The 274959-nt window shown below is 45.9% G+C and overlaps 27 protein-coding genes and 4 long non-coding RNA genes across 70 annotated transcripts in view; 19 read left to right on the forward strand and 12 right to left on the reverse strand.

Moving 5' to 3' along the window:
• Positions 1–18362: 18362 nt before the first annotated feature.
• LOC130527645 (cytochrome P450 4V2-like) lies at positions 18363–21648 on the reverse strand. The gene is made up of 11 exons (XM_057036335.1): positions 21231–21648; positions 21038–21150; positions 20871–20956; positions 20306–20496; positions 20133–20202; positions 19920–20046; positions 19678–19851; positions 19505–19607; positions 19182–19316; positions 18778–18957; positions 18363–18697 (listed from the first exon to the last, which is right to left on the reverse strand). Exons 1-11 carry the CDS (start codon positions 21421–21423, stop codon positions 18519–18521), a joined length of 1551 nt encoding a protein of 516 aa, XP_056892315.1. The 5' UTR covers positions 21424–21648; the 3' UTR covers positions 18363–18518.
• A 50-nt stretch (positions 21649–21698) lies between these two features.
• Positions 21699–26512, reverse strand: tlr3 (toll-like receptor 3). 2 transcript variants are annotated; one of them, XM_057036334.1, is made up of 6 exons: positions 26282–26512; positions 25664–25749; positions 25047–25536; positions 24546–24740; positions 22615–24470; positions 21699–22541 (listed from the first exon to the last, which is right to left on the reverse strand). In XM_057036334.1, the coding sequence occupies exons 3-6, from the start codon at positions 25503–25505 to the stop codon at positions 22310–22312; spliced, it is 2742 nt and encodes a 913-aa protein (XP_056892314.1). In that variant the 5' UTR covers positions 25506–25536; positions 25664–25749; positions 26282–26512; the 3' UTR covers positions 21699–22309. The 2 variants fall into 2 exon arrangements, with proteins under 2 accessions (XP_056892314.1, XP_056892312.1); XM_057036332.1 differs by having other exon boundaries at positions 22615–24740.
• A 2661-nt stretch (positions 26513–29173) lies between these two features.
• Positions 29174–64643, forward strand: sorbs2a (sorbin and SH3 domain containing 2a). Of its 20 annotated transcripts, XM_057035115.1 has the most exons (27): positions 34486–35006; positions 36420–36641; positions 39015–39181; positions 44353–44408; positions 45145–45234; positions 46575–46601; positions 46689–46813; positions 48106–48498; positions 49457–49583; positions 49735–49910; positions 50908–50974; positions 51448–51498; positions 51582–51789; positions 51937–52051; positions 53066–53137; positions 54317–54373; positions 54926–54975; positions 55724–55899; positions 56201–57988; positions 58765–58928; positions 59034–59080; positions 59259–59373; positions 59459–59587; positions 59683–59877; positions 62380–62417; positions 62491–62597; positions 62871–64643. In XM_057035115.1, the coding sequence occupies exons 4-27, from the start codon at positions 44399–44401 to the stop codon at positions 62930–62932; spliced, it is 4389 nt and encodes a 1462-aa protein (XP_056891095.1). In that variant the 5' UTR covers positions 34486–35006; positions 36420–36641; positions 39015–39181; positions 44353–44398; the 3' UTR covers positions 62933–64643. The 20 variants fall into 20 exon arrangements, with proteins under 20 accessions (XP_056891096.1, XP_056891098.1, XP_056891108.1 ...); XM_057035116.1 differs by lacking the exons at positions 34486–35006; positions 36420–36641 and adding an exon at positions 29174–29451; XM_057035118.1 differs by lacking the exon at positions 36420–36641 and having other exon boundaries at positions 34485–35006; positions 51585–51789.
• Positions 59884–61869, forward strand: LOC130527048 (uncharacterized). Its single transcript, XM_057035136.1, has 2 exons — positions 59884–60863; positions 61086–61869. The coding sequence occupies exons 1-2, from the start codon at positions 60021–60023 to the stop codon at positions 61494–61496; spliced, it is 1254 nt and encodes a 417-aa protein (XP_056891116.1). The 5' UTR covers positions 59884–60020; the 3' UTR covers positions 61497–61869.
• Positions 64644–65478: 835 nt separating the features above from the next.
• LOC130527050 (PDZ and LIM domain protein 3-like) lies at positions 65479–69807 on the forward strand. Its single transcript, XM_057035138.1, has 7 exons — positions 65479–65688; positions 67970–68121; positions 68427–68511; positions 68581–68768; positions 68919–69046; positions 69157–69268; positions 69364–69807. The coding sequence occupies exons 1-7, from the start codon at positions 65596–65598 to the stop codon at positions 69551–69553; spliced, it is 948 nt and encodes a 315-aa protein (XP_056891118.1). The 5' UTR covers positions 65479–65595; the 3' UTR covers positions 69554–69807.
• A 2430-nt stretch (positions 69808–72237) lies between these two features.
• Positions 72238–74281, reverse strand: npy2r (neuropeptide Y receptor Y2). The gene is made up of 2 exons (XM_057035137.1): positions 74035–74281; positions 72238–73594 (listed from the first exon to the last, which is right to left on the reverse strand). The coding sequence occupies exon 2, from the start codon at positions 73573–73575 to the stop codon at positions 72484–72486; it is 1092 nt and encodes a 363-aa protein (XP_056891117.1). The 5' UTR covers positions 73576–73594; positions 74035–74281; the 3' UTR covers positions 72238–72483.
• Positions 74282–76766: 2485 nt separating this feature from the next.
• On the reverse strand, positions 76767–78854 carry si:dkey-30k22.5 (lecithin retinol acyltransferase family protein). The gene is made up of 2 exons (XM_057036625.1): positions 78324–78854; positions 76767–77844 (listed from the first exon to the last, which is right to left on the reverse strand). Exons 1-2 carry the CDS (start codon positions 78819–78821, stop codon positions 77689–77691), a joined length of 654 nt encoding a protein of 217 aa, XP_056892605.1. The 5' UTR covers positions 78822–78854; the 3' UTR covers positions 76767–77688.
• A 512-nt stretch (positions 78855–79366) lies between these two features.
• Positions 79367–80663, reverse strand: lrata (lecithin retinol acyltransferase a). The gene is made up of 2 exons (XM_057035224.1): positions 79937–80663; positions 79367–79745 (listed from the first exon to the last, which is right to left on the reverse strand). The coding sequence occupies exons 1-2, from the start codon at positions 80600–80602 to the stop codon at positions 79593–79595; spliced, it is 819 nt and encodes a 272-aa protein (XP_056891204.1). The 5' UTR covers positions 80603–80663; the 3' UTR covers positions 79367–79592.
• Positions 80664–84326: 3663 nt separating this feature from the next.
• Positions 84327–87531, forward strand: fgg (fibrinogen gamma chain). Of its 2 annotated transcripts, none has more exons than XM_057035220.1 (9): positions 84327–84559; positions 84644–84694; positions 84786–84972; positions 85098–85182; positions 85432–85562; positions 85947–86080; positions 86209–86393; positions 86512–86789; positions 86893–87531. In XM_057035220.1, exons 1-9 carry the CDS (start codon positions 84497–84499, stop codon positions 87072–87074), a joined length of 1296 nt encoding a protein of 431 aa, XP_056891200.1. In that variant the 5' UTR covers positions 84327–84496; the 3' UTR covers positions 87075–87531. The 2 variants fall into 2 exon arrangements, with proteins under 2 accessions (XP_056891200.1, XP_056891199.1); XM_057035219.1 differs by having other exon boundaries at positions 84362–84574.
• A 199-nt stretch (positions 87532–87730) lies between these two features.
• On the forward strand, positions 87731–91964 carry plrg1 (pleiotropic regulator 1). The gene is made up of 15 exons (XM_057035217.1): positions 87731–87915; positions 88483–88589; positions 88845–88978; positions 89105–89158; positions 89244–89337; positions 89431–89509; positions 89586–89681; positions 89766–89858; positions 90009–90158; positions 90260–90361; positions 90449–90551; positions 90632–90740; positions 90955–91094; positions 91164–91357; positions 91442–91964. Exons 1-15 carry the CDS (start codon positions 87907–87909, stop codon positions 91499–91501), a joined length of 1524 nt encoding a protein of 507 aa, XP_056891197.1. The 5' UTR covers positions 87731–87906; the 3' UTR covers positions 91502–91964.
• Positions 91492–93004, reverse strand: LOC130527091 (uncharacterized). Of its 2 annotated transcripts, none has more exons than XM_057035221.1 (5): positions 92868–93004; positions 92586–92786; positions 92315–92517; positions 92002–92151; positions 91492–91826 (listed from the first exon to the last, which is right to left on the reverse strand). In XM_057035221.1, exons 1-5 carry the CDS (start codon positions 93002–93004, stop codon positions 91618–91620), a joined length of 900 nt encoding a protein of 299 aa, XP_056891201.1. In that variant the 3' UTR covers positions 91492–91617. The 2 variants fall into 2 exon arrangements, with proteins under 2 accessions (XP_056891201.1, XP_056891202.1); XM_057035222.1 differs by having other exon boundaries at positions 92586–92809; positions 92868–92995.
• dchs2 (dachsous cadherin-related 2) lies at positions 92895–112303 on the forward strand. Its single transcript, XM_057035216.1, is given in 23 exon segments — positions 92895–93139; positions 93639–95736; positions 96900–97091; positions 97170–97401; positions 97711–97947; positions 98824–99843; positions 99915–100102; positions 100170–100269; positions 100347–100507; positions 100579–101422; positions 101514–101753; positions 103710–103844; positions 104426–104635; positions 104705–105139; positions 105142–105564; positions 105727–105840; positions 106748–106959; positions 107034–107185; positions 107256–107386; positions 107472–107758; positions 107835–107976; positions 109050–111654; positions 111780–112303. Coding segments are annotated over 22 exon segments (9858 nt in total). The 5' UTR covers positions 92895–93139; positions 93639–94002; the 3' UTR covers positions 111844–112303.
• Positions 112304–112787: 484 nt separating this feature from the next.
• Positions 112788–120545, forward strand: LOC130527096 (uncharacterized). Its single transcript, XR_008950935.1, has 3 exons — positions 112788–118970; positions 119753–119885; positions 120358–120545. It is a non-coding gene; the product is annotated as an uncharacterized LOC130527096 (long non-coding RNA).
• A 1188-nt stretch (positions 120546–121733) lies between these two features.
• Positions 121734–123743, forward strand: sfrp2 (secreted frizzled-related protein 2). The gene is made up of 3 exons (XM_057035223.1): positions 121734–122235; positions 122419–122499; positions 122674–123743. The coding sequence occupies exons 1-3, from the start codon at positions 121734–121736 to the stop codon at positions 122976–122978; spliced, it is 888 nt and encodes a 295-aa protein (XP_056891203.1). The 3' UTR covers positions 122979–123743.
• On the reverse strand, positions 122496–124941 carry LOC130527095 (uncharacterized). The gene is made up of 2 exons (XR_008950934.1): positions 124117–124941; positions 122496–122974 (listed from the first exon to the last, which is right to left on the reverse strand). It is a non-coding gene; the product is annotated as an uncharacterized LOC130527095 (long non-coding RNA).
• A 199-nt stretch (positions 124942–125140) lies between these two features.
• Positions 125141–128189, forward strand: tnip2 (TNFAIP3 interacting protein 2). The gene is made up of 6 exons (XM_057035218.1): positions 125141–125602; positions 126055–126357; positions 126439–126519; positions 126675–126920; positions 127005–127121; positions 127208–128189. Exons 1-6 carry the CDS (start codon positions 125285–125287, stop codon positions 127499–127501), a joined length of 1359 nt encoding a protein of 452 aa, XP_056891198.1. The 5' UTR covers positions 125141–125284; the 3' UTR covers positions 127502–128189.
• Positions 128190–131444: 3255 nt separating this feature from the next.
• Positions 131445–141989, reverse strand: fam193a (family with sequence similarity 193 member A). 2 transcript variants are annotated; one of them, XM_057035013.1, is made up of 23 exons: positions 141580–141989; positions 139921–139995; positions 139022–139264; positions 138657–138832; positions 138379–138546; positions 137900–138146; positions 137695–137819; positions 137441–137588; positions 137280–137354; positions 137104–137178; positions 136903–137015; positions 136555–136797; positions 136304–136460; positions 136040–136186; positions 135538–135816; positions 135170–135392; positions 134774–135088; positions 134397–134679; positions 134135–134318; positions 133763–134002; positions 132784–133660; positions 132568–132649; positions 131445–132413 (listed from the first exon to the last, which is right to left on the reverse strand). In XM_057035013.1, the coding sequence occupies exons 1-23, from the start codon at positions 141799–141801 to the stop codon at positions 132320–132322; spliced, it is 4791 nt and encodes a 1596-aa protein (XP_056890993.1). In that variant the 5' UTR covers positions 141802–141989; the 3' UTR covers positions 131445–132319. The 2 variants fall into 2 exon arrangements, with proteins under 2 accessions (XP_056890993.1, XP_056890994.1); XM_057035014.1 differs by lacking the exons at positions 139022–139264; positions 139921–139995; positions 141580–141989 and having other exon boundaries at positions 138379–138584; positions 138657–138789.
• Positions 141990–142238: 249 nt separating this feature from the next.
• On the forward strand, positions 142239–150501 carry arfip1 (ADP-ribosylation factor interacting protein 1 (arfaptin 1)). 3 transcript variants are annotated; one of them, XM_057035032.1, is made up of 10 exons: positions 142239–142546; positions 143517–143881; positions 145655–145756; positions 145955–146045; positions 146542–146643; positions 147525–147637; positions 147711–147932; positions 148005–148162; positions 148399–148573; positions 148659–150501. In XM_057035032.1, exons 2-10 carry the CDS (start codon positions 143519–143521, stop codon positions 148812–148814), a joined length of 1482 nt encoding a protein of 493 aa, XP_056891012.1. In that variant the 5' UTR covers positions 142239–142546; positions 143517–143518; the 3' UTR covers positions 148815–150501. The 3 variants fall into 3 exon arrangements, with proteins under 3 accessions (XP_056891012.1, XP_056891013.1, XP_056891014.1); XM_057035033.1 differs by lacking the exon at positions 146542–146643; XM_057035034.1 differs by lacking the exon at positions 143517–143881 and having other exon boundaries at positions 142249–142546.
• Positions 150502–151063: 562 nt separating this feature from the next.
• Positions 151064–166419, forward strand: fhdc1 (FH2 domain containing 1). The gene is made up of 12 exons (XM_057035023.1): positions 151064–151295; positions 157379–158185; positions 158720–158781; positions 159759–159861; positions 159942–160027; positions 160194–160294; positions 160876–160946; positions 161231–161338; positions 161509–161579; positions 161877–161994; positions 162069–162233; positions 162311–166419. The coding sequence occupies exons 2-12, from the start codon at positions 157688–157690 to the stop codon at positions 164366–164368; spliced, it is 3441 nt and encodes a 1146-aa protein (XP_056891003.1). The 5' UTR covers positions 151064–151295; positions 157379–157687; the 3' UTR covers positions 164369–166419.
• A 2513-nt stretch (positions 166420–168932) lies between these two features.
• trim2a (tripartite motif containing 2a) lies at positions 168933–182221 on the forward strand. 4 transcript variants are annotated; one of them, XM_057035025.1, is made up of 13 exons: positions 171853–171932; positions 171963–172036; positions 176306–176478; positions 176590–176827; positions 177137–177288; positions 177363–177543; positions 178555–179278; positions 179461–179561; positions 179639–179806; positions 180057–180225; positions 180462–180532; positions 180696–180836; positions 181035–182221. In XM_057035025.1, the coding sequence occupies exons 3-13, from the start codon at positions 176345–176347 to the stop codon at positions 181185–181187; spliced, it is 2232 nt and encodes a 743-aa protein (XP_056891005.1). In that variant the 5' UTR covers positions 171853–171932; positions 171963–172036; positions 176306–176344; the 3' UTR covers positions 181188–182221. The 4 variants fall into 4 exon arrangements, with proteins under 4 accessions (XP_056891007.1, XP_056891005.1, XP_056891008.1 ...); XM_057035027.1 differs by lacking the exons at positions 171853–171932; positions 171963–172036 and adding an exon at positions 168933–169062; XM_057035028.1 differs by lacking the exons at positions 171853–171932; positions 171963–172036 and adding an exon at positions 173802–173820.
• On the reverse strand, positions 168954–172765 carry LOC130527014 (uncharacterized). 2 transcript variants are annotated; one of them, XR_008950916.1, is made up of 5 exons: positions 172628–172758; positions 172067–172109; positions 171272–171430; positions 170136–170302; positions 168954–169093 (listed from the first exon to the last, which is right to left on the reverse strand). It is a non-coding gene; the product is annotated as an uncharacterized LOC130527014 (long non-coding RNA). The 2 variants fall into 2 exon arrangements; XR_008950915.1 differs by lacking the exon at positions 172067–172109 and having other exon boundaries at positions 172628–172765.
• A 255-nt stretch (positions 182222–182476) lies between the features above and the next one.
• mnd1 (meiotic nuclear divisions 1 homolog (S. cerevisiae)) lies at positions 182477–190698 on the forward strand. The gene is made up of 8 exons (XM_057035037.1): positions 182477–182818; positions 183053–183118; positions 183247–183304; positions 184904–185052; positions 185750–185824; positions 185908–186022; positions 188780–188824; positions 189919–190698. The coding sequence occupies exons 1-8, from the start codon at positions 182816–182818 to the stop codon at positions 190023–190025; spliced, it is 618 nt and encodes a 205-aa protein (XP_056891017.1). The 5' UTR covers positions 182477–182815; the 3' UTR covers positions 190026–190698.
• An 810-nt stretch (positions 190699–191508) lies between these two features.
• Positions 191509–210656, forward strand: tmem131l (transmembrane 131 like). Of its 8 annotated transcripts, XR_008950913.1 has the most exons (35): positions 191511–191870; positions 192579–192652; positions 195666–195709; positions 197600–197671; positions 199302–199425; positions 199548–199664; positions 200351–200459; positions 201088–201161; positions 202450–202603; positions 203220–203278; positions 203361–203466; positions 203540–203642; positions 203730–203874; positions 204009–204179; positions 204263–204332; positions 204408–204531; positions 204610–204679; positions 204769–204878; positions 204958–205027; positions 205112–205245; positions 205353–205495; positions 205575–205761; positions 205843–206028; positions 206133–206285; positions 206366–206948; positions 207027–207142; positions 207239–207408; positions 207484–207714; positions 207791–207869; positions 207937–208049; positions 208120–208213; positions 208313–208380; positions 208461–208594; positions 208777–209127; positions 210290–210656. XR_008950913.1 is itself a non-coding variant. In XM_057035018.1 (34 exons), exons 1-34 carry the CDS (start codon positions 191747–191749, stop codon positions 209074–209076), a joined length of 4608 nt encoding a protein of 1535 aa, XP_056890998.1. In that variant the 5' UTR covers positions 191509–191746; the 3' UTR covers positions 209077–209314. The 8 variants fall into 8 exon arrangements, 7 of the variants coding, with proteins under 7 accessions (XP_056890998.1, XP_056891001.1, XP_056890996.1 ...); XM_057035018.1 differs by lacking the exon at positions 210290–210656 and having other exon boundaries at positions 191509–191870; positions 204266–204332; positions 208777–209314; XM_057035016.1 differs by lacking the exon at positions 210290–210656 and having other exon boundaries at positions 207030–207142; positions 208777–209314.
• On the reverse strand, positions 203102–208647 carry LOC130527013 (uncharacterized). The gene is made up of 2 exons (XR_008950914.1): positions 208437–208647; positions 203102–206046 (listed from the first exon to the last, which is right to left on the reverse strand). It is a non-coding gene; the product is annotated as an uncharacterized LOC130527013 (long non-coding RNA).
• Positions 210657–211426: 770 nt separating the features above from the next.
• LOC130527008 (protein PERCC1) lies at positions 211427–213467 on the forward strand. Its single transcript, XM_057035035.1, has one exon. It carries the CDS (start codon positions 212468–212470, stop codon positions 213230–213232), a length of 765 nt encoding a protein of 254 aa, XP_056891015.1. The 5' UTR covers positions 211427–212467; the 3' UTR covers positions 213233–213467.
• Positions 213468–214231: 764 nt separating this feature from the next.
• On the forward strand, positions 214232–218244 carry pdia2 (protein disulfide isomerase family A, member 2). The gene is made up of 11 exons (XM_057035029.1): positions 214232–214552; positions 214941–215147; positions 215613–215746; positions 215829–215966; positions 216072–216188; positions 216262–216387; positions 216468–216662; positions 216737–216857; positions 217245–217420; positions 217695–217940; positions 218121–218244. Exons 1-11 carry the CDS (start codon positions 214291–214293, stop codon positions 218169–218171), a joined length of 1773 nt encoding a protein of 590 aa, XP_056891009.1. The 5' UTR covers positions 214232–214290; the 3' UTR covers positions 218172–218244.
• A 95-nt stretch (positions 218245–218339) lies between these two features.
• Positions 218340–221739, forward strand: LOC130527012 (lipopolysaccharide-induced tumor necrosis factor-alpha factor homolog). Of its 2 annotated transcripts, none has more exons than XM_057035039.1 (5): positions 218340–218766; positions 220214–220370; positions 220580–220684; positions 220895–220968; positions 221047–221739. In XM_057035039.1, exons 2-5 carry the CDS (start codon positions 220232–220234, stop codon positions 221209–221211), a joined length of 483 nt encoding a protein of 160 aa, XP_056891019.1. In that variant the 5' UTR covers positions 218340–218766; positions 220214–220231; the 3' UTR covers positions 221212–221739. The 2 variants fall into 2 exon arrangements, with proteins under 2 accessions (XP_056891019.1, XP_056891018.1); XM_057035038.1 differs by having other exon boundaries at positions 218440–218766; positions 220758–220968.
• A 123-nt stretch (positions 221740–221862) lies between these two features.
• Positions 221863–225858, forward strand: zgc:136472 (uncharacterized protein LOC678514 homolog). The gene is made up of 11 exons (XM_057035031.1): positions 221863–222092; positions 222163–222363; positions 223332–223456; positions 223541–223678; positions 223880–223987; positions 224195–224320; positions 224384–224581; positions 224668–224788; positions 224907–225088; positions 225282–225371; positions 225583–225858. The coding sequence occupies exons 1-11, from the start codon at positions 221933–221935 to the stop codon at positions 225664–225666; spliced, it is 1533 nt and encodes a 510-aa protein (XP_056891011.1). The 5' UTR covers positions 221863–221932; the 3' UTR covers positions 225667–225858.
• Positions 225859–226373: 515 nt separating this feature from the next.
• On the forward strand, positions 226374–229772 carry LOC130527009 (synaptogyrin-3-like). The gene is made up of 4 exons (XM_057035036.1): positions 226374–226591; positions 227367–227601; positions 227904–228049; positions 228893–229772. Exons 1-4 carry the CDS (start codon positions 226487–226489, stop codon positions 229118–229120), a joined length of 714 nt encoding a protein of 237 aa, XP_056891016.1. The 5' UTR covers positions 226374–226486; the 3' UTR covers positions 229121–229772.
• Positions 229773–229963: 191 nt separating this feature from the next.
• LOC130526998 (voltage-dependent T-type calcium channel subunit alpha-1I-like) lies at positions 229964–266071 on the reverse strand. Of its 3 annotated transcripts, none has more exons than XM_057035011.1 (36): positions 265211–266071; positions 263951–263995; positions 263105–263369; positions 257792–257883; positions 257412–257545; positions 256920–257017; positions 255893–256052; positions 254546–254858; positions 254367–254459; positions 253710–254268; positions 250998–251362; positions 249036–249187; positions 248007–248192; positions 247227–247344; positions 246816–246971; positions 245954–246041; positions 244800–244990; positions 243455–243760; positions 243164–243264; positions 242536–242659; positions 242103–242171; positions 240745–240929; positions 240535–240661; positions 239909–240034; positions 239733–239822; positions 239175–239367; positions 237866–238017; positions 237663–237712; positions 237439–237572; positions 237284–237354; positions 235461–235539; positions 235079–235200; positions 234352–234633; positions 234122–234272; positions 232804–233363; positions 229964–232104 (listed from the first exon to the last, which is right to left on the reverse strand). In XM_057035011.1, exons 1-36 carry the CDS (start codon positions 265238–265240, stop codon positions 231412–231414), a joined length of 6660 nt encoding a protein of 2219 aa, XP_056890991.1. In that variant the 5' UTR covers positions 265241–266071; the 3' UTR covers positions 229964–231411. The 3 variants fall into 3 exon arrangements, with proteins under 3 accessions (XP_056890991.1, XP_056890989.1, XP_056890990.1); XM_057035009.1 differs by having other exon boundaries at positions 237663–237772; positions 265211–266069; XM_057035010.1 differs by lacking the exon at positions 263951–263995 and having other exon boundaries at positions 237663–237772; positions 265211–266068.
• A 4206-nt stretch (positions 266072–270277) lies between these two features.
• LOC130526999 (E3 ubiquitin-protein ligase RBBP6-like) overlaps positions 270278–274959 on the reverse strand; it is a 12904-nt gene continuing 8222 nt past the window's right edge. The window contains exons 16-20 of the mRNA XM_057035012.1: positions 274023–274959; positions 272735–273873; positions 272440–272510; positions 272258–272345; positions 270278–272051 (exon numbers count right to left, since the gene is read on the reverse strand). The exon at positions 274023–274959 is cut by the window's right edge and continues 630 nt beyond it. Coding sequence (XP_056890992.1) covers positions 271088–272051; positions 272258–272345; positions 272440–272510; positions 272735–273873; positions 274023–274959 — 3199 coding nt within the window. The 3' untranslated portion in view covers positions 270278–271087. The remainder of the gene's footprint in view (positions 272052–272257; positions 272346–272439; positions 272511–272734; positions 273874–274022) is intronic.

Here is a 274959-nt window from a genome sequence, read left to right on the forward strand (position 1 = left end):
TCCGCTGCTCGTCACATGTCGACAGCGTGTCAGAACGCGTCGCCTCGCTCGGTGTCAGGCGCTATCTACAAATTTCATCCATTCCTCTCATTAGCTTGACAGATGCAGCTGAGTTCGTGCTGAACTGAGGCCAGGCGTGCCGCCATTGGCTTTCCCCGAACAGCCGGCGACCCGGGCCGTGTTTGAACAGCCCGGCTGCCAAAACTCAAGCCTCCAAAGAGCCGGGGAATATTCCGGCGGCATCCTGGGGCCCCGCCGACAGCGACAGATTGCTCCTGACTGCTTCCTCTAAACAATTACTGGCGTATCTCAATAAATGCAGCTTAACAGTGTTGAGAGGGAGAGCGGTTAGAGAGCAAAAGGCTCCAATAACACCTTTAAATTTGACAGCCACCATCCTAAACGCTTAGAAATCCAGCGCTGGGGGAGGGGGGGAAGTCCTGCATCTGCAACCTAGCGGCCTGATATGGCTAACCGTGTACAGTTGTCCTTTTAATAATGCGTTATCTACCACTAAAGCCGCTTGAGGAGAAATACATGCACGCATTTAAGAGCATTGCACAAAAGTACTTCTGCCAGTTTTCATAAGCCGTAGAGCTCATGAAAGCGTTTCTCTTCCTGCCACAAATATCAGGACTCACACCTGTTTAATCTTAACTTCCACATCCTCCATCCTTCCTTTGATAGATGAGGGAGCAAAAAAAAAGGCTTCAAACATAACAAAGGGGCTGTGAATGCGCGCTTTTCCGTCCAACTTGCGACAAGGAGATGTTTACGCTAGCAGTCGCCAATTATCTCAGCGTGTGATAGCGGAGTCTCACACCTACGCGGCAGAGCCACGGAGACGGCGGACGTGGTGGGAGAACAACACCGAGATGTCTCCTGGAAATGTTAATGTGTTGGCGAGGGGAGGCGGGAGGACTTAAACAGGCGGTTGAACCCAGGTGGCGGCTAGAAGAGCGAAAACACGGCTAGAAGAGCGAAAACACGGCTAGAAGAGCGAAAACACAGCTAGACATGATGGTGGCCGGTTTTTCAGCTTCCAGCTACTCTAGTTCTGAGAAGGAACGCCGGTTTCCTGCACCTCCGCTTCGATTTCTCCCAGAGGCTTCGATTCTGACGGCTTCATTAATGAGCCGGGGTCCATTTAAAGGCTGATCTCCAATCTAATCTCTAAGCTGCTGTCCCGCCTCCTCTGTAGCGTGCAGCTTCACGCCCGTCTTGTTCTGCCGAGGCTCTTCGCCGCCCCTGAAGCCGCTCGGGCCCCTTTGTTGTCCTGCACCTAACAGGATGGCAGTTGTAATGACTGCCGTCCTTCCCAAAGTCATGGAAGTCATGAGTCAGCAAACCAGTGTCACTCAGGAGGCGAGCGCACGTGCACATGCTAGCTGCTTTTTAAAGGCATGACGGCCAGGCAAGGGCACGCCGCAGGGGCGAGAAAGTGTAAGGTAAGCATGTCAATAATTATCAGGCATGCAGGGCTGCTGACGGGGAATGACGGGGTCCTTGTTTGTGCACGTGGGATGAGGCTCGCGGTCAACATTCAAGGGGAATAAATGCCATCACAAATGCGACATTTGTTTTGGTCTTTGCACGCCAGGCGGAACGGCGGCGCCACGATCCGGCGCGTACGTGAACAAGTTGTGCTCATTTCAAAGCGGCGCGTGAGTCCTCGGAGCGGGAAGGGCTGGCTCGCCGCGCGCCAACAGATCCTCAGCGCGGGATCTCTCGGGGCGCCGGGGCGCTGGCACAGGACGGGTGATGGATCGACTTCAGAGAGCGACCCCCCCCCCCCCCCCCACGCTCGCGTGTGAGCGCGCTGCGTGCGTGCGAAGAAGACTCCAGAGCTGCCACAGCCTGATTGGCTGGAGCCTGGGAGGCTTTTATCCGCGCACATCAAAACGGTTTACAGATGTGATGTCAAGGACACTCGGGGGGGCAACGAAGGAGAGGACGACCTGGGACCTGAGGGACAGCACAGTTCAGTCTGTTCATCTACGTTAGTCTCCCCTCCATCGCCTTGGTCTTAACATCACAACAGCCGTCTCACTTCCTGTTTTACAGGAAGTGCTTGACACACCCCAACGTGTTTCCCGCCCTTATGACGGTCCGGATCATCTCTGATTGCCCCCACGTGTTTAACTAGGCTTGTCTGATCCTTGACCAGTCTTGTCAAGAGCAGCCGACCAGGAAAACCAGCTTCCACGTTCTCCTCCTCCTCCTCCATCACAGTATTGTGACGGGGGCTGTAGAACTGTAGAAACACGCTGTGCCGGAGCGTCGTCTGCGGAACGTCTAGGGAACGCTGCAACGCTTGATGGAAAAACTGAGCTTTAGTGTTTGAGAGGAAGAGGAGGAGGGAAACACGTTCCTTTAACTGGCTCTAAATGCAGCCGTTACTGGTTGACTGATGTCCAGTTCTTTGGGTTTTGGCAGGCAGACATTGCTCCAAAGTTTCATGGTGTGAAACCTGACCCACTTTAAAGTTTTTGCTGCACGTTAAAGGCCTGGATATCACTTTATTATTACAGTCTGAGCAGAATAAAACCTCTGAAAGAGTTCCGAGCTCTCTTGGACTTTAGTTTGAAGGTCTACGAGTGGGAATCGAGGGTTGAACAGCGTGTTGGCGTCTACAAAAGGCAGCCAGGGTTGGATTTCTCTGTCAGAGGGATGGAAACCGGCGCGCTGGTTCAGGTCACAAGCGGTTTATGTCTGTTTATTTTTCAAAATGTAGGATCTCTGCACACTTCCTGTTGTCCTTCCTGTCTGTTCTGGTCCTTCTCCCTGATCACCCTCACATCTTCCACCTGTGTCCCGTCTCTCACCTGTGCCTCGTTATCGCTGCCCCACACTCCTGTATTTAAGCCGCGCTCTCCGCCTGGATCATGACATGAGTCCTAATTTCCCTTTCCTCTCCTTCACCACCTAAATTTAACATCTCAGGTCTCCGTTCTGGCCCAGCAGCACCAGCCGGAGACCCTGAGGACTCTCCTGTCACACTCTTGTTAGCGCATTAGAGTCAGCAGGACGTTTCTCTAGCTGGGACAAGAAACGAGGAAGAGAGTCTTCGCCCCAGCCGTTTAATGAAAGCATTCTTAAAATGAACGTCACGCACCCCCGGCAAGACCCGGCTGAAGCTGTTCTGGTTCAACAACAAAAGGAGGAAAATTAAACGCACATTAGTTCAGAACATAAAGGAACAGCCCCGAACCAATCATTAAAATTAGCGTGGGCCGTTATCACCCGCTGCAGCTACACATGGAATTTCCTTATATGCGGGAAGGAAAAAACCATCGGAAAGATCCCTAAAGGCTGCTAGCGCACTGCTGTCATCAATCATCTAATTTTGGACAGTTGGGTTGGTCTCGTAATCCTTCACTCTAATATTTTCTCCTTCTCCTACACACAGATGTCCGAATTCAGCCAATTGAGCCACCAAAGAAATATTTTAAGTATAATATATGTACTCTAACCCCCGTGGGATCCATCTGTTGATGCTAACTTGTCCCAGAGAACAGTCGCCTGAATTTATGTTGGCTTGGATAGTAAATTTCGAGGGCTGGAAAAGATAAAAATGTCACAAGGAAAATTCCCATAATCCACCTGCACGATGCTCTGAGCTGCAATGTATGGCCAACTAAACACACACAAACGTGGAACTCCTGGCGTCTAAGCCCACGTTTGATGCCGGCAGAAATGGGTTGACATTCATTCCAAACGCCTGATAACGAGGTCGGAAACAGATGTCGGAACGAGTGCGACGCAACCGAGAAGGAATTTGGGAAGATGGAGCAAATGAGTGTGATACCAGGGGTGTTTGTAGCTGCGGGGGGAGGTCCAGTCGTGTTACCGTGCGGTGCTACACATCATCTGTTCATCAGGGGAAAATAACAGGATGTTAGCGCTGTAATTTTACATTTGAAGCTATGCTAATGCTCCAAGTATATGTTTTGCTGTATGCAAGCTCAACTTATGGAATAAGGTGTCAAAATGGCACGAAAACCTGTGTGTCAGAGATGTGGAGCTCGCCGCATCGTCCCCGAGAGGCCCGGCCGCGCCACGTTCCCGTCCGCTGCCAGAAACAATTATTGCACCAACACGCGGGCCAATATCTACCCAGCCCTCAGACGCCTCCAGCTGGCAGCGCCGACAGAAACTTCACGGGTTTCACGTGAAACTAAAGCGGGAGGAGCGTTACGCGGTGATGGCGGACGGAGAGTAAAGTGGGGATTAAAGCGCCACCAACAGTCAAGGGCTCCAAACAACATAATGCATCTCAAATTGAACCATATGCTCCCTGTTAAATTAGCCCAGTATCCACAGGAGGGACGCCCACGTTGGAAGAGTCACCAGAGCGCAACTTTAGGGCGGCGCCAAGATTCAGTGGCAGCGCATTAAAGTGCACGTCCCTCACAAACCAACAGCCTGCCACTGTTTATGGTTTTAGCACGTTTGCTCAATGAACCCACGACCCCGAGAGACATGTTAGCGAAATGACAGCTAATAGCAACGGCAGCCACAATGCTGAGCAATGGATGCAACGAGCGTGGGACATAAATATGTGGGCCGACCCACATCCAGTCATGTGACAGTGTGGTGGATTCATACGACAGCTAATGGTTGTGGGTGGCACGGCGTTGGAGCCGTAAGCACAATGGCTCACAGCGATTTTGGGCCTCTGTGGAGTTTCCAGGTTGTCCCCTCCCAAAAAAAAAGGATTAGATTGATTAGAGACACTTGTATGGTGTTCTGTGATGGATTCCAGCACCCCTGCAATTAGCAAGTAGCGGTTAGCACAAAGGGTTGCCCTGGTATTTGTCATAGAATGTCAGCTCATTCAAGTATTTAATTAAAATGATGTAAGTTATATCAATCAATCAATCAATCTTTTTTTATATAGCGACGGTTACAATCAAAATTGCTTCTAGGCGCTTTACAGAATCCCAAACAAGACTTGAATAAGTTACTTTTGTGGTGCTAATTTTGCATGTTAAATTGGCCATAAAATGAGCATCCAAGTTTTCTGTCTAAGTGGCACATTTGGAAACGTACATGTTTGCTTTTCCTTTGCTTTTGTTTAGGAAGTGTCGCGCATTAGCATCCAGTGGCTAATATCCAGCTGCAGTCGCGGCTGAGAAGCAGCTAACCGAAGCTGAAACCGAAGCGCCACGAACGTGCTGACGGCTGCAGCTTTCCAGGAGCTCATCGAGCTGCCGCACCTCCTCTTTTATTTATCTATTTTTTCTCCAGTTGTGCCCTAAAGGTTGAGGTTACAGCAGTCTTTTTTTTCTTTTTCTGCTGATCCTGTAAACGGGATAATTACCCGGCTAGTTCACTTTCTTTAGCCTCGCCCCCGTTTCGGCGGGAGCGCTAATGATCTGTACGAACGGAACCATTAATAATCCCAACAGAGGTTGTTTGTGACTGGAGCCTGGTCTGTCTATTTACTTCTGCCGTGCTTGGCTGTCAAATATAGTCCCACATCAGTCACGTGACAACTAGTTCTGCGTTTCTGGAAATTTTACCCACAATTCTCCTGTGCACTTCCAACAAGGACACACAAAGACGACCCAAAGGAGGCCAAAAGACACAAGGACGCATGAAATAATGGAATTTATTTTCAGGGAATTACCCAAGTGGAGGATGATGGGATTTTCAGCGGTATATTTGGGTGGGGGAGGGCTTTCGCCGCGTCCTCTGGGAAAACAGTGACGTCACAGCTAATCAAGGTTAGAGGAAGCTGTCGATGTAGCCGGAGACGCTTCCGTCCGTGCTGACGCACTTTACGGTATTTGATGACCGGGCTGGTTCGTTTTGAAAGCTGTTGTAATTGGTGATCTTGTTGCACGCACAAAAGGACATTATCAATGGTTTTTAGCCTCCATAGGGCCTGAATCACGCTGTGGTGAAGCACAATTGGGTCAGGAAGAGTCAGAACCTAATTTGGCGTTCTTCTAAACTGGCCCTTAACGCGATAAATTCGGTTCCGCTAGCTTGGCTTGACGAAACAGACCGGACTCTCTCTTTGAATTTTTCCGTCTCCGAGCGTAGATCTGATTTCAGAGATCAGAGCATGCTGACAGGTGGTTATTGTATTAATTATGTGCTTTTGATCGTGTGCGTGCCACGTCCTACTGCATCAGGTCATCTCCTGAAGTTGAGCCCCGGGGTTTAAATGCTAATGCTGCTCAATGAATTCCAGCTGCCTAAACCAGAGGTCACGTGTCCCGGCTCTGCCCTCAACCCTTCCTGAACTGACTCCACCCACCAGTGCGCCGCAGCATCAACATTTATGATGTTAGACACAAGCGGTTCTAGTTGCTTAAATGTATATTTTTACGCTACCTTTTTGCCAGTTAAATTGAATCACTTCTGTAGCGCTCGCGCACTTTGCCTTAAAGGTCAAATATCCTCACAGAAGCCCTTTTTTGGGCTCTCCTGCAGGCACAAGATGTTATGTCACACTGAGTGCTGAAGAGCAGCCATGTCAGAGGGTGGTTGGCATTTCCCAAATGGATTCTGCCCTTTTAGAGTCAATCGCCCGAATAGCACATTACATCATCGTTTCTGTAAAGTTGAATTCTTAAAGTAGCTAGTGCTGAGTTGTGATCTCATTTCTTTGGGTGTCATCTAACAGCAATCATCTCGAAATGGTGACGTGCAGCAGCGGGTCGCTAATGAGAAGCTGCTGTAATGACAGCCTGCCACAAGATGGCACTGTTCTTACCGTGACCCTCTAGTTGGAGCGTTAACCTAGCACCTTTTTAAGCTCTTTTATGCTTCTTCCTTCTTCCTGAACACAGTTTTTACTTCCACCTCACTCAAATGTTTCCATCCACACTTTTCCGGTGTGTATTTGCTGAAAAGAACAATTTCGTCTGGTATGACTCTACCATATGTTCCTTTCCCTTTAGCGTTAGTGTCACCTTCAGGATGCACCAGCTGAAGTAGCAACACCCAAGGGAGGTTTCATCACATATCCCTGAGAGATGCATCAACTGAAGTCCAAAAGCACCTTCAACATCATCACAAACTTGCATTCTGAGAAACAGTCCAGAGCTGCTGGACAAAGAGATGCGTGTTTCTGCTAAATACGGCTTGAAATGGTAGCGCTGAACAAAAAATATATATAAATCGAGCAGCAGAAAGGCATATTTTTCACAGTAACTCTCAGTTTATTATTAAAACGCCTCAGCGGGGGAACCTGCACGTCACCGCACCACCTTAAATTATCTGTGCAACCTCTCTAAACGATCAGATTCACCTCTGAACCTGCTGACAAACTGCTGGCGTATTCGCACAGAGGCCATAAACAGTGCAGCCTCACATCAAGCAGACAATATAGCACACTATAAATTCCACTTTCATTTAATTTAATCCAGATTCCATTCAAGTTATAATTAAGAGCAGACTGCGGCATCCCAGTGAGGCTCCCTGGGGAGTTGTTTGTAGTAATAATCACGCAGCAACAGGATCGAACGGTAAAAACAGCAGCAGCACGCGAACTAACCGCCGGAAAGCGACGCGTCCCCCCACCCGGATCTCCTGGGCCAAACCGGAACGGTCTCGTGGGCGACGTGAGCTTCCAGGAACACGACACGTGCAGATGCTATCAGAGAGACTCCCGAAGTGGAGATCTGCTCATTAGAAAACTGGCGGCACAAGTCTCATTAGTTTTGACCATTTCATAATTAGACAAGGGATTTATTATTAATCTGGCCATTAAGCTCGGCAGGGCTCAGTCTTGTCCCGCGCTGCTCCCCTCCAGCTCACACTGGAAGGGTGCGTGTGTGGGGGGGGGTTCTGTACGACTAGGAGACCTCAGCTGCTCAACCTCAGCGAAGGCAGAATAAAAGGAGGGCCGGAGGCATGTAGGGAATGCTGACGTCTGCTTTCCAGAGACGCGTGGACGACACCTCTGCTGTCCAGTTAAACTGCACCATTAGCATACGGGCGTCTGTCTCGTCTCGTCCCATCAGCGAGCCTGGTTACACAACACAGAGCACGCAGAGGTGTGTTGGGGCGGATCCCTGGGAGCGTCACATCCCTCCCGTGAGTGGCGGGTGAGGGCGGAGATCAGTGATGATGCTCACGTCTGATGGGATCACGTGATCAGAGGTGACGATTGCAAATGTGAGCGCGTCAAACCCACAGCAGGGAGGAGACCCCAGCAGGGAGGAGACCCCAGCAGGGAGGAGACCCCAGCAGGGAGGAGACCCCAGAGGGAAGGAGGAGGTATTTCCTGCCGCTCCACAGAGATCCCGGAGCGGCGGTTAATCCAGTTTCCTGTCGAGCAACAAACCTACACGGAGGCTTCAGACGCGTTTGGATGAATAACTCTTAATCAATCAGCTAAATGTTACCAGGAAGTTGTTGGCTTTTTATACAGCATGAGGGTTCGATTTGGAGGAATTTGGAGATCAGGGGAGCGATATTCCAGCACCATTGGAGCGGCTCTGCGTCTATATTGAAGCAATATCTCTTATGCCAGGGGGAACGAGGATTAGCATGTTCAGGATATGATGGTGTTCACACCTCAATGTTGTCTTTCACCACAAATCCAGTGTTTATAAAGTCTTCTAACCTCTGGAAACTGTAAGAAGTTATTTTATTCACAGAATTTCGTCACTCAGTGGAAGTTTGAATACGTAAATTAGACAAATCAGTGATTCAGTGCCCTCATCCCTCGATGGAGTAAACATAATCAAGGTTAGCATTCTGTGGTTAGCGACCTCGCTACGTCCCTGCGGGTGCCACGTGGAACTGTCGGAGGAAGATTAGCGGTTCAAAGGCAGAGGCGTGGGAACCGCTCCCTCTCCCGGCCGGGTCTCACGAGGGAGACGACACCGGGGAGCTTAGCGTGATCCAAACAATTGATGGGTTTACATCGGGAGCTCCCCCGAGCCACAACGCTGCCGCGTTCACCTAAAGCTCGCTGCCGGTGCTGACAGGGAGGCCGAAGCCGTGCAACCCAGGCTGCAGGAGATGTTTATTTAAAGGTCAGTGTGGAGAGCAGCTCTGGCTTCATGCTGCCAGCGGGAATTTTAGCTACAGTCGGCAGTTCTGAGGCTGTGAGGAGCCGAGGAGCTGGCTCACAGGAGCAGGCACGGAGGAGATGTTTATCAAACGTGAGGATTGGGATGATAGTTGGATTTTCCCTTCTACTTTGAATGACCAGGAATCCAGCAGTCTTGCTGTCTCCAGGGAGTTCTCTTGTGTCCAGGTCTGCGTTTTCCTGAGCTCCTGGAAGCAGGAAAAGTCCTCGTCCACCTGCTTGTTTTGCATCTCCTGCAGTGTCATTCGTTTCTGATGGAACCGCCGCCGTGGCCCCTCCTCTAATCCGCTGTGATTCGGGCCGCAGTCCCGCTAAAATTCAGGAGGAGGGAAAAAGAGGATTTTTATCCCAGCATGCTCTTTGCTGAGTCTACGCTCATCATCAATATCCACTCAGGTCTGGCCGGTTTCCCACTCTGGCTACAAAAACAGCTTCAGAATGACCCCTGTTAGTTTGGTTTTAATTTCCCGGACCACGAAACAAGGCAACCGAAGGTCCGAATGTGGCGGTGGCAAGAGGGCGGAGCCAGAAGAGACCGGAGCGGCGGCACAAGGGGGAAATAGTTATGACAAGAAAGACAGATGATGTAAAAAAGCTCCCTGAACAGGGAACAATGTGTGTGTTGAGAGGGAGGGTCTGCACGCTCACAAAAGGTATGACATGATTCCGCTGTCAACCTCGTTAGTGTTAATGACGTGCTGGGGCTGAGGTGTCTTGGCTGTGATTATCTCTATTGCTATGACAACAAAGGTCGCGGCACAGCCTTGACCTCTGATGGCCTCTGAGCAAATGGGGAATCATTTATTTCAGTCAGTCATCTGTTGGTCAGTCGTTTCTGTTTGTTCCACCGGCGCTGTCTCTGGCAGCTGTGTTGTTGCTATGGCTACCAGTTTAATAAGCTCCGTGCAGCCGTAACGGCAGTTTAACCCCAACCTCTAAAAACACCACAATGTCCTCGGCGCCGTTCTTGACAGACGCTGTCAGAAATGAAGTGCGTGTGTGTGTGTGTGTGGGGGGGGTTTTTAATAACGAGCCCTGAACAAGTGCGTGGAATGATTTAGGGTCTGGCTCAGGATCCAGGTTCTGCTCCAGATCCTGGAGCTTTTCCTGCCGTCACTGCGCACGAGAGGCCGGCACAAAGAGTCGGCTGGCACAGGGGGAGGAATAAACGCCGGAGCTGTGGGGGCACAACATCTGAAGAGCCTCTGGGTTCCTGGGGAAAGCTCCCTGGCCTTTAAACAGTTAAATAAGGCTGAGAGGGACCACTCTGGAACGTGGATCCACTCTGGAATCTGTGTCATAATAGGGACCCCAGCACCCTTTGAGTAGCTCATATCCCCAGAACTGAACACTAATTATGGGGATGATGTCATTTGGTGGTCATGTGACGGCGCTGTGTACACATAAGCTCGGCTGTAAACAGTGTGACTCCTCCGGGTGCTGGGATTCCTCAGCTGTGGTTTGGACTGTTGCCATGGGTTCTCTGGAATATTGGTGCACTCGGGTTAGGGTTCGGTTAGGGTTAGGTTAGTGTTAGGGTTAGGGTTAGGGTTAGGTTAGGTTAGGGTAGAATAGGGTTAGGTTAGGTTAGGTTAGGTAGGTTAGGTTAGGTTAGGTTAGGTTAGGGTTAGGATAGAGTTAGGATCGGGTTAGGGTTAGGTTAGGTTAGTGTTAGGGTTAGGGTTAGGGTTAGGTTAGGGTTAGGATACGGTTAGGTTAGGTTAGGTTAGGTTAGGTTAGGTTAGGTTAGGGTTAGGATAGAGTTAGGATCGGGTTAGGGTTAGGTTAGGGTTAGGGTTAGGGTTAGGGTTAGGTTAGGGTAGAATAGGGTTAGGTTAGGGTTAGGATCCCCTGCTGTGGAGATAGATTCCCCCGGGATCTGTTAATAAACGCTTCCTCTTTTCTGCAGGCATGGTCTATTTATGTGATCTATGTGATATATAATGGCATTGGCATATATAAATATATTTTCAGGCTTCTGCGGTGGTTAAAGTGGTTCAGTGCATTATGCAGACGGATGCACATGCTATTTCACTATTTCTGCATATAGATAACTTCTTTTTTTGCTCATGTTTAAGGATGTGCGAACAGTGCTGTTACCAATTTCCATACTGATTGCAGCAATCTCTGTGTTATTCATTAGGTAGAGGACAATGTGACACATTTCTGATTCCATTTCTCTCTGTTGTCATTCGGTCCCGCGGGCGAAACAGCCGATGAGGTTTGGACCCAATGAAATAGCGCTTTCAGAGACGACTTATATTTTATTTGAATCGTGTCTTAATTATTCAATTTCATGACAAGAAAAACACTCAATTCTTGCTCATCAAGTGCCTTTAGGGTTGTCATTTCTGTTCATTGCCTGATATCCACGTGCTGCGTTCGCGGTCATCGGAGCACTCTGCAACTCCTGAGGTGAGGAGTTCTCATCACGTCTGTTTCAGCTTTCTTCCTTGGATCCAAACCGGCTTTTCCAGTCTTGGGTGCGCGGAGCTCCTGTTTGAATCTTAAGCGATTAAAACGTGTCGGGGCCTCCTTAAAACCGCTGCACTTCCACTTCACATAGAGCTAAACTGTGCATATGCGATCGGCTGAGATTCGGCAGATCAAAAGAAACCAATTTTCCTAAATAAGAATACTCAGCCACAACAAAAGCTAGCTGGGAATCAAATGGACACCTTTTTTTATTCCACTTCCAGGCAGTTCTCCTCATCCCTGAACGTAGTCCTTTCATGTCATGGAAACCATTAGCACGTGTTCAACAAAGGAGCTGCCGACGCTTCCTGCCGATTAGTGAAATTACATCCACCCCAGTAAAAGGAGGACATTATCCTTGTCTTCCTCAGGTTGCTTTAAAAGCCTGTGTTTAATCTGCGCACCACAAGGAAGCATGCCGGTCGTTCCCGGGTCGCCTCTTAGGAAAACAAATTCAACATGAATGTTTTTTTTTGTTGTTCTGGTTCATTCTACACACACCGTCCACCCTGGACCTGCATGAGAGGTTGTGTGTTGCACGTGTATCACCCTCGTATGGATTTTGTGGGCTCCTGGTCTCATTGGGATGGGGGATGGTTTCCAGTCTGCCCGTTGGCTTCGACTCAACCAGTTTGAAGCTCCTGCAGGGTCCATCAGATATGAGGTGCAGCCATTCAGCCCATGGTTGATACGGGCAGAACCGCACCTCCAAAACAGCCCATAAAGCACAAATAAAACTATTTTAACCTCACGTACAAGCAGGTCTCCATACATTTACGTGGCCTCGGGCTATCACGGACAAATATTTTCACTTGCAGCTTAATGCAGAAAATGCTAATGAGGCTAACGTTCATGCGGTGGGATAGCAAATGTCAGGTTGTTCACAATTTAATATTTTCAATTTAAAAAATCAGGCGGGCGGTTAATAGCATTTCATTAATCCCATAAATTTAATCTCAAATTTCAGACATAGCCACCGTCGACCACTGAAGTCCAACCACGTTCGTTTGCCAGAGGTGAAGGTTTAATTTAAAAATGAAAAAAAAAGGGTGGGGGGACATAAAATAATTTAAAATGTGTCTTTAATTTGGGAGGAAAAAAGGGAGATCAGGCTGGCCGGAGCAAGTCAGTGGACAGGAAATGATAGACGGGAATGCGAGTGCAGATTGAGCTTCGGGATATCTTCATGGCTTTTTTCACGCTTCCGTTCTGTCGTCACCCTCTCGGCAGGCTCAAACCCACTGCAGCCATCCATCCCTCCACAGCTTGTTCCCAGAAGACCAGGAAGGCCCGATCCCAGTGCCACCCCTCGCTACAGATCCCCATGTGGTCCAGAAGTCCCCCAGAGATTAAAGAGTGCCGTGGGGCCGCCACACACTGGGGCGGCTCAGCCGGTGCCTGACCGTACATTCGGTATGCAGCGCTGCAACTGTCGAAGTCTGACGGGGAGAGAGCGAGCGAGAGAGTGTTTATGGGCCACTGGAGATTTGATTACCTCCAGAGGTCCATTACCATTCATTAAATAATGTCCTGTTAACGCCTCCATCTGCATTCACCTCTGCGGAACGGCAGCGTCGCGCTCCAGTCAACCCGTTCCAGCCGGAATCAATTGACGATTTCGGCAGATAAAATCGAGGAGCCGTCGCGTCGCCAGCAGCTGGGAGCTTTTTGGGTGGTTTTCTTTTTACAACTGGTCAATTTGACCTTTTGGGCTATTGTGCGTCCGTGACGCGTTTTTGTTCGGAGCAAACATCCGAGCACATTTGTTCTGTTTGTTGTTTTATTTCCATCGGCACTGTTAATCTGGTGAGGGTGCAAAAACGTAAAAAAAAGAACAGCTCGAACTGCACAGTTTGATTCCAGGGGCGTTTTTCCACCAGGTAGGTGAATATCTGTCCAAACATGGCCGCCAGGGTAAACACAGGGGGTGGGAGGGGGGGGGTCAGATTTCACAAGCCGCCCTGCATCTTCCACGAAACGAAAGCTTTTAACAACCTGTTTATTATTTCAGCCAGTGGCGAGAAAAACTCAGAGAGGGAGCTCGAAATGATGTGGACGGAGAGGGAAAGAGCTTCGGGACAGAAGTCTGGCGTTCCGGCTGGGCGATGAGGGTAAAACCGAAACGGCTCGACAGAAAAGCGAATTGTCTGCTTTGAAGAACCCTAAAGCCGACGTTTCGGCGTCTATCTTTGGCGTTCGAACGGTCTTCCTGACGTGGAATACGGACCCGCAGACACAAAGGGTTTAATTCTGCTTTGACCTTGCGGAGGCTTTAACCTTGGGCACTTTGATGCGTGTGATTATTCCACTTTGCTTCTCCTATCACGCTCTCCCCTCGAAATGGTAATGGCACACTCCTCTTTACTTGTGGGCACTTTGGGATGCAGCTCTGCCCCTTCGGCAGGCACTTCACCCACCCTCTTTTTCCTCTCTTTGTGCCCATCGGAGACCCTGCGGGACCCCCGGAGTAGCCCGTCATCACGGGGCTGATAAGACTTCCGGAAGCATGTAAAGTCCTTCCATTTCTCCGGCTCTCCTCTTCGCTTTCATGACAGCAGGGGGAACTCACACAAAGGTCACTTCCTGCACCAGATGCCCCGAAGGCTCCGTCCTCGTCTGTGTTCGACTTGAGTTACCAAACAGGCTTTTGGAACGTCACGGCGGTGGTCTCAGAAGTCCAACAAGCTCCACCCCCTCTGTGTCTCCAGGAGCCCCGCAGTCGGTAACGTCATTTAATCCAGCCATTAGTGATGAGAACTATAGAGAGGCTGGCACACAGGTCATGACGGGGGCAGGCAATGGCTTAATGAGAATGAACCATGTGATTAATAGACAGCGCCCCCCATTACTAGCACCAGGAGGGGGGTTCTTTTAACATGTAAAGTATGTGAATAATCCCCCTGTTGTGCACGTCAAGGATTGAGCTCCTGATCTGTCGCTGTCTGGGCCAATGCCAAAATATTCTTTAATTATCATAAATACAACACATTCTTTCACAGCGCTTCAAGCAGTACTTTTTCTTTAAATTATTGTTGAACAAAAGTCTCTCAGGTCTTTTTAAAAATATATTTTTAATAAATTGCCTTGTTTGTTAAAATTTTGGTGCCATTTGTCAGAGCCCTGGTTGGCTATTTATTCAAATAATCTGCTATTGTTTATGGTCTTTTCACTCACATCAAAGAAGGTAAATGTGAATCTTACTCTTGTTTATTCTCTCGTCACACTTTTATAAACTGCAGAAAAGAATCACAGAAGTGAAAATCTGGCAGCAGAAGACAGAAGACTTTAGCCATCTAAATCGCTGCCTGCATAATTTAGTAAAGATGAAACTTGGCGGCCGCATGTACATTTCTGAAGGGCCACGTGTGGCCCTCGGGCCACAGGTTTGACAACCCTGGTGCTGGCTGCATTTCCAGAAGGAGACGGACGTTTTTCAGGCATTAAATGGGACCCACGTGCAGAAATAAGCTTCCAAAATAAAGAACAGTGCGATGAGACCCAGAAAGGAGAAGAACACAATAGGAACAAGAGGCAGGACAGAGTATTCAGACTCCTCATCATCACCTTTAACAAACTGTTCCGTCCCTGATCAGAGACCTTTGTTTACCTGCAGCTGCTCACCATTGAAACGTGACAACAAAGCACGTCCACAGAAGGGAGGCACGTTTCTCCGCCAAGCCTGTTTGTTTGTTTATTTATTTATTTTTACTTTTAAGGCCTAACTGCACAGTAAAATTGGAGCCATGACCCACATTTCAAACAATTTAGCTGTGAGATTAAATATCGGTGCACTTCAAAGGATGAGGGGACTGCGCGCCCTTGGCGCCTTCAGCGATGCACCCCAGTCCACCTCTAACCGCCTCACATGTTTCTACGGCAACAGCCACGATGGCAGGGCGATGGGATTATTTTAAAGCAGAGAAATCCCTCCCTGGCTGTGGCGGGAAAGTCACGGCTGATGCTTTTCACAGACAGATGATGCGCTTTGCGTAATCACTGTGTCTCACTAATTCTCATTTTCAATTTGCGGTTCCTTCTGACTTCTCACACGCCCAAAACCTAATTTGCTTCCTCTCGTCTTATCTCAGCCACTTCCTGTTCACCTATTTGTTTCAGTCACTCTCCGCTCGCTCCTGATTACAGTCCAGCTTCCGACGGGAGGAATTATTCGATGTGGAAAATTGTGGAAAGCCTCAGTCCCTGATGTGTTTTTCCTCACACTCGTGTGTGCCGGATGCGTGCACGTGAGCAGGAGAGTAAAAGTGGAGGGAGCAGCCATTCATGAGGCCCCAGCATGGTGCTCACTCAGATCCAGGTCTGCTGTCACATCCTGTATGCCTCAGCACGGGTCTCTGCAGGCCTCCGTGGACGTCCACGAGACATCCTGGGGATGTAGTCATAAATACTACACCACCCCAACCACACCTCCATGTTGTGTCCTGAGGCCACTGCAGCTCCAGGCTGATTATTGATGTTGATGCATCATTAAAAGGGCTTTGACTTTTGTTTGAGGTCAAGCAGCAAAAGACACTCTCTACGGTAGTTTGGGTAAATTAGACATTTCTCATTTTTCCATTTAAAGGATCATTTAAACCTATTAAAAACGAAGTGTGTTCTTTTTTCTTTGTCTTTCTTTCTTTCAGAGCGCATCCTTTCGGAATACAAACAACACAACACAATCCCGCTTATTTTCACTGCCACTGTAGAACGTGACGGTAGATTAAAGTTAGAATAGCTGTTGGCAGCTTTTCTAATCCACTTTGTTTCTCTCTTTTTGTTGTTTTGTTGCTGTTGTTTTTTGTCTCGATATCACGTCACATTTTGAACCTATAAGCCAAATTTTTGCTTTTAAATTCTATAAAAATTATGTATTTGTCGTTTTTGAAACCCACTTAAATGTCAGCGGTAAAAGGTTCGCATGCGTGTGGCTCATGTTGACATGAGATCACTGAAGCAGATGGAAACAAACGCGCACAAACACGCGCACGGTTTTCAGACTTGAATTCTTCCTGCAGCCTGTGTTAAAGGGCGTCCACTGCTGCCCCCGTCTGGACATAGATCGGAACTGCATCTCATTTGTGCGCTTCTCAAAGGCTGACCTCTAAGGCGTGGCTCAGAGGTCACCTTAAAGGTCATACATGAGGCAGATATGCGAGAAATAAAGAGTTCCCTCCTTTAATGACTGTCATTTCATAATGACTGTGAGATGTGTCAGGACCTCACTCTGTCCTTCCAGTCCTCTGTTCATTTTGTCCGCAGCTTTAATATTTCATAATCCATTGGACAGATTTTCAATTTTGAAAGTGAGATGAGGGGGGAAAACTACCATCATTTCCCACCTCAAAGTGATTTCATTTTATTTCATCACAGAGCCCAGAGGCTTTGCGAGGCTGTGGCGGAACTGAGTTTAAGGCCAAAGCAGCAGTTTTATGTAAACACATCAGAGCTGTTGATGGAAATCTCTCACGCAAGTTCAAGCTAAAAATAGCAGATGGTTAAAAGCTGTTTTAACGCTCATCACACATGCCGTATTTATTGTACATAGATCTTTGGTCCGGGTGTATAATTGGTAATTTGGCGAAGGTAAAGCTGTCCTTTACCACATGCATGAGTGTATGTAACAGAATGGCTTTGTATGTCAGATAGGCTTTTTGCTTCAGAGAAATGTAAAACTGGACACTTTGTGACTCTAAGGAGCCTGAAATATTCCATTAGAGGACCCTGACACAGAAAACTAATCCAAATAATCCCCACAGTGTGCAACACCTTCCATTTATCATTATTTAAAGGTAAAATATTGCATCACTTTGAGTCTTGATGCATTTTTATTGTATGTAAATGTGATTCCATTGCTGCCGCCCACCCTGGCCACTGAGTCCTTTATTAGAAACCCACAGACAAATGAACTGTGCCCGGCTCATCTGGAAGCTGGGCACATGGGCTCTATCGGCCATCGATTGTCCTCAATAATTTAATTTATAGCAATGAAAAAGAGCAAGCAATCCATCTTTGGCCGTGTCATTCCAGTGTTAGGCAGCGACCCTCACAGGCATGCCAGCTAAATCATCCTCTGACATTATGGATGGGGTCATTTGTAACTGTGTCATGCTGCGATTGCTACTTTAGCCACAGTGGATCCGTCTGGGCTCAATAAAGTCCAGACATTCAGCACATAATATTCATAAAACTGAATATGATGTGTTAGAAACTGCCGTGTTTGTGTGTGTAGCGGTTCGGCCTTTATGTGAGTATCTGTTATCTATGAAATATACATTGTGCTATAAGTAAACAGGATGTTCCCACATAAAACACACAGGCTTAATCAGCACGATGGACTGTCTAAATAAACGTTTCCCACAGACAATAAAATCAGGAAAGTTCAAGCAGATTGTGGAGACTTAAATCAGTCATTTTTAACAGCACATGTCCTCACTTGTTTGGAGAGTTCCAGAAGGAGCTGGAATTTGTGATTTCCAGGTAATTTGTGCATTATGCACACATTTCCATAACATGTCCTGGAAATTTAGTTTTGGGGTCTCAAAGATAACAAACATTTGTGATTCTTCTATCTTTGTGAGGACTTTCAGTGACATAAAGCATTCCCCCGAGCTAGCGTCACAGCTCAGTCGCTAACCTTAACCCTAACCTAAGCCCAATTCTAACTTTAACACCAAGTCACACACACACACACACACACACACACTCTTTTACTTGTTTTCAGAGAGAGCCCTGCATGTAGCCGTTGTCGTTCTCATGACACAAACGTGTACAGTTTGGGATATAAAGACTTGGCAAAGTGCATCATGGGTCTTTTTCCCATAAACTGACAATATTCAGGTTCCTCCATTTATTTTCACAGGGATTTTCATGTCCTAATCACGATAACTGCAGCGATGAGAATATCTTCAAATCCAAACATGAAGGTCACTTCAGTGTTTTGCCAACCTGACCGTTTTTTGGGTCGCCACAGTAACGTCCTGACAGCCATTTAGCTTGGCGAAATTAGCGGTTTCCTCTTTTCTAACTTGATCCAGATGCCTTTCTCTGGCCGCAGAATCAGCTCTCCCACAGGACGCAGCTCTTCGCGCTTCTGACAGGCCTCCACGTTAAACTTCCGCAGGATGGACGCCAGCACCACCTTTTCCTCGATCAGAGCGAAACGCTGACCTGAGGGGGCACGAGGAGAGACGCGTTAGTCTTCCAGAACTCGCCCGGAGGACTCTCGGCAGAATCCGTCCAGCTCTCACCGATACAGTTCCGCAGTCCAGCGGAGAAGGGCAGGTACGCGTATGGAGGCCGTCCCACCGAGTTCTCAGGCAGGAAACGCTCGGGCCGGAACTCTTCGGGCTCGGGGAAGTAGCGCGGGTCGCGGTGGAGAGCGTAGGTGATGATGACGGCGTTGGCGCCTTTGGGCACTTTGAAACCATCTGCAGGAGCAAAGGAGGTGAGTTCTGGTGTCTGCTGATCGTATTTAACTCATAAGAAACTTCAGATCTCATAAGAAACTTCAGATCTCATAAGAAACAAGGTATTTGCAGGAAAACCTCAGGCGCCAAAGAGAAATCCACGACTCAATCCACTACTTTTATTTTCCCTGAAAACCACCGACGTCTCAGCGAGCCAGGCCCTTCCCCCTCCTCGGGGCACTCACTGATGTGGCAGTCCTCGCCAAGGCTGCGGGCGAAGAACGGCACGGAGGGGAAGAGCCGCAGGGCCTCCTTGATCACACTCTCCAGGTACTTGAGCTTCTTCAGGTCCTCGGTGGTAATCGGCCGGTTGGACTCACCTTTGACACAATAAACGCACAAACATTCACTCTTGTTCCGTAAATCGGAGACTTGCTCCACATTTCCAAGACTTGGTTGATGAGATGCACGTTCAAAGGTCAAGATGCCGTAAGCTCTGTTATAGAGTGGAGATAATAATGGAGGACGAGTGTTGATAAATGAGTTTGCGGTGAAGGAGGCTGGTTACCGAACACCTCCTGGAGCTCCTGATGGACTTTGCTTTGCGCCTCTGGGTGGGAACCCATAAGATGCAGGACCCAGTTCATGGACGCCGCCGTGGTGTCGTGTCCCTGCATGGTGACGGAAGACGACATTTAACTCTGAGCCCAGTCGTTCATCTTGTCCCCCGTGACCACCAACCCGAAACATGAAGGTGTCCACTTCTTCCTGGATGTCCCGATGGCTCATTTTGTTGCCGTCCTCATCCGTGGTCTTCAGCAGCATGTCCAGGAACGCTTGTCTCTTCTTTCTGCCGTGGTCGGAGTCGCTGTCGGACTCCACGGAGGAGACGTTTTCCGCTCTTTCGGTTATGACCTGAACGGAGGACGGGACAGAGTCGAGCCCGGGAGGCGCCGCTCTAAAACGGCGGTTGCGCTACTCACTTTGTAGGTGAAGGAATGCAGGACTTTGAGGGTGCTGTCGTGTTCCCGCCCGTCTCCGATGGAGTAGTACGCAAAGTTGGGCCAGAACCAGGGCGTCCGCTGCCTGCGGCTGATGATGTCGCTCATCCTGAGGACGAAAAGGGAACAAAGCCAGTGACCGAGGCGGTTCCTGCTTGACTGTCGTCCACATGCAAGCAGCAGAAAAGTCCTCACTTGGAGACGCATTTAACATACTCTGACTCTGAATTACTCTGGGCGTATATTTTCTTTCCCATCGCAGTTTCTGTAGGGAAAAAAAGGGTTCAAAGTAAAGTTGCAGCACATTTACTCAGGTTAACAGAAGTGCTTATAAGACGCTTCGTGTGGCAGGATGATGGGTGTCCGACCACAGATGATGTCCAGGGCGCACAGGGTGACGTAGCTGAAGCAGTTGAAGGGACCCTTCCCGGCCTGTTGATCCAGCTTCTCCACCAGGATTTCTGCTTGCTCGTTCATCACCTCCAGGAAGTCGGCCAGGATGGAGAAGTGAAAGGTGGGCGTCAACATCTTCCGCCTGCGACGCCACTTGGGACCAGTGCTGCGAGCGTGAAGAGCACAGGAGATGGTGAAGGAGGGGCTGCTGGATTATGACCCTGATGGTATCTTTAAAAAAAAAAACTGGTCACTTTCAAGGCTCTTTGACTGGGTCCAAGTCAGGACCGGGTCAGACACTGAAGCCACTCCCACATTATCCCACATTATTAGGTTTACAATATAGTTGGAGATGAACCTTTAGTGTTCCCATCAACCACGCTGCAGATAAACAACCCCCCCAGCACTATTCCATCCCCCCGGGCTTCACCATACAGACAGAGAAGGGAGGAAGTGAAATCATCTTAATGTTGTCCCAGCTTATGTGCATCATACTTATCTTTAATTTGCCTTTCAACAGTAAAGTGAGGAGAGCCCCACCTGGTGAGGAGGCCTGTCCCGAGCCAAGGGTGGAGGAAACTGTAGGAGTAGCTCTTCTCCATATGAACAGCGTTGGTCAGGACGGGCTAACGGGACGCAACAGTATAAATCTGAAGGCATAAACACTCCTGCACACGTGGGGCTGGAGGAGCTGTCAGTGCAATTACCTCGACGGTTTCAGGGTGAAACAAAACCACAAAGGGGACCGGGCCCACCCAGATCTTAAAGAGCGGACGATGGTAGTTTTCACGGGTGTACTCCATGATCTGGTTAAAAAAATCTACCAAAAGAAGGATTTTATAGAATTGGATCAAATCTAAAAGGCAGCTGGAAGGAAATCTAAAAGGAACGGTCGCTCACCACCGGCGTTGGGCTTGAACTGCAGGGCGTTTCCAATCAGAGGATACGTCCCCTCCAGCTCGGGAATGGGCTTCATCTGGAACCATTTGTGCAGGTAGTCGCTAAGCATCCTGTAGGTGAAGCAGGTGAGCGCGGCGACGAAGACGCTGGCTCCGAGCAGAGGCAGCGTGAAGCCACCCAGGAGATCTGCCATTGTTCAGGCCCCTCCGTGTGGTCTGGACCAGCAGGACTGTGTGTGTCTTCTCTCCAGCCCTTTTCAGAATCACACATATATCACACTCCTATATATCACCTCCTTATGGATCGACACCATGCACAGGATCAGTGAAAGGAGGGCTTCTTTAAAGAGGTTAATTATTTACGTGCTGTGCCGATGGAGGCCTTTGTCCTGCTTTTGTGAACCTCATATCATCTGGTCCAATCCAACATGTTAATTATTAACAGCTTTATAGGACAGATGAGACTTAGTTTCACTGTTATCCAGATTGTTTTATTCAAAGTTTCCCATGACACGAGTTTTATCAGCAGGCTATGTTTGTGCCAGAGAACCAGCAGGGTTTTGGTGGTTGTTCTCACTTCTGAGGCACCGATTGCATCTAGAATTACGTAGGTGTCGTCTTCCTGGCTGATCAGGGGTCCAGTATTGACCTGCTTCCCAACAGGAAAACATGTTTGCTATGGGAATGTTTCTGGTTAATCAGCCTGGCACTTGGTTAGTGCATGATTTGAGATTGTTTTTCCATATTTTAAATGCAATGAATACAGTTTCTCGCACGAGCATCGTGCTCTAGATCACCTGATGCAGAATGTAAACAGTCACATGGAGTTCAAACACTAATGAAAGTGATGACTTCAGTTTCGGAAAGTTGTTACAGCAACTTTATACGCACGAGAAAAGGTTTCAAGTCTGTTTAAACACACAAATCTAAGCCAAAATGATGCATCCTATCCTCTAAGAGCTACTAAAGCGTTAACAGAGGAAAGGTCCCGTTGTCCCAGCTGGGACAGGGTCAGTCCTGCAGCTGGAACAGGGTCAGTCCTGCAGCTGGGACAGGGTCAGTCCTGCAGCTGGGACAGGGTCAGTCCTGCAAGCGGTTGGTCATGCCGAGCGCTATGAGGAGCTTTTGGTGGAACGCTGGGACCCTCTCTTTATGGACGGGCCAGTACAGGACACAGCAGGAGCGCAGCATGCCCCTGCGGAGGAAGAGCGTCCGAGACAGCTTGTAGTCGTGGACGTCCTGCAGGAAGACCAGGACCACGGAGTCCCTGCTGGCTTCGATCACCTGGTGCAGAGCCTGATGGGCCGTGAACCTGAGGAGGCGAGAGAAGATAATTCGACTTCGCTGAAAACACAGAGACCTTTTGAAGTCAGCGTTGGATTTACCGTCGACACCAGGGATCCCTGAGGAGAGTTTCGGTGACAACGAACAGGATTTTCCGGGAGTTCCTTATGTTGTTGACGATGGATTCCAACTGCGACATTCCGAGGTTTGAATCTCGAACCTCCAAGCAAAACTTGCACCTCCCGTTCTCCAACGGCAGCAGCCGCCTCTCCACCCAGCCGCCGTCGTCCTCGGCGTGTATGACGTAGGCGTCGTACTCAAACTGACGCCCCTCCTCCACCGTGGCGTCGCTGAATCCCAAAGTGCGGTTGACCACGATATTGCAGTAGAACCGAATCCTCCATCCGTGGAATCGCATAAAGAGCGCGACCGTCAGCAGCAAGATCACGGTGGTGCTGCTCACCACATACAGGGCCCGGAAGGGGGTCATGTCTTTGCAGGAAAGGGGGTCGAACGTCATGATGGAGCGGTTGAAGTAGGTCAGCGGGGTGTTGCACGTGTACTGCTCCGCCAGGTCCGGCACGCTGGTGGTGTTGGTGTTGTTCAGCCAGGTGGCGTACCACAGGATGCTCTCGCACGTGCAGTCGTAGGGATTCTTGCCCATGACGAGCAGGCTGAGGTTCCTCAAGGGCGTTTCAAACACTTCGGGCCTCACTGACGTGATCACGTTCTTCTGTAAAAACAAAGCGCGCAGGGAGATCAGGTCATCGAAGACAGACGGCCGCAGGCTGTTGAGGAGGTTGTTGCCCAGGCTCAGCTCCTGCAGCTCTCTTAGTCCTCTCAGAGCCCCAGCTGGGATCTCATCCAGCCCGTTGCTGTCCATCAGTAGGGTCTTCAGTTTCAGCGTGTCCTGCAGAAACATTACCGGCCCACCCACATTGCTGTTCTTCCATAAACGGGCAAAGTTGTTGTGCTGCAGCTTCAGCACCCTGAGGTTAACCAGACCTTTGAGCAAGGTCCTCCTGATGTTGGCGATGTTGTTGTTGCTGAGGTCCAGGAAGGTGAGATTGACCAGGGGGCTGAACGGAGAGGGATCCACGTTCAGGGCCGTGCTGGTCAGGCTCTTCCCCAGAGTCAGGACCTTCAGTCGGGGCACAGCAGCAAAAGAGGCGGAGCTTAGATTGACTTTCTGGAAGTTCAGAGACATGTGAATCTCCTCCAGCTGACCCAAGCCTTCGAACTCTCTGCCAGTCAAGGTTTGTTTGATGAAGTTGGAATCCAAGAGTAGAACAGTGAGGTTCTTTAAGGTGGAGAAGCCTCCAGGACTGATCTGCACTACCGCCGCTCCTGTCAGATTCAGCTTTCTGAGTGGAGAAGCAGCCAGAGACACGAAGGTCTCGTTAGTAATGGTCTTGAGTGAGAGACAGCTACTCCAGCTCAGGTCCAGCTCCTTCAGACTGGTCAAGCCCGTGAACGTCTGCATTGTAATTTCCCGAATTGCAGTTTTCTGTAATACCAAACTCTCCAGGGTCGTTAAAGGCTGGAAGGAGAAGTCGTCAATAATGGGGGTGGCGGAGGTGTGACCTTTCACCAGGGCCTTTGTCAGCTGGAGGATTTTCAGACTCTGGAGACCCTGAAACGTGTCTTGGGTCAGATGCTTGATGTTGTTCTCCATTAAAATTAGGGTCTCGAGTCGTGGCAGCCACTGAAATGAGCCCTTTTCGATTTTCCCCAGGCCGTTACGGGACAGATCCAGGCAGCTCAGGTTGGTTTGCTGGAGTCCTGCAAAGGTGGTGTTTGGGAGAGAGGCCAGCTTCATGTTCCGCAGAGACAGGCTGCTGATGGCCGTCCCGGACAGCTGCGAGCAGATTTCAGCGATCACCTGAGCGCCCATGTTGCTCCCGTCCAAGATTAAAGTACTCAGGCCCGAAATGGGCTTCAGGCAACCGGGCTCCAGCTGCAAGAGAACATAAAGATCATCACGCCGTGGCATCAGAAGTGAAACAAATCGGGGGACAGAGTTAAAATGTACCGTTTTCAGGGGCACCGATGACAGGTTGAGCACTCGGAGAGAGGACGAGTGATTCAGGAAGGAAAAGTCATCTCTCTTCAGGACGGTGATGTCATTTTGCGCCAGGCTGAGGTTGACCAGAGCGGGCAGCTGAGGCCGTGAGCCCAGCCTGGCCGACTGCAGGTGGTTTAAGGAAACGTCCAGATACGTCAGCTTCTACATAGACAAAAGGAGGACAGAGGACAAAGATTCAAACCACAAAGACTGGTGAGAGATCTGCCACCGTGACCTTTTCTTCTACTTGCTTGTGAAACACTCCCCGGTTATCCCTACCAAAGTTGACAGCACGCGTAAACCCGCGATGAGCTCCTGCCTTATCTGCTCCTATCTTCTGTTTTGACTTGTTTTGCAGCTAATCTCCTGATAGCTTTTATTGAGACGGTTGAGATAAACCTCAGAGTTATTTCCCCAAACACCACATTCACTGTGATGGGTTTCTGCTTTGTGAGTGACATTTGCTACCTGCAGGCCGGAGAAAGGTTCCCCCTGCAGCTTTAGCCGATTGCTGCGCAGAATCAGCGCCGTCAGCCCGCTGCAGCGGCTCAGATCCTCCTCCCTCAGCGCCAACACTTGGTTGTGTGCAACGTCCAGTGTCTGCAGCCGTGGCAGCGTCTCACACAGTCGGCCGTCCAGCTTGGCGATGGTGTTGTAGCTGACGCTGAGGTGAAGGAGGTCCGGGTACGGCCTCAGAGACTCGGGGGGGATCCCCCGTAACCTGTTGTGAGACACGTCCAGGCTGGTGAGGTTCCTGGGAAGGTCTGGAGGGATGGAGGACAGGCTGAGGTGGCTGCAGTCTGCGCTGCTGCCTTGCACGACACACGAGGTCTTCTTCTGGCCATACACAGCGTGGCGCCGTCCGGTCATGCAGCACCACATGATGAGCAGAGAAAAGAGGAACAGGGAAGGCCCACCGAGCATCATGAACGACCAGGTCTGTTGCGTGTGGTTTTCACTTGGAGCCAAAAAATAAAAAATAAGGAAATGAAAAGCTTTCTTGTCCAGTTTTACTTCCCTGTTGCTTCACAGGCTGCAAATATTGGCTTTGTAGAGCAGTAGCAGAATAGGGATGTTTAAATTACATTCACGTTCATATTCCTGGTGCATCGGTTTGGGCCTGTTGGAAAGCACGGAAGGTTTGTCGTTCCAGTCCGGGATGTCTGAGAATCTAGAGAGGTGTGGTTGAAACCGGTTAGACTGTGTTTGTTTACTCTGGTGCCTCAGAAGATTAATCACATATTTTATGAAATGACAGAAGAATAAAAGTGTAATCAACATCTACAGCATGTTTATTTTTAATTATTAAGAAATAGAACCTTCCCGGCTGTGCAAAATGAGTCATATGTTCATTATCTGCCTTCCTTGTTGGTGTTCGAACTCATGTGTAATTCAATTCAGGCGCAGGAGTCTTTCTCCGAGAGAAGAACATTGTTATGGGTAGTTGTTGGCGCTCTTTCTTTTTCTGAGCAAGAAGATTTATATAAACGGATATGCCACCTTCGATTATATTTGAGAACTGCAATGAACGACTCGCAAAAAAAATCCGCGAAGCAGCGAAGCCGCGAAAGATGAACCGCGATATAGCGAGGGATCACTGTAGTCAAAAAGTTCAATTTTCAAAATATTCACATCACAAACTCTGACATTACTTCCTAGTTCCTATAATTTCCACCATATAGAAATGTGATAGAGTTGCTCACCTCCAGTAAACGAAGTCAGAAATTATAAAAAATAAATGAAACTTTTTTAAAGCTGAGAGTGATGCCTTTACGACGGTTTACGTGATCTTTAAAGCATCTGTCACAAATATAGATGCGTCCAAAGCACTTTTCTAGGTCTTCTTCATCCGTACAAGTCGCCATTGATGGATGAATCTGCTAAGTTTACAGACGCAACGTGTCCTCCTTTACAAATATGGAGAAGTGAAACTAAAATGGAGCCGCAAAGGGAATAGTTGCGGTACATGAAATAGCCAGAAGAGGGCAGTAAAACACTACTACCAGTTTCGGATTAAACTCTGTCCAGATGTGTGTTATTGGTTAATTGTGTAATAAATTCCTCATTAGAAATAAGAGATTTATTAAAATGTTTTATGTTCAATAAAAAGAATAAATACATTGTACGAGTGTCATTTCTAAGAGTTACTGTATATAATATAAGGTTTTAGTCATGGCCTGAAACACCTCTGTTCATTCAAAGCCTCAACATCCAGTGAGCATTTATTCATTGTAATCATTATACAATATATATAATATTATAAATATTCTTCATCTGATCTGTTTATGGGTATCTTTAAATGATTAAATTTTTATGATTGTTTTTGGGGACTTTAGTGTGAGTTAATGTCAGATGAAGTGATGATCCACTATCAAATCCAGTCAATCATTACCGGTATTTATATAGCATCTTTTACAATCAAAATTGTTTCAAGGCGCTTTCCAGAATCCCAGGGCCTAACCCCAGACAAGCAACAGTGGCAAGGAAAAACTCCCCTTTAACAGGAAGAAACCTTGAGCAGGACCAGGCTCATGTAGGGGGACCCTCCTGCTGATGGCCAGCTGGGTAGAGAGAGAGAGGAGATGAGAGAGAAAGAGGGAGAGGGAGAGGAGAGGAGAGGAGAGGAGAGGAGAGGAGAGGAGAGGAGAGGAGAGGAGAGGAGAGGAGAGGAGAGGAGAGGAGAGGAGAGGAGAGGAGAGGAGAGAGGAGAGGAGAGGAGAGGAGAGGAGAGGAGAGGAAACCATGACCCAGTGGGGTGACAGAGGCCTGTCAGTTGATCATGTTTCCGGACCCCGGCAGCCTTGGCCTATAACAGCATAGCTAAGATGTGACCTAACGATTAGACGACCCTCTAAGTATGATAATCTGTCTGTCTATAATAGTAACTGGAACTACAGAATTAGTAACATAAAGCTTTTTCAAAGAGGTAGGTTTTAAGCCTAATCTTAAAAGGAGCGATGGAGTCAGCCTCCCGTACCTGGACAGGGAGCTGGTTCCATAGCAGGGGGGCCTGGTAGCTAAATGCTCGGCCCCCCATTCTACTCCTAGAGACTCTGGGAACCACAAGTAGACCAGCATTCTGAGAGCGGAGCGGTCTATTGGGCTGGTAAGGTATCACTAGCTCCTCCAGGTAGGATGGAGCTAGGCCTCTGAGGACCTTGTAGGTCAAAAGAAGGGTTTTTAAAATTATTCTAAATTTAACGGGCAGCCAATGAAGGGATGCCATTACAGGAGTTATGTGTTCTCTTTTGTCAATACCTGTCAGAACTCTGGCTGCAGCATTTTGGATCAGCTGGAGGCTTCTTAAAGATGAGTTTGGACACCACGATAATAAAGAATTACAATAGTCCAGCGTGGAAGTAACAAATGCATGGACTAACTTTTCAGCATCATGCCGCATCAGTAGTTTCCTGATCTTTGTGATGTTCCTCAGGTGAAAAAAGGCACTTCTAGAGACTAATTTAATGTTTGAGTTGAAGGACAGGTTTTGGTCAAAAGTTACTTCTAGATTCCTCACACAGAGGTGATGTTAATGAGATACCATCTAGAGTGATCATGTGATCTAATCTATCCCTGAGAGGTTCAGGACCAAACACCATGACCTCAGTTTTTTCTGGGTTAAGGAGGAGGAAATTTGAAGACATCCAAGACTTTATGTCTTTAAGACAGGTCTGAAGCTTCACTAACTTCTCTATCTCCTCTGGTTTCATGGATAAATAGAGCTGAGTGTCATCAGCATAACAATGAACATAACAACAACATAAGAAGATCATTAGTAACTTAAAGAAGTGCTGTTTCTGTGCTGTGATGAGCTCTAAAGCCTGACTGAAACATCTCAAACAGGCTGTGTCTCTGCAGGTGCTCCAGTAACTGAGTCAACTCCACCTTCTCAAGTATTTCAGAGATAAACGGAAGGTTGGATATCGGCCTGTAATTTGCTAAGACATCAGGATCCAGTGATGTTTTTTTAAGCAACTTAATCACTGCCACCTTGTAGGGGTACCTAACCTGTCACTAAAGAACCATTGATCTGGTCCAGGATAGAACTGCCTATCAATGGTAAAACATCCTTCAACAGGTGTGTTGGGATGGGATCTAAAAGACACGTGGTGGTCTTGGATTTCTGAATTAGCGATGATTCCTCAGAAAAATATATAGGGGCTATGAAGGTCCATCATCCCTTCTCCTGTCTCCATCAGCCCTCCTTAGCTGACTGAGTTAACCTCTCCATCCTCTGGAGCCACACAGATGCAGACAAACACACCTTTAGAACCTTGTTTTCACCTCTTGATCCTTCCATCAGATTAGTGGACCAGCTCTTTACTGGGATCTCCAGGCCACCTGATTGGTTTAGAGGGCCACTAAGCCGAGGAGGGTTACAGGGCTGTTTGCTGTTTGGTAACAGAACCTGAATCAAGCACAGGAAACAGAACCTGCAAGAGCCCGGCAGTAAACTGTGAGAATGCAAAAGATATGAAGAACCTCTGCAAACCAAAAGGGCCATAGGGAGAGATGATGAGCCAGAGAGTGCTGCAGCTCAGATGGGGAGGGGTGTAAACAGAGACATGGTAGCCCCCACTAACGAAGCCAGCTTCAGATTCTAAGGGGAGAAATCTTCTGGCACTGAAAGGACAGATTAAGAGCATGTGGGAGACGTCCTGCTGCGCTCTGGACTGAACGACAGCGCCGCGTTGTTCATGCCTCACTTGGTCTGCGACTGTGCCCGTCTGAGTGGTGTCACGCACTCATGCGAGAGGGATAACAAACTACTCCATCAATGAACTTGTGTTTGCTGCACTCTTCTACTTCTGTCTGTCTCGCACAGACAGGGAGACGTCTCAACTTCCTCATCTGCTGAAGGGACCTCTGCACGGTAAGCAACTAAAATAACCATCAGCACATTTCTATTCTCTCTATAGGTTGATATTCACTAAAATCATGCTAATTACCCCCTAATTAGCCTCTAATTTACTGCAGTGTTGATGATGCTCTGACGTGGGAACCTGACCTGCAGTCAGCATGGCAGCAGTTTGTAGATGGCTACATTTGCAGGTTTTATCTTCTCCTGATGAAGAAAAGCAGATATCAATGACACATGCAGGGAACGAGGCTGCAGCAGCGTGTAGCGTGTTCTTCTCTTCATTGTGCAGCCAAGAGGCACTGCGGTATTACCAGAGTGCCCCCTCCCCCTCCGCCTCCCGCTCCCCAATTTGCTGAGTAATGATGATTAGAGGTCACAGACACACAGGTTAGAGGATGAGGACAACAGACGATGTCGATTCTTGAGGGAACTGGACAACAGGGGTACATGTAAAACACAATGTTTCCTTTGATCAAATCAGAAGAACAACACCCCCCACCCATGTGTCGTGCTGCATGGAGGCGGATGAGAACAGAACGCGGTTAGACGTTCGGCAGTGGTGCCGGGGAACACAACTGTTCATTTTTGCCATTGTTCTCCTCTTTTAATTTGGGAAATTGCTGAAGCTGCCTGGGTCTCATCTCTGGCGAGCGCTCAATTAGCGCCGCGTCAGGTCTTTCCTCACTGAAAGTGTCCCCCGGGGGCCAGAGCCTGACAGCAAATCGAAGCTCAAGAGCAACTGGCTGCATGCATCCATAGCTGGACTCATAATTCTCCAGAGCAGAGCTCTGTAAAAGTGCAGGCAGAAACAAAGGAACTACTTTTCACATTTGATATAGCAAAAATGCTAATGTTGACAGCATTAGCACTTGAGCATCAGTGAAATGTTGACACTGAGCTGAAAATTGTGACAATTGACCTTTACAGGAGGAGATTCCCCCTCTCTAACACCGTCCCATTACCAGGAGGGTAGGACGAGCTTTTCCCCAGCTCCTTAAGCTGTGGCTGGGGCGGCCTGGCAGCACCAATAACTCAGCCTGCCAGTCAGTGACAGTTAGCAGATGGGTCTTAATGCACCCCTTGCTCTTAGAATCCACCTGGTTATCCAAGTGTTTCATGTGCAATGGTACAGATACAAATATGCATTCAAGGAACTATGTTTATATATGAATCTCTTGGCCTCTGAGGTTATTAGAGAAGCAAAATCAGGTACTGAGAACATTCAGCAGGAAACTCTCTGGTCCACCAGGAGCTGGTTAAATCGGAGGTTTTAAAGAGTTTTTAATGAATAAATAAAAACCCTCGATCCATTTACTGTAACCTTTATAATGGCTTCACTCCCCTGGAGCTAAATACGTGAATATTTCCGCAGGTCATGTGGTCAAACCTGATTTAGAGATTTACTGAAGCGCCCTTTTGATGTTGCACAGCAGCGCTGTTACCAAAGAAGGAAGAGGGAGATCCAGGGGTCACATTCCTCATCCTAAAACATTCTCAGCCTGGACAGATTGTTTTGCCCCGAATGACAGCAGAACAATCTGCCCCCGCACGCTGCCATTATTCTCACTTCCTGATTTACAATGGCACTGAAACATGCCAGAGCTGAGAGCACTCAGACGGCCATCGTGGTCTTGCAGTAATTTCCTCTTTTGCTGATAAAGGCAAAAAAAGGTGAAAGTTGTTTCTTTTTTCCATTGCGCATTTAATTTACTCGTGTTATACCTCCCATAGGTGCCTGCCTCTTTATTAAATAAGTGCCAATACTTTCAGAGGCGCTCCGTCCCCTCCGTGAATTCGAGTTCCTTAAATCGCTTGTTGCTTCTTAACAAATATCCTTCCTCTCCCTTTGGCAACGCAGGGTTTGCAGGATTAATTCAGCCATTACTTAATTACAAGCCCGTAAAGGAGCTGAAATTTGACAAAGAGGCTTTGCAGCATAAATCGAGCACAGAATTCCGAAGCAGACTTTCATTCCATTAATACGTTTCAATAACAGGCTCCGGGCTGAGTGGTTGAGGGAGAGCACTGCAGGTGACGGGGAGATTAGAACCAACCGTGATCAGAGGAGCTCTTGATCTCTCGCTTTTGAAGAGAATCCCTTCAGAGATCAGAACGGTGGCACTTCATCGGGCTCGACACCCTTTAGCTGTTTATTTTGCTGAGGCCTGGCTTCAGCAACGCCAGCGAGGGGACAAAGCGCAGAGATTTTAGCCGGACGACGCACGTGGGAATTAAAGAGAGGTGTGTTGCATAAGCGGCATACTCTGCCTGCCAGGGCTGCATGCCCTGATAAGGAGAAACCCAGAGGTGCAGGAGGCTGAGAGCTCAGGCTTTGGGGGCAGATGCTGCATTATGAAGACTGAAGACTCATCCACTCTCACACTTGGTTGAGGATCCACGTGCATTCTCATTTGAGTTAGAGATATTATCACACTGAGACCATTGATAGCAGTGCATGCACGAAAGGACGGCGCTGGATGTGACGTCATATCAGCCCCCGTCTGGACAGACCCGTTCGGGCGTTCCACCTGGTCAGCCCTGGCGCATCAAAGAGAGTCTGGAGTGTTGGTGATGTCACTGCCAGATAATGTCCCCGTGCGCTCCCTTAACAGTGCCGCCACTTGAACATTGGCCAGATGAGCGAATCTCAGTATCAGCTGTTCCAAATGTGGATCTCTCTGGAAGGCAGCCGTGGAAAGATGCAAGGCAGCACCGCAGTTCAGATAAAAGAGTTATTCTCTCACAAGATTGGCGTGTCACTACCAGGCCGCGCTCCTTTATTGCACGCTATTCTGGGCCAACAGCTTTTTAGTGTGTACAGTTGAAAAAGAGATAATTGCAGATGAGGACAGTTAATGGCGAGCTTTAAAGCCGGAGGAGCGGTCTTAACCTCTGTTATGAGGTTCATGTTGCTAAAAAGGTCGCTAGCTGTTATGAAAAGTTGTTATGTTTCTTCTTACTGTTGACTTTAATCCAAACTAAAAAAATGCTATTAATCTAAACAATAAAGAACGACTGTGGATATCACAGGATCAATAGTCAATGTCAGGCCACGTTGTGAATTCTGCAGCATTTTCCTGCTTCACAGTGGTCAAACAAGTGATATTTATGTGAGACAGTATGTTTTCAGCCATTATTCTATTATATGCTTTCTTGGTGACATCATTTTTGAGGTAAATTTTTTTTTGGGGGGGGGTACATTTTTGCACTTGCGTGTTGACAGGATGTGTGAGTTGATAAGCATAGTCAAGCCTTCTTTAGGATAAGCCTCTACTTGACTTTGGCAATGGGTGGCAGGCTGGTGCAGTGGTTAGCACAGCTGCTCCATGGCAGAATGGTCATGGGTTGGATTCTGGTTTGGGCCTTTCTATGTGGGCTCTCCCCCGTTTCTCCCGGTAATCCAGTTTCGCAGGAAACAATATAGATCACTGAAAATGGCCCTCCTCTTAGTCAGACGGCCATCAGCAGGTACAGTAGGTCTTTCCATAGAAGCCTGGTCCCGCTCAAGGTTTCATCCTGTTCTTCCTGTGTTTTTTTCCCCCTGTTTTTCTTGACAGTGTTGCTTGGTTCGGGCATCAAGCTCTTAAAATCAGTAAAGGCTGTCTAGAATACACATACGAGTAGGTGATGAAAGACTGGACGCATGCATGCATGTCTATACTCTCACATGAGGTCTTGTAGAGAAAGGTCATCTATCAATAGGACTAACAGACTAAATCGGTGCACCTCTTTAACAAGACCGGAGGAAGGGCTTATTCTGTATGTGTTAATATCACAATAACACAAAAATAACAACAGCTGTAAAAGCACCAGTATTACATCAGATGTGTAGTTTTCATGAATGTGTTCATCTATGTATGTATATGAAATGTCTTTTAAAGGGTTTTTTTCTGTGCTGTGGCCAGAGGACACCTAGTGTGGACTATAAAGGAATACCATCCATTCTGTAAATAATTTAAGAGCTTGGTGTGTGTGTGTGTGTGTGTGTGTGTCTTCACTGGGTTCAGTGAAAGAGCACTGCAGACACACAGCAGGGGACCAAATTCCAAAACCATATAAGCCATCGAAGAGTAAAAGGTTGTAAAATGTATTAAGAAACGCAAAAATCAAAAATCAAATCCATTTATTCTTAATACTTTGACGTTTCTTTACAGATAATGATTGAACTTTCCCTCTGAAATATTGCCCCGTTTTGTTGTTGAACCTTTTTTAAAGGACCCCAATCTTAAACCAGTTTAATTTGACCAATTTCAGTCTCATCTCAGAACTCCCATTTTAGTCCAAACTTTTAAAAGAATTTTGGGCTTTTATTTGGCAAAACAGCCACTTTAGGGCAATTCATAGCACTGAAACAGCCCTCCTTAAAGCCACAATTGAACTTTTAAACTTAACCGAGAGGGGAGGAAGAAAAAGATCTATTTTGATTTATTTGGATTAGAGTGCAACCCTTGACACTGATGATTACATTTACTAGATTATCTGGAGTCCTGATGAGCATCACGGATACAAATTTTAAACAAAAATGTTGATGTCACCATCGGCACCGTCCTCAGCCCACATTACATCACTGTTGTGCTGCAAGGTTCCATTTTAGGCCCTCAAGAATAGAATCCAGAAGCAGAACTTTTTTTCAATAATTGCCTAAAGGATGTGAAGTTATAAAGAAAAATCCCTCACATAATGGACATCCCATACACCCTCCTTGTGTTTTTAAAATGCTATATAAATAAACGGATTGAATATTGGCTAAAATCCCTGCTAAAACAGATTGCGCTTGTATTATCCCTCTTTTATGAGTGTTTTAAACATCATCTGCAGTAGAGGGGAGTTCGATGGCAGAAGAACCAAAAGAACAAGTTGATCTAACTCTAACAACTATAAACGTATAAGGTTGTTTTAACTGGAATCAGTACGAAGTGTGTTTTCCTTGCACAAATATATATAAATTAGCACTTTTCCAGTTAGCATTGACCAGTAGCTAGCCGGGCCCGCCGTGTGTCCTCCGGAAGCGCTGATTGAACGGCCAGCGTTGCCATGGCTACACACGGACCCAAGGAGGAGCAGCTCGCGCAGGCTGTCGCTGAATGAAACAGAAGCCATTTTGCTCAGGAAGCCGCGGCATCATTCAATTATATTCAAAAACGGAAACGACGGTCCATTTCTGGGCTGACGCAGGTTCTGACAGAGTGGCGCAGAGCAGCACTTCTGTGCCCGGCGCATCCGGAGGAGAGGGGGGGTAAAAAAAAAAAAACCCGGCATGTGGTAGTCCGCAGCGTTGCCTTCTCACCGGAGGTCAGTGTTGTGGGACCGGGGAGGAGCGGACAGCTTCGGCTTCGTTTCCACCCGAGCCTCAGTGACCCGCGGCAGAGGGAGTTGCCTTTAGTTAGAGCAGCAACATCCATGCGCGCCCACAAACAGGTGTACGGTTTCATCACACGGACGCCGCAGCGTTGGGTTCCGAGCTGGGACTCCACCGCGAGTTCTAATGCGGGCTTCTGACGTCCCCGAGGCTGAGCACCTGGCGACGTTGGTCGGAGTAAAAGGGGCGAGACGTCGCCGTGTTTAAGGTAAGACGCAAACCGCATCAGCGGGCTTGTTTCCGGGGGGCTTCTGTCGCACCGAGTGGCGGAGTAAACAGCCAAAACAGGTCTAGTTTCTGTGTTTTTTAAATGCTCCACACAACAGCGAGGCCGGGTCAAGTGAATCGGCGGATAGAAGGTCGCCCATCGGAGTACATTCCGGTAGATTGGCTTTTCCTGTGCATTAACCCAAGATGCGGTTTTGGGGGGTGGGGGGGGGGGCGAGGAAATATCTTTGCGGCGTTAGTAATGTGGTAAACATTATATCTTTCTTTCACGCTGATGGTAGTAGACATGACTTTGGATATCCGTGTTTAACCTACATCGCAAACGATTAGGATAATCTCTATTGTTAGGCTGCACTTGCACAATGCAGCACATTGTTTACAGCACCTTCAATTTAAAAAAATAAATAAAGAAAACGTTTTCATATTTGTGGCATATTCTGCAAGGTTATGTGTGCAAATGGGAGATGCAAGTATCTCTTTTGCAGAGAGAGAGCTGCTCTTGCTGCCAACTAATTCGTTTCCTATGATTTATGTGTTATTTTGAAGGCCTGTTCCTCAAATGGGCTTTGTAACATCAGTTTAGGTCACAGTTTTGTCATTAATGTCACTTTTAGTTTGTTGAGGGGTGGCTGGACGGAGAGCCAGTCTGACTCTGCAGTAGTTTCATGGCGATGTGGGATATTTTGTGGCTAACCTGTTAACCCTAACCCCGTTAATCACATCCACTAATGAAACAGAAATTCCAGCTGCAGTGGATCCCCTCTGCTTTTGAATGCTGGGCGACCAGAGAGCGGGGAGGTGTCCAGGATGTAACACTATCTCTCCGGGAATCACGGCAGCTCCCAGAGAGTCTACCTGGCCTATGTTTCAACAACACTGTCTGACGTATAAAGTATTGTAGCATTTTATGACAACAGCGGCATGCAAAATGGCCAGCAACAGTTACCGCCGTCCCTGCCGCCATGGGTGGTTCGGCAAGTAAACATCCTTTCATAGCGCCTTAAAGGATGATCAGTGCATTTTAACTTGATTGATGAGCTAGGAAGCATGTGTCTGTTAATGTTAACTCTGTTGCACCTGCCAGGATAGAGTTACTCGGATGTATGTCTCTTTTTATGAGAGAGCGAGAGGAGAGGAGAGAAGAGAAGGGACGGCATGGAATTGGAGAATGAGACACATTTATCCATGTAGATCATAAAAAGGTGTTACCCCTGGGGTTCACTTTTCCTGTTTTCATCTCTCAGTCTATATCTGACACTCTTCACATTGGTGCCCTCTATTTTCTCATTGTGATTCCGGTGTGGTTTCCTCCATCTTGCCCTCTCTCTGCCTTCCATCAGAAGATGATGTCATGCCTGAAGCGATGTGTGAAATGCCTGTCCTCTCGCCGCAGGTCATGTTCGATGGTAGCCCCTCGCGCACATGCACTTGCAGAAAGGATTACTCCACTGTCACTGCCCCAGTAGGACCCACCACTGAAATGAGGGGAGTCATATGGACATGGGACAATTTTTTGGTGAACAGCTAATAGCTATTAGTGACTACAGCTTATGAAGAACGGCAGTCACAAATATATATAGACTGTAAAGTGTGACAGTTGGAAGATACTCACCAGGTATGAGCAACATTACCCACCACCTAACAACAGATTAATGTCTCTAAGTGCTGCATTACGTCAATGTTTACAAAATGTGGCTTGTTGCTCATATAGAACGCCGCCGCAGACATGCTGCAATGTCCCATCTAATGCCTCACGTGACTTGTGAGGCACTGGATTGCTGTTTAAAATAACACCATGGTGCGGTCTTATGATGCTTTGGTGTTATTCTGTGTGAATAAAAAAAGAATGAGCAGACGGGGGCTTTCCTGGTTTGAGGCTTCTCTTGACTGCAAGATGCAAATGACCGAGCAGCTTTGTGTTTTTGTAATTTGGGGAATTTTAAGTTGCTTTCTTACAGCCTAATGTCTGTATCGAGTAACTGGGTCTGTTATGGAGTTAAAAACTGCATAAATAATCCTCAATATGAACCTAAAGGGAATTAATATGATTGTTTCTACTTGTAAATAGACAGTGACACTATAATATTGTGCGGCGGACTGCCAGGCCCTGTCCCTGCCAAATCTTTTTTTATGAGGAGGTTTTAAAGCTCCAGAAAGGCATTTGGCCTCCACCCCAACAGGAGTTGCTCCATCAGGCCTAACAGCTTTGTGAAAACCCATAAGATTGCTTCTTTTAATGACAGGGGGGCACATTTGTTTAGTAATGAGTTCAAGGGAAGACTGGTGACAGTGTCCTCTCAAGAAAAAGTGATTTTTAAAAAAAAAAAAAATTGTGCCAGGACTTTTTTTTGAGGAGCCGATAGAGAAACTTCCATTTCCAGGTCTTATTGCCTTAATGGTCCATTGTGAGCAGAATATTTGGGCACATACATGACCTGCTCCCAGGTTTTAAGTGTTTTCCATTAAGTGTCACTTACTGATGTGTGCATGTACGGCGCTTTTTATAACCCCCCACTTACTCAACTGGGAACGGTGGGGTCCTGCAGGAGCTGATAATGAATTAGGTGTTGAAACTGTACGGGCGTGTGCATGTCGACACTGCCGCCGCCGTCCAGATTGGCTCATACGTCAAAGTGACTGTGTGTTTGATTGTGTGTCAGTATCTATAAAAATAGTTTACTCTGATACTTTATCACCCTTAAAGGCCCGTTGTCTCATTTTGGTTTGATTTGTTGTACAATCCAATCATTAAAGGCAAAATCAAGCGTTGGATTCCTGATCTGGGGAAAAGCTTTTTGTTTGGGAATGGCTGCCCCGTGTTCCAGATCTTTGTTGGGTCTCAGGTGCTGACAGGGTGCTTTCTCTCTTCAGTCAGATCTGTCATCCACATGTAATAACAACAACAACAGGATCTGCGGGAGGATCTAATTACGTTATATTTGAATTAAGACCGATCAACATCCCGACCACATTATCCTCATCGGTAAAAGACTTCTTGCAGTGCGTTGTCTCCTATTTATTTCTTCTTCCTGCTTTGTTTATGGGTGTGAAAGCAGGATGTGAAAGGGATCCAAAAAAGACTTTTGCACAGTAGCTGCCTGGTTGGTTTTAGGTATCCAGGTTCTAAATCTGAGATGCTAATAGCAGTAGTTACGTCATCATTCTGGGAATAGCAGGGAGACTGGGGTCTAGAGGTGCTTCTGGCTGACCTCCTCCGGCCATGTATATTCAGCTCGTGTGTGTATGTGTGTGGTCATTTCCAGAAATATACGATCCCGTATGGGTTGCGCAGCAGTAAAATTTTTAAGGACACACGTGAGCGGACGCGTAATTGGTCCGTGTTTTTACGGGCCGGCGTGACGTACACTGCACATATTTTATCTGTGAAAAAGAGTTGGTGCGTATACGCCTGCATATGCACATCAGCACGCCCTCACAGGCAGTGTCGACAATGGGAAGGGCGGGAAACCTCATGTGAGAACCATTTGACACTCCTGTCAGGTTCCTTGTGAAGAAGTCCACTTTACATTGCCCATCTAATGAGCTGGGCGTGAGAGACACCCCCGCTCCCATAGCTATTCCGTCAGAAATATTCTTGAAACCACTGTTCCCCCCCCCCAACTATGCAACCTGTTTATTGAGCTAAAATAAAAATGAACGCTTCAGAGTTTAGTTCAGATGTCACTGAATGACATCGGTTTTTGTAGACGAATGTTTGGTTTTAAATAGTCCACCTTTGCGTGCCTTACCTTGTGCACGCACTGTGGCATGTGTGCGCGTGGTAAAATAGAGATAGTCACCCCTGTCACTTAGCCCCCACCCATATACACTGGGGGGTAACTTTCCAGTCTCATAGAGGAGCATGCCTGATCTGAAAATAGCCGTATATGATCACTGCTTCACCCAAACGGGCAACTCTCTTTCTCTGTCACTCCCTCACTTTGGCTCTCAAACTTTCTCCTTGTTCTGTTGTCTCTGTCTATCCCAGGCATTTAAGGGAGTAAGCTCTGGAAATAAGGCTCGATCGGGGGGGGAGACTCATCCCGAGCAGGAGGAAGAGGAAGGAAAAAGGCAAATCAGTACTGGACTCACGGAACTTGGACTCACAGCTCACCTGTAGCCTCACTCTGAACCAAGTATTCTGGTTTTATGAAGGTAAGAGTCTGAATTCCTCTGCATAGGGTTCAAAGGTCAGCTGTTATAAAGGTTATTTGTGTCTCATAGATGATTTTAAATTCAAATCTTGTTTTCTATGAATTATCAAGAAAAAATGAATGGAAGGATAATAGAGAGCTGTGCCGCTAAATAATAAAAATCTGGTATTTTAGTTCAATTTTACTGCTTTTATCTCACAGCCTGATGCTTTAGAAAAATAGATATTATAAACTAGTCTATCATGGCCTCTATGCTTTAAAGGAAGTACAAATTAGAAGAGATGTGAATAGATTTTACAGCCCATAACACCAAAACAGAAACCTGTTCATCTGTCTTGCCAAAGCCCACAATTATAGACTGAGAGTAAGGTTTTTGGTCGTTTTGTGAGGGTGCTCCTTCGAAATTGTGTCAACTAAAAGAGTCTGCCTCTTCTGAACCAGCAGAATAAAATCAATCCCACTTTGGTGTGCTTTATTCCTCTGCTGTTGGGGTTTTTATCCATGAGGAAGGCACCTCTTCGGTTTCCATTGGGTCTATGTCTTTGGGCACGTACAAATTTCAAATTTTACCTGTTTACCTTACTGGAACTCTGCCCTCAATCTCCTCCTTCCTGGAGGCCTTAGACACCTTTGCCTCTCTGGTTACACACGTACTTTCATGGTTTCTTCTTTCTCATTAAACAAAAGCCATGCACCAGTTCCTCTGGTCAGCCAGTCTCGGAGGTGTTGTGGAATGTCACACAGACCCCCTGGGAGCACAGAAAGGGGCGGTTCCCAGCCTCAGTCTCTAGCATGGTGCTGAAATACACCAATGCATTTCTGTTCTCTGAAATCTTCACTTGGCCTTTTTTAGGTTTAAATATGAGATTAAGAATGTTTGAATAACACATTGTAATACCTGTAAATCTTTAGAAAAGGCTTCCTTGTTTCATTTGTGTGTTATGTAAAGGCTGTATTTCACTTTGTTTTGGATACTTACACTGGTATTTAGTCAGTTTGACAACAGCATCCTCGGTCTGCTTTTCCCTCCTCTTCCTCATTCTTTCCTGATAGTGGGTATTTGCTCGGAACTTTGAGTCACAATTGCAGCAAACGGCAGCAGACGCTTGAAAAACAGTCCTGCGTGAATGAATGCTCTTGAAAGATGCAGCTGTATGCACTTTAAGAATGCACTGTATCATATTTACTTTAAACAGTTGATGCTCAATTATAGTCACATTCAAAACCGTTAATGGAAGCACATTTGACAGCTAATAGCATTTGTGGTTTGCAGTCCATCTAGGGATGTGTTCCCAAAACTACTCCCGTGCACCCAGAATGTTCTGAACTTTCTCAGACGGATCCTTCCAGAGCACCTTGGAGGGGAAAAGGTCCCGTCTAATAGCAGCAAATATAGCACCCCTGCTAATCAAGTTCCTCTTATCTTCATGCCCGACACTTAACACCGCCACCTGGGGAATCCGGGCTATGTACGTGGAATGCAATCTCACCCACAGCTGATTAGGTGCTCCGTTTTAGCGTACCCATTAAGTCAAAGTAGCCTTTTTAAAATATTTGGAATGATTCTGTCTAATTATTTCATTGCGTAACAGTGGGTATGCTTCAGCTATGGTTTTCCTGTTAAATGTTTAGGTAAATCCGGCTTTATTTCTTAAACTCAGACGGGTGCTGAGTGCAGAAAGTGCTGTCCCACCTTTTAAATCGGGCCTGTGTAACATCCCTTCCCTATAGCAGCTCTCGAGGTGTTACCGGGTGATGCAGTTTTTCCAGACAGATTATGTAACACTACATCCTAATAGCCACTGGCTCCCTTTCTACATTTCTTTTATGTAAAATATTCTTTTTTGGCATTTTCATTTCTCCTTTTAGATGCATGGCTGGCAGATTTCCTCTCATTATATCAGTCTATACCATGAATGCCTCCCTGGTTCTGTATAGTAAGGGCACCTTAACAGACCCGCGATCTGTCACATCCAATCATCGTCTTCCTCCATAACCCTGACTCAAAGTGTCGGCGCTGGTATTGCATAATTGCATTAGCGCTCTGGGCCAATGGCAAGGCTCGTTAGCAGCGTTGTGATGCAATCTGCGGAACACATGGGCTCCTGTTGTTTTCAGCGTGGACAGAGAGTGGGCAGCCAGGGTCAGTGTATTGACCTTCCCCATCTATTCACACAGCCAGAGGGGGGTCTGCTAATGAGTGGCAAGGTTGAACAAACAAGTCTGATAACTGGTGGTTGTTCATCTAGTGGCATGAATGCGGTGGTAAAACACGGCGCCGCTGGTAAAATAGTCCTGCATCCCACAGTAAGCTGCATTACAGCGCCGTTGTTTCATTCCAAATTACTTATCTGTATTTTTGACTGGTATTTACCGTTTTGGCAAAGACCCAGGACATAAGCTGGATAAACATCCTGGATTTTGACACCTCATACTGGAAGTCTCCAGGAAAGGATTTAACTGTCTGATGAGGGCATAAATGCACCCTGACGCTGTGTGCATTAGATCACATTTTAAGAATTAAAGCATTTAGATTTAAGAGGGTTTTTATTGAATATGCATGTTCAGTGTTAGACCCAGTAGAAGTGCTTATGTATGCAGCAGTCACTACTGTGTGACCTTGAATTGTGACTTAAATACATGATAATGCTGTAAAGATACTCCCTTTTCCTATGCAGGATGGAGCTTGATTGTGCCTGGGCTCTTGTTTTGATTCCTACCACACCCCACACTTCCCACACGACCACAAAAATGCACAAATAAAACACCAAAGCCCCAACTGAGCAATTGGAGGAATGGAATGAAGGAATTCTCATTTCTGCCTTTTTTGGCTTGACATTTGCCTGCCACATTTTGGTTGATATTTATGTTGGGTCACTGGGGAAACTGTTGCCGCGTTGAAGGGGGGGATTGTTCTCTTTGGGGCCTATAGTAACAGCACCAGGCTTGATATGTTCAGGTAATTTACTGGTATTTGGTAGCAATGCACTTTCTTTCATAGTGTTTTTCTTTAGTGAAGTGAAAGCAGCTATCTGATGACTTATTGCTTTGCTCTTTAAATAGATTGGCTAAGCAGCCTAATCTGTTGACATCCTGTGACTGTGTCTCAGTCTGAGTGACCACTTCAGGGTCACGCCCTCTGGGACCACAGTCAGCTTATCTCCTTCCACTGTTCACTCTCAGATAATTGGTACCTTCATGCTCAGCTGATGTGCTTTCTGCCTTTATGAGTGTGTGAATGTGGAAATACAAGGAAAAATATGTGAGTCCTCAAAGTAGAGAGTGATTATAATGGATAATCAGTGAGAAAATGTTCTGTAAATGAATCACAGGTTATCTCATCGGGGGGTAAAACTGGGGGGGGGGGGTTCGGACACTTGTTTTGTCTGTGCCAAGGCAAACAGCCAGAGCTAATGGCATGTTTGGGTTTTACTTTCCTTCCTTTCTTTTGCTTCCACAATACTGTCTGGGCTCCATATTTCCACATGTCACAAAATAGCACAAACGGAATCACGCACACACCTTTATAATTGAATTCCTGCGAAGTTGTTTGTCTGGTTCAAACCTTTCTGTGGTTGGGAGGATTCAAACAAATGCTCACGATAGAAGCTTCCTACTGTCGTTATTACAGTCCTCTGATATATACTGAATGTGTCCCTGTGGGTCACTTAACAGGCTAATGAGACATGATAAGCTTGTGGTGCTGGCCGTTGTAGCTTACGGGGGCTTATAGCTCTTGACTGCTGTTACAATTCTGCATGCTTTTGTCTCCACAGTTGCCCACCAGTTACTTAAATTACGGTTTCTGGATAAATCACAGCAAAGCACTTGAAGCTAATTCCTGCTCGGAGCGTTTTAGATGAGAGTTTTTTTGTGGATTCCTGTTTTTAAGGGCTTAAAACGTCTCCACATGGATCAAGTCTGAGTTGCATGTAAGTGTTAGGGCTGTCGGGTTTTCTTCCAGTGACCAGTCATAACATTACACCACAGCCACAGCTGCAGCGTCGCCACCAATCTGTCCCCAGGAAACATGATCCTGTTTATAATCTGACTATCATTCGGACGCCGACTGTCTGCGACGCCAGGCTCATGATTTACCCCACAGTGCGTGCGTGCGTGTGTGTGTGTGTGTGTGTGTGTGTGTGTTTCTTACAGATGGATTTATGAGGCCATACTGTATGAGTGTAAGGAATTAGTCTTGGGTCTTGAAAGTGTCCCACGATGCATTGCTGCATGTAGCCCAGTAATTCCACATCATGTTCTTCATCAGTAGCTTTGTTTGAAACGGCAATGCATTGAATGATAAATTGTGTTGATTGTGGGAATGTAGAGAAATAAATCAACGATTCACAAAAGAAAGCAGACGGCGTTTGAACATAACGAGGGGATCTTACGTCTCTCGTGCAAAAAGAGTCATTAAAATTTTTGTCGCCTTCAGATGCGTGTTGCCGTTATGTCCTGGCTCTACTGCCACTCATCACCACACGCAACTGCTGAAGCAGTTTACACATTCTTGTCGGGATACGGTTGCATGCCTTTTCCAAAATAAGCCCTGGGAAATGGCTGTTGCAATTATCAGGACTTTGATGCTGAGCGTGGAGCGAGAGCAGCGAAAGAAAATGTCACTCGCATCATCAGTGTGGTTGTGAGCAAGAATTTCCATGAATTAAAGCAGCTGTCCTTACGAAGCCTTTGCAGTATAAATCACTGGCGACTGAATATGTTATTAGAATTGTCTGACTAAGAAAAGTATTTTACTGTATTTTTCCCAGTATCACTTGTTAAAACGCACATTTACATCCCTGTTGCTTGTACCGTTTGAGAGTTCCATAGCTAAACTTTTGAAGCTATCTGAGCATAACATTCCAGATTCCTCTGAGGAGAATTGGCATGTGTGCGGAGGTTAGCTTTGTTTGTGATGGTTACATTCCAGGCACGTTTGATCCCTAATGCGGCTACTGTTGTTCATACACGCTAACTCCTGTGACGACATGGATGAATTCACACAGTGACAGTTTGTCCTGTTCCGCCGGCGTTTTAACTACGCGCACGTCATTCATATCCATCAAGCTGCAATCTTCCAACATGTCCTCGTCCAAAAGGTCGCTGAGTTTGTCTGTTGGTTTTAAAAAAAATTGTATAAAATAAAATATCCATACTTGTATTTTCTAGGAAAGCGGATCCTGCTGCCGCAGATCAAAAAGAAGAGCTATTCAATATGAATACAGGTATGTATTTTGTATTTCTCACACATATTTGACACTGTACAGTACAAGTGCGTCCATCTGGCTGTTTAAAAGCTGCACCAGCCTGTGCGGTTTCCCTCTACGACAGACTTGGATCTAATTCGGAGCCAGTCTGACGGGATCGGTGTTGGTCCATGTCTCAGTCTGGGTTTTTTGTGACCTGAAGTATCCATGTTGGGCTGTGAGGCTCCTTCTTAATGTTGGCAGACATCCCGAGTGTGTATTTTAGTGAGAAAATCGATGATGAGTAATAAGCCTCTGGATGGTTTCCACAAGCCTTCTTAGTGCCAAAGCAGGCTTCACACAAGACAGGACAAAAGAAAGGGCCGCCGTTGTTGTTGAGAGGTAATTTTTTACAACAGGAAGAGGAGTTGTTATATAAATAATACGAATGAAATCAGATCTTTGCTGATGGATGTGTCACATCATCAATAACCCAGCCAGACCGGGATTTTAAATGAGCTGTATTTTAATCTAAAGAAATCAATACAATAATGCATTCCAGCTTTCCATTTCCATTGAAATCTTGTGGCTGTGGTTATTATCAGTGACCCAGAGCTCACGCAGGCTCATTAAAAGCATGTGCTGTGCTTCCAGAATTTGCATTATGCTTCTGGCTGGACATATTTCTGCATCTTGGTGTCTTTTTCTATGCATGTGCATGTGTGCCGTTGCTGCTTCTGCACCGATGATCACCTGCTCGAGTATGATTTCTCAGATAGCGGAGGATTCTCTCGCAAAAGTGTGGCTGTGTCAGTCGTACTCTCTCCCATGAAGAGAGTCCAGAGCTCACCAAACCTTTCTACAGGTACTAACACTGTGAAAAACACATGCTCATAATATATCTGAAAAGCATAAACCAGGTAATTCTGAAAACAGGAGCTTCATCTGATACAGCTTCTTTGTTATGTTGTTACAAATTGTGGCTGTTTAAGCAATGTGCAGGCTGCTCTGTCCATCATCTTATTTCTGTTTAATCACATTTTCTTTGCCCGTTTGCTGGTCTTAATCAGTCACCAGTCATCCTTTTGCTGTTGTTAATCTTCCTAAGAGCTCTCATATGTCAGACGCTAACGCTGCTTGTTGCCATTTCTCCTCTGTACGTTAGTTTTGCCCTGTTGCATTTCCTCGGTGTTTTTCGCTCTTTCCCCCGCTTCGCTCTCTCCGATGTCAGTACGGATCTTGGACACGGCTAGCGACGACACGGGTTTTGCGAATATGATGTCTCTGTGAATCAGGAAATTTTCTCTGAGCCTGTCGCGTTGCTTAAAATAGCTTATTTTTCCTTCCTTCTTTCCTTCCATCCTTCCTCTCAGCACCACCAAAGCAGAATTTCACTTAATCTTTATTTACAAGCCCCTCCAAAACAATTTTTTTATTATAAATAAAGGTTAAGATAAATACATTAAGAATTTTCCATGACTGGTAGAAGGTTAAAGAACACTTTCTGCTTTCTTTTATTAATATAAATGCCTGTATGTGTCATATGTTTCCTGTTAGGTCACATTATAACACTTCTGACAGTTGAATGACCCCATGAGAACCTGGACCATCTCTGGACTGGGAAAAACACTCCACATTCATGTTTTATATTGCTAGAATTATAGTCTACACTCTGCAAACTGCATTGTGGGGTTCTACACATGCAGAGTGTTTTGAAATGCTGTGAATTAAATCATTCCCTCATGCCCAATTGCATCAGGTGAAATTAGCAGTCTATTTGGCAGCACGCTGGCTAAAATAAGACAACCATGTGGAATCAATTACCGGAGACATTCAAAATGAGAGGAAACCAGCACAGCTTGCAGAGAATATGTGAAAGCATATTAAACAAAACAAATGATTTGTGATAAGAATTTTAATTGTCACTTATCTCTGGTAGTTTCTCTTTGCTCTCAGCATCCTATTGGTTAAAAGTTATGCAGACAACTGAGATCTGACCAGCTGTGCAAGCTTTAATGGTCTTCCTGACAATTTCTTCTTCTTTTCTGTTCTCTTAATGCCATTATTTTTGTTTCTTCCTGACAATATATATTACTCTAAATAGGTGATGAAAAAACCCTGTTAATAATTTGTCATATTTAGATCTTCTTGTTGTACTTAAGTGGTTCAGAAGCATCTCTTAACACTAGTGTTTTGTGTTCTCAGGGAGTGATTCTCACTCGGCAGACTTGGGTAAGTTTGCTTTATATGGTTTTATGAGACCCGTCCTTGGCAATAAAACACCTACTGTTCAGGATATTAACAACTTTTCATCTTCAGAGTCTTGGCGCTCACACAGTGTAACAGATGGCCTTAAGAATGGAGAAGCCAGCAGTTCCTCTCTGGCTGCTAAAGGCTTCCGCAGCGTCAGACCCAATTTGCAGGACAAAAAGTCGCCCACGCAGGTAAGAAATCCTACTCTGCCCCACATATCTTCTTTTTATTTTCATAAAAACCTCTTCAGGAAGAGCAATCGATGTTTGCACTGATGATTGTATTTGTTGTTTTGCTGGAACCTAATCCCGCTCGTTGCATTCTAATTGGCCGATAAGGATATCAATCACGTGCCTTTGCCCCCTCCCAGGAGAGAAAGTTTCCACTTCTCACCCACTGGCACTAATCCTCCAGATTTCCACTCTCTTATTGCCCTGGCTAATGACTTCAGCCCCGGAACACTAACACTCACTCAGAACGAGAGAGCAGTTTTGAAAGAGAGCTACACTCTAAGCAGCACGGCTTCTTATTCTTACTCTGAAAACAGTGCGGACCCCATCCAGCAGCTTCAGCAGCTCACTGTACCCAATAATAACAACTGCAGTGTTGCCTCTAACACACAGACCCAAGAGCGGAAGGTGTCCTCCCTTAAACTGACCCCCATAGCCATTCCTGACCCTCCAGATCATTGCAACTCTTACCCTGACCCCCACATTAAGGCTCCACCTTCTCAACCTTCCTCCACTTCTCCACAAAAAGATCCCACCCCGTCCTCGCCCATAACAAAAACAGCCTCACTTTCTGTCCACCTGGGCGGCGCCGATCTAAAATGCCAAGAGACGTCAAGCGATGCCGTGGGAGTGGAGGTCCCAGATCAATCGCCAAATCAAACCCTGGTTCCACCCCAGGTGGAGATAAGGAAGGAGCCTCCCGCAGTTCCGCCGAGACCCTCTCCTGCAGAACTGTTGGTACATAAGTGAATACATACTTCAAAGTAAAACACAGGGGTCATGTTAAGGTCATTGAAGTACCACAACAGCTCTAAAGCTCAAACGTACAGTACATAGTTATATGAAATGATCTGTTTTGCCCATGAGTGTCTAAGAGTTTGGACTTCCATAGAACCAGCAGAGCTTTACATGCATGTGGCAGCCGTGTTTGTTGACCTTTATTATGTTTTCATGCCGCTCTCCAGGCAGCCAAACTAACGGTAGTCATGTAGAGCAGTAATCTGTTGTTTCGTTTGATTTATACCTGTGCTGCTGTGTTTTTGCTGCCTTCGCCTGAGTTCAAACTAACAGAGCTTCTTCATTTCACAGCATCAGTCATGTCTCGGAAGATGATATGCAGCGACATGTCACCTGTTAGCCTCACGTGTTGTTTTTCATGCATCCTTTGTGACAGCGTGGCCACTGAGTGATGTCACTAAGCACTCTCCTCCTCTTGTCCTCTTCCAACAAACTCCCTCTCCTTTCAAAACCAGGGGCCCTCCTCCCCCGACCCTGCTGCACGGCACTCCCCCTATCACTACCACAGCTCAGAATCACTCGACTACCTGTCGAGTCTAATGCCCAAGACTCTATCGCCCACCCCGTATGTTCCTAGCGGAGCTGCCAGCATGGCCCATACAGTAAGCAGAGCAAACGTCAGCGGCTGCGTGTCCCCCTTGGCCTCCCCTGTGACCGTGTCAGCCCTCAGCCACTACTCATCGTCCACGGCCGGTCTGCTGGATGAGCTTCAGATCTGTAGCCTGGACTCACCCGGCGCCTCAGCGACACCATCGCCCACGCTGAGCCATGTCTCTGCCTACACATCCACTGCTGGTCTTGACGATGCGCTAACAGCCTCAACCGCAGCCGCAGCCACTATCACTAATGTAATTATCTCAGCAACGTTAACACGTCACTACCAACATCAGAAACCTTCTCCTTTCCCTACTCATTTGGATGACTGAAGCCAATCTTCACTGTTCCGACACTTGTTTTACCTTTCACTAACCCCTGACTTCAACTAACTTGGCACAAAAGATGAAATGTCAGCCTACTTTAATTCCTTTATGTTAATGTCTGTACTTGTTAGAACTGTCCTCCTGTGCTTGTCTGCATTTGTTTTATGTGGGTTTGGGTTGGAATTATCTTTTCTCTTCAAGGCCAATTTAAAAAAAACAAAAAAAACTTATTGAATACTGAAAGCCAGATCAGATTGTAGTTTCTTCTTTAAAGATGTTTGCAACAACAGAAGCGATGTTCTGTAAACTGTAAAATTAATTATCCATTTGAATGCAGCTCTGTGCCCAAAATTAAACAAGGTAGCCTTTACAAACAGTACACTGCTCCTGTACATGATGCATAGTCAGTCCAGCAGCTAGCAGGGCTGTAGCAGACACAAGATGTGTTAACACAGGATGTGTTGGGGCACAGTATTTAGTCTGGGACACATGCCTGGTGGCATCACTTAGGGCCCCTGCTGTTGAGTTTTAAACCCATGTTTAATGGTAGAGCATTCTACCAAAGGGCTTCCCAGTTTGAATGCACTGTGTTGTCTTATAAATGTCACAACTAACCTTGAATGAATCTTAAAGATTTTCTTTGTTGCTCCCAGTTTTTCCTGACTGTTATGATTTAATTCAGTATTGATTTTGATTCCCTTCACTAACTGATCTCAGTTTGTGTTTCTTGTGTGCATTCATTTTCTGGCTCCGTTTCTCTCTTTAAAAGATGTACAGCAAATTTATAACTAAGTGTGTATTTATGGAAATGCTGTAGGACAGAGCAGAACTCTTTCTCAAAATAACAGGACTCATTGTTTGTTTCTGGCTTATGGGCCGCTCGCAGGGCCAGGTCATCTCTCACGCTATGAATGGAAGTGCTAGCCACCAACAGAGGCCCCTCTCTCCCCCATCTTACCCGCCTCCTCCCACCTCACTCCGCACAGGCCTCCACAGACAGAGCAGGAGTTCAGGTGAGTGGCAAATCTTTTGTTTCTTCATGCCAACTGAATCAAGCTCGAGAAACATAACACACAAGTACACACAACACGAGTACTTAAAACCACTTCTTTCTATGCACACAAATGCCTGGAATCATTTTGCGTTTGTTGTTTTCATCTCCAGAGGGCAGCGAGTCGATAACCAGAGAGTCTGTGCTGTCCGGCCTCATCAGCGTCAGCAGCACGGTGCCCATCGCTCGTTTCTCCGAAGAGGAGAAGAGGGTGTCGGTCATTAAAGCCCCGCATTATGAAGGCATTGGCCCTGTGGATGATTCTGGCATCCCCATCGCCATCCGCACAGTAAGTTGTCTGATAAAGATGATCGCAGAACCACCCCGGATCTCCCCACTTTTTAAAGTTTATGTCAAAAGAATAAGAAAAGTAAAGGCAGAATGGGAGTTGGCAAAAGGTGAAAAGAAAAAGAAAATCAGGACAGGAGGAAACAGATTGCTCCTTGTTGAGCAGACAAACATTTTTGTGGCCACTTTATTTGGTAACCATGGCATGAAGTGGTAATTGGCCCTTCTCGTGTCTATGCCAACACATCAGGCTCAGTCACACACTCCTTCACTGTAGTGCCAAGATATCTTTTCTGGGACCAATGTTCAGCCTCGGTGTTTAAAGCAGCTGAATGGAGAGAGGATTAAGTCTCTGGGCCTTGCAATGGCTCTTTTTGAAGTGGCTGTTATATCTATAATTTCTCTACAAAGAGACACATACTGGGCAGAGCACCAGCTCTCCCACTGTGGATTTGTTGATACAATGTTTCTGAGACTTCTGCTAAGCAAAACCATCTCCCACACATAAATAAACAACATGCTATTGTTCACTATAATATTATTAGTGATTTATAGCTAAATATATTATTTTCTGACCACTAAAACTGAATGTGTCATGTTGTTTGACTGACCTTTTAAGACCCATTGAAATTGTTTGTAATTTAGTCTCTTTGTAATGTCAGCTTTACTTTGTCTGATTTTATTTCATGTTTGTGGAGCTGCCCTCGATTAGTATCCAGACATTTGCCTATGAGGACATTTATGGATAAAGGGTGTTTGCATGCACATCTGTTCACTTCCTGTTTTTCACTGAATCATCTTGATTGTATTTCCTTACATGGACTTTGTAAACTGTGACTCCAGGTCCAAAGAACATTTTTTTAAAACAAACAGTTCATTCATCTTCTCCTTCTCGCAAAGAGGATTTTGTATTTTATATTTTTAGGATCACCTTTTTAACCTCGCTGCTCTAATTTATTTTGCCTGTGAGTCTCCTTGATGATGTTTTCTGTCTGCAGACAGTGGATAGGCCAAAGGACTGGTACAAAACCATGTTCAAGCAGATCCATAAGGTTCATAAAGCAGGTGAGTCTGTGCCAGATGACACAGAACAGCGTCACTCTGCTATTGTTTGATGTTATTTTAATGGGATGTTCTAGTCAGAGTTGCTCAGGCGTGCAGTCATTTGTGTCCTTGGATGACTGTATTGGTTTTTGTTGAACCAAATATGCCCGAGAATCCCAAAGCCAGGACTCATTAGAAGAGGACGAACTGAGGGAAGCCTCCAACAAATACACGTTGTTCTGGGGAATCTGTTTTATTTCTGTTGGCTTGGCAGACTACAGCACAAGGCTTGTTTGTTCATAATTGCTCTGGGACCTTCTGCTACAGCACACACATTCACATCAGCGTGTGCCCTTGGAATGTCTTTCTGACGGATCTCATCCACGATCAATATTTATAATAGCTTTATACTGCTGGAGAATGGTGACTGTCGGAAAACTGTTTGGAGGAGAAACGGCAGAATTCTGCATCTGAATGACTGTTCTTTCCTCTAGATGATGACTATTCTGACACATACAGTGCAACATACGCAGTCATAAACAACGGTGAGCGAGAAACCGCTTTCCAGTTCACCTGCCGTCGACTTGCCTGCTTCCTTTACTCACTGTTGTCTCTCGCCCATGTGAAGCAGATGACCACAGCCTGTCCAACACCACCATGTCACACCCTGCACCCAGGACGCACACCTACAGACCGCTCGCCAAGAGCCACTCGGACCACGGCAGCCTCCGGGACCCATCGCCCTCACCTGTACCCCCGCCGCCGCCGCCGCCGATGCCATCCCTCCTCCAAATGAGAGCCAGAGACAGCGATCGAGAGAAGGACTTGCCCGACATGTAAGTTAGACAACAGAAGAAGAAAAGATGAGTGAGGTGAACACAGAACCTCGTGTATGATTGTAACAGTGAATCAAAACACTTGATTAATAGAACTACTGAACGTCTTTTGGGTCATGGAGATGTTTCTGTGTTTTGTTGTGCCAGGAATGAATGGGGACCTCCTGAAAGGAAAGTGGACACGAGAAAGTACCGCGCAGAGCCCAAGAGTATTTTTGAGTATGAGCCTGGAAAGTCCTCTATTTTGGAGCATGAAAGACCAGTGAGTATAGTTAAAACTACATTCTATTTCATCACATATAATGTTTTTATTTTTTTTTACTGTTTATTGCATTTTAGTTTTTGAGTTTAGAACTACCCCAGATTTTCAGTACCATGTACTGAAGCACCTCTGGGCCACATCCAATCTGGTATGAGAGCAGAATATTTCTGTTACATTAGTCATCTCTGCTGGTATTTATCTTTCAGTTCTGCTCATTTCTGTTTTTCATATATTTGCATATTCTGAACTTTTCCCCCCAGACAGTGTGGGTGTTTAAAAAAAAAACCAAGGTTTGCTACACCACACTGTCTGTGCACTTGCTGTGAGGGGAATGACAAAGAGATGTAATAACTGTGGCGAGCAATAACGTTATGCATGAGGACAAAAAGGGAATGCAGTAGAGTCAGTGAGGCTTATGTTTTAGTGAATGTGATCTACTGTGGTCTGCTGTACTGTAGTAAAGTCTTGCCCATTCCCCCAAGATACCAAATGGGCCTGTGACAACTCTGTTCTTCACTAAAATGTCCGTCTGACTATGAGTTAAATCCAACAGTGTCTGTTTTCCATGTCTTGAATGTCTTGAAGCCACATTGTCTTTTTCTGGAGCAGACATTAGATCGCCTACATAACATTTGTGTTGTGTGTAGTGTGAAAATTCTATTTTCATGTGGGAAATGGGTTAGGATGTGTAGACAAGAGTAAAGCAGTGCAGTACAGCTAAAACATTGATTTTTTTTTTAGACAACTATGTGGTGACTTGTTTGATTATGTAGTGCATAACACATTATTTACTATAATTACGAGACACAAAATCTGTCAGCAGAAAACTGGTTCTGCATCTTTTCTTTCATCCCCATTAGCCATTAGTAAATCTTCATTCTGGTTCATCCTGTGCCCATATTCCTATACCGTCCATTGCTAACCATGAGGTACATGTCTCTCTTTGTGTGTGACTTCTTTCCACACTTCCTTTCTTTCTTCTACCTCCTCTCTGTCACTCTCATGCTTTCCCAGACCTATGATGACATAGATTTAGAGAACGAGCCTTGGTATAAGTTCTTTTCCGAGCTGGAGTTTGGGCGGCCGGTAAGTCAGGGCCGTAGCTGCTCCCGCAACTGCAACTCTGTTGTAGGCAAACACCCACTTTCTTCACCCTTTTGATGATTCTTTAATGTTCTCCACTGATAGATTAGTTGGTGGGGCTGTAGTTGGGCATGTGATATTTGTTGGGTGTTGTGATCCCCCCACCTTCTTCCCACCCATGTGACAGGCTGTGCTACACCGTGTGTCTGCATCGCTGTTTTCTTCTGGTCTGGCAGCTTGCAGGCACTGTAATGTTCATCACAAACCTTTTGTACTGAAGTTAGTCCAATATTGTTGTGCATTTGAGGTTTATTTTTTGGGAATATCCACATGTTGTACAACCATCCTTTAATCCAGCCTGTTTACTCTTTAATACAATAATACTTTTGGATCCATCTAAATAATCTATTGGAATCTTCTCGTCTGCTTTTAGCAAGCTTGATGTTTGGTGCCCTCTTCTGGATGTAGGGTGTAACAGCACCTAGTTCTCCATTTCCGGTTGATCCGAAACACGTATCTCTGTTGTGTAACACAGACTTATTCAAAATGTTCAGGTAAAGATGTTACAAGTTCTTTCACCTGCAATATTTTGAGTATCAGACTGTAGACAGCCTCCATGCTGTTGAGGTAACATCAGAAATAGTCCTCAAAATATAAGATGAATTTTAAGTCATGTAGACACCCCTCATAACCAGTCTGCTGTGCGCTACACTCTGCTTCCTGCTTCACTGCTTTATCTCACCCTCTGCATGTGTGTGGTTCACAGGCACAGGCTCAATTCACTGTGAGAGAGAGTGTGTTGTGTGAAAGTGTTGCAAGGGTAGTCGTTTGCTTTTCGGGCAAAAAATTGTATTTTGGTTAGGAACAAATAATCCATCAGATGGCATTATTTGTCTTCCACTTTGCAGGTTTTTGTGTGTTCTGGCCAACAAATGCGTGTGTTCAGTGTGTGCACGTGTGTGCCGTACATGCAAATCACACATGCAGTGTTTGTGAACTAGTCCTCCTCTGGTTACTCAGATTCTCTAATGAGTGTCACTCTCCACATTTTTCTCCACATGGTTTCACATGTGCTGCTCCTCCTCCTCCTCCTTCACCTCATTTTTACCATCTTCCAATTCCTCCTCCTCCTCCTCCTCCTCCTCTCTTCCTCCTGCTCACTGCTGCTGCTTGCGGCTCAAGCCTCCTAAAAAACGGCTGGATTATAATCCAGACATCTCCACTCACCGGCGCATTGAGGTAATCTCACATTCACCAGTGTAATATTGATGTTAATCTTGCAATGTCTAACCTGTCATAGAATTCTGAAATCAAGCTGATGGTTTTGAATAGTTCTGTCACAGTATTGAATATTATCTCAGTTGTTTTTGATGTTACTTTGTAAGTTTAAACATACATGCATAATGCTTTTCTCCCCTCAGCGTTAGCTTTTGATCAGCTGATAGCATCGACTATATTTCACCTAGGCTATTTTACCCATTCTTTGCCAGTAAGATCCATTCCACTAAGTCCATTCCAGGTTTTGCAGTGTAACATTTACCCCTCATCCATCCTTTGCTGAACCAACTTTTCTATCACTTTTCAAGTGAGCACTGCAATGTGTGATCTTGGCTGTTATTGGTAGGCCTTTTATAAGCCAGGTGTGGAACCAGAACATATTTCACCATAATCTGGGGGAACCTTTTAAGTGTGGCACAGCAACAAGCATGTAGGCTGTGCACTCTGAGCTGCTCTGTCCCCCGTCTTTGTTCTTGAGCTCACGCTTTCCGTTTGTCATCTGCCCTGTTTCAGACATCTCTGCACATCCCTCCAGCAGAAAAGACTCCAGAGAGACCTGCAAGGTAAGCTCTTCCTTTTGTTGTCCCCAGCATTGTCCCCGTTCCCTCTCAGCATCCTCTCAGCCGTGGCGGCCGTTGTGATTCAGCACAGAAGCAAAACCTTTGGTTGTTGCCTCAGCTCGTTCACTAATCGCACATCCAGCCGTTCCTGTGAATCGCCAGGATTATTTTTATTCTTTATTGGCTTTTGTGACAGAAGGCAGGGTTCTTTGCATCTTGATGCCCCCAGCTGAGCCAGAATAAATTAACCCAGCAAACCTATTGATTTTGCCCTTCAACTCCTTACCCCACCCCCTTCTCCTTTGGTTCTACTCCCTTTCACCAGTGGCCTGCTTATTCAGTCACATTTCCCTCAGTGAGCAGAAAGGGCAGAAATGGGATGTGCTGAATAGGCCATGTGAGTCATCTAAGTGGCATTGAATGGATTTGTTTTGAATAGAAATGGGTTTCAACATTTTGGACTGGCACTGCTTTGTTGTTCCCTTGCCTCATTTCAAATGTAAGAGCTTAATGTCCACTGTGCGGAAGCTTATAAAAGCATTAAGATAAAGTAACATTCTTTTAGTCTTTAAATCTTTAATCTTAGTTTTGTAAAACAAAAAAATCAGGTTGAGCTGTAAGCTGTTTTAGCCATCTAACGCAACCCAGGACACATCCTGTAGAATTTCTTCATGTGTTGGTAAAAATGTTTTTAATTGTCTGCGGAAGTTTTATGCTTTGTTTTTTCATCGTGAGTTTGTGACTGTTGCAGCGCTGCCGGCGATTACAGGAAGAGAAGGAAGTCTGAGCCATCTAGTTCCCAAGTGAATACGCAGCCACAGAACAGAAGTGGGATTTCCCCAAAACAAGTGGATGCCTATAGACCCAGCAGCAGCTTAAAGAAACCTGCGATACGTTCCTCACCTTCGTCCCCCTCCAGAGCCAAAGGTACAGGCCTTTAAACTGACCTACCTCCTTTGCTCTTTGTGTCTCTCTGATCCCATCTTTTTATCTGTGAATGGTTACTGCAGTGCCAAAGCACCAAATATTTGTCATCTGCGGTGCATTCGGTGTATACGATATCTTGGTACGGGTAGACTAAAAAGACAACACCAAGCAACCTCCGGCACCACCTTCTTTCTTCCTCCTCTTTCCCCAATGCCTCCGCTCTTTTTGAGGGTATTACTGCTTAACATGCTTTCCTCCTTCTTCTCTTTCACCACGCTGCTCTCTATTGGACGTCTGAAAGGTGGGGACGCATGCAACATGTTTTCAAAATCTCTGACTTCCCAGGGTCCTTATCAGGGCTCCTCTCTGCCCCCTCTTCCATCCAGCCCTAGCCATGAGGACTGCCAAAAAGGCGGCTCCTCCTATGAGCACACTGCCTGTTCTGAGAACAGTTGGCAGGCTAAGAAACAGGATCCTAAATTGTGGAGTCATGTGGACAAGGCACCACCCTCCCCAGGCAAACTCAAGTCACGCAGTTGTGATGACTTGCTGAACGACGGTCACTGTAGTTCTGGGGGTCACCAGGCCACCCGCTCCGAGAGCGCTGGGTCTTTGGTCTGCGACGGGAATCCCAAAGGTTTGACCGGGTCCTCCTCTACTCACTCGCTACCTCGTCTCCACCGGCGTCGGGCGCACGATTCACCAGGGTTCCTTCAGCTCTACCGCAAGATGCATCAGATTGACCGCGCTCAGCTCATCCCGTCCGATGTCATCCGTTCGGTCCGTGCGCGTATCCTGGACTTGGAACGTCAGTCCCATCTTCATGGGCATCGCCTGTCTCCTTGGGGTATGGAAGTGCCTCGGGATACGGTGCCAAATCGCATTTCTGAATACGAGCGCCTTATTAAATCTAAATCCATGCCCAACTTGGACGATAACGAGATGCCTTCAGGTACGACTACACCGGGTGGTTCTTCGTCTCGAGCCAGCAGCGGTGGTGGCGCCGCACCGGGTTTTCCAAAAAGACGTTTTTCCATAGAATCATTACTTGAGGAGGATAACAACGGGACAGATCACGCCATGATTCACTTGCAGCGACCACGCAGCCCACCGGAGGGCCAGCCCCGGGTTGGGCTAGAGCCAGGGCACAGACCCAGACAGACTTTTCCTGCTCCTCCCCGACCGCAAGGCCCTCGAGCCCCCAACCCAGACTACTCGGACAGCGAACAAGATGCTGTTGCCTCAGACCTCAGTGACTTCATACAGGTGGAGGGCTCCTCCTTCTGCAGCGAAAGTGACTTTGACCATTGCTCACTGACCTCCTCCGAGAGCATGTGTGGCTCCACAGTTCACCACCACCTCCGTCACCACCACCACCATCACCACCACCACCCCATTCACCAAAGTCTGGGTCAGAGCCACGGCTACCAACACCGCCACCTCATCAGCACCTGCAAAGGACGATGCCCAGCCTCCTATACGCGATTTACGACCATGCTTCGCCACGAGAGAGAGCGCGCGCGCCAGGACCTCCAGAGACCTTCACGCCAGAGCCGCGGCGGCCGCTCTGAAGCTCAGAACTCACAGTCCCAGCAAGCGATGTCCAAGCTGGCCTACCTTGTCAGCCCAGTGCCTTTCCGTAAGAAAAAGGGCTCCCCCCCTACCTCTGGCAGGAGAGATCGAGGTAGCCGCCCCAAGTCCAAACAGGCCATTTATGAAGCACTGGAGGCAGCCTTGAGAGACATCTATGAGCACATTCAGAATGAGAGGGGCCACAGAGGAAGTCGTCCACCTGATGAAAGTATTCTGAGAAGAATTCTGGCCGAACTGCTCCCAAACGTGCCTGAGCGAAGCTCTTCATTGCGAGACAGGAGGGACTGTTGGCACAGGGGTCACAGTTCCTCAGCTATCTACTCTGACGGAAGCCCCACTGGTTACACCTCTTACAGAGGGGATTCCCCCTCGTCACGGTTACAATCGCCGCGGTTACAGTCACCAGTCAGTGCCTGTTACGGACGCCACTTTGAGAACTCGAACAATAACGAATATGGAGAAGAGCAAAGCAATGGAAATGATCTCTTTTATTCAGGTGGATACCAAACACACATAACACCTCAGATATTCACATGTACTCTTTGTCATGTAGTTACTCACAGCTGGATTTAGATTTACACTCTTTTATTTCTGCACATTTAGAGAAACACCTGGTCTCTAGTGTTGCTGAGTTGTTTTTCAGTTCCACTCATTTCAGAGATTCACAGCACAAAACACGTAAAGGAACATTCCACAGTTTCCCTTCTGCTCTTTGGAGCCTTGTGTTCATCGCTCAAAATAAACACAGCAGCACCTCAGTCCTTTAATGGTTTTGAAAAGATTACCTTCATAAGACCCTGTAATGTAAATTCTCAGAAAAAGCTAAATCGTGACCTGATGGATTGATTATTTGAGAATTTAGAGATTATATCACTGTGATTTTGTCTGTTATTGTTTTGTTTTGTACTGTTTTAGGATTCATTTTGTTGTCCCGTCACCCCCCCCCCCCCCCCCACCCATAAAGCCACATGCTTGTATGTCAAAGTATGTAACTATGTCATATTTTGGGCTTTATTCCCCTCATTTCATTTTGTGTGTTCGGTTATTTTCAAAGGTTGCATGTGTCGCCTGTGTACCTTTGAAATGCAAATAAAATGCCGATTTTTGACTCCAACCTTTCATTCCCTTGTCAGCAGCATCTGTTGGAATGTTGTCATCACAGAACCATTCATTACGTTCTCAAACCAGCCTTTTCTGTCATGAGCGCGCACGTGGCGCGGCTGTACTACTGTGATCGTTTCCATGACCGTTTGCATTTTGCTGATCACACAGACCAGGATGTCTCGAGGTGTTACTCTGCGATGGACGGCCGACACACACTCCAGAGTAGAAGACCGCAGACTGCATCCGACAGAGAGGTAGAGCTCCAAATGATCATAAATATGTCGACTCAACAAAGAGATCAAACTGCTGAGGGCAGAGCAGAGTTTTGCCTGGTAATGTCTGCCTGCCGTCTCTCTCTCACTTGCTCTCTCACTCTCCATCTCCAGGTCTCCCATAAACAGATGACACAACTTATTCTGTTCTCTCTCCTCCATCAGAAACAGCCTGCGAGGGCCATTTATGATTTTAAGGCTCAGTCAGCTAAGTGAGTAGCATAAATGAGTGTGATGCACGAGTCTATGTTGGTCTTTCTGACGTGTGCATGGCTACAGCTGATTATGTTTGGCTCTTGCTTTGGTGGCTACTGTTTTCTACCGGTTCCTTGCGGCATGTTTCCATTTTCTCTCCACTTTGCCGGCATTGTGAAAACATGTGCTTCGCAGGGAGCTGTCGTTTAAGAAGGGCGACGCTGTGAACATCATCCGGCAGATAGACAACAACTGGTATGAGGGAGAGTTCCGGGGCCGCGTCGGGATATTCCCGTTGTCCTACGTCGAGGTCAATGCACACGCGTGCTGTTTTTTTTTCCCAGCACAGCCGAACGCGTTTGTCTCACTTCCTCCCCTCCCGTGCACATAAACAGAAGGTGCCGTCCACAGAGAAGCAGCAACCAATTCGTCCTCCTCCCCCGGCTCAAGTCAGAGAGATCGGAGAGGCCGTTGCGCGCTATAACTTCAACGCTGACACCAACGTGGAGCTGTCTCTCCGAAAGGTAGCGGGTGCAGAGGATCGAGGGCAGAAACATCGGCCGTTGGACAAGTGCAGTTGGGCCGTTTAGTCATTAAAAATGTGGTTTTTCGTCTTCAGGGCGAGAGAATAATTGTGATAAGACAGGTGGACCAGAACTGGTATGAGGGGAAGATCCCAGGCACAACCAAACAGGGCATCTTTCCCGTGTCGTACGTCGACGTTGTCAAACGCCCCCCATCCAAGATTTCCACCCACCACATAGACCCGCAAGGTTACCATGGCAACAGAACCCCCGGCTCTACACCCACCAAGGTAAGAGAATTGATTGATGGCAACTCTGCTCCATAATTCCTGGAGCTGCTCAGGGGAGCTGCCTGAGTTCGGGTGCTTGTTGGTAAACAGCTGTGGTCTGTTCCACTTTCTCTTATAAATCACTTTGTTCCTTTTTCCACTCCATGGAGCCTTTCCACCATCTGCTTCCGTCTGCTACGACCCGCGACACCCCCTCCCCTTACTCCCGGCCCAGACGGTCAGACCTGCAGTCTGTCACCAGCGAATGGCTGTCCCTCACTCTGGACCCGTCCACACCCACCCCGACCCACTCTCTAACGCCCACTCCTGTTCCCCCCACACCACCACCCCTGCCCAGTGACTTCACACCCTTCCTGAAGGCACCTTCACCCTCATCACCACACAGAAACTTGACTCAGGCCGTTTCTAGAACTCCTCTGTTCCAACAAGGGCGGCAGAGTTTGGGTCAGTTCTCTCAGATTTCTGCCCCGCTGCCTTATTTGTTGCGCAGTTCTCCATCGGCCGACTCGTCCTTTCGGCAACGGGCCAAAGGTTTGGCCCAAACCCGCCACATTTCTAAGCCAAAGCTGATGATCTGCACAGAGGTGGGCCCGGTAAAATCCCCCCCAGCTCCCCGTCCGCAGCACAGCCTCAACCAGCAGGCAGAGAGCAGAACCTCTGCCCGCGATCCTCTGGTGACAGACCCTTCTGATGAACTCTCCGCCGCCATTCTTAACGGTCGTAGCGGTAACGACCAGGCCGGAGTAGTCGAGCCCTGTCAAAGCGTTTCTGATCCAAATCCAGAACAACCTCCTCGACCCACAGCGGGTGCCGTCCGCTCTCATCAACCTGCGAGAGCGGAGCCGCTTTCCCGCTTTACTGCAGCGCAGAGCGAGCGACTCGTGGAGTCTCGGAGAGCGCCGGCGGTGGAGAGAAGCAGCTACACCGAGTTGTTCATTGAGGAAGAGGAGGATGTTCTAGGCTGCCGGGAGAGAGCGCCTCCGCAGGTAGAGCATGGTGTGAGCTGCCCGGTTCTTGGAGGAAAGTAATAGGTTCTGTACTGTATCACTCAGTCGTTGAGGGTAACGGTTACTATGGCGACGGATGTGTGAGGATTCCTAACATATTTACGTGACAATAGACGTGATTTTCCTCCATACCTTCCTCCTGGACTTGCTGCTGCCCCAAACCTTCAGTTTTGTAACGGGTTTGTGTCGTTACCTCCGTAGGCCGACGTCTCTCCCTCCGCCACGTCTCGCCGCCCTCCCCAGGACCCCCCCTCGCCTTCCACGCCTCCACCTCTGACCTCGTTACCTCCGTCTGTTTGCTGCACCCCCTCTCTCCCTTGTCCCCCATCGTCTTTCTCATCGCGCTCCCAACAGCCGGACCACGGCGCCATCCCTCTGTCCCCCCCCTCCTCCCCTCGCCCGCCGCCCCTCCCCGTTCTCATGACATGGCCGCTGCCTCCAAGCTCTCCTCCTCCACCGCTCTCACCGCCTCCCTTCCTCCCTCCTCTGGACACAGAGTCACAGAAAGATCAATCCACCTCCCCCCCCACCCTGCCCCCTCCCAGACCCTGGTCACCCAGGGTGAAGGTAAAGCTGTGTTGCCAGGCCGATCTGATCTTTTTCCCTCTCTAACGCCGCAGCAGAGCTGAGAATGGGATTGAACCAACTAATCCATCAGCTGAAAATCAACGAGCTTTTCCTGCACCTGCTTAATATTTGGACTTGTGTGGATGAACGTTTGCTGTGTAGCTGTTTGTTGTTTATCGGCATTTATTTTTACTTTAAGAGTCTTTCTAATGATCGGAATATATTAAAAAACTACAATCATGTATAATGAGAGTTTAAAGGAAAACTTTGGCTGCATGATTGAGTGGGTGGGTGTGGTAATTAACCTATTATTCAGTAATTACAAGTCTGGAAATCAAATCATTTTGTTGATTTTTAAGTACATTCACTGCCATAATATCTGGATCATAATATCTGGATCGATTAAAAGATTATTAGACATTGTTTCACTTTTATTCCAGTAGTTTTAGAGGGCAAAAACTGTTTGGGAGACATTTTTCACTTCTGTGGAGCTTTCAGAGGATGATTCTGGTTTAAGGAAACTCGGCTGAGATCTTTAGATTCTAAGTGCTGCGGTGGACCTGAAGAGACGGAGCAGCTTCTGCTCCGTTTGCTGCTTCAGCATGTTGTCGTGCTGCATGTGTGCAGCATGCCGGTGTGCTCACTTTTGGAGATTACGCCTCCGTTGCCTCTCACTTCTCTGCCTGTTAAGCAGGATCCAATCGTGGGCGGTAAACCTCCTCGTAGCCCCATCTTGTCCCGACGCTCCTACCTGTCCCCTATCAGGGGCCGAAGGGTAGGGGGCATGTCTTCTTTGAACACTGAGCTGTTCTCTAGTGGCTGTGCAGGAAGGACATTTTACGAATACCTTTCAATACTGTTTAAAACTCTTTAGTATTTGTGAGCAAAGGTTTTGGTTCTAACATTTTGTTCTCTGTTCTCCCCACAGCGGTTAGTTCAGGATGCACTGCAAGGGGGAGGAGACCCGTAAGTCCATGACCAGTCAGTGATTCTTTTTATCTACACACATGAGGCCTGCAGCATCGGTGTTTCTCCGCAGGTTTCAGGCCGTGTACAACTACCTGCCACGCAACGAGGATGAGCTGGAGCTGAAGGAGGGCGACATCGTGGATGTGATGGAGAAATGCGACGATGGCTGGTTTGTTGGTAAGTTTGTGTGGAGGCTGACGTCCTGAGGTCCACCCTGACCCTCGTTACTGCAAACAACCTGGTTGGTGTGAGGTGTAAATCGGGGCATGGCCGCTAGAGGGCGCCGTTGTTCACAACATGTGGAAGACTCGTTTCAATTAAAGAATTAGCTTGTTGTGTCACATCATTTTTTTCTGAAACATTTGCTCTGTAAAAACCTTTCTGTTTGAGTTTGATGGTCATGATTTTTCCTGGAATAATCTGCTAATGTCTTCTTTCTTTGTTTTACAGGGACCTCGCGAAGAAGCAAGTTGTTCGGAACTTTCCCAGGAAACTACGTTAAGCAGCTATAGTGAAGATTCCGGACTCTCACAGGCCCCACCCTGTTCTGGGATGTGTTCTTGGCTCCTCTCAGCTCCCCACCCACAGGACGCCACCTCCTAACTTGGCCCCGGAAGTGTTGCACAACAATGTATTTTGTGTATGTGTGGCTTCACACAGACTGAACAATTAGCTCGAACTAGCCATTTTAGTCAGAAAAAATCAGAAAAGAGATAGTGTTTTTTTTTTTAAATATTTGTATCATTAAGAACCCAAACCTTGTGCTCCAGTCAGTGAGCTTTTAACCTTTTAGATAGAAGAATATGGAAAGAACTTTGTAAACCTTCATGGTTGTGAACAGCACCACAGCGATGCTTTTCTTTCAGCGCCATCTCATGTTTATTTTTTACATCATTTATTACATCACAATGCTAAATGGCCTCAGAGAAGTCCTATTGGCTACAGAGAACCAGGTGCACAGGATTGTGTCAGTATAGACTGTCCATTAGAAAGATCTAATGCTAATGTTAGCAGACAGCACCAAATCCAGGAGGGATCCCAAACAATGACACAGAAACATTAACCGGTTACACCCAGTACAGACAAGCCTGGTGCAGGGCACTCGCTGAAGCCAAGAAACCACGTGCACGTCGAAACACATTCATTGTTTATTGAGGTTAAGATTCGCTGATGTTGATCCTGACACACATACGTCTGACACTGGCGTCTGCGCTCACAGTCACACGTCAGCATCGATGCACTTTAATGCCATGTTTTATCACAGTACTCTCTTCACTTGTTACATTAGACTTTTAATCCAGCTGCGGAGCTTCTGATTGGCCATAAATCCTGTCTATGAAAGTTTATGCAACTAATGCTTTCAGCCTCTCGGCTGTTATATTTATTAGCGGATGTGAGACGGTTTCAGAAGGGAAACACATTTGAGCATCTTTCCACTGCAGATTTTGCAGGATTATTTTTATTCTAAATGCTGTGGAGATGCTGAGCGACAGCGTTTGAATTATTTAAGTCAAACACAGAATGTTTTCTGATCATTTTAAGCATCTAACCCTGTAGGCTTCATGTAGCTACATTTTATTTTTCTGAATTTTGTGTCGTGACAGCACCTTAATGTGTATTTTATCATTCACATATCACACCCCACCTCTTCACCCGCCGTCTGTGTTTGTGTGTGAACACTTTGAAGTGTTTTTGTAAGCCTTTTTTCTTTTTGTATAAACAGCCAACGTCCACTCGATCGATAAATCTGTTTTCTTTTGTCACCCATTATCACGTTTCCTCGCCTCCTTTCTTCACCTCCATCGCTGGTGCTGAACTCTTCAGTTGGGGTTCTGTAGCCTCCACGTGTTCTCTGTTTTTAAGAGCCAGTCAAGTATTTAAACCTGCTGTAGTGAGTAGAGTTGGTGACCGCTGCCTTACATCCAACTAAGGGTTCGTGTTTAATAGCCATGTATATGATGCAAAAACACCATTAATACATTAAAGATTTTGTGGAGGATCTGCACAAAACATGACCACAAATGAGCTTTGATGCAACATCAGTCAGATTTGGATTGGAAACGTGAATTTGACTGCTGCCATATTTACACATGCAATAGAAAAATGTAAACATTCGTGCTAAAATCAATTCTCTTGGACCTAAATATTTCTACAGTGTCATAGCAGCTGTTGGATGGTTTTATGCGGCTGTGTTATTAATAAAAATCCAACTGGTAGATCAAATATTCCCTTTTTTATTTTTATTTGTCCACCACAATGTTGAAAATGTGACTTTGGAAAAAAGAAAAACTGTTCGTGGTGTAATACCGCGCTGTCGACGGGTGGGGGCAGTAATGTGCAGTAAAGACTTGTGGCGGTTTCGAGCGAAAAATAATGGACATTTTACAATATTAGACAGTTTAGAAACTTACACTGATGGTATCACCATGGTAATGACACAGGAAGAAGAAGTAGATGCCTGGGGAATAGGGAGATGACACCCAGCCACGGTGACGTTGCTCATGAGCACTTTGATGAGCAGGGTTACAGGGGTCAAACTACCAACTCTCTGGTCTCTGGGCCACAGAAAATAAATTTGTCTGGCTGCATCGAGTTCTGGGTGCGACTCCTGGGTCCTGTCCAGATCAATAGTGGCTGAAATGTTCTCGGGGGACGTCTGGAGCCCGGGAGCAGAGCTGCACCATCAGACCAAATAAGGAGAGGAGCAGCAGGAGCCGTCAGGCAGAGCGAGAGCAGGATCGGCCAAAACGGGGACAGGACAGGACAGGACAGGAGGCTGAGCGGGTGGGGCTCAACGACGTCCCGCTTCTGCAGACGCAGGGACAACATCTGCTTCTGACTGGAACGCAGTCAGAACAGGTGACTTTTCTGGGAGTGAATCCAGAAGTCTTAAGTCCTCCATCTCAGAACTGAGGGGGATTAATAGGAGCACTCAGTGTGATGGGGGGAAATATTTAAAGTAGCCGAAACTGCAGGAGCTGAGCAAATAGTTCCATTCCAGAGTGTGGGTTTGTCCTGACCAATAACGTCACTCCTGGGGGGGTTGGTGTCAGTCCAGTCCCGTCCCCTGCCCCCGCCCCCACGCTTCTAAAGTCTCCATCCCTCCCATAGTTCTGGGCTCTTTAACTTCCCCCTCGGTGCCGCTCACTGCCCGTCCCGGAGACGTTAAAGGGTCATGCCAGTCAACGTGGTGCTGGACGGTCCGGCCCCCTGGGGCTTCCGCATGATAGGTGGCAAAGACTTCAACCAGGCCCTGACCATCTCCAGGGTGAGTGAAATATGAAAAAAGGTGGGCTTCATTTCTGCTTTTCTGGTCCTTCAACGGTCCCGACCGGCATCTGGCACGAGTCGTGCACAACTGTGATCCGGGAGTCCTGCTTGTTTTACAGGGTTTATTCTAGAAGGGGTGTGAGCGGCGTGCGTGGAGTTTGCACCTGTGCCGCAGCAAATGCAAGAGGCTTAGATACAAATAGCAGCTTACATCACCGGCTGGATTTCGGACGCGAGAATTCCGAGCACGGGGGGTAGGGAGGGGGAAGAAACCCAGGGTCAAACCCTGGTGGGTAACAAAGGTCCGTCCACGCTCGCATTAAAGCGGAGATGATGAGCGGCATCAGCCTGTCTGCACAGCTGTGGGTCAAAGGTCGGGCGTCACGGCAGAAGGCTGTTTGGAATGTCTGATCTCAGATTTGTCTTTGAAATTGAGGGCAATAATCTGTTATTTCCTGTTTGTACACAGTCGAACCAAACACATGAATTACATAACATCAGCTCGCTCCGCTCGTTTTAGATTAGCTAGCTTGCGCTAGTGCTCATCAAAGTGCTGGATTTGGCTGGTCTCAGTCCTGGTGCCTGGTGTCAAACAGAGCGCACGTGTTAAATTGAATTTGGAGCTGCAATTAGCTGATCCCGTTGCCACTGGACTGGTCAGGACCGGTGGACTGTTCTCCACCAGAGAAACGCTCTGTTGCTACGCTAAGCTAAGACCAACTTGGCTGAGGTAAAAACTCCAAACAAAATAAACGTAAAAGCGCTGAAACAGATAAACAAGTGAGGACATCGCTGTTACAAATCAGGCCTTTTAACGATAAACACGACACCGTATAGTTTTACACCGAATATCTGTTTCAGACCAGAGGTTACATCAGCAGTCAGATTTTGGATGCGAGGGGATCCAGTAATCCAGGGACTATAAAAAGACCTCAGGAACTACTAAAATTCAAATCTCCAAACCGCCGACTCGCTCCCACCTGTTGTGTTAGCGGACACTCGGAGTTCCACATGAGAAGAGCGATGAGAGAGAACCAGGGAGGAGAGGAGCAGGAGAGAGAGAGAGAGAGAGAGAGAGAGAGAGATTCAGAAGAACTAAGCGGGACAAAAAGGACAAAAGACTTCAGAATCTGGCTGTCCAGGTTTCTGTCAACAGAAGAATTAATGGAATTGTTGTTGTGAAGGCGCAGGACTGATGTCTCTCTCTCTCTCTCTCTCTCTCTCTCTCTCTCTCTCTCTCTCTCTCTCTCTCTCTCTCTGTGTCTCTCTGTCTCTCTCTCTCTCTCTCTCTCTCTCTCTCTCTCTCTCTCTGTGTCTCTCTGTCTCTCTCTCTCTCTCTCTTCACTGCCATTTTTGGTCAGAAACATCCTCCTCTTTACGTCCCGTCGGATCCTGGTCAGGGGAAAGTAAACGCACGTGATTGTCTTGTTTTAAAAAGCGTCCAGGAGCCTTAAAGGGACCCACCTCTTTGCCGTGGGATCAGGAGTGAAGGTTGATCCATCAGGGGCTCGGGATCAATCCCAAAAGGCCTCTTCTGATCAGCCCAGATCAATCACGATGAATCACCTCTCAACAGGGATGGTTGGACGAGATATTGCTGACAAAAAAACAAATAAACCAAACCAACCCCGTGATAAATCCTGAATTCGGGGATGGATCCAGGATAATCTCCCCCCCCATCAATCGATCTGGCCCAGAGATCAATGATAATAACGGTTCGACAGTAAATCTGCTGCTCAGATCCAGGCCACAAACATGAGAGCAGTAAAAACTGGAGCGGCCCGACAAACGCTCCACTGTAAATTTACTGTTCCCACTTTGGCTGCATGAGCCGTGCCTCGGCGTCCTCGTCCCGTTATTTATGGACGGATGACCTAATCCCGGGGTTCAGTGCACCATCCCAGTGTAACTCAGTTTCCTGTGTCCAGTAAGGCAATAGGGAGGCCGCTCATAGGTCAGGGGTCGCGCGGCGTTGGCGTTCAAAGCGGCCTCTTCGGGTATTTGAGGACTTTGAATAAATCTTGTGAATCGTTTCCCGGACGGGAGAACGTGTCCCAGCTGGCCGCCGGGTGTTTCCGGGCAAATTTACCACATGTGAGGGCGGCGATCCGGCCTTGCAGCTGATTTTATGTCTGCGAGGTGCCAGTGATGGAGAACAGACCCGGACCTCTCGTGGGCCCAGCCATTTTCCCTTCACTCGCTCTCGTCCTGGTAGTCAGCAGCATTATTGAGGCGATCGAGGGAAGGAATCACCATAATCAGCGGTTTCTGCCCGCCAGGTCACTCCTGGGAGTAAGGCGTCCATGGCCAATCTGTGTGCCGGTGATGTCATCCTGGCCATCGAGGGAGTCCCCACCAAAGACATGCTACACTGCGACGCCCAGAACAAGATCAAAGAGTCCACCCATAGGCTGTCTCTCACCATTGAAAGGTCAGACTCACATGGAGCTAAAGCATAAAAACACGTAGATCCTGTTGTTATTGTAGCTACGCTAATGCGTAGAGCGGGGTGGTCACTTTAGCTTTCATTTTAGCTATGCTGCTATAGGCTATCGTTGTCCACTATCCCCATTCTGGTCCTCCTTAAGCTTTCCTACTGTTGGAAGGAAGGTTTAGCTCCGCTCAGGGGTCCTGGCTCTGGGTTTCCCTGCCTCCGCCGTGACCCCGGCATGATGGACGAACGATGGAGTATCTGCGTGAAGTTCGGGTTCATCAGATGCTCTCTTTAATTTCTAGGAACGAATCCAGGCTGTGGACTCCACATGTTGTGGACCAAGGCAGGGCTCACCCGTTTAAGATCAACCTGGAAGCCGAACGTCAGGTTCGTCCCACGCGCGCTCGCCTCCGCCAAAGGTTTTAGGCTGGGCTGACTTTTATGACTTGCCGGCAGGAATACAAACCCATCGGCGCCGCTCACAACCGCAAGGCCCAGCCCTTCGTCGCCGCCGCCAACATCGATGACAAGCGCCAGGTGGTCAGCGCGACCTACAACACGCCCATAGGCCTCTACTCCTCTGACAACATCCAGGACGCCATGGAGGGTCAGATCCGAGGCCTGGTCACCAACAGGCCCGAGAGGTGATGCTTGGGTTTCGGTTTAAACGCAGCAGGTTCTCTGAGAATCCAGGAAGTGTTTGTTTTTTTTTGGAAAGGTCATAGGTCAGATTTCATGTAAAAGGTTAGCATAAAACTTTAGCCATTTGGTGAATTTTTGGTGTCTCGACCCAGCTCCAGGACTTTGACCAGTATTGAGGATTCTGACGTGTACCGGATGCTACAGAAAGACGAGGAGGAGCCCCATGCCCCCCGCCAGTCCGGCTCCTTCAAAGCCCTGCAGGACTTTATAGACAGTGATGGTGAGATCTGTCTCTCTTTCACACTTTAATGGTCTCACACTGCTTACGGAGCTGTTCCAACCCTCACTGTCCCTCCTTCTGTCCCTTTCTCTCGCTCTCTTTGTGGACAGGCACTCGTCCTATTGGGACCAGGACCGTAAAAGCCCCCACGATCAAACAAGCTCCGCCCACAGGAAACCTGCAGAAACTGCCCATCTGCGACAAATGTGGGAACGGAATTGTGTGAGTAAACACAAAACCGTTTTAGCAGTTCTTGTTAACAGAAAAAAGGGATTTTTAGTGTCTTTCTGGTTTCTTTCTTGTCCCCCGTGTTCCAGTGGGACGGTGGTGAAAGCCAGGGACAAATTCCGCCACCCCGGCTGCTTCGTGTGCTCCTGCTGTGACGTCAACCTCAAACAGCAGGGTTACTTCTTTGTGGAGGGGCAGCTCTACTGCGAGGCTCACGCCCGGGCCAGGATGAGACCCCCCGAGGGGCACGACCTCGTCACCACCTTTCCTTCTGCCTAGATCGCCCCCTCCTGGCCACAAATGCAAACACTCCAACCCAAAGCCTGTGATAGATCGGGGTCTACACGTCCTTGTGTGCTTGGTTCCTGTACTTGCTGGTATGAGGATGCGTAGCCTGACCCCCCCGATTAAAACGTCTCTTTATTTAAAGGCCAGCAGCAGAGATGTTTCGCCACATGAGTTGTGTCTGTCTCACAATTTCAATGATGCTTCTATAATAAACACTGTTGCCAGGCATCTGTCGCCATCTCCCAGCCAAAGGCTGAAGCCTCGTTAAAATACCCAACAGAATGGACTAGCATGTTAGCATGACGCTCCAACCATCCCAGCAATTATTGGGGTGGATTACCCACAAGCTGCGCTTGGTGGCTAATGGAAACACACTGTGGTTCACAGAGAAGAAGGTTCCATTTCTGCGTGTTACTACACATGATTCGTATTGATTTCCATATTGGCGGGACAAGAAAACCTCTTTGTTTTCACACCACTGCTCAGAGCATCTTCACATAGAGAGGAAGTCTTGATTAAGACCACTTACCAAAGAGATAATGGGTTTGAATTTCCAAGGAGAAGCCCTTTTGGGGATTCAAGGATCTTTTGTTGCCGTGCACAATCTGAAGTGCTCAACGACCTTGAGCGATTATGCTGTAGGTAGGAGAGATTCTACAAGTAGCTTTAAAGTGAATTCCAGACGCTTTATTATTTATTTATAACCAAATCTGACACAAAGCCTTAAAATAAAGTCTTTATGTCAGGTTTGGTTATAATTAAAATATATACTAAATCCCAATTCTATATTCTCTCAAGCATTTCATACTTATTCTGTCCTAAAACCGCTATTTTGACACATCGCTACAAATGCAGACGACGCACGTGCACAGCGTGTGACGAGCACAGAAGAGCACTTTTCAACAGGTTGAGAAAATGGTCGGGAAAAACTCCGATGGGATTTCTTTCCCCGAGTTCTTCTTCAAAGGCGCCATCGACCAACTGAATGACACCAAGAATTGAAACGGCAAGTTCTCCTTTTATCATCAGCTATTTCCATCATGAATAGACTTTTATTCCATTCTTACATTCAGATGTGCAGGTGCGGTGTATCACCTGTAGGGGGCTCACACTGGCCCCAGGTAATTAGCTGAGAGTAGCTCAACGAGCATCCATCTGCTGCCTGAGGGGTCCTACAGAAGAGACGGGAAGTTAGGAGGGGTTTGGCTGGTTTCAAAGCTATGTATTTAATCAGCGGGTCTGGTCCTCCTGAGGCTCTGTTGATGGCATCAGGCAGTTCAAGAAACAATCAATGATTTTGTTTTCAACACACCCTGAACATGTTTCTAAAAATGGAGTTGGAGCCCTAACAATCTGGTCCGGCTGCTCCTCACGTACAGCCGGAGCAGATCGGTGCCTGGTCAACAGGAAGCTCCGGTACAATCGCTGCAAAAGCAAACAGCCGCAGTGGAGGCCCAATGTCGATGTCCTATAATTAAAAAAAATGTAACGAGGGTGATTTCAGCATTCATTACAACATATATATCAACATCAACTTGTTTATTGCTCAAAAACTTTACAATCAGAAATAAAAGCTATTTTTAGATTCTTATTTTATTTTGAAAATTCACCACAGTTATTAGTCGCTGTAATGCGCTTTAATTTGAAAGCGTCGTTGATGCAGATAGTTGCTCTACCCAGAGAGCCCGGTCTGATATGAAGAGATCAAAGTCTTCAGGGAGCAGCGATCGATGGGCGGCTTCATGAGGGACAAAGGTCAAACGGCCGATTTATACCGAGTCAGTGGAGCTACGGACAAACACGCTGAATCATCGCGCGGCAACGCCACGCTGCTGCCGCCTGTCCTCGCCGCTTCACCGCGGCCGCCCCGACAAATGTGAGATCCAGCAGATCCTGACGCAGTCGAACCTGATTTCAGAATCAAAACCTCATCCTGGCTGAGGAGACGGTTCAGTTGTTCTTTGTTTATGATTTCACTGCTAACACATTTATCGTGTTGGCAGCTTTTCACACCGAACTGGCGGCTGCTCGTAAGCGCGGGTCACATCTTACGGTCTGCGAGGCTTGATGGTGACAATGGTGTGTTCTGCATCTCTCAAGGTCCTTTTCTACCCTGAAACGCAGCTGTAAAAAAACACACTTTAGATCCAAGGAGCAGCTGGTTGTGTGGAAGCTCAACCGGTCACATGACACAGCTGAAAATAGGAGAGAAATTGAGTCTTCTTTGTGGATGCAGAGGCCTTGTGAGAACATCGGCCAAGGATCCGTCCTCACATGCTAATAGAGCACTGAAGAACCTTCTATGGCAGCTGAGGAACATTCAATGCACCACAGTTGCATTCACAGCTGTCTCCACTCCAGAGGTTTGTTGTTGTAGACATATTTACAAATGAGGAATTCAGAGATTCCGTAATTAGCTATTTAAAATTGGGGTGTCCAGACGCAGTCATCAGAGGCAGCAATCCAGCCAGGATTTCTGTCCTCCCGGATGGACTAAGCTTTCAAATGGCATCCAAGGAAATACCGAGAAAAGCTGTTTCCTTGGTGAAAATGTTTTCTGCCTGGTGGGAAAGAAAACCCGGCTGTATAACAGCGCTTGAGGAGTGGGTCTGGGCACCCCTGATTTAAACACTACAGAGCTGCAAAGGTGATAAATTATAGTAATATTAACACGGTTAAGTGTGTAATCAAGTTCTTTACTGTAGGACACGGAAGCTCAACATGCTAGCACCTGGAGGGGGACCCGTGTCATTATTTACATCACATTCTAAATGTAAGTGGACAAGAACACAGCAGTAATTACGGGAACGATACACCTATACAAGCACATGTATATATTACATTTTTGACAGTAAATATCTTTAATATTCTAAGCTAATAAAAACAGCGGTTTAAAACAGTAGCTGCAAACTTTACAACCTTTACACATTGGTGGATTTACAGTCCGTACAAACTCTTTCTTCGTATTTCTGGGGCTCTCTGGACCTCAACGTCCTGGGCTGGTAACACTCGAACACGGACAAAAAGGCCATCCTGTAGTTGTTGTTCATCCACCCGTACAGGATGGGGTTGGCGAAGGTCGAGCACATGGCGACGATGTGGAACACGGTGAAAAGCAGCTTGAAGTCCTTCATGGACAACACGGTGCTGTCGATGTCGACGGCCAGCTGGAAGGCGTGAAAGGGCAGCCAGCAGACGGCGAAGACCACCACCATCATCAGCAACATCTTGGTGGTCTTCCTCCTGCGCTGGTGGCGGTCATTCCGACCTCCGCGGGTCTTCTTCAGCTTACTCCAGATGCGGGCGTAGGCGACAGAGATGACCGCCAGAGGCAAACCGTACTGAACGAGGAGCGCCGATATGCTGTAGATGCTGGCGTTCACGCTACTTTCTGGCCACTTCTCGGTGCACACCTGAATGGACTCCCCGGGCAAAAGGTCAAAGGTCCAATACTCCCTGAAGATGGCCAGCGGGCTCGCCAGCAGAGCGCTGACGGCCCAGGTGAAGACGATGACCACCGTGCACATGTCCTTGGACATCTTCGTCTCCATGTGGTTGACGATGCTCCTGTAGCGGTCCAAGGCGATCACGTTCATGGTGATGGTGGACACGTACACCGCCATGCCTTGAGCGCAGGGCAGCATGAAGCACAACACCTGGCCGAACTTCCACTCGCCGTACAGCGTGTAGATGAGAGTGAAGGGCAAACACAGCATGTTGACCAGCAGGTCGGCCACGGCCAAGTTCACGATGAAGAAGTTGGTGACCGTTCGAAGGTTCTTGAACCTGTAGATGACGTAGATGACCAGCGAGTTCCCCGTGACCCCGAACAGAATGATGGTGCTGTACGCCAGGATGAGGATGACCTGGACTCCCACCAGCTTCGTGCTGTCGTCCAGCTCCAGAACGTTGCTGTCGTTGGTCGGATTCGCAGCACCGCAGCAGTTGAAGGGATTCACTTCGGATTGGGAATCGTCACCTCGAGTCTGGTTCTGCTGACGTGCGTCGTCCATGGTCGTCAGCCCCCATAAGCTGTTCAGTGAGGATATCAGCGTCAGCATTACCAAGATGTTCTGTGTGAATTGGGTCGGACAGTTAAAAAGCAGGAACATGTGAAAGATGAGAGAATGTGGAGATGAATCCGATTTTTACAACGGATCATAAACACAACCCAAAATTCATTTCTCTTAGATTAAAGTGAGCTAAAGTTGCACCTTTAGGAAAAAAAAGGGTATGTGCCGCGCTCTGCGCGCGTGTCAGTGCGTGAACACGCAAGCATCAATAACTTCTCCTCAAAATGATATTTTAACGATACAAAAAAGCCAGATTCGTTTCAAAAAGACTTCACATTGCAGGTCAGTAATGTCAGATTGCCCTCCACAAGACAAAGAAACCGACTTCAGATCAGTTTTCTAAACATGCGCGGCGTTGACGAGCGTTTTGTTCCTGAAATCGTGACGCGCTTCACTCACCTTAATCCACCAGATGCCTTGATTCCACTCGGGACCTCTGCTTTTACCTGCTCCCCCAGTGCCCACAGTACCCCGAATGTGCCGAATCCCGGCTAAGTGTGCGTCTTCCTTTGCGCGGTGCGCCGGGGCGCCTTTGACATCCAGAGCGCATTAGAGGAAACAGGTTGGAAAGACAACAGAATGGAAAAGGTGCGTTGTGGAATGAAAAGAAAGTAACCCAGCAACACCGTCACGCCGAAGAGTTGCGTCTTTCTTTATTCCCGGCTGAACGCTCTCCACCCCCCACCCCCCCTCCACCCACCCCCCGCTGTGGCACATCTTCGCAACATGTAAACGCATCTGCGTCAATAAAATGTGTGAACACTTTTATCTGTGCTCCACTGCGCGAGGTCTAAAATGATCACTCCAATCATTAAAGGGAAGTAAAACGGACCTTGAACGTATCAGAGGCGCGTTCGGTGTGTATTAGCATATTTTAATGACATTATTGATTGTATGAGATAATACTAACCTAAAGATTAATCCTAATGATGAAATCATCTTTAGATGAAACCTAAAGATGAATGCCTATGGTCTCCCTCTCTCTCTCTCTCTCTCTCTCTCTCTTTTAAAAAGCTGCTGCATTATTTGCGTTGAAGCAGATTCAGAAATGATTCAGAAGGGTTTTTTTCCCTCTTCATCATTCACTGCATTTTTTCAATAGATTAAATTTCTCCTTTCTCTACAGGAGTCAGGCAAAAAATGGGTTTTGCTTTTCCATTTCCACAAAGAAACCTGGTTAGGATGAGAGCGGTGCCAGTGGTGAGTCAGGGTCAGGCTGAGTCAGGGAGACAGATGAAGAGGGACAAGAAATGTCACTGCCAGAAAACCAAACGGACAAAAAAGGTTTAAAACGTCCTCAGCGGTTTGCAGCCATGATGCCGTTCCTTAAATGCTCATCCAGCAGGCACAAAACCTTTAAATTATATAAGCCTCCGATACATAATTTAACTCATTAAGTCCCTTTTTAAATCAAGTCATAGACAGTGAGTGTGACCTTGATCTAACATCAGCCCGCAGGGTTCTCCCCTCCCTCTGAATGCTGTTCTTCTAATGGTTTTCCCCCCACCTGCCTCCATCTTTGTCACTCCTGGAACAAACTGATCCCTGATCTGACCTCCTGACTTTGTGTATATGTTCCCAGGTAGCAGCTTCATTCACCTTCTCACCCCAGAGGCAGGTCCCAGGTGTCCCACTGGGATTGGTGTCCAAGATGTATGTCCCACCCTGGCCTTGACACTTTAAGGCCGCGCAAATTGTGGCTTTGTCTGAGCCAGATCCGGGCGGTTGTGTTAGCAAAAACGGCGGAAGATTATTGTCATTCAGCAGATAGCACCAAAAACAAATAGCAAGAAACTTCAATTACAGCTAAAGATTAAGATAGAAAGAATCTGAGTCACACGAGCACGTTTGGTAACATTGATCATCTGGGACTTCAACCCGCTAACGCTAGCACCAGTAATTAAAAACAACAACCTGCGAGGACAAAATAGATGAAGGCGACGGTGTAGAGCGGTGACTGATTATTGATGCTGTTTATCTAAATGGATTTCTAAATACGCCCGAGCAGACGGACACCTGCGGAGGGCTGTTCAGGCATGCACACGGCATTATTGCAGGCTAACAGCACATAAATCACTCTCAACAACAGTCATTATTATGTGACGCTACACATGGTTCTTCCATCAGGGAACCCCCCCCTCCTCCTTCCCAAATCCCACCCCACCCCACCCACCTCACTGAACACAATTCTTGACCAACCGTTGCCTGTTCCAAACAAAGACGCAGAGGTCCAGGTCATAGGGACCGACGCTCAGGTCCCCTCCCAGCTCCAGCCCCCTGAACCCCCTGTTGTGCTTTACACCGTCTCCTTTCCAGTCAATGTGTGCGCCATGTTGGTGGGGTGGGGGGGTGGGGGGCAGGTACAGACCCCAGACAGCTTGGATGTTGAACTGAGATCAAACTTGGACCTTCATCAAGAGCAGATGTGATCAGTTAAACAGGATGTTCCCCCTTGAGACAGAGCTTTCCTTTTCCGCTCGGCGAAGATCCAATTAACTCTCACAATCCTCACAGAAAACATGTTCCAGGTTTGATGGGTTTGTTCGGAGATACAGGATGAAGCAGATGTGGGATTATATATAAAAAAAATCCGATTTACCTCAGCAAATCCGGACTAAAAGCTGAAAGGCGTCAATTATCGTGGTGCCAAACTCGGTTACTCTTCAATCACAGCAGGGACTCTGCACCTGCACTCTGCTTAATAGAACTGAAGGCAGCATCACTCTGCAGCAGCAGACCAGCAGGAATCAATACATCACACATCACGTCTAAGTGCCATGGTTTAGTAACACGGCATTTACACTTAAAGAAATTGTAAAATGTTAATTTTTCCTTCACAATTTTCTCCTTTTGTAATGCAAAACACCCACAGATCAATTTACATCTCTTTTTTCAAAGAGCTCGGCATTCAGAAATAAAGATCTTACCTCAAGGTTCAGTCAGGTTGTCATAGTTGCAGCTACGGTGACTTTTTGCACTTATATCTCTCTTTAGAAGTGGTCTGTTATTTCCATTACCTCATCTTAAGAAATCGCCCACATGTGTTTTTTTCTTTTTCTGTCATCTGTTCACGTCCCATTAGTAAAGATTTCATGAACATCATAGAAGGTCCTTTATACACAGATGAGAAGTGGGTTTTATAAGCTTCAGTCTTTATTCAGGGAAAAATCTGATTTTATGGTGATTCTGAAGCTTAAAGTCAGTCAAACTTCCATCAGCAGCACAACTGTGCAGGTGAGTACCGTCACCTTGGCCATGATCTCTTGACAACGAGGCATGATTTACCCACCCTTTAGGCTTCTTGTCACTTATATCAGCCACTATATGTTGCTATGGTGATGTACAATTTGAAGAGGTGACTGCTTCAGTTGTGACGTTTGAGCATCAGGAGCTAACCCGGCCTGGACTGCTCGTGCAGGTCGTTGTATTCTACTCTACCTGGTTCCTCGTGGAAAAAGTGAAACTTTGGTGTTTATGGATGCTAAAAGTGTGTGTTTTCACACATATTTTACCCATGATGGATCATTTTTAACACACAAATATGAACAAATTAATCAAACAATTGGCTAATTAGGGGACTGGCCATTAAGCATCAACCTGTTGATTATCTAATGTTTGTTGTTTTCATCCTTCATCTTTTATTTAGAGGAAGCGTCATTGCTCGATGACACGACACCGACAACTGAATTATAACAAACAAAATGTCGTAGCTACAGGTGTCTTTCACATTGCAGAACTCTGTTGCTTGATTGGGGCACAGTAAAAGATGAAACATATTATCAGTTGTATCTTTTCCCATTTTAAATCCTTTAAAATTGACAAAGAACACTGTACGGCATGCTTGATGATGCTGTCGATAAAAAATCTTACAAAACGACTACATTTTTGTGAACCGACATCACTAGAACCCCCCCACCCCCCCCCCCCCCACCCCAAACAAAAAGCCAAGCCCGACGCACGGAGGCCTTTTCCCTCAGTGCTTTCTCTCCTCCAGCCGAACCACAAGGCAGCCTCCTCTGACTCCATCACGAGAATCACAGTCTTTCTCTCCACTCAGGCCGCCATCCAGATCGTGAAGGAGACCAGCAGGGTCAGTAAAGCTGTCAGCATTGTCAGGCAGCCCAGGTACAGCATGACTCCCACGCCGCACAGCGCCGTCAAGTAGGAGCTCGTCCTGCTGCAGACGATCTTCCGCACAGCTGTGCAGAACTGCAAGAGAGGGAGGTGACAGTCAGGCACCGACTGCGGAATTCTGATCACCAGAGTTGGGAAACACTAGATGGAGCTGCTGGCCTGCTGGGTGAGGGCGGTTTCACCCTTGAGCCAGCTAAAACGCTCCTCGGGTGGACACAAATCCGGCAGGTTTAGCACCGTGAGCGGGACATATGAGGTCTTGTGCAAAAGTGTCCCATAATCCATTTTCTTTACGCCTACAGAAGTGTGAAGGCAAATCCTGCACATGTGAACTCCGGCTTTTAAATGTGACCTGGGCAGAATCTCAAGAATGCAAAGCAGATTGTGAGCAATGAAAACCCGCTCCCACATAAAGGCTCCATTGAATAATTATTCAAGTAGTCAGCTTGTATTACATTTTGGAGCAGATTGGGATGGAGAATTCCTCAGACTGGCCTCCATCGGCGACACTGAAAAGACTTTTCGAGGCCACTCAAAGCCAAGGAAAACGTTACCTGGTAGGTCTGATAGCTGATGGCCATGCCGTATCTGCAGTACATCACGTAGTGTTCGCAGTTGTACCACAGCAGGCTGTAGGTGACCGAACCCAGCAGCTTCTCGGCCCTCCTGGCCACCTCGTCCCCATCCAGAGCTGGCTGCTTACACACTCTGTCCATGTGGTTGACCAGAATCTCTGACCCGTAGGCAAAATCGACCACGGAGTCCACCCTGACGCTGGCGACCTTGGCGATGACCCCCAGCAGCAGACGGTTGTTTGTCACCATTTTGGCGATGGAGGACTTGTTCTTGGTGACCACCGGCAGGATGTCGGGGATGAGGTGAGCCACGCGATTATCGCCCAGGTAGATGCCAAAGTGCGTGAACAGAGTCCTGGGAACTTCTAATAAATCGCCGCGCTTGTACAGAGAGAGGTCATACTTCAAGCCCCCCTCCTCCTCCTCCTCCTTTTTGGAAGCTGCGAAGAAGAAATTCAGTAGTTGGTAAAGAAACATGATGAGAGTGTAAAGAGCACGGCCGAACCACCCTTTTTATGTTTGTCAGCAGTGGGCGGGGCCACAGCGGTTCACCCTGTTCGCGTCTCGGTCAACATCCCAGTGATTTTGACAGAGCTAAAGGAGCTTTCTTTAATCGCGTTGCTGCATGGTGGATTTTGAAACTCAAGCCTTGTTATTTGTGAATTAGGGTCAGGGGTGCTCATTAAAAAGATTGACCTGTGAAGAGTTAGTCCCTCATTTATAAAGGTCACTACTATTGAGCCATCGTGTTCCAAAAAAGAAGCTTTTGTTCTGCATTGGACTGCAACTCTTGGGACTCATCTCATGGTTACTCAGCACTTTTCCATTTAAAACAAGCTGCATACTGAAGAAATGAATACAAAGTAACCTAAAAATCTAAATTAGCAGTTACTGAAACAAAATGTTTCTCCCAAATTGATGCTATTGTTGATGTGAATGCTTGTAAACTGTTGCAGTGTGTTGTTAGGGACCAATATGTAGTCATCTGACGTGTTTGGAGAGGAACAAATAGTTGAGACAAATCAATAAAAATAGAATTTTATTAAACATTTGTCATTTTTACAGTGTATTCAATACTATAAAATGCCTATAGATCCTTACAACCAGTGGGTTTTTTTTAATGCAGATTTAATAACAACTCTTAAACATATTTTACATTTTTTTTAAAAACACATGTGGCACGGGCACGGTTCCAGACAGTCTTTGCTGGTAAAATGGTTATTTTTCTACTTGCTCCAGTTACTGCCTTTAACCCGCCATCCACAAAGCGAAGGGGACGAGGATTGTGGGTAATGTAGTCCATGGTGCCATTCCGAAGCAGATGATGGAGACCACCCCGAGCAGGACTGCGAGGATGACGCTGCGCTGGTCTCTGATGACGGACTTTAAACACTCACAGAACTAGAAAGAAATACGGGTAATTATTCAACACGTCAACATATTTTTCGAGTCAGTGTTTACTTATTTATGTTGTCTTGAAAAATGATCTGACAAACTCCCCCGCTGTGCCAATGTAGCTACTCAGTGAAGGACAGAGACAGCAAAGTTTTCCATTGTTCTGACTCGTCACAGAACTTCCTAAAGGACTTTACCTTCTCTGTTTGGAGGCTGGATGCGCTCCCGTATCTGCAGTACGTCACAAAGTGTTCGCAGTTATTCCAGAGGAGGCTGTACGGGATCCCCCCGATCAGCTGCTCGGCTCTTCTGGCGACGTCTTTATTCGGGAGCGCTTTGTTCTTCATCACTGTGTCCATGCGGTTGACCAGTATCTTGGAGCCATAGGCGAAGTCCTCCAGCGCGTCCACCCGCACCGTGGCGCACCTGTAGATGCAGCCGAGGATGAGCCTCTTGTTGGAAATGACGGTGCTGATGAGCCGCTTGTCGTTTGTCAGCACCGGGAGTATGTCGGGGATGAGGTGGGCGACTTTGTGGTCGCCTAAATAAATGCCGAAGTGGGTGAAGATGGTTCTGGGGACCTCCAGCAGGTCTCCCCTGCGGAGCGGCGGGGGCCCTCGGTGCGCTCGGCGCTCCTGCTCCCGGTCAGAGTCCGGCCAGATGGACTCGAACAGTTTGAATTTGGAGAGCAGGGAGAGCTTCTCCAACAGGAAGGTCAACAGCTGCAGCATCACGAGCGCGCTTCTCTTGCACAGTCGAAGCCTGGCACGAGACGAGTGCGTTTTTATCCCTCGCGGCACGAGGAGGAGAAAAAGCTTCCGGATACGATTGGCCACGAGCGCACGTGCACATTCTTCTATCATTATCCTTTTTTCCTGATCCAAATCCCCAAATAAACATTCACACAACCAGCTGAGACCCGAATTAACTGCGGCCCCTGAAAAACTACATTCAATACAACTTAAAAACAAGAGTGTCGAAACAGTATAATCCGACTACAGGAGGCGTACATTTATGCTAGGCTTTAGAAAGACAGCAGTCATTAATTTAATGCTTTAACTCGGCTTTACTGTTGTTTGTTTGGAGGTTTTGCCATCTGAGCCCTGACACATGGTTTAATTTACTTTTGGAGGATCATTATTGTGCAGGAGGTGCTGTTCACATGTTGGACAGAGAACTTTTTTTTTACTTGGCTAATCTGTCTTGTGCCATCATCAACTCAGGATCAGTGTTTGGGAAAGCTGGCTCACTCGGACGGTCTCAAATGATCAGATAGAGGATTCCTTTGACCAGATTACTGTAATCCTGTATACTTCAGTTACACATGCCTTAACCCAGAAAATGTCTTGAGAAACATTTCTTGATCCTGCATATTTGAGCTATTTGTCTCAGTACTTTCTGACCTATTTTAATCTTTTTTTTAACCATTGTAGGGTAAAAGATTCCAATACAGTTGTCATACTGTCCCTAAAATCAAGCTTGTGAAGTTTGAGTACAGTGCTGTATCACCCAACAGGATGCCTTTTCACACAAAAAAATGCCTCCTGTCTCCTTTCTTAAAAGGTAAAATGCTCAGAGTGCCCCACTAGGACTGATAACAATAATCTGAGCCAAATTTATCCCACCCATAGACAATATGGAACACATGTTCAAGTACCCTGTGGATGTCTTTGATTTTACCCTGTCAAACATTGTGACGTGGTGCATTTTGGTCAGATATTAATAACCAGACATCACGATAACTTACAGACAGATTCAGAGACAACAGACTGGTTGTAAAACAGCCTCTCACTGGTCCAAGCCGTTTTTGACTGGAAGGAAGGGCTGGTCGGAATGAAGCCCGAGTAATCAGGATGGTTTCAGTGAGGGCTCCACTAATTAATGTGTGATCCCTTCCTACGTTTTTCACTTCACTTATCTTTCTATGGAGGTAATGACTTCTCTAGCATGACACGACAGCACAGACAAGCCGTCCAAAGGCTCGGTCTGGACAGTCTATAATAGAGTCTCACGGGTGTGCCTTGACTCTCAGTCATGGCCTTGAATTGAAGATGAGAATTCTCAAGATGCTGGCTGCTTCCTTCAGAGACGATGTATTAATGACAAATAATGTTCCCTCTACTACAGGGCAGAGCAAATGAATTAACACAGAAACGGCCTTTGTTGCTTTATTCTTTTAAAAATATCGGCTTTGCTCTGGTGCCATGATTCCCCTCTGGTGAGAGGGAACCCTGCTTTGGGCTTTGCTTCACCTCCGCGTTCAGCTGACTCGACTTACCGTCTGTGACCACAGGTTGAACCCTGTGTAGCATTAGAACAAACCTTTGCCCTCTGCCCTCCGGAGATTTACACCATAGTCAAATGGTGTCACAGTTATATGGGAGAACTCAGTGAGGATCGTTATAATTCCTGGTTGGTCTCCTGCTTTATTATTCAGACCTGAAAACAAATGCTCCAATTTAGCACATTATAATCTCGTTCCTACGTGCCCTAAATGAAAAAACAAACTGTGCCACTCTTGTGCTGCCTTGCCTTCTAATAATGCACAATTAGCATCCGGCTAATCACGGAGGTCGGAATAAAGCGGAGCACCCTGAACACTGTGATGAGGGAGAGCAGCCATGTCTGAGGGAGAGAAGCCATGTCTGAGGGAGAGAAGCCATGTCTTCATGGCATTTAGAGAAAGAAAGAGACACTTTCCATCTGGTGTTTGGACACAAAGAGGCCAGTTCAGCAAAAGTTCAGCACTGTTTAGGTTCATGGGCCCTGCAGTTCATCCTCAGGTCAGCGATCTATCTATCCCAGCCCAGTTTTTTTTTCTTACCCTCGTAATAAAGCCAGGTCACACAGAGGTAGTCAAGGTAAGATTTATCATCTAATGTCAACACGAGGCCCACAGATGAGGTCTTATTTAGCCACATGTATCTACACTGTTGGCTTGGATGTAATAAAAAAAAGAGGAGTGTGTTTGCATCTCACATCCTGAAGAACACACTCCTCCAACTGTAGTTACCAGCTGTACAGCATGTGGGGGTGATAAGGCCTTCAAAGTTACGACACAGACATAATCACTGCAGGGAAAAACCCACAATCAAGTTGAGAGGGAACATTTTTCTTATACTGTTTAATTTGAATTTGTGCATCAATTTCATTATTTGTCAGTTTCTTTCGACATGTTTATACAAAAGTATGAAATGCAGACAAGATGCTGCAGGGTGGTGAGAGGGGCCAGGACTAGCATGGTGTAAGAGACCAAAGGCTGAGTTTGATGTTTTGAAAATTCAGACATTACTCCAGCTTTACCTTTAATTGTTTGCCTGAGAGATGTTGCTGGGTGATCAGTGTTTTGTGGGTGTCCTTTGTTATCTTGACATTCTGTTCAGAGGCCAGTGATGATTTATTTAGAAATCCGCCGCGTTATCTCCCCCCAGCCTCTCCTCAGAGGCAGGAAGTGCAGAAGTTTGGCACTGAAACAGCAGCAGCAGCCGCAGCAAATGTGGTGCATTCAGTTATTTGCTTTCATTCTGGCGGTGTTTTCAAAAACAGGCCTCTTTCACATTAACAGGACGTGGAACGCTGCAGTGGCATGCTGTGTGGCTCTGCCATTAAGTCCTTTATTTATGGAGGCCTGATGAAGCATCTGCTTGCTCAAATCAAGTCAGTTTACTTCAGTTCATCCTGCCTGCGTGTCTCCAAAACCCTCCAGCCTTTGTGCAGATGAACCCAGCATCCAACCCAGATTACTTCACCAGAGCTATTTTGTTTTGCTCACATTTCTCCACATCTGTTTCTCCACTGAATTCCACATTTGAGGGCATCAATAATTCTCTTGATTTGATTTGACATTGTCGTGACCTTTGCCGTGGTCACCTACCTATGGTGACTCACCGGTCGTGAGCTGGTGTTTGGATACAGAAACATACAATATGTTTGTTCTGACTGAGATGTTAATAATTAAGGTTCATGTTTGCTCACAGGTTCGAAGGTGAATGCTTAGACTGGACTTCTGCTCCCACTAGTGGAGGCAGAGGAGCCAAACATCAACTCTATCTATCTATCTATCTATCTATCTATCTATCTATCTATCTATCTATCTATCTATCTATCTATCTGTCTGTCTGTCTGTCTGTCTGTCTGTCTGTCTGTCTGTCTGTCTGTCCGTCCGTCCGTCGTCCGTCCGTCCGTCCGTCCGTCCGTCTGTCTGTCCGTCCGTCTGTCTATCTAAGTTCTTCTGATGGTGCCTTAATATCCCGACTTTATTGAAAATAAAAATAAATAACGTTCTCCTGCCACACATTCCCAAAATACAATTTGTATGTGCAAAAGCTGTTTTGGCGTTATTGTTTTACAAGGATGTGGGCAATATCCAAAGAACGGCTGATAATGTTGTTGGCAATAAGAACAGTAAATAAACTGTGTTCTTGGTTGCATCAGGAGGAGACTCTGTGCCAGGTCATCAGGAAATCTTTGTGTGTCAGAAGAGTCTCGGTCCCCTTCCAGTGATCTGTCCAAATTTCAGGTATAAATGTGCTTTTTATGGTAAAACAAAGGTAAGAATTCTAACCTTCTGTCATCAAATCCTATCAGATCTGGGAAATGAGCGCTGTAGGACATTTGAGTCATAGAGAGTGGGGTGTTTGCTTACAAGCCCTTCGTCAAACACTGACCTGAGGACCTTGTTCAGATAAATATCCCGCTGGCTTAAGCAGCTCGCCATTTACCAGGGGGATAGGCTCGCCACCGTTATCTGAAGCAACATGTTTCCATCACTTCTTGCAACTGCAGGAGGACTTCTGCTTCTTTTCTCTCTATCATCTGCAGTAAGTCACAGAGAGGTCTTTTCTTTCATGCTGCACATTTCTGGGGTCACCGACATCTTAACACTTTACCTTTTTATTCTGTAGCAAAGGGGAGACAGCAGTGCAGCAACAGTTTGCGTCGCAAACGACGGCTTTGTAAGTAGAAGAGAGCCAATAGGAGGCTTTGATTTCTTCACTGTGATTACAAATCACCAAATAATTGGTGCTTTTCTCTTGGCCTCTACAGGGGATGTATTGTCCAACAACATGTGGAGTGGCTGATTACATGTTGAAGTATTTTTCAAAAAACAACGATGGCCTGGAGCAAATGCTGATTGACCTCGAAAACATCGCCAATATGACCCAGGATGCGGAAAACAGGGTGGTTTATATGAAAGACTCCATGGTTGCAGCTCAGAAGAGTATCACACCTGGTAACACCACCAACATTAACCCATTAGAGACCTCTACACCTCTGGGGTCTAAAAACATATATAATCCTTTGCTGCATCTGGGTTGCACTGACGTAACTGTTGACACTGGTTATTTTTCCCCGCAGACATTTATATCAAAAAGTCATCGAGTATGCTGGATGATGTCTATCGATTTGAAAAGACTATTTCTGTGCAAGAGCAGCAAATAATGTAAGTGATGTGGGGAAAAACACTGAAATTTGGCCAGAAAGTGGTCAGTGTGCACTGTCAGAGTGTATGCTTTTATTTTGATATTCTGATATTATCCCGCTACGTATAGCCACAATATTACAAAACAGTGAACGTAACTAATATATTTCGTTATTCACAAACGCACAGGGATGGTTTAATGATAACCTACTCTCACGCACACATGGATAGCGGCAGAAGCATTTCTTTAATCTCGCTCCCTCTTTCCAGTGAGCTGCAGAACACGGTCTCATCCAATGAGCGCAGAATGTCTGAGCTTAAACAGCTCTCCTTACAGCTGCAGCAAAAATGCAGCGAGCCGTGCAAAGACTCGGTGGAGATCCAGCCGATCAGTGGGACAGGTAATAGCCAAAAATAATCAATGCTGTGACCCACAGACCGTTCTCATTTCACAAGAAGTTTTGTAATCTGCTCTGAATGTTGCTCCATGTTCAGTTTTTAGTTCCAGGCTAAAAATCGATATGGTGCTTTAGTGGAATACAAACAGTCTGACATGATTACACAGTTATTACACAACAACTTACGTCTAAAATGTGACAGACTCAAAGGAAAAACAAATAAATCAGACTTTACATGGAGCAAAATCTTCCTTTAGATTTAAAATGGGTCACAAATGATGTCACACATTACATTACATTTTTACGCTGAACTACGTTACTTTGTTTTGGTTTGGGGTTGTTGTTTTTTTTAAATAATTTTTATTTCTAATGGTCTCCATTTATCAGACTGTCAGGACATTGCAAACAAAGGTGCCACCACTAGTGGTCTTTACTACGTGAAGCCTCAAAAAGCCACTGAGCAGTTCCTGGTCTACTGCGAGATCGATGCTTTTGGACGTGGTTTCACCGTAATCCAGAGGGTGCGTTTCATTTTTGTCAGCTCATGACCTATTCATTGTCTTCGGGAGTCAGCGGCTTTCATTTATTAAAGTAAAGTTTGATCACCTACAAAAACACTAAATCTGGTCCTGCTGACTAACGTCCACAGAGACGTGATGGCAGCGTGGACTTCAAGAAGGACTGGATCCAGTACAGGGAGGGCTTTGGTTACCTCTCACCAGATGACACCACTGAGTTCTGGCTGGGCAACGAGAAGATCCACCTGCTGACAACCAGCACGACCATGCCGACCGTGCTGAGGATCGAGCTGGTTGACTGGGAAGGTAACAAAAAGTAAGTTCAAGGACACAGATTATGTAAGAGGAGAGCAAACATGCTCTGTTAACAAAAAGGAAAACAACAGAGCTCTGCTGGCAACATCAAAAACGCGAGTCCCCTCTGTGGCCTGCAGATATGCCGACTACAACATGTTCAGAATTGGATCGGAGGCCGACAAGTACCGCCTCACATACGGGTTTTACTTTGGCGGCGACGCTGGGGATGCATTCGACGGTTATGACTTTGGAGACGACCCCAGCGACAAGTCCTACACATCCCACAACGGCATGCAGTTCAGCACCTTTGACAGTGACAACGACAGGTACGACGGCAACTGTGCTCAGCAGGACGGATCCGGTTGGTGGATGAACAGATGCCACGCTGCCCATCTTAATGGCAAATACTACAGTGGTGAGGAGACTGACAATAGGTCCTAATATCGAAGATTCATGCCTGGTAGACGTTACCTGGTCATATTGGAGGTCCACTCTGAGTTGTGTCTTCTGACCTATAGGTGGCAGGTACTCAGAAAAGGATGCAGGCGAATTTGGTTTTGACAACGGCATTATTTGGGTGACATGGCACAGCCGCTGGTACTCTCTGAAAGAAACCACGATGAAGCTGATCCCCCTCAGCCGTCTCGCAGCCGGTGGACAGACAACCGGGGTGAAGGAATTTGGCGGACTTGGACTCTAAAGAGTTTGAGGAACAGTTCAACAGCACTTGTATCTCTGCACAAGACTTAGTGATGTGTCTTGTGTTACTGTTACATTTGCACTCACAACATACTGACAATTCTCCTTTCATTTAGTGCTTTATTTTAGCACAAAATAAATCTTTTTTCTTACTAAATATAGTTTGTCAATATTTTCACACCTGGCAACACATTCAACAATGTAGATGCAGCCCTAATAAATGTAAGAATCATGAAAGTTCCAAAAAAAAAAGCAAAATAAAAAAAGCAAACATCAACAACCAAATTTCCCATAACATTAATATGTTTCCTCTCTGCATTAAACATCCTTATGTTTTCAATTAATTCTTAGAATGCTGCAGATTGCTGCATTAGCCCTTCAAGCAGTGTCTACATTTGGGTACTTTTCTTTTAAGGAAAATAAATATAAAATATAAATAATAAATCTCTCTCTCTCCATATGTGTGTGTGTGTGTGTGTGTGTGTGTGTACGCGCGCGCGCGCGCGTGGGGGGGCGCGAGTTTTCAGTCAGTATTTAATTGGAACTATTGCAACAACTAAAATATGTGAAGGAAAGGAAGCGTTTCTTTGCAGTAAACATTACGATTTGATGTAGAAAAGTTGGGAAAAGTTAACTTCCTAAACGCTAGGGGGCAGACGTCCAAAGCAGTTCCTGGTTTTATGATTTACTTCCGGGTCGTGGAATCGTCGTTAAGTGTGGTGGTGGTCATGTTGTTAGAGTTGTGATATATAGTTCACTGCGACGTGACTCCAATTGGTAAAAAAAAAATAATTTCTTTAGTATATTGAATTGTTCGTGGTTAAAGGGTCACAATGACTGAGGTAAGTTGTTTATTCAGGACCTTTTTGTCCCGCTGTTGTAAAAGTAGACTTCGAGGGGCCCCGGCTAAGTGCCGCGTAATATAACGTTCGGGCGACGGAGTGATTTTTGTTTTTAAGGCGAAACTGTATAATATATCCACATTTTTCAAAGAAGAACGTTCTTTTTACAGGTGCACGTTCAGACTACGTATAACAGAACGTATCTGAAATCTAATGTTTTGCGTAATGTTCACGCAGAGGGCCGCAATTCAAAACAAATATTTCATGGTTTATTTTTTTATTTCGAAAATGTACTTCGGACGAAACGGTTTCATTAGTACGTCACAACAAAACACACCTTTAAAAAGGCACACAAAGTTTTAAACCATCATCCAGAGTTTTTAAAAGATCCAACAAATGGGGCAGCAGTCATTATAGTAATGATTGATGGAAATTAACATGAAATCTGGGTAGCACCACTCTTGATTACTTTATAGATGTAGGGTTTTTTATTATTATTATTATTAGAGTTTGTGGTAATTATTGTCATCTGTTAGTGATCGATATGTGTGATAAACTCTTTTACAGGATGTGCAGAAACACTCAGTCCATACTTTGGTCTTCAGATCCCTAAAACGGACACATGATATGTTTGTGTCCGATCATGCCAAATCCATCGCAAAGGATGACCAAAGGTGATTCTGGGTTCTTAAGTAGTTTTGATTTAATCTGTTGTTGACATTTGTATACGCCACCTTTTTGTGTAGTAGCATTTACTCTTAATTAGAAGTTTTTTCCATTACATTAATTCTGCTGCCAATTTTTAATTTAGATTTGTAGTGTTTTGTGATATCGAGTAATAGGACACCTTGATCGAACCTTTTAAACCAGATCACAGAATCCAAATTCATTTAAATCACATTTGTGGTCCTTTTCTGAAAATTTTGCAGTCACAAGCTTAAGCTGGGCGTGAAACTGAAAGCGGATTATTCGGCCGTGTTACACATGCCCATCCTGAAGGAAGTGAAGGACAGAGTCTACCAGCAGCCCAGCAGCGTGCAGGACCTGAGCTATGCACAAACAGGTGAGGGTTCCTTTTTGTGACCTAGAGAGTTTCAAAACTTCCATTAGACCCCTTCTCTATTGTTCTCCTGCTGTGGTGAAATGTTTTGGAACTCATTTAGACCTGTGCATGTTTTTGTTTTTTCAGGAGATGACCCAGAATATTTAATCACTGGGACACATGCCTATCCTTCTGGCCCTGGTAAATATGCTAATACCCTGGCAAACGGCTTATAGCTTAATTAAGCACATCTTTACAACTTTGATTTTTTGAATTTTCAATCTAGGATTAGCTCTGACTGCTGACACAAAGGTACACAGGAACCCAAGTGAGGCAGGAGTTCATTCCATGGCACTGGCTTTACCTCCATCCCAAGCCAAGTAAATCTATCTCTTTCCACAAAGTCAACTGAATTATTAGCAGTAATTAGACACCCAGTCCAGATGATTAGCTTCTACCTTTTCCTATTTTAGGCAGGAAGCGATCCGCACTGCAGCCAGCGTCACTGACATCCATCGACATATAGGAGGAGCAGAGAGAGCGAGTGCTCTGGTGCGTCCTGTCAGATTCACTTGTGTCTTTTCTGCCCAAAAGATGCCAAGAACTGAAAAGAATTTGTACTTTACAGTCAATCATGGAGGGCGGCACCACCAGAAACTCACTTGTGAGGAAAGTACCGACGATTCCGAAACCTCAGTGGCATCCACCGTGGAAACTGTTTCGGGTATATTTGCACTGTTTTTCCCTAAAAGTGGTCTCTGTCTTCAAGCGACGCAGCAGGACATCTAACAGTGTTTTTGTCTGACAGGTCATCAGTGGTCACCTGGGCTGGGTGAGATCCATCGCTGTGGAACCAGGAAACCAGTGGTTCGTCACAGGATCCGCTGATAGAACCATAAAGGTGCCTTGAGCTTTATTACTGTTTTATTGTCACTCATGATGTTGCTAAAGATGAGGGAACAGATCTGGATACAAGTAAACAGGAAGATTACATATGATGTCTAAGAAGAGAGCGTTACTGTAATGATGTATTCTCTGTGTGCCCTGGTAGATCTGGGACCTGAGTAGTGGGAAACTGAAGCTCTCCCTGACTGGGCACATCAGCACGGTGCGCGGGGTGGCGGTCAGCCACCGAAGCCCTTACCTGTTCTCCTGCGGAGAGGACAAGCAGGTGAAGTGTTGGGATCTGGAGTACAACAAGGTAAGAGATGATGTCAACCTTCTGTTGTGGATTTGAGTTTTCAGGCGTGTTGTCAGGTCCTTTGTTAGAAACATGATTCCTGGTTCCTCTCCGTGGTTTAGGTCATCAGGCACTACCACGGCCACCTCAGCGCTGTGTATGGTTTAGACCTGCATCCAACTATAGATGTGCTGGTAACATGCAGCCGAGACGCCACGGCCAGGGTGAGTTCACACCTCCGGGAGAGTTGTTCATCTTTCCAGCTAAATCTGAGCAGAGTAAACGGATGTGATTGTTTTCTCTCTGTGCAGGTTTGGGACATCAGGACAAAGGCTAACGCCCACACTCTAACGGGCCACACCAACACCGTGGCGACAGTCAGGTGTCAGGCCGCAGAGCCACAAATCATCACTGGTAATTTTGGACTTTTCCTTCTGAACAAACGGCTGGTTGTTGCTCCCCTGGGTTAAAACTGAGGGCTTTTAACTTGGCAGGAAGCCACGATTCAACCATCAGGCTGTGGGATTTGATCGCCGGGAAAACCAGAGCAACTCTGACAAACCACAAGAAGTCGGTCCGAAGTGTCGTGCTGCACCCCCAGCAGTAAGTAAACGCCAACCTTCGCTCCAAACTTCAAGTATTAGTCAATAGCTCTGGGGAATTAGCATTTCCTTCAAACAAAACAATATTGCACTTGCAGCCGTTGTGTAATCACAAAAATAAGCTCCGGTTTATTTTTAGGAATGCAGAATTGGGAATTCTTCCTGTGATTGTACTCCAGTGAACACTATTTGTAAGGATATGTTGTCTCCTTCAGATACACGTTTGCCTCTGGTTCTGCTGACAACATCAAACAGTGGATGTTTCCAGATGGCAACTTTATCCAGAACCTGTCGGGCCACAACGCCATCATCAACACGCTCGCAGTGAACTCCAATGGCGTCCTGGTGTCAGGAGGTATGGTATGGAGGTGTCAGGTGCTAGTAGAGGTTTGAGCATCAATCATGCCTTTCCCTTCCCCCATAGCTGACAACGGAACCATCCACCTATGGGATTGGAGGACCGGATACAACTTCCAGCGCATTCATGCAGCTGTGCAGCCCGGTTCCCTGGACAGCGAGTCGGGCATCTTCGCCTGCGTGTTTGACAGCTCGGAAAGCCGACTGATCACCGCCGAGGCCGACAAGACCATCAAAGTGTACGCAGAGGACAACATGGCTGTGAGTTAAAGCATCACTGTCAGATTCAGGACGAGCACAACCAGAATTTAACAACCCTGGTTTTGTTTTTTTTCCTCTGCACAGACAGAAGAAAGCCACCCGGTCAACTGGAAGCCAGAAATACTCAAGCGAAAGAGATTCTGAGGATTTTTATTTCTTATTCTCTACACCTTATTCATTTTTATTCCTTCAAAAAAGCTTCTGTTTTAGTTACAAATATCAGCCGGTGTGTATCTGGCCGGAGGGTCAGGCGACCCGTTTTAGTCCAGAAGCCATTTGCAGTCTTCGGTGTAGGATGTTAGTCCAATAAATTGGCAGTTTCGGACCGCCAGGAAGAGCTCGGAGCGTTTGCTCTTGATGATGACGGCCCTGCGGTGGCTGGTGTCGGTCTGATCCACCAGGAGCTGCCACTCCTCTGACCCCGAGCGGCTCCCGTCTGAGTAGACCCGGTTCTCTACGGGGTCAAAACCTGCCGCGACAGGAAAGAAAGCTCAGTGTTGTGAACGTCCTGATCGTTTTCCTTTGGCTTAAACAGTTGTACAGACATGAAACCGCTCCTTTGGCTCACGTGATTTTTCTCCATTTAATAAAAGCCACATTTTTTCCACACATCTGTCGTGTTTTCCAGACGTCTCCGCACTCACTGAGGTATCTGTGGGTGATGGCGTTCCTGAAGTATTTACAGCCGTTCCCTTTAATCTCCTCCCAGTAAGAGCGAGCTCCGGGGGTCTCTCTGAGCTCCACCGTGTTTCTGCTCTCACCGGTCCGCTCAGTTGGCCACTCATCTGTGAAATCTACACAATTAAAGTGTTCACAGGTTAAAGTCCTGTGTATAAATACGTGCAGAGCGAGCTGACCGCTGGTTTAGTGACTAAAGGTTCCACGATTAAAGGTTTTACCATAGAAAATGAAATTTGACAACATTGTCCAAGCTGGGCCACACGTTTGCATACAGACCTGCCTCGTGGATGTAAAGCTTGGTGAGGGCGTGACGGAACCCCCGGCCCGGCTTCTTCACAGGCAATTTTGGTGGTTCCGGATGGTCCACCGACTCTCTCTGAGGTTCTTCCCTGGCCAGGAGGTGACCAGCATTGAACGTGATCTCCTCCACCAGAGACTGGAGGCACATCTGGAAGCACTGCTCGTCTCCCTCTGCGTTCCTGGAATGATGGAGGGTGAATTTCAAAAGGAAAGCCGCTGTTCACGCTGCTTTGGACCAGCACTCTACCTGAAGTCCACCCACAGCAGACCCGCTGTGATCAGTCCCAGCCACTCACTGGCCTCCCAGTCTTCAGCCAGCATGACCGGCACGATGATGACTTCCCTGCTGTCGGCGTAGTTCAGCTCCTTCTTACAGCTGCGGGACGCCTGGTACGCCGGAGTCATGAAGGGACAGATCACGGCGGCGGCCTCCACGCCCGCAGCCATGCTGGAGACACAAGACACGAGCATCTACACGCGGTCAGGCCCGGAACGCAGAACGTTCTCCCCGTTTTAGCCCTGCACTCACGAATCATTGATGTTTCCCGTCACGCCACCTTCGATGTCCATCCACACCGGGAGGCCGTCGTCTTTGAGGCTGTCGTAGATCTTTTTCACCAGATCCTGACTGTCCCACTGGTACGAGAGCATGATGTGAGCGGGCATTTCCTACCAGTTCGACCAAAGCTGCCCGGCTGAAGTTCTGATGCGGAAAAAGTGAGACCCTGTTGCCATGCTGCGAGTTTGGATCTGTTGCCTGGCAACGGCAATGCCAAACACTACCTGGAGACAGTGAGACAGGTACTAATTTAAGTTACACTGGACTATCAAGGGTCACCATACACATGTCGATCAGGAAAATAATTATCTTTTCATACAGTCTATAATAAAATATCTTTAAAACTGGACAAGCACAATGAAACCTAAACTGGTTTCAGAAGGTGCACACTTCAGTTGCCTGGAGAAGGTCCTGCACGGCTGGGTGTAGTGTGTCAAAACGAACCCTGAACTATCACTGTGATTTACCATAGTAGTATAAACTAAAGTTCCTTTCCCACGATTTTGTCTTTTAAAATATTATTACGCTTCTGTAGTTTTAATAACTCCCCAGCAGGTGGAGCCACACTTGTACTTCGCCAATCATTGACCTTTTTTACCTATTTATTTTTTTAGTAAATATTTTCCCACATACTTAATTTGAATTCTGCACTCGGACAATATTGATGACCATATTTTCACATTAAACTTTTTGTTAAAGTTCCAGCTACAACAACTTTTTTTCCACTTCTCTTGGTTACAGGTTGATCAAGTCAAACATCGCATTTACTGTATCGGATCCTGGTTAATCTCTCGACCCGATTAAACCTTTAACACCCGGGTCCACAGATGGAGCTGATCTCGGACCTGCCTTCTGCCGGGAGGTGTGCTCAGTGCGCACGCACAGCCGCTCCTCTGTCAACCCCGCGATGTCTTGTGTGAACAAGCTCTGGAGATTCGCGCAGATTCACGTGTGGATTTCTCATTTCCAAAGGATGCATTGGAGTTTATAATATGGAGGGATTTTTTCCCCGTTTTTACTTGGTGGAGCGCTTTAAAGCGCGGCCGTGGTGCGTAGATCTGACCCGGGAATATGTAGGCTAACTCGAACTCGTAAATCCTGAGACATGAGTGCAGGAGGAATGGGAGCCACGCTGCTCAGGACACTTGTACTCTGGTCGCTTTACGCACATTCGCTGGCGCAGGTGTTCAACTTGACGCTGTCCGTCAAAGAGGGCCTTCCGGCCGGAACCATCGTGGGTGACCTGGGGGCGGTTCTGAGCACGCCGAGCACCGGGTTCTTCATCTCGGAGAGCAGGGACTCAGATGTGTTCAGAGACCTGGAGATAGACGCGGACACGGGCATCATCTCCACGGCGGTGGTCCTGGACAGAGAGAGCAGGCACCAGTATGACTTTGTGGCGGCCACGCTCACAGGTGAGATGATCAGAGTGAGGATAGAGGTGAAAGACGTGAACGACCACTCCCCCGTGTTCCCCTCAGAGGGGTTTAACCTGGAAATATCAGAAGCGAGCCCCCAAGGCAGCTGCTTCAAGCTGGAAGGTGCCAAAGATGAAGATGAGGACGAGTTCGGTATCCAGGGATACCGGATCAGGGAGAGCGAGATGGATGACCTGTTCCACCTGGACTACCATCGCAGTGGATCTGAGAAGCACCTGAGCCTGGATCTCCTCCTCATGAGCAGATTAGACAGAGAAGCGCAGGACTTCTACTCTCTCACCGTCGAGGCCTTCGACGGTGGCGTCCCACCCAGGACGGGCACCCTTCAGCTCAACATCCGCGTCCTGGACGAGAACGACAACCCCCCCGTGTTCAACCAGACCGAATATCACGCCTCGGTGCCTGAGGATGCTCCGCTCATGTCTCCCGTGTGTCAGGTGCACGCCACTGACCTTGACCTGGGCGACAACGGCAGGATCACCTACGAGATCAACAGGCGGCAGAGCGACCCCAACGAGGTTTTCTCCATCAACAGAACCAGCGGCGTGGTCTACCTCAACAAGCCGCTTGACTATGAGGCTCAGGTTTTCCACGAGCTGATCGTCAGCGCCACAGATAACGGCGCCCAGCCCGAGTACAGCAGCGCCTTCGTCGGGGTCAAGGTGCTCAACATCAACGACCACAGCCCCTCCATCAGCGTCCTGTTCCTCAGCGAGACTGGAGAGGCCACGGTGTCCGAGGCAGCGGGGATCGGGGATTTCGTAGCCCGGATTTCTGTGTCGGATCCGGATTTTCAGGAGGAGATGGTCACCGTCACGCTGGAGGGGGGTGACGGGAAGTTCACTCTAAAGCAGACGGATGATTTCCTGTACGCTCTGTGCGTCAGCGCGGATCTGGACCGGGAGGAAAAGGATCTGTACGAGCTGAAGGTGCGAGCGTCTGATCTGGGGAGCCCTCCCCTGAGCAGCGAGGTGGTCTTCCTCCTGAGGGTGACCGACACCAACGACTGCCGCCCCGTTTTTGAAAAGGACGCGTACGCGGTCAGCGTTCCCGAGGACGCCCCTCAAGGCAGCTCCCTCATCCGCGTGCAGACCCGCGATGCGGACGAGGGCGCCAACGCAGCCGTCAGGTACTCCATCCTCAGGGCCAACCAGGACGGCCTGGTCAGCATCGAGCCGGAGTCGGGCCTGATCACCACGGCCGCTCCTCTGGACAGGGAGGCGCTCGAGCAGCTTTGGTTCCTGGTGGTGGCGGCTGATGGCGGAGAACCATCTCTGTCGTCCACGGCGACGGTCACGGTGCTGGTGTTGGACGTGAACGACAACGAGCCGGTGTTCCAACAGCAGCTGTACAACGCGACCGTCCCGGAGCACAGCGGCGTCGGCAGCTGCTTTCTACAGGTGTGTGGGAAAATACTGAGTTTAGCTTAAAAGTTGAGATATCTGTCTGAAATGTGACTTCAGGGAGCATCTCGAGGCCTCACGCCGCCGACCTTTGACCTCCATCCATCTGAATGGTGTGATGGCAGGGCGGGACGCACGTTCTAAACACTGCGCTGGTTTAATTTATCATTTATCAGCAAAGATTCTCAACTGTTTTTCAGTGAGTTGGTTTAAACCCTCTCAGACGTAGAGTAGATTAGTTCTACAAATAAGTGCCTTCATTGTCTCTTTCATACATCTGCAAGACAAAAGCAGGGTTGAGCGTGCATGCACAAAGATACCAGTGTCCTTCAACACACACACACACACACACACACACACACACTGGTCCAGCAAGCTCTGATATGACAGATGTGATGCCTGGTACCGCGAGCTCAGTCCCCCTTACAAAAGACTTATTACGGCAATTTGAGAAAAAAAAAACATTTATATTTACAATAATTGATTGAAAGAGGGTTAAAATATAGAGAAAACACTGACAAACAAGTTCATTTAATGGCAGGTTTGTGTTGTGGCTGGAAAAACAAGAAAAGTTTAGGATTAATTTGATTTACAGGTTTTTTATTGTAGCGCCAATCGCCAACAGGAAGTTGCCACATGAAAGGGCTACCACTCAGCGTGAGTGTGCGTGTGTATGTGTGTGTGTGGGATGGGGGGGGGGGGGGGGGGGGGTTACGAGAAGGTTCAAAGTTCTTGTTGGGTGTGTGTCATGTCAGACCTTGAACTGTGTCTCGTTTGTTTGCGGTTCATAAAAGCGACATTTTATGGCTGAAAAGTGAGGCCTGCGTTTGTGGGAGCTACGTGTTCTTTGTCATGAGCACAGTCAGACATGAAAGCGTCCGATGTGCAGGAAAGCGTGAGTTCGCTGTCACAATCAAACAGAATATGATAGTTGGGACACTTTATCAGCCCCAGAAATGATTTGGGCTCTGGTAACAGCCTCTAACCAGGGTAATTGGAGTCGGTTTATTGTGTGTTGAATTATTATATCAAAAATAAATAAAGAAATCCCCAACGTTTTGCTTTTATCCCCTCAAGGCTGCAGAAAATTAAGAAAAAGATGATCTGACTAGACTAAAAATCAGCAACTTTGGGTTTATTTACTTCTTTATCTTCTTTAGGTTGTGGCCACAGATGCGGACAGTCGTGAGTTCGGCACGCTGCTCTACTCTCTGTCTGATGGCTTTGACGGTCAGGAACGACACCCCCTCTTCCACGTCCAGCCCCAGACCGGAGAGCTGTGCGTCTCTCAGGACATCGATCGAGACTTGGGACAGACGGTCCACGACATCCTGATCCGAGCTGAAGATCCCGTGAGTGGAAGCGAACCCCCTCCTCTGGCGTTCCGCCTGACGTTAAACCTTTGTCCCTCGCTGTCTAAAACCTAACAGGGGGGTCTGAGTGCTCAAACCTACGTGCACGTGGAGGTGGAGGACCTGAACGACCACGCTCCGGTGTTCAACCCGGATGAATACACCGTGAGCATCAGCAGCCACGCTCAGCCCGGCGCAGAGCTCCTCAACGTCATCGCCACTGACCGCGACTCCGGCAGGTTCGGTCAGGTCACCTATGACATCATCCCCGGAGACGGGTCCGGCTTGTTTGACGTGGACCCACAGACAGGTGACTGTTACGGGGGGAGGGTGGGCGGTTCTAAACAGCAGGTCAGAGTCACCGCCAGACCTGAGCGAGTGATTTGGATCCACTTTGCACGAGTCTTTAAGTAACTGGTGCGACCAGCACTGGTCGCCTTTGTGAGTAAACAACCGCTTACATTGTTTTAAGTCCCCGTGATACGATTGGCAGCGTCGCCGCCCAGCAGGGGAGGTGCAGAAATCCTACAGCTTTACACCCCCGCGGGTCTGAGGTTGTAGCAGATTCATGGCTTTGAATCAGATGTGTTCAAGCCTTCCTCCTCCTCCCCCCCTGCAGGAACGCTCACCCTTACCTCCCCTCTGGGGGACCTGGGAGCAGCCAGAGTGAAGCTCTTGGTGACGGCGCAGGACGGCGAGGGCGTGACGTCGGCCAGGCCCGCTGAGGTCACCGTCAATGTTCTACACAGCGCCCAGGCCCCAGCCGTGTTCCAGAGGTCACGGTACACCTTCACGGTGCCCGAGGACGCACCGCCGGGGACGTCCGTGGGGACGGTGGAGGCCATGACCCCAGCAGGTGAGGGTGTGTTTACAAAGGGGCTGACAGGAAATCGGCCCAGCTTCAATCACAGTCAGGTCACGTGATTTGGAATTCTGCTCTGCGATTCGTCCAAGGTTGTTTTTTTTTTTTAAATGGTAGAAAAGAAAGAGGAAGGGGAAGACTACAGCTTAATGGTTAATCCTCCTTAACCACAAGTTCAGATAAGGTGTCAAACAATGTTGTGAACTACAGTTTATCACAAAAAAAAAAATAAGCCTGATATTCATACACGTAGGGCCCTTTATTCAGTACATATGCACACTGTAATGTTTATTTTTAGTGAACATATGAAAATGTGTGATTTTTATAAAGGTAAAAGGGGTTTTGAGTGAGAGAGATGTAGTTTTTTTGCCAGATTTTATTCCACAGATGTGTTGGCCTGACTCGTGGAGGGTTTTTGGCACCCCAGGTCCATCAGGATTAGCTCTAAACCACTCCTCCACACAAGACAGTCATTTGGGGTTGTCTAATCAATTAAAGGATTAGGGCAGCAGCTTAAAGTCCAAATCACAGAATCGTGCCTGTTTGACAGGGCGTCAGGCACCTTTAAGCTCCCCACGTGTTGCTTCAGCAGGCGCTGTGGCTGTGCAGCAAACAGGAGGGGATTAATGGGATCTGCTGGTTGTGCCTTAATTACTTTATGTTACTTACAGCTTCTATAATGTTGTGGGGAAATAAATATTGTAAAATTATGCCAACTGCAAAAAAAAGGATGTTCTGACATCATAAATCAAAGCTGATTTTTCTCAAAATTATTCCATTAAAACTATTCATATGGTAGCTACATTTAGTAAGTGGTTACAGCCGCCAGGGGGCACCACCTCACCGTTACAGTCATTCTTGTCTTAACAGACTTTTCTGCATCAGTTTCGTACCGGATCTCATCTGGAGACCCCAAGGGATTTTTCTCCATCCATCCCAAGTCCGGCCTCATAAGCAGCATCAAACCTTTGGACCACGAGCTGCAGCCAAACGTCCTGCTGGTTCTCCAGTCCTACACCGACACTTCTCCGGTTTACAGCACCACCCAGGTCAACATCGCTATCACGGACATAAACGATAACGCTCCTGTTTTCCTCCGGACCAGGGACGCCATCTCGGTGTCACAGAACACCCTCCCGGGGACGGTCCTGTTCATCGCTCACGCACATGACGATGACAGCGGCGCCAACGGGAGAGTGCGATACCACCTGAGGAACAACAGATATGGCATGTTTGGTATCGACCGCGACCTCGGAGCCGTTACTTTAAACCAGAGCTTACTGGTGAGTAGTCAGCAGAGCTACAACCTGGAAATTGTGGCTGAAGATGGTGGAGAACCAGCGCAGAGCTCCTGGCTTAGCCTCACCGTCAGCGTGGACCGCTCTGCTGCCGAAGACTCTCTGGCATTTGAGACCTTAGTGTACCAGGTGGAGATCGGCGAGGGCTACAGGAAAGACTCCAGGGTCATCCAGGTGAGGGCGCACTGGAGCCGGAGATCCCATCTGTCCACCTCGGGCCTCACCTACTCCTTGGAGACGGAAGCTGGCTCTCCTCCTGCTCCGTTTCGGATTCACCCAAAGTCCGGCTGGTTGTATCTCAGCCACAACCTGGACTATGAGACAGAGACGACGTTCCGCTGCCGCGTGTTGGCCAGGGCCTCGCCAGCGAATGCCACGGCCACAGCTGAGCTCACGGTGTTGGTGCTGGACGTCAACGACAATGCGCCCGTGTTCAGCAGCGAGGTTTATCACTTCACCGTGTCAGAGGCGCCGTCGCCTCAAGGCCTGGTGGGAACCGTCAGCGCGGTGGATAAAGATTCCGGCATAAACGCCCAGCTGTCTTACATCCTGCTCTCAGATGGGAAGTTCTTCCGCATCAATGCTAAAACAGGTGAATCACCACGGCAACATGCTGTTACTCTGTTACCTGGACGTGTCCTCAATCGTGTGTCTGCTCTCCAGGTGAGATCATCAACTGGGTGGCGCTGGACCGAGAGCATCACAGCCAGCACACTCTGAAGGTGATGGTCACGGACCAGGGCCACGCTCGCCTCAACGCCACCGCCACCGTTCACATCCTGGTCACCGACACCAACGACAACCCGCCGCAGTTCACACACCTGCCCGCCAGCAAGGAGGTCAACGTCCAGGTAAATTTGTGGACCTGTCTTCTGTCCGTGTATCCGACCGAACTCATCCTCGATATCGTCACGGCAGATATGGGCGGAAGTGCCAGCGGGATCGTTGGTGACAAACATGTTCGCCAAAGACTTAGATGCAGGAGAAAATGGAACCGTCGCCCTCAGCCTGGTCCCAGGTGAGCTCTGACCACGGATGGGGTGATGACCTCATCATTTAATCTCTGAAAAGCTGAATTTCTCTGCTGCGTGACAGAAGAAGCGGGACCGTCACACTTTGTGATCGACGGAGAAACCGGTGACATCAGCACAACGGAACATTTCAGTCAGAACTCCAGGTCCTTCTACACCCTGAGAATCTGCGCCCGAGACGGTGGAGCTCCGCCTCTGGAGGACATCGCAGTGGTCCACGTGCAGGTCTTTTCATTTCCATCCTTACTCTTTCCCAGATATGCACGGCAGGAAATTGAAGCACACTCTTCCCGCAGGTTCATGGATTAGAGGCTCCGAATGGCCGCGCCGATTATCCGCTCGTGAAGCGCTTCGTGGTGAGGGAGGACGCGGAGCCAGCCACCGTGATCGGCTCTGCCGGCGTTCCCAACAAAGGGAGATTCCACTACTCCATCTCCGAGGGAGACGGGAGCGTTCACTTCGGCATCGACGGCTCCTCTGGTGACATTTACATCAGCCGGCCGCTGGACTATGAGGCCGCCACACAGTACTTCCTCGTGGTGCGAGCTGAAGACGCAGGACTGGCGCCCGGAGCAAATGTGTCCGTGCTGGTCAGCGTGATGGTGGAAGACGTGAACGACCACACGCCGTGGTTCCCCGATAAACTGGTGCAGCTCGGGCTCAGCGAGGACGCCGCAGTGGGATCGCTGGTGTTTGCTTTCCAAGCGAGGGACGGCGACGGGACGCTTCCCAACAGCGCCGTCCGCTACGACCTGACCTATGACCCCAAAGTCGCCGACTCGTCATCACACTTCCCCTTTGAGATCGACCCGTTCACTGGAAGCTTGACTGTGGCAACACCTCTGGACCGGGAGGCCGCTCCCAGTTTCGCTTTTACCGTGACGGCCACCGATCAGGCGAGTAGGAAGGAGGAGCGCAAGCAGGCGGCGGTGGCAGCTCAGGTGTTCCTGCTGGACGTGAACGACGACCGACCCGTCTTCAGATCGGCGGTCTCGGTTCAGGTCATGGAGGACGCGGAGGCGGGGAGTCTGCTGCACCGCTTCGTATCCAAAGATGGAGATGAGGGTGGAAATGGGCTCGTCTCCTACACCATCCTGACCGGGAACACGAAAGGAGTCTTCACCCTGGAGGAGAAGACGGGTGAGATGATTCATGACTTTTAGGTCCTGCTGACTTTTCTGTTTGGATCTTTTCTCTCTCTTGATACTTTTCTGCCCGTATTTTTCTCCAGGCCTCTTGTTTCTGTCAGCCCCTCTGGACTACGAGGCCCAGCGTCTCCACCACCTCACCATCCGGGCAGCGGACCACGGTCTGCCGCCGCTCTCGTCCACCCAGACCTTTACAGTGGAGGTGGGGGACGTGAATGACCGATCACCGGTCTTCAGTCAGAACATCTACAACGCCAGCGTGGCCGAGAACAGAGACCCCGGAGAACCGGTGGTCAGGGTCTCAGCCACAGATGATGATTCAGGTAAAAATGGGCAAAATATCGCCATGGAGAAAAAAGAAAAGTGCAATTTTTTTTGTGACCTCAGGAAACTTGTTTTTCTTAATAAGTTTGAAAGTTTGTGGAGCTTTTTTATGTTTATGCTTTAAAATATACTGTACATGAGAAATGCATGTAAATAATCATCAGAATGGAGGAAAACCGGGCAATTATTGACCCATCTAAAATAAGTTTTTCATCCCTTGCGAGGACCTTATAATGTTTTCGAGCAATTACCACTCTCGACCACTAGGTGGCAGCACCAAACGCCCCCGCTCCAAACTGTTGCAGTTCCCCGTTTTGACACTTGGAGGCGCTCTCCTCGGTGTCCTGTCCACTGAGCGTGTCAGCCAAACCAAAGATAACTAAGCTTATTAGGTAAACATGTTTTTCTTTATTCACGTGCTGAAGACACTTAAAAATTTCCGTTTCACAAAGACCGGTGGTTGCTTTCACATTTTTTAGGAATTAAACCCATTTATAATCCATTTTCCGCATATCTCCTTTGTTTGAATGAGGAAATCGATTTTCCACTTAGGCAGTACTGTAATATTTTCTTTGTGTTAGTTATGAAGAATAAACAGAGCAGCGGTCCGCTCCGGCATGTTTTGGTTAAACATCAGTCAAAGTTATCATCTGTTTTGTTTCACTCCATTAAACTAACGGAGTGAAACTGCAGTTTAATTGAAACCAACCCCCCCTGTCCCAGTTCCCTCCTCTATTGTCCCATTTGTGCGTTTTCCATCTGCTGCATGTTCATCTGATCCACAGTCGCATTCACAAATCGGCTCTATTTATTTTAACGCGCTGCGCGAGGGGCTCCCCAATCCCACTTCATCTGGTTCTGTTGACAGTGCGAGTGCCTCTAAATGCTGGAGGCGGAGGGCGTGCGGCTTCGGGGTCCGTGCAGGAGGGGTGTTGATGGGAGCTAACATTTTTGGGGGTGAGAATTGTCCAAGAACAGCAAGCACACGGCTCCTCCGGGAGATGTGGACGGGTCCTCTCTCAGGACGATTTCCATAATCCAAGCCATCTGTGCCAACAGGCCCGCTCCTCAAAAGGTCTCCCAGCAGTCGGATTTGATACCATTTGTGCTGTTTTTACGTTTAAAATGTGGTTGTTTTACACAGTTTGAATATTGTTAAAGGCTTCGCAGGTACTTGGGATGGGGGCGGTTGCTGGTTTACTCAGGTTTTTTAACTTTTAGGTGGTTTAGGGTCGGGAGTTTGAGCCCTGCTGCCATGCAGGGAGGAGAGCAAATGGGCCGCGATTCTGATGAGTGGACATAGGTTCTTTAACTGTGATTGGAGCACGAGAGTCCAGCAGAGGGAAAAGCTCTTGAAGGCCCTTTTCCTTGGTTTTGTTCAATTTTTGGTTCGTTTTGTTCAGTCCTAGAAAGTTGGATTACAAAATCCTGGGACAGGCACATTGTTTTATTCGCACAATTTACGGTAGTGACAAACTGGAGGTAAATGCAATATTCAAAATAGCCCCAGATTTCCTCAGAAGATCCGAGATCGGAAAGGTTTCTGAAATTCTCCTTCAGCTGTGCAGCTTCAGCCGTTGAGTGTTTTCCTGTTCTCTGGTTCGTCTGAAACTGCCACTGAAGAATGACATGTTCCGCCGGGCCAGACAAGGGCTCCGACAAATAGCCCCCCCACTCCCAACCCGAAGGTTACACATGACACCGGTTCTGGTTTCAATCAGAAGGCTGCTTTAGGTTAGGAGTAGGGGCGACGTGAACTGAGCTGATGAGGTGCTAAATTCAACCGCAGGACGGAGACAGACGCAGCCACTGAAAGACAGAAACCAACGCCGTGTGTTAGCGTGTCTACACTAAGAGAAACTGTTAGCATTAGCATTAGCATTTGCGGGAACTGTCCTCATTGAGAAGCACACAACATTCAAAAGGTGATCAGTGGTTTGTTGATGTGCTTCCAGAGGAGAACGCCGTCGTCTGGTACAGCCTGCTGCCGGGCCCCGGTTACGAGCTCTTCAGCATCAACCCTCACACGGGCCTCATCACTACCGCCTCGTATCTGGACCGAGAGCAGCAGCCTCACTTCTCCCTCAGAGGTAGGACGCTCTGACGTCACACAGAAGCCTGTTAAAGCCGGGAGAAATCCTGAGGTGGCCGAGGAGAGTCCACAGAACCTTCAGAAGTGTTTTTGTTCCCTCTCTGGCAGTTAGAGCCAGTAATTACTCCTTCTTTGCTTTTCTTCTTTCGGATGATTAATCATAATATTGATGCAGTCATCAGGGCAATGAACAATTCCGTGAAATAACAGTCTAATAACAGGAAATATCGGACGCGTGAAAGTCGGCTCTGAATTAGGAGGAAAATGTCAATTTCTCTGAGAGAAAAGGACAATTTTCTCTGGCTGCAGATAGATTAAGGGAAAGAAAATAAAGTTCTCAGGGAACGTTTCGACCCTCATTCAGACATTGATTCTTGAATGTGATGATAAAAAAGGCAGAAAAGGTGGAAATTTCCATTATTAACATGCTAAATTAGCTGTCACCCCCTCTTACAGTGTTCCGGTTATTCCCTTGTTTTGCTTTGTCATGCTAACGACGCTAACTCGCGGCAAAAGGCAAAAAGTTGTGAAAGCACTCTAAAAGTGACGACCGTAAGATTCTGTAATTCCCGTCTGCAGTCCAGGCTCGTGACAGCGGCTCGCGGCCTCTGTCGGCCACGGCCACGGTGCTGTGCTCCGTGCTGGACGACAACGACAACCCTCCGCGGTTCATGCAGTCCTCCTTCAGGGTCAGCCTCCCTGAGAACCTGCCCCCCGGGGCCATCCACACGGCTCAGGCCTCTGACCCAGACCTCGGGGAAAATGGAACCATACATTACTCTATAGCAGGTAAGAAACTGGCTTTCATGTTTGATGGGGAGCTGAAACAATTATGGGATGTCATCCGTCTCCGTGCAGGTGAAGACGGCGCGGGCTGCTTCGTGGTCAACAGCCGCTCAGGCGTTGTCAGCACCACAAAGGTCCTCGATCGTGAGGAAAAGCAGAACTACACGCTCACAATCTGGGCCCGTAACTACGGCCCCGCACCGCTCAGCTCGTCCACACAGCTCCAGCTGGTGCTGCTGGACCAGAACGATAACGCCCCGTCCTTCAGCAGGAAGAGTTACCAGGCCTCTGTCAGCGAGGGCCTCCCTCCAGGGGCCGAGGTCCTCCGCCTCAGTGCTTTTGACCCCGACGAGGGGCCCAACGGGCACGTCACTTACTCCCTGACAGAGGACAGCAGCCACGGGGCCTTTTCAGTGGACTCTCTGACGGGAGCGATCCGGACCACCAGGTCCCTGGACCGAGAGGGCAGGGCCCAGTACACGATCCGAGCCGTGGCCACCGACGGCTGCACGCGGGGCCCCTCCACTCTGTGGCACCTGTGACCATACTGGTGGAAGACGTGAATGACAATGTGCCCGTCTGTGACCAGAATCCCATAAACGGGTGGGTCTCAATGAGGACTCTACCGAACCAGATAGTCGCCACGGTGACCGCCGAAGACGGCGACCAGGGCGAGAACGGAACCCTACTGTTCGCCCTGCCAGACGAGGAAAATTTATTTGCCATCAACAGCGAGACGGGCGAGATTTCACTCAGGAGGCGGGTGAGGGCAGGATTCTCCGGCAGGAAGTTGGAGGTCATGGTGTCGGACCGAGGACGACCTGTTCTGACATCCGCCTGCCTGGTTTTGATCCACCTGAAAGGAGACCAGGAAGGACTGCACTTCACAAACAACGTGTATAACGCCACCATCCAGGAGAACAGTAGAGCTGGTGGGTTTTTATTGTGTAAAATTCTCAATTGATTCTGCCATAGCTCATAGTTCATTTATCGCCCCCTAGTGGTAATATCCGGGAAATCAATCCATTTGTTCGTAGATGGATGGATGACACCCTTAGAACACTCATTGTTTTTTTCAATGTCTTCCTCTAAAGGCACTTGGATAACTAAAGTCGAGGCCACCGGACGGGCAGACAGCAGACAAAGCGTGGTGTACTCCATATTTAGCGGCAATGAACACAGCCTTTTCTCCATCAACCATCACACGGGTACGAAACACATGAAATTTTGCAAGATCGTCTCTGCCGGAGCCGTGGGTTTATTAGTAGCAGATGTGTCTGTCCGTAGACATCAGGCACGCTTTCATCAGTTAAGTTATGCTAATAGCTCAGAGCATTCGGTCACCCATCCATTTCATTTTCCACATAAGGATCCAGAAAATAACATTCGATTCTCTGTCATTTTCAATCACTGTTGAGCTGCAGCTCCAATCCACCTCAACTGGTGCGTTTCTGTCTCTCTACTAAATACTTATCAGGTTCATCTGGTTGTTTATACACAAGTATTTCCTAAATTATTATGATTGTAGCCTGCCTGATTTTATCACCACTGGGTTTTTTTTCTGGATTCGTACCACAATAACTCTCTAAAGTATAATCTGTTTTGTGGGGTCCCCTCAAAAATGTGAAGCTATGAAAGCTCACGTCAACACCTTTTTAAATGCCTCTGATTGTTTTGATTTCCATGACTTTGGCCCCATATCCTCATTCATACAGTGTAAGATTACTGGGACGGTACTGGGACAGTCCACATTAATAAAAGCATCCTGCAAATGTGCCAATTTAGCACATTTTCAACCAAAATCACTGCGCAGGCGAAAGTTGACACAGAGAAAACAGTCCTCAACACCCATTATGTTATATTAGCTTATAGCACAAGCTGTAATGTACTTTCACTTAAAAACAACAGAAGGATCACTTTTAACCACAAAGTGAAAATGAATAAAACTCTTCAAATAAGTCATAACATGAGAAACAGACTAGCTTAGCAGTTAGCTGCACACCTCCCTGTTGCTAACGAGCCAGAAGCTACAGTCCATTAAAATCACTTTCACAAATAAAGCGCGGAGGCCAGTTTCTGGTGGCGTTCCCTTACTGTTGGGTCTTTCTCGTCAAGGTGAGATCCGTGTACAGAAAGATTACGCTCTGGACTTTGAGCTGAGCCCTCACATCCACCTGGTGGTCCTGGCTGAGAACGGGCTGCAGACCACCCACTGCAGGGTCTCCATCAGCCTGCTGGACGTGAACGACAACGCGCCGCGGTTCGATTACAGCAGCTACAGAACGGCCGTCTGGGAAGGACAAGCCCACAACACCTATATTATGCAGGTGGACAGTCTGGTTTTTTGTTGTGGACTCGTGGAGTGAAGGCAACGTTGACAGGTGCTCGTGTTCTTCTGCAGGTGTTTGCGTCAGATGCGGACGGTGGAATCAACGGGCAGATCGAGTACTCTATTGTGTCCGGTGATCCTAATCAAGCTTTTATTTTGGACTCTGTTCGGGGGATTCTGGCCACCAACGTCTTACTGGACCGTGAGATCACGCCCTCATACAAGTAGGCTTGCTTTATTTGAGCAGCTAAAGCTAGCAGCAGCACCTGCATGATATCTACCTCTGTCCTCAAGGCTGGTTCTGCAGGCGGCAGACAAGGGGGAGCCTCCTCTCAGCAGCACCGCTACCGTCAGGGTTCAGGTGGTAGACGTCAATGACAACATCCCCGCCATCCCCCCCATGGAGCCCGTGGTTATAGCAGAGAGTATGTCTGACCCGGCTGCGTCCCCGATTGTGGACCGTCACCGTGTGACCGTTTGACTTATCTGATGTGTTCTGTCCAACTGTAGACCGACCGGCGGGTCACACGGTCACCCAGGTGACTGCTAACGACGTGGATCTGAGCACGACCATCACCTACAGCCTCTCCGCCGAAGGCAGCACCCGTTCCCCATTCGCCATCGACCAGTACACCGGGGTGGTTACGCTGACCCAAGCCCTGGACTACGAGGAGCAGGCGGAGTACACGCTGACTGTTCTGGCATCTGACTCCCTCCACCAGACCAGCGGAGAGGTCAAAGTTCAAGTGCTTGACGTGAACGACAACGCTCCGGTTTTCAGCAAGGACTCCTACCAGGTAAAGGTGCCGCGATCGAGCGTTCAGAAGCCGGGACAGACGCAGGCTGACACCTGTGACTTGTTTTGTCTCAAAGGTGGATTTGTCGGAGTTGGCGGCCGCAGACACGCTAGTTCTGTCTGTTTCCGCCACAGACAGAGACTCTGGACTCAACGGCGAGATCACCTACAGACTGCTGTCGTCTCCGTCACAAGGCTTTTACATACAGGCGGACAGTGGTAAGACGGTCAGAGTGAGACAGCAACACTGTAGGAGACCAGTTGCTCTGTAAGCCATTAATTCATTTCACGAAAACACGGCTCTCTGGTCTGATTTTGATACTCATACCTGGAATGTTTCCATTAAAATGAGGCCTATTGGCTCAGCTATGGGAATCTCAGCCTGGATATCAGAGGTTACTCAGAGTTGCTGTCATGCTGCCAGCAGCAGTATACTTCTCCATGTAGGCTGTCATGAATGCCAGTAAGCTCATCGTGGAGGGGTGAAACAGCGGAGAATAATGCCTTCAAGAGATAACGGCCTTATTTTCAGATGTATCCGAAGCTCAAAAAAAGATAAAACCTCCATTGCTGGGCTTCTATTATATTTTGGAGCAAATGTGTTTCTCCTTTATGGTAAAACGGATGAAAAGTAACTTTTTAATCAGCGTTGACTAAAGCTACCCATACAGAAAATTGAATCAGGGTTTTGTGGCGAGGTGCTTCCCAGCCTGAGCGTCTGCCCCTTTCAGACAAAGGCCACACATTTATTAATACATGTGATCAAAAAAAGACATCAGATGCTGAAATGGAATAAAAGATCTGATGCATAAACGCGTAATTGCCGGCTAAAGAGAAAAATTGCCCCTGCAGTGAGCATATGGAGTTCGTTACAGAATAGTCACGCAGGAAATGATGTGGGATTGCAGAGTTTAATAAGGACAATTTTGATTTAGCTTTGACTTGGTTTTTGTAGGTCCCGCTCTGAAGAAAAGCAAATCCAGGAACACTGCACACGTTAGTTAAAGCATCTGTTAAATCAATTGACATGAGTTTTATAGTTTCACGTTGCCCAGACCAGATGTCAGGTCTCATAAAGTTTCTTTCTTTAAGAAGAGTGGTTTTATTGTGAGATAAAATCAGCCCGTTTGTATAAGTGTGCAGGCTCTGATTGACAGCAATAGAATTGTTTTGGTTTAGCTGAACCTGGATTTGGCTCTTCCGGGCAGGTTTCCTGCGACGCTCCGAGTTTGCCCTTGAAACATCACAAGTGCGACCTCCGCGTTCCTTACTCCACGCTCTTTGTCTTCTAGGGTCTGTTTTTATCAACAAGCCCATAAAAGAAATCACCAACGGCAACCTGATCCATCTCCTGGTTGAGGCTAGAGACGGAGGCGATCCCGCTCTTTCCAGTATCACCTCCATAGACGTGCAAGTTCTGGACACCAATGACCACGTGCCGATGTTCCATCAGGAGGTCTATTCACTCACCGTCCCCGAGGACACGCCAACAGACGCCACCTTGCTCACCTTGTCTGCGGAGGACCGGGACTGGAGCCCTGAAAATACACATCTGGACTATGCCATTATTCAGGGAAATGAGGAGCGGCGGTTCAGCCTGGAAGTCAGATTAGTTCAGGTAGAGAATCAGTGGAGAAATGTTGGGAAACTTGTTCTGTGTAACCCTTTAGACCGGGAGACCACAGAGAGCTATGTGCTAACCGTTAGCGTGGCTGATCGAGGTATCCCCCCGCTGAACAGCTCTGCTGTTGTTATGGTGACTGTGGCGGACTGCAATGACAACGCCCCCGTGTTTTCCAGCACGGAGTACCACACACAGGTGAGGGAGAACAGTGCTGTAGGTACCCACCTGGTCCAGGTCACTGCTCAGGATCCTGACCTTGGACCCAATGGTTCGTTGAAGTTTGACATAATTTCAGGGAACGGTAAAGGCCACTACAAGCTCGACCCCGATTCCGGCCTTCTAGTGGTCAACCAGTCCCTCGATTATGAGCAGGACTCCAAATACATCCTGACCATCCGAGCCTCTGATGGCGGGGAGTTTTCGGAAAAACGTAGAGTGGCTTTTACGGTGGTCTTCATCACAGTGTTGGATGAAAACGACAACAGCCCACACTTCCTGTTCCCTGTTGTTAACTGTTCTGTGCTGGAGAACCTCCCGGCATTCACCCATACCTGCTCTGTGCACGCAGTGGACAATGACCTCGGTCCATATGGCCAGGTCACCTACTCAATTTTGTCCTCTTGCTTCTTGGACTACGACAGCGGCAGCCCTGAGAAGAAAGAAGCTTTTGCCATTGACCCCCTAACAGGGGACATTCACACCAGACAGACCTTCGATTATGAACGGGAGAATGAGTACTGTTTCGTAGTAGAGGCACAAGACAAAGGTGGTAAATCAGCCACGGTGAGAGTGCAGGTGAGCATCAAGGGCGTGGACGAGTTCAGTCCCGTCTTTACCCAAAAGCAGTTCCATTTCCTTCTGCCGGAAAATTCCAAGCGGGAAGATGTTGTCGGATTTGTGACGGCAATGGATCATGACAGAGGAGTTGATGGGATGGTGGAATATTCGCTCGCCAGCTCATCGCCATTTTTCTCAGTCAACAGAACAACTGGGAGCATTTTCGTTTCAGAGCCAGTGTACCGCAGACGAGGTAGCCACGGGGAGGACTTGGTGAAGCTAGTGGTGTCTGCTGGTAGTCCCAAATTGTCCTCCAGGACCACAAACTGTGTAGTCTTCATCAATATCTCAAGCTCCGCCGAGGCCCTTACCGGGGCACCTCTTGACACGCACATGTTCGGCCTGAGTATTTCGCTGGTCGTGATCCTCGTTGTCCTCCTCATTTTTGTGGGCTTGGTCCTCAGATACAAGACCAAAGAAGTGGCGCTGAAGAAGGCCGCCGCCATGGCGGCTAACTTGAACTGTGGCACCGGTTCATTCCATAGATCCAACAGCCTAAATCAAAGCCCGATTACTCTGCAGGAGATAAAACGGCCCAGCATTGTGGTGCCCAAGAGGCAGGTGTCAAACCCATACAGCCAGTCAGACTCGAGTGGCCGAGGATCAGCAGAAGGTGAGATGGCTGAAGACCAGGAGATCAGGTGGATTAACGAGTACCCCTGCCGGAGGGGGGATGAATCTGTGCAGGGGAAGCCGGTCCCTGACATCTCACATTCCGCTCTACGCCAGGACGACATCTCGTGTCATTCTGTCAGCGTGGCGCCAGAGCACGTGATGAATAAGCGTCTGTCATCAGAGATGGCCAGCACCGAAAGCCTCTACCACTTCAAAGAAGAGGGGGGTGGCGAGGGACTGCTTCCTCTACTTCCTGCTATTGTCAGGATGAAGGATTTGGAGGAGAGCATGAGGACGAATGGCTATGCTGCCGTTTCAGGGGGGCCAGCCCCCGCAGACTCCCTGTCATCACTGGTGTGTCTGGACGAGCAGCTTCAGGGCAGCTACAGTTGGGACTACGTTCTGGACTGGGAACCTCGTTTCCAGACGATGGCCTCCGTCTTCACCGATATCGGAATGCTGCCCGACAGGGAGCTTCAAGTCAGCTGCGAGGACTTGACAGCTGAAGCTTGCTCTCTCGTGCACCCCCCACCTTTAATAACAGCGGTGGCTCAGCCTGGCATTAGAACTGTCGTGCCACGCAGGCCAGGACGCGTGCCGAGCCTGAGCAGGAGGCGCTCTTCCCGTAAATACATGTATTCCCCCTTGACAAGGAATACGGGACTAACCCCTTCAGCGATGACACCCAGTTTTTCCCCATCCCTGTCTTCTCTCACCGTAAGAACCCCTAATGCCTCACCAGTTGTCTCTGACTTGGGGGGGGGGGAATCAGACTTGACTCGGGGCCACGCACTGCAAGTCTGTTGGAGGCAGAAATCCAGGTATAGATGTGAACTTGCTATCCGGTTCTGGCTAAAATATGATGTGTAGAATAGTTCTAAAACTTTTTCCGGATAAAACAACGGTTTTTTTTTCTTTAATGGATTTTTTTTGGCCCCTGATTTAGACTTTTACACACCACAAGTTTGGTCTCAAACAACGGGACCTGGAGCAAACTTTCAACATCGTGAAGTAATGAAGTTCCTGAGGCTGAGGTTGGTTTCATAGCTAACGTCTTTAATAAAACTAATATATGAATCCCCCGTCTCGTTCTTGCATTATATTCTTAGAATGTGAGCACTTAAAACAAGCGCAGATGTTTGAGTGAGCATAAAATGACTGAAAATGAAACACTTTATTATTGCAAACTTTGTCTTGCTCGGTTTGACTTGACTGACCACAGAAAGGCGGATTTGTTCCGAGGATCTTTGTTGAGCCGAAACTTGATTTTTTTTATTGTTTTTCAATCATGGACCGTGTCCATGATTGATGTTCCCGAAGCTCTGCGGACATCAAAAACAAATATGCATATTTACCACCGCAGCTATTTTCTATGGACGTTTTCATCACACACGTGTTTGTACAGGTACAGTTTGCAATGAAACTCCAAACCTTTTGGACACATTTGGAATAAAGACACTTTCTTCGGTATTTTCTCTGCCTCGCGTTGTGATTTAAGACATTTTTATACTAAACTGTATTACTGCTTCCTGTAACAGTGAACTGAATATCTGAGGACTTTATTTTCAAGGAAATCTTACAAAATGAGTTAGCGCGGCTCCACTCGGTCTGCTGTTCATCGAAATGTGCTGCCCTCGGGGAACATGCGAGCCGAGGAAGCCGAGCTGAAGGCTTTATCAGATAAATTCATGGAAGATAATAAACAGGCAGGACCAAGCGACTCCTGCACACAGTCATTGGTAGGTGATTTATTGACACAGTCGGGTCTCTCTTCTGCACCTCGGTGGGTTTCTGCAAGGCCTGCGCTGCTCTCTGTTTGTGATTTCAGCAGGTTCTCGGCCCTGAGATCACCTCCTCATAGGCCGATCTGGTCAAACGCGCTCCTGCCTCTTCACAGAGATCAGAAGGTGGGGAAAAAAGATCAGTCGGCAGTTTCAGGTGAGGGGAGGGGTTACAAAATGGAGGAAATGATTGTGATATTGTCAGTTTAAGGTGAATTTGTTGGATTTACCACAGCAAAGTAGCACAGACAGGATTAAAAATACAAATGTACATGGAATTACAGTGTCCAGTATATAAAACCAGGCTTCTCCTATAGATTTGTGGAGGAATTTCCAGAAATTTCAGCTTTCTGTGCCTCTGTCCTCTGTGCCAGTCCTGGAACTGATCTTGAGTTCAGCTTGAAAGAAATCTTTCCATATTCCAGGATTTTTCAGGGATTAGACTGTTGCTGCAGGGTGGTGTTTGGGTATGCAAGTTTAGCAACCTGGCAAATCAAAATAAAGCTTCGATCCTCCGGCACATGATCTCGTTGAGGCTTGGATATCGTAGAAGCTACAGAAACATAATGAAAGCGAATGTTCGTGCTGTAATAAGCTACTCATGCTGTTGTTATTTTCCAGTTTAGTGTGGTTTATGTTGTGTAGCATCTTCCTTAAGAAAGATCCTTGTTGGAGCTCGACTCCCAACAGGTGGGATTCGTGATGAACAACAGATGTTGCATTACAATGTTAGCAAGGAGGAAACTCAAAGCTTCGCTGTACCTCTGACACCAAATGTAAACCACAGTCAGACTGTTGCAATTACATTAAATTAGATTTTGTACTGGTCAGCGCTGGAATATGTGAGGTAACTTCTTCAACGGTAAATGTTAAAATATGCCGACCACGTTTTTTGTTTATCCTCTTCTTTGACTTTAAGTACTCAAAACCCAAATCCTTCATGACTGTTTTCATAAAGTTTGATGATAGAATTCGTCGTCGCCCTGCAATTTTCTCCTCCACAGCTCTCTCTGCCAACCAAGTGTAGCTTTAATTCCAGTGGGGCCTCAAAGGGCCTTGAATTGGCTCTGAAACCAACAGAATTGTACAGGGGTCTGCGCCTGGGATGATAGAAGGTACGGAGAGATAAGGATACAATTAAAGCCAGCTGGATTTTGTCCCACAATCCTTGGCTCTTTAGTCAGACGGGTTTATCACATCTTTATTCCCATCCTTATGGGAAATTTGGTTTAAAGCAAAGCCCGTGAATTCATGCTTGACCACAGTTGACGAGTGGTGATCCAATAAAGATAAGAAACGTAATACCGTTTTGACATCCTAATTTCCCCCCTTTCGGGCAGGAGTGGGCAGACCTGTTTGGAAACCAGTTGATACTGGTTTCATTCGTGCCTGAGATATGAATGTAGATGTAGCAGACGTGCTAATGTTAAACCCACAATGGGCGCTCAATGGATGCGATGTAAGAAACAAGGGTCCAGATTTTTGCTGGCCTGGACAAATGATGCAAACAGCAGTTGGTCATTTGTTGGGCGGCTCCATTAAAATTCCTGCCAGGTGCCGTGATGGAGAGCCCCTCAAAATAAAGCACAATTATATGTGTCGCCCCCTGGTGGTCTTCGGTGATAAATCTACGCCATAATTTCAGAAAGGATTGAGCTAACAATTAGGAAACAATGTTTTACTATTGTTATTACCGGGATGTTTTTGTCATCATAAAGAGGATGCGTTTTGCTTCCAAGACTCTACACTGTTTAAGTGACGGCAGCAGCGTCTTGGCTCCGCCGACCACCTTTTTGGCAAAAACATGAATCACCTCCGCCATCATAAATAACCACTGAGGCCTCCGACTCCAAACAACAAACATGTGTTCAGAGTCTTTACGTTTTTTCCAAAAATCGTCTGAGTTGTGTTTCTGAGCGTTCCTATAAACACCGTCACACAGAGAGTATGTGTTACGCTTCATTTGGAGGCCGGAAACATGTTTTTAGTTTTCTCTCTCTCGCTCTTCCATTGTTTTTTTTTTCCTCTGGATGCAGTTTTGAAAACAGAAGAAAAACGTTTTGACCATCACATTTATTTACAACAAGAACTTTTTTTCTCGACCTCAATAACACATCAGGATGCTTTTTAGCTAAAGGATGGGGACAGGCCAACTGTGCTGACCAGCGCTTTACCCGGGGTTTTATCAGAACCATGTGGGCTATTCTGTCTCATTTTCAGACGATTGGCAACGTGTTGGACAATATATGACTGAGTTGTTTCCCACGCCTGGTTCTGATGGAAGAGAACACAGACAGATGTTATGCAAAATCCCTTAGCAGAGCGACGCAAACAAAGATTTAAAGATGTCGTTTTCTGCCTGATGTCTCTTTATCTTGGATCTGCGGCAATAAGGATGTTGTTATTTTACGAGAAATGTCACCTTTTTGATTTCTTCCCCCTTTTCGTCAAGAATTTTCATGTCTGACACAGCTTTCTTGATTTGTGGCATTCCTCAGGGTTCTGCCCTGGAACCAGTATTTTTTCCAAACATTGGAGTCTTTATATGCCTCCACTTTTGTTGTAGGCACACACACTATTAGTATTGTGCATATTTCATCCTGCTGTAAGGAAAGTTTAAGTCGGTCTTCATTCACGCACATGTGAGCACAAACACACACACACTCGCACACAGATTCACCAATGAGACCACTGGAGAGAAGGAAAAATAGCTCTGTAGGTGGAGGGCAGAAGAAGGAGGGTCAAACAGGCTTTTGGATATAAGAAATTGCCTCAAGCATCACATTTGGGTCGAATCAAATCAGTGATGTTTTTGGCTACAATATATAAAACAGATGGACCAAAATGGGATGAGCCCAAATCCTTTTTTTTGGGGGGGGGTAGACCATTTGCAGTGAAGAAGTTGCTTTCTGTTTAGTTTAAGGTGATTAATTTTTGTTCTCTCTGCCATTTTGTCTGGTTTTGGTCATATTTCAACCTCTGCCCTGTGTGTAATATGAGGCTTATTGATTTAACTGCATGGCTGAGTGCGAATGTCACAGTAGAAGAGTGTCTCTGGATGAGCAAAGTCGTCTCACACCCTCAACTGACCTCTCACCCCACAGGAAAGCAGCGGGGTTTGAAGTGCACCAAGGGGGGGCTTTTGTTTTAGCCACAAGGGTAAAAACATAAAGGCAGGTGCTCCACTCTGGGGCCTCCCCCTCCCCCAGGGGGAGGAACCCGGTGCTCCTGTGATGGATGGGTCTGGCTGGGATGCCAGAGTCCACAGCAGGGGAGGGACCATCAGGGAACAGAATGTCAAGGTTGGCCCAAGGGTCTGGATTTATGCACCAACCTCAGGTTCACCCAGCACTGTCTGCACAGCATCGACGTGGCGGCGGTGACAGCTTCCCTCCCATCCAGTCCAAAAGCGACGCGTCCAATTTTGTCGTTTGGGAGTTGGATCAAAAGGCTCAAGTGTCAAGTTTTGTCCAAACTTCCTTTATTCACTGGCTGCCCCTCAACATGGGTAATACCAACTCTAAACAGTAATTTTTCCCCCTATTAACATTCCCAAACTCTGCCACCAAAGTGCTCCAAACCTCTCCACCTTCCTCCATGAAACACTCCAACCAAAAACCACCAAACCGCAAGGACCACATAGACAAAAGGAAACGCAGGTGGGGAGTTGCACAGGTTCAAGGGCTGAACTGCGAAGTCTCCATCGGTTAGCTCAGGCTAACACCAAGATTCAGACGCAAGAGTAGTTTTTTGATGGGCCTATTAGTGCCTTGGCTCCAAGGTTGTGTGTGTGTGTGCGCGCGCGTGCGCGTGTGTGTGTGTGTGTGCGCGTGCGCACGTGTCAGTGCAGGACCGGCCCATATGGAGCTCATTTTAGCTCCTAAATTTGGGGATAATCTGAATGTAGGAGCATAATGAATGTGTGCATTTAGACAATTTACCTTTAAATATATATATGGATATATATGCTATATTCTACAGATACATACAAATGTTAGTCTAGTACGTCTAGTAGGACTTAGTCCTGTGACAGGAAGGTTATTAAGGAGATTCAGCTGTGCACTAATACGTACGGATAAGATCATTTGGATAGTTGTTTCTTCACTTGCAATGACAGTTTAAAAGCCACCGATAAATACAAGAAAGTAAAAACTGCTTTTATGAATGGTTAATTAAGATTGACTGAACCCTCATGCGGTGAGGAAACACCTCTTTGCTGCTCTTAAGCAACAGAGATGGGTAACTTTTAGAATCTTTTCATGCAAACAGTGTCAAGGAAAGCGTTTTAAATAAATCACAATAACAGTTAATAGTGGTAATTAGGTTATTCAGTTGCTGTAATGATTATATGCAGAATTACTGTACTAGCAGCATGAGACCGGTTATTACCCTGAACTTTTTATTGTTAAATGTATCCAAGTCTTCTAAACTGCACAGACGCGGCAGAACAATAGCTCGTCTGCGATCTGGCAGCCAGACTTTTGCTTTGTTTCTCGTCCAGTGTTGTTTTATGAGGAGATTGACTGTAATTTATAGGCAGGCAGATTTTAAATCCCCAGTTCTTATTGCTTGAGTTGCAGGTTGTTGGCATGGAGGCGTATTTCAGACAGTTCTGTAGAGCTCAGAATGATAGAATAAAAAGTCCTTGTCTGCTGCCAGTTTAAGATACATTATGGCATTCCGCTCTTTGATTTTAATCCAGGAATAATGGGAAAACTGGGCCCTTTTGGAGGTGAAATGCTGATTATGTTTGTCAGGGACGTGAAGTGCGCTCACTTTTTGAACCAGTCAGACTGCAGATGTTTCTCCACATGCAGGAAAATAAATGTTGGTGTTTTTTAGGTTTCTGGGCTGGTGGGTGATATTAAACCTCATTCATGTCTAAATGTTGGAACAAATTCGGCCGGCAAAGCCACATTAAAGCGAATTTATACACAAAGAAATATGACTTGACTGCACTTTTACATGCACCACACAAACATGTCATAGTTTTCCACCTAATGTATAGCGCCAGCTGGCTATTTGAGAAGACAATGAAGCCTTTGTTTCTAATCTGTTTAAACATATTTCATTTTAATGCTCCTTCAGTAAGAGAGGTTTTAGTTTTCATGAGAAAACTAAGATGTCAACCCGTTGTATCAGGAAAAGCAGCCTCATCACGCACCAGCATCACTAATTGGAATTAATTTGGTAGTTCCAGAGAGTCGTTGAAATTGGCAAATTTGAGAGTGATGCTCCTCTTTTCATCTGTCCTTCTTTCTTTCTGTTTTCCTGAAGAGTTCCTGGATCTGTTCTCCCTCCTCCCAGCTGGACTCTGCAGGTTTATTGTTCGCTGCCGGGGGCTTGTTCCATCGCGCTCTGCACGCCATCGGCCAGAAATCGTATGCTCACGCGCGAGGAAGCGTAACAGTTTTTATCTACACAATTGGCTTTTTTTTAAAAAAGAAATACATCATGAAATGACATTAACTGATGGTTAAGGTCCAAAAGAATGACAGAGTAAATATAACCATTACATTTTTTGTGAGCTTGTTCATATTATTATTATTTTCCTGTTGCTGCAGCTACGTATGCAGCGGCTAAGGGTGCTAACAGCAAATGTAGCAAACATTTTCACATTTTAGATGGTAGAAATGTGGCGAACAAACAAAACAATGATGAATACATACTAAACCTGCACAGTTTTCATGTTAAATCTTTTAAGAATGACAGTTCAAGCCTTTTTCTGATCCACTGCGGGTCACTGCGGGTCACTGTGGGTCATTGCTTCCATCGCTAAAATTAAGAGGGTAGTTAGTTTTTTTTCTTTTCAAACACACAAATTCCTGCGATGAAGGCATGTGAGATCACATATCACAACACCAATTGTCAAAAAGACAAACGATCCGTGACTTCTCCCGGGGCGGTAATTCGTTCATGACATGAAAACCTTTGCGGGATGGGAAATAATTGGAAAGAAAACAACAAACCGAGTCCAGGAAATGAGCAATTTAATGATTGAAAAGAAAATCTTTACAATTTGTTGCGTGTGAAAAAAAAAAGTTGGCAAAGATTCTTGAATGGCAGCCATCTTGTTTCTAAAGATGAATGGTCTTTCATTCCTTTCACAGTTCCAGATAAACACAGAACTTCCTGGACAGGAAATCACTCAAAACCTCCTCAACAGGTAGAGTGAATGTACCTGTTTTCAATTCTTTGCATGCTGGTTTTCATTCTCCTGCTCACAGAACATCTTTCAATGTATCGCGGGATTCAGCAAAGCTGTCACATTAAACAAAGAACCGCAACATTCCTCTGGTGAGGAATGCAAAGGTGGAGAGGGGCACCGAGGACTCTCCATATGGGGTGCAGATCAGGTACGGGTCACTCGGAAACACTTTTCTGAGCCACTTGTGCTAAAGTTGTAAAAAGTGCCTGCAGAGCCCTTCACAGCGTGAGTCTTGCAGAGTCAGTATCAGTCGGGGGGTCAAAGAGCAAGAGGATCTTCTGGTCTCTCTGATCCACCAACATCCTGCGGACATAAACCTGTCTGACTCTGTGTTGCCGAGTCGTGCAGCAAAAGAATGACTCTGTCTTTTTCGCCTGCGTGGCATCGCAATCAAGCCGTCGCTGCTTCACACAGCCGCGCTACTCAAACGTCGCCTTTATCTTTGTTTACATCTTAATATGCAACAATGCAGATGGGTGTATACACACCTAACAATCTGGACGATTTTACAGGTACGCTAAAGCACACGCATGAGTACACCAGTTTCATGGAAACAGATGCGCCAATCCAGTGCACGCTCTTCTAGTATAGATTTGGCAAGCCCCGAAGTCAGCCAGAGCACATCTACATGTCCCACAGCTGCTCTGGAACCCCATACTGAGTCAATTACCCCTGTACAGTGGGGCCATCAGTTACGCCAGCAGGCATAATCTATACGACTTTGGGGCTGTAATGGGATTAATTTCTCTTGGCTGGAATAAATTCCAACCCCAATGTCAGCATAAGAGGACGTGATTGAAGGTAACAAGCTCATTAGTGCACGTCGAGACGATGTTCGGGACTTTGTCACTGGCTGTTAAGGAGCTCGAGAAGATAAGTGGCTTGAACAAGGAAGCCTTATTTTATTCCTCCTTCTTTCTTTTCCTTCAGACACGAAGCATCTTTACAGCATCTGAAGGAGGGTTTCCGCATCGACCGGCCGATTCAAATAAGAATTGATGGCGGCTCACAAAAGGGTTCTGGGTTTGATTCCAGCTCAGGCCTTTACAGGTTCTTCCTCCAGGTAAGCCCGTTTCCTCCCACAGTCCATAAACATACACAGTAGTTCGACTGGAGGCTACAAACTTCCCGTAAGTGTGTATAGTGTCTGTTCAGGGAGTATTCCTCCAGTCTGAGCACACACACACACACACCACACACACACACACACACCCGTGACCCCCGATTAGGAATAGGCAGGGGTTAACAGGATGGATGGATGGAAATTCGACAGGGGCAAACCTTTAAACTATTGTAACCAGGTGGGCAAGGCTGGGCAGCCTGTGTGCATAAAAAAGCTCCAGTTTGTTTCACATTATGGCAACGCTGACGACTTTGATGCTCTGATGCGCCTTTGACTGAGGGATTTATAAATCGTTGCGAACATTCAATAAATTGATTCCTTGAGCATTTCCACTGGGGTTTAGCTCTGGTTTGACCCTGCGCAGCACATTATGTGATTGTTTTTGACATGAGCCCCACTCTTGATTTTCCAGGGGAAGAAGAACAAGAAGAAGAAAAGGATTCAATGGGGGGATGGGGGGTTGAGGAGAAACGGTTAACTGGGCTGCAGATGGACCACAAAGGCCCGAGAGACTGTGTCTCGTCTTCACACAGGGATGTAATAAGAACCCACCAGGGTAACGAAAAGCACAGGCCTGGGATCAGTTTACTGGCCTGAAAGTGTCCCGTTAACAGAGATAGTATGTTATCTTTTGGAGTGAAGCAGTTCGTTAGCTTATATATGTGTATATATGTGTATGTGTTCCATATGTGCATATACATCCTATCTGGGATGTATGTGTTGGAAACCTGCGTTTAACCCCCGACCGCAGGCGCAGATTAGTGACCTACGACTCCGCCATTAAAGTGACGGGTTAACTGGGGGCTGGAGCCCTTCACTGGCTAAATAAGTGTTTCTACAGACATCTGAATAGAAAAAACACACTTTGAAGAGTAGAGGTTTGGGAAGAGACCCCCCACCACCACTACCATCCCTTTAATCATCATCTGGAAAGGCAATAACATTTACTAAACAATGGCCCATTCTGGTCAGATTCATCTGTTTACAGGAAGACTTTCGATTAGCATGTTCCTGCTTCAGAGTATTTAATTCTGTGAATATGAAGCACTCGCCGCCTTTATAAAGGGTTCTAAAGTTTTGGGAATGTATGAAAATATGTTTGTAATTTAGGCCAAACTGGCTCCTTTAGCATGAGATGCCACAATGGTTCTTACCAAAATTTCAATCTGAAGGAGGCGACTGTCTGCAGACCAGACTGGAGCCCGGGGGGCTGCAGAGTGGATGGGATCCAGAGCAGCAGAGCAGCGGAAGGCAGATTTGGTTTCACCCCTGGGTACTTCAGGTCTGCGTCTCACACCGGCAATGTGTCACCTTTAGGAATGAACCTGCAGAGCTACCCCGAGGATTTCACCACTGCGCTCCCGAATAATGGAAAATGAATGATGCAGTGAGCTGGAATAAATGTTCCCGCTGACAAAATATAACCAGAGCGCGCGGCTCTGAAAGCCAGATCGCAGCCATTGCGCACGAGATTCATTAACATTTCCAGATTTCCATTAAATATGAGAATACGAGATATAACTAGTCCTCAAAAATAGTTGTGAGGGCCATGTGAGATTTGTGAGGATTTGGGTTTTTGGTTGAGACAAACGTGTTCATAATTTGACACCTGATAGAAGGAAATCAGTGCGTTCTTTACGCGCCACAGAGACTCCTCCCAGACGCGCCTTGGGGAAAACCTCCTGTTACATTAGGAGCTGATCCCTGACACAGGCTTCATTTCAGCTGCCTGATGCTCAGTACCTCCCGATTAAGTCTCTTAATATTCTAGTTTTACGCGCACGCAAAATGAGAGCCATTATTTCCACGACGACTCTGTTGTGGGTGATAACGATTCCCTGCGCTGAAGCGATCCACGGATTATACAGCTTTAGCCAGCATGAATTGTTCTACAAAAAGAGCAACTGCAAGCAGATACCCGCCAATCTCCTTCTGTGCCACGATATAGAGTACACGGAGATGCGTCTCCCGAACCTGCTCGGACACGAAACCATGAACGAGGTTCTGCAGCAAGCTTCGTCGTGGATCCCTCTGGTTCAGAAGCAGTGCCACCCAGACACCAGAAAGTTCCTGTGCTCTCTCTTCGCTCCCGTGTGCCTGGATGACTTGGACGAGCCCATCCAGCCGTGCAGGTCGCTGTGCGAAAGTGTCAGGAACAGTTGCGCGCCCGTGATGTCCGCCTTCGGCTTCCCTTGGCCAAAGATGTTGGACTGTGAGCGTTTCCCCCTCGACAACGACCTCTGCATACCGCCGGCGACGATTGACAACTTTGTGCCAGTCACCAAAGAGGGTGAGCCCTGTTAAACTGGGATTTACCCGTAACAACCGCTAAATGAATATGCGCTTCTCCGGATTATGTAATAGTTTGCGCCTGCACATCTCTTGTGTGTCTATTCTACAGTTGTCAGCAGTGCAGTGTGCATTTATTCATATTGATGATGTTCAGTAACAAGTATTTGTATATTATTTGCAGTCCCCAGGGTGTGTGATGCCTGCAAGGAGACGGAGGAAAACGACAATGAAATAGTTGACAACCTGTGCAAGAATGACTTCGGTAAGTTTGTATTTATTCTTTGAGACAGTGAAGGTCGACGTCAGGGGCTGCGAGGGTCAAGAGGATGAGGCTAAACGCGCCAAACAGTCCGAACTGTGACCGCGGGTTCCGTCTCTGTGCGTAAAATGCTCCCACCTGCAGCATGTTTCACTGCTGTTCTCTGTTTGCACCAAGCTCTGAAGATCAAAGTCAAGGAGATCTCCTACATCAATGGCGACACCAAAATCGTACCAGAAACCAAGAGCAAGACCATCTACAAGCTGAACGGCGTGACGGAGCGGGACCTGAGGAAGACCGTGCTGTGGCTGAAGGACGGGCTGCAGTGCATCTGCGAGGAGATGAACGACATCAACGCTCCGTACCTGGTTATGGGCCAGAAGATGGAAGGCAACCTGGTCATCACCTCTCTGAGGCGCTGGCAGAAGGGACAGCGAGAGTTCAAGAGGATTTCTCGAAGCATCCGCAAGCTGCAGTGCTGAAAGAATGTAGAGGGAAAAGTATAATTTCTCTTTTTTACAATTTCTCTAAAGTTGAAATAATGGTTCCCGTCCTTGTCGCTCAGTAAAGGCATCGACTCATCATCCCTATATGTTTAAAAATGTGCAATAGCAAAAGATTGTGGAAAAAGAAAAGCATATTTACGCGGATAAAATAATAAATGCCACCATCTATTTCCAGTTCCATCCCATGAAATCATCATTCAAATGCCTTAATATCTTCTATTTACAAAACAAACACAGAAACACAATGTATTTTGTCACTTCTGTCGCCTAGTGGTCAGTTACAGCAAGTGAATTATTTTGATTTCAGTTCAATAATTAGTTAATTGACATCAAATCGAAAGTAATAAAATAAAAACGAATAAATTGCTTCAATACAGATTCATTTTGAACCATTTACAAACGAAACTATAGCAAACTTCCTAGATAGGTTAATGCATCCAAAGACGAAATCTTGTACTATTTTCTCAAACAGTGAGAGATGGCGACGTATATTCTCTCTCGGTTCAGTGGGCTTTTGTACCTGAATCACGGCATCATTTTCTAGCACAGTAATGCATATAATATGTTTGTACTTCATAAGTTCTTATTTCATCTAAACATTTATGTTAATTTTCGGTTTGCATCTTCTTCATATTATTATTATTATAGAAGTTTTGTCGTGTTTTTCCATGTTTGTGAGTGCAATGTAAAATATTTTTGAAGCGTTACTGTGTAAATAATAAATGCTGTCTTGTTCTTCTATCAGGATTTCAACTATTAAAGGTCACCAACATTTTTTTGATATATTTGCAAAATAATGTAAAATTGGTAAACACCGCCCTCTAGTGGGAGCTATTTATATCTACGCCGTAAAGAAATTGCATCACATTTTTATTCAGTCACGTGTTTTACGTATTTTAGTTAAGGCTAAAGAAAGACATCCTCTTACTTTTATGATTTACCAAACGACGGTGATAATGTCCCTTTTTTTTTCTATTTCCACGTTTACACAACCGCTTGGGTGACCTGACCTCTACATCCTAACCACACCACTTGCTGGGTTCTTTTATAGCGAGTCCCCATGACAACTGTCGCATGGTTGTCACATGTTGGTATTTCATCCGCCTCTGCTCACCTCATGAGGTTCCATTGTGGTTGATATAGAAGAACATGGGGGGTCCCGCTGTCCTCCACTGAAGATGAAGCCTCCTCCTCATCTTCATCATTATTAGAGAGGTTTAAAATTACCTACTTGCTCCTCGTCTGTGAGGGATGGTTTATACACCAAATGACAATCATCTAATACTGATAAAAGCTAAATTAACTCTTTGTTTCAGTTCAACATGTGTGTCAATCACTATGTAATACATTTAATTTTTACATGTCCATGAGAGAGACAATGTATCAGAAACTAGATTACAGTTGTTCAACCTCACAGTTGTGGGAAAATTCCTGCTATCATGAGGTCATAAGGGAGTTTATGCCAAAAAGTATTACTATGCTACAGTAACAGATGCTGTCAGAGTTCTGCTTCCAAAATTTCAGAAAGCAGAAATGTCCCATGGGGCAGTTAAAAACCATATTGTCCGTAATGCTGCGTCAGTGTTGAACGGTTGAACAATCCCGCATCGTCGGTGCGGCCCAGATCTCTTATCAGGACAATTCAATTACCGTACATCATAATGAAGTTGGCTTTATGGTGCCTTCACGGGACCGGATGATTCACGTACGCGGGGGATTTCAACTCCAAATGCACAAATATTACGTCTGACGGACAGGATAGGTGGCTTTTTAATAGCGGGGAATTCACGCTTTGGATCTTAATACATCGTTTTCCGTTCTCTGTGAATTACAATCCCCAGAATCTGCGTATATTGAGAAGGATTCGTGACTACTTTGGCCAACTATACCGAGTTGAAATTACGCCTCGCGCTTTTACACTGACTTTACGACGGTAGTGAAGGCAACGCCGCCAATAGCCTTTCGCTTATTTAAAAAGCGGCTAAAATCTGTTTATGCTTCTATTTTCTCTAGTATTCTTTCCAACAGTTTACCATAACGCTTACTACCTCCCAAATACGGACTAAGCTGCAGAACTGTTCGTGCTCGGTTCTGACGCGGTTTGTCCCTCTAAAAAAAACTCCGCGGGAAGTTCCCTGTAGGAAATCCCCTCAGACTGTTCCGGGATATTATTCTCGAATCTGGTGCACCAGAGCACCTCTGCTCAGTCCTCAAGACTCACGACCTGGAGCCTGCAGGAGTCAAATGCCTGACCGGTTCTAAAAGAAAAAAAACACCTAGCAATGGATAAGGAGAATATAAATGACGAGCACGACGCCCCGAGGGACAAACTGCGGAGTTACAGCACGCTGAATTCTCTGTATCACGATACGCAGCAGGAAATCGAGCTTCTGAACAAGCAGATTCAAGTGAAGGACAACATCATTTCAGAATTAAAAGTCCGGTTGGGACGGTACGAGAGCATCTACCTGACGGCGGGGAAGAACGAACCTGTGGTCATCGGACCGTCCAAGTGTTTGTTGGAGAGTCTGTGCAAAGAAGTATGGAATCCACAGCAGAAGCTTAAAGACATGGAGCAGAAATCATCTCGACAGGCAGAGGTAAATATCTGTCTTTAGAAGAGCGCACATACACACAGCAAGAGCAGGTTTGCTTTCTGTAAAGTCGAGATGATTGTGAAAGTCTGGTGTACAAAATATACAACTATGACCCCCCCCACCACCACCACCACCACCACCACCACCACCACCACCACCACCACCACCACCAGCACCACCAGACGGATGCGCACAATGTTCAAAAGAATCACTGCACTTGTGTCTATAGCCAATGTGAGAACATATTTTAAATCTAAATGCGATAGAGCTCATGAGCTGAAAGGTAAAATTTGAATAAACTGTTAAAAGAAATGTGAGGTGAAAAGCGTTGCCACGAAAAGTGACAGTTTGCCTCATCAAAGCTGTATTTATTAATTTAACTGGTAGACATGAGCTTCCATTCGATTGCAAACAATGAGGCCCTTATGCAGTTTATCCCTCGGCCATCCTTCCAGGAAATCGAGCGGTTAAAGGAGCAGATCAGGGAGAAGGAACTGGAGCTCGAACGTGTCAAGTCTCAGCCGGGCCACGAGAAGGACCAGGAGATCCACAGGCTTCACTCTGCCTTGGTGGAGAAGGAGCGCTGCGAGGCCACCAGGGCTGTACTCTGCTCCTCCCTGGCAGAGGAGGCTGACCAGCTGCGGGTCCAGCTCAGCTCGATGGTGCAGATGTGCCAGAATCTGCTCATCAGACTGGAGACAGGGAACGATGGTGGAGGCACGACGACGGTTGTGGCGCAGCAACCAAGCGCTAAGGCGGTATGTGTGACGCTCGGATGTGTGACTGTTAGCTCTGGGCTTTCCGTGGACTTTCTTCTTACTCTTCCGTCATATGTTCAGGCATCTGAATTTGATGGAGTTAACATCAAAATGCGCGAACTGCAGGAGGAGAATGAGCAGCTGAAGCAGCGTGTGGCCTATGTAAGTCTACTGTGGAACAAGACATGTAAATAAGTGGCAAATAAGACCTGAAGAACAGGAAATAAGCTTTCTAATAGTAAAAAGGGAATATTAAAGATTAAACCTCACCATCAGGTTGTATTGGCACACAATGTTAATCATTAATGTCTTTTTAGGTGCAGAATCTGAATTCACAGTGGCAGAAGTACGACTCCAGCAGGCAGGACTACATCCGAAGTTTATGCCACAGGCCAAAGGAGACGCCCAGCCTGGGTTCTGTGAGCACCGGGATGCTGCATCAAGAGATTTCCAGGCTCAACAATTTATTGAAAGAGAAGATGAACGAGTGCGAGAGGCTGGAGAGAGAACTGGAGAGCACAAGGAGGCAAAGCCAGGAGCGGATGCAGACGCTGGAGCAGCAGGTCAGTAGCCGCAAGGTGATCCGCCTCCATCTGGGATGGTGCCGTTAGAGAATGCCTAACAGGTTCTGGTTCTTCCTCCCTCAGGTGTTTATCTATGAAGAAGACTTTAGGTCCGAGCGCGCCGACAGAGAGCGAGCGCACGGCGAGATAGCGGACCTGAAAGAGCAGGTTGGTCAGTTAAGACGGCAGCTGCACAAGCAGGTGAGTCCACCAATAGTGGCTGAGCTCAGTGGGCTCCATTGGCACAAGCCCGTCCAACCCTAACAGCCCGACTCTGATGTCAACAGGGAGCGGGGAGAGAGCCCAGGGAACTGATCCCCGTCTGTCGGGTCCACATCGGACACAGGATCACCGCCAGGCGACACAAGGATTCCTCGGAGCCCGTTTTGAGGAGCACTGCTGAAGTTCAGCAAAAGCCCGCGGCGTCGGTGGTGGTGGCAGCGGCGACGGCGGAGGAGAACCTGACCTGGCACGGAGGCCACGGGCTGTCAGATCTGCAGTGCCCCCGGTGTCTGGCCACGTTCAGCGACAGAGAGACCACGGAGTACCTGAACCACTGCGAGGAGTGCGCCAAACTATGAACCAGAAAGACACGCGGACAATAAGGCCAAAGCAGCACTACACAGCAAACAACGTCCGTCCAGCGGAGTTTCCTGCTCAGACATGAAGGTGTTTGGACACAACGGTGCGAAGCTGTGCAACACCGAGTTCCCCTGTTGCAGCTGAAAAGTAGTTTGTGAGGCTTTTTAAAAGCAGAAATTGGGCCTCCAGCGCGTTCTTCCTGCCAGCCGGTTATGCTGGTGGGGGAGACGTTTCCTCTGCAGTACATCAAATGTCAAATACCTCAAGTTGCACTTTATAGTTATTTAGCCCCAAATGATTCAGGACTCATACGATTAAGAGATTCATGCATAAGCTTATTTTGGATCTATATGACTCTTTTAATCACATGGTGCTATTTGTTTACTTGTAACTGTTATGTCTCTGTAACTTATATATTAATGGTTTGAAACTAAAATTGTATTTATGCGTCGACTGGAAATGGTAGAACTTTTTTTTCTAGTGCAATTTTTCTATGAAAGCCATGTTGAATTCCAGAGAATGCTTCTGGGATTTAAAAGCTGTTAAATATAAAACAGTTGCTTTGGGAAATTGTATTCAAAGACTGCGTCCCTAACTGACAGTATGCCTATTTTTACACCTAGTGCCTTTTTTTTCCTGAGCTGGCACATTAAGTACATTATTTTTGTAATAAAAACAGTCAAAGTATCTCCCTGGTGAGGTTTGTGTTTTCCAGGATCGCTGGACCACAAGCGTGTCGATGCTACTGAAAATGTCTGTGCGTGTCCGTTGGGTTCACGCGTGCCAGCTTGCATGTTCTGCGGAAACTCCTCCTTGAATGGGCACGCCGCCATGGTCACAGGCGTGTGTGCTCAGCTGTTGCAGGGCTGAAGTAAACACGGCAGCGACGAGGAGCTCCGGTTACATCCAACGGGCCCAACAATTGGCCTGTGGGTCAGGGGGGTGACTTCAGCACCGAGCAAGGGAGGAGGGCTGTTGTCGCTTCGACACCACCGAGGTGAATCACATGTCATGTGTTTGTTACAGGAAGTTGGACATCCCCTGCTCTTTAGAAGGAAGTAGACCCAAAAGAAAGACACCAGGCTGTTCTGTGTGTGTATTTGTGGCTCTTTTAAAACAATTTCTTCAGTTAAAACCTGTTGTTTCACCTTAGAAGACTCGTATTTTATAAAGCAGAAACTGGGGCATGCTTCATGTCAGTGCTGTGGCTCCTCGCGCCTTTTACTTCCTGTTTGCATAGAGCATCACACAGGCCCGACGCTGAGACGATAACCACAAAACAGGGCAGTGTGTCACCCAACTGTTCCGTCCTTAAATGTAAAATAAAATGACATGACCATTTATAAGACACTTACAAAGGGTTCAGTCTAGCGCCTCACTATTAGTTTATTTATCTACTACTTGTATATTTATGTGTTATCAGTCAAGCTGAGTGTTGATTAAAATAATCTCCTTTAAAACTCCTTGTTTCTGCCCACCTTCTCTTCTCGATAAGTGCCAGCACTACGGTGAAAAAACTTCATAAGCGACTGCGACGAGGCCATTTGAAATTTTAAAAAAAAATCTCCTCAAATCACAACGTAATTCTCATCAGCGAGCGGGTGTGACTCAAGCATCCAAGAATGTGAATGCCCCATTCAGCATCACATGCTGCCTTACTCATCAGCAGAGTAGGGGGTGACTGGGGAGGGGGGCGTTTGGCCGATTCCCCAACCATCGCTTCCAGTTTTGACTTGAAAGGCCAACACGGTGCTGCAGAAAAAACGCACAGCCTCCAGGGGATAACCCCCCTGTCAACACACCCTCGCAGAGGCAGCAGGGTCTGAACTTGGACACACACACACACACACACAGATATACATAGAGTTCTGCCCACAGATCGGAGAGAGGAACGAGTGGGTCACAAATCCCCACCTGAGTGACTGGGAACTTTTCTAAGAAAAGAACTGTCAGGTGGTTGTGGTGGTAGAAGAGTAACCTTTTCTAAAAAAAAATTCAAAAAATAAAGCATTTCGAGGCATCAGGAAGTGGTGGTGTAACGACACACACTCTCTAACCAAGACAGAGACTTCATCCAAACAGAATGGATACACATAGCCTTTAATCTTTTGTCCTAAAAGAATGGGAATTTCCCGCCATCTTAAGGGAATTCCCAAAAAAAAGCAAACAAAGCTATTTGGAAATGTAGGACTGTTGCCTCGACCAGACTTTCTTAATTGTATTTGTAGGTAGGTGGTTCCTGTGGATTCTTGTTTTAAGGTATTTAGATGAGGAAGTCCCAAAGTTTCAGCCAACAGTATTGGAGCCAGGAAGTCAAGAAAGGGGCATTCCCTCCTCAGAAGCAGGTCTTGAAGAGGTCCAGGAAGTCGACGAACCTGTAATTTGTTGTCAAGTGACAAGAACATCTGATTCAAGCGACTTCTTCCATTTTGTGGCCTTTCCCCCCTCATTATTATTAGTAATATGCTAACTGTGGCTAACTTAGCATTCTGCAAAACGTGTAAGTTTACGCCTCCTTCACCAGTGGGTGACACACTAATTCATACCCGAAATTAAATTGAGTCACGTCTGCTCGGATTTTTTCGCCTCCTCTTTGAAACATTTAAATTTGTAAATCCCGGTAACTTTTACCAGTGAAAATCCTTAAAACATCCACTAAAAGGGACAGTTAAGAGGAAGTAGAAAGCAGTTTTAACTCACTTCCTCTTGGCTTCCAGACAGTTGACAGTTCAGGGCAACCTTGTTTTAAAAAGGACCCAAAACTGAAAACAACAGCCATGCATAGATTAAAATAAAAAATATTGTATCTATTTACTAAATGTATTGTTGAAAAGTGTTTTCCTTTCTTTTAATTTAAGGGAATGAAATTGAATTGGCTCTAAAGAATCATAATCCCAAGTGATTTGTGAACTACATTTGACTCCAAACAGAAGTAGAAGAGTCAAGGGAAGTTATTGAAAAGCATGATGTAAATGTAAATTCTAAGGGTTTTTTTTCCTGGAGAGGATAATTAAGATTCTGCATCCTGGTCATCAGTTTCTACACGTCATTTAAAAAAATCATACTGAAATCCGAGATTACTCCTTAATCCACTGCTGTCAGACCGGTGCACTTAAAGACCTGTGTGAAGTCATCTCAGTAAAGCCGAAGTGTGACCTCATTTTACCGACTACCTTCAGGGAATGTACTTGATTTCATAAGGGCTGAAGGTTGACTTTCCCTGCTTTGTCGAGCACGTTTGAAATGAGGTGGCATGTAAATGACCGAGATGCCCCAAAGCTGCGACTTTCTTTGTGTTTTCAGAGATGAGTGAAACTTCAGCCTGACGTGGCTCAGGATCAGTGGCCTTTCAATGAATACCGCTCATCAGATTTCCCAAAAGAAACACGTCCCAACCGAGACGTGACCGAGGTGCAGAGAACAGATCCACACACTCCAGGACCCCTCGAGCAGCTTGTTGCACCCGTCCTCCCCGTCTGTGCACACACACACACACACACACACGTGTCGTTCCAGTCATTGTGAAAGTGGTTTTTCTTTGACTTCATCTGTATTTACATTCTCGAAGACGCCGTTCACTGCAGGTGACGCTTCGTCCGCCACCACGCTTCACTCTCGAGGGGTCTTTTCTTCACCGATGGAAGGATCCCGTACTCCTGCCGTTGCTAAACTCACCTTTCTGTGCTACATTTGCCACATTTTTTACAGCATATGTTGCAGTTTAAATAAAACCAGCCATCAAATGCTGCCCTGGGAGCTCAGCCTAAAAGGTGAAAAGGTCACAGAAGGAAACCTGGGCCGATCGTCTGCACCTCAGTCACATGTGGTTTCCATCACAGCCCCATTGGACCGGGGTTCAAAAAGGGCGAAAATGTTTGAAAATTGCTTAATCATGGCTAAAATCTGCGGGTAAGAAAATAAGTTTTGACACAAGACACATAATCCTGCCGTACTACTGTATTCCATCTTTCAAAAAAGAAAGACAAGATTTAATATTACTTAACAATATGTTAAAAGTAGCCAGTCCGGCTTTAGTGTTAATACAATATACACTCTATAACAATGATTGATTGAGTACGAGTCTCTCAATTTCATTCTGAAAGGGTTCTGGTACAAGCTGGCTACAGGTCAAAAAGAAAGAAAAACAAAAAGTAAATGGAACACTTTTACTCGTTTTGTTAAACAGAACTATTGCAACCAAAAAAAACAAAAAAAAACATTGTCAAGTATTAAGCTTCCCTCTTTTTCTGTGAAAGAGTAGAGAAGGTGGTGGTAGGGGCAGGGAGGGGAGACCAGCTGACCAAGCCCATTCCCTTGTCAATCATGTGGAGGAGACGCTGTGCTCAGGACAGGAACCATGGAATAGTAAGCCACAATATCTCAAATACAGCTTTTAATTCATTACATTTTCTCATTTGATGTCGTTTCCATGTGTCTTTTTTTTTGTTTTTTGAAGGAAACCATCCAGACATAAGCATTCTTTTATACTACAAGTAAGCCGATAAGAAAATAATTTCAGACCATGGCTTTTTCAGTCAAGGAGAAATGCCCAACTCAGACTACAAGCACACAAGCACGCGATGTGAAGTAGCATTTTTGTGATTCTTTTCATGACGTTTCGTTTAGTTCAGCGGGTGGATCGGTCCGAATGGGTCCGTGTTGAACAACACAGTGACAAGAACGAAGCAAGGCAGCGTGGGTGTGATCCGAGCGCAGCGGGGAGAGCAGTTCTGGGTGGACAGCAGCTGAGGGCGTGGTGGAGGTGGGTGGGTGTAGCTGTGAACGTACTCGTACTGACAGTCCCTGGCCAACAACCCTCAGTGTGCGGCAAACGTTGCCTTCTTCAGGCTAAAGTTGGACCAGTTGATTGAAAGACGTTGACGGGTCTGTCGTGCAGAATCCAGGCAAAACCTGCAGAACAGGACACAGATATTTAGATGTTTTTAGGCTAGAGGAGGTCTGCATATCCTTACACAACTACCACCAGCACCGTGGTGTCACGCCCACTGTGACCAATTCAACAAAATCAAGATGTGGAGCACGACATGTCTGCACATAAACTTACCTCTTGAAATATTCCACCTCCCTCTCCGTTTCGTCCATTTCAGTGCTGTCCAGGTCGATGTCTTTGGGCAGGAACACATCATCTAAAACAAAACAGCATACGTGTATGATGATTTATCCTAATTTTCTAAGCAAATCTTCAGCCTAAAATAATCAGTTTTAGACTCAAAAGTATTGTATGGAGACCAAAAGATATATGTGACTCTAAAACACTTACCTATTGAGCTGTTGATCTTGTCCCCTTTTTTCTTCTTGTTCTTTTTGTTTTTGCCTTTGGGCTGTGGGGATTCTGGACTGGGAATTTTACCATTCTGCTGAGGCTGTTCACACTGGGAGCCTGGAGGGGGAGACGGGGAGGGGTTGGACACAGGTGGGCTTCTCCTTTCTTCCTTGGTTTGAGTCAGTGGTTGTTGTTGTTGCTGCTGCTGCTCTCGCTTTCCACTGGTGCTCCTTATGTTATTCCTGTCATCTTTCCGGGAATCAGGGGATGGAACAGGAGCTGGGGCCTCGGCCGGCCTGATCCGAGGTGCTTTGGTGTCCATTGCTGTGGCGGTTCCATTAGCAAGCTTTACTATCACATCTGAGCTCTTGGGTATTTCTGGAGCTTTCTTTACAGCAGCCTCACAAGAGGCCACTTTAGAAGACTGTTTAGCCTTCACTTTAGCCTCAAGCTGGGATGAGGAGGTGTTGCTGTGCAGGGCGACTGATGAATTGGTCTGAGAAGAAAACCCCTTTTCACTGCTATGCAACGTGGTGGGCTGGAGAACAGGCTCGATTCTGGGTTCTTTTTGGTCGGGGAGCCGCATAAGTGTTTGAAGCTGCCGTGATTTTCCATTTTGTAAATTATCTAGGACGTTCTGCGCTGTTTGTCTGAGGGGCTGTGGGTTGTTCTGAGGTGGGGCTGTGTTTTCCTTCGCTTTCTCTTTCTTTTTCTTCTTTGCAGCACGAGGGTGCTGCAGCTCCTGTAGCCGAAGGAGTTCCTTCTGTAGCGCCGCTTCTTCCTCTTCTTGCCGCTGTCGCCGTTGCTGCTCTTCTAACAATTGCTGTTCCTCCCTTTCACGGGCCTCTGCCTCCAGTCGGGCCTTCTCCTCTAGCTGCAGAGACACAAACACATTTAGTGTCAGATTAAAAAAACACCTGTCCGTTGAGCAAATACATATTGGTAAGATTTGTCATCAATTAGCAGGAGGAGTTGCCTTCTTTTGTTTATGTCGAGCCCTTTTAGCAGCCTTAGAACTGGAGGAGGGTTTATTGTCAGCACTGTTGATGAACTGCAACAGGTCCTCCACCCGCCTGTGGTCCTCCACACCGCCATCGCGCTCTAATATCGATTGGTGTTCCTCCCGTTTAGGCTGTTCCTCCTTGCGCTTTGTCAACCGCAGACGGAGTTTTTCCCGCATCTCTGCGTAGTTCCGACTAGTAGGAGCAGCTGGGGGCTACAAATAAACCAGAATTATTATTGTAAATGGTGAACAGGTAATTGAAATTTGTAGAAATGCTTAAACACAAGCGGCACAAAATATATCATTTTGAGGTTAGCATGCTAGTAGGAAGTAACGTCATCTTACCCCACCATGACCAAAGAACTCGCAGTAGCAGCAGTCACAGTACTTTCCTTCTTTCTGATTTGTAGATGTGGAGGTAGAGGAGCTGTGCTCCGAGCAGCTGTCCTCATCCTGACTCTCCTCTCCGTCATATGGTTGGTCATATGCCCCGTTCGTCTCACAGCGGTGGCCTTCACAGTCAGGATCGCTGTAGAGAATCAGAGGACAAGTCAGAAGTCCATATACGCCCAGGGTTGTGAGCTTCCATTATAAAGTACGGCCCTACCTGCAGACGCTGGGTGGGGCACTGACGGGACCATCCACTGACGAGGACGGAGGCTCAGCAGGTGGGAGGCACAAACCCTGATGGGCCTCGATAAAGTCTGGGGCAGGAGCAGCCATTTTTGGAAAGGGCTGGGATCCCATTGTTGGAAGGTGCGTGGTGGGGGCTGGGGGCAGTGTGGTGCCAGAGAGTGGAGGAAGGGAGGTCATTCCTGCATGGCTGTTCCTAGGAGCGCCTGGAGATGGTTGCCTATGGTCCTTCTTACCTAGATTGTGAAATACATCATCTGGAGTACCCAAACACAAGATACACTGCATGAGTACAACAAAATGAAAATGATAGCAAGTCTTGTGATCTCAGGTGAATGAGAGGGACATTACTTGATTGGACAGTGGTGGCGGTGCAGGACACGGAGGATGTGGAAGCAGAGGTGGCCATCACCACTCGGTTGGTCTCCATGAAGGCATCCTGGAAATTGTAGAGACACTTCTTCTTGGCTCCGCTCTTCTTCTGCTCTTTGCCTTCTGAAGAGGAGCATGATGATGAAGAAGAGGACGAAGAGGACGAGGACAGTGACGAGGATGTGGGGAAAGGAGGAGGCATGGAGGTGGGCAGCGAGGGGTGTTCTCCTTGGTGACCGACTGATGATGTAGGAGGGAGTGGCATGTCCATGAGGGGTGGTCCCAGCATATCCCCTGTTAAAAAATGATACAGGACAAGTCATGATTTAAAAAGTTTCTGACTTTAAAGGTTTTTTTTAAAGTGTGATGTCTCACCAGGTAGGGATTCAGGCAGCAGTACAGAAGGAATCGAGCTCTTCATTACAGCAGCATCCCACAAGTTCTCAAACTTGAGGGAGAGGCACTGCAGCGAGCTGTTCCAGTCACCTGTTCCCGCTGTGCCGCCAAAGCAGTTCTGGTAAACATGCTCTGGCAGTGATGGGCTGAAGGCTGGCTGCTTGGCCGCAGAGTGGTTAGACGTAGGGTTTGGGGGCAAAGGCTAAGTGGTGGAAAAGAAATGAAACCATGTGAAAACTCAGAAATCGCCAAAGCTGAGATAAACGCCTCTAACATAATAATTGGGTTCAATGCGACACCTTGTGGTAGCCAACTGGAATTACAACAACTGCATATTCTTTTCTCACCTTGCTATGTGTAAGTGGAGGACTAGGAGGGTAAAGTGTAGGGTGTAGCAGGGGCCGGGAGAAGTTGTGTAGGGGCAGGTGGCCATGGATGTGGGGGTACAGGTGGAGGGCAGGGTGCGTAGAGGGAGTATTGCTGTCTGTGAAGAACTGGTGTCCAACAGTGGGAGGAGGTGCGCTGTGGAGCCGATTGGGAGGAAGGCATGTGGTGGAACCCAGGTTGGTACAGGTGGGGTCCTGGTTACACACATGGCACTCGCACGCATGCTGGACCTGTTCTACCTGAGAGCGGTAAGGAGATTTTTAACACTGATTAATCTGCATGCAAACCAGTGGGTGCAGCTACAGGAAGCACAGTAAACCAATCCATCAAAATCCCATAGGAATTAGTTGAGTGTTACAGACTTTTCAACTTTTTTTTTTGCAGTATTGAATGATGTCAAAGAAGTACAACGGTAGTTCCAAGCAGGTTTGGAAATAACGGATATTTAAATTGCTTCAATACCTGTTGGTGGTGGTAGGAAGGTGGAGGACTGCTGTTTTTTCCTGAAGAAACCTCCTGCTGCTGCCCCCGTGTTCCCCTGCCAGCTTCCCCGTCGGCTTCTTCCTCGTCACCCTCAGAGGAACTGCTGCTGCTGGTAATGTGAGGAGACTAAAACAGGCACAAGACGGAGACGGACTCAATTTCCCAGTGGCACACTGATACTGGATATGAAAAACAGCACGCGGAAACTCGGCTACTTAAATAACACGACAGGACAGGACTCACCCCCTCCTTCGCAGCCACGTTTTCAGCTTGCCTGTTGATGTCATTGTGGAGGCCGTTGACAGCAGGGCTCACAACACAGTCACCCTCATAAGCTCTCATGGGGTACACATCCCCAAACTTATTGGATAATGGAGGCACTTCGTCATCATCGCTAATACTGGAAGAACACCCCAGTAAGCAGTTAATTTAGGGGGGAATTGATAGAACTGTGTTAATATATTCCTTCTGTGTGTACATGTCTGGCTGCTTACAAAGTGTTGGTATGTCCCTCAGGCAGAATGAGCCTGGGATGCTGCTGAATAGTGATGGGAGAGCTGGAGTTGGAGCCAGATGCTGAACTACCAGAGGAAAGGCTGGTAGGGTGCACCTCTGCCATGTAGTCTCGGGGAGGATCCCCTTGAAGGGGAAGCTTGATGTGCAGATCCTCCGTAATGGGGGAGTCCATGATGCCACATGTGAGGATGTGGGAGAGGCTACAGTCATCGCATGTGCACCTGAAGTTGCACCACAGTAACTGTAGAGTCCGCACTGGCCTCATCTTTTGATAATCAATAGTTTCAAGAATTGCAGCTCAAAATGTAACAGTGACGGAAACTAACCTCCTTCGATAATTGCAGTTTGGACAGTCTGGAATGCTCAGACGTGATGACAGCATTCTCATAGTGTTTGTGAAGTTGTTATCTCCAGTTGGGGTTTTTTTATTGTTGGGTAACTAGGGAAAGAACAACATATAAACTTCTCTGAGGGGCAGAACTTGGTGTTTAGATCTATCACCATGATGCCTTGTTCAATAAAAGTACCTGCTCTTCTATAAATTTTCTCTGCTTAAAAAATTCCCAGTCCTCTTTCAACATCCGCTGCTTTGACTTCAAAGTCTGGGAAGAAGAAGAAGAAAGCACAGGATCCCATTAATTACAGAAATATGGCAGTTTGAGTGTAAACACTGACATCTGTTTGACTTAATTACAACACTCACGTTTTTGCTAATCAAGGACTTGTGTGGTTCTGCTCTTTGGTTGGGAAGACTCTGACCCTCCACCTTAAAGAGGAGCTGCAAAAACAGCAACTTGCTGCTCAGTGGTGCGTTTTAATCGACGGTGGATAAACTGAGCTCCTGTACGACTTGACTGTGTATACCTGTTCATCCACGTAGTCATCAATCCTCTTCTCACACTCTTGCCATTGAGCAGCCACAGAAGTCATCTCCTGCTGTAGCTGCTGGCAGCTTTCCAATAAGCTCCTGTACATATCTTCATTGTAGGAATCGTGGGAGACCGTGCCGTGTCTATAAAGAAGGGAAGAGAACAGGGTATTAAAAATCTCCCGGACAGTGCCAGTAGACTGGATTTACTTTGTTTATTATATGCAGTATGTATTTGTTTAGAACTTACTTCAGCTGTGCAACAAGTGTAGGTAAATTGCTGTGCAAGATTGGTTCAGAGAACACCAGATTCTCAAAAAGGTGCTTGTTGTGCAGCTCCCAAGTCACCCGGAATTTCTTGAGATGCTCAGTCTCCTGAGTTGACAAATCAGACAGGCGGACTATGAAGATTCAAGTACGCCACTGGCAGGACAGTGAGAGGAGGTGAACCTCACCAGGGTCAGCAGGAAGCTGCTGATGGTGCGTGCAGCTTGACAGAGGGCGCTGTATTCCTCCAGCAGCAGGGAGATGAACTGGTAGGCCTGAGGAGGGCCCTGCGTTGCACCCACAGCTCCCGTCGATCCGGGAGTCTTGGGACCTGTAGAGAGGTGCTTCAACAGACGCACCTTCATTTCCAAGACGTATTCACGAGCCTGCTGCTCTAAGCGCTGGTACAGCTGGAACGGGTCCTTCTCACAGAGTCTAGACCAGAACAAAACATAAACACATTTATACTTATATACCAAAACCAACTAAAAAATGTAAACAGGAAACAACAAGGAAATGAAAACAATGTGATAATTTTATTTATCTTCAATATCCAATGAGGCAAAGCAGCAGTTCTTCCTTGTTAACAGAGTTGTTTATTACTATTGATGTTTTCCACAGTTATACAGATGAGAATTAAATGATGGAGAAAGCCTGGTAGATTTACCTATCGACCAGTTCTTTCATGCCCTCCTTGTCTCTCTCTAGGGGCTGGTCGTGGTCATCCGCTAATGGCGTTCCCGTCTGCCGGTATATGCAGCGGACCAGGTAGCGAACCTCTGACCAGTGGTTCTGTAACTGCTGTGACTCGCTCTCTGACTCAGCAGAGATCTCCCTGTTATTTAGGACATGGATTCACAAAGTTTGCATTACCTTTAAAAAAACAAAGAATTTATATTACATTTCTAACGGAATTCTCTTCGCTGCTGAGGTCTCTGAACTGACCGCCTTTCGTTGCAGGCTTCACAGCTGCACACGGTGTCAGCAGGCATCGGCGTGGTGAGGTCGGGGGCAGGGAGCATGGGTAGTGTAGGCACAGCAGTGGTCAGTCTGTCCTCTGTGGCTGCCTCTTGGCCCATATTTCTATTACCCATAGGCATGTGCAAAAGAAAGTCCTGGTTCTGTTGCAAAATGGGGAAAAATAAAATAAAATCATCGACTCCCGGTCAACACATTTTGCCCTCCCCCAAAATCATTTTTAAAAATCATTTATCTAATGTTCAGGCAGATGTGCCAAACCAAGAACTTGCAAGACAGCTAACGAGCGTTCATTCAGCAAATCCAATCTGCTACATAAGCAGGTGACTCACCCCCAGTGACTGTTCCAGAGCAGTGTGTCGGTCCTCCTTCTCCACTGTACGTCTGCAGTCAGAACAAACCCACAGAGGCAGTTGGAGGGCACTGGGTGTCTTGTTGGGCTGGGACGTACCGTTCTGGCCTGGCATCCCTGCCTCTGAAGGCACAGCACCGTCTTTCCGCTCACATCGGCATAAGAGGCAGCGATCGCCAGCTGTGTATGGAGCCCGCTGGTTCAAGCCAAATGTGAACGGCGTCTGCGGTGACCACGGTGATGTGGGGGGGGGGGAGAAATTAGACAATAAATCTCTTTAATCAAATCACAATTCAGTCTTTTGCAGATTTAATTCCCACGATGGCTTATGGACCCTATCAATGTCTTTAAGAGAGAAATAGCTATTTAATTCAAATACTCATCAAGAGATGATGCTCTGTACAATCATGGCTGATATTAAGAACTTTACCCCACATGCAAACGGAATATTTTGAGACTATAATGTGAGGCGTGGCTTTAGGCAGTGTGCAAACACAAAATAGAGCCTTATGGAAACGTAATCCATCACACTCGAGCTGCACCTGCTCATTCATACACTCTATATTGAGAAGGATGGAGAGACAACTTCATTCTAGATTTCATTTCATATCTCGTGAATAGATTTTGCTTCTTTTTATTTCATCAAATTCTATAAAGAGATTTGTATGAGTTCAGTATCTGTAAGACAACAAGGCCTAAAAGCAAAGTGGTGTAGGAGTACTTTTAGTAGAATCATTACAGCAACAACATTGTGTGATTCTTCAGTTGTATCTATTCATAATTGAAATTAACTGTGGTCATATAGCTTAATTGCTGTTACTACCCCAAACTTTATTGAGTACAGCGATACCTCATTTTGTAATTCTTCAAGAGATTTACCTGAAGAACCCCGGAGAATTCAGCATTCACTGGTCCTTCTGTAAACTGTGGTGGTACAGTGTTGTTCACTTTAACCTGAGAGATACACACACAGGATCATGAAACACTCCTCACGGCTTAACGGCTCACCTCTTGCACATTATATCTACTTTGAATGTAACTCGTTACAGCTGCATTTTTTACAATCAACGGTTTGCATTAATAAAACAACCAAAAGGCAAAAACAGTATGCATGTGGGCTCTTCAAGACAGGCTTAGCGCAGGTATTTCTTCACATCAAGACGACCAGAGGTTGATGAACATGATGTTAGCAGATTAGGGAGTGGCCTCTGCTTCTTAAAGCTTTCACCTGCTGCCCAGCCTGATTTTTTTTGCATTCACCCTCTAAACTCTTGTTGTTTGAGTATCTGCATTGTGTTAGCGTGTGGCGCACAATTTAAGGACGAAAATTAGATGATGATGTGAGGACTGCTGAGGCTCAGCAGGTGCAATAACAAACATCCACTGGTAATTCAGTTAGAGCCTTTAAAATCCTGCAAACCTTTTCGATTGTCCCGGTTACATTAAAAATGTCAGAATTAAACAAATGTTATAAACCAATTATAACAGTTTACATACATGTTGATAACAAACAGGTGTCTTTAGAGAACGCATTGTTGAACCTGACTTTACACAGACAAATTAGAACCATAACTTCTGTTAACCCGCTGTTATCTTGTACAGTTTAATGAAGGGAGAGAGTGCAATTGTCATTCACAAAATGATCATTTATCCATCTGGTTGGTGGCTTAGTGTAAAAAAAAAGAAGCTAAGGTTCAATAATTAAAAAGCCGATAAATCACATTTCTGTGCCATGCAGAATGGCAAACTTGATGGCCACTACTAATCCTCGTGAACACATAACTCCTTAATTATATAGAAAATATAAGTTGCCAAAACAAGTTGATGTTTTGAAGACAAGGAGTACACAAGGAGTGCATCTTACCTACAGAGGTAAATTTAATTTCTTCTGCAAGTTATTATTTGGCAAACATTATTAGGTCACAGCTAAAACTAATAATAGTTATGCTTGTAGCAATAATGAAGGGAAAATCCTCTTCCTTCACCACTGAGGCCCAACAGGGCTGAAGTTGTAACCCTTCACTGTTAGCATTAGCTAGCATTAATGTTTATCTCTTTGCTTATTACCATCAGTCTAACAGGTTATAGTGCGTGGCTCCAAAATAACCTTGAATGGAGAACATATTCTGCACCTACACGGGAGCTCTAAAATTCATCTATTTGTTCAACCTATCGATTTAGTTGCGAGTTTCTTAACTTGAGCTAACAAATGCAGTCAGCTTTTGAGCAGGGCAGAAAGTAGCCATGCTAATGCTTTACGGTAGATTAAGACAACACAACGAAGACAGTGTAACGACACACGCACCGAGACACTTGTAAAGTGCTATGGTGCTCCGGAAGGCACAGTGATGGGCCCTGGCACTACTTGATCCAGTTAAATACGAGCTAGGCTGGATAAGGTGGTTAAGTTTACATAGCTGTCTTCCACACATCAGTGTTGGGCCCGGGCAGGTTGGTGCCGTTGATGGTGCTAGCTTTGCACTAGTTTTCTCACCCTAGTCTAAACATCTATTGGTTTACATTGTGTGGCTCACTTACCTCTCCGTTTATGCCCCCGATGGACCCTATATTCCCATTGCCTGTGCTGCCAGGTGTTAAAAAGTTGACTACTGAAGCAGATGTTGCTGTTCCAGCACAGCCTAAGGCCGAGGCGACACCGGCCTTGGCACCGCTAGTATTGCAGACAGCACTGCAGCTACTGCCACCGCCCCGCTTGTTCTTCCTGCGTTTAGCCCCTCGTTTAGCATCGGTTGGACTCATTTTTTCCTCGAAAGAAAGGAGACAACTTGCCGTCCGGACTTGGCAGAGCCCCTAACAGAGAGTCGGACGTGACCACGCGGGTGTATATCCGTGATAGAGATTAAAAACTCTCCCAAAGCGACAGACACTCAGTTCCATCAAAGTGCAACCAGACTTCATAGGTTCCAATATGGCCACTTAGCTGGACTGCTTCAGCCAGGCTTCGGCTTGCGTTGCAACGTAACTGCGCGTCCGCTGCACGGGGATGACGGGAAATGGAGTTCTTTTCCAATGTGCCTCAAATCGTTTAGTGTCCAGGTATAGTTCAGATAAACATGTTAACGGCGAAGGCGTGAGTTGTTAAAAAGTATATATCTCAGATTTATGGAGGAAGGACTCTCAAAATAAAACATTAATCTGCTCTAGCTTGACATTAAATAGTGCAAAGTGCAGGCATTAAAGTTAACCAGTAGGAGGCGAGCACAGGCAGCAAGTGATGTGGACGGATCTGATGACAGCCAGGGCCCAGTGGAACAGCTCTTTTCCCACCGCTGTTGCAGCTGACAGTCATACGCTTCGGAAGCACGTTAAAGGCCACCGATTGAAGTTTACAAATACATCTATGCAAGTGTCGAACTAAAGGTCGGCGCGTTGCCTTTTGGGGAAACACCCAGTGCGGCAAGGCGCCAAGGATATCGCGGAGCCACTGACGTGCGACGGCTAACAAGGCACAGCTAACTGCATAGTTAGCCACGGCCGCAGACAGGTAACGTTTTCTACAAGTTTTCCTCACCAACGTTATCTGTTGGTGTTGCGTTTAACTGTTGCTAAACGTCTGAGAGCAAACGTTAAACTCAAAGTGCTTTGCTGAAGTTTTTCCACTGAGTTTGAAATGCGAACATTTAGCGGTAGTGCTAGCCTGCAGCACGTCATCGATTCCTATTCACTGCATTTACCTAAGTTCTTGTTAGTGTTCTGCTTTAAAAGCCACCGGGAATGAAAACCTCTGTGAGGTTTATAGACCGGTGCCTTTCAGAATTTTGGACTATGCAGGCTTTTAAATGCATCTTTTGTGTTATTTTAGTAGTAATGTGTAGCAAGTTTAAAGCTTGTAAAGTGGTTTGCTGGTAGTCACGTGATGGCCGCAACAGGTTATTGTAGTTAAACCTTGATAAACCAGACCGAGTTTCGGGCTGATTTCTACAAAAAGATACGATTTATGAGTTGAAAACTCTAATGCTGCACGCTAAAGTTGTTGGGACTGACGTTGGGTCCACGTTGCAGCAAACTCGGCTCGGTCACGGTGGTATTGGGAGATTATCTTGCTCTATGTCTAAAATCTAGAAATTCAAATGATGACACTGGTTTGAAAGCCGTTCACACCATTTCTATCCTACTCAAGAGTCTTTTTTTTTTTCCTGTGTCTTGAGATTAAGCTAATTTAAACACCACCTTGTGCAGCGGTAAAGTATATTTGGAAAGAAACACAAAAGAAAAGCCAAAGTGACGATTAAATAGTCCCATTTAATCAAATATCCTTTATAGCAAAGCTATTTAAATAATTTAAACAACTTCAAATAAATCAAAAAGTTTCTAAAAACTTGCATGTGACAATAGCTGCATTCTCGCTCAACCTTGAGGTCAAGGAATGGAATGTACTCCCTTATGGTTCCTCAGTAGCAGGAACTGTCAGAATGACAGGACACATTCATGCACATCTATCTGTTTGTTTTCAGGTATGTCTGACTCAGAAGTTAGTCCTGAGGCTGAACTGGGGAAGACCTCAGCCAAGCACCCGCAGGGAGATTGTTTGGAGGCAGAGGAGGTTTTGAATGAGGATGTAAAAGAGGAGGGTGTAGACGGCAGTAAAGAAGATGGTGAGGATGATGAGATGTACGACATTGACATCGACACTGACGATGAGCGTACAGAGAGGAAGGATGGGGATGTTTGGAGGGAGGACGGGGTCAGTTGGAGTGGCCACGAGGAAGCCTGCAGTGCTGCTGCACGAATGTCTGGCAGTGTAGATGATGAGGAACACAGGATAAAACAAGAAGCAGAAGCACCAGAGGACAGAGAAGAGTCCCACACTGAATTAAAGGTGATGTTTCTCTCGTTCTGGATGATCCTGCTCGGCTTCGTTTCTGTCTGTGGGTGCTTTGGTGGTGGTGGTGGCCTATTCCTGTAAAGAATATTTATTTTCAGTGTGCATCTGATATGGTGTTAATGGGTGGTATTTTTTTCTCCCTTTTGCCCGTAGATTTATTTCACATTTGTCGTCTTTATTGTCAGAAGCTTTACGGAAATTTGCAACTTTGCCAGTCGTTGATTCTGCGGTGTCTTTTGTGATTGGGGATGATCAAGGTGTCGCTCTTTTGACCTGCTTTGGCATTTGTATTGGTGAAACACGGCACACACTTATGATTTCAGTCGAATTGCTTCAAAATTTCACATCAATCACTCACAATTGTTTTCATCACATGTTGTCTTAGATGCTTTCTGCATAAGTTCTAAGTTATATGACGTCTCAGTGACAGTTCCTTTTACAATGTGGCCCTGTTTATGATCGGGGAGGGCACAGAGATCCACATGCTGTGGGTCACATGGTAAGGGAAAAGGATTTGGGCTCCTGGCTGCACATTTACTGGCAGTTCCTTCGTGCTTTTGGAATGTGCTCTCGTCTCTCGTTAGGTTTTTCACAGCACCGTGTCACATCATAACATGTACAAACTGTAGCACTACATTATGTTGTTCAATCCTTTAACGCCGCATCTTACTGTACTGTTTGATTCTGTTCTGTAGTCAAAGAGGTGATGCACAATTATTTCTGCCCATGATGAGGCTTATTGAGCATTTGGCTCCTTGTTGTCCTCCTTCCGTTCTCCCCACATCGTTATAGGTTGTATCCTGGATACAACTAGATGCACGCCACACCTCGCCGATTATATGCCTGGAGTAACTGGCAGCTGTTCTTGAGGTGTCGTCTTGAAGAAAGTGTCTTTCAAAAGCTGTCAATGAGGACTGAAAGTGGCATCTGTCTCATCTGCAGTGAGCGGTTGGACGGGCCCAGCGGAGCGTGTCTTTATTGCCCGTCTGTCACATGGGCCTCGTGTGGCGTTTTACGTATTTATGTGTCACATGACCAACATTGGAACATGAGTCGCTCTTGTCTAAAAGCAGAAACATGCAGAATCAGATAATACATATTTTTGCAGTATCTTGAACCTCAAAAAGCAGAACACAATCTGAATATTATTTATTTCAAGTGTAGAAACTAAACTAACTTAAAAACCTTCCCGATGATGTGACACACTTTTTACTGTAAATGTTTAAATGAGTCTTTGTGGTAATGGTAATTTATATTAATATTTTGAAGCATGATTTATTTTGCAGTGCTGCAGAGCATGTGTCCACATGACATGAATAATACAATCTACATAGCATTTAAAGAATATGCAGTAAGCATATTTTTAAGTGTTTCCAGCTTTGGTGTGAGATCTGTTCCAACCTGCGTAGACCAGACTCATGTCTTGTAACATGATGATCTGCAGGGTACTGTATTCGCATAATTTAAACACTCCCAAGATTCTGGCAATTGAGGGCTCATGTTGACAGATTACCTTTTTAGTGGCGCCTTTATTTGCCGAAAGTGTCACTTTAAATATTACTGTTGTGGAGCCCGTTGACACGTATAGGTTTAACCTCCCGCTGATGAAATTAAACACCTTTAAAACCGTCCATCCCCACGGGAGGGCAGGCCACGTCTCTATAGCTCAACAGACTGGATCTACATAGAGTGTGACCCCATCGGTGTACTCTGTTAAAGATTCTAAAGACTGCTTTGCTTTGCTCCGTTTCACCTTTCCTGTTACAGGAAAGCACAATGACGGAGGAGTCCCATAGAAGCTCAGCAGCTGAAATCTCTGTCACCAGTAATGGAGACCTGGATCAGAACCCCGAGACAGTGTTCCAGAGGGTAAGGGTCTGTCTTGAGGTTTCGTAGCTGTTTTTTAAGATTATACAAATTAATGAAAATGAATTCGAAGAAATTCTATCCTCTATTCTATCCATCATTCACATTAGATTGTGAATTCCAGTCATCCTGGATGGCGGCTGGCAGTTTTTGATTCTTTTTTCTTGTATGAAGTTGTTCATTGATTAATGTTGTCTACAGGACCCCTTTCCCAGTGTAGATGGGTCGCAGAACCTTTCAGAGTCTTGTGTTCCAACAACGGAGGGCATCAATGAATCAGGACCATACAAGGGTAAAATGTCTCCTCTTGTTTTCACCATAGCAATTGTTCCATTTTCTTTGTTAAAGCAGCACATCAAGCCTCATCCGGCTGCTGCATTATTGTTTTGTGACCTTCTGCACCTACACACCATTGTCCAATGTTTCATTGGTGCACTAAATTAGACTGACAATTTGCATTCAATTTGAATTTGTAAAGGTGGGAATTCACTTGAATTTAATGAGTTTCCTCTGATGTCTGATTTAAGCCCTTTTTCCTTTTCATTAATATGCAGCTGTTACAAATGCAGATAAAAGTCTCCCACTGAGGAGTGGGATGTAGTAGCACAAATAATGCCGTGACTATTTTCCATGTCGTCTTGTGTTCTGCGTGGCCGCTTTGGCTCTGTAGCACATTCACCCTGCATTATCAACAGAAACGGGGAAATTCAACAGTGAGAAAATCCATTTACCCTTGAGTTGCAAGGATAGTGACGCGTTGTTAAACCACAATTCTGAATATCTCACAGGGTCAGCAAGCCTGCCCACATCTCCAGTGACACCCATAGCACCCAGCTCAGCTGTTGCTAGCCGCCTGGCACGCTCTTCCAGCGATAGCCAGGCTGAGAAAGGTACCAGCAGCGAGTATGAATCAGACCACAGTTGGCAATCCCCACCTGCACCGAGTTAACCTGCACCTTGTCTTCCCCCTCTGGTTTTCTTCAGTTTCTTTTCAGCTTCTTGATCCAACTGGCTGCGCTTCCTCAGAGAAAAAAACCCTCTTCCTTCCTTGTTACTGTCTCCAAATGTAATTTTTAATAACAAAGCTTGGGTGTTGGGGGTAGATTTATGCAGTAACTAATGATGTGCACATACAAACCTTCCCATCTGTGATCTAGAGCTTAGCACTTCTACATTTGATGCTCATCTAATGGTATTCCATGTGGCTTTACCTGCTTGCAGACTTTGCCCTGTCATACACTGGCATATTAGCTTTTTTAAGAGCCCTGAAACTGATTGCAATGAAAGAATCTTTGACCATATGGACACATATAGATGATGTGGGGGAAATCCTCCATAATGTGAAAAATATATGGAGAAAATTCTAAATAAAACAGAAATTCAAAGCATAATTTCTACGTTGATTTGTCGATATTTCTTGGTGTTTTCTGAAAACTTCATGCCAGATAATCTATTAGTTTTTGGGCTCAATATCTTTCTGCATTTCCCTTCTATGAGTAAATTATTCACAGTGATTATTTAGTAGTTATTTTACTTTTAGTTTTCTAGGACTGTCTCCTTTAAAAAGGTGGAAATTAAGGAATATGTTTAATATTTTTGTTTGACCAATAACACACATCCTCATAATCATTAAAATCTAATTTGTGTTGACTGTAGTCTCACCAGTAATGTGGTTTAACAGTGTTTTTGACTCCCATTTGACTGGAGCCTTTGCAGATTGTTATTCCACTTTGTTAATCCCACTAAAATGATTGGCTTCTAATCTGCCTAGGAGTGATGGAAGCACAGGCCAACAGTGGAGCTGTGGTTCTTGCAGATGACCTAAAGAGCCCAGCTATGGAAAAACTGGACCTTGTGAGAAAGTGGAGCATCAACACTTACAAAGTAAACCTATCTGAACAGCGTTCAAGACGACCTCCCTTCTGTATCGCTGTGTTGTTGAGCCTGCTCTCTTCAGTGTACCAGACAGATGCTGTCAGAGAAGTTGGGTCGCGGCTCCAGGACTGTGGACGTGGAGCTGGAGGCCCAAATCGAGATCCTCCGTGAAAACAAGAAAAAGTACCAGCACGTGATCAGGCTGGCTCAGGCACTGGCCAGTCAGCTGGCTCAGATTATACAGACACAGAAGCAGCTGGGCGATGCCTTCTCTGACCTGAGCCTTAAGTCCCCGGAACTCCACGTGAGTCTCCGTAAACGAATGCATAATATAAGATAATTAGCTACATATTTAATAGTCACATTTTGCTTTCAGGATGAGTTTGGCTACAATGCTGACACCCAAAAGCTCCTGGCCAAAAATGGAGAGACGCTGCTCGGTGCAATCAACTTCTTCATCTCTAGCGTGAACACACTGGTGGACAAAACGATTGAAGACACCATGCTTAATATTAAGCAGTATGAGTTTGCCAGGTATGAAGTTCACGCTCACCTGTGTATTTAAAATGAAATGGCTGCGCGGAAAATGTGCCACCAACCACCCTAAATGAATGAATTAAACGTGCAGAAGCCATTTCCTTATTATTTCCATCGCCGAACCTCCACCTACAAACGTTGAGAACGGGTTAGGGACAGCTTCATCTCCATTTGTAGCATGTGTCACCAAGAACAGAGCTGCTCATTGCTGTTGCCGTTTCACTCGCGTGCAGGATTGAGTACGATGCTTACCGCACTGATTTGGAGGAGCTGAATCTTGGACCACGCGACACCAACACCCTGCCCAAGATCGAGCAGTCCCAGCAGCTGTTCCAGGCGCACCGGGAGAAGTACGAGAGGATGCGAAATGACGTCTCCGTCAAGCTGAAGTTCCTGGAAGAGAACAAGGTGGACTAGAATTCTCCTCAATGCTCTGTTGTCTGTCTGTGTAACTCTGGTGTGCTGACTGTCACCTTTTCCTGCATCCCCACAGGTGAAAGTATTACATAACCAGCTCATCCTGTTCCACAATGCTATAGCTGCGTACTACGCTGGAAACCAACAGCAGCTGGAACAGACACTGAAGCAGTTCCACATCAAGTTGAAAATGCCAGGAGGCGACAGTCCGTCCTGGCTGGAAGAGCACTAGCCCTTGATTTACAGCCACCATGGTTCCAAATGGGAAAAAAAAAATCTTCATATAATCTACAATCTCCTTTTTATTCCAAGTTTGCTATAACTGCCTTTCAACTTTCAGACTTCCCAATCTTTTGATGTCAGTGCTCGGTACCCAAAATTGTCACGCTCCCACAATCACTCTTGCAGCTGACGACATCAGTTTCACCAATGTCAAAAATGCACTTTTTATACTTGCGACAAAAAACAAACCTGTTAATGCATTTGGAACCTGTACGTTGCCTTTTGTACTCCAGCACATGAATGTTGCATCTCAGCACAGCTCTACAAAGGGCAGCTACAGAATCCAAACAGTCAATTTACAGATGTTATTTGATGGAATAAATGCTTTAGAAAAGTGTAATCGGGAAGCCTCAGGAGACTCTGAGCACTCATTCTCAGAATTTTTCTGTCTACCTGTTGAGATGAACAGGGAAAATCAGCATTCCGATTGCTGGATCGTGCAGTCGGTTTTTTTTTCTTACCAGAAAATCTTGCATTAGAATGGTGTTGTGATATTTTGAAAACTGTTTTGCTTTGTTATTAGTGGTGGACAATAATATTAACTGCACTCCCTGTTCTGCACTCGCAGTCTGATCTGTCATGTGTGGGTCTCTTATTTGAGCTCATCTAGTTGCAATATCTTGCATCTGACCTTTTTAAAGCTTAAAAAATTATATTTCTATTAGAAAACAGGGTTGTATTGACCCTTATGAGGCTCAGGAGAGAGTCATTTACTATACAGGTGATATTAATCTTTTTAACACTAACAAGGAGATATATTTTCCCAAAATGTGAAACCATAAACTTTAAACTGTAGCCTAAAATTCATATGGGTAGTTGTTAATCCCTGTCAGTGTTGACATGCTTTTTTTAAAGAAAAAATCAACATTACCCTCTTTTTTCCTTCCAAAAATCCATTTTTCTGCCTGTTTGTGTCCTGTGACTGACTGGTAAAACTGGCCATGCTCTTAAATTCCAGCGGGGGACTAGCCTTCCAGCCTTACGTGACTACATGTGCCTTGATTTCTCGCCTTTGCTGTTTTCTTCCACTCCATTGTCCCACGTAATCTTTAAAACTGGCGCTGCCCACCGGTTTACGAGACCAAGCAGATCAACAGTTAGAGCCTGTACGCCTGACAGACGCATTTTAAAGACACTCCGGAAACTCCAGAAACTATAAATGTATTTTAATACTTATGATTCCGCAAAGAAACATATCCATATTGCACATAATGCATGTATTTGCAAGACTGTAGTGAAGTGTGATATGGGAACCAAAATGCTTTTAACTTGAACTTTTTTGTCTTTTGTAAATTTGATCAACCAGCATCTTTTTGCCTGAGCTGCTAACAATTTCTTCATTGGGATATATCAAACATATTTTGAGAGTAATGTCTTGCTCATTTGTCCTCGTCTTGTAGGTCACCATGGCAGCCTGAGAGTGTGTGAAACATTGTCACACTGTCTATGCCCTGAAATAGATGCATATATATTTGTAACTAGTTATTTTACCTTGACTATTCGATGACCAATGCCTCCTGTCGGCTTGAATGATGTACTGGGACCAGTCTGTGCTCTTCCTGTGTAGTAAGAGTTGAGAGAGGTTTCAGAATTTTGTGTAATCTCTTTGGGAAAATAAAAGATTCTGTAATTGTCAACTGAACTCCATTGCTTATTAAACGTTGAAAACTGGAGCAAGAAGTCGCCACCAGAGGCCAGCAGACGTTGCAACAAAATGCAAGAACAAACCAAAAGAATCTGTTACGGTGGCAAATCTGCATTAGCGCCAACCGGACTGATACTTGAACAAAGATACATGTACATAAATGAAACATTTCCAAATCCGATCGAAAAGAGAATACATTAAAGTATATTTAAAAAATAGCCTACATGCTTGTTGGTGGTGTTTGTTTTATAGGAGAATTTGGGCCATTTGGCCAGGATGTTTATTTTCTTTTTCTTGTTTTAATGCTTTGATGTGTCAGCTCCAGCGATGTGGTGTATTTGCATATCAGAATTCATTTTGCCAGGTAATAATTCGAATCAGTGTTGTTCTTAAAGTATTTATGTCCATGTTATCTTGTCCCTGTCCATATCCTGCCATAAATCAACCACCTGTTGTTATTAAACAAACAAACCCGTCTCCATCCTACCTGACGTTTTGCCCGCATGGATTGCGGTGATTGCGCCGCCGCTGAGTGTCCGTGTGCGGCGCACAGACGTGAACGCGCCTCTTCCCACCTGAGCCAATCACGGCGCAGGACGCTCACAACACCGCGGTGCGTCGCCGCCGCTGCAGCGTGTCGCCGCACTGTTTGTGTCGCAGCTCGGCTGGGACGACCGCGTCTCACCCGCCGCCCTCTAACCCCGCAACACGGCGCAGGTTTGCTCCTCCGAAAAGTACCGACGGCGGGCGAGTTCCGCGTCCCCGGCGAGCCCCGTCATCCTTCCGGTGAGTCAAGCGGGACGATGCCGCCGCATCTCCCGCTGCGTGCGAACGGGGAAATATGGACCTTGTTGGAACTGCTGCGAGAAGTCTCGGTGCGGTGAAATGGCCCATTATGGGAGCAGTGTGGAGCAGTTTAACCTTTTGCTTCTCATGTCCTCTATTTTGTGTATTTACGGGGCTGTGTGGCCTCTAAACACAGCGAGCCCGTTCTACAACTTCATTCTAGCCTTTGTAGCAACTATAGCAAATTCTAATAATTATAAATATGTAACTACAGCAAACGGCACCCCTAAAAATCCAGCTGAACTCTGTTGAAGCGGTTGATCAATAGAAAACTTCTTATTGTGGTTGTTAATTAGTATTTGTAATGTTTTCTTTTGTTTTATTAATTACTAGTTTACTTCTTGTAAATAATACATATAATGTGATAAAAAAAGCCTGGTCTTTTCAATATATAGATATTTATTTACAGGTTTGCAAAAACCAATTCTCAAATTATTATTTTGCATGTTAACAAATGCACTTTGTAACACTTTTGCAGCCAGAAATGCTGCAAAACTTTCACAACAACATAACTGCGCACCTGACCAGGCATTTCTAGCACATTACACCCAGTCTGGCGCTTATTTTTGTCGTTAATTATAATTTCTCATCATATCTTATTGCCCACTTCCATAAATCTTGTATGGCTTTCCTGCTCTGTCCCGGTGATCGGCTCCTTCCCCAGCGTTCTTGGCCTTTGTACACTGGTACACATGCTGAGATGAATTAGAGGATAATCCATTCAAGTGTCGGGAACAATACCCCAGTGGAAATAAAAAGTTTCTGCCCAGGTCAGGTCAAGGGAGAGGGTGGTGTTGCCCCCCGGTTGCTGTGGAGGCCGAGTCTAACATGGAAAACTCAATTCTCTGACGTCAGCGCGAGGAGGAAGATGTTGGGGGGTCTTGATTTATTTCTGTGGGAGAGCGGAAGGCCTGAATAGCCGTTACCAACTTGGGTCAACTCAAGTGGTCTTTATGGCCCAAAAATCTGTCGCCATCTTATAAATTCAATTTTTGTCCTCAGTGACAAACGGCTAAAAATAAAACGCGCAACAAAAGGAGGGGAAAGAAAAGAGACAGAAAATTAAAGCGTCCTTGTTTGCATGCCTGCCTCGAATGTTACGCCCCCAGACTCCCACCCCTGATACCACCCGTGTCTCTTAGCGATGGGATGGCGGGACGGGGGCGGCGGACGACAAAAAGGAAGCAATTAAAAGATACTCATCTGATCCAGGTGTTATTTATGACAGACAACCATGCATCTACCTGGAGTTTCACAGGTATTAGTGTGTATTCTCCCCCAGCCTGCTGAGTGTCAGGGCCCATGGGCAAACACTCTTCTCCACTGCCTCGTAAACATGTTTGCATTCCCTCCATGTTGCCTCCCTGGCAACCTGAGCACAAGTCTGCTCGCTCATCACCCTTATATGCCACACTCACCTGCGCCTTGTTCACGAGCTGCTAATGATTTAAGTTGATGTGTAGTTTGTTTCTTTTTTTAGAAACTGGCACTTTATGTGCCGGCTTCTGTAGGTGGTGTCGATTCTGCAGAAAGCTGTGAAAGCTGAGGTACAGCAGGATTTGCCTGGAGCCGTCCTCGGCACCAGGCTCAGATTGCCTGTGCCAGAACCGGAGAGCAGAGCCGGGGGGTGCTGGAGACCCAGTGGTGTGCTGCAGGTCAGACACTGATCGCCTGTTCACAAAAGAACAAACAGAGGAGGACTCAAATCTTTGTTTTTGATCAGCAGCCCCGCCACAGATGGTGTCCCCCGTCTCAGTTCTTCCCCCATTACCTTGCCCGTCTGGGTTTTGTTTTACCTGGCTGTGCTCTGCTGTTTTATTAGGAGCCTGAGTGGGTGTCACGAAGGTCTAGGATGGCTCGTGATGCAATTAGGCCTGAGCTGATTTCTCAGTTCACTTTTTTTACTTGCCTTACTTTGGCGTAAGTGCTGAGCTGTTAGCGTTCTTTATTGTCAGTCTTTTAATGCTAGGGAGGACCATTTTGACTATCGGCGCATACATGTTTTAATAATTAACTAGCATGTGGATAATGTGTTTGCAGCGATGATTTTTGAGACGTTTGGACACCGTCTGATTGGTCTGTCACCAGGAGGCTAATACAAAGGGACACCTTGTTTACTGAAAGCGATTAAATGCATTTAGTTTTATGAGCTTTAACTGCTGGGTGTGATATAACATGAGTTACAGATGAGATGGTGACTCATATAAGTCTTAGCTAAAGTCGGTTTAAACAGTAATCAACAGTGGGAGCGCGTGTCCAGCTTTAATCTGGAGGCACAGGTTGTTATTACCAGATTTATGCTCAGCTTGGGGGATGTGTCCTGTCTGGGGGGGCTCTTGTCTCCGTACGCAGTCATTTTGAATCCTTTGTCCTAGGAATCTGCAGGAGTGTGTGTAACACATCATGACGTGCAGTTACCAAACAAGGCTGTGATTCCCCGCGATCATCTTCAGCTCAGAGGAATGATGCGATAGCTCGTGTTCTGACGGGGACGCTAATGCGTAAACCTGCTGCCTGAAAAGAGCAACATTCTGCTTTGACCTTCAACAGAAAGCAATGGCGCCCCTGTCGAGACATGCTTAGGCTGGCAAAATTTCTGCATTAGCAGTCTGCAAGCTGCTGTAAAGTTTTATTCGTTGTCAATAAGGAACAGAGAGTAGGTTTAAACAGATGTCCCGAAAAGAACCTTAAGATCCCCTGACTGCCCACAGAAGGGCATGATAGTGGCTGTTTTCTACACAATAAGAAATATCCACTGGACTTTTTATCAGTCTACTTTTCCTCCCCCAGTCACGTACGGCTTTCATGATTTTTTATGAATTTTAAAGTCTTCTGTCACCTTCAGCTGACAGCCTTTCTGTCACCCTGAATGGGACTCTGATGCAAAGACAGATTGAGGGATGATTGCCATCTATTTATAGCAACATTTGTGCACCAGTTTCATTCAAGGCAGGAGGGACAGTTTCAGGTGCATTTAGCAAAGCCCGAGCAGAGAAGCATTGTTTACGATGCGGATTCGGAGAGGTCCTATTTGCAGGAGATGCCTGTTTTTGGCTTATTTATAAAATTGGGTCAGTCGAGGTGACACAAATGCTTTTATTGAAAGACACCAGAGTATCCTCAGGTGACTGATAAGATTAATCTGAGCTGGGCAGTAACTGTGTTCAGTGGGGGCTTCTACCCATACTGGATGAAGTGCCATGCTGTGGACCTTGGTCTCTCCACACCAGACAGGTAATCTCCCTCAAACCGATTTTGCAGATTTGGGAATTAATGAATTTGTTGGCTGCATTAACCTTCATGCAAGGCATAACGTGACAACTGTTTGGCTGCTGGAGCAGGAGATAATCCTGCCACCCAATTTTATATATTTTATTTCAACACTATGTCAATAGGAAGAAATTTAATTCTCTTCAGTGCAAAATGGTCAGTCACCAATTGCTGACTGCAGTTAACAACATTTCACTGCTGTTTGTTTACTGTAATAAATAGTAATATAATTAATAGGACTTTCACAAGATTTAGCAAAACACAGCGCAGTTTTTTTGTCATCTGCCCTTTTGCCAGTGTTCAAGGTGTTCTGAGGGATCCAAAACAAACCTGACGGCTGACATCCCACTGAGCCCCACACAAAACAACTCTCAGCTAACGAGCGTTCCCATGGTAATGATGATGGAGCCTGAATTCCTTTTAAGTGCACCCGTTTGCCCCTTTGGTGTGAGTGAAAGACCTCAGCTCCGGGGGGATGTTCACTGACCCAGGGGAAATTGAAGTGGAAGTCAGCAACAGGGGATTATTATAACAGGTCCTGACCTTTGGCATTTCACATTTGTAGATGAGAACGGATTTGTTTTGGTTTTGACAGTCACCTCCGGTTTAAACATTTGAGCTTTCCATGAGAGTATATTATAGAACAAGGGATGAAAAACAGACGTCACATAGCTTATTTACCTAAATGTCATTGCCAAACTTGCCAAACTGCTCTGCCACCACACCATCATATACCAGCTCTTACCTGTAATATGAACTTTTTAAGGAAATGTCATTCACATTATTTCATTTTGCATGTGGCCAATGTAGCCTATAAAAAGGCTGCTGACAGTAGGCGGGGAATTCCTTGTCACTAATAAAGACAGATAGCAGCACTTTTGCCTGAGGAAGTACGGCAGGTGGGCTCCACAATCACTGCTCACAACAGCAGGTGAATGTGTGGAATCGGTCTGACAGAGCTCTGCCCCTCCCCGGGGCTCCGCGGTCTAGTGTTACTAGATTGTTCCTTCTCTTTAACTCACTAAAACCAAAGGATGGAAGTTCAGATGTTGTTTGCACCATATGAAATATGAAGTAGTCGCTGTCACAGAGCTGATTTTCCTTTGACAGACTGCAGCACTGTGGTCAAGTGTGTAATGGGACAGTTGCGTAACTATGGAAATTACAGCTGTTGACGGTTAGCTTAGCATGTGAGGGGTTTTCAAAGAAAAAAACAGACGTATGGCAACAGGTAACAATATAAATGTGGCACATTTCTATGATTGTTTTGGATTTATCCTCAAGAAAGCTAAAATTGTAAGGCTTAACTGCACATCTCTTTGTTAAGCCAAACTCCTCATTGCAGCTTAATGACAGAATACAGGATAGTGATAATTTACTGTTGGATTTTAGAAGAAATGTGGTTTTCTCATGTGACCTGAGGAGAACAGACCCTTCAAATGATTTAACACCTCAGTAAATGTATTACTAATAAGTTTTTGTTCTCTTTTGGTCATTTAATATTGTATGATGTTAATTTTGTGGATGACAGTTTTTAGTGAAATAAGATTTTAGGGTCAGATTCTCAAGGGTCAGATTGTTGCCGTGGCTGAGAGGTCAACAGAGGCACCGATGAGATTGTAATGTTTGGCACCTTAGAAGGTTTTCCTCCAACAGCAGAAGGAGTCGGCTCAGCGTGAGGTCAGATGTTCCGAGGGTCTCATGAATTAGTCATGAGTGACAGCGTGGTCCGGCTGAGCATGGAGGGAGCGAGGCCGATGTCGGCAACATGAGGCCGCTGGTGACGTCCGCTAACCCTATTAATTAGTCATCAACTCTGGGTATCAGATGGAGGCAGCTGCTAACGACGGGGAGATTAACGCAGAAGATTAACATGAAAATCATAATAATAAGATTAAACCTGTTTGAGTACCAGCAAATTGCCTTTGACTTGATGATTCATTGTCTGGAAGACCAGTCTGTTTCGTCTGTGAGGAGTAACAGATGACTGTTGCCATGTCAATTCTGCTTCTGAGTGATGCATTGCACTGAAACTCAACCAGTTCCCCTCCGACTAAGAGCTGGATCATCTATTTAACAAGAAGAGAGAGAGAAAGAGAAGGGAGGGGTGGACAGCAAGTGCTTCCTTCTCTTTGTTTCCTTCTCTTTGTTCCCTCCTCTTTTAAGAGTTGGAAAACTCTCTTAAAGAGCAGTTTAAAAAAATAAAAATAATTTATTCAGCCCTATTTTATCTACGTATAGATGGTAACTGACCGCCCTTATCAGACCATCTGACTACAAAATGTTTCTAATTACATTTAATTGCTGCCAGTCACTTGAATGAAATTGATTTTATGGTGTCTCTGCAGGGGATTCAAGACGTTATTAGGCTAGGAATAACTGACCAGGCCAGGGTTATGCAACTTTAGTAAAATGTGAATTATTTATCTACCTCGCTGAAGGCTTCATGCTAAATGCGAGTATTTGGGACTCGTCCGCCGCTTGAGAAGTTCTAGAGAATGAAATGACACTAAACAGAAGCTAAGCTGTGGGTGCAACGTCTCTGTCCATTATTCACCCCACAGCCCGACTTCAAAGCCCTCACAAACTGAGAAAAAATAGGATTTGCCTATTCCTTCATCGTCATCCCCTTTAACTGGGTACCCCTTCTCTTTTGATCTGTCTCACCCTTAATATCTACTTAATTTCAGACTCCATGACAACGTGCATGACCACCTCCGTCTAATCCCGTCCTGTGTTGTCTTCTCCCCTAGACCCATGGCCCTCACCGCCCACCACCCGCTGCCCCTGGGAGGTACCCTTCAAAGGCTCTGCTCAACACGAAGGACGACCGCCTGAGTGATGGAGGTGGACGCGATCGCCCAGGCACCCATCACCGACGAAGGGACACATTCCCTGTTGTAGCAGTAGGATGACGCAGCGTTTTAATGCTCTCCAGAGTGAAGAACATTAACCTGTGCTTTGGAATACGCTCGGAAGCACTCGTTTGATCAGGTTTTTTTACGTCAGCATCGAGCACATGAGGCCCGGTGGAGTTTCTGTGCTGACTGCTTCGCCTTGGGATGCTTGTTATGAGTTGCCCGTCCACAACCAATGAGCCAGAGAGCTGCAGCAGCGATGGGGGCAGCTGCACTGCTTCCTCCTCCGTCACCAGCGCCTCTGACCTATCCTCTATGTCCGGACACACTCACTCCATCGAGGATGCAGCCAGCAGCTCCAAGATCTCCGCACCTCCCCCTCCACCCCTGCCGCCCCTGCCTCCGAGGGCGCCGCCGCCGCCTCCTCTGCCCCCGTTGACCTCGTCCACCAACACCAGGAAGAAGCGTAGAGTCCGCAGCTTCTTCTGGAAGCCCATACCAGAGGAGAAGGTGCGCGGGAAGCCCAACATCTGGACGCTGGCGGTGCGGCAGCAGCAGTACCAGATTGACGTCCGCTCTGTGGAGGAGCTCTTTGGGCATCAGGAGGAGACGGCGACATGTGCGCGAGGGACGGCGTCCCACGCCGGGACCTCAAATCACATCTCCAGGTCTCGGTCCTTCAAGGAGAGCACCAAAGGGGAGGTAAACATAATAATGTTACACAACCAGATGTCCAAGAGGTCTTTTTATATTTATAAAGATGTACAATCTCTGTACATAAAAGCTCTGTACATACATGCTGTTGTTTATGTAACAAATCAAGCTCTTTTTGCTGATATAAAGGTTTTGCTAATGACATTAATGCAGAGGAAGCAAGTCTGCCCTTCACCCACAGTATCAAAACCTTCCTGCAGGGCTGTTTGATTACAGATCTCACTTAGTAAAAAAGTGTGTTTGTGTCAGTATGGGCAGTAACATACAGCAATTTGCATCTCAGATGCTATTGACTGTGGTTTAAAAGCCATACAGGCTATACAGTCGCCCATTAAAGACTTATCATCCAGAGAGGAAGGCTGCACACGAGGCCCGGTGGAGTTTCGCTATCCCATGAGGTGGAGCAGCTGTGTGAGGTGGTGTAGGTAACTAAACAACATCCAGGATGCAGGGACTGTGTGTGTTTACAGGGACCTGTAGATATATGATCCAGTTCTTCCCTCACTTAAGGTGTGTTTTCAGATCAGTATCCTCGACTCCAAGAGGGGGATGAACGTGGGCATTTTCCTGAAGCAGTTCAAGAAGTAAGTTTCCCACCTGAAAACGAACAGCATAAGTTACATCTTTGTGGTTTATTCGCCCCTAAGCGGTCAAAACTGAAATGAAAGCTGAAATTTACTGAGCCCATTTTGATAACCGTAGAAGTCCTCTGACAGGTTACTGTCTAATATGAACAGCTGAACTTATTTTGGTATCAGTCAAAACGAGCGATGCCAAAGTGGCCTTTTTCCCAGATGCTTGATGAACTGGCTTTTTTGAGCCCGTTCTCAGCTGTCACTGCTTTTGAAAGGTGAAAATCAAAATGATAAGTCCACACCTGAGCCAGTGCTTGACATTAATCTGTCTCGTGGGAGAGATCACATCCTCCATCAGTTCATAAATGTAACCTGTATTGTAACTGTATATTTAAAGCATTTACAGTTTTCTGGCTCGTAAAAGGTTCATTAAAATGTGCAGAACTGGATCAGATTATATCTGCGTGCTGTGCCAGGTACTCCAACAGGCTTCCATTGTTTGTTTGGTGGCACGTTTAAGTGCGCTCTGCCCCAAGTTTCTCTGCAAATATTCTGCAGCGGTCGAGAATAAGAAGTGAGTTAGTAGTCTGGTTTGCATGACGGCGTGTTTGCATGGCTCCCCACTGTATTTTAATGACATTTGAATGTCAGCCATTCTTTGGGGAGTGAGGTCATCAGATACTCTTTACATTTTATCCTCTTATTCTTGAATGAAAAATAATGCTGCAGTTCCTATGGAAACACCAGGCTTATGAGTTTAATTTTAGCTATTTAATGTATTAAATAAGATAATCATAATTTTAAGGCTGTATCAATGTTTAACAAAAGCTATGTGATGTGATTAAGTGATGAGACAGCACACCTGGAGAGGAAAAGGGGTTTAATTTTAGTTTTATTTGGCTGTGAGACGGCTGGCTTAACACGCATAATGAGAAGGCACCTGTGCCATTTATCATGGAGCCTTAATGGAATAAACTGCCCTCCAGGTCTAATCGCTCTATTGTGGAAGACATACGGCGAGGAGACGGGAAGATTTATGGAGCAGAGCTACTGAAAGACCTGCTGAAGCTGCTGCCCATCTCAGAGGAGGTTTGTGTCGCCAAAACTCACAATAACCGGCTGATCGCGCCACAATGGAGCCGGCTCAACTTCCTCTGTTTCCTCAACAGATCAAGAAACTTCAGGAATTTAAAGGAGATCCAGACAAGCTGACACTGGTGGATTCCTTTATGTATTTATTGATCCAGGTGCCTCGGTGCGTTTCTATAGTTACTGTGTACAGAGTGTAGTAGTCAAATGGAAATATGACAGTTTTAAGTTTCATGAGGTCACAAAAACTTTGTTCTGTTCTCCTTAGTCATCATTTTGTCGCAGCTTTAATTTTACAAGCACTGTTTGAAAAATGTGTTTGGGTTTTGCAGGTTTGAGGTTCGTATCGAGGCCATGGTCCTCCGAGAAGAGATATTTCCCTTATGTGCTGTGATGAGCCGAGAGATCGACGTCGTACGTGTTGCCACTAAAGGTAAACACACACATGCGCGCGCACACATACTCGCTCTCGCAGGTGACCCGGATATTTGAGCTGATGAAATCATACAAATGTCACCTGAGAGCAGCATAGGAATGTGTGTGTTTTGCATTTTTCTTTCACGGTTAAACAGTTTTTGACACAATTTTTACAAGCACATGCTTGCATTGATACTCACAGACATCTTTCTGGGTGCCAACCAGCTGTTTAAAATAGATTAGTGATAGAACTTTACTTTCAAATCCCCCGGTTGAGCTTCTGTCACTTCAGCTGAGTCATACATTCCTTCTGTGCTGTAGCGGATTTTCTTAAACCCTTTTCCACAGAACTGTGACCTTTTCTCTGCATTGCAGAGCTATCACTCAGTACCTGCTCTGGGCAAAAGAAACAGACCTTTCAGTGATGTAATTTAATGAAAACATCCACCAGAACCTAGCTTTTAACCTCATGGCCAAAATGAGTTTCTTTTTCTCTGCCTTCTTGCCAGGCTGACTGTGTGACGTATTAATATTCTGCACATGGAGGACCGTGTACAATGTATTAATGATCCACCGCTATGTTGTCTTGTCCATTAGAGCTGATGAGCTGCGAGGAGCTACATGCTATCCTGCATCTGGTGCTTCAGGCTGGAAACATCATGAATGCAGTAAGTCACCAAGGTTTTTTCAGTAGGTTCCTATCTATCGTTATTATATAATTGTTTTCAGGATGTTACAGGAAGCCACTACACACCACGGTGAGCAGTGCAGTATTTTGTAAATCAGAGCCAATCTACCCGAGGGCTGCTAAATGAGGCTCCTATTAAAACAAAACTTTGCTCATTAAAATGTTGGTCTATCTCTTAAATCATTACTGGACATGAATAGAAAAGTCTGGAATAATCTACGCCGCTGCCTCGATAATGGAGACATAATCGTCTGTGGTTTTCAGGGCGGCTACGCAGGAAATGCCGTAGGGTTCAAACTGTCATCTCTCCTCTCGCTGGCTGACACCAAGGCCAACAAGCCAGGGATGAATCTGCTGCACTTCGTTGCCATGGTTGGTAAAAGCGACCGTTACATAATTTGACGCATCACTACCTTTCGAGATATGCTATTATAAAGAATTTAAACTGTAACGTGTAGGTTTTTAAAATAATTGAAACTGCGTACATGCAAGTTGCCACAGTGAGAGTAGTCTTCCCAACAACAACGTGTTTGTCCACGCAGGAGGCAAAGAAAAAAGATGAGAAGCTGCTCAAGTTTCCAGAAGAACTTCAGGATGTCCAGAGTGCAGCCAGGTAAACCGCTGCATTATGTTCGAGATTCAGGAAGTGACCAGTCAATATCCCTGTGTTGACATCAGGACTTCCATGTTTAGAAATAACACCAGTTGCTACATTACTGCAGCTTACGCCAGTAGTGAGATCCAGAATCCAGACGGTGCTTCACAAGGTCACTTCTTAGTTGAGCCACTGCAGCTTCTGCATCATGGAGCAAAGTTACACCCCACCCCCAGCCCATCACACTCAGCCTTAGACTCAGTGTTGTGAATATAATCAAATGCCACTGCTGTTTTGGGGTTTTTTTGTCTGAAGAATCTCCGTGGAAAACATCGAGTTGGAGTTTTCCTCCCTGTACGTTCGCATTAAATCCCTGGAGGAGAAAGTCCAAGGAGATCCGGAGCTCCAGCAGCAGTTAGAACCCTTCCTGAAGGTAAAGAAGCTGGATTTCTGAGCACACCGACCGAAGCGGTTTAGATAAATGACAGCATTTGTTTGACGTCGCAGAGTTCCGCACAGACACTTCAGGAGCTGAAGAGACGCAGGCTGGAGCTACGTAAAGAGGGAAATGCTCTCATCGATTTCTTCTGCGAGGACAAGGATACGTTTAAGCTGGACGAATGCTTCCGCATCTTTCAAGACTTCTGCATAAAATTTAAAAAAGCTGTCAAGGTTGGTTTCTATGATAGTGGAGCGCTGATTCTTTCAATAAAGATGAACGTCAATGTCTCCATCTCCCTTTCTCTTAGGACAACATGGAACGTGAGCTGAAGGAAGCAGCAAGACAGCGGCGTCTGCGAGAACTGGAGGAAAAACGCTTTGCCTGGTCAGGTGTGGATCAGAGCGGCGTCTTCGGCCGGAGCAGCAGCGAGAACGACGTGGAGATGCTCACCAAGGAATGTCTCCTGGACTTCCTCCAGCAGAGGTCCCAGAGTCCTAAACGCCCACTGGGACGCTCCGCCAGTGCCCGCCGCCATCGTCACACAATGAACTCTGTAGCGGACAGAGAACTCCAAGGGTACCTGGAGCTGTTCGGACGAGCTGAGAATCCCGCCAACTGTTCCAAGTTTAACAGTCTGCCTCGGTCAGGCCGCACCGTTCAGAGGAATACGATGTCCTGGATCTCAGCCCAGGACGACAACCGTGAGCTGGGCTACAACAGGCAGCTTACGTCTCCACATGCAGAAACGGAACCCATCAGCCCACTGGCCAAGTTTTCTTCCTCTGGAATAAACGATGATCCATACAACAACAACAACGCCAGTTACTTATCACTGTCGGAGGCCAGTGCGCTGCACACGTCCTTCTTTGTCTTTCAGAAGTCTGAGAATCTTCCAAACACAACCAGCACGATGAATGTTAGCATAGAGAGACACACTTTAGTCCCAAGTCCTCAAGCTTTCGAGCTGCTGAGCCCAAACAATAACAGTAATCACATGCACTTTGTCAACCAGGGGGATGTTGTGGTGACTGACTTGGACGGGGAGAGACAATCATTCCCCGTAGGTCTAGAGTCGCTGGACAATAAAGTTTTGGGAAGAGGAGTGGATCAGAAAGCCTGTGGAGAGAAAATGGGCCGCCTCAATCATGCTGGAGTCTTTCCGGACAGAGAGAAAGAAGACGACAGCACCATTTCCTCAACAACCTGTGACACGTCGCTTCCACTTGACACAGCTGTGTCCAATAAGAAGCCGGGGTTCTGCATTGTAGACTGCACAGAAACAGACTGTTCTGTCACATTAGATTATTCTGATGTCGAGAGCTCATCTTTGACCAAAGAGGGGCTTTTAAGAACTGACTGCAGCAAAGATAAGCCAGACCCAAACTCCCTGTCTTCTAATTTGGAGTGTATGTCCCCCAACGACCAATCTGTTTCGACCAGCGAGCTCTCAGCACCGAAATCTGTAGACGTCGCATGCATGACGCAGTCTCCTGTCACAGACGAGTGGGAAACGGAGAGCTGTGACACCACAGAGGGAAAACCAGTCATGGAGAAGGAGGGAAGCAGCACAAAAACAGCTCTCATAAAGAATAATCCCAACAAAATGAGCCGAGGCCGGGTGGTGAGAACGCTTAACAGCAGCGAAAGCCAAGGAATGCGCAAAGTTGTGCCCATTACCAAGCTCGCCAGGGCAGGAAGCGGCAAGAGGCCAGAGGGTTACGATGGTGCGGAGTCACGACGGCCTCTTAGAGACCAGAGTATACCGGCGCGAGGGAGGGGTGAGAGGACGAGGCCGCTCAGACACTCGAGTCTGCCTCCTGACGAGTCCAAAGCTCAAAGGGGAACTCCTCTGGCCTCCAGCGCTTCAAGGTGGACGCGGGATCCATCGGGACGAAAGGCTTCCATTAACAAACCGAGCGCCAAACCTCTGCGGAACATCCCCAAACCTGCTCACGAGGAGAAGATGTGCCGGTCCACCATGAGAGCGCTCACGCAGACCAACTCGAACAGCGGCTCCGCTGCGCTCGGCGCTAAAAACACCTCAGACGTCCCCGGCTTTGCGCGCAACACCGTGGCCTCATCCTCCAGGACCAAGAAGGAGCCCGGCCCCCTCTCCGTCCCCCCCACGCCCTCTCGCAGCCCCTCCTTCCGAGGCAGACAAAACTCAGTGAAACTGAACCGACCTTCGCCTCCCGTTCACGACGAGCTCCAGGGGAGCAGCGTGCGGAGGGTGCAGAGCGTGAAGGCAGCCAGTCGCAGCGCCTATCGCAGTGAGACGCCCCCACCACTGCAGACTAACAGCTGTTCGGAAAAATCCGTCCCGTCCAGAGATTCGAGCAGAGGTGTTAAACCGAGCTGGAAGTAAACTGCTGCTTCCACCTCTTCTGTACACATTTAATCTCACATCATGCAAAACACAGCTGTGTTGGAGGAGATTGTCATTTTCTTAATGTAGCTGAATCGTTATCAGGTATGAGACATGCAAAGAGCAAGATGCAATGAGCTGTTACTGCATGCTGTTAGTTCAGATGATTATATTCATATCTTTATTTTTTTCCTATCTAACCTGACAAGTGGCGAATTGGTATTTTGTGTCACACGAGGGCCTCTTTGCCTGCTTAGCTGTCGCATTGTAATGGTGACTGTGATGCTGCTAATTAGCGCTGACAATTGAAGGCCGCATTTCACTCTGTTTTCCTTCGGGTTGACGTGACTTCGTGTATTTTCCCCTGCTGCTGTTGCTACGGCGTCTTCTGTCGTCTCCGCTTCGAGTCCTTTTCTCGATACCTCAAAAAGATCGCAGTGGCCTTGTACCAGCCGAATTTCCATTCAGCGCTGCATGATAAAATCTATATACGAACCGAAGTTAATATCTTTCTTTTCAAATTCTGCAATGTGCTTTAAAATATTAAGGTTCCAGTGATGAACTAGTGGTCCAACTGTGGTACTGCGTGTACCTTGTGTATGTCTGTGTCAGTAGTTAGTAACTCCTCCATAGTATCATGGAGCAGATGTGCACATAGTTCTGCGGCTAATACGCGGTTGATTCCTCCATCAGTCCAGCTGAAGCAATTATGTGATTGCCTGCACAGCCCTATGTGTTCTTACGACCCCCGCTGTGGTCCATTAGTGCCTCCATGAATCCACACAGGAAACCATCCATCTGAAAGATGAAACTGATTAACAAAGTCACACCGCTTTTGCCTTTCCCACTTCCATTGTGCCAGTCAGAGGTGACATAACTCATCACTGTGTTGCCTTAAAGCTTCAAACGCTCGTTCACCGTCCACTTTTTTTGACCGTTGCTGTGATTTCACGCACTGCCAATTCAAGATTCAGCATGCAAGGAGTTAATTTTGTGCATACAAGCATCCGTATCTCCCGAGACCAGAGCTGACGGTGTTTAAATGCTGGGGAGGGGGGGGGGCTATTGTTGTTGCTTGTGATGCACAAGGCATAACAAAAGACCAGTGTGACGTCCCAGCCTGTGTGGCCTGTGTGGCCATGGAAGCTGTCCCAAACACACCTGGCACAGAGGCTCAACTCTTCCAAATCCGAGGGCGTTGAAGGATAAGTGCTTTTGCTTAGAAGCTTCTCTTTATGTCTCCTAGTTTTGTTAAGCGCCTGAATGTTAATGAGATTATAAGAACAACCATGTTTTTTCTGCATATGTTTCACTATTCTTTTGAAATTGACTGATTTCCTTTAAACTCTGCCCAATCTCTTTATCCAAATACACATTTTCTCATTCGTTTACACTTTGCTTGATTGATCAAACCTGTTTACACCATTCAGACATTGTTCACAGTAGTTTGTCATTTAAAAACTGTCAATAAAGAAACGTCTGGTGGTTAATATCAATCCCATCTGCCTTTTGGATCGAACTGGGGAACAGCTGGATCTTTTCCTGTGCCTTTCTCCGACTCTGACGCAGCTGCTCCTCCGACCTCTCTTGTGTATCCCACAATCCCCTCCTGCAACCTTTTTACTGCCCCTAGAGTGAAATTTAAACACGTATTGGCCCTTTTCATCACAACTTCCTTTTTACAGGAAGGTGGTTACCACGGTAACCGCGCAAACATCTATTACCATTACTTGGTTAAAGAGTTGTAAACTTGGAAAAAGTCACTGCAGTCTTGCTAAACTATTATTTGTCAAACTTGCACCTCACTATGACTGGCTTTTATTCATGATTATGTATAGATCATTCTATATTTCTCCTCCCAGGTTATTTCATGTGTTTCACATGACATTTCCATAAGAATAGAGATGACCGCTGTTTACTGCTGACATCAAACAGTGTTATTGGTCTGTTTCAGCCTCACTGTGAAAAGAAAAACGATTTTCCAGAGCACAAAATGTCCCAGTTAATGTGACCTTTGCATCAGAATAAAACCAAATATGGTCATATTGCTATGGAATTGATTTTTAGTCATTCTTTTTAGCATAAAACTTGCTTAAATGCATCCAACCAATACAAAATACTTTCTTGAAAAGTCAAAACTGGTCACCTTTGCACAATTAAACTGTAGTTTTCTGTATTTTAAAATCAAGTGTCATTTCCTCATTTGGATTATTTAAAACTAGATCATTTTATCAGACAAAGCCTTTCAAGCAAGTGGAACAGCTGATGTTGATCCACACAAAATCTCCCACCATCTGCCTGTTGACCACTAGATGGCAGCAGAGAACCGTATATAATCGTTCGACAGTTGAAATTGCCAACAGATGATCCACAATTTAAATTTTAATTAAATACCTGTATATTTGATCCGTACAACTGTAGATGTTATTTCGAATAACTGTATTTACTGTCATTTTAACTGGAGCAATTAATCCATCAGATATTTTAGTTCCTCTCATGAAAGCGACCCCTGAATGCATCCTTAATTTCTAATTTCTAAAAACTTCCCCCTATATATTTCGACAATATAATACTATATCTTGAATACATTGCATTGTGTGTCAAAATTATCAATGACTGACTATGAGGTCTGTGAAATGAAAGGATTTCTAATGTGATTTCATTATTTGTCTGTTACTTATTAATTCCCACTGTATATTGGCGTCAGACGAGAGGTGGGCATTGTCTCATGACCTTTCATAGGCATGATCAGATTTTCTGGATGTAATAGACCGAAGTGCTGTGGTAGTACTGGCTGACATGTCAATCGGCTCATGACTGGGCACGTTGTGTGTGGGATTATGCTCCTCTCAATCCCTCCTTATCCTGCAGCTCAGCCTAACACCAAGATCTGTGCTGTCACTCTGCTACTACTGCAGGAACACTGAGGATGTCAGAGTCACAACGTAAATTTGGGATTATCTTTTATTGATGTTCTCCTGTCGAAGAGGGGCATTGTGAGCATGACCCAAGAGTCCAGTCGGGGAAAAGCTCTCAGCAACATTGCCTGGAAAAGAAAGAGTGAGTGGTAACTTCTGGTTCTTCTCCATGGAAATAAAAGAAAGCACACATGAAGTGTATGTGTAAAATAGAAATCTGGCAAGGAGCTCGTAATCCCCGTTTTCGCCCAGGTTCATAAAGATGCATCTGTTTCCAACGGCAACAAAGGAGGATTGTGAACCCTCCACAGAGGACCACTGAGAGTCTAATCTAAGAGCACCAGCAAAACGATCAAAAATCAATTAAAACATTGGTGATGCTGATGTGATGCATGTCTCCAGGTTCCACATGACATCAACACGTGGTGAGAGGCGAGCTGACGGGCACAGAACCATGGCGGGAGGAACCAGACATTGGGTGAGGCTGCACTAATCAACTGCTTCCTGTTCCTGTTTGGGTCGGGATTTCTGAAATATTCCAAGATGCTGAGCAGCCTTTAACGTGACACCAGTTTAGAAGATTATTGGAACCTTATATCACATCCAGAATCTGTCTCATTTTATGCAAACTTTTCCTCATCTCTGGTATTTGTGTGGCTTTTCTACACCAAACATGAAGTATCCTCAAATATAAGCATCTGAAATAGTCACTACACAGACCTTTACCCTCCGCTGGGCCCAGTGGGTGCAGCTGTGACCAGTGCTGGATGAAATCTTTTTTTATATCTGGAAATCTGGAACACTGTCCTTTTTCTGCTTTAATCTTCTGTGGTTCTCAGATTCTCACCTGTTCTGAGCTGGGACACAAAAGTTTGCATGCTGGCTGCCACCGTGTGCTGCATGTTAAGTGGTTGGCCACACAGAGCCTGTTGGGTTTCCAAAATAGTTGCGAGGCTTTGAGATGCCTGGACCCCCACCCTGTCCCGACCCTGCCAGACAATGAAGCTCATACCTCCTTTCTGCTGGGGCTGAGATCCTTTAATGGAGGAAGAATGGAAATAGCTGGATTCTGCCTTTCTTTCCTTTTTGATTTGATCTGAAAAGACGCTTTCAGGGGAGGTGGAATAATATGTGGTTGTCCTGGCAACAGCCTCCGTGGTAGAGGAGGAGCATGCCTGGAAGTTCACAGTTAGGCTGGGATGTCCCACCAGGACCAGATCTGATGTTATAATCTCTCCTGCTTAAAATCTTAAATCCCCCCCCCCCCCCCCCCTCCTTTTTTTTATTTTTTTTATTAACGTCATTTTTGGGTGGTAAAGAATCTCAACAAATGCATCCAACAAATGCACAACATTAAACTTGCATATAAATGTAGTTTGATTTACTGAACTGAACTCTCGGTTAAATATATTTCGCACATTTATTTGCCATCTTTCAAAACTTTTTATCCGTTTTAAGTCTTCGTCTTGGGCTTGTGTAGCTACTGAGGGGGAAAACAGAAATAATAGATGGATGCTGGAGCTATTTTTACACAGAAATGTAATATTGATGAAGCCTTTATTTAAAAAAGAAAACTCTCACCGCTGCCTTCGCTCTCGGTGCAGCATCAGAGGCTGCTTTAATGCACAGCAGCACAGAGCAGAGCAGCGGAGGACGGACAGGAACCACCAGCGACCTCCAACAGGACAATTGCTTGTTTAAAAAGTTCCGTCAGGATCGTCTCTGGTCCGCATGCGTCGCTGTCGAGGTGGTACCGGAAGATCGGATCACCTTTAGGTGAGTGCATCACAACTTCCTGCGTTCAAACCTGTCACGACTAAAAGCCCGAAAATAAAATCTGGGTTTGCGTACAAAGGAGAGATAATTTAATCCGTGCGTCCAAATCACGCCAAACAGTTAAATCCGGTGGGACGAAGGAGATTGGGGTCGGTCTGGTTTTAGTCCAGGACCAAACTCATGATCAGGGTCATGTCTGTCTCACATTTGCACACAGCCGCTTTGGTTATGCTGGTGGTGCAGACAGTTCAGGCTTAATCTGACTTCTGATGTCAAAAGTGACCGTCTCAGGTACAAACATTTGTCTTTACATTGAAAATTGAATTTCTTTTGCATGGGTATGATGATGTTGATAATGAAACCTTTTTGGTGACCAGGATTTATTTATATTTTACGCTGGTTATATGTGATTTGCTGTCAGGAATATAAACTAATTTTGCAATTGCTACCGCTCCCCCTGCTGGTAAGTGGAGGTATTAAATATTCACATACGTAGTTTGGCTGTTGGGTTTTAGTCGAAGAATTTATTTTTGTTTGAAGATAGATTTCTTTTTCCATATGTATCCTATTCCAAATGTTGACCAGTGTGATATTGATGAAGGCCCTAGAGGCTGTTCGATGCTGCGTGACACTGAAGCCTCACGGGGTCAATGAGCCTCCCGCTCTGCTGCCATGCTGCAGCGCCATCTGACCGGTTAAAGCTGATTGATTGGTGCTGGACCTGCACAACAGCTGTTTAACGGGTTCTAACTCGGAGTGCAGTTGGTTCAGAGAGGTGAGAGTGCGTTAACGTCAGGAGATGGTAGCAGGCAGCTGATGGCGATTCATGTGACCTTAATTCATGCCCCCGAAGAGACACGTTCGTAGTTTTGGGCTAAAACTGGCCCACTGACAGTTGTTTGACTGGGTGGATTTAGTCAAATGAGTGCAGCTGTGCTTTATCTTGTGTCACGGCTAAAATCTGCACACAGGGACTCATAATTTAACCTGCATGTCATCGTCAGGATATCAGTGTTGCACAAAAGCAGACCCACCTTAAACTTGGTGATAAGCAACAATGAACTCTTATTCACCCTCCATTTGGGGTCCATTTGTCTTCTGCACTCAGCCAGTCCCCTTCGCTCTTTATGTTTTGGCACCGCTGCATCCAAAGCCTGTTTCCTCTCATACAAACCCAGCAGAGGTGGGAAAGGAGTGGTGCCGTGTCCCTTCAGACCCAGTTCGCTCTGCGCCGTGTGATCTGGTTAAGAGGGAGTGGATGTACAGATGCATTAGGGTAATTACTGCAAACGTGGTTTATGCTCTGCCAATAAGATTAAAGCTTTCTGGATGAAGGAAGTGGTGGGAGGGAGAATGTGTGCATGTTATATGTTCCTGGGTAGGTTTTGCCACTATGGTTCTGCAGAATTTCATTAAGTAAAAATGATGATGACACTCGGCTGCACATTATAATATTTGTTTTTAACAACAAAGAAGACAGATAATGCTGTGAGTAAATGTCAGATTAACGTCTATAATGGACATTAAATAATTATCTTACCCAGTTCTGGGTTTGAATCTGGCCTCTCAGCGTACAGCTGGCATGATCTCCCAGTGCCTGTGTGGCTTTTCTCCCGTAGCCACCCAGTCCTGACGCGTACACATTAGCCTGACTGGTGTGTGTGTCTTGCGATGGACGGGGTCCAGGGTGGACGGATCACCCCTAAAGCCCACAACTTCGTTATGTGGGCCCAGTCTGGTATCCAGCCGTGTTCTGTGGGAGGAAGCTGATATTTGCTTCCCGAGGTCACCGTCTAGACACTGTCCAGATATTCAGCAGCGAGGACGACTGAGCTCAACAGAGCTGCAGATAACAGCAACACAACTCAACTACACAAACTCACACTTGACTTTTCTTTTTCTTTTTCAACCTTGCAGCTTTAATGCAATGAATAAATTACCTCAGTGACCTTGAGGTTGCAGGGTCAAATCCCCAGACTGGCAGAATTGGTTGTGGAAAAACACGTATATTTGTCACCCAAAGTGCTCAAACAGCACGTGTTAGCTGATAATTAATTATAATAATTTTAATTTTGGCTCGTGATGCTAACTGCAGCTGTTCGGAAAAAATACTTTTCTCACTTTTCTGAAGTGACCGGTTCTTTTTGTTTTGTGATCCCTCGTTTGTAGACGCGGGTTCTGTTGCAACATTCCCGCCGTGTTTACCAACCTGCAACACAGAATCCGAGGCCGCCAGAACAGATTCCGTCCCCAGCGTTGCTCCACGTTGGCTTTTTTCCTAAACATTTGCAGATCTGGTTCCAGTTACTGCAGCGGTGGCTGGCCGTTCAGGATTAGGTTTAGAATGATGATAGCTGGAGCCAACGCGCTAAAAGGAAAAAGCGTGTTTACATTGTAAACATTTCTTGGAAGCATAGATAAAACTGTTGTTGTTTATCAGTTCCTGCTCACTACAGCTTTTGTAATTTTGTATTTATGCAGAACTCAAACACAATATTGAGTGGAACGTAAAGGAAAGGGGAAACCTCGCCGTGTCACTTAGACTCTGGAGCTGTTACATAATGACACCAAAGGACTAGTTCTCAGGTCTCTGCGTCAGCTCCCCCGTTCTCATTCTTATCTCTGGGGATCTGTCCCTCCCTGGATGGTTCAAGAGCAACAGAAGCTTTAAGGTCGGCCTCCCACAGCTCGACCGAGGCTTCTGATTGGTCCCCGTGCTCCCTGCAGGCCAGCGGTGGGCCCTCCCCCACCGGCCGCTGCCTCCGCTCGGCCCATCAGTCTGTTTGGATTATCGTAACAGCTCAGGCTGCTCACATGTTCTCCCCTCACAAACCAGAGGAAAACATAGATGAGACGGATTCGTTGACCTCCAGCAGCAGCAGCAGCAGCAGCAGCAGCAGCAGCAGCAGCAGCAGCAGCAGCGATTGTTCCCCCCGTCCCAGAAAAGAGACGTTAAAGCAGCCATGGAGTCACAGTAAGTGTGCAGTTTGCTGGCAGGACTCACAGAAAGTTTCTGAAGTTCTTTGTTGCCTTGTTGGCATCTGTAACTGGAACATCATTATTGGAAAATGCCTCAGTAATTAAGTGTTGCGTTATAATACTTGAAATACAAGTTACCCACACACACACACACATGCACACACACACATGCACACACACACACGTTTGCTCACAGCAGAAGTGGGGTTTTTTGTGTGCACAAGGAGAAGATCTCACTCCTTGCAGATATTTGACTGTCATTTCCCTTTCCTGTTTATCATAGCAGACTTCAACTCAGTCCCGTGCAGGTGCATTATGGGTTTGTCTCAGAGCTGCAATTTGTACTCAATAATATTTTTTTTGTTTTTCAAAAGCAGCAACTTCAACTTCTTCAACTGTGGCGCCAAAGTCCTGAGGACTCATTAATGACTTTAATTAGTGTCAGTGTGAATTAATGAACATTTACTTCGGTTACATAGAATGTTTTTGCTTTTATTTCTAGATTAATTTGAATTTGTGGCCTTCACAATGGCCGTAGCATTTACGCTAATGGGTCCAACCTGTAATTTGATGGTTTACTCCTTACTTTTCCCCGTTAATGTGGCTTCTGCGGGAGGACGACGACTGCAGATGTCGTCTGGACATCAAGTCAGAGTGTTTCAGCCTCACTGACTCCAGGTTGACATTAAGTGCTGATTGGACAGCTTTTGAATGCCGTTGGCCTGCATACGACCTTCATTTAAGGCTGATGGTTGACGACTTATCTGCTTTTACCAGAACGCGCCGCTGATACATAACCCAGCGACACACTGACGCGGTTTTCTTATTCTGTTTGACCTCGGGAGCTTCAAAGAGGGAATAAAAAAGACCTGGCAGGAGTTTGTTTCAGAAACCTGTTTGTTTGCTCTGTTTATTGCTGGGGTGTTTTTAACCAGCCGACCTCCCTTCGGAGGGTTTTGCAGCTGCGGTCGATTGTGCAGCCGGGCCTGCTGCGCCTCCATAATCTCCAATCATCCTGCCATCACTGCAGCCTTTAGATTAGCATGAGAGGGCTTTGCTGTCAAGGGGGAAAGCTTGTGTCCGCGCAGCTCTAAAAAACATGTAAAATACCAGCTGAAGTGTAAAGTTTCACAAAGGTGTGGCCCGGATTGTTGTCACATAACTTCCTGCTTGGGGATTTTTCTCAGGTTTGAAGTGTTTTGTTTGCGAAACACTGCAGGATTGATGACTTTGGAAGGATTACGAGGCCGATGAGGAACATCAGGATTATAATCAGACCATCTGGCTTGAGGTGCTGAGAGGAATTAAAATACCATGAAAATAAAAAAACCTGACATCATCAATAAGTGCCGTCACCCAGAGTTGAGATTTTAATCCAAAACATGTGAGGAAATGTCTGCGATCGATTGATTTGGAGCTTAAGCAGAGTGAAAAGCAAGACAGAAAAGCTTACACAAAGTCAAAGTTGGGTCCCCGAGGTGGGGGTGCACAGATGAGCTGACACATTTGTACCAGTGTGACTTTGTTCCAGTGGTACAAACCAGTTGGTTTGTACCAGTGCTGTCAAACAGACACACGTTCTCCTTGTTTGCCCTCTGGCGGCGCCGGCTTGGACCGAGCGATGTCATTGTTTGAGGGGGCGATGCGTCGTATTGTGTGTTTACGACCAGGCAGAGAAAAACAGCTGAGATCAGAGATCCAGAAAGAACCAGAGTTCCAGTGAAGCCGCGGTGTTGGTCAGAGCCTGAAACACACCAGGATGCTGTCCCCCCGGCCCCGGTGAGTGGGAATGGATTTTGGTTTTAGCCCAAGTCGTGTTTGTTTTAGCAGGAATGGAAAGATCCAAATGTGCATCAGCTTCTATTACGTCAGAAGTAATAACGCGGGTTTGAAGTCACCAAACAGGTCCTGTTTGTGTGTGTGTTAATGGTTTCTTCAGCTATTGTTGTCAGCACTTACCATTTGTTCCACACACACTTCTGAGTGATTTAGTCCTTTTTGAAGTGAGCTGAAGTGTCCCAACAGATTTTACAGATTCCTTAAAGGTTTCCTGAAGCATTATTGTCTTTAGACACACATAGAAATTTAGAAAGCAATTTAAGGCTTTATTTAAAGGCCTTTTCTCTTGAGGGTGTTGGCATCAGTCACGACCATTAGGGGACGCTGTGGACGAGATGTTTTAATTTTTTTAAGCCTAAAAACATCTCTCTGCTCCGGTTCAGCCATTGCGTTTGCAGCTCTCCTCTGAACGGACTCACTGACTCATCTGGCACCAGCTGAGATGAGATTACTGGAGCTGCCTCAGAGCCACCAGCCATGAGGAAATGAGTGGAAGAAAGAACTGCACCAGTTCAACCAGTACATTAGAAACGCCGCTTAGAAACGCCACCAGCGCTTCGGAGCGAACCCTGTTATCGTTTCCTCACGGATGCGTATTTACTGGGACACATTATCACATTTGCTGTTTCTTGTTTCCCCTCTGTCCATGTGCAGTGAGTCAGCAGCAGCAGCACACACACACACACACACACACACACACACACACACACAGTTAAATCTAATGAGGTCTGCGTAGAAGAAATGCTGTCCCGTTTTTTTCCTGTTTATGTCACTCACTCCTGATGATGCAGACGTGGGCGCGCACACACACACACACACACACACACACCACACACCAACACCACACACACACCCACAACTCACCATCACACAGCATTTCACAGAGTAGATAGAAAGAGAGAAAGACAGAAAAGAGGGAGGGAGAGGAATGAGGAGAGAGGAGAGAGCCGGGCTGGGAGGAGGAAAGGAAATGATGTAAAAACTGAAATATAATCTGGAAATTGTCTTTCCTGACGTGGGCTCTCTCTCTCCCTCCTCCCTCTCTCTCTCTCCCTCTCCCTCTCTCACCCTCTCTCTCTCTCTCTCTCTCTCTCTCTCTCTCTCTCTCTCTCTCTCACCCTCTCTCTCATACACACACCTTTACATCCTCACATCACATCGCTGCTTCCAGGCAGTGTGTCCGGGCTTCTCATGCGCACGTTCCTCCTCTCTGTCACATGGATCCGGTGTTTTCAGCTGTGTGAGTGCGCGGGCGAAGCCTGTTGATCCGACACATCAGCGATCGCATTCTCCCCCCCTCAGTGGAGGTTTTGGGGATGTAGCGACGTCACAGAACCGTCCCGGGAGCTGAATGGGCCTGGTAGCCTCCCCACGTGCGTGTGCTGGCCCCGCTGCGTCGCGGACGGCGGCTCCATCCAGCCGGACTTATTCTGCCCCGTTAGTGCAGATCTGGTTATGTAAGAGGGGGGATGCGACCTTGTCTGCGCTGGGGTGGCGTCCCGCCGTGGCGTTCTCCAGGGTCCGGGAAACTGTCGACATCTGTTTGATCTGTCCTGCTGGAGCCGGTGAGTTTGGAGCACTTAGAGGACGAGCCCTCGTGTTTGAGGCAGGAGTAGGAATACATATTTTAGGCTGGTGTTTGAGTTTAAAGCATTCGGGGGAGGGGGGGGGGGCGGTTATGGTCCACTCAGATTTCAGGAGAGGAGGAAAGTTGCAGAGGGAGACGGACGGGTGTGTTGTCACAAGTGCTGCCTCCATCGCTGCTGGGCTCCTGTCTGCAGCAGAGGCGGATTCTTTCCGCACCTTCATGCAAATGTGAGGCACTGACACACTTTCTGTGTTCAAGTCGGCCTCCAGACGATGTTCTGAACGCCCTCATTAGGCGTGACCTGCTTCACGTCTTCATGGTTTGACGTTTTCGGTACTAACGAGGATTCTTTGCCGTCCTGATTGGACGACTCCCGATAGACGAGGTCAGAGAACGCTGTTTTTGTGTCTCACCTGCCTTCGGCTGGCAGCAGCTGCTGTCTTTTGCTTTTACTCTGTGATCAAATATTTATTTGTCACAGTCCTTCTTCCTGCCCCTTTGATTGCCCCCCCCCTCCACGCGCACACACACGCACACACACACGGGGGTCAGGATCCCCTGAGAGGTTTAATAAATTGTGTGTGGTCTCACCATTGATCAGGAGAGCTGAGTAAGCACATATGTCATCAGAGTTGTTTCATCTTTTGGCCGTAAATGAAGCTCCTTCCTGTCCCCAGGCGGTTTATTCGGGGTGATAATTCTCTGTAAACATGGTCGGAGTTCATTTTATTCAATGATTAACGTGTTTCTAATCTTCGTGCTTTGAGAGGTTGGAGGCGGTGTTTTGATCGGGGCCTCTCTGCCGCAGGGATACTTTAAAGCTGTTTCGCTCGGCAGGGTGCGGTGTGAGAGGCAGAGTCACCCCAGAGATTTAGGATGGCCAGTGAAGGCGCCACTCTCCCCAGCCCTGTGGTACGCCAGATCGACAAACAGTTCCTGATCTGCAGCATATGTCTGGACCGCTACGAGAACCCCAAAGTGCTGCCCTGCCTGCACACCTTTTGTGAGAGGTGAGTGTGCGCACAAGCGTGGAATCACGCTACAATTTTAATATCGTGACAATAAGAACGAGTCCATGACGGACGGCGCCGCATCTTCGTGTCTGTCCTCTCCTCCCTCAGGTGCCTGCAGAATTACATCCCGGCCCACAGCCTCACACTTTCCTGCCCCGTGTGCCGCCAGACCTCGATCCTGCCGGAGAAGGGTGTGGCGGCCTTGCAGAATAACTTCTTCATCACCAACCTGATGGACGTGCTTCAGCGGACACCGGGCAGCTTCAGCCAGGAGGCCGCCGCTCTCAACAGTGTCACCAATGTGGCTGCAGGCCAGCTGCTCTCCTGCCCCAACCATGGAGGCAACGTACGAGTCTCAGACTTGAGAATGGATCAAATTTACAGCTTTAGGCTAGAAACGGCCTTGATAACATGAACAGATGTTAGCTAGCTATTGTTTTTATTAGTGGAGCATGCAAGAGTTTGGTAATGAGCAATTGCAAGAGAGAATAAATTTCAATGTTAAAAAAATGTTTTTCCACTAGACTGTTTTATCGACCTACTAATTTGTCTTCAGTAGTCATAAATTACCTTCTTGCATGATGGGAAAACCAGCTTTAGCCACGCTAAATGTTAAAACCCCATCTTTCCATCTTTCCCCCTCTCTTTTGCAAAGGTCATGGAGTTTTACTGTCCCCATTGTGAGACGGCCATGTGTCAGGAGTGTACGAACGGTGAGCACGGAGAACACCCGACTGTGCCTCTGAAGGACGTAGTGGAACAACACAAGGCCTCACTACAGGAGCAGCTAGGTGCTGTCAAGCAGAGGTACGCCAGCAGCTCCACCCAGACCTCACAGCGTCGCGCTTTAATCATCTGACTGTTGATTCCGGCGCTCTCAGGTTGCCGGAGATCAACTCGGCCCTGCAGATGGTGTCGGAGATCCTGCAGCAGCTGACCAGTCAGAAGAGCTCCATCGAGAACGACATCCATGCCACCTTCGATGAGCTGCAGAAAACTCTGAATGTGCGCAAGAGCGTTTTACTCATGGAGCTGGAGGTCAGCTACGGGCTCAAACAGAAGGTGAGCTATGCTAATGCTACGTTATTGGTGTGGAAATGCATATCCTGTATGTGGTAGTATCAGTGAACCTAAAGCCTATATTTGGGGATGTCTGACTCTGCTGACTGAGAGGCTGCTGTCCCCCCCCCCCGAAAGCGCCGTCACAGGGCTTGTTAATGATTTACAGTGGCGTGGCCGCTGTGCAGTAAAACGCTGCGGAGCAGAGCACATCAGCTATTTGTCCGTCAGCTGTGTTGGCTAGAGGGAGCTGCACGCACACATGGGATGATTTGGGCGTGTCGTGTGCAGTGAGCGCACAGAGCACGGCGCCTCCTTTCATGCTGAAAAACCACTTCAGCCTCTCGCTGTGCGGGATGTTGTGTTAGTCTCCAGTCCGCTGCAGCGTGGAATAGCATCAAGATGGAGAGATAGTGGATGTTTTGGTTCGAAGTTTTCACTCAAAGGTGAATGTAATGGCCTCACACGCAGGAAAAGAGGACTGTGATGGTCAAATGTGGGTGAGTCTGGCTCCATGTTCACAACAGCAGGAGATATTCTAATCTACGGTTTATGGGATAGCAACAATGCTAATGCTCTGAGGATTTAAAGGAAATGTGTAACTAATGATGACTCACAGCCAGATGTACTTTTGTCCTTTAACGTACAATGGAACTGTAAAAAATAGGATTATCTGCAATTGAGTTAGTTTCTTCCGCGTGCCTGTGGACGCAACATTATCTGTCCTACCAGGAAACAATGGACGCAAACAGCCACCGAAACTCCAATGTGTGACCTAACAGTGGTTGTTTACTTCACACCCACCCGCATGTTTTGAAGGACTTGAATGTTACCTGCTGCACGCTGTGTGGTTCCTTTTTTCCTATTTAGGCCCTCATGTAACTGATATAGTGCTGTTTGCCGCCATTACAGAATAGAGACGTTTCATAGTTTAATATTTTTCCGTGAGTGACTCATTTCAAATGTCTTCCGGCAGCCTTTATCTGCATGTTTGTCCCTGTGTGCCATGTTTAGGTACTCCAGGCCCAGCTGGACACCCTGCTGCAGGGACAGGAGGGCATCAGAAGCACCTGTGACTTTACTGAGCAGGCGCTGAGCCGTGGCACCGACGCCGAGGTGCTGCTGGTGAAGAAGCAGATGAGCGATCGCCTGATCGGGCTCGCCACCCAGGACCTCCCTCTGCAGCCCGGAGAGAACGACCAGCTGGACTTCCTCGTGGAGACGGACGGACTGAAGAAGTCCATCCACAACCTGGGCACCGTTGTGACGACCAACGCCGTGGCCTCCGAGACTGTGGCCACTGGCGAGGGGCTACGGCACTGCGTGATGGGCGTGCCCACTTCGATCACCATAACGACCAAGGACAAAGACAGTGAGCTGTGCAAGATGGGTAACGCCATCATCACAGCTGAGCTCTCCTCATCTGATGGCAGCAAAGGCGAAGGGGAGATACTGGACAATAAAAACGGCACCTATGAATACCTGTTCACGGCCCCCAAAGAGGGGACTTTCAACTTGTCTCTGCGTCTTTATGAGCAACATATCAAAGGAAGCCCCTTTAAGATAAAGGTCATTAAGTCTATAGATTTCATGGCAACAACTGATGGCGTAAAGAAGAGGCTGAAGTCTCCTAGCAGCAGTCACATCAAGCAGAAGGCCATCAAGAGGCCAGCCAGCATGTACAGCATCGGGAGGAGGAAAGAAAACCCCATCGAGGACGACCTCATCTTCAGAATAGGTATTAAAAAAAGAATTTTCGCTGGAAACACTCATATCTAGAGAACGACTTTAATTAATAACGGTATTGCTGAAAATCTGGATTGATTAATGCCTGGAATTCCAATTGTTGCTGGAATCTTGTTTGGCCACCAGGTGGCACTGTTTCTACTGCGGGATTTTACAGATTTGGCTGTTTTTCAGGCACCAAAGGAAGGAACAAAGGAGAGTTCACAAACCTTCAGGGAGTAACTGCCTCTCAGGGAAAGGTGCTAATAGCTGACAGCAATAACCAGTGTGTCCAGGTGAACACAGTGCTGCGACTTTGAAGCCACGATGCCTGGGCACATTTTTGTAATTCCATACTGGTTTTGTACCACAGGTTTTCTCAAACGATGGCCAGTTTAGAATGCGATTTGGCATCCGGGGACGGACTCCAGGTCAGCTGCAGAGGCCGACGGGCGTGGCCGTCCACCCCAACGGTGACATCATAATCGCCGATTATGACAACAAATGGGTCAGCATCTTTTCGAGTGAGGGCAAGTTTAAGGTAGGTAGTGTTGGGACAAAAGATTCTAATGGTAGCAAAAGTCTGCTTATATCTTCAGTTTACATTTGGACATTAATTGTGTTATTTTATTTTAAATTTATTTCCCCTCTTGGAATTATTTTGATCCTGTTGTCTGTCCAGCTGCCTGCAGCTCCCCTCACATGACACATGAATCTATTTATATTCATGTGACTGCATTTTGTTTACACGTGACGTCATTTCCTGTGATGCCACTGCTGCTTTTTCTCAGAATAAGATCGGCTCCGGGAAGCTGATGGGCCCTAAAGGCGTCTCTGTGGACAGGAACGGTCACATCATCGTGGTGGACAACAAATCCTGCTGCGTCTTTATCTTCCAGCTCAACGGCAAGCTGGTCACCAAGTTTGGTAACCGCGGCAACGGCGACAGGCAGTTTGCAGGTAGGCTTGTGGGAACTGCGTACGAACACAAATATTTGCTTTCATTTCCTTTTCCCATGATCCATCCTAACACACTAGTCATCCACTGATCAGCATAACACGTATTCAGTTCAGTTGTAATCTGTATTTTCGCCACTATGTGGCGTCTTTTTCTCTGTTTTGTCATGTGTCATTGCTGCAAGGTCACTTTTTAAATTTTAGCTTCTAAGATTTTCTTGATTTTGTTTTTTATCAAGGTCCACATTTTGCCGCCATTAATAGCAACAATGAAATCATCGTGACAGATTTCCACAACCATTCAGTAAAGGTAAAAGGTTCAAGCATTTCAAAAGCAATACAAATCGTTTAATTAACCTTAAATCCACTGTGTTTTAAGTAACAGAAGTAAAATCGTGAGAAAAATATGTTTGTTTTTGTTTCCCATGCTCAAATAAAATAGAAAAGATTATTTATGTCCTCGGTGAATGCAGGTGTTCAACACAGATGGAGAATTCTTGCTGAAGTTCGGCTCGAACGGCGAGGGTAACGGCCAGTTCAACGCCCCCACGGGGGTGGCGGTGGATGTGAATGGAAACATCATAGTAGCAGATTGGGGCAACAGCAGGATACAGGTCAGCATGACCATTCATTAGCGTGTATGTTGCTATGTCACAGCCCTCTTTAAGAGCCGCTTATTATCATTTAGGATCAAATGGAGGCAGCAAGTTATCGGCGTGAAGTTCCTGTTGATCATTTCTCACATCACAGCAGCCCACCTGATCACATTACTGTTACCAGTCATAACTAAATGTGATATTTGTGCCTCTCAGGTGTTTGATGGCAGTGGCTCGTTCCTGTCGTACATCAACACATCAGCAGACCCGCTGTACGGCCCACAGGGGCTGGCGCTCACCTCGGACGGACACGTCGTGGTGGCCGATTCTGGCAACCACTGCTTCAAAATCTATCGCTACCTGCAGTAGCAGCTCTCTCCTCCCCCACATGCGCACACACACACACCACGCGTTTACACACCGCAGAGTGTGTAAACGCTCTTCAGTGTGGTGACAACCAGCAGAACTGCATTCACTTCCCCCCCGGTCATTCCTGCCTGGATCGTACTGTCGTACCATCAGTTGTCGTCGTAAAACCAGAGCTGGATTTAAATGAAGTGTGATATTTGCAGGGAGTAACTCACAATTGTGTTCACATTCCACTATTAGGGAGCGGCAGTGGTCGGTTAATATCGTATAGAGAAACAGATGAATTGTGATGATGTGGTGAGACAAATGGAAGATACTTCGCTTGCACTTGGTTCAGCAGGTGCTGGTTGGAGTAGAGCCAATGAGTTGTCAACTGATGATAAAAAGGAAAGTATATCTATTTGTATTTTCACTTCCTGCATACTTCCTGCAGTTGAATGCTCTTGGGAATCTACCCATTTTGCAAATCTTTGCTAAATGTATAGAGCATGACTAGGAGTCGGTTTACTGTTTTCACCATTAACACCTGAACTGTGCACAATAGGTTTAAATTAAATAAAAATCACTTAAATGCCACAATACGTGTCAAAATATAGGTATGTATGTGTTACATGTATAACAGAAAGCCACTGTTTGTGACTTTAACATAGAATTTTGTCAATAATGGAAGAATCGGAAAGACTAGTTAGTCAGTAAGTGGAGAACGTCACATCTCCCTCTGAAAGTGTATCTTTAATCTAGAGAAACAGAGCTGCAGAACTGTGATCACCTTCACTCCTTAATCTGTGCTTTTATGTCCTTCCACGCTGTAGAATATAATGTATTTGAATAATTTGTCCATCCTCCTAACATATGTAGAGTAGGTCAGCAGTTAAGGTGTCCATGCTCCCTTTAAGAGGCTTTTTATGCAATTTCATTGCGTGTTTTACCAAGTTTGATCACCCATTTTGTACACAAATGTGTTTGATTATGTTTACTTATGTCTTGATTATGTCTGTTATGCCAAATGGAAATAAAGTGCCCATAGGAAAGAATATTGTGTTGGTTATTTGACATTTTGCATTTATAGCTGCTAACCCAGCCTCAGACAAATTTCCCCCAAATTCTTACATTCAATTTTGTTGTAAGTTTTTCTTTTGGGGAAACAGACAGAAATAAATGCTTCTTGCGTCAGGATTCGATATAAGCAATGAATCGTATTGAACACAAGAGGGTGTCAGATATCCACACTGTAAACAAGGCTCCTCCCCTATAACGTAATGCCGGATTCCCTTGCAGTGGGAAATACTTCTTTTTCCACATATAAAAAACAAAATAATCAAAAAATGGTCGTGATTAAGCAGTAATATTAAGTTAAATAGAATCTATTGTCTTTATATCGCAGAATAGCACGTGACATAAGTGATTTTCGCCATCACCACGTAAATGTGGATTGTAACTAGCGATTGTGCAGAAATACTAAATTACGATAATTTGAATGCCGCACAAGAAAGTGTCGTCCATCCGCGGGAAATTCGGGTCTGTCTGTTTATAAGGATTATTAATAGCTTCGAAATACACCATCTAACAGAGTAAACGACCAATATCTCTACGTTAGAGGAAGAAGACGACACAACTAACAAAACAAGATGGTAAGAAATTCGTTTGTAGCAGCCGATTTGTTTGTTCAGTGGGTTGGCTGGCTTTACTGGGTTCATTTAGCTCCTAGCTAAGAGTTAGCAAAGCTACTCGATCCTGCCTGTAAACTATTTAGCATCACGACTCTGATTATGACATGTGCTGTAACTATAGAATTTAATGTTATGATTTATACATGTTACTGAAAATAAACCAGATCTTATGTGGTCTCAAACTTCACCGTACAGTCCAAAAAGAAAGGGCTGAGTTTGGAGGAGAAGAGAACTCGCATGATGGAGATTTTCTTTGAAACGGTGAGATTATTGGTTTTTTTTTAATCACTCCCTTAATTATTTATTGTTTAACTCAGGATCAAGGATAGTAGTTCTACTGACTACATAAAAGTCTTGTTTTTCTTAAAAATCTTTCTTTTATTTGATAGAAAGATGTGTTTCAGCTAAAGGACATTGAGAAGATCGCCCCCAAAACAAAAGGCATATGTAAGTAGTGAAGGAAAGATGCTGTTCACATTCAAACTTGGATTAAACTGCACATTTTAAATAAGTCAAACAAATCTAAATCTATAAAATTAAATAAAAAAAGAGACCGTGGAAGAATCTTACTTAGTGTACTTAGTTATTTCAGATATTCATCTAAGAGATATTTAAGGATATACTGTTAACCTGATGCATTCAAATTATATATTTACATATTATTTTTCCTGCTATTTAAATAACTGCGACATTTTTCATTCTGGACTCGGTTGCAAATGCAGAGAAGCCAGATTAGTGCATGGACAGTGCTTTTGTTTCAGCTTCATTTTCGCATGCCTTTTATTTATTGTTAGCACTGCATCTTTCAACATACCAAAATTAATGGGATGGCTGAGCGTGCACAATTTGCTGCAGCCTTTCAAAGGGAAGTCGTTTTGCTTCAAACCAGAAATATTTCCATTTTATTTGCTGTTTTCCTGTTTCCTCTGCCGGGAACTCCTGTAACGTTTTATATCACAGAAAGGGAAAGAATACAGTCTTCAGGATTTTGTGTGTTGGTTTTTAATCATAATTTTAAAAAAGAAAAACAGTTATTTGAGTCACTTTTTTACCAATCGCTGGACATTTCAGGTGACCCCATTTGAATTCCAGCTGAGCCCACTTCAGGGTCGCAGCTCAAAGCTTGAAAAATGCTGCTTTGCCCTCATTTAAACCAAACGGTAAACCACAACTTTGCCACGAATTTAGCAAATCTGCCTCTTGTCTGGAAAAATGCAACATTGCAGATAAACGATAAAGGGTCCTTTCAAAACTCAAAACATTTTAAAAGTTTTCAAAAGAGTCAATGTAGGTTTTAGTGCCTTGAGAATAATCCATGTTTCATTTTCTCACACTATTTTAAATGAATACGTGCAACGTAGTGCAGCATGCTCATGTTCCGTACTCTGCATCACCATGACAACCAGGACTAGCTGTTCCCACCTTAACCCGTGTGAGCAGTTTCAGCCCTACCAGTAATACCAGCGCCATGCCTCTGCTGACCTTTATTCAATAAACAATCCATATTTCATCGCTCATTTCGCCCCACAGAGGGATACAATCAGTTCCTGTCCAAATGTAAACATACATTGGATCATTTCTTTGTGAGCGTGTTGTTGAAGCCGCTGTCAGATTGAGTGAATGGGGTGGGGGAGGGGACAGTCGTACACGGCTGCTCAATATTTGAGAATATGGTGGTAATGAGTGGAAAAGAAAAAGGTTATTTGAATCAGATGAACAGAATAGAGCCACGTGTTTGTTTTTTTGTGTTTGTTTGATATGTGCTGCTGGTGAACATCCTGCCAGGATTCAGCCTGTCGTGTGTGGGAGGATTATACTTCACCACTGACACTTTTCAAGTTGGAGCTCTGTTACGTCCTCCCTCCCCGTGTTCTTTAAAAGGGTTAAATCTGCTGCATATGTGTGGGTTTGGGTTTGCAAAGTTGCGCTATTTTTACAGTTTGAGCAATCCCGTTTTTCAGATGTTCCATCCTAAACTTTTAACAGAAAGAACATGTCCACCATTTTAATGTGGAACGCGTGTTTCCTTCCACCTGTCACTTTAAGCTCCCATGACGGTGAAGGAGGTGCTGCAGAGCCTGGTGGACGACAACATGGTGGACTGCGAACGAGTCGGGACATCAAACTATTACTGGGCCTTTCCCAGTAAAGCCCTGCACGCTCGGAAGTGCAAACTGGAGGAGCTGCAACAACAGGTGACCGATTAATCGGCTTGGACATCAGCAGCTGACAAGGCCGGAGGTTATGAAACGAAACTGAAAAACCAGTGATAAGAACAGCTCGCTTTAGTGCCAGAGACGCTCGGAGGATTTTTAATTTTTTTCGAGGCCGTTCGGGCAGCTCCAGTAAATTAGGTCAGCATGTGATGGCCTGGAAAAGGGTTTCTGGCAATAGGAAGTGAAATAAAATGCTGTCAGGAATCAAAAATGAGCCACAGAACTCCCTTTATCCCGCATTAAATTTTGTTTTCTTTCATAGTTACACATTTTAATGTTCTAAATAACACCAGTAGATAAACAATCTATTTATACAGCTAATTTCTATTTTCTCAGAAGTAAATGTTGCGCTTCTGCGGATGCCTCAGCATCTGTTGTGTCCCACTTCTCTCTCCCGTTGCTTGGAAGACAGATGGTGTGAGGGAGGTGACTCCATAGAGAACTTGGCCACCACATTTCTGGGACGCCATTTAAATGCTGTAGAGCAGCGATCTGTCAGATCCAGAGTTTGTTTCCGTAAGCTGAACAGCTCACACAGAACAGGCCACCGCGTTTGTTCATCAAAGTGGCTGCACTCGTCCGAGGGTTTCAGTCTGAAGTGGCAGGTTTTTAGTCGTGCAAGCTACTAAAAACGTAATAAAACGGAAATTTGAATGAAAGTTTATTTACTTTCAAGGATTCTCAAGCGAAGCAGCGGAAAGCATCCCTCGTGAAGGCGGTGGAAAAAGCCAAAGAGGGGCGACAGGATACAGTAGGAAGATATTCCAGTTGCAAAAACATCACATGTTGTCATAATTACAAGTGATGACTGAAAACAAAGATCTGTGTCTGCAGAAGGAGAGAAGCTCGCTGCTCAAGGAGCTGAAGGATCTGAGAGAGGAGAAAACTCGCCTCCTGGCACAGTTGGATCAATACAAGGACTGTGACCCAGAGGTTGTTGAGGACATGAGTGAGTACAGACGAGTTTCAGAGGCTTTAATACCTGAGGCAAATTTAAAAAGCTGCTCTGCAAATCAATAATCGGTTTAGGTTCATTGGAAATTAAAACGGTAGAAAGCCAGCTATTTTATTTTATAGGATATTCCCTTTAAAATGTTTTAGGGCTTCTGTATGTGCTACATTTGGTTTACTTAACCATAAAACATCTCTTAGAATTGGAAATTACGTTCATGCTACGATTACTTCAGTAGCCATTGCAGAGCAACGACGACGGTGTTTGGTTTCATTTTAATGCATTTGAACTCATTTAATTGTAACTATTAACTTGACAGCATATATAGTGTTTAACGTCCGCCTCACTAATAGTACGTGAATAGCTGTAAGGAGCTGGAGCACCCTCTATGGGTTGTTGGTGACCTTTTTCCCCATTTAAAAATACAAATCTTGCCTCGCATCTGGAGATGGTTCATCTCGGCAACTGAACCACGTCTAAGTTTCTACGAGTTTGCTGCGAATCTTTGGGATAATCCTGATTAACGCAAATGCTGACATCTCGGATGCAACGTCGCTCTCGTCATACATTGATTTAAACACATCTTGGATATTCGTTGGCGTGTTTCTGTACTTGCACAAATGCTTCAAACGTGTAGACAGCTGTAATCTTTAAGTAATCTCAAAACGGCGAAATCCCGAATTTATTCAGAACTCAAAACAATTCGAACTAAAACAGAAGAGGATCAAAACTCTTCGTTTCAAACATCGCATTTGGCCAAATTGCTTGACGTTAGTACAGCCCATGGACAGAAGGGTTTAGAAAAAGAAGAGGACAAACTCGGCCTCCGCTCAAATACACCTACTCGCTGCCTAAAAAAACACGGGCAGGAAGCGGACAAACGCATCGCCGGAGCCTCAGCGTCACTTTGGGACCGAAACAGCAGAACTGCTGACGTAGAACTCGAAACCAACCATCCTGATGTATCAGACGCCAGCGTTATTTACTTCAGCTAACTTCAGAGGTGATGAGGGAGACGTGACCGCCCGCGCGTGACCTGCAGGGGGCTGACGATTTATTGAATCGCCAGGTAAACGACGCCTTATCTGAGCAAACACGGTGCGGACAAACATGCTCATGTCGTCACAGGACTCGTGTTTAAATGCAACGCTGAGAATTTCTCAGTTTTTAATCTCTAATCTCATCTGCAAGCAACAACGGTATCTTTGAGTTTAGGATTGGCACAGCTCTTTCCGGTCGATCCTTTTAACCTTTGATCTCCCACCCTCGAAATGAGGAAGATAAAAATCCATTGGAGACAGAAGGCGAGGCCGTCCTCCACCAGTTACACACCCCCGCGCGCTATTAGCGGCGTAGCAACAGGCTTCCCCTGCTGCCTGTGCACGCTACAGCTGACACGGAGGAGGGTGTGTGCGCGTCTGCCTGCGTGCTCGTTTATGTGCGTCACACGTGACACGTCGTAAAAGCTATCTGCTCTGTTTACCTGCGCCTCCCGTCGTTTCCCCACAACGTTGCTGGTGTTTTTCCACCCTGAGCAGATGCCCCAAAACCAAACCGCGGCCGTTAAGCCAGCCGCCCGATTATTAAGTGAGCTGAAAATCGGGTCTGGTCCTCGTATAACCAGAGGGGTAAATATTTGAACAAGCTAAAGTTGAGATTATTACACCTCCTCCTGGCCAAAAGAGATCAGTGGATTCTGCGGGTCAAATAGTCAGTTTATGGAGCAAGTGACGGAGCGATATAACAACAAAGGCCTGTCTTCTGTCTTCTGTCCTACAAAATAATGAATAATTGCTTCAGCAGAAACTTTAGATTCACCTCTGGAGTCTTTCAACCTCCGGCGCCACAGGAAAGCACATTGTTGGGGCCTAATCTCTGTGACAGCTGTTGCAGTTCTAATCCAAACCCCAGCAACCCTCGTTTATGAGGAGTATCCCACTTCAAGTCTCCGGCTTTTTTTTAATTTTTTTTGAATTATTTACAACCGTAATAAATAAGTCTGCTAACTAATATCGGCGTGAGCGGGTTTCAATAGTGCGAGGATGAGACTCACAGCCAGTGTTCCCTTGATTTAATAATTATAATAGTGATCTTAAATTAACCAGACGTAATGAGATTAAGGAAAAGCTTCCTCTTACGTTTAAATCTCATCTTTTCCACTTTCTCATTGTTGTGAAGCGGCGTTTTCCTGTTTGGCTTCTTACTTTCATGTCATCACAGGCACAAATCAGCGCACCCCTTTCTTGGAGCTGCGAGCCCCTCGGGGGAGGGGGTGTCTGAAATGTGCGCTAAGTGCTCCGGTGTTTGTCACGGTGTTATGGCTGGAGTGAAAGGGGAGAACCGAGCCTGCAGAATGGGCTCAGACCTGTTTGTGCAGATGGTATCGTGGGATGTAAAGCACACGTCCTGTGTGTAGGAATGTTGGAAATATGTCCACTTAGTTGTCCAATTCATACAATACTCAGGACCAGTTTGTTATTACACTCATTTACTTCTGCCTAGAGATGTTTATCTGCGCAGAGGATCCAGTCTTTCGGTGTCAGGCTGAAATTGACACCATGTATCAGAGTAGCGCTTGAAGGCCTCTTAACTCATATTCAGCTCTATTCCAGGCATGAAACGGGCTCCTTCCAGTTGCAGCTTCAGGCGATATGAACTGTCTGCGTTAACTTGGCTAACCCGCAGCAAATTATCTTAAATACACAGGTTAATACAGGGCACCACGAGCCAATACGGGTCCCTTTTGTCTTGCAGGGAAGTCGAACGTGGTCGCGAAAGCTGCAGTTTCCAGGTGGACGGGTGAGTTGGTTTGTGTTGTCCCACAGTCTAATACAGGTTTTAGGTTTGCTCACAGGGATGTAGCCTGTGTACTAATGCAGCTAAAGACAGGCTAATCAGTTTAAACATCTTGATATTTCAGTTCAGAGTCAGTGATGAGTGTGAAGCAAAGGTCAGTGATTAGTAGATATCCCATTCAGCTGTTAGTAGGAACCACAATTTAAATGTAACATTACAGATTTTACAGTGTTGCATTTAAATATGGAGTGAAAATGACTGGCTGTGGCGATAGGGTGTGTGTGTGTGTGTGTGTGTGTGTGTCTCTGTCTGTGTGTGTGTGTGTGCGTGTGTGTGCGTGTGTGTGTGTGTGTCTGTGTGTCTGTGTGGGAGAGTCCTGCAAGGTGACATGTTGAATCCACACAAACAGGGTGCATTCATTGACCTAAGCAGTAACCTTGGCAACAGCTGGCCTTTGACAGTAACCCAGCAGGCCTGTGGTGTTATTTTACTGTCCATCTCTTTTTTCTCTCTCTACCTTTTCCTCAAAATTATATTCATTTTGAGGCGCCGTGACTCATAGCTGCTGCTTCCATGACGACACCCTCCTCAGCTGGAGCTATTTCAGCCGTTCCAAACCTCTTCCTCTGGTCTGGACCAAGCTGACAGCGTCGCATTAAATCCCCTCCAATCTTTTATTTTTCCACCGCTCTGCCTGCTCTCTTCTGTGTTGAAACACACCTCAGGACTGGCACACAAGTGCATATTGTTATAGTTTGAATAGGCGTTGCTATTGAAATGAATCACAGTTTGTCTTGAGAACGCCGGTGTTAATTTGCGCTGTGTAGAACAGAACAGATGTACTGGACTCGCCCCAGTAGGATTTTATTATATCAGAGGGGGTTCGTCAGGTGAATAGAGCCAAAACTCACACAAGCAAATAATTAAAAGGTAAAAAAAGGTCCCCTGCTGATCTCAGCGATCGGCCCCCACACCATTGATGACCCCATGCATTGACCCATGACCCGTGTGTGTGTGCGTGCGTGCATGAGTGTGTGATGATGCGTTTGCCTGCATTTCACGGTCTTTAAAGCAGAGTTTTTAATTGGTGTTTTCAGACAATATTTTCTCAATCAAGTCGTGGACCAAGAAGAAGTTTGCCTTCGATGAGAACCGCATCAATAAAGCTTTCGGGATTCCAGAGGACTTCGACTACTTGGACTGATTACTGGCTTGTTTTTAAAAAAAATGAAATGCAAGGATTCCTCGAGGTGGGTGTGTGTTAGCGTCATGGAGAAGTGGGTGTACCTGGAGCCTGTAGGTTCATATTTATGACCTGCGTTAGTATTTGAAGGCTGATATCAGCGACAGATGGACTCTGTCAGCAGAGACGTTAATTTGTTGCAACAGGAGAAGAGAAGCGCTGGCCGGTAACGGCTGCGAGGGGGTCCTGCTTCAACAAAACCAGGCCGTGTGACTTCTGGGACACCTGTTTGGATGAAATCTGAGAGCCCCCGACCGACGACGGAAAGGGCTCAGCTCTTAATTGTGTTAAGAATAAACTCCTGTGTATTTTTTCCTCCTTTTTTGTCTCTTCTGACCAAAAGTGCACATTCATGGATGGAAGAATTCAATTCTTTACGCCCCGGTTCAACCCAGTGTTACGCAGCGTATTTCCTGCTTTCTCCCTGTCACTCAGGGAGAACAGATGGTGTTAGGTTCCGTTTGCAGCCGGTGATGCCCTCATACGTCCAGATCGGTTAAAGAACATTATGCGAGCCTTCATTTGTGTCTCTCCTGGAAGATAAATGATGCAGACATGTTTGAGTTCTTGTTCTGTTCTGTGGATCATTAAAGTTTGATTCTGTTTTTGCCGCATTCTTTGCGACACAATATCACGACCTGTCTCGTATCTAGTGAGCTTGTGCTGAGCACCCTGGGTTTAAAGGGCACTGAAGACTTTTCCAACAACTGAGCAAGAAAATGTTGAAGCCTCGCTGCAGGTTTCCCTGTCGAGCGGACACACCCAGAAGAGCCACCTGAGCGTAAATGCGTGTGCATACCTGCCCGACCTGTCCCACTCATGATTCATCACTCTGAAACGCTGCGATCGCCAAGATTAACCTCGCTGCTGCAACGCCTCCAACTTTAAATGGTTGCTTGGTTGGGAGTTTAACTGAGCTGAGAGAAAAGAGGGTGCAGATTTTCAGTCCTTTAACAAGATTAAAGCAAAGCTTGCAAGTAATGTTGCAAGTTTAAAAAAACCAAAACAGCTGGTGGAACATGGAGGTGTAAACAGGTCGGTTACCTGATTGGATGGAAGAGGTGAATCTCTGAGGAGATGGGAGGTGGCAGATTAGCTAAAAACTGCTTCTTCTCGCTGAAGAACAGTAACAAGAGGTGAAGGAAGGAGTGCGAGCTGAAACTATCCTGTGGGGAGGGAAAAAAACCCATAAATCAGATAATGAGGGGAAACGATTTGTCTTGTGAAAAATCTAAAATGGTTCCTCCATCTGCAGGTTTCATCAGATTATTTGTGACATTATGCAACGCACAGATGAAGCAGACGTGCGCAACTGCAGATATCCTGCAATTAGGCAAGAATGGAGAAGTGCTGCTCTCTTTCTGACTTACACCCCGATCAAGCTGTGCATGTTTGGCACTGAGGCAAGTCAGCGCAGGCAAAACTCAACATGAAACCATCTTTTTTTCACTGTAATTCCAACAGCGACAGTTGGGAAACCGCTTGAGGACGCCTCCATGAACCAGCATGCAAGCGAAAACTAAGGTTTACTCTAGTAAATAAAAGCGAAACTAGTGTGTGTCCACGCCGAACAGTGTGTTCGTGGAGGCGGGGGCCGACGCGGGGGGAGGGAGCTGGTGCCGCTGCGAGAGAGAAAGAAAGAGCAGAGCAGCACAAGGTAGGCTGCTAACCGAGGGGGCAGCATGGCGGAGCTTCAGGACTTCCAAGCAGGCAGCCACTGTCACAGGAAAACGTGGATCAATATACTATTGGGAATACTACAACTACTTTTGCCGTGCGTACAGCACGGGGGGGCGCAGCTGCAAGGTGGGTGCTCGCCTTTATTTCGCGTTTCAGGTGGGGAAAAACCCCCAAAACGTTAGCGCGTCCCATGTAAAAATGGGGAAAAAAAGGGAAAAAATGTCAACTCAACGCAACTGGCGTGACAACAGACGCTTGGTGATCGTGGCAGCGATACTGCCGAAATGGGGATTTACGAATAAATTGATAAGAACACTTAATTCTTGGTGCTGCACATGTATTTATACCCTTTTAATTCAGGGGTTCGTAGCCAATGTCAGCCTGCTAGTTCTTGCTAGCTGCCCGTGCTGTTCCGAACGATAACTTGTTTAGACGGGGAAGTTGATCTCGGCAGGCGAGGCCTTGAAGAACATTTAACCCTCGTTCTTTTTAACGCAGTGTAGCTTCGAAATGTATTAAAGCAACAACAGAGCTAATTATAGGGTCCGAGGGCCGTAGTGTCGAGAGCGATGTTTTCCAAGTTCGTTAGCATCGAGCTAACCCTCCGGCTAAGTGAGCAGCTAGCAAACAGCCTTTGTCAGCCTGCCGATGCGAAGTCATTTCCTCACTTGTCTGTGTGATTATCTACGCCGTTTCACTGCATTCAGATGGAATGACCCACCGTCTGAATGGAGATCGATGACTCCTTTTGTGGCTGTAGCTGCTGCTCGGCTGCCTGTGTTGTCAGTTTTGCTGTTTGCAACCATAACATCTCCCCGATCTCTCCCATTAAAGCCCTCAGTCAGGTGTCCAGCAGCGTGGTCGAGGTCTGGCAGCCAGAGGAAGCAGACCCATTAGTCCCACTTCAGGTAATTTCCCCCTTTTCTCTACTGTTTTTGTGTCCAGGCAATACGATTGTAGCCAATGCAATTAACAATCAAATAAGAATGAATGCAGCACTGCAGCCAGTTGCACGAACACGTGTGCACGGCTGCGTCTTTTGTGCTCCAGTTTGCAGTGAGCAGAGGTGTGTGTTTAACATGCACGTATGTGCCAAGCTATCCTCCATACGACCTTGTTAACTTTCTACAGCAGAGAGTTTGCAGTTCTCTAAATAGTGAAGTGAATCCAGCTCCAGGAGTCAGTCCACCATGTGGCTCCTCCTTTATTTTCTTTTGTACACGGTGTCCATTGTGGACTTCACTCAGTATTTCCCACATGGAGAGCTCCAGCGTGGCTCCTGCGTTACACCCCAGGCCCCTGTGAGGATCCCTGCGGTTCCTCCGTAAAATTGTGTTGCGCCTGATTTTTTTGCTGTAGCGTTCTCATTGTTGCCTCACTGCAGCCATGTAGGTGTGCGAGACCGTTGCGTAACAACCCAGCAAGGATAAAAACAGCAGGGTTGAATGTTGACTGATAAACCTGTCATGAGGTCACCAGCTGACTGTCATGTTACCTGAGGGGGGTGTGGCAGTTTCTGCAGGCTTTTGTTAACACAACTCAAAGCCATGAATAATTTGGTGGCTTTTTATAGCGCGCTTGCTTTATGCTTGCACAATATATCCTATACCATTGCGGCATTGTTGCTTGTTGCTGTATCAAGTTGGGCAAACTAGAACATCTTTGTTCTGCTTGATTATAAAGTGAAAACCACACGTGTATTTATATTTTTGCTTGTTTAATCTTAGATCCAAAAGACAGTATATTGTACAAGTCATTTCCAAAAGCCTAAATCATACAAGATCAAAAGAAAATGAGCATATATCATTCTTCTTTCCTCCATTCTTCCTTGCATTGCAGACAAATTGGCAGATGGCAGGATTGTTGACATTGTTGGGGTGTCGTGTTTAGATAGGCAGCGGTGAATGGAGCGTCTGTATTGGTTCCACAGGCGATGTGAAATGAAGCGTGACATGGGAGCCTCCTGATCAGCTGGTTAAGTAGCCCACTTTTACAGTAGGTTGCTGTGGCGACGCGGGAGATGCAGTGTTGAGGAGTCTCGGTACCAGATCAACTGGACTGATATACGGGGGGAAACGACACTTTAGACATCTTGATGTCAGACTAGGTCCTGGATTCCGGTTGGCTGCAGCTCTTCCGTCCTGACCGAAGCTCCGTGGTGATTTGGCCTCGGTGATTAGCGTCCGTCTGTTTGACTTTCTGTATGTAAATAGACTCTCGTCGTAATGTATCAAATCCTGGTCACGAGAATGAAAGCGAATACCCACGAGTGAAGACGAAAAGTGATATTTGCAGGGCAGCGACCACATGTCTATAAGGGGATGGAGAGTAATGGCTTCCGCCCTCCAAGTTAAAATGGTCCGTCCATTCACCTCCCCTTGAACGCGATGCGTGCCCAGAGACGGGCAAAGTCTCCCGATTCCAGTGCACCTATCGATGGCGCCATCATAAAACAGCCCCGAGTCCAGTTGCTCTCTTCCCTAGTGCACCAGAGGTCCAACAGCAGCCCCGGTGGACGGAACCGCCCCGTTGCAGACTGCATATCTTTGATTTGAGTGATATGTGACGATGGTGCTGCTCATAAACTCGGTATCTCGCCCTTATGTCCTCGGTCATTATAAACGACATGAAAAGCATGCTGTGGCTGCACGAAGCATAAGGAGGGGGCAAATATAAACTTGTTGATTAGCCAGGGGCGTGATGTGTGGGACAGAATCAATGGTCAACAGTAAATTGTGCAACTTAAACAAGTTAAATGAAATTAATAAAATTGGTAATGAAGGAATTTTTAATATAGCACACTTACCTTTATTTTATGCCACTTTCCGACATACAAGTCTACTTGCTGGTAGATCATCAGACAGTAAATAGTGATGTAACTACTAAACTTTGGCCTGACTTTAAAGGAGAAGCCTGAGCAGATTTCAAGATCTCCTGAGTGGGGGCATTATGTAAGGGTGCATGTGGAATGACGGATCAGAAACCAATTTGCTGCCCTCTGCCTTTTTATTTGCGGCAGCAGGTTTCTGCTTTAACGTGCCAGATTGTTCCTATGGAAACGGTATGTTCTGTGTATGAGGAGAGCAGAGCTTATCTGTGCAGGACATGTTTGCGCTGCTGCTTGAGAAACGCCGTTGTCGTGTGCAGTTACTCCATTTGGAGCCTGTTTTGATTAAATACACTCCCGCATGAGGATATTGTTTACGACCTTCATTCAGACCTGCTTGTGTGTGTTTTAACCACTCGCACCATTTTGGCACACAGCAGTGTGTCTGAACCCATTCTGACAAGAAACAGGAAGTAGTTTAAATGGCCAGGAAGTGCGCTGCTTTTTTTTTTTTTTTTTTTCTGCAAGACGCCACATTCTGGCTGAAATGGTGAAGTTGTGGGATTTTATTGTAAATTCTTTCCTGCGAGCTTTGATGCAGCAGTGGGATTAAAACAAAGGGAATTGATCGATGTGGTTGGCAGGTCATTACAAGTACAGCTTCGCTTAGTGGCGTCCATGGTGTGAAATCTGACAACAAACCGGATTCATACGCATTATTCTGTGAACTACATCGACTGCTGGCGCTGGCACAACCTGCTGTCGAACCGTCCAAACCCTGGGAGACGGGGTGGAAAGACAGATTGCCAGTTTCCTGGGGCTGTTCCAGTTTTCTCTTCAGGCATCCCAATTTATTCGCAGTAAAGTGACATTCTATCCCTCATAAAGCCCCTGACATTTCAGGGAATAAAAGACGGATGCAGCTGGTGTCGAAGTCCATTAGTCATTTATATAAATTCAATTTTAAAGTCGTATAGCAGATTTACATCCGTTCAAGCCTCCTTTTCATGCATTGGTGTCATTGCAGGAGGACTTGTTGCTCATCTGATCATGTTGACTGAGGTGTGTGTGTGTGCGTGTGTGCTTATTTCCAGATGGAGAAAGAGCGAAGGAAAGATGGTCTTCCACTAGAAGACAGGTATGCATTCTTCATGTACAGGGGAAAACTGGGCTTACTTTCACACTCATGTTTGGCGCTTGCACGTACACTCGGCAAATCTTGTTGGTATTTACAGCTGCGCGAGGTTGATGAAACGTTTCCACTTGTTTAAGAGCGACTCCTAGGAGCATGTCTAGCGTTTCCACCGAGCCACACAAGTGCCTAAAAACCCCGAACAGCACGCAGATCACGTCATTGAGGCGTGGTTTGTACAGGCTAACGCGGTCAGAAACGACTGTAGCGCCGCACGCTTTATGCAGCGAGTTCACACAAACAGGAAATTACTTCGCAGCTTAAACTGTGTCGTAGCTGTGGTGTGATGTATTTTATATTCACCGATAAGTGAAAAGGCCTGTGGAAGCCCTTCCTCATGTTCGGGCTGTGTTGTTTATGTTGGGGAGCGGGGGGGGGGGGGGGTGTGACGAGGGGAGAGTTAGGGGGCGTGCGTTAGCGAGGCACAGAACCAAATTCCTGACTAATTTTAGAACTCCTTGAAAGAAAAAGCAGAGGTCTAACTTTTCCAGCTGTTTTTTTTTGTTCCTCTAAAAAATTGTCCTGTAAATACACATTTGAGGGTAAATAAGGCATATTTTTCATTTTATACCTTCAGAAATTCTGACTTTAGGTTGTTTTTACAGGTCTCACATACAGAACACTTCACACTCAAAGAAAAAGCCCAGTTATTAGTACAACTAAACTGTTTAAAGTCCCCATCTCATGGTTTTAGAGTCCAGATATTGTATAATAATGTACCTGTACCTGTAACATTCTGTGTCTCTTGGAGCTTTTCAGTGCTGCAGTGTTTCTTGTTGCACGTAATAAACCTTTACTGAACAGTGCGACTGCCTGGCTATTTATAAGTCCAGCGAGGTGACAGGCACAGGAGGCTTCTTAGTGCTAGTTGACCTGCAGACCTCCGTAGTGTGGGCTGTGAGGCCTCTCGTGCCTGGGTTATCAGGCACTTGGCAGGCCTGCCATCACTCTCTCCAAGCCTAAAGTGCAAAGCACGTTACAGCTACAGAGGTTAATCTGTCTGTGGAGCCCTCGTTCATATGAAAACACTACATCTTCACCTCATTCTGCTGAGTATTTGAGAATTTCCATAGCTCTCCTTGTCTCTTGTCTCCTTCCATAGCACTTGTCTCAGCAGATTGATTTAACATTTCCTGACACCGGTGCTCCTAATTTCAGTGTTGTATTTATTCTTCCTCTGCTTTTTGTAAAAACACATGGTGACCAGTTGACCTAAACCCTGCACTGGGTCTGACCTCTCATAGCTGAGGTCACCGCTAACATTGACTTTATTTGAGTTCGACCCAGGGGATCGAGTAGCACCAGGCATAACTTGTTATTTTTGTACTGTGGCAGTGGACAGAACCTTCTACTACATCTCAGCGGTACCCTGGTTGGTTCCTATAAAAGGGCATAGGCAGTGAAGTTCAGAGTACAAGTCTAAAGTAAAATGTGGCTTCATGTAGTGATGAAGCCATTCTTGTTTTTACCTCGATTCTTGTCGGGGTAAGTTGTTTTAGTCTGTGCAGGGAGTAGGTGAAGTTGCCAGCTGTATCACTTGCATCAATGTAGATTCAGCTCTTAGTAGATGCTCTTTATGGAATAAATAAGCGTTCATGAGCTCAACGTATCAATGTGGAATCAATCACGGGCCCAACTAGTCCAACAATTCAGGTTAATCAGGAGAAATGTGCTAAAAATGTGGTAGAACACTTTCTAAAATCTAACCTAGGGGTAGTGTCAAGGAAAACTCCCAACATCGGCTTCAGTGTCGGAACATCACCGAGTCCCAGATTTCTTGTCTTGTCAGTATACGTCTGCGTGAACTTGACTTAAATATTCTCTTGTGAATTCTAGCTCTTCTCCATACTCGCGGGAGAATGGGTGGCCCCTGCATTTTCAGCCCCCAGCGCTGGATTTTGGAACACAGTAAGTACCTGTTTTGACCATCTTGTTTTACGATAATTAGCGTGCCAGAACAAGCGTATGTGCTGGCCCTTTTCCAATGCTACGCAAACGTCACCTATTTCACATCACCGACGACTGGTTCTGAAGTGTGTGGGAAAACCCCCCCCGACTTGATTTAACAGCCTTAAAATAAACCATTTATGTCAGAACAGAAGGGGAAGATTTTCAGCCTTCACAAACCGAAAGGATATCCAAGTATGGCATCAAGTTTACTTTCCCATCGCACACATGCACTGGAGAGGGTTCACCCCAGTCGGAAGGACTCCGAATGTCACCGTTTTCCTCCATTACCAGATATATTGCTGTGCTTGGACAGCGGTGGGCATTCTTCCCGTTAAAAGCAAACACAAACTGCAGAAACAAAAATAAAACGAGGAAATTTGGAAAATTACCCCACACATCAGACTGTTGTTACAGTTTCTTCTGTGGGAACAGAAGAACGAAGGAAACTCGGAGAGCAGCCAGGAAGTTTGCATTTAAAAATGTTTAAAGAAGAAGAAACAATCACCTGCCAAAATATCTTTAAAATAAGTCATTATTTGAAGATCAATTAAGGGTTGTCAGTGTTGCAAAACATGAGTTTCATTTGCTTAAAAAGAAAGCAAATGTGGGCACAATCAAACAGGAAGTGAAAGACGATTCAGTTTTAGCTTTCAAGGAAGATGGAGCCCACTATTATTTCAAATAATGTAGTAACTAGGAATCAAAATGTCACATTGCAAAGTCTATCTGTGTCCCATCTTCATGCACACCCGTGCATATGCCACATGATGATTGGCATCACATTTGACGCTAATCGGTCAGGTCTTCTGTAACTTCTTTTTATTGCACAGAGAAAGGAAACATGTTGCTCCATTATGTGGGTGAGTCAGAACACTGCAGAAGACGGCGTTCAGCAGTTTAGTCTCAGATAAAAAAGCCAAAATGAAAATAAACCTGGACACCAAAGCTTCAGACACGAGCTCTTTTGGAAGCACCTCACAGTTTGTGCTTGTGCAATATGAAATTATAATGCCATTTTGACTAAAAAGGAAAATCAATTAACTGGTTGTTCTAATGAACTCCAGCCGACTGTGGATATAAAAGCTATTTAAGAGGCTGACATTTCACGGCAGCAGTCTGCTGCAGAAGTGTCCAAAGCTCGCTGTGCAGATGGAACCCAAAGCTTTTTCACAGGCGTTCTCATGACCTTATTTGTATATGTGGTTTTACGTGTGACAGGCCTTCTCGGTTTAAACACGAGGAAGGCCAACATGCCTCTTATCATCTGTTGACAGAGCCAAATGGCTACATTTCAGTTTATAGCAGATCGTCATTGACTGAATAAGACTGCATTCTTTAATGTTTTCAGTCATAACAGTTGCCTCATTCACGCTAAGTGAGCAGGGAAGTCATCCAATTGAACAAAGATGAATAACCTACAGGGAGTATAGGAGATTTGTTGTGTTGACGCTGTTGACATGTGATCAGAAATTAGATTTGGGCCACTTTTGCTCCAGTCTAAATGTTCTCACGCGGCGTACCGGGACCGTTTCAGCACACCTCCAGCTCACAGGGAGAGTTCTGATCTTGTTTTGTTTTTCATTTGCAGGCCGCTGGGGCTGGCTAGAGCTGAAACCATATATATACACAATCCCAGCCCGGAGGTTCCTGTGACGTTGTTGTCAATGTTTACAACAAGCAGACATTTTTACGTACCTTTCTTTCACAGAAGAGTAAGTGGTTATGCATGTTTATGTGCACATCTGGTGTTACTTATTTACTACATATGCAATGAGTCGTGTTCTTTGCAGAAACGATGAAAAACACACATCCATGCCTTATTGTCCTTTCTTAGGTGATCCCACCTAGAGGGAAGGCATCTTTTAAACTAATCTTCCTCCCGTCCGAGGAGGGCAACGTTGAAAACACTTTATTTATAAACACATCGGCCCACGGGCTGCTGTCATATCAGGTCAGTAGCATCAACGCGGCCCCTCGTGTAACGTCTCACCTGTAGCATCAATGATGTGTCTCTAAAAAATAACAATAATCCTTCATCCAGGTAGCCTTTGTTTCGCCGTGTGCAAATATTTGCTTGATATTTTCTGAGCTTATAAGATCTGTATGCCCAGTTTGCTGTTGAAATATTCACACTCCAACTGAGAGTTCAGGTCTGAAAAACTAAATGCAAATGTTTTTCTCTCCTCTTACACCACCAGTGTGTCATCATGATGGTCATCAAAGTCCTGAGCTCACACGTTCTGACATATGTTAAAGGTTTAAAGTGTTCTGATGGTCACGTGTCATCTGTTTGCACAGTGTCAGCTTTTTAACTCTAAAATAAGGTTTATTCTGCAATGTGTAAAGTGATTAGTTTAATCTCACAGCTCTTCTAATCTGGTGCTGTTTCTCATAGCAAGCAACAATCTTCCTCTTTAGATGCAACCTTAAATTGGCAGTGGCTCCTGGCTTTATTTTCTGCTGGTATTAATGTTGTTAAGCAGCGGGTTTATTATTACACTATGACTGCTGCTACCAGTTCAGTCCAGGGTCACAAACCTGACTTGATCAGCCCGTTTGCGTGCCGGTTCTGTCTTTAATGCAATCCACATGATTTGTCGGGTCTTCTTTTTAATTCAGTTTTGTGCTCCTTTCCAGGTGTTTGGTGTGGGAGTTCACCAGGGTTCATTAAAATCTGTCCAAAGGAAGGAGAGTCTACTACTATTCCCTCATATCCAGAGCATTAAGTTGACCCAAACTCAGGCATGTATTACTTATTTTGCTGGCTGTGCATATTATAGTGTTGAGTAATCATTGGAAACAGCTGATTTCCCTTTTCCTGCCAGCCCAGATAAACAAACAGCTGCTAACATACAAAGTGAGGCTCTGTGATGCGGATTAGCTCTCAAATACCTAATGAACTCTCAATCACAACTGCAAATGTGAATCTGCAACATACTGACATGCAGTGAAATGACAAACCACACACGTGACACGTGTCAAGACTTTAAATCGTGGGTAGGTGTCACCTCCACAAACAGGAAGTGGAGTGGCAGTTGCAAAATGTAACAGTGGCTTGGGTCACATCATCCTCAGGCTGCAGTTGGGGTTTTTTTTGCCAAATGCAGCATTTTCTTTATACTGCTAGCTGCCTCCAACCTAAATGATGTATTTTAGCTTATGATCTAACAGGCAAATCATCTGGCTGAAGCTGAATTTAGTCCCTTTCCTGATGTTTGTTCCTCATGGCAGAGTAATAGCATGTTTTTTAACCCACAAAGTAGAAAGCCTGAGGCCTGGAGCCTGTCACACCAGATATCAGACGGAGGACAGAAATACACACTGAAGAAGCTGCCAGAAGCTTATTGGTTTTACCATTCTGTTTCCTCAGGAAGATGACTCCAACAGCACAACGCTGGGTCTGCTCCTGGAGTGCAACTTACCCAAGAGTTTATTCAACAGTCCCCAGGTACTGGCTTCTAACACAAAAATGGGTTTTCTTGAACCAATAACCTAGATCCCTCATACAGTAGATTTTACTACAAATACTAAAGTAATCCAATGTAATTGGATCCATGGTGTTAAAACAAGCAAACCGCTGCCAACAAAATGTCCTCCATTAAAATAAAGTCAATTTTCTTTATTTGTTTATGAGAATTTCCCTCATTTCCTTAATACAGTTGTGTAAGCAGTTTATCTGAGTATTACTGGTTAATTGTGATGATCACTTAGCTGATTCTTTAGAAGAAGAAAACAGGTTTGACCATCAGTAGAGAACGCTTTATTCCTGGTGCCTTAGAGTCTTGTAGCAGTAAATCCAGGTGTTTGAGGTGGAGCAAATGTGACGAAAACCTCCATCTTTGGTTCCAGGTTGCATTAATTCTTATACTCCTGTCACGCTCGCTGGGTTTCAGACTCGTGGGCCTTCTGCTCAGACAGCTGGGCTCTTCATCTGTTTTCTCTTGAGCCTCGGAGGATGAGACCTCTTGCCAGACTCCATAATTGCTTTCTCAAGAGTGTCTATAATTGACACGGGGCTCCCAGTGCTTGCATGGTGCAATCATGATGATGCAAGAGGCGACTGTGTCGTCATGACGGAGACATGAACAGAAGTCATTCTAAAGTTATGTTACTGTCCCGACTGTGGCTTTCAACTCTTTTCCAAGATTATCACCTGTTCCTCTAAACTCTTGGAAGATTAAAAAGAGGCACACTCAACTCTGTGTTGCTCCTTTGGTTTCAAGGGATTAGTTTTGCTATTGCCGTGGTGAGCCCTCGTGGCGCTCGGCCAGGGGATCTGTCGGCAGATCATCGGGCACTTCTTCACTGTCTGAGACGAGTCTTGGTTTCCACAGAGATTTGCACCTTCCCAGTTCACATTTATCACCCCGAGTTGAGGGACGAGGTGGGGGGTGGGGGTGGTTTTAGGATCCGCTGTGTTTTTCTTCCACCCCGGTCACCATTTGTACCGGTTGTCAAAGGGCAGGGTGAAAACCCATTGACTGATTACCTACTGATTAATGGGGTCATTTTAGGTGCCGCCGGAGTGTTGACGGCGAAATTGTTTAAGTTCATTAGATCAGTAGATGCTTAATATCTACGTGCACTGACAGCAGTCTGTGGAAACCTCGGAACATGCAGAGTGTCCGGCAATAAAAATATTCAGTATATCACGGAATTTCTGTTTTATTCCTTTCGATTCTCGTGCTTCTCCTGATCGGTTCACAGTATTGGTTTGTCTGTCTTGTCCTGAGTAGGGGTCCTGCCTCCAGAGTGAGGAGCACCTCAGCCTGCAGATAAACCTGTCAGCACGCGGTGACCGGCCCGCTGACCTGGACAAGCTCAAGCCTTATGTCATTGAACACATTTTGGTGCTGCTGGTGGCCCCCACCGCTGGACCGGCCGCAATAGGTTAGTTTGTGTCTGGCTTCCTGTTTGTTTTCACATTCATAATGTCTCCATCTTTTTCAACACAATTAAAGAACACTTAATGATCCACTCCAAGAACTTACCAAAAAAATATGGCTCTATTGCTGCGGCCATGTTAATAATAACTGTTTCTAAACATGTGGCACAATCTCCAAATGTGTAGAGTTAGCAGCATGTGTAGACAAGTCTGTGCATTTGCTTATGTCAATATATACTGTATATATATGTATGAAAGGTGTGGGTAGTTTTTTGCTGTATAATCACAAAATGACACAAATTAATGACTTAAAATTCTAAACAAAGGCTACAACATAAAATAGGAAAAGCCAGTTTGAGAGGCTCAATGGGGCCATAAATAAGTACAATTCACGGGTCAAAAGGCAGAGATAAATTTGGCAGAGATAAATTAAACAACAATGGATGTGTCTCACTATGATTTATAACTAGTGTTACAAAACACAAGTGCATATATTTAAAAAAAATAAATAAATATTAAATTGCTGCCTCCAGGATCAGGTTTCAGGAAACTTTTCTGTATTTCAGTCAGACTTCTGTCACATCTGTACATGTCTGTAAACTGTAAACTTTTTTTTGGCAGATCACCCAAAAATAGGAGTATATATGTTAAATTCTGGAAGCAAGAAGCTTTTTATTAAAGTAAGTGTTTCATTGATTTCTATTTAAGGTTGTAGCCAATCATACACAGATGAGACTTTGACAAGTTGATTTATCCCCACAGGACATGCAGGTGCTCACAAAAGTAGAGACCAGCCTTAAATTTAATCAGATAATGCTACGGTCAGAGGCGAAGAACTTCACTGAAGTGGCTGCACTTGCCTGCAGAGGTGAAAACCTATTTTCTAATAAATAATTTCCAATTTATCCAACTACCTCTCTGAAGTGCGACTGTTGTTGCAGGTCCACTGCCGGGCCATGGAAGGAAATGCATTAGTCATGTCAGTTTAAAAATGCTGGGAAATCAGACAGCCCACAGTTTCCCTGGAATACACATTGCAGACCGGTAATATCTTTACTTTAATTCAACAATTCCAACACGCAATCCTGCTCCATTGCCTTGTACACGGCGTCTTGTTTTTCAATCCTGCAGGTGGACACAGGTGGATTTATTCAGCCTGTTGAAGGTGAAGCAGAGAGACGCAGACACGATGGATCTGTGGCTGACAAATTCCTTCCTGTCGCCCATCACTGTGATGAATGCCAGCCTTTCACACAACCTCCAGGGAGCACTGAAGGTATTCACCACTGCAGCCAGTAATGTTGGGAATTCTGGCGACGGCTATCTTTTCGACCACGCGTAGACTCGATATTCTTCCCTCTGCTGCTGCAGCAGGATTTGATGTTGTCTCTGATGCCCCCTGTGTGTTAGGTGATGAACTTCAGCGGTGCGTTGATAGTTCCTCAGGGGTGCTGGTACCTTCTGTCCCTGCAGCTGCTCAGCACGACCCTACCTGTCAATCAGCTGTCTGCATTGAGCCTGTACACCAACCTGGGCACAATCCTGCACATTCCTTTTTACTTCTACTCCACCCCGTCCATGGTGAACAACCAGCCATAGTTTAAAGTTTAAAGGTCTGGAGATAGACGGCAGTCCGTAGTGCTAACAGTTGATGTGTGTGTCAGCAGGGGGAGGTGGTGTTTGAGACCGAACGAGAATGTGGACGACCCTGTTCGCTCAGGTTGTCTGAAGCAGGTGAGACACGGCTTCAAACGCTACAGTAAATAGACTAAATTGTGAGGAGTTTAATGTCCTCCTCCTTCCCTTCAGGTCTTTCAGAGTGGCAGCGTTCCCTCCTCCCAGACTTTTTCTCCTCATCTTGGCCTGTAGACAACAAACTGGCTGCTGAGCTCTGCTCTCAGTGGCAGTGCCAAAAAGACAAGCTAACTTGCAGGTACTTTGTTGCAGTTTTATTTATTAATTCTGCAATTTTAAAATCAATATTAAAAGTTTTTTTTTTTTGTCTGCTCAGGTGGCCCAGACTCCCAGTAGAGACATCCAGTCCTCTGGAATTTGGGGCTACACCTGTCAATGAGAGCAAGGTGGGCAACACATGGACTCTTCTGTCTAGCATTAAATCTATTCTATTTGCCTGCAGCTTTAATAAAAGCTTGCTCTCCGTTTGCTTCAGGTAAAGACGTTCACTCTGAAGAATCCGTCCTCTTCAGTGGTGTCTGTAGAGATCCGTATTCTCTCCTTGTACCCTGCTCCCCTGGAGGCGCTGGAACTCCTCTCCAAATGGTTTGTCCTTGTTTGTTTTTTTGCCGTGTGTAAATTTCCCAGCTGCCTCAGCAAACCACCGACCTGTTTTCATTCGCAGGTTTAATATCAGCCCCCTGTCTCTCAACATCAGCACCTCAGAGTTTACTCTCTTGGCTTCACCTCCCAAGGTAACGTCCTATTTTTGTGCTCTCCATCCCCCCCTCCACCCCTCATCCCTCTTAATTATTTTCTTGCCAAACATTTCTGTGCAGGCTGGTGAGAATGAGGAGGACATGATGGGAGAGGGTGTCCTGCGTCTGCTACTGCAGCCCTGGGAGACCAGGGAAGTCGCTGTGGTCTTCACTCCCTCTGATCACAAACCCACCACAACCCTCCTCATCATCAGGTGCTCAGTTGGTCATCAGGCCCACCGCTTTAGAGCCTGTTGCTATTATCAGGCACTGAATAAGTCCTAGTTGAGCTTTTAACCTGTTTTGCCTTCGTCTGTTGCAGAAACAACCTGACAGTCTTCGATATGAAGATGGTGCGGGGCCATGGGGCCAAAGAGGTGCTCAGAGTGGGCGGCAAGTTGCCCGGCCCCGGAGCCTCTCTGCGCTTCAACGTTCCACAGTCAACTCTCATGGAGTGCCGGGACGGTGAGAAAAATGATATTTTTGCTCAATTCTGAAGCAAAAACAAAGAAACCCAGAGTGACTGTGGCTGTTTCCCCCTCAGGCCTGCGCTCCAATAAGCCACTCTTCGCCATTAGAAAGAGTTTCAAGGTGGAGAATGCAGGAGAGCTTCCTCTGACTGTTCTGTCCATGAATATAAATGGATACACGTGTCAGGGATTTGGATTCGAGGTGTTGCAGTGTCGCCCCTTCAGTCTGGAACACAACAGCTCCTCTGAGATCACCATCGCGTAAGTGCTGTTTGGTTATTTGTGTTGGTCCTTAATGTTTCCACTTGAGGGTGACGTGCAATGTCTCACCTGTGTTCTCAGGTTCACGCCAGACTTCACCTCATCCTGGGTCATCCGGGACCTCACCCTGGTGACGGCACGGGGCACCTCTTTCGCTTTCACCCTGAATGTGACGCTGCCGCACCACATGTTGCCTCTATGCGCTCAAGTGGTTCCTGGGCCCAGCTGGGAGGAAACCTTCTGGGTGGTCACACTCATCTTCACCTGGTCAGTTCCTCTGAAGTTCTGCACAATTGAAGGTGTAAACGAGGGTCAGACACGAAGCTGAAAGTTTCCACTCTAAGGTTTCTCTGATCTGCTCCCTGTTTCAGCTTCTCCTTGTTTGGTGTGTGTCTGATGGCCTTCCACCAGGCCCAGTATATTCTGAGCGAGTTCTCCACACCAAACGTCAGGAGCAACCACAATTCTGTGCTGTCCAGGGAAAACAGCTCTGTCAACAACAACAACACGCCCAATGGAGTGACGTATGTGAACCGATCTTTCTGAGGTGAATTCATCAACTGTTTATGGTTCCTTATGGAGTTTTGTGCTTTGTCTTTTGCAGTAAACCAAAGGGCAGTTGTAAGAGCTACGTGGACACCTGTCATACCTCAGATAAGGGAAAGGGGCGTGGCTCTCCAACCCTGGCCAACAGCCCCGCACCACGTCATCACGCCTCCAAAAAAGGTTCCTCAGCCACTCCATCTCAGGCACAGAAGAAACCCAAAGTTTCACTCTATTACTCCAAATACAAACCCAGCTCCACCACAGCCCCTGGTGTGATAACAGTAGATGAAGAGCACGAGGACCTGACCCCAGAGGCACCCTTGACCCCAGAGGCACCCCTGACCCCAGAGCCGCCTCTGTCCCCGGTCCCTGACATCTGCAATAATAATGAACCCGCTTTCATCAGTCAGCTGGATGAGAAGATGTCTGCAGACTTTAAAAAGGAGCAGAGCAATATCGAAGACACACTTCCAGCAGCAGTTATGTTTCCCATGGAAATGCCTGCTGGTTTCCCAGGCAACGTCACACTGAGTCCAGGACCGAGACCGGGTCTGTTGATGTGCAGCCCTATGGAGAAGAGCTGCACCGAGCATTATGCACAGAAGATGGACTCTGATAAAAGGGACAGTTCTGAATTAGAGGTAGGACACGTTCACTCAGTTTGGTATTTTTCCTCATTGATGACAGGATGAAAGAAACTCACTGTTTCTTTTACACAGCAGCTGAGAGAAGATGAGAAAGGGCAGAAAAAGAAAGCACAGAGTGCTGAGACACTTGCTTTTCCAGGGAATAGTAAGGGAAAAAGGAGCCGCAGGAAGACGGAAAACATCTCCAGGTAATCTGAGTCCACTCAAATGTGTTCTGAAGTCTTTTACAGACGCGTCTCTTTATGTTCTAACTTAATATCATTGTGCCTTCATTACTGTCAAAGTGCTCCTGAGCTTGATGTAGTAGTGATTCCAGAGAGGGAGAAAGACCTCGATTGGAAAACGGGCGAGCATAACAACGGCGGAACCCGCAACAGGAACCGCTGCTGCAACGGCCCCAAATCAGAAGCACCAAAGTCTGGACAGAGCGCCGAGAGCTGCCTCAAACAGAACGGTGGGCCTCCCGTTCCTGCTGCTTCACTCGCAGCGTGCTTGGGTTCTAGTCTTACTGGTCCTTACTGGTGTCCAGCAGGTGTGTATCCTGCACGCACCCGGCGAAAGTGCACCGTGGAGAGGCGCGGCGGCGTTTGCGAGTCAGGCTCGGACTCCGGCAGCTCGTCGGGGAGCGTGAGGGCCAGCAGAGGGAGCTGGGGCAGCTGGAGCAGCACCAGCAGTGTGGAGGGAGACAAAGAGGCTGGGGCCCGCATGCACCCCTGCACGCACCCCTGCACACACCCCTGCACTACCTCATCAAGAAAAAGTAAACACTGATTGTCATTAACGAGGAAAAGCAGAACCACTGGCAGACGAGTCATGGCTGATACTGTCTTTGACAGGGGAATCCATGTACAGCGTCACTTCAGGAGAGCAAGACTGCTACCGTGACGCCGTGAATGCAACCTACAAGACTTTAAAGTAAGTTAGAAAACATTTATCTCTTTTTTGACTACTGCACATTCATTTCTGTGTGTTCCTTGAACAGTTTGTACCACAAAGAGCAGTGCCAAAGCCCAGATCCCCCCGCCTCCAGTTTCATCCCCAGTTTTGCTGCTGTGGCTGCAGGAGTGGACAGGAACCCAGATAAAGACGTTCATGGTAAATTGCCACATTCTTTCCGGAAAAGTCTGAAACGATTAGAGTGTGCACTGACCAGTGTACCGTTCAGATCCGACAGGTCAATATTTACCCGAGTTCAGATACAACACCGCTGAAGCTCTGCCCTACATACCTCAGCCAGCCAACCCTGCGGTGTACAACAGGTGGGTTTTATTAAAGCCTCTGCAGCAGCGTTCGTCTGCTCAGTTTGGCTGTTCGATCAGTTTGATTTTTATTTTATTTTTTTCCTTTCACTCCATTAGGTTTACCTGGAGTGGTGCCAACAGCCATTGTAGCCCCTACGCCTACTGTGAGGAGCGGAACTACATCGGTACTGTTTACTTCCAACCTTAATACTGTCTGCATGTGTGTGCACACAAGGCTCACCTGTTTGTCCTCCTGCCGTCGTAGGTAACAGGACATTTCCAGGTACTTTTCCCAGTCAAAATGTTCAAAGGACACACCGCAGTCAGGCCGGCTGGACCGAGGAACAGCCTCAGGAATCGCCCTCAGCCTGGGACACTGCGGCCTGTGTGGGCAGCAAGGTGATTCATTATGATCATTAACTCTCAAATGAAGTCTCGCAGGGATCTGTGAGATGATTGCATTTAAAGGAACCGGTATTGGCACATTTTGCTAGGTCAGAAAAGGATCTGAGAAATGTTAAATACTTGGCTGCAGCACCTCGTGCATCTTGGACATTTAAAGGTGTCTCTGTCCTCCACAGCCATACTTCTCTGGGACACGCAGCCTCTCACCCATGTCCAGCCTATTCGGATCCATCTGGACCCCTCAGAGTGATCCCTACCAGCGCCACTTTCAACCAGAACGGTCCGCCCCCGTGTCTCCCATCACCCCACCTCATTCTCCTTTGAGCCGGGAGTTAGAAGGGAGATGCGCCCCAAACCAGTTCTCCAGCTTCAACCCGTTTGGCCCGCACATGAACCTTGACATATGGAACTCCGCCTCCAACCGCAGCTCCAACTCGCAGCTCTCCAACGACTCCGGCTACTGCGGAGATGTTTAAAAATGGAAAACGACAGCCCTTAAAACATAAGTGCAAACATATAAATCAATGGTATGTAAAAGAAAGGAAATAAAAATGAATGTTCTTTTATCAATATTGGGGAAAATGTGAATATTCCTTTTATGTTCCCATTTTCAAATGTTAAATGTTGTGAAAGGTTCAGCATTTGTTGTATATTTTTCTAGATGTTTTGCAGTTTTGATCATAGAAAATAAAAAAAAAAAGGTTTTGTACTTGACCTCTCAGTCAGGAATGATTTTCGTAATGGATCACCATGACTACTTATCTACCATAAAGTTGGTTCAATGTGGAAGGAAGTAAAGGAAAGTAATATACATTAAACCTTAAATGTTTGGGTTAACGTAAGAAACTGTCGATTCAATTTAAACTGAAATTTCCAGCAAGGCCGCAACAAACGGCTCCTGGCGCCATTACAATATTACACAATACATCACTGGCACAAATTAAATTTAGGCAAAAGTAGAAAACCCCATTTTATATAAAATGCAATTTTAAGGTAAGTTATCCTCAGTCACCTGGAGATGGATAAGAAGTTACAGCTCACCTAATAATCATTACAATTAAGAATTTTTTCCCGGGCTTGAAAGTGCTGAACTTACACTTTAGCGCCCTCTAGTGGCTGCGAAGGTGAACCACAGACTCCAAGGTTTTTACTCGTTTTCTATTTCAATCTAAAATACTGCATGTTTCCTATGATTCAATTTAAAGCAAAAAAATAAAAAACCAAGAATATACTCACAATTCAAAAGTAGAGTGAGTTCCTGAATCAAAAGGCTGCTCTTTCAACTGCAGAAAAACAAAATATCAAATTACATTGTGGAGGATTCAATTAAAATTTGAATACCTTAGAATCCTTTTTGATAAAATTTAAAAATGAATATTTTGCACAAGTCAAGCCCTGCAGAAGTGGCAAAATGCGACAATTTAAACGGGAAGCAAGACCTCAGGGAAGAGGGAGAATATCCATAATTAATTCAATAAAACTAAAAGGCAACACAACAATGACAGGCATTTAAATTAATGACAGGCATTTAAATGAGATTTAGCATAAATTAATTTTAGCATATCCAATCATTAAAAAGGAGTGCCTTGTAATAAAAGGTATCAGTAAAATCCAAAGATGGCGCTCACGCATCCTGTAACTGCTCCAGACAAACAAGCAACTGCTCAAACCTGTTTCCCTGTTTTCTAGCCACTGAAGAAACCAAAGGGAATTTCTCTGGAAGAAAATAATCAAGCACTAGAAGCATCATTTAGGTTTCCACAAGGCAGGTTTGGAATCTTACAAAATCAATAAATATTCTGAGACTAAGTGCAATAAAAAATATTTCCATCTTCCTGCCATACAGAAAAGTCCATTTGTAATTTCTCCGGTCTTTTTTTTATTTTAAAGTGAGTTTTTTTCTAAACTAAATTTTGACTAACAGTGTATTTATTTGATTTGAGCAACATTTCAGGATGTACTTGATTTTAGAGTAAAAAAGGTCCTGGAGACTAAATAACAATAATGGAGTTCACAGAGAATCTATAAATAACGATAATAAATATGTGTGTGTGTGTGTGTCATGTGCTTATGTGCCTAAAAGTGTGTGTAATTCATGGTCAGACTCTTGAGTGCTGACATATTGCTGTTATTGATCTTTAGTCGTAAAATCAACACAGAAGCCTGGATACTGACGACAGGCGGACCAGGGTGGAATGGTCTCTCTCTCTCTCACACACACACACACACACACACACACACACACACACACACACATGTACATATTTACAGAGTTACAGATGTCTGTAAAATAAAATGTAGTGAAGTGCATGACATTAATCAGATTACCGATTCTGAGACACAAACGAGATTCACAAAATTTACCTTCATTTGAGATGTTTACATGTAAATATATGTGATCATATACAGACACATAAATAATGCGCACACACACACACACATGTGCCATGTGTGTTCATATACACACATTAAGATAATTTTATGCTATTTCATTTGAATCAAAAATATTTTATCAAATCCAAATAATCAAATAAGAAACCAGAAATGGAATTATAAAAATTTAAACAGCTCCATTTGATCAGTTTATGAAACATGTTAAAATGCTGAAGCTGTCAGACATAAATTCTTTAATATCTACATGCTTTATCAATACTACTAATAATAGACAAATGCAATATACTAAGAGAGCAACAAACTCAAGAGCCAGTCAATACTTCACTAATAATATAAATACCTCATTAGTGCTTCGTGTTCTCTTCAGGAGCCATTAGCACATTTGTAGCTTCAGTCACCTGGTTGTCACCTGACACAATGGGGTTCGTTGGTAGCCTCCAACGAACCCCATTGTGTCAGGGGAAGTTTCAACGACCCGCATAATGAGGTGTGGAGCAACCAACAACAAGGTGATAGCAGGAATAAGGAAAAATAAAATTGATTAAACCTCAAATAAGGCGTCCTGTGGGTCGGTATTGATGCTAAATCTGTCAAACTGATCAGTGCCTCCAACTCAGTCGCCAAAAACCATCATCCACAACAGGTGAACTACAGAAGCCCGTTTGACCCAAATCTACAGCCACTTTTCCCCAAACAAACAACGTACTGTACATGCGGTGACTGTGTCTTTTGTGGCGGTCATACGGGGGTCAAGCAGCCAGAAAAGGACACCTGAACATCACCTACAACCTATAACAAAAGCTGATCTGAAGCAGCCGACAACACCCTGTTTGAGTCTGTCAACAACCAGAAGCCAAAGTCAGAGTTTGCAAAGGCTCACAGTTCCGTTTTCAGGGAGGATTAGTAGTTTGGAAGGCTGACGTGTGTTACTCTGACTGCTGGGTCCCACTGAGAAACAGACAGAACATTGTGTAGCGTGGAGACCAGTCGCCCAGTTGCCCCCCCCCACCAGCAACCATCCGCCCTTTAGAAGTCAAAACAGCGTATGATCTGATTTCACGCTCTTTTATCCTTTAACTAGCCTGATAAGGCAGACGGAAAGAAGCAATGATGTGTGTTGTCAGTGTGCGCGTGTGTTTAAAAACTCTCCATCGTCCCCTAGCATCATTCCATCCCCTCATCCATTAGACCCGGTGCCCCCCCCTGCCCCCGGTTGCCCAGCGATAAAGTAAATAAAGAGTGTTTGGTCAATCCGGCATGCAAATATTTGTTCTTGAAGCTGCTTCATCCATCAGGACACACACACAGAGACACACACACACACACACACACACACACACGTGCAGCGGCGTGCTGAGGTATATATACAGTGGTGATCCCAGCGTTACACGCACAGAAATCTGGAGCCGCTGCTGACGCGGGACAGAACCCCGGCTTTTGTTGCCTAACTATTTCCAGTGTTACTGTGTCGACATGGCGACGGGCATCATCCGAAACTTTCTGATCCCGGCGCCGCCGCCTTCAGCCTACCTCCCTCTGGTTTTCCAACAGTGTCCTTACAGCCAGGACAAGGAGAAGATGCAGGAGGACAACTCAGAGGTGAGGGAAGGTGAAGAGTATGAAGAGGAGGAGGAGGAGGAGGAAGACTGCGACATCGTGGAGGAGGAAGAGGAGGAGTGCGCCAAAGAGGCCTTCCTCACTTCTGGCCCCCAGGCGTTGGACGTGACCAAGCGGCTGCTGAGGTTTGCGGATCTCATCAATCGCGACGTGCAGCACTACTTCGGCCGCTCCTCCGGCGAGGAGGCCTGCGACATCTACAGCGACCCCATCTCCGTCACAACCAGCGGGCGCCTCCGTTACTATGACGACCTGCTAAGAATTGCAAGAGAAAGTCCAGAGGAGCCGGAAAACTCCGCACAATGCAGGGAGGCTCAGGGAGGCAGCGGTTTGGGACCCCTGGCAGAACTGTTCCAGCTCGGGGGCACCGGTCAGGGCCACAACAGACCCATGATCAAACGACACCTCCCCCTCAGTTTCTGGTCCGAGCCCTCGCCGCGCTGCCCCGCGGGCGACTCCAGCCGCCCTGACGCCATGGACACGCGCGACGACGCGTCGTCCCAACACGCCACGAGCTGCCTGGAGAACAGCCAGCCGGACTTCAGCGACCTGCTGGCGTTCTGGGAACCGAACCCAGAGATCACACACACGCTGACGGACAACACACACATGCAACACTGACCTCAATGAGGGAGACACACCTAATATTCAAAAAAATGTAAAAAGCAGGACTAAAATGGTGGATTAAACTGGTTTTTCCTACATTATTTACGTAACATGTATGCTTTACCCCCCAATTTTAGTTGTGGTTCTGGAAAACCTGAGCATCAAAGGTGAAAGGTTCTACACCTGCACAGATTAAAGTGAAACCGTCGCGATCATGTGTCACAAATAAAGGTCTTTTTACCACTGTTGAGTGAGTTGTTGCTGTGTGGGTCTGAGGTGGCAGGAAAAGCTGGAAACATCTTGCTGTCGTGCGTGTGCACAGGTCGGAGCCCACGCAGACAAACCTGAGCCGCAGTGGGAAAATGACTTAAATGTTTAATGACTTGTACATTAATATTTGTACAGTAATTATGAGCTCCTGCTTTATTTAAATGTTCCTCAATTAAGAAAATTCATGAGACTTGTTTTCCAGGGTCCCGTCAGCGTCTCGTCTCTGGTGGGGACTCTGAAGTCGCTCGTCTGACGGACAGACGGACAACAATGTCTCCAGTGACAATTAATCTTTGGAATCTCTTAGCGTTTACACAGAGGGTCTCGGTGGGGCTGAGATGTTGAAAAGCCCCATTGAGACAGAGGAGGGGCAACGTTTGCATAATAACAGCTCCAACAGACAGGTGAGGAAATGTTTTTTTTACAGAATTTAAACGTTTTTTAAGAACAGAATATAAGAAAGCCTGAGAGGAGGACGGTGGTGGGGATACACGCACGAAAACATACACCAAATCAAACCAGCGAAGGGAGACAAGACAACAACTTAAAAACACAAAACAGCGAATGAGCGACGCCCAAGTGGCTCAGCCTGTTCTCCCAATTCCAAATCTCCAGTACAAGGCAGCATTCAATTGGCTGGACTGGGAAAGAGTCCCCCTGCAGACACACGTGCGATTGGCTAAGCAGGAAGGCCAGTAACATTGTGACACACTCTCTAGCTTAGATAGATAAAAGGTGCTGACTTGCAACCACACGTGCCAGCACCTGAGCGCAGCTAGCAGAGAGCGACGGAGAACGCCAACATGAAGACGTGCACGCTTCTGTCCATCACTCTGCTGGGGCTGCTGCTGTGGACCTCCAGCATCCAGGCCAACGACGCGGACGCCGACAAACAGGACGAGACAGAGGGCAAGGTGGAGGACGAGGAGGAGGACAAGGAGGAGGACAAGGAGCCGAAGAAGGAAAAAACAACAGACATAGAGGAGGAGAAAGATGTGATGGTCCTCCATGTCAACAACTTTGCCAGAGCTCTGGAGGAAAACCAGTATCTACTGGTGGAATTCTGTAAGTGGCCCAGCTCTATTTAACAAACCTATAATCCTGAAAAGCATAACAGTAAATCTTCCCAGAAGTTTCCCTCAAAGCAGAAAACTAGCCAGAAGCCATAGAGAGCGACACGTTGTGACTTTAGGAAAGAACTGAGGCGTTATCTCGCGCGCACATGGCCTCTCTCGTCCAGGTGCTCGGGGCATCAGTTCTCCCACAGGTGAACTGACAGGGAAAAGAGCCGCAGCTGCTGCAGCTTATTTCCATGTTCATATCTGCAGGAGCTCCTGATAGCAACGGCAGGAGCCCCGTGGCTGCTTATCTGCTGCTTTGGTCGGGTTCTGTCGCTTTTTGCTTTCACATCTACACACACGTCTCAGATTAACCACCAACTGTTTTTGTGCAGATGCTCCCTGGTGTGGCCACTGCAAACAGCTGGAGCCCATTTATGCCGAGGCTGCTGGGAAGCTGAAGGAAGAGGGTTCAGCCATACGTCTGGCAAAGGTGGACGCCACCGAGGAGAAGGAGCTGGCGGAGAAGTTTCAAATCGCTGGATTCCCGAGCCTCAAACTGTTTGTGAATGGAGACAGCATGAAACCCACTGACTACAATGGTACACACACACACACACACACGCGCGCGCACAATTGTTCTGGATACCCTCGAGATGAGTGAAGGTGTGTGCGTGTGTGAGAGAGGATCTTTGTTTACAGTTGAGCCTGTTCACACCGCTTTATGCTCTAGGTTATTTGACTAACTGAACAATTTTCACATAAAACCTGCTTTATCATCTATCAAACCCAACGCAAATTTAGGAATGGGGTCATAAAACCTGCCTGTTACCTGTTACTGATCCACTTTGCCTCTGGGCACGCAATGCATTCTGGGTAGTGAAGCATTTTAGGATAAACGCGTGGACTTTACTGGCGTTTCTACCTTTTTAGGCTAAACCTCTGATTTTTATCCAGTATTTAAATGCTAACATACAACCCATTTATAGTAGACACAAACCCTGGTTGGCACTTGCAAAAGTATTTAGTACTTTGTATAGCAACATTAATGTCTGTTTTCTATCCAGGTAAAAGGACATTAACAGCTATAATTCAGTGGATAAAGCGACAAGCGAGTCCTGATGTTCCCGTGCTCGACTCCGTGGACGCTGTAGATCAGTTCATCGACTCCCACAAAATCACCATTGTTGGATTTTTTGAGGTACGTCCATTTAAAAAAAATTAAAATAAATCATGTCTTCATCTTTATATTTGTTATTAAGGAACACTTGCATTTGTGTTAGGATGCAGAGAGTGAGGAGGCCAAAGTGTTCAAAGAAGTTTATCTGCTCAACACGGATCAAGAGTTCGCCATTTCCTCCAGTCCAGAGGTGTTCCAGAAGTACGACATAAAGGGGAACGCAGTGGTGCTCTTCAAAAAGGTGAACGTGGCGACTCTGGTGCCGCCTAGTGGTGACAGGCAGGAAGGGCAGCGGTTTTTAGGAGGATCCTCGTGTAATAAGTGAACCTCTTGGTGTGTTTGCCAGTTCGATGAGGGCAGAGCAGACTTTGTGTGGCCAGAAGACATGAAGCTGAGCAAGGAAAACATCACGTCCTTCATTACTAACAACAGCATGGAGCTGATTGTCCCGTTCCACCCAGAGGTACTGCACACAGCCACATCTCACGCGCGCGCACAGATGCAAATTAGAGTAACTGTGTGTTTTGCCTGTTTAGAATGCAGAAAAGATCTTCACCTCCAACTACGTCCTGCACTGCCTGCTGTTCTTCAACTCCTCGGTGGACGGTCAGGTCTCCCTGCTGGAAGACAGCCGGCCGATCGCCAACCAGTTCAAGGGCAAGGTACTGGTCCAGGATCAGGACACGGGGAAGGTCAACATGAGCTAAGCGTTATTCCCATTGTTTTCATGTCGCCCACATAGATCCTCTTCATCTCCATTGACGTCAACTCCACCTTGTCGCACGTGATGAACTACTTTGGAGTGTCTGAAAGTGACATCCCCACAGCTCGCCTCATCAACATGGAGAACCAGAAGAAGTTCTCCATCAATTCCGACAAGCTGACGTTAGAGTCCATCTTGCAGATGTGCGAGGAGGTCCTAGGCGGCACTGCCAAGGTAACGCACGGGCAAAAAAACCCAAATTTCATTGCCTTCACAAGCCTTTAAACCCGTGGATGTCTCTGCTGCAGCCATACTTTAAATCAGAGGAGATCCCTGAGGACTGGAACAAGGGACCCGTCACAGTCCTGGTGGGGAAGAACTTTGAGTCTGTTGCTTTGGATCCCACTAAAAACGTCTTTGTGGAATTCTGTAAGTCATTGTTAATGCGGCTGCAAACCATCACTCCTTTTATAACTTTTGTCCCTCCTGTATTCATGCCCTCCCTTCCCACTGTAATATCACAGTCTCTCTATCTCCATCTCTAATATCTCACTCCAAACGCATGACCTATAGGGTCCATGTCCTCCAGATATCACATATGCATGCGTTCACTTTTAATAAAGCATTATTCACGATGCAGAGGATCTACAAAGGTGTCCCACCATCAAGGGGGGGGGGCACAAGATAAACATCTACAGCTCCTTCCCACAATAAATGTCACAGATGCACATGTCAATTTAAATTAAACTATTTGCGATAAATGCACAGGCGAGAGACACAATGTTAAAATGTGTGTTTGTGTGTGTGCGTGTGTAGATGCTCCATGGTGTGGACACTGTAAGGAACTGGCTCCTACATGGGAGAAACTGGGTGAAAAGTATGCTGACAGAGATGACATCATCATTGCGAAGATGGATGCTATAGCCAACGAGGTTGACTCTCTGGTAATTGACGGATTCCCAACACTCAAGTACTTCCCAGCTGGTGGAGAGGTAAACACACACACACACGCACACACACACACACACACCCTAACCGTCCAAACTAACCCTCTGATCCTGACCTAAACCCAAGTCTAAAAATCAACCTTAAATCCACGTCTTAACCCTCAAACAGTCTTTTGAAGTTGTGTCAACCAGTAAAAATGTCCTCACTTTCCTAGTAGAATGAGTATCTTGGTACTCAATAAGTAGCTAGTACAAGAACGCACAAACACACGCTCAACCTGTCCATTTTTTTCTCATCCACAATTCTGTTACCATGGAGGCGGTGGACTACACAGGAAATAGAGATCTAGAGACCTTATCGAAGTTCCTGGATAACGGGGGAGTGTTGCCTGAGAAGAGTGGTGATGATGACGATGACGACGACGACGACGACGATGATGATGATGATGACGATAACGACGACGATGATGATGGTGATGATGATGACGATGACGATGATGATGATGACGACGAAGATGACAGCGACAGCAAAGATGAGAAAAATGATGAAGATGATAATGACAAGGTTTGTATTTACATCATAGAGTATATTTATAATGTTACTAAAAATACACTCACAAATGTCCATCCATCCATCTCTCCTTCCATCCATCCATCCATCTCTCCTTCCATCCATCCATTCATCTCTCCATCCATCCATCCATTCATCTCTCCTTCCATCCATCTCATCTTTCTCATCTCTCAGGATGAGTCTGCCGAGGCATCAACCAATCAAACCACTAAAGATGAGCTGTGACGGAACTTCGGTTTCAACTTGTCAATTTAGCATCTTAATGTTTTTTTTAAATAAAATAAACTGATTAAAAATATCAGGATGTCGTGCTTTTGTGTCTGACCCTATTAACATAATTACAAATAGCAAAAAAACACATACTCATAAGTGACTAATTTACTTTAAATTAAACTAAACTTAATTAAAAAAAATTAAACTTCACTGAAATAAGTTTCAATGAGAATGTTATAAAAGTTATAAAGATTTTATCATTTCATCATAAATTAACAGTTCATGTTTCCAGGACACAGTAACTTTCACTTTCACTTCTTCTAGTCAATTACTTTAAATTCATTTTTAAGGGCTAATTAAATGAATAAAATGCAAATATGGTGCATTTATATCTACTAACTAGAGACATTATTTCTTGATTGAGACTCATGAGAGGGTCAGGAATCCAGTCTTAAAAAGGAAACCGGTGAAGATAATACTCTGTCGTAAGAGAATTTTTCTAATTCCAGAGCAAACAGGTCTGACAGGTTGTGATGTCACACTCTCACAAACACGGTACACGTTTCTCTGCTGGTCAAACTTCTTCATTTGGGGTCATCTTTCTGAGGTAGGAGCGCTGATCTAATATAAATCCCAGTTTTGTAGTGCTCAGAACTGTGTATTTGGGCCTCCATTGTTCAGAACCTCTTTGAATCTGACTGGTTTTGAGTCTGGTGCTTCAAAAACATTCCTTCAGTGCGTGTTCTCACAACGGCGTGTTTGAGAGTGTGTGACCTCGAGTTTTAAATGATGTGGCCATCAACTCTCTCTGCTGGCAACCAAGACTGTGCCCATTTTGAATTTTTAATTGAGAAAAGTAGAAATATTGAGGTGGAAAGACTCTATTGACTAGAAACCTTCAGATTCAACACAGGTCTTTACTGTGTACACGTATGCAACAGGCATGATATCAGATGGGGGTATGGTGTCAATTTAGTGCCACAATTTGACTGGTTTGTTGAGTTTTGGCACTGGGGGCGGGCAGTGTGTTGCCACAGACCTACACCTTGCTTTCTGATTGGTCACTTTAAAAGCCTGCCGTCTCAGCCAATCAGAGGCGGAGGAGGGCGGGACATCATGGTAGCGCCTTAAATGGACTCCGCCCTCAAACGTTTACTGTCCAATCGTACGTTAGCAACCGTAACTAGAAGTCTGTCAAGCTTTTAGCAGAAATAATGTGCATTTAGTCTTAAACAGTTATGTCTCAGATCTCATCTAGATATAATTTTATGCCATACCTGTGGGCTTGTAGGATTTTATTTTTATTACATTTTAATAATTTAGCCAGCACTTTATCCAAAGCAATTTACAGACAATCAAGCCACTATGGAATTGAGACCTATGTGAATAAAATACTACAGTCCTAAACTACCTCGTACAACTACCAGCTACAAGTGGAGAGCATTGGAGAGGGAGTGAAGAGGGATAAGTGCTGTTAGGAGATCAGGTGCTCTTAGAAGAGCCGTGTCTTCAAGTGCTCTTTGAAGGGAGAGAGGGTTACTCCTGTTCTAACAGAGCTCAAGAGTTCATTCCATTAGTGGGGAACAAAATAGGAGAACAGTCTGGATTGCTGTTGCTGTTCAGATGGCTCTCCAGATGATGCTCACATGCTGACGAGGGGCAGCATGGGCTGAAGAAGACTGTTCGAGTAAGAGGGTGCAGATCCAGGTAGTAATCTGTAGGTCGGCATAAGTGACTTAGAACCTAACCCACTGGCTTGATCAGCACCACACACGTCAGGCCGATAGCAACAGCGTGCACAGATGCTGTCTGTTCACAGCTCACCATCACTGCAGTATCTAACAGTCACAGTCTAGGTTTTTTTTTTTTTTTTTAAAAAGGCTATCTTATCTGTTATTCCCAGTGTTTTCCACATCAAATGTCCCAGATGATGATTATCATTAGGAAGGGATTATTTAAGTTCTCCAGCCCACCACTCACACACAGATGTGTGTGTAAAATACCGCAACTCTTGTAATTAATTACTCAAAAATGTCTTTTCCTGTCATCATCAGCCTCCCCCTTTGACTTTGATGGACCCTCCTTCATATGATGATGCCTGTGTCGTACCTCGACTTTCAGACAACCAGGCAACAAACATACCCCCTCCTCCATCCTACAACGCCTGCATTACCCCCTCCCTGCCCCCTCCCCCCACCTACAGGGAAGCAGGTAGGACAGACTCATGTCCCTCAGTAACACCCACCCCCACCACCTCAACACTCATGCAGGTTTTCCCACCGCTGTTATATCAGTTGCAAATATTTAGATTACACATTAATCAACACCCGTTTGTCTTTATTTGCCTGCAGCAGTAGTAAAACTTTAGTAGTTTGACGCAGCTTTAGAGCCTATTGTTGTGTTACGCTCTTATGTTGCAGTTACGACCCCGTTGGACCCTTTTCCTCTCCTGATTCCGCCCAGGGCACCGACATCTGTAACATCACCTCCAAACTCTGACACCGTCGTCCATCCTCTCACAGAAAGTACTGCGCTTCACTCTAATCTCTCTCCAAGATGGCGGCATTCGCCCTTTATATTTTTATACTTTGTGTCTAGTCGGGGTCACCCTGCCAGTCAGAACCACCCAGACCAGGCCAGCCTCAGTGGTGACGACCCAGCCACGACCCGTCCCCATCTCACCTGCGTATCTCACTGAACTCTCCGGCGTTGTCTCCTGTCCCTTCTGCCAGCAGGTGGTCAGCTCGAAGGTCATATACGTGCCTGGCAGGACTGCCTGGGGCATGTGTGTCATCCTGGCGATGTTGGGGTGAGGCGCTGAAAGACGCACACGTGGGTTAGGAGGTGTGAGAGTCAACAACATGGATGTTTCATCTGTGCGTTTCAGGTTGTTCTGTGGCTTCTGTCTGATTCCGTTTATGGTGCGCAGCCTACACGACGTCCATCATTACTGCCCGCAGTGCAAAAGGCTTCTGCACGTGCACAAGAGGTGACATCATCCCATCTCAACCTGGGAGACGTCCTCCGGCGCGTCCTCTGCACCAGAGGGTGAAGTCAGAGAATTTAAATGGAGTAACAAACAATGAACGCCACTTATTTGTATATATTCCCGTTACTTATTGAAGCCTTTTTGGAAAATATGACGCGATGTTTTAGAAAAAGATTGAAGCCGTTTCGCAGATTCAGGTTTAAGATGATACGCTTGAACTCAAAAAACAAAAATCACACTCTGCACTTTTGAGAGAAAAACACACCGGAATTAACCCCACACGTGTCGAGCGCTTTGGACCATTAACATTGTCAAATGCACATGCTAACTGGATTTATTATTTAAACCTGTTTTGATGAAGGCAATCTTGGCTTTTTACTGCAGGACTCCGGTTGTAGATACCACAGAACATGTCTGCCACCCTTAATGGCTGAGAAGCTCAAATCAGTGACTAATTAATGCCTGAATTAGCAGCTACCTCTGTGTTGCTTTCAACAAGTACTTATTTAAAGTTATTTAAATCAAAATGTTGCCAAGTTAGTATTTATAATTGTCTGATCCTGATTGTGAAATAAATCTGATTCAACCAAATTGAGTGTGAGTATTTATGTGAAGGTTAGCTGAGGTTAAACCAGGCAAAGGGCGTTCAGATATTAGTCAAATATGCGATATGAAAGATTTACAGCAGGGCTCTGACAGCAAAGGTTAATCAGCAACAGACCGAAGAGATAAGGAACAGCCTAGCGGCCGGTCCTCCAGTCTGTCAGACAGTCTGCAGGCCACCATGAACAGGTCGCTGCTGCTGGGGGTGTTGATACTGGGTTTGCCATTTGTCAATGGCGACGCGGACAAATGGAGCACTGGGAATGATGGCGTTTTACAGCTGAACTCAGGGAACTTCGACAGGGCGCTGAGAGAGCATGAACAGCTGCTGGTGCACTTCTGTGAGTTACCCCCGCGTGCTTAGATGGGAGGAGATGGAGGTGCTGCAATGTCCCATTTTTCTGTGTGCAGACGTCCCTCTTTCTGGACAGGGACACCAAGTCTCGGCGGCTTTTGAAGGCGCTGCCGTGGAGCTACAGGGGTCAGAGGTCAAACTGGCAGTGGTGGATGCAGCGAAAGAGAAGGACCTGGCTAAAGAGCTCAACGTGGCGGGATCGTCCGAAATAAGGCTGTACGTTTCAGGAGATAAACACAGTCCAGTAGTTTGTCCTGGTATGTGCAAATAATAATTACAAACGCACTGTGCCCCTCTTCTGAGGCTGGAGCTTTACCTCTATTGCCTGTGACAACTGTCAGCCTGTTGTTGGTAGTGGGAGCTGCAAATGCATAATAACCTACCTGGACTTTATCAGTTTATTAATTTACAGCATACCACACAATAAGATGTAAGGCCATAGCTGCCGCTGAGATTATTAGATGAGGCATGGAAATAGCTTCATATCGGGAAAACCTTAAAACACGGTTGGATATCATTTAAATACCTGCACGTTTTGGTTGGTGGTTTACAGTCAGCTTTAGGCCATTAACAAGTAAGAATTGCTGTGGTAAAAATGAAACAAACACTGAAGTCAAGGGCTTGTTTTTCAACAATAAACCTATGTGGGGGGGCTGTTGCTGCTACACAAGATGAGGGCTTCGTCTATTTCCTGGGGAACAAACTCAAATCCCACTTCACGTTTTATCTGAGATTAGATTATTTCCACACTTTTCTGGCTGCTCCTCAGGTAAATTAGCATCCCATTTAAGCGCGGCCACCATGTGCACAGCGGAGCTTTACCTTTGACTGTTGACACGCTCGTATCCTTTAATATCCAGATGAAACGATCCAAGTTTTCATTTAAGCTTCTCGTCGCTGTCGTATTTTGCGTGTAGATCTTTAACATGGAATTTATTGCCCACTTGACTAATATACATACTTTTATTTCTGGCGTTTTTAATGACTTTTTAAGCGTGACTTCACGGCATAAACGGACGCCATTGTGCAGTATCCTTATCTGACCAGTAGGTGTCGCCATTTCACTCGTTCCTGCGCTTTTAAAATTATAATTATTTTCATAGCGGTTTCCTTTATATGTTAGTTAAGATTAATGTGTACGTCGGAATAAACTAGTCATTATTTCACGCTCACTAAGTGTCTGTACTTGATTTGTGTTATTGATAATTTGGTATTTAAATCCCAGTTCCTCAGAGCTCCACCTCCATTCTGACCTGGCTGAGGAGGAGGGCAGGTTCTGCTGGGGACCTCGTTAGAGATCTGAGCCAATTAGAGGCCTCAGAGGACGTGACTGTGGTTGGATTCTTCAGGGTAATACATAAAATACCTTCAGCTCCCAGCTTGTAACTGGGACTGAAATACAATGGCTCCAGTAAGTGTGTCGATGTGTTGTAGGAGTTAAACCAGGAGTATGTGCAGACGTTCTACGCCACGGCCATCCAACTTCCTGACGTCAGCTTCGCTATAACCCAAGACAATGAAGTCACCCACAAATACGGCCTCACATACGATGTGGTGTTTCTGCTCCGAAAGGTATTCTATATAATCCATATACTTTTTTATGTCTATGGATATTTTTGGCCTTTACTTAAATCTGCATTAAACAAATTTATGTTAGCATTAGCATCAGCTCAGCACATTTTCTAAATCTGGTACTTGTGTGTCTCTATGATACTGTGCAATTCACTGGGGTGTGTGTGTATGTGTGTGTGTGTGTGTGTGTGTGTTTTGCAGTCTAAGCTTATCCAGGCTTATAAACTGATGCCTCAGACATCAAAAGAGGAGCTGATGGTTTTTATCAGCGTCTACCAGATGGACCCGGTCACTGAATACACTGGGAAGGTAGCGAGCATTAGCCACACTCTGCGTTTTCAAAGACATGCACGTTTTTCCTTTCCTCATTCAGCGTCTGAGCTGAGATTGGCCACTACACCACATTAATCCATCAAATATCACCATTTGTTTGTGTTTTGGTTTCTGTTTCATCCCTTGATGTGTGAAAAATAATATAAAATAACTGATCTTTTCTCATTCTTCTCATGCTTACAGACAGCCAATCAGATACTGTCGTCACCTGTGTTAAACCACGCCCTCCTTTTTATCAGGAAAAGCTCTGCTGACTTTAACCACGTCTATTCTGCCTTTAACAACGCTGCACAATCATTCAGAGTGAAGGTAGAAAACACACACGCACACACACGCCAAGCTGAGTTCTCACCTCCGAGTGTGTGTTTTCAGATTTTGTTTGTTTGGGTGAACGTGGACGAACCCCGTAACGGCAGGCTCATGGAGTACTTCCGGGTTCGGGATTTTGAGGCTCCCCTCATTCGCGTGGTCAACCTGACCAGTCATGTGACCTATCAGCTGCCCTCTGACACTCTGGAGGTGGAGACCATAAAAACCTTCTGTGCATCCTACCTGGAGGGCAAAGCCAAGGTAACGTCCATGCTCGTGCACAGGTGATCAACCAGGAAGTGGGAAAAACAGCATTCCTGGTTTGTGTGTGTGTTTTAATACAACAGCCAAAGATGCAGAGTGAAGCCATCCCTGAGGGGTGGGACACACAGCCGGTGAAGGAGCTGGTGGGAATGAATCTGGAGGAGGTCGCTTTTAACCCCAACAAGACCGTTTTTGTCATGTTCTGTATGTAAACACACTCAGCAGCAGCCTGATGGCGACACGAAGGTCGTTGGTTCGATGCCTTCAGGCCTCACACTGGACTGCTCCCATTTATCTCACCTGTATCAACCCTGTGTCTCAGATCTGCCGTACAGTCTGGCGTCCCGTGCTCTGTTTCCGCTGTGGGAGGAGCTAGCAGAGGCCACAGAAGGGCGTGAAGGCGTGGTCATCGCTCGCATCGACGCCTCAGCCAATGACATCAACCTGTCGCCACAGGGCGCCTACCCCACACTTTGCTTGTTCCCTGCGCTGCACGCCGAGCGAGTAGGGAGCATTTTTGTCCTTTTTCTTTGAAATATTGTTTTTTTTCCTCAGATATTCTTTTGTAAACTCTGACTCAGGGATGCTGAACCATGAGTCGTTTTTTGGTGGTAAAGACTGTGAGAAGACCTGAGAATAAAGATCAGAAATTAGGGAAAAAAACTGAAGAATTGGGTCTCATCATGTTTTCTGACAGATGGTGGTTTACTCTGGAGAAAGAAGACTGGAGGATCTGATCCAGTTTCTCAATACTGAGATGGAGAAAGCCAAAAGAGACAGAGTTCAGGTAGACGACCATGAACGCAACATATCAGGAGATAAACGTGGTGTTTGAGTGTGTGTGTGTGTGTGTGTGTGTGTGTGTGTGTGTGTGTGTGTGTGTGTGTGTGTGTGTGTGTGTGTGTGTGTGTGTGTGTGTGTGTGTTGTGCGGCGGCGTGTGTGTGTGTGTGTGCTGTTTTCTTTCTTTGGTAAAGTAAGATTCTCTTTCTGCCTCCAGGAGGATGAAGACAGGAGGAAGTACATCAAGGACATAAAAGATGAGGAGGCAAAAAAAGCCGACAAATCCAAAGATGAGCTCTAATCCAAAAGTGTGTGTGTGTGTGTGTGTGTGTGTGTGTGTGTGGTGTGTTGTGTGTGTGTGTGTGTGGTGTGTGGTGTGTGCGCGCGTGTTTTATCCTGTCTCTAAAAACATGGATATGGTTTTATCTTCTCCACTGTGCTGTCATGAACCAGCTGTATTAAATGTAATAAAATTCACAAGGCTTTAAGTTCAGTTTGACCTTATGTGTCTTTTTACGGTAACATTAAAGGAAATTTTAACATTTCGACCTATTGATATTGATCCTGACCTACTGGTTCCTATAAGAAGTGTCTCATATCTCTGTGTATCTGTCAGTTGACAACTAATACACGTCACATAATGAAAGATGTGCTATATTATCCATCTAGAAATGTCAGCAAATAACACAAATATATATAATTGTTTGAAAATCTGTTGTTTAGGAAACCAACATATCAGGTCGAAATGCTTTCTTTTTAAAAAGATGTGACAGAGGTTAAAAGTATATTGGAAATATTTTAAGGAAAAAAACAGCTGCTTAAATGTGGATGCGCTCTCCGACAAAAAGCAGTCATTTTAAAACTATTTTGCAGCAAAATAAAATATAGAAAAATAAAATAGAATGGAAATGTATCACGTGATTCTGGCGACATTTGGGTCTATTGGTTTTTTAAGCGCCTTTATTTACCTTAATCGCCAGGAGCCCTGGTGAGCGTGGACGGAGCTGCGGCTGTGACGCGCTGTGACGCTGGAGGAGGACGCCGCCGGTGCGCGCAGCTCTCTCCCTCCGCCTCATCTGCTTCTGTCAGCGGCCGTCGGGCAGCACAAAGCCGCCGCGGGGATGGAGTCAGCGGGCGCGTACGGCGCCGCCAAGGCCGGGAGCATCAGCTTCGACCCGGTCGCCTTCTTCAAGCACCCCCGGACCATCCTACGGCTGATGTGTTGGGTAAGCCTCCTCTGCAACGTCCTGTTAATGAACAGGCCTGCCTGCTCCCCCGGCTCTCTGTCTGGGTCTCCTTCATGTTTTCTATTTCTCTGCAGGATTATTATAAATCACTCATACATTTTTTCTTATTTATGAAACCCTTAACGTTAAATCCTCGGCTGTTGTGTCTTGGATCGCTGTTATACACAGAAATAAATTGTGTCTTGTGTCTGCAGCTCCAGAGGCTCATTAGCATATGTTTATCCGGAGCCTCTTTTTGTCTGGATGGAGCCTTTTTGGGGATTTAAATACCCGCTAAACAGCATGCAGCAGCTTTTTATCTTCGCCATGTGATGCTGCAGCTGTGAGTCAGACACTAAGGACCAGTGTGATTTAAAGCGGGTTCCTGTTTGCACGTTGGCTCTCTTTATCTCTTTGACCATTTTTGATCGTTCAGTTCGGGATCAGATCATTTGTCATCACCAAATTACAACAAAGCAGCGCGCTTTGCGTTCCACTGCGATAAAATAGAAAGTAATTCAATTTGAAAACATTGTACCTATTATTTTTACTCTTCATTTCAGGACATGATTTAATGATTTAAAGTGTTTTTTTCCCCCCAAGTTAGCACAATAAGCAGACGGATTATTCCTTAAAAATTAACTAGAAGCAGGTAAATTGTCTGCGTCACATTTCAGCCTAACTCACTTTCTATTTCTCCCTGAATCAAAGATCGTTAATCGATCGAGCAACGTCATTTCATGGGTCTGAACTCAAAACGTGTCTCCACCTGCAGGTTTTCTCCATCGTGGTGTTCAGCTGCATCGTCAACGAGGGCTACATCAACATCGGCAGCGAGCGTTTGCTCTGCGTCTTCAACAACAACGCGGACGCCTGCAACTACGGCGTCACGGTGGGCGTGGCCTGTTTCCTTGGCAGCGTCTTTTTCCTCGTGCTTGACTTTTACTTTCCCTCCATGAGCAGCATCAAGGACCGGAAACGCGCCGTCCTGCTAGATCTCGTTTTCTCCGGTACGTATTTATGAATTATTGCATTATTATAAAGTTTGCAATAAACATCATAATGCTGTGGTCACGTCATTCAGGGCGCCAGGATCGCTCTAAATCCCAAGAGTTCATCTGTCAATTGTGATATTTGAATCAGGTTTATGATCAAAGGAGGGCTTCAATGAACCTTCTTGTGGGAGATATTTGGAAACTTTCTGGATTCAGTTTGTGAACAGGCTAAAACAGAACAACGTGCTGTTGTACTGACATTAACCACAAGGGGCGTCTAAAATGTTTCCTTGTGATGCTTCTCAATCTGCCTCTAGGTCTTGCCTGCTTCCTGTGGTTTGTTGGCTTTTGTTTTCTGGCCAATCAGTGGCAGGCGACCTCTCCTGACGAGCTGCCGCTGGCCCAGGGCTCTGACGCTGCACGAGCCACCATCGCTTTTTGCTTCTTCTCCATCCTTACTTGGGTCTGTATGTTTATGCGTCCCCACTGTCTGCATGTCCAAGTGTTGGTGTGCAGGTTTATCGTTGTCTTTGATTATATTCCAGTGTCTTCAGAATCCATCAAGGAGGCCATTGACATAACACACTCTTCTGATGTACAGAGATGATGTCATTCAAGCAAAAATTTGGGCACTGGCCTCTCGTGTCAGCCTAGAATAAGCCTCAAAGAGTTTTCTCCCCTCATTACAAACATAGAACTGCCTTCAACCTAGACAGTTTCTCAGTGGGGACTGACAGAATGAGATTTGTGTCCTATAAATTATTAAAATGGCTATGGGACGGTCAGACAGAGGCCAAATGATTCGCCATCACACACGGAGCAGTCATCCATCTCCCTGTCGGCGCATGTGGGCCACATGATCTGTGATTGTACTCAGACTGTCCAGCATGTCAGAAGTGGTCTCCTTTGGCCTGCCATTTCCTTCTGCAGCTGCTTGTTGATTTTTAATATCATATTATCTATCTGCTCGCTAGCAAACATGAATTATTAAATCTGATCCCAAAATTCCATAAATAATTCAAACAAAAAATGAGACAATAAGATAGTCTGGAGAAGACATATATGTCTGGTCTGTGCCTGTGTATGTATATGTGTGTGTGTGTTTATATGTATATATACAGTACGTGTGTGCATATATATATATATGTGTGTGTGTCTATACATACACACATCTACAGCATAAAAAAATCATTCTACATGTGCTAAAACACATCTGTGTTCAGGCCTGGCTAATCCATCATGGCAACAGCGTGGCTCGCCATGCAAGTGTGTGAGTAACAGCTGTGTGTGTCTGTGTTACCAACAGGCTGTGCTGACATTCAGCGCTCTGCGGCGCTTCTTAACCGGCAGCAACACCAATATGTTTACATGGCAACACTTGGATCCAGCCCTTGGACACGCTCGAGCTACACCGTACCCCATTGCCAACGGAGCTACCATAGTAACCACCAACCCCTATCAGGCACCACCTTTCACTGAAACGCTGGACCCCCAGAAGCTCACACAGCAGAGACCCATGGCTCCAGCCTTCTAGATACACACTCACACAGACGGACGGACAGAAACAGACGGACGGACAGACAGAGGCGCGAGCTGAGCACGACACAGGTTGCGCCAGCTTCCTGCCTGGTGTTCATTCCACTCCCGTGATTGGTGGGCTATCGGGTCATGTGATGCATGATCTATTTTAAACTGCTGGCTTAAATTAGTTAGTTGTAGCTCTGTGTGAAGAACATCTGATCATGCGCACACATACACACACACCCTCGCACAGATTATCAGCATACACAAACACAGCTGTAATCATACACTCCTGGAATCTAAATAAATGCACCTGGTTCACACATACACAAGCGTGCACGCACCTGGATGTAATGCTCGTATGGTCAGGTTCGGATTAGTTTAGACCGAGATCAGCGAAGATGCTCCATCTGCCTTAAAAAGGGTCTTCTGAGAAGGAAATAAGAGGACAGTAAAGACTGTTTTTTGTGACCAATCACAAGCTGCCCTGCACATCTGTGGCCTCCCATTGGATGAAAGTGACCCAGGTCAGCAGCCTGACCAGTAGAACTGGCAAAAAAACCAGTGTAGAGATTCATTGCAGAATACTCGTGTGATCCAATATTTCATCATGATATGCTGAGCTGGTAAAACAAAAATAAATAAAATCCATCCACCACCACAAACTTTGTTCTATTGCTGTGTGAGAAACGAACATAATTATGCATTGAGAACAAGATCCAAGGGTGTGTAAAACATATTAATCAACATCTGCTGGAGAGCCATAATTAGAGTGGCAAAGTTATGCTGAATTCATTAGCGCCAGTGAGAAGCAGCTGTGCTTCAGCTTTATTTTTGGACCAAGTGGCTCACTTCGGAAGCTGGCAACACCTCGTTTATTTCATCTTCATGCAGACGCAAAGAACAGATTTAGACGGGAGGTAAAAGAGTCAGACAGGAGGTGGTTTTTATTCCAGCACTGTCCGATGACGCAGCGGCAGGTGATCTTTGCATCATTCCTTCTTCAGGAAAACTCCGTCCACGTCACCACCATCAGGCAAATTGACATTCACATTGTAGAAATACAACTTTGTAGTCCTTAAATAAAATATACTCTCTAGCCTACAAAGTTGAACATGCCATTAGATCACCTGAAGAAGCCCTTCTGTGCATCTGCTTAAAAAGTCACCCTGCAGCTGTACAGTGTGTGGACCAAAAAAAGGGGAGGGAGAGTTTTGTTTTCAGACAGCAGGGGGCGCTCTAACCGCAGTCCTCATACTCACCTGCATCGGAACTACCTACAGGTAGACAGAGATGCAGAGGTGCGAAAAACGACTGAACATTCTAACAATTCTGTGCGGGGGTGTGAAGGTCGGCGAGGTAGAAGCTACAAAATCCAAGGTCACCCTACACGGCACCAGTTGTTTGAGAGAAAATAACGTTCCTTTCATTTGGGCGCCACATTTTCGTTCTTGCTCTAAAGGAGAAATTAGTCTGATAAAACACCTGCACAATTTTATATATTCCTATAGTTATAAATTAAACATTTACAAATAAAATCTTTGTCCCAGTAACTATCACTTACATGGTCATTTCTTTTGGAAACAAATGTTTATATAGCGCAGATCAGAAAAATCTGTTTTTTATCACACATGACTGAATATGATGAAAGAGACTGAATAATTCTGAAACATGACGGAGCAAAAAAAGTCAAATATTTATCGACCTTATTAAATACGAGCATCTCTTTGTGTAATAAAACTGTAATTTAGACAAAGCTTACTTAAGTAGCTAATGGAAGAAAAAGATGCTCTTAAAAAATGTAACCTTTCCAATGATTCTGGACGTTTTCCTTTATTTATTTAGCAAAGGACTGTTTGAGGAAATAATCTGAAGAGTCACACGTGTTAAACAAGCATTTAAATATGCAACTAATGTGCCTTTTGCGGCTGTTAAGGTCGGACTCTTTTCGAGGAATGAAGTGCACGATAAGGGATGATTGTGGAGAGAGAGCAAGCAGGGAAGAGAGTGATGTTAGAGTAAATATAGTGGAGGAGTGACGGCTATGTCTAAACTAAAGCTAGGACAATGACAAGAAAAAGAAAAAGCCATTGTGTGCATCTTCTGTGCCAAGTAGCACAGAAAACACACACACTTGTACACACACAGTGTGAAAGAGTTCTGTCCAGAAACCATGCAGAAATCCTGTCCTTGGATGGTATGAGGGGCTGTCCATCAAACAGGAAATGGGTATCCTTCCTGTTTTGGATTGCTACTCTGGGCTCGCACTACTCTCCCTCAGAAATGAACAGTCAGTGGGTCTTTCTAATCGTCCACAGAACTCTCCTGTGGGTGATTTGTTGAGAGTGTGGCGGCATCGAATGACGGAGTTCGCCTTCTCAGCTCAAGACTACTGTCTATCACTTGCGTTGCCGTAGTTACTGGCTCCTCTCCTGGCGGCGGACTCATTCTCTGTTTCCTGTTCCTATCCAACACCGGAGACACTGATTGGCTGAGGCGGGTCCTGTGCTCCCTGGGGCTGGGGAAGAGATGTCTACTTTTGTGTGAGGGGCAAGGTGGAGGTTGTGTGTGGGAGTGTGTGTGCACGGCACTGTTAATATGGCTGACTTCCTCATCTGTGTCATCTAATGGGGGACAGCTGCAGTCAGGGCCAGCTGTTCCGGAGCAACATTGCGGTGCAGATAGAGTGGAGTCGCCACTGGGAACCCTCAAACTGGACAAAGTCTGCGGGTCCCTGAGCCTCTGCTCCACATTTGTTTCCAACTGGGAGCCACAGGTGTTCTGCTCAGGTACAGGTTCCTCCTCAGTGGTTTCACCGTGGCTCCGGCTGTGGCTCTTGCATGAGATGACCCTCTGGGGGTGAGCGTATTTCAGCGTGTGGACACTGGACGATCGTTGCCGAGGTGGCGTGGAAGTGATGGTGGGGACGGCCAGGTGGGTCTCGGCCAGATCGTCGGCTGAGCCATTTTGATCCAGAGAGTCAGAGCGAACAGCCGCCTGCAGACACAACACAGTCTCCATTATGCGCTGGACGGGACGCACGGCACAGAGCTGACATTCAAAACGAGACAGTGACGAACTGATGAAGATTCAAATTTATCATTATTTGTCCTTATTTTTAAGTCTGATCATTGTACAGCAACCATCACTTGCCTGAGTCACCGATCAAAGATCATTTTGCTTCCGGCACAAATCAACAGCTACAACATTATTAGAAGAAACACATCAGGCCATAAAGGTCAAGCTCACCTCACAATCTCAGCACAGATCGCCAGCATATCAGCACCACTCTAGCTGCATTGACCTTCCTTATGTTCCTGCTTTCTCAGCAAATCTCTTTGTTACCTAACGCCTCCGTCTCTGACTCAGTCTCGCTGTCATTGATACCTGCTCTTTTCTGTACCCACGTAAGCACATGGAGAGGCAGCGAGCTTCTTATTACTGAAATGTTGTCAATCTTAGTGGTTCTAGTGATGAGAGTTTGGGGTGTTTACAGCTCTGAGACAGAAGGTGAAGAGCAGAAATCTGGTCAATAAACTGTTTATTGCCACTGTTTATTAAAACTGGGGTTTAATAAACATTATACTGCTTCTCTGAATCCCATAGGATAGGACTGGACAAGACAGGACGGGACAGGACAGGACAGGACAGGACAGGACAGGACAGGACAGGACAGGAGAGGGCACATGAACACACCTGTCTTCGTAACTGTCTGCTTGCAGAGCGGAAGGATGCTGGTCTCTTTATGACAGAACTGTCTGGGACATAGGAGGGACTCAGCTTGTTTCTGTCCTGACTGTCTTCAGGATTTAACCATTTTGAAGGACGTCTGCCGGCACTGTAGGTTGGGCTGAGTCTGAGTGAGGAGTGTCTGTCTATGCTGTGGCTGGACCTCAGTAAGGGTCTGTCAGTGTTGGGCTCTGGATTTATCCTGTAGCCGTCCATGCTGTGAGCAGAGCTCAGTCTCTGTCTTCTGATCTGATGAGCTGGGCTGAACCTGTACCCATCGATGCTATGAGCGGAGTTGAGTCTGTGCCTGTTTAACCTGCGGGCCGGACTAAACTTGCATCCCTCCATGCTGTCTGCGGGGCTGAGGCGGTGCGAGGAGTGTCTGTCGATGCTCTGGGAGGTGCTGAGAAAGATCTTTGGCCTGGAGCTGCGTCCTGACCCTAGTGAAGCGCGGCTGATGGTCGGAAGAGCTCCTGGAACCTGCAGCAGGGAGCCGCCTCCGCTGGAGCCCAGAGAGGACATCGAGCCTGCCAACAACAATGATCGTATAACTGGTTGGCAGAGACAAAAGTTCAGTTTTTGACACTGTTTTTTCTCTCCTTGATAATTTTTTCCTTTCTTTCTGCTGATTTAAATACTTGACATGGATTTGACATTTGCCCCACCATTCTGTAAGGCTTTGCGCCTTTGGAGTTATTAATATACAAATTAATTCAACATTTCAGCTTCACCTCTGATGCCTTCAGTTGGCCTCTACGTCTTGCATTTTTATTGCACCGCAAACATGAGTATGAATATTTGTCATCTTTTACCATCCAATTAAGTAAACCAAATGTTTCAAATACATTAACCCCTGATGATGGTGATTACTCTTGACGATGTTCCTTTACTCCTGTTGGTTCCTTTAATGTTTTTTCAATGCATGTAAATGGAGCTCAACTCTGTGTGTTGGGCTGTCTCGATATGATGCATTTGAGATTATAAGTAAACCTTTTGTAAATGTCCAGTAGCCTAAAAATAAGTCCAGGATGGAGCCAGCAGTAATGAGTTATGATAAAAGATAGACATGTGATTCACAGGCATAAAGTAGTCTTTTCTATTTGTCTGTAATATTAAAATAAATCTCCTTGCAATAATCATGACTATAATCAAAGGATGCTTCATGCAACATCTCAGCTACTTCTTTGTTATTTATAGAATTAATCATCTTTACAACAGCCAGTAAGTGGTTTAAGCACAGAAAAATCTGCCTCTTCTTTTAATTGGCTATTACCGTCCAAACTACCTGAGTAGCTGTAGCTGACATAAGCCTCATGGCCAATGGGAGGATAAGGAGAGCATCTGAGTGGTTGAGGGTAGTTGTCGCTGGGGAGAGATAGCATGCGTCCCATGCTCAGCAGGTTGCCATGGGAACACTCCTCATCTTCAAGCTGCACCTGCCATATGATATCAGCACCGCTGTCATTGCTATATTCTCTACCCCCTCACGCGTCCCCAAATGTGACGTTCTGCTACCTGCGCAGGTGCTTCCATGTTAGGCCCCAAGTCTCCACCCACAGATGCGGCAGCGAGGCGTTGGCTGGCCTCCTCCTTCTCTCTCAACTCTGCTTTCTCCTCCATCTCCTCCAGCTGGGCCTCCTTGTTGCTGTCCTCCAGGTGCTTCATCAGGACGGCCACGACCACATTGACGAGTACGAACTGAGCGGTGAGCACAAAGGTGACAAAGTAGACGGGCGAGATGAAGGGAAGGTACGTGAGGCAGTGGCGATCCAGAGGGCGACACTCTCGCAGCGTGTCCTGGAAAATGTGGGAAAGCGCACAGAAATTATTCAGCAATTAATGAAATATATAACAGATATGGGATTAAAGTGATGCTCAGGAATAATCATTTAGGGTATGCTGCAACTCCCCATTTCTCCACCAGGAGGAGGTGTTGTTCTGAATGTGAAAGATCAAATATAGCCTCCTAACCCTCAGCTCTTTGTTTAACATAAACACACAGATCATTTCTCAGTCATTAAAACATAAATTCTGCTTCTAAGTATGCCCAAGTTGGCCAATCTAAATCTACCTACATTATACTTTCTTTAATTTAGTTTCTAGTGTGAACTATACACAGTAACAGAGTATGTGGGGTGTTTACATTTTTCTCCTTGAAGTAAGTCTACCACAAAAATTGACTGCCTCCATTCCTAAATTTAAAAAAAAATCCTACATTTGCAGGTAGATAAATAAAAAAAACCTTCATAATCCCATTCCAGTTGTCTCCCGTAGAGACCCTGAAGAGGGTGAGGAACGCCATGCCAAAGTTGTCAAAGGTAGCGTGCCGACTAAGCCCCTCACATGGGTTATTGTCCGAGCACTCTGAAAGAGGACAAAAAATAAGAAAAAAAATGCATCTTACGGCTGTGGGAATGCAAGAGGGAAGGATAAGAGGACAGAAGAAAGAGAACAGTGTGTAGATGAGACCAGATTAAAAATAAACAAAGCTAATGTATGTAACAACAAAATTTATGCACATTATGTAATCTGGGGGGGTTTCACCAGTGTCAGCGGAAGCGCACGTATCCACATGCACGCACTCACAGGCACATGCATGCACGTACACGCAAACACACACTAACCCAGTTTTCCAAAGAGCTCAACTCCCAGAGCAGCATAGATGAAGAACAGCAACATGAAGAGCAGACCCAGATTCCCCACCTAGACAGACATATTACAGATATATAGTGATGCACAGAAAAAAAGACCCTTACAGCATACATAGGAGTCACAAACATGCACACACAAAGAAAGAAGCCATTGAGGGAGAAACTTTGTTTTAATGTTTACTATATTTAAAAAGCTATTGTGAACCATCACAATGCCTTAAGTGGAATCGTACAGCTCTGCATTCGCAGCACTTTTTATTCTCTCCCCTTAATATTGGGTATTTCACAGGGATTTGATGGCAGGCAGTAGGAACACGCCCAATTAGATGATGATAAACACACTGAAACACCCGAAGGATAATCCCCAGTCACTCCACAATTACCATTTATGGGCAGTTGGCAGTGAACTGGTAAAGAATCTCCTCCTGTTTGTAACACCTGCTCAGCTGCACAGGAGACCGATAAGAAAATTATGATAGAATTAATCACTTGGGTGTTTTTTTGGAAGCAGGAGCAGCCGCTAAAATGCCCTCGGTAATGTCTTCTGGTGCTTCTTACGTTTTTCATCTATACCCTTTATCATTCTGGAGGTCCTCTGATGCTCCGCACAACCCTGGGGCAGAAATCTGTAAGCAGAGCTAATATCTTTTTTAAAATTTTTCATTCCCAGTTGGAGCTCACTTGCTTTAATAGTTGGTTGCACAGCATCCCTGTGGAGGGAACCGTGGTCTGTTGCTGATTGCTGCAGCTACACCAATCCGCCGAGAGATTAAAATCACTTATGATTATCTTGTTTCTGTGAAAGAGTCTTGTGACTCCATTATCGCAGAGAGCAAGTAAGTGTGGCAATTATTTTGGCATTTTGATAAACATTCACGCAAGGGTTAAGTAGGAGAAATAGACAATTATTAGCCAATGGCCGATTACAGCATCACCTTTCTTTTTCCTTTAAGACCATTCTGATGCAGCACATTATCAGGTTTGTGAGGTGAGCCAGTATAATGAGGTGTCTCTCATTATACTGGCTCACCTCACCATTATTTCCCGTAGAATATTTGTGTCAACAAAAACAATAAATCTGCCCTTGCAGTTTTTGGCCCAGGAGGCCACTTATAATTGGTTTGGTCTAAATATGTACATTATTTCAATTGTGCTTTAGCACTTTACACGTAAAAGTCAAGTTATCTTTTTACGTAATATTGTCCGGTTTCTCAAAATACCATATAATCTCACGACACGCTGACGTGATCCGGGGCTCTAATGCTAATGAGCGTTTCGTGTTCTTCACACATCTAAAATTAAACACTGCTTAAATGTCCCAGTGCTGTACAGGAGATGTGGGGGAGAAAAACTGCATCACATAGCAATTTACTCCACATACACATATTTTTTTTGGGCAGCTTGTGACTTTGTGTTCTGCAGCATCGACTCAGAGGAGAAACACTGAGCGTGATAAGTTGTCAGGTTTTTGCAAGTCAACTCAAACTATACCTAAGAAGCTGTGCTGTCGTCTTTTTGACGCAATTTCCGAGCAGATTTCATTCTCCCAATTATTCTGTTTATCTTCACAGATACCCAGTGGCAAAACAATTAAAGCACGCTTTGAAGATATGAATACAATGGCGGATTAGCAGCCGCGCTGATAATTTTCAGCTCTTAGTATTGAGATGATGTTGCTTATTTGGGTTAAACAGTTCGCTTGGGGAGCCAGGAAGGAAGTGAAATCTCGTTAGTTGACAAAGAGCTAACATTCAAAGACACGACTTGTACTCTGCAGCTTTCGGGCCGTGTGTTACCTGAGGCAGCGCTTGGATAACTGTGTCCAACAGAGCTCTCATTCCCGTGGCCATCTTCAACAGCTTCAACACTGAAACATTACATGGCGACATCAGCCAGACAGCACGTGTTTCCGTGTATTTGTGCCTCACAGCGCGTGTGTATGCATGCATGCCTCGTGTTATCCTTAGGACTCTCATGATGCGTATGATGGTTGGGTTGATGGGGAGGGAAGCGTTTAAGTCTATTTCCTCCAACGTGATTCCCATGATCGACAACAATACGATGGCAAGGTCCAACTGGTTCCATCTTGATAAAAAAAGAAACCCCAAACATTTATTTATTATACCTCATCCCCTGTTGTGTGATAGTAGTTGTGTTAAATAAGAGCGTGAGTACCTTTCCTTGAAAAAACGCCGCAGGCCAAAAGCAACGAGTTTGAGAATCGCCTCGATGACAAAAACCACAGTAAAGACGTAGTTGCAATACTTCAGTATCTCCTCAAAGTACTGCAGAACATACAGGCACACACTCACAGTTGCTGTACTTTACTTCATTACTATGGTTCTAGGGCAAGAAGCAGAGGGTGTTACCATGGTTACCTTGGGCTGGTTGTAGTGCTCCATGCTCATGGTGATGAGGTTTGTGAAGATGATGATTGTGATGAAAAGATCCAGGTAGTTGCTGGTGCACACGGTGTGTATGGAGCGGCGCCATGGGGCGTAATCAGCGTAATACGGCTTCTCCTGGGCCTCTGCATCATGCACACACACACACACACACACACACGGAGGACAGTTACGAGAAAAGTGAGAGCGGACTATGAAGTCACTGATGAAGTGTGTGCCAAGAGGTTCATTGCTGTGTCTGTTCATATGTGTGTGTTGAGGAAAAAGTGCCACCTCAGGATTTCAGTCCTATCCATCACTTTCACTGTGCGCACGCACGCACACCACAGAGCACCTCAAGGTGTCTTTGAGCAGAAACCCTCACTGTCTGTTATAACTGACTAAAGAAAAAAACCCAAAGGGAGAGAAAAAAAACTTTGAAGAGAGGACCAAATGCAAAATTAGTGCGACAGGAGGATAAAAGGCATGTTTCTTGTGGAATTCAGTGTGCCTGAAGCATGTTATGGGCACTCATTATACATGCATTCGTATAATGTGCACGTGCATAAAAGAGGTTTATCTATGTATTGTCACATCTACAATATGATAAACTATAAAGACACCGACTCCTTTTGTGTGTTTAGTGCTGAAATGATCACCTCTCAGGGACATATTGTATCAGGGCCACACTATTTGATGTTAATAAAATGCTGTCCCCCCCCCCCCTCCTCAGCACAGCAGGGGGTTATAACTGAGTAATGAACACCGGATCTTACTTAGCAAACCAAAATCTTATGGTTCCATGTTCACATTTCTGAAATTGTAAATGTTCATGGACACATTTCAGAATGGGATTCTGTGAAAAACATATTTGCATTTCAATACTTTTCTGACTGCATTTAATCTTCTTTTTTTTTTTTTTTTTTACAGCTCTAGCCGGGGGGGGGGGGGGACCCCAGAAGCAGATCTGCAAGTTATTCATTCAGTGTGTCCAATAATTTGTCAGCTTATTAAAATAATTATTCTATACCAAACTCTGGGCATAAAGTACTGGCCATGTTATTGTAAACTTAACAACTCACAAATTGGAATTACACAACCCTGATATGGCTTGACAAAGATCCAAATGTTCATTTCTGGCAGCTCCAGTAGGACCTGAATGAACGGGACTACTGGAGCAGCCTCTTCCCAGCTGGTACTAAACATTGTTTTATTAAATGTGCGAAAATCGAAAAGTATTAATGTTGCGAAATTCGCATATGTTTGCCATGCAGTATCTGGCACCCCCCCTCCCCATTCTCACTCCTTCTCCTCTTCTCCAAGCGCTTTTGTCGTTTCTCCTCCCTCAGCCGCGCCTCCTCCTCCTCCTGCTGCTGCCGACACTTATGAAAGTTTTCCACCACCACGCCAACAAACATGTTGAGCACGAAGAAGCTGACGATGAGGAGGAAGGAGATGAAAAACAGCAGCATCCAGGGATCGTGGTTCCTTTTTGGCTACAGGGAGGCAAAAAGGCGGGGGTTGGGAGGAGTACGGAGTGACAAAAGAGGGTGAGGGAGGAGAAGATAAGATGAGGAGAGAGCACAAACAAGACAATGCAAATCCTGAGTCAGCAGGAGCACTGTCAACTCACATCTGTGCATCTGCCTGCTTTTTTCCCCCCATACACAATCCTTTTCTACTGAAAAATCCCCCATCCTACTCGAAGCAAGCGTGTTCACTGCTGCCTGAGAGTCATATTAAACAGCACCAAAAACACAGATACCACACTTCATAATGTTAACTGGACGAATTCCCCATATTCCTTTTACACTTCCTAGAAGCTATTCCTCTTTGTGTATGCATTTGTGTGTGTGTTCACCTGCTGGTCCACCCCAACGGCATCCAGGCCGTCATACATGATGCTGACCCATCCGTCCTTACACGACAGCACAAACAGTGACATCAGCGCCTACAAGATTGAGACACCACCACACAGTCAAGTCCTCTGTGAGAGCAGGTGTCAGGGCCACATGCATGTCTGTGTGCGCGCCAAACCTGCCCCAGGTTGTCAAAGTTGTACTTCCGCCGAATCCAGCGATACCCTGCTCCCAGACACTGCGTTTTATTGATGATGTTGCTCACATCAAGCCCATCGCAGTAGTAAAATTTTCCTTTAAACAGCTGCACACACAGAAGGAATCAGCGCAAAGGCCCAATGATATCACTTAGGTAAGATATCATCAGGTAGGGGTCATTTTCTACTCAGGTAATGTTTTCTAATTGGCACAAAATTGACTAGAACTAAAGGAAGTACTACAAAAAAATATGATTCAACCATTAAAAATGTTACTGACACTTTAATATCCAGAGTGGTAGCAATAATAAGGAGGAAGCTGCTAGTCAGTCAGCACGTTGCTTCCTTGCTTAACCGAAAACAACCGGTTTTAAATAATTAAAAGTTTATCTGTGTTTTAATTGTTTTTACACAGAGGCATAATCAGCACCTAATTTGCATATCCTCCAGATTTCTCTTGTCCCCAAGCATTTTACATCATTTCAGACGTTTGCCTCATCAGAACAAACAAACAAATTGAAAAAATATTAAGGTTTGGACATGGACCACTAGAAAAAGAGCATTTATAGTTTAAATACAGTACTAAATGGAAAGTGAAAATGCTCACCTGAACTCCTAGAATTCCAAAGACAATAAAAAAAGCACAGCAGATGAGGACAATATTCCCAATGGGCCTTAAAGATGTGATCAAAGTCTCCACCACCAGTTTTAAGCCCGGTGCTCGGCTTATCACCCTGCAACACACACGGCCACAGTCAGGCTAAATAAGATTGCATTTGATTCAAGAACACCTGAGAAACTGTTAAGGACTCTTAACCTCAGTGGTCGCAGTGTTCGAAGTAACCGGAGCACACGGAGGATTCCGAAGATTCGATTTCCACCTGCTGATGCGACGGAGACCAGGATGTCCACGAGCGACACAAACACCAGCAGTCCGTCCAAGATGTTCCAGCTGCTCTGCAGGTACACACTGTGTCCAAAGTACAGGCCCATAGCTACCACCTACACAGGCACCCAAAAATTACAACTAGTAAAAACCTATGAAGCATAAAATTAAAGCTGTTTTGATTCCCCACCAGTCAGAAAACAACTTTCACTGTGCACTTGGAAAGGTTTCAGACACCTTGGAGTTTTTTTCTGTTCTTTTTTTAGCTTCGGGGGCCCTCTGTTCCTCTTGATCATCTTTGACATGTTTTACCCTGTGGTGAATCCAACTGATTGGACATGATTTGGAAAGACACACACCTGTCTATATACTCTGGCAATCAGAGTAAAAATCAAGTCATGTGGGCAAAAACCTCCCTCCAGAGCTCAGACACAGGACCATGAGAAGCTACAGGAGTAGGTTACAAAACAAAATGTTGACCAAACCAAGCAATTTGGTGAAAAGGTTTTGCTTAAGAGATGTGACCAAGAACCCATTGACTACTCTGGCTGAGCTCCAGACACACTAGGAGAAAGTTCCAGAAGGTCAACTGTCACTGCAGCAGACCATCAATCAGAGTTTTATAGCAACGTATCCAGCCAGAAACGTCTCCTCAGTTAAAGATGCATTAAGTTCACCTGGAGTTTGTGGGGGAAAAGAAATCCCCTAAAAAAAACTCTCAAAGGACTGTGAAGAATGGAGCCAATATTACATTTTTTGGCCTTATCACTAAGCATCACGTTTGGTGAAAACCAGGCACCATTCATCACCTGCTCAGTACCACTCTACAGTGATGCACGGAGAGGGCAGCATGTTGCTGTGGGGGTGTTTTTCTGCAAATGGGACAGAGACACCGGTCAGGGTTGCGAGAACGCTGAAAGGAGATACTTTATTTATTTTTATTTTTTTAAAAGAAAAGATCCAGGGAGCTCAAAGATGGAGCTGAAGGGTCACCTTCCAACAGCACAGTAACTTTAAACACAACCAAAATGACAGAAGAGTGTCTCAGAGACAACATTCATCCCTGTTAAGATGTTTGGGTTTAAGCAAACATCTTAACAAGCCCTAAAACTGACAGCCCAATGACAGCCTCTTCCAACCTGACAGAGTTTAGGATTAAGAATTAATTATTAATTTTAACTGAAGTGTAAAAATTAAAAAGGGTCTGAAAACCTTCTGAACACATTCAATGCAATAAGTGAAAATGAGCTGGCAGTGAAGAGCTCAAGAAAACCCATTATTTTGCATACCTTTATCATCATTTCACCCACGAAGATCACAGTGAAGATGTAATTGGAAACACTGAGGAATACCCGCTCCTGTCACACACACACACACACACACACACACACACACACACACACACACACACCACACACACACACACACACACACACACACACAGTGAGATGTGAGCAGTCATTTTAAGGGGTCCCGTGTGGATTCAGCTTTGATTCTAGAGTCAAACTGCAGCGTGTTACATAACGAGCAAGAAACAAATCCATTACAACTGTAGTAGAAAAACAGTGAGAACAGCACATGCTCCTATTCTCCTAGTGATATGGTCTTCTCCCGCACATGTGAGTACCGACGATGTCTTAAACTTCGTAGGTAAAGACATATAGTTTTGCTGTAAACCTGTGAGCACTGGGTCTGAACATATGACTGCAGGTGTGATGTTACCGTGCTGTTGGGCTGTATGTCAGGTCTCTCCAGAGCAATCGTTATGCAGTTCAGGAAGATGAACAGCAGAATGACATGATCAAACATCTTATGACCTATGACCCTCTGACACCACAACCTGAACCTGAAGAGAAAAGAAAAGACAGAAGTAAATCAACTGAGACACTGGAAGGTGGGTGGTGTGGCAACGAGATTCCTATTACGGATGTGTATAAACAGGAAGCTGTCAACAGGCACCAAAAGTTGCACTATTGTGTGAAACATAAATAGGACCTCAAATTTGCTGAATACTACACATTTAGTCAAATCCACAGCCCAGTAATGTAAATGTGTGTTTGTGTGTAGGAAGGATGCAGCTGAAAGTGACAGACCCAGGGTTATCTACTCAGTCCAGGACTGATGTTAATACCAAATGTGTACTGGAACCATTTTTCCACTTGACCAGATTTAGTTGATAAGTGAAAATTGTGTTACTAAGCTCAAGTCTATCTTTCACACATGCTGGCGTTAAAGCCCCATCAACCACTCCAGTGGACATTGGGACCTGTGTGTGTGTGTGTGTGTGTGTGTGTGTGTGTGTGTGTGTGTGTATTACAAAGAAAAAGAGAAAGAGAGAGAGAGAATTTACTTGTTGTGCGGACCAAACAGATATAAAGACCACTCTTCATGGTCCAAGCACCACTGAGGTTCATATGGCTCCAGCAGCCTCTTCAGCTTCTTACACACACTCTGTGAACACAAACATGTTCAACTTTATAGATTTTACATTGTTGCTCAGTAACTCCACGTCAGAAATGGTGCGAAATGACTGTGTCCGGTCTGTGTCCAACATCAGAGCACACAAATGCTTAAGTGCAATGTTGTGAATAACAATGAATCAAATTGGTGTTTTTAGGGCCACAAACTCAGAAGACCTCACCTCCTCAATCTCATCATCTTCCTGATCACTGTGATAATGTGCAGTCAGGGGAGCGTCCTCACAGCACTGGTCAGGGAGGTGAAAGGTGGTGCCATTGCAGTCGGGTAGGTGAAGCACAGGCACCTGCAGGTACTCTGGCTGGTCCAGAGAATGCTCCCTGCTGCCAGGGTTGGAGTATGTGTCAGACAGGAGAGACTCCATCTCACCTGACTGGCTCCTCCTGTGGAGGCTGGGTGCTCGGCTGATGCTAGTCCAGCTGGATCGCCGACTCTCTGGCCCACTGTCCCACAGAGACTGTGTTGATACCTGAAAACAAAGGATTTGTGAGATTACCATCATGAATGTTACTAGATGAAACCAGCAGAGGTGCTGTTGAGGATTGTTTTAATCACCCATCCTCAAGGTGTGTAGCGCTGGCAACTCTCGGTTCTCACCAGAGGTATTCTGCTCACATTAACAACGTCATCACCATTAATCGTGTACAGACCAAATACTTCTGATTTTATAGTTCGAATGAAAAGTGAAGTGAAAAAACCCTATACAGCCCATGATTTCAGCTTCACTATTTGTTCCAGTCCTCAAGGTGTGGGTGTTTACTGCATTAAGGGCTTACAATGTATAGTGGCCTGGTGCATTCGACTATTGATGAACTAACTATAGTATTTCAGCAGCTTTCAAAGACATTTAATTTATCCTCTTCCCACATAGCAACACATCAGCAAACTGTGCTTTCAGTTCAGTAGGAACCAAGATGTGGGTTCGGATTGATATGTACTATATATAAGTTCAAGGGAAAAAAGCCGCCAATTTTTTGCACATTTTCTACGATACCACTGATGTTCTTTATACATAAAAACATTGTAAGAACAAAACTTTCAGGACCCGTTCAGCTGCATAACACAAAGGGATTTGGGTTTCAGTCCTGCTGAAACCGTTGAGCGTTATCCTCTCTTAGATTTTGGTAACAGCAAAGAACAAACGAGGTCTAGACTACATAACGACAGCGCCGCAAATAACATCAAAATGACAAAAATATGTATGTAAAAGAAGGATTCCTGAATAAAAATGAAAACTGTGCTTGTTAACATTCATATCAACACATCAACAAACGTTAGTTAAAAAAAGACACCCTAGGTTTTTTGCATATGCTGCCCAAATTCCCCTGAGAAAACACCCAGATAAAGACAGAGCAGCAACACTGACAGCAGCAGCATCACATGAAATATCATGCAGTCAGAGTTGTGGTGCATTTCGGTGCACGGCAGAGGTTGGAGCCTCTGCGTGAATAATTCAGTAAATCAACTTTATGACTGATCATTTCATTTCACTGGGGCTGAAGGCTCACCGGTGACCTCTGCTCAATGCTGCAGATGTCCATCGAAGCTGCACTTGCACGCCGCGACTGGCAGGAGTTTATGGTGGGAGTGGCTGCTGTGTGTGTGATAACCGGCAGTGGAGCAGCAGGAGAATGGGGCATGGAGGCTTTGGGGTTGAGGAGACCATTGGGGGTCAGCATCATGGCCTGGATTTTGAGCTCTATGGGGAATAAAACACAGAAGAATTCATATCCATTCAGGTAATTATTTTGTTCTTTTTGTGCTAACCTTTATTGTCCTTGATTTGCTGTAATTATTTATTTTTTCAATCTTTTGCCCACGATTGGAGACCAGGACCTTCTGGATATATACAACATTACAGCTAGAGGGAATCCCAGTTCACTGCTACAGGATTTTGTTTTAGTTTGAGGAGCTTTGATATTTCAGGAGCAAGGACCATACCATCAATTCGGCATACTCTATTAGCAGTTGTGCCAAGCTGAATTGCAACATGGTTGCTGGAAAACCTTTGTTGGAGATCAGGTGGTGGAAGCCATCGATCAAAAAGACAAAAATAAAGAATAAATGTGGGTATAATAGGTTTAAAGGGAAGGAAAGGCGAAGCATGTGAATTCAGAAGTAAAGGGAATGAGGACAGAGTGTCTAGACAGGCAGGGTAATGTTTGATGCATGGTTTTCTCCATTTAAATTTAGAAGGACATTTTTTATCAATATTTGAAATTGTTACACCAAGAACAGACATATAAAGTATGAACAGTACAATACACAGAGAGCAAATTTAGAATTGAAAGTTCTCACACCCCTGGCAGAGCAGATGGTAATTTTACAAAAAAAGCTTTTAATCCTCCATATGGGGAAACCCTCGAACATTCTGTTGTTTTAAAATTAATACAATTAACATCAGAAAATATTAGATGCTATCAAATTTGCATATTTTTTGGAAATGACTGCACAGGAGAGTCAAAATGTCTTATAGAGCAGGAATTTAGTCAGCTAACTATGATGGATTGACAAAATAATGAAATGATCTCTTGTATATTTAAAGACAATCATCCTAGAATTAATTTAACAGAATGTTGAGAATACTACCAAAACAGCAAATAATGCAGATCCCTCAGCTTGCCGGGTCCCAACATGCACTAGATCCTTTAATGAAGGATACCTGCAGCATAAAGCTCCCTCAACTTCTCTTCCTCCTCAAATGAAAAGGACTGCCTCTCGTCATCGCCTTCAGATTTGTTGGCGTCGCCCTAAAAACACACATAGCAGTGAGATATTTAGAATCTGTATTATGATCTATACTCTAATGTCTAAAATCTCTATTATCATTGTCATCTCTTCTTGCACTGTCAGTTGAAAGTTAAGCAGGAGAGAATTATTGGCAGGTCGGGAGGGAAAGACTGAGGGACAGCGAGCAGAAGGCAGATGGGTGGAAGGGATCTCCAGTGTTCCCTAGTTGAGTTATGTGGATGGTTTTGGCAGCGATCTCCTGTAGCCACACCAATAAAGCTTTACCGGATTTAATTAAAATTCATGCTAGAAAGATGGAGGCAGACAGCTTTCGAAAAGGGTATCTGTGTGTGTGTGTGTGTGTGTGTCACAGTGGGAAAGAACAAGAACATGAGAGAGAAAGAGAGAGAGCAGGAAAGAGTGGAGGAGAGGAAGAGAGAGAGCGGGTGCATGTGTTCTCTGATGCTGGAGATAAATGATGAAAACTAAACAACAAAAGCTCACCAGCTGTGAATGACAGGCGATATCAAACACATCCCTACCCCGGAGAGTGTTGTGTGTATTTGCAAAAGTGTGGAAGAATGGAAGATAGCGAAAGAGAGAGGGATAGACTGGGGCGGGATAAAAGAGAGAAAGAGGTGTGGATAAAGAGGATAGAACCACACAGAGAGGAGGATAGAGATTATTCTCTTGTAAGCAGCTTTGGTATCATCAGCACAACAGAGCTCAATTAGTCTCATTCTCTCTCACACATTCTCTAAGTAGCTCAGAAACGATTGCATGTTTGCCCTTACTTCAGCCTGAAAGCCTTCAACTAAAATGGCTACAAGCAAGTTGAAGAGGACGTAGTTGCCAAAGGTCATGAGGGCTACAAAGTAGAGGGCAGCCAGAGGTGTCGTGGAGGCCATCCCATTATAGAGCACCGAGTTCCAGTCCTCCTGGGTGAGGATCTGCAGATTAGTGATGAAAACAATGACAAACAAAGGGACAAACTATTAATATTTCATTGTTAATGGGACATAATGTTTATAAGTATTGAATAAATTACCATTGCTCCATTACTTTTCTCTGCTTGTCAAGCAAATCATCTATATTTTTATGATGTGATGAGAACGCCCAAACTAACTGATGCTATGGCATTTGTCTGCCACTGTAAATCTGTATATTTCTGAGTTTGTCAAGTTTATTTTCTGTGTCTGTCTCACCTGAAACACGGTGACAGTCGCCCAGAGCAGAGAGTCAAAATTTTTCCTGTCGGGTAAAGTGTCTCCACTCTCTTGTCGCAAACCAAATTTACAGCCAAACAGATGCATCCCCAAAATACTACACGGAACAGACACAAAACACATTAATTATAGTCTCAATCAAACCAAACAGCTAACATGTTAACACAATGCATTGGCCTCAATGTGGCTGAGTTTTAAACTCGTTTTATTAAGGATTGAAACATGTTTGACACAAACAGGAGCAGCAGCACAACAGGAATCATATCAAGGGTGTCACCATATCTTACTCAAGTGACATTATGTAACCTTTTACCTTAAAATAGCAGTCTAAAAACACTCTAAAAACAGTGCACACAGACTTGTATCACATAATACCCAAAGCCTTTGCAAACAACATGGTGAAAATGTGAGCAGAGAGAGCAGATTTGTAATCACAGTGACATGGAGCCACACAGGGAACCCTAGTAGCAAATTCTGACTGCAGAAAAATTGAAGAAGGCACTGTAACAACGTCAGGGCAGCAAAGGGGTCAGCAAGTCACCGTAGCAGTACACAACTTCACACTGAATTTGCATTTCACCAAAGTAAAACGGCAACAACCCAGATTCAATCAGTATGTAGAAAATGGATGGCAGAGGTGGTAGCAGTCGCACCTGTGGTTCCATAACGTCTCTGAATTTCACGCATATAACTGTAATATTTGCAGTGAGGAAATTAAGATATTTTTCAGGTAAAAAAACATTTAATTAAAGAACATACCTGAATATAAATATAAAGAGCATCAGCAACATGCAGAATGTGGCCACGTTGTCCATAGTCTTTATCAGCACCACGAGCTGCCTCCTCAGGGCAGGAAGGAACCGGACCAGCTTCAAAACCCTCAGCAGACGGAAGGTTCGCAGTACTGACAAACCTCCCTCTGCCTCACCCACAATCTCCCACACGCTGGTGAAAAGAGATGATGAACACAAAATTGCATACACATTTAAATTGAAAGAGTCGAGGAATTAACGCGGATTTAACTTTGGTTTCTTGAGTCAGCATGTTCGAAAGCCCCAATTTTAATCACGGAAAGTGCAAAACATTCTTTCTGGTTAAGCAGGGAATGAGGAGAGGAACTGGGCCAACGGTCTTAATACGCTAGGTGCATGTAGCCGGCAGTGGCACAGAAAACAAGCGAACCCTATAACCACAGATACATTATTTAGTTAGTAGTAGTTCATGAGGAAGTGAAAACGGAGCCTCTGGATTAGTGTAACTACATGACTCCACCCGCATCAATATGACACTATGGAACATGTCACTGCAGCACTGACTCACAGCGACGACCAGATCAATATCCTACACAACCCCATTTTCAAAAAGTTAGGCTGCTGTCCCCAACGTAATGAGAAACAGAACGAGATGATTTGCACAGCGTCAAAAATCCCATTTCATGCAAAACAGCAGCAAGAAAGAGTAAACTATTTAAACTGATAGGTCTAATGGGCTTTAGCTTGTTCTGACTTAGACTAAAATGAAGAAACAATGTCAAACACACAGTATCATAAAATTATAGATGAACGCGACCTTGCAAAGAGAAAACCTTAATTGGGTTTATACATGCCACTTTCTCAGGGCCAAACCAGCAGCATGGCCTTGTAATGAAAGAGCTCTTCTTTGAAACTGATTTTCCTCTATCTCAGATATGTTGCAACACACATTAGTAACATGAATCTGTCAAAGCCAGGAAGAGCCCGGGAGAGCATTCTGCACGTAATCTGGGGGCTGGGGGCATCAGAACCTCACCTGATGATGACAATGATGCTGTCGAAGCCATTATATGGGTTTTTGATGTAGCCAAAGAGCCCCAGAGCCAGGAGCTTCAGCAGCATCTCCAAACTGAACAGGCTTGTGAACACCATGTTACTGATCTCCAAAATATCTGTCAGTTCCTGTGGCTGCAGAGGCACCATGATAGTGGAGAGAAGAGTAAAACATCTGATGCGGAGGCATTGGACAGGCAACACAGAAACTTGAACAAATAAAGACAGACAGCCTGGTTGTATAGCTCAAAGAAAATGTCAAAAAGATTTGTAAGCTCAGAGGAGGAGATTCCCCAGGATGTGAAAACAGGTGTGTTTTATACTCTGTGATGTGTCCGCTCTCATTATGAATGCTTTGAATGGTGTTTGCTAACTGTACTGCAAGAGAGCTGGAGGAACTCATACAGCTGAAACTACACAAAACATCAGGGAAGATTAAAGAAAACTGGAATTTTCATGTTTTCTTAACTCTCAGCATTAGAACCCGTGTTTTCCCCTTCTGGCAAAGAAACCTCCCTGGTTTATCTTTCCGGAGAGCCAATCTTTATGAAAACATCTCTGTAGATGAGTCATTGTTGAAACTGTCAGATGACAGATGCTGGCTTAAAAGCGTCGCCTATATAGAACAATTTATGCTGAAGGGGCACGTAAATAATGATGTAAGAATGTCTTTTTCAAGGGCTTGAAGGTAACATCCATCTATATGAGAAAAAGTAAATCACTCCAGGTCCAAATTCTTTGGACACAAAAAGAGTCCATGTTTGTTCTGAGGTCAGAACTATACAAAGGTTCTAAAGAAACTTGGTAGGAGGAAGAAAGCAAAATTGGAACAGAAGTACCCAATCAATGTAGCTGTGGATGTGCGGAAAGGTGTGTGTGTGTGTGGGGGGGGGGGGGGGGGGGGTCCAATCATTTCAATTTCAGAGGACTGTTGCAGATGTGTAGCCTCTATTGAGCGCTATTCCTGTTTATATTTATAATTCATGTAGAATTTTCTTCAATCAATTTACTGGAGTTGTTTGAGCTGATTGCAGACTTGACATAATGATTGAATAGAAAAATATATTTAAATATTAACTACTCTCAAAATTCAATTGTTGACTGTATCAAATTTCACCCGAATTATCTTTTGTGTCAGACAATTCCCCGTGGTTTGAAGCACATTAATAGCCCGCCGCATCCTTCGATTTCTCCAGTACAGTGAGTCTGGCCGCCATTTGCCTCAGCTCACCAAACTAACAAAGCGGCTTCTCCTCTGAAGCAGGTTCAGTGTCATCTGCCTAATGCAGCTAATCTCCAGAGAAAAAACAAATCTCCAAAGTGTTCCAGGAAAAAAAACAAAAAAACTGGGCTGGCCATGTTCAGTGACATGCGAGAATTGTTGAATAAACTGAATCATTTGCAAAAAAAAAGAGGTTTAAGATGACAGTTGAATTCTAAAAAGAGGAAAAGAGCGATGTGTGTAATTATCACTGTGTTCATTCAAAAGCATAAACATCAACTGTGTGCACGTTTCAGAAGCTGCATTAACGAAACAGGGTGCACGTGACGTTTCCTGCAGTCTATGGATGCTTCCCAGCCACTCACAGCAGCACTCAGATCTTTGCTCCTCCGCTCTGGCTCTCGCCCCTCACTCTGCCAATTCTCAATCCCTCCTGTCCCAGGGTCACACTTTAATTAACACTTCAGGTCTTATGAGTTTCTCCGGCTCCTGATGCATGTGTACATACAGGTCATTTGTGAATGCACGCTCACACACACCCAGAGTGTGCGTGAGCCCAGATGCCCGGGACTACCGAGTGCTGATTAGGGGGTGAGTTCAGTGGCTTCACCTCACACATTATGAGCACATCAATTTTCAATCAAAGTGTAATCACACGCCATTTGCCGTGCACGTGCACACACAAACACGCGGCCTCTGGCGCCGACACACACACACGCATACCTGTTCGTGGTACTCTATGCCCATTGACAACGTGTTAATGAGGATGGCAATCATGATTCCTCTGTTGAAGTATCTGCTGCCAACAATTAGATCCAGTTTAGTTCGCAGCCCTGCCCAGCAACGCTTGTAAAGCTTTCTCTTTGGTTCGGGCGACTGCATGTCGCCATGGCGAGGGCTGCTAAAGTGACATGGGCCGCTACTATGGCCGGGGCTGCTGGGATGGCATGAGTTGTACCCATAGCGCTGGTCTTGAGTCTGCTCGTTAGTATTTTCACTGTCACCAGGTTGGTGATTGTAGATGCAATACGGGCACCCGAAGGAGTCTGCTGGGATTTCACCTGGAAGTGGCAGCGCAGAACATCCACCTGCACGAACAAAAGAAAGATGAGACACAGGCACAAAAAGTACCGAATGCATATTCAATGTATTCTCTGTTCTGGAGCTTCATTTAATTTCTGTGAGGCGAAAATTCAATAACACTGAAGCTACTGTGGAGGGATGCTTTTATGCAGAGGGGGAGTTCTTTTATTAGAACAGGTGTGTGAGTGTGTGTCTGCGTACGTGCGGGTTTCAGCGAAATTTGCTAGTTAGCAGTTTGGGAGGAATCCTCCAATGATGTAACAAAATACAAAAAAAACCTAGTTCAGGCAGTCCACAATTCAAAATTACAACAGGTTTTATTGGAGGGCGGTGAGTCGAAGCCAATCTGGCGTGTGTGTGGGGTTGGATTCATTAGCCTGTGTTGCCAGTTTTTTTCATTTGCTTTTACATCAGTTTTGTGATTAGGGAGCATGAGCAGATTGTCTTGCATCCTCCGCTGTCATCTTTACGTGGGTTTCCCCTCCCTTACCCCTAATGATTCTCCCCCATGCCAAACTGCCTCCTTCTTAGCATATTTAAAGACGTCACCATCGCCTCATCACCTTGCGTCAACATTGAAAATCTTCCTCGTGTTTGACACCGGCACATCGGGATTAGATCAACGTTTCAGATTTAGCAGTCTGACTGGGCTGATTACCTGTGCATGACCTTAGAGCTGAAATTAAACTACTTTGAACTGTTCTTGGTTTCTCTATCTTGATTTGCATTTGAATCTCTTCTTGTTTGATCCTGAGGTGCATGAGTGTGTGTGTGTGAGCATCCACCAATGGATAGATAGGATTGTTCATTAAAACATTTCTGCATTCTAATAACTCAAAACTGTGAATTTCACACCTATTCTGGACCTGAATTGTGCAAAATACAAGCCTAAAAATACAGTATATGAGCTGTGAAAGCAGCTGATGTCTTCCTAAGCTGCTGTGGCTCTTGCTCTTCTCACTTCAGCACAGTGTGACTTGACTCTCTGGTGTAAGGTAGTTGCCTTTCCACTACAAATTTTCTACCTTCAACAAAGCTGGTTGCTATAGTTCAGTGTGCTGTGAGACAACACAGCTGCGGAGTGCTTGAAGCTACACACAGACCACTATGAAAAGGTTATGGTTATAGTTCTTGGTCTGTTATTGTCTGATACAGCTTGGAAACAAGGATTATTTAGAAAAAAGAATAACACTGAAACAATAGCCTGCTGAAAGTGTGGGAAACTTTCCTGTTGAAAGGTTTCCTTATAAAAGCAATGCAGATGTTTACGTTAGCATGTGCAGTCCAACACTGGAGAGCGTTTCAGTGATTTTAGCTACATTGTTGACACCCATGATGTGTTATTTAATGATGTAGTTTATAATCCTTCTGGTCCTTCTGGTCAATTTTCAGACAGCTGTCTTTGTCAAAGTTCATGAATTCTTAGTACGATCCAAACTAGAATTTTCAAGTTCAGATTGGGGTTCTCATAAATGGTATACATATAGAAAAAACGAGTGGAGGAACTAAAGTAGAGGGCTGAGAATATGCAGAGAGATTAAAGTTTGACAGTAAAGCTGCCATCCACTTTTGGAAGTGGAAGGTGTGATCTAAGAGGTAATGCTTTCAAATCATGCACAGTTAAATAAAAAGCGACAACAAAATATGCACATTTAAGCAATAAGCACATGGTAAACGTGTGCAGATGTAGTTAATAGTTTAGGTATAATAGATCATATATGCAATTTCTGATTATTGTATATTCTCTGTATTTTTTAGTCTATTCCATTATTGCTGGGCAGGCAACATCTCGTGTGTTTGCATTTCCTTTTCTTTACAACCTCCGTCCTTCACTGTCCATTTTTTTATCTCCCCAAATGTCATGGGACTGCAATACTTAAAGTATGATCTTATGTAAGAGACACACAGATGCGCTGCCTTGGGAATAACGGCCCAACATAAAAAACCACACCACAGTGCTTCAGTGTTTATTTAGCCTTGTAGGCCTGATTAAAGTCTATGACTGAAAGCTTGTCACTGAGGTTGCAGACTCTGTGGTGTGAAAAGCCCTCCTGTTTTCCTTGGAATGCTCTGAGCAACAAAAACAAAATTAAACTGGCTTCCATTGTGTCAGAGGCAGCACAAGCTGGTCAGATCCAGATGTAAATGCTACTGAGGGAAAGTTATTTGGCTGTGTGGGGGAGCTGACCATCACAGATCATTTCTCTGAAAAAGAAACACCAAAGTTCCCCAACTCGTTCACGACACCTCCACAAACACCGTTCATTGCATTACCACCTGCCAAATGTTCACTATAGAGTCTCGGTTGACTAACTCAACTTGGAACATAACCACAAAGCCCTTTGTTCTTACCATGCTCTGCCACTAGCTGTGGGACTTTGCTGGCAGCCAGCCTCTTCGTCTCCCAGCCCTTTGACTCCATGTGGCTGAACAGAGACGATATGATGGGATAGTTTAGACCGTTCCCTCCGCTGCTGACAGAAGGACCTGGCTCAGACTGTCGGTGCTGGTGATGATGTTGATGACGGTGGTAAAGCTGGTGAAGGTGAGACAGGTCATTGGGCGCATGGCCTGAGTGCCGGTGGGCAAGTCCGTTCATTTCTCCACCCCCCCGGGCATCTCCTCCGGCCCTCTCTTTATGGCACATGGACAAGCAGTGGAAGTGGGGACGGATCTGCATGTAAAAGCGGAACATGCGACGCCAAGCCTTCCGGCTCAGGTGCGCAAGGTACCGGATGATCTCCTCGTAGCAGCTTCCTGGTTGGCTGTCACTGGCCAGCGTGGAGGCTGACTGGTGGAGCTGGCGGGCACGCTGCTCCGATTTCATTAAGGCATGTTCTCTCTGCTTCGTTTCAGAAAACTGGGTTGCTATGACAACCAGGCACAGGTTGATCATGAAGAAGGAGCCCACCTGATAATGACAACACCAGCATTACATGCAGCACAGTACACACCATCTAAGGGTTTTAATTTATGTAAATGTGCGTTTGAGTGTGAGTGTGCACTTACTATAATAAGAAAGATGAAGTAGATGAAGTTGTAGAAAGAATGTGCATCCATAACGTAGTACATGATGTCTACCCAGCCTTCTAAAGTAATTACCTGCATGACAGCACACAGTCAGCGTGATCACACTAAAGTGTGTGTTAAAATGTGTGATCAAAGTTGTATTCTTGTAAACTATTTACCTGAAAAATGGCGATCCATGCATATCCAATATTATCAAAGTTAATAGCCCCTTTGTGTGGGTTTATTTCCCCAGCCCGACACTCATTATAAAACTGGTACCAGTTCACACATGGTACTGGTTCATCTACTCTGGGCACCATCTCTGGAGGGGCCTCGTCGGCGCCCAGGAAACAGGAAGTACCAGCTACACGTCGGCGGGGCACGTCAGAGCACCGAAGCATCCCGTTTTCCCTCTCCGTCGAGCAAATAAAGGGGTGGTCATCGGTGCCATCTGGCCGATAGTAGCCACTCAGGAAGGAAATATTATATCTCCTGGCACAGGAGACCAATGATTAGACTTTCATTGTGAGTATGCTGTTTGTTTTTCACGATGACATAAATGTAAACATTAAACAACAGGCAAACAATCAAGAATCAGATAAAGCAGAACAAACAGGAGATACTCCACACCTTAAACCTGAGCTTGAGTCCCTCACTACCTTGAAAATCTACCGCAACTCTCTTCAAAGTTTTCCAAAGTGAACAGTCCTATTCACAGTCCTTCAGTCGGATGAATTGACAGACAATAGGACAGCGGGACAATATCAGCAGATTCAAACTTGTCGACCTTTTGGCCAATCTTGAGGGAGTTGTCTCAGATAAATGATGCTTCAGACCTTTCTTTTGTTCAAAGGTCTGATTTCCAAGAAAACAGGAAGCGCACAATAAAATGTGACTAAGAAGAAAAGATAAGGGGGCGGGGGGGGATGCAGCAGAGATAATCGTCAGTCTCACATTTGTCTGATAGATAGAGGTGAAACTGCGATGCTGTCGGATTGGAATGAAATTAAAGCAAGAACAAATAATCTAATACAGCGAGACGGAGCTGCCTGAAAAGACCTCTGGCTGTGTGATATAATAAAATAAGAAAATAAATAAAAGCTGCTTTTGTTTTTCAAGGCCACTTGTGTTTTCAGTGTTCACCCGCTCCTGTAATCGTGCTGCATTGTCAGGGAACATTATCTTGTCGGAGAGCGGAGCAGATGATGTGAGAGTAGTCTGTTCGATATTGGACAGCTAGATTTGCGAATACGACAGTAATGGAGTAACAGTCTCGGTCAAGCCGTGGTCACGAACGACATAAAATCCCCTAACAGGCTGACAGTTAGACCGCCACGGGCTGAGTCCCTGGCTAACGGCGCACAAAATCCCTGGAATTGTGATCTTGGGTCTGGAAAGGGAAAAACTGCACTGCAAATATTGATCACCACTTCAAAATAACAGCTGAAACGATAAAGGTAATAGGCCAAGGGAACTGTCACTGCTTCCTGATGTGCTGACAGCTGCCTGTTACTATAGCAACTTACATTTTGACATCTTCTCCCATGAAGCAGCGGTTCCGTAGTAGCCCAGCCCACAGCTGCACCCCAACAATGCCGAAGATGAAGAAGACAAAGAAGCACAGTGCCAGCACATTGCCCAGCATTGGAAGCGTGTCTAAGAGGAGAGTCACCAGGATTCGCATACCTACCAACAAACACAGGTGGGGGGAAAATGTAGTGCTGCACAATAGGCATGAGATGAAAGCCTCGATGCTAGTATCAGTCATAACGGGACAGCACGTTCTACACCTTCAAGAAGTGCAATTAACTGAATTCAGACACTGACGACTGCCCTCCGCTCAAGCCTACTTAAGTGCAGACACAGTATCACACTCCTTCCAACTTCAAGATCTGGCTACTTCAAGCACACGCCGCAATTTTGTCAAACCTGTGTTAGTTGTGCCAAGGTCACAGAACATAGTAAAAGACTTTGGCCTGCTGGCCAGCAAGAGTGCTGAGCTGTTATGAACAACACGAGCATCATAATGATTTCTACGACTTTGCACAGTGTGCCCTGGTTAGTGCACACACACACACACACACACACACACACACACACACACACACACACACACACACACACTGTCAGAATGAAGGCTCGTGGTGCTTCTGCTAATAGTTGTTTAGCATGGGGAAATTGAGGAAATTAATTTATAGTGCAGAAAGACAATGAGACATTTTTCATTGTCTCAGGTGTGACTAATGAGCTCCCTGACTTTCAGCAGAGGTGAACACATCAGAAGAAGAGAGCAGGGAATCCACAAAATTCGTAGAGGACAGAGAGTTGATTGGATAGAAACATATAATAAAGTCATAAAATACTACTTTGGCATTGGCAAAATATTTGCTATATCCAGGAAACTGATGTTTATTATCTTTACAATAAAATCAAAACAGTCCAATACTGATTATAAAATCCCATGTGCTCGAGCAACAAGCCAAAACTCTGAAAGGCATAAGCTAAATAGAATTGATTGTAAAGTTTTCTGGCAGAGATTAGAGTGAAACTTACTGGGAACTCTGTTGATGGCTCGCAGTGGGCGGAGGACCCGAACCGTTCTGATAGCCGACAGGCTGACATTATGTCCGTCAAGTGAGTACTCCAGCATTCTGCAGAAAAGTAAAAAGCCACTGCTGTGTCACTGGAATTATGATCAGCCTGACCTTGGCAAACCCTGAACCTCTGCGGGGAATCCAGCTGAAAACAGTGCACCATCTCTGGGATACAGAGACTTTAGCTACCAATCACTGAGGTCTACATCCCTCAGGAGCAAATGATGCCATTGTCATTCCACAGAGCTGTACACACTGGTCGCCCCCCCCAAACACACACACATGACATTTAACTGGCATTAAACAAGTGTCTAAGCTTTACACAAAACACACACATATACACACACATTTGGCTCAGATTTAATGTCATATATGGGCATGTGCACGTGCACGTGCAAGTTTGTGTCAATGTGTGTGTCAGTGTGAGAGAGAGAAAACGTCGACCACTCACCCCACTATAACAATAAAAAAGTCCAGTCGGTTCCAAGTGTCACCTAGGTAACCACTCTGACCTATGACCCCAAGCGCCACCATCTTCACCACCATTTCCCCGGCAAAGAAAACAAAGATTCCATCATCCAGAGCCTGCATGCACCCATACCCACACACAGGAACACACACACACACACAAGGGATTAGTGTAAACTGATTAAACACAGCAAAATTATTTATTATTATTATTATAATTAATTATTATTATTAATTGACCCTTGATAACAAAGTCTTAAAGTTGAACATAATTAGTTTGTAATAATGTGAGCATGAGGGTGCATACATGATGAGTGAGTTAGCATGTGTGTATACGTGTGTGTGTGTGTTTGATAGTTTTACCTGCAGCAGGAAGGGGGTGTGTCCGCAGGGCTGGAACATCCCGAGAGTCACACAGTTCAGCAGGATTGCCAGAATGCTCACACGCTCAAACCATGTAGCGTAAAGTTAAGGAAGGGTAACAACATGGAGTGCTTCACCTTCTGTAAAGCCACAACCGTTTTAATGCTAAACAAACAGCATTCTCTAAAATAAAACATCCTTTTCTTGTTCGGTCTGAACAAGGGTGATGAAGTGAGCCGTCCGTGTAACATGTTGCAGAGAAACATGAAAGGTACTGCTGGCGTGGAACATAGAATAGCAGCGAGTTTTCATTTCCATAAAGCCATCTGCGACCCCCATTGCCCTGTGCAAGATCATATGCATTCATTATGCCTCTCTGGGAAAACCTCAAGGAATTTGCAAGAAGAAACATGCAAACGTCTCCGAACATGCACCAGTGGAGGTAAGTGGGATTCTGTTTCTCCAAGGACTGATCCTTGAATCTAATTTATATTGGTAATCATTTAGAATGTTGGAAAGTATGCTAAAAATATGAACTATTAACTTTAATTTTCAAGCACAACTACTGACAAGACATTTTGAAATGATTCATATTTAAACATTGGTGCGAAAGCAAGACAGCTATGGCCAAAGAGCTGGGAAGGTTTTTGAAGTAGTTTTAAGTACAAACTTGCATATTGTGTACTTATGCATTTGTTTTTTTGATGGCTGTCAAACTAAGAGGAGGATAGCTCAGAATTCTTTAAGAGGAAAATACTTTGAAGTGAAAAGTAAAAGTAAAAATTGTGGGTTGCACACACAAAAAGACAGAGACTTGCACATTAACACTCACACTTGTGAGTAAATGGTGAATGCAAAAAAGTGCTGAATGGGTGATGGGATGCATTCAACAGCCAAGGACGCATGCATAATAAAGCCCAGAGCACACATACACGCAGTCCCCTTCCTGGACACTTTGCTCTCGAGAGGGCAGAAAAATTAATGAGAGTACAATCCTTTATCACCCTTGAGACAGAGTGAGGGAGTCAGAATAGAGGAGAGAGGGGACAGACAGACAGACGGACAGACAGACAGACAGGGAGGGAGGGAGGGAGAGAGGGAGCAAAAGGAAGAAAAGACAGTGAACAGACAGAGGGAAAGAAACTGGGCAAAGAAAGAGAGAGGTGGCAGGGTGGCAGAAAGAAAATGAGGAAGAGGTGGAGACAGTAGAGAGACAGTAGAGAGAAAGAGTGAGACAATGAAAAAAGAGAGATGCAGCAAGAGAGGAGAGGCTAATCCAGTGTTCTCCCTTTGCTGTGGTTGCCATGGGAACCCCCATCTCACCGTGGGAACTGACTTCTGAGTTTCACAATCCTCTCGCATCCTGTCTCGACTGGAACACAATTAATACGCACGCAAACACATGCACAAACAAACAAACGTACTCATGCAAACACACACACACACACACAAATTGGTGTCCTCCAGCAGAACTCCTGCTGAAGCAACGTTTCCTCAGTGTTGAGAAGTCCTTTAATTCTACTCCATCCATGTAAGTTACAGCAGCTTGAGTATCCTCATGTTCCCAAGTAATAAACACACGTGCACAGAGGAGCACAGGCACATGCGTGCATGGTTAAACGAGGGACGGGGCAGGGTCAAGGTGTGAGTGATAGATGAGATGCGGGTATTAGCACAGTTAGCCCATCGTTCACCATCAGTGACAACACATCAGAGGAGTGACCTCTCCTCCCATTCTGGGTTTGATTCACTCCCTTGTCTCCCCTCACACTCAACCTTTCACTCTCTCATTTTCCTCTACAGTCATTTTTCCCTCTCTTTGGCCCAATTATTTTTGTCTGTGCTGCGCTCCTCCTGCTCTCCCTCTGCAGCTCGCCCTGTATATAGAGCATAATTTCCCATTTTCATTCCGTATTTCTTTTTACGCTCTTATCCCTCCTCATGCACAGGGTCTGATCTCTTTGGAATGTAGTTTAGCTTGACTGTTTCTGCCATCACCACGTACAACTGCCCTGAGGCCTCTCTGTGTCTCTCAGAAACCCGAGTGTCTGCCAACAGATAAACTGCAGCTACACTTAATAATTAACATTGTTGGAGAGTCAGAGGTACAGGTGGGAGATACAGCGAGGACGAGGTGGATGAGATAAAAATGAAGAAAGGGACGTGTAGTAATAAAAGGTAAAGATTAAAAAAATGCTGTCTAAACAACTAAAATGGCTTTTCTTGCCCTCATATTCTCCATTTTCCACGGCCAGAACCATGTTACCGCCTCAGCCTCCTCATATCCACCGGTTCCCCATCTCCTTGAGTGCCAACACAGGTGATAAAGGTCAGCTAGACATTATAAATCAAATCAAATCACGTCACCCTGATCTATCTGGCAGCAAGTTTGGATGAAATACGATGCTACGGCCAGTAGAAGGAACACTTTCATGGGCATTGCCCATTAAAAAACAAGGATCTCTGGGACACATGCCTGAACACAGGATTTGGCTGAATTCTCCACCCCACTGTGAACATAATGTTGTACACCAACACACTGTAAGTATAAATTAGGAATCCCACTGACACAGGATGCTTAGCTTCTTATATCCATGAGGTGAGAAGCAGGGTACTCTATTCACAGCAACTGTGGAGTGTTTCTAACGGCAGCTACCCCCCGGGGACGTTCTGAGGGAAGTTCTTAAGGTCAGTACTGGTTTTGGTTCAGATTTGCACCGACAGAAGGAGCTTGGTAGGTTAGGACATGCATGAGTGATTCATTATTGTAGCAAAAGTTATTAATATGGGTGTTTCTATTTGAAATGCAAATTCTGTATACAGGCTCATGCTTTATCAATGAATAACGGCATTAATTATGACTCAAAAAAACGGATCAAGCGTCCCTTAGTTAAATCGCTATTGATGTAATAAATATGAAAAACCGGTTGAGTCCATAAAGGCAAACCCCTGTGTCGGAAATGAATGAGCAACCTGTTCACTAACTTCCTCATGCTCTTTGCTGCCCGAACACACACTTTTACCCTGGAATCCATATACAGAGACTTGGTTAAAGATAACCTAATTAAGTTCAAAGACTTTGATGGGCCGTGTCTGTAGCTGTGCTAATGAAAATGAGAGAGGGAGAGAGTGTCCGCGTCCAAAAGATGGGCCAACTTAAGTTAGCGTCAAGTTAGGGAGCGCGCTGACTCCACCCCTTATGAGTGTGACATGTGGTAACCATGGAAACACATGCCGAAATCATGTTAATTGGCTGCAATGATTCTGACAGCTCACCCTACTTTGAGTAACACCTCCTCTCATCCACCGTCATCTCCCAAATATCCACACAAACACACACAGACACACCTCAACGCAATTAAGATGCAGTTTAGGAGAAGGAAGAAATTGGAAAACCAGGGCCCTGATATTAAGGAAACAGTGACGGAAGAGAGAAGAAAGAGAAAGAAAAGGAGAGGGAAAAAGGCAAGCACAGGAAGGTACTTGTAGAGGAGTGACAGATACAGCTTTTCTCATCTTTAAACAAAAGGAAATGCTCTGAATGTTTCATGCACTGCTGAATAAGTCATGCCCGATGTGTGGTGTTTCTGCACATGCATGTGTTTGCACGTGCGTGTTTCTGTACCCGTCACACGTCACTCTTTAAAGAGAGTGATAACTGTCACACAGATGCCTCAGCACTTTATGCTTGTTCCACCCTCAACACCTACAAAAGAAACATGAAGAAACCCGCGCAGCTCGGCAAGAACCAGAACCTGTGACAGGGTAGGGAGAAAAAAAAAGCCCAGGTTGTCGCTGCTGTTCCAAATCAGCCTCCTGGATGTGAGGCAGGGTTGAGGGCTGTATGCTGTGATGTAAACAAGGCGCAGAGGGTTGGTTGTGATTCTAAGTGGAAGGAAATGACAGCGGAGGAGATAGGAAATTAATTCGTAATATGTTCCAAGTGCAAAAATTGCAGAAAGGAAGGCACAGTCACATCAGGAAAAGTGATACTTGTAAAGCTCTTGGGAACTGCCCTGCCACGTCCCCCCCGACCCCCCCTCCACCCCATTAATACCCCTGTCCGCATGGATTGCTCCCTTTGCAAATAAGTCACAGAAGGATAAGCGCAAGAATAAAGTATTTAAGGACCGAATGCATAAATAAACATAAAATAGGGCAACAGCCATGTCGCATGGAGATGCGAACAGTTACGGGGCGGACCGAAACACAAGGTCATAAAAGAAAAAAAAGACAAGCAAACGGAAGTAACCAGGCCGATGGGGCCGAACTACACTGTTGCCAAGCAACCAGGTGATTCCTCTAAAGAGCCTCTCCGTGGGAGATTCCCTAGTTTGCGTGAGGGCATTCACTCACCGGTGTGCATGTGCGCGCACTCAGGCATGTGTCTGCGAGCGAGTTTCACGAGTTAGCGTGGACTCAGTGATCAGACAACGTTCTGGGATGTGGTCCTGCTGGTAACAGCCCAGCAGGCTACAGAACAGCATGCTCCATGGCATTTGTAGTTATTTTATGTCTTTTTACTTGTGTGCATTTTACTTATTCAGCAATTATGTATTTATATTTCATAGAGCGCACACAATGCTGACAGGGGGAAATATTATAAGATGTGCGTAGACATCAGAATAAGACACAAACACTGGCACACACAGACTCATAAGGAGTGGAAAATACTCAATTTGGAAAGCTTTGACAAATCCCTGAGGTGTTGCTGACGTTTATGCATGCCTCAGTGTATTCATAGCTGCTCGCTCTCTCTCTCTCCGTCTCCCTCTCGCCCAGACTCACATATACACACAGATAGCTACACACTTGCTTTCATGTTTATGGCAGAAGTGGATTGAGGCTGTGACAGAGAGTGAGAGACAGGCAGAGGAACAGGAGGTGAGTCGATGAGGACAGAAACAGAGCGAGGGTGGGACCGTTTGTGTCTCCTTATGCTGCGTACACGGAGGTCAGTAACAATGCCACTGACTGACTATAACCCTAGAGATTCATTAAAGCCTGTCACTATGGAAACCTCCAATCAGGGGGAAAAATGTTAGACATCTTTTCCTATAGCTAATGGGTCCGAGGAAATACCTGAGTTCTTCCAAGCACAGACACACACACACACACACACACACACACACACACACACACAATGCAAGCCTCCTTCCCGTCTCCCGTGTGTTTAGACGTAAAATAAACAGTGATGTGGCAGGTGCCACGGCGTTACAATACCATTGAGAAAGTGCAGAGCTAAAGCACAAACAGACAATGTCTCTTTCGTATTATAAACACAAACGTGCACGTTAGCGGCTGGTCAAAGATATGGGTGGCAGACAGCACGAAGGCACCAGGACCGGGGTGGGCTGGTTTGGGTCAGAGCCAAAAGCACCACCGGCGCTAGAGACGGGTACGGCAGCTCGTCTTTCTCCTCTTCCTCCTCTTCCGCCTCAACTGACACGCGCACCTTCTCCTCCTCCTCCTCCTCCTCCTCCTCCTCGTCCCCGTCTTCTTCTGGTGGTTCTCCGCTCTGCTCACGTGGGTCAGGCTCCTGGACGCCTGTCATGGCTGTGCCGTGAACAGCCTGAACCTTAAAAAAAGGAAGTGAAAGGCACCAGCAGACGGGTTCAGGAGGCATCGCCATACGGCCACACGGGCCCATACCATGTTTGTTATCTTCACAAAGTCAGAAGGCCAGACAGTCCAGCCTGTCGTTCCGTGCACAAGAGCCTTCCCAAAGCACATTAAATCTGTCTGTTTTTCTCAGAAGGGTAACTTTCAAAAGAACCCACAAGCCATCGGTGCAGGAAACAAGTCTAAATAAAAGCAAAGGGAACGATTTAACGGAGCACTTTAGAATCCTTCCTGATAATCCCACGGGTGTAATTCAGCAATGACAACAAGCCATTACACTTGTTTTTAATCCAGACCAGATTAAAACAATCTGAACATACAATGCCTTTAAAAAACAAAAAAAAAAAGGGCTTTTGCAATTAAAAAAATAAAGCACCAGGACAATATGAGTTATTTATTTTTAAATTAAAATTTGTCTGCATTTGCACTAATTGTACTTACGTGTATATAAGTGTATATAATTTCCTTGAGCTCCAATTTAAGATAAAATCTGGTGAAAGCGCTGACATTGTCAAGCAGCCTGTGGTTAATACTTACAATAATGACTGGAGTTTCTTGAAGCACTGGCATGTCATGCAGGAACTGTCAAATTGAATGATAATCTCAGTTTATATTAAGAGTGTGTGAGCAGATTCATTTCCTGTCTTCAGATTTCATTTACTCTTAAATTACATCCCATCTTTTGATTTATTAGACACGATGTAGCAGAATTTGGCCAAAATGAGACTTAGAGCACATATTTTCACAGAGCAAATGTGCCCCAATGGTTCACTTTGGTTATTCCTTTGCCTATTGATCATCTGAGATTGAGAAAAATCACTTCCACTGGTCTGCCCATTGATTATTATATTAGAGAATTAGCTGGATTACTGTAAAATGGACACAAAGAAGACTCCCTTGATGTAGCACTGGGCTGGTCAGTGCAGGAACATAAGGTATAGACAGGAGCGCTGACATGTTACTTCTCTGCGTAGCGAGAGCGAGTGTATCAGCGTTTCATGAAATAACAAGAGTGAGTCTGCCAGGATCGTCCATCCTCGCGTGTTTTCATGATGGGCACAGGCACAGCCTTGACTGTCTGAAGCTTTTGGTTGGGACTCAATAGTAATTGCTGGGCAGGCACCGGTTATATCCAAGAGCTGCTCTTCTCCACAATAAAAACCTGCTGGGCGCAAAACATAAAAGGCACACTTGTGCCTCTCTCATTAACACTCCTTCAAACCGTCATATCAAATCTCAATCGGCTGCAAAAAGGCAGCGTACCCCTGACCATAACTGACATTCGATGGAACCATCATCAAATATTGCAGCGTTCCTTCTGAGAATCTGCACCAGCTGTTCACTAAAGCCACAGCAAATAACATGTGTTCAGATATTTTGCCTCCTTACTTATGCACATGCTCCTAAATGTCAAACCTTGTCATAGCGATGAGGCTTTCTTGAGCTCAGAACTGTAGATTACATAAAAACAACATTCTATAAAAGTCTAAATATTATGGGATTTTAAAACACACACACACGCGGAGACCCGCATTAGAATGAGGTGTCTCTAACTTGGTTGACAGCGTAGGCAGATCATAACTTCAACCTTAAAACACTTTAAATCTTTAATTTTGTGTTAGAAACACCGCCATCGACGGCGCGACATGACCGGATCCGAAGGCTTTCTTTTGTACCACAGCCAATCACCTGGCGCACAATAAGAAGCTCTAATTGCAAAAAAAAAAATTAAAAAAAATAATGAACTCGCATAACATTGGAACACATTGAAAACAAAACTTTAATCGCGGTCCTTACCAGGAAGCAGGGTCCATCCACCAGCGTCATTCACTTTGTGTCCGCCGTGCGCCCTGAGCTCCAGGAGCCCCGGTGCTCCATCCGAGGGCAGCGCTGCCTCCTCCCCTCAAAATCCAAACTCCGTCCGTCAGTCGGGAGGAAAGAACAAGAGGAACAAGAAATCAGCAGAATGCGACGCAGAAGTTGTGATAATTGTGGAAAGTAAAGTTGTGACGGGCCAAGCGGCTTCCCGTGCGCCTGCGTCCCCTCAGCCGCTGGACACTCTGCCGTGTCAGGCACCCGAGTTCAGGCGCTCCGCGGAGAGGCAGAGCGCGTCAAGCCCCGCAGAGAGCCCACCGGAAGTGCAGCCATTTTGCCTTCAAAATAAGTCAGGCTAGTCCCGGAAGCTCCGCAAGCACATCGATCATAACTAGCTAGCTTATTAGAACCTCAGCATGACGTCACTGATGTTACGGTAGAATTCTAGCTATTTGACTTTAGAGGTCAATTTTATGTACGTTGTATTCTTTTCAATATTCCACATGTTTCCCCCAACGCACAGTTGCTGACTTTTAATTTAACAGTTAATAAAGTTACGAGTGATATTAAGGTGTTATTCTGGATGTATTTTAGGGCATGATATTTAGCAAATTATGCTACATAGGAACTCCTAAATTACTTGCCATTGACAGTGAATAGTTGCACATTTTCCCCAGGATTTTTTCTATCTACTTACGGCAAACCACCTTTGTTGACTCCTTTGTTCCCAATCAAATAAGTCGGGTGTGAAATCACCCCATCACCATGAGAGTACACTTTGAGGAAGCCGTGCTAAAATTTTAATTAAGGCTCTGTTCCATTTATTATGGCGCAGATCCAAAATGCGTGGGAGTAACGTCTCAAGTTATCTGACCTAAATGGGATGCAGCCTCACTTAGTGTCGCAGGGAAAACCTGCTCTGACCCCAAAATGTCTCGTCGTAATGGCTTTAAAACGCGGTCTCTCTCGCAATTTATAATGCACAGTGGCGTCTGCAAGTTTTATTTTGTAGAAACTTGTTTTACTTAATAATGATAACTTGACAATAATGGAACCAGTCAGAGCATGTGACTTTTCCTCCTCTGCTGTGCTAGCACCCTATTCCAATACCTGTGTGTGTGTGTGTGTGTGTGTGTGTGTGTGTGTGTGTGTGTGTGTGTGTGTGTGTGTGTGTGTGTGTGTGGGTGGAGGATGCTGCTGTCACATAAAAAATGAGGTTTCACAGTCACATACTGTAAAGCAGGATGTCAATTTACAAAAGCCAGAGGTATGGCAGTGCTCCAACACAATATGTTTAAAGCAGCTAACACTATTAGGGGCCAAGCAATTAATAATGACAAACACGCAACCAGCCCTGTGCCATAAGATTGTTAAAAATGAGACCAGCATGCTGTCCAGAGTGTCTGTGGTTGTTTTTAAATATTGTATTATCAAAGTAATGGTGTGAACATTGTCTGCTATGTAGAATAAAGTCGATAATTTGAGACAAAAATACAATGAAAGAAAAAAAACACGCAAATGTGGTGAAATAGAAGTACAGAGTGTGACAAGTAAGTATTTGCCCCCATCTTTTTTAATGATAGCATAATTTTTACTGAATATAAATTATATATATATGACAGCAAAAAAAGGTATCATCAGGAAATTGTGATGCTGCTCACTTCTGTGGGGACTCATCCAATTCCCAAAAGGCCCCCTGGCAGCCCCCAGATACCATTTATGGAAGTAATATTTAAATTGTTTTCTGGTGATGTATTTAATGTTTGCACTCTATTAGATATAAAAAAGAGTCCCACTGTGCTGTGTGGAGGCTATGATGTTCAGTACGTGCTGCAACATAAATTTGGATAGATTAAAGAAACAAAAAGAAAAAAATACACTTAGAATCTCTGAGTTAATCTTTTGGGCAGTGGGTGTTCTCATTTGGCACAGACGCCACCAGGTAGATGCTAAACTCTCTCTGAAAAGAGCCCACTTAGCTGTCTTAAAGCTGCATTTAAGTAAAAACGGATGTGGAATGAATGTAAGTACAGATGTGGCAACAGTTGCCTTGATTTAATTAGCTGGCCTATTAAAACTGTTCTCCGCACACAACACAGTGATTAAATTACATTTTGCTCTTCCAAAGGAGCAGTTTTATGCTTGCATGTGGCTAAACTGGAGCATCTGAACTGTTCCGCTTGGATCATTTCAATTTAGCTTGCTGCCCATTTGCATATGGTGATGGTAACCGCGGGGAAGTTGTGATCCATTGATCGCTCTCAATGAGTTAAAGGATTATGTAAGTCAGTCTGTTTTATCCTCTAGACTAGAGCCTTAAATATCAATAAATTTGCTTTGGTCCCAACAACTGGACTTGGCAGGCAGACAAACCATGGGATTCAGGACCAGTAAGGCTACAAACTAAGAATAGATGTTCACTCAGTGTAGGGAAACACCGTGCAATACCTAATCATACGCCCACGGAACACAAGTCTCCTCGCAGCTCTCATAACTCCGACTGTAGCACACATCAAACACATTGCAACTACAGTTTAAGATATCTGGGACACGTGTGTGTGTGTGAGTGTGGACCTCTGCAGCCGATGGATCTGTGTGCGTTTGTGTGTTGGTTGTGTGTTTTCATGAGTTTTCCCTCTGATTCCAACTCATCTCATCATCTTGTGTAAGTCAGGCAGGACTTTTTCTGCTCGACGGGATCATTTCATGCATTTTTTACTCCAGCTCTCTCACTTGGGCGTGTTCAAATGCTTTACATTAGTTCCTGCAATACACACTTCCGCACACACGCACACGCACACGCACGCACGCACACACACACACACACAAAGAAATGGACAGAAATACATTCCATCTATTATCAGACAGAGAAAGTATCTAGGACAAACATTTGCTGTTTGTAAGCGCCCTTTGGGTGTGTTTCCATGGTGACCAGCACACAACATTATATATGGGGAAGTATTTAAATCGGTGGTGTTGTCACAAACACACACACACACACACACACAACCACACACAAACTGCGGGTTCAATCATTGATCAATAATACTGATTGGTCTTCTATACTGCCATGACAACCACATGAGGTCACACACACACACACACACACACACGCACACACGCTCATACTGTACATAGGAGCAGTATAACTGTCTTTCTTGACCTTGTTACTTTAGTAATGTCTGAAGGGATCAGCACACACACACACACACACACACACACACACACACACACACACACACACACACAGGTCAGCAGTGTTGGTGTCAACTTAAAGTTTCGGTTTTCAGAGCGGTGGGGGGAGGCAACTCTAATTATCTGTGTTTGCTTGCAGCAATTTGAAAGTTCTCTTTCAGGTATTTACATTCACGCTGATTTACGCTGTTGTGAGTGTGACTCATAGAGGCAGCGTCCCAACAGTCACGCTGTGCTCACACTTCAATAATGAAGGACGTGGAACAACGTGGAACCTAAATCTACTGTAGAAGACTGGGAATTAGAGCTACAGTCGAGCTTTACCGATATCTTCTGCGTGCATCTCTGTAGTTTCCCACGCACATGTTATTTTTTATTTTACATGCTTGGAGAGATTCTACAGTATAGAAATAAAAGGGGCTCATTCTTTTAATTAATTTCATGAGAATCTGTCAGGGATTCTGCAGTCTCCTTGTACTCCCCCGGCTTCTTCCGCCCCACGTCTTCCAGCACAAATGCACCGTGGTCCATACAGATGCATGAGCAGCCATGCACACGTAGCCAACATCTTTCATAAACATCACAGTTATGACGGGAAGATAAGAGAGAGATAAGCTGAGAAGCAGTCAGAGGAGAAACATCTTTTCTGACAACTGGCAGAAGTGAAGTTGCTTAGCAACCTTTGGCCTTGATGACAGGAAGTGATGTCAGGTTTGCGAGAGCGGTGGAAAAAAAGAACAAACCAAAGAGACACACCAACACACAGGCTGATAACAGGTGCAAACAGTCCAATTTACACCTGAAACGTCTAGTAAACATACTGGGCATGTTAAGATTTCCTAACTGATCTTTAATACTAGGGTTAGCTTGGTTGTTACCCTCCTTGCTAACACTTCTTCGTTCTTTATTCTCATATGACATTGATTTAGTCACAGTCGAGTCATTTGTACATGTTTAACAGTGGAAGGGATGAGTTTTCAAAATGCATCAAGATACAATCACTTATATTTAAGATGAATGTGGCGAAACTGTACTTCAGTGGTCTCCCCGATGGCTCAGAAGGGCCCTCAGGCCTTGACACACATGCAGCCACACGTGTTTAGACACACACACATTCTTAGTGAACATTAGAGGAAGGAAGATGAAAGGAATAGCGAGCTATTCTGGTAATCTGGGCAGGGGCTAAAACAATATATTAATCTCGTGTGATGGTCTCACTGATCTGAGTCCATTAAGGATGACCTTAAATATGTATTATATATCACACACTGATGCACAATGCACGGGCTAAGCTGGGGTGCACTTTCAAATACAGCTGTTTGAGGGAAAATGCATCTGCCGCTCGCTGATCTCAGTGGTCCCTCACCCTGTCTGTGAACCCATCTTCAGCCTCCTGCTTATGATCCACCAGTCATGCTTGTGTGTGTGTGTGTGGTGTGTGTGTGTGTGTGGGGGGGGGGGGGGGGGGGGGGGGTTGCAGATATATCAACTAGTTTGTTGTGACAGCCTTTCACCCCAAGTATATAAAGTGGCAGGGCTTTCAGCGCCACGCAGTGGTCACTGCGCATCACTGCAGCAACTCTTCCTGGCAAGTCCCGTTTCAATTATTCACGCTTGAAGAATAATTAATCAAAACGAGCCCAAATCTGACTACTCTTTCCAAGGATCTGTTTAAAAAATTATAATTCTTTTTTCATCTAAGCTGCCTATTCCAGTCGTTACCCATTTTTTAGTTTCTATGAAATTTGTACTTTATGAGCAATTAATGATGGCAATGTAATTCCACACTGAATAAGTTGCCATCTTTTGTGTTTATGTATACAACAACAAGGTGAAATACAACAAACACACACCTTTATTCTTTCAAGGACTTTTTAATAAAAAAATTAACAACTAATTAATAGGAACAAGTCCTCCAACCTGTACAACCGAACAGTTGCCGCTGCACATTCAGAACATCACACCGGCTGATCTGCCATTATTGACACATCCGTGATCAATACGATCCAGTGCAGTATAGAGGCACAAGCCTCCATCTTCAGATCACATTCTTGATTCAGCTTTGTTTTAGTACATTAATCAATTATAAATTCTACATAGTTTGCATTTGATTCGGGTTAAGAAAAGCAACTCGGAAAACAACTTGGCTGGCACGAAGTGAAATAAAGCAAAGGATCAATTTTTGATATTCATGTGCTAAAACAATACAAAACCTATGTAGAGACCTTCAAAGAGAGCTTACAACAGCTCGTAGCATATACATTTATTCAGAAACCATGTATTAAGAGAACACGGGGAATTAAACCAGGGAAGAAAATATTAGGTGGGACTATTCACAAGCATACACAAGCAGAGAAACAGCAATTTACCACTGTGATATCGATCAGTTCCCTGAGTACAGTTGATCATCTTTAATCGTTTCAGTGCCATCAGTTGTTGTGGCCCTGTGAGCTCAAGTTAGATCTACACACACATACCAGGTCTCCCAGTGAGGTTCTTATGCGACGCCGTTGAAAACGAGCAGTAGTTTTAATTCTGTGGCCCTTCGCTCAAAAGTACCATCTGCAATAGTGTTAATGTGAGAACACGGGCACGGACAGTCAAAAACACCTGTTTCATCCTGAATGGCACACACATCAACGCCACTGGCTTCTTGAAGTCGGCTTAAGACGGAGCCCCTTCCTGCGTCTTCTCTGCCTTCACCTCCTCTTCCTCCTCCTCTTTGTCTTTGTTCTTTTTGCGCTTCTTTTTCTTGTGTTTGCGCTTGTGTTCTCCCTTGTCCTGGCTTTTGTGCTTGTGTTCTCCTTTGTCCTGGCTGTTGTGCTTCTTCTTCTTCTTGTCCTTGTGTTTTTTCTGCTTCTTCTGTTTCTTTTTCTTCTTGTCCGTGGCTCCCGAGCCGCTGTGATTGCTCAGGCTTGGGCTTTGGGACTGCTGGCTCTGGGACGGGCTCAGGCTGGCGCTCCTTCCTCTCTCCGTGTCGGAGCCCTCTCCTTCGCTGTAGTCCGGTACGAACGCCGCCTCGTCCGTCTCGCGACCCAAGTCAGAACACAGTCGTTGTCTGCGAGGCTCGGGGCCGCGGCTCTCGTCTCTTCCTCCGGAGCCTCTGTTTTCTGGCCTTCTCTCCTCTTTTCCCGTTCCCCGCCCCTCCTCTCTGACGGGATCTTTCCCTTCCTCTCTGTCCAGCTCCCTCGCGGTTTTTGTTTTTGATGTTTTATCGGAGGTCGCCTGGGCCGTCCTGACTGCTCTGCTTTCATCCCTCTGTGTTCTCCCTTTTTTATCCTCTCTTATTACTCCTCTCTTCGGCTCCTTACTTCCATCCCGGGAGTCATTTCTGGGAAGTTTAGGCGCTTCAGACTGCAGCTCTTTAACTCTTTGCTTCTGAAGCACTGGTGAGGGCACAGCGGGAGCACTAAGTTCATTTTCCAGGGCTTCTTCATCGTCCTCTCTCTCCCACTTGGAGCGAGGCGGTGGCTGAATGAGCGGCTCCTCTCTGACCGGGCTCGGCACCGGACTCACAGTCGGTGTACGTTTAGAGCAGGCGGTGGGACTAGTCGAAGGCGGCGCCGTGCGTTTGGAGGATGGAGGATTCCTGTCTTTCTCTGCATCCTGCTTTACCTCTTGGGTTGATCTAATATTAAGAAAAACAGTTGTTTAGATGAGATGATAGTCATGGGTGTATTGCCTGTGTTCAGTACTATACCCGTATTTATTTTTATTTATTTTTAAATCAGCATGTTAAACGTCACCTGAGACTAGACAAATGAGACCCAACAGCATTTTACTGATCAAGATTTAGCATATGGGTTTGAGAGATATTTCTGCTACAATACGCACATGGAGGAGCTCCCAGAGTGGCCTGACAGGGCCTTGCGGCTGATACGGGGCTTATTTCTGACGGCAGAATCCTCGCCATCTTTCGGTGCTAGAACAGGAGGGACAGACAGGAAATGTTCTCAGGGAGGTGACAAGAGACAATAGTCAGAACCGTCACTGCTCTGCAGACAGACTTAAATTACCTTCTTTGTGAAGTGCAGGTGGTTTTTCTCCAGAGGGAGGGCCTCTCTCTGCTCTGTCCCTGGATACACTCCTGGGAAAAGAGCAGAATATAATCACATGTCCATGACAACAAGTAATTAACTAAAGACTCTGAAAAGGTTACGATAATAGCACAGCCATTAATTCAAATCTTGTCAAATTAATCAAATCTGTCACTTTTGCCAGATGTTCAGAGACTTCTCCTACTATTTCCTTTAAATATTATACTGTATGCTGCATTTTCAATGATGAATATGTATGAGAATGTTGACAGACCTGTTAGGTTTGGTAGTTCTGCTCGAGCCTTCCCCTCTGTCCTGAGAGGACTCTTTCGACTTTGGCTGGTTGTCAGCATTTCTCCTGGTGGTGTCCGACTTCTCTCTGATGGTCACTTTGTCTAGAGAAACAGATCTCCCTCCCGTCCCGCCACTACCAGAGTTCTTTCGTTCTCTCCTAACAGACCTCTCTCCCTCAGAGTCTCTCTCCAGTGATGTGGATGCCTTCTGGTGGCTTGACCCAGAAACTCGTTCTCTGTCTCGCTCGGACGCCGTCCCTCTGTCCCGCTCGGACGCAGCGCCTCTGTCCCGCTCGGACGCAGCCCCTCTGTCCCGCTCGGACGCAGCGCCTCTGTCCCGCTCGGAAGCCGTCCCTCTGTCCCGCTCGGAAGCCGTCCCTCTGTCCCGCTCGGACGCCGTCCCTCTGTCCCGCTCGGACGCCGCCCCTCTGTCCCGCTCGGACGCAGCCCCTCTGTCCCGCTCGGACGCAGCCCCTCTGTCCCGCTCGGACGCAGCCCCTCTGTCCCGCTCGGACGCCGTCCCTCTGTCCCGCTCGGACGCAGCCCCTCTGTCCCGCTCGGACGCCGTCCCTCTGTCCCGCTCGGACGCCGTCCCTCTGTCCCGCTCGGATGCAGCCCCTCTGTCCCGCTCGGATGCAGCCCCTCTGTCCCGCTCGGATGCAGCCCCTCTGTCCCGCTCGGATGCAGCCCCTCTGTCCCGCTCGGATGCAGCCCCTCTGTCTCGCTCAGACGCCGTCCCTCTGTCTCGGTCAGACGCAGGGATCCTCTCTCGGTCAGACACTGTCCCCCTGTCTCGGTCAGACACTGATGTTCTGTCTCTCTCTCTGTTCATTCCTAAACTTCTTTGTTCTCTGTCCAGGTCCTGCTGTCTCTCTCCAGCACTCCCTGGTCTTTCTTTGGAGACTCCCCTGTCAGCAGAAGCTGGACGCTCTTTTCTACCCGAGCATTCGATACTACTGCTGCTGGGTCGATCACCATCAGATGTGTGAGCAGATGCCGACTGGTCTGAGGTGGATGCTGTTTTCTCAGGACCTGGAGGTGCTCTGTCCAAGGCTGTCGTCTCGGTGCTGTATTTTCTCCCCAGATCTCTGTTTAACTTGATCCTCCTCTGCACCAAAGGCTTTAAACAAGGGGAAAATGTGATTACAAAAGCTGCAGCTGATCAGAGGCAGGACTAATGTGAAACCACTGTATTATTAGATCATTATTACACATTTAAGCAAGGGCTTGAGCAAGAAAAGCCAGTAAAGAAACAAATGGTTAACCTACCTGCAGGTCTATTAGTGGTCTGATGGGTCCTCGATCTACATCTCCACGCCCCATCTCACGACTGCCTGGTAAGGGAAGAAGAGCAGGCCTTTCAAAGTGTGGGAGTCTGTTGAGGAGGGGCTGGTGAGACATGTGTGGGTGGGACATAAGATCACCCCCCAGATTGTCTGTTCGCCTTAGTTTTCCAGGAGGAGAACCGAGTAATGACCGACTGTCCTCTCCCATTCTGCGCCGACTGTCCAATGGGGGGGCGAGTTCATGTCCGTGTTGATTGGGGAGAGGAAGGAGACCGCCGGCTTGTGGAAGGTCTCTTCTCCCTCGGATGTCGTGACTGGGTTGAAGGCCATCGTGCACTGAAGGATGATGGAGTGGTGGGTTCTGAGAAGACAGCGGGGGGGTTTTAAGCAGGCCAGGCCTCGCTGTAGAGCTTTTGCTCTTTTCCTTTTTGGGATTAGTCGATTTGGTGGCATCTTCTTGTTTTACTTTGAGTGTTTTCAGTGGTTTAGAGGCAGTAGATGATAATGAATCCTTTTTGTTCGTCACTCCATCACCATTCTTCTTCTTTATCTTGTCACTCTTGGATTTAACACTTTCAGTCTTGACTTTGGCTTTCACCTTTTGATTTTTCTCTTTCCTGTTTTTATCAGATTGGGGTTTGGATGCAGACTTGGCTGAGGGTTTGGTTGCTGCACTGCTTTTAGAGGCTGGAGATTTTGTTGCGTCACCTGCTTGAGGCCTTGAGGACACTGGGGGTGTTTTAACTGGAGATGGAACTTCATCCATGGGTTCATCCCGGACAGGTGTCGCATCACCCCTGTCGATGGACTGCTGGGATGACTCTTGTTCATCCCCAGGTTTCTTCTTTTTCACTTTCTTGGTTTTGATGACTTTATTGCTGGATTTTGTCCCGGATGATGAGGAAGATGGAGGATGATGA

Source organism: Takifugu flavidus, chromosome 6, assembly GCF_003711565.1.
Source record: "Takifugu flavidus isolate HTHZ2018 chromosome 6, ASM371156v2, whole genome shotgun sequence".
Classification (NCBI taxonomy): domain Eukaryota; kingdom Metazoa; phylum Chordata; class Actinopteri; order Tetraodontiformes; family Tetraodontidae; genus Takifugu; species Takifugu flavidus.

Coding starts and splice junctions, on each gene's coding strand:
- LOC130527645 (XM_057036335.1), bottom strand. CDS start 21,423: ATGGCAGATCTCCTGGGTGGCTTCACGCTGCCTCTGCTCGGAGCCAGC. Junction 21,151..21,230: donor GTTCAAGCCCAACGCCGGTG/GTGAGCGACCGT, acceptor TTCTTTTGGTAG/ATTTTTTTAACCAGATCATG. Junction 20,957..21,037: donor TTCACCCTGAAACCGTCGAG/GTAATTGCACTG, acceptor GCGTCCCGTTAG/CCCGTCCTGACCAACGCTGT.
- tlr3 (XM_057036332.1), bottom strand. CDS start 25,505: ATGATGCTCGGTGGGCCTTCCCTGTTCCTCTTTTCTCTGCTCATCATG. Junction 24,741..25,046: donor AACCTTTCTCCGGCCTGCAG/GTAGCAAATGTC, acceptor TTGTCTATGTAG/AAGCTGACGTATCTGGACGT. Junction 22,542..22,614: donor AGGGATCCCTGGTGTCGACG/GTAAATCCAACG, acceptor TCGCCTCCTCAG/GTTCACGGCCCATCAGGCTC.
- sorbs2a (XM_057035116.1), top strand. Junction 48,499..49,456: donor CCGCAGCCACTATCACTAAT/GTAATTATCTCA, acceptor GGCCGCTCGCAG/GGCCAGGTCATCTCTCACGC. Junction 59,878..62,379: donor CCGGCTCTACACCCACCAAG/GTAAGAGAATTG, acceptor TTCTCCCCACAG/CGGTTAGTTCAGGATGCACT.
- LOC130527048 (XM_057035136.1), top strand. CDS start 60,021: ATGGAGCCTTTCCACCATCTGCTTCCGTCTGCTACGACCCGCGACACC. Junction 60,864..61,085: donor GGGAGAGAGCGCCTCCGCAG/GTAGAGCATGGT, acceptor TTACCTCCGTAG/GCCGACGTCTCTCCCTCCGC.
- LOC130527050 (XM_057035138.1), top strand. CDS start 65,596: ATGCCAGTCAACGTGGTGCTGGACGGTCCGGCCCCCTGGGGCTTCCGC. Junction 68,512..68,580: donor ACCTGGAAGCCGAACGTCAG/GTTCGTCCCACG, acceptor ACTTGCCGGCAG/GAATACAAACCCATCGGCGC. Junction 68,769..68,918: donor GTCACCAACAGGCCCGAGAG/GTGATGCTTGGG, acceptor GTCTCGACCCAG/CTCCAGGACTTTGACCAGTA.
- npy2r (XM_057035137.1), bottom strand. CDS start 73,575: ATGGACGACGCACGTCAGCAGAACCAGACTCGAGGTGACGATTCCCAA.
- si:dkey-30k22.5 (XM_057036625.1), bottom strand. CDS start 78,821: ATGTTTCTTTACCAACTACTGAATTTCTTCTTCGCAGCTTCCAAAAAG. Junction 77,845..78,323: donor TCAGCTATCAGACCTACCAG/GTAACGTTTTCC, acceptor CCTCTCTTGCAG/TTCTGCACAGCTGTGCGGAA.
- lrata (XM_057035224.1), bottom strand. CDS start 80,602: ATGATAGAAGAATGTGCACGTGCGCTCGTGGCCAATCGTATCCGGAAG. Junction 79,746..79,936: donor CCAGCCTCCAAACAGAGAAG/GTAAAGTCCTTT, acceptor ATTTCTTTCTAG/TTCTGTGAGTGTTTAAAGTC.
- fgg (XM_057035219.1), top strand. CDS start 84,497: ATGTTTCCATCACTTCTTGCAACTGCAGGAGGACTTCTGCTTCTTTTC. Junction 86,081..86,208: donor GTTTCACCGTAATCCAGAGG/GTGCGTTTCATT, acceptor TAACGTCCACAG/AGACGTGATGGCAGCGTGGA. Junction 86,394..86,511: donor GACTGGGAAGGTAACAAAAA/GTAAGTTCAAGG, acceptor TGTGGCCTGCAG/ATATGCCGACTACAACATGT.
- plrg1 (XM_057035217.1), top strand. Junction 88,979..89,104: donor CCTGAGCTATGCACAAACAG/GTGAGGGTTCCT, acceptor TTGTTTTTTCAG/GAGATGACCCAGAATATTTA. Junction 89,682..89,765: donor CACCGTGGAAACTGTTTCGG/GTATATTTGCAC, acceptor TTTGTCTGACAG/GTCATCAGTGGTCACCTGGG.
- LOC130527091 (XM_057035221.1), bottom strand. CDS start 93,004: ATGCCCGCTCACATCATGCTCTCGTACCAGTGGGACAGTCAGGATCTG. Junction 92,152..92,314: donor GCTTTACATCCACGAGGCAG/GTCTGTATGCAA, acceptor TTAATTGTGTAG/ATTTCACAGATGAGTGGCCA. Junction 91,827..92,001: donor CATCACCCACAGATACCTCA/GTGAGTGCGGAG, acceptor CTGTCGCGGCAG/GTTTTGACCCCGTAGAGAAC.
- sfrp2 (XM_057035223.1), top strand. CDS start 121,734: ATGAGAGCCATTATTTCCACGACGACTCTGTTGTGGGTGATAACGATT. Junction 122,236..122,418: donor TGTGCCAGTCACCAAAGAGG/GTGAGCCCTGTT, acceptor TATTATTTGCAG/TCCCCAGGGTGTGTGATGCC. Junction 122,500..122,673: donor CCTGTGCAAGAATGACTTCG/GTAAGTTTGTAT, acceptor GTTTGCACCAAG/CTCTGAAGATCAAAGTCAAG.
- tnip2 (XM_057035218.1), top strand. CDS start 125,285: ATGGATAAGGAGAATATAAATGACGAGCACGACGCCCCGAGGGACAAA. Junction 126,520..126,674: donor TGAAGCAGCGTGTGGCCTAT/GTAAGTCTACTG, acceptor ATGTCTTTTTAG/GTGCAGAATCTGAATTCACA. Junction 126,921..127,004: donor TGCAGACGCTGGAGCAGCAG/GTCAGTAGCCGC, acceptor TTCCTCCCTCAG/GTGTTTATCTATGAAGAAGA.
- fam193a (XM_057035013.1), bottom strand. CDS start 141,801: ATGAGTCCAACCGATGCTAAACGAGGGGCTAAACGCAGGAAGAACAAG. Junction 134,680..134,773: donor CGCCACCACTGTCCAATCAA/GTAATGTCCCTC, acceptor TGGGTACTCCAG/ATGATGTATTTCACAATCTA. Junction 132,650..132,783: donor CAAGATCAACAGCTCAATAG/GTAAGTGTTTTA, acceptor GTTTTGTTTTAG/ATGATGTGTTCCTGCCCAAA.
- arfip1 (XM_057035032.1), top strand. CDS start 143,519: ATGTCTGACTCAGAAGTTAGTCCTGAGGCTGAACTGGGGAAGACCTCA. Junction 146,644..147,524: donor CGATAGCCAGGCTGAGAAAG/GTACCAGCAGCG, acceptor TAATCTGCCTAG/GAGTGATGGAAGCACAGGCC. Junction 147,638..147,710: donor GGAGCATCAACACTTACAAA/GTAAACCTATCT, acceptor TGCTCTCTTCAG/TGTACCAGACAGATGCTGTC.
- fhdc1 (XM_057035023.1), top strand. CDS start 157,688: ATGCTTGTTATGAGTTGCCCGTCCACAACCAATGAGCCAGAGAGCTGC. Junction 158,186..158,719: donor AGGAGAGCACCAAAGGGGAG/GTAAACATAATA, acceptor GTGTGTTTTCAG/ATCAGTATCCTCGACTCCAA. Junction 160,295..160,875: donor CGTACGTGTTGCCACTAAAG/GTAAACACACAC, acceptor CTTGTCCATTAG/AGCTGATGAGCTGCGAGGAG.
- trim2a (XM_057035027.1), top strand. CDS start 176,345: ATGGCCAGTGAAGGCGCCACTCTCCCCAGCCCTGTGGTACGCCAGATC. Junction 176,479..176,589: donor CTGCACACCTTTTGTGAGAG/GTGAGTGTGCGC, acceptor CTCCTCCCTCAG/GTGCCTGCAGAATTACATCC. Junction 179,279..179,460: donor CGACCTCATCTTCAGAATAG/GTATTAAAAAAA, acceptor GCTGTTTTTCAG/GCACCAAAGGAAGGAACAAA.
- mnd1 (XM_057035037.1), top strand. Junction 185,053..185,749: donor TGGAGGAGCTGCAACAACAG/GTGACCGATTAA, acceptor TTTACTTTCAAG/GATTCTCAAGCGAAGCAGCG. Junction 186,023..188,779: donor AGAGGTTGTTGAGGACATGA/GTGAGTACAGAC, acceptor TTTGTCTTGCAG/GGAAGTCGAACGTGGTCGCG.
- tmem131l (XM_057035015.1), top strand. CDS start 191,747: ATGGCGGAGCTTCAGGACTTCCAAGCAGGCAGCCACTGTCACAGGAAA. Junction 203,279..203,360: donor GCAAGAAGCTTTTTATTAAA/GTAAGTGTTTCA, acceptor TTATCCCCACAG/GACATGCAGGTGCTCACAAA. Junction 208,381..208,460: donor TGAGGAGCGGAACTACATCG/GTACTGTTTACT, acceptor CTGCCGTCGTAG/GTAACAGGACATTTCCAGGT.
- LOC130527008 (XM_057035035.1), top strand. CDS start 212,468: ATGGCGACGGGCATCATCCGAAACTTTCTGATCCCGGCGCCGCCGCCT.
- pdia2 (XM_057035029.1), top strand. CDS start 214,291: ATGAAGACGTGCACGCTTCTGTCCATCACTCTGCTGGGGCTGCTGCTG. Junction 216,388..216,467: donor CCAACCAGTTCAAGGGCAAG/GTACTGGTCCAG, acceptor TCGCCCACATAG/ATCCTCTTCATCTCCATTGA. Junction 217,421..217,694: donor ACTTCCCAGCTGGTGGAGAG/GTAAACACACAC, acceptor GTTACCATGGAG/GCGGTGGACTACACAGGAAA.
- LOC130527012 (XM_057035038.1), top strand. CDS start 220,232: ATGGACCCTCCTTCATATGATGATGCCTGTGTCGTACCTCGACTTTCA. Junction 220,371..220,579: donor CCCCACCTACAGGGAAGCAG/GTAGGACAGACT, acceptor CTTATGTTGCAG/TTACGACCCCGTTGGACCCT. Junction 220,969..221,046: donor GTCATCCTGGCGATGTTGGG/GTGAGGCGCTGA, acceptor TGTGCGTTTCAG/GTTGTTCTGTGGCTTCTGTC.
- zgc:136472 (XM_057035031.1), top strand. CDS start 221,933: ATGAACAGGTCGCTGCTGCTGGGGGTGTTGATACTGGGTTTGCCATTT. Junction 224,582..224,667: donor ACCTGGAGGGCAAAGCCAAG/GTAACGTCCATG, acceptor TTAATACAACAG/CCAAAGATGCAGAGTGAAGC. Junction 225,089..225,281: donor CTGCGCTGCACGCCGAGCGA/GTAGGGAGCATT, acceptor GTTTTCTGACAG/ATGGTGGTTTACTCTGGAGA.
- LOC130527009 (XM_057035036.1), top strand. CDS start 226,487: ATGGAGTCAGCGGGCGCGTACGGCGCCGCCAAGGCCGGGAGCATCAGC. Junction 226,592..227,366: donor TCCTACGGCTGATGTGTTGG/GTAAGCCTCCTC, acceptor CTCCACCTGCAG/GTTTTCTCCATCGTGGTGTT. Junction 228,050..228,892: donor TCTTCTCCATCCTTACTTGG/GTCTGTATGTTT, acceptor TGTTACCAACAG/GCTGTGCTGACATTCAGCGC.
- LOC130526998 (XM_057035009.1), bottom strand. CDS start 265,240: ATGACGCTGGTGGATGGACCCTGCTTCCTG. Junction 239,823..239,908: donor ACTTTGACAACCTGGGGCAG/GTTTGGCGCGCA, acceptor TCAATCTTGTAG/GCGCTGATGTCACTGTTTGT. Junction 237,573..237,662: donor CGGCGTTTTTTCAAGGAAAG/GTACTCACGCTC, acceptor TTTTTTATCAAG/ATGGAACCAGTTGGACCTTG.